The sequence below is a fragment of the Podarcis muralis genome, chromosome 2 (assembly GCF_964188315.1).
Source record: "Podarcis muralis chromosome 2, rPodMur119.hap1.1, whole genome shotgun sequence".
NCBI lineage: Eukaryota > Metazoa > Chordata > Lepidosauria > Squamata > Lacertidae > Podarcis > Podarcis muralis.
Window position 1 is genome coordinate 42577444 of NC_135656.1, and position 213299 is coordinate 42790742.

At 43.7% G+C, this 213299-nt stretch overlaps 12 protein-coding genes and 2 long non-coding RNA genes across 23 annotated transcripts; 10 read left to right on the forward strand and 4 right to left on the reverse strand.

Annotated features, from left to right (window-relative positions):
• Positions 1 to 9575: 9575 nt before the first annotated feature.
• On the reverse strand, positions 9576 to 51412 carry STXBP2 (syntaxin binding protein 2). Of its 2 annotated transcripts, XM_028717260.2 has the most exons (20): positions 51216 to 51412; positions 48870 to 49010; positions 25021 to 25070; positions 23657 to 23738; positions 23236 to 23312; positions 22774 to 22852; positions 22009 to 22112; positions 20418 to 20566; positions 19833 to 19917; positions 17215 to 17345; positions 16969 to 17076; positions 16327 to 16384; positions 15930 to 15995; positions 15160 to 15240; positions 14809 to 14947; positions 14418 to 14524; positions 13763 to 13858; positions 12254 to 12339; positions 11205 to 11362; positions 9576 to 10463 (listed from the first exon to the last, which is right to left on the reverse strand). In XM_028717260.2, the coding sequence occupies exons 3-20, from the start codon at positions 25042 to 25044 to the stop codon at positions 10384 to 10386; spliced, it is 1710 nt and encodes a 569-aa protein (XP_028573093.1). In that variant the 5' UTR covers positions 25045 to 25070; positions 48870 to 49010; positions 51216 to 51412; the 3' UTR covers positions 9576 to 10383. The 2 variants fall into 2 exon arrangements, with proteins under 2 accessions (XP_028573093.1, XP_028573092.1); XM_028717259.2 differs by lacking the exon at positions 48870 to 49010 and having other exon boundaries at positions 51216 to 51411.
• A 6096-nt stretch (positions 51413 to 57508) lies between these two features.
• Positions 57509 to 62020, forward strand: LOC144326942 (uncharacterized). Its single transcript, XR_013391857.1, has 3 exons — positions 57509 to 57736; positions 61565 to 61642; positions 61966 to 62020. It is a non-coding gene; the product is annotated as an uncharacterized LOC144326942 (long non-coding RNA).
• A 1572-nt stretch (positions 62021 to 63592) lies between these two features.
• LOC114590784 (resistin-like) lies at positions 63593 to 67959 on the forward strand. Of its 2 annotated transcripts, none has more exons than XM_077924354.1 (4): positions 63593 to 63740; positions 65731 to 65870; positions 66879 to 66956; positions 67761 to 67959. In XM_077924354.1, exons 2-4 carry the CDS (start codon positions 65747 to 65749, stop codon positions 67895 to 67897), a joined length of 339 nt encoding a protein of 112 aa, XP_077780480.1. In that variant the 5' UTR covers positions 63593 to 63740; positions 65731 to 65746; the 3' UTR covers positions 67898 to 67959. The 2 variants fall into 2 exon arrangements, with proteins under 2 accessions (XP_077780480.1, XP_028573095.2); XM_028717262.2 differs by having other exon boundaries at positions 63604 to 63759.
• Positions 67960 to 71478: 3519 nt separating this feature from the next.
• Positions 71479 to 75838, forward strand: LOC114592728 (resistin-like). Of its 2 annotated transcripts, none has more exons than XM_077923474.1 (4): positions 71479 to 71568; positions 74013 to 74167; positions 75115 to 75192; positions 75639 to 75838. In XM_077923474.1, the coding sequence occupies exons 2-4, from the start codon at positions 74029 to 74031 to the stop codon at positions 75773 to 75775; spliced, it is 354 nt and encodes a 117-aa protein (XP_077779600.1). In that variant the 5' UTR covers positions 71479 to 71568; positions 74013 to 74028; the 3' UTR covers positions 75776 to 75838. The 2 variants fall into 2 exon arrangements, with proteins under 2 accessions (XP_077779600.1, XP_028576849.2); XM_028721016.2 differs by lacking the exon at positions 71479 to 71568 and adding an exon at positions 71642 to 72141.
• An 11707-nt stretch (positions 75839 to 87545) lies between these two features.
• LOC114592729 (G-protein coupled receptor 54-like) lies at positions 87546 to 99945 on the forward strand. 2 transcript variants are annotated; one of them, XM_028721017.2, is made up of 6 exons: positions 87546 to 87895; positions 88478 to 88869; positions 94743 to 94867; positions 95089 to 95224; positions 97615 to 97853; positions 99175 to 99945. In XM_028721017.2, the coding sequence occupies exons 2-6, from the start codon at positions 88566 to 88568 to the stop codon at positions 99538 to 99540; spliced, it is 1170 nt and encodes a 389-aa protein (XP_028576850.1). In that variant the 5' UTR covers positions 87546 to 87895; positions 88478 to 88565; the 3' UTR covers positions 99541 to 99945. The 2 variants fall into 2 exon arrangements, with proteins under 2 accessions (XP_028576850.1, XP_077780481.1); XM_077924355.1 differs by lacking the exon at positions 87546 to 87895 and adding an exon at positions 87920 to 88200.
• Positions 99946 to 106215: 6270 nt separating this feature from the next.
• LOC114590785 (killer cell lectin-like receptor subfamily B member 1) lies at positions 106216 to 120664 on the reverse strand. 2 transcript variants are annotated; one of them, XR_013391858.1, is made up of 7 exons: positions 120530 to 120664; positions 114823 to 114933; positions 113638 to 113772; positions 112243 to 112376; positions 109854 to 109939; positions 106641 to 107634; positions 106216 to 106341 (listed from the first exon to the last, which is right to left on the reverse strand). XR_013391858.1 is itself a non-coding variant. In XM_028717263.2 (6 exons), exons 1-6 carry the CDS (start codon positions 120546 to 120548, stop codon positions 107514 to 107516), a joined length of 606 nt encoding a protein of 201 aa, XP_028573096.2. In that variant the 5' UTR covers positions 120549 to 120664; the 3' UTR covers positions 106216 to 107513. The 2 variants fall into 2 exon arrangements, 1 of the variants encoding a protein (XP_028573096.2); XM_028717263.2 differs by having other exon boundaries at positions 106216 to 107634.
• Positions 120665 to 123459: 2795 nt separating this feature from the next.
• On the forward strand, positions 123460 to 126392 carry TRAPPC5 (trafficking protein particle complex subunit 5). Of its 4 annotated transcripts, none has more exons than XM_028717264.2 (2): positions 123460 to 123573; positions 124715 to 126392. In XM_028717264.2, the coding sequence occupies exons 1-2, from the start codon at positions 123464 to 123466 to the stop codon at positions 125283 to 125285; spliced, it is 681 nt and encodes a 226-aa protein (XP_028573097.1). In that variant the 5' UTR covers positions 123460 to 123463; the 3' UTR covers positions 125286 to 126392. The 4 variants fall into 4 exon arrangements, with proteins under 4 accessions (XP_028573097.1, XP_028573099.1, XP_028573101.1 ...); XM_028717266.2 differs by lacking the exon at positions 123460 to 123573 and adding an exon at positions 123599 to 123840; XM_028717268.2 differs by lacking the exon at positions 123460 to 123573 and adding an exon at positions 123599 to 123829.
• A 1535-nt stretch (positions 126393 to 127927) lies between these two features.
• LOC114592849 (secretory phospholipase A2 receptor-like) lies at positions 127928 to 133671 on the forward strand. Its single transcript, XM_077923466.1, has 5 exons — positions 127928 to 128346; positions 128545 to 128570; positions 131091 to 131262; positions 132963 to 133039; positions 133499 to 133671. The coding sequence occupies exons 1-5, from the start codon at positions 128244 to 128246 to the stop codon at positions 133610 to 133612; spliced, it is 492 nt and encodes a 163-aa protein (XP_077779592.1). The 5' UTR covers positions 127928 to 128243; the 3' UTR covers positions 133613 to 133671.
• Positions 133672 to 136850: 3179 nt separating this feature from the next.
• Positions 136851 to 143879, forward strand: LOC114592850 (early activation antigen CD69-like). Its single transcript, XM_077924356.1, has 6 exons — positions 136851 to 137557; positions 138113 to 138229; positions 138843 to 138968; positions 140991 to 141136; positions 141289 to 141398; positions 142084 to 143879. The coding sequence occupies exons 1-6, from the start codon at positions 137440 to 137442 to the stop codon at positions 142250 to 142252; spliced, it is 786 nt and encodes a 261-aa protein (XP_077780482.1). The 5' UTR covers positions 136851 to 137439; the 3' UTR covers positions 142253 to 143879.
• A 5507-nt stretch (positions 143880 to 149386) lies between these two features.
• Positions 149387 to 150640, forward strand: LOC114592851 (olfactory receptor 10X1-like). The gene has a single exon (XM_028721120.2). It carries the CDS (start codon positions 149470 to 149472, stop codon positions 150409 to 150411), a length of 942 nt encoding a protein of 313 aa, XP_028576953.2. The 5' UTR covers positions 149387 to 149469; the 3' UTR covers positions 150412 to 150640.
• A 7001-nt stretch (positions 150641 to 157641) lies between these two features.
• On the forward strand, positions 157642 to 158765 carry LOC114592853 (olfactory receptor 10X1-like). Its single transcript, XM_028721122.2, has one exon. It carries the CDS (start codon positions 157741 to 157743, stop codon positions 158680 to 158682), a length of 942 nt encoding a protein of 313 aa, XP_028576955.2. The 5' UTR covers positions 157642 to 157740; the 3' UTR covers positions 158683 to 158765.
• Positions 158766 to 159179: 414 nt separating this feature from the next.
• Positions 159180 to 163823, reverse strand: LOC144326717 (uncharacterized). Its single transcript, XR_013391695.1, has 3 exons — positions 163339 to 163823; positions 160792 to 160901; positions 159180 to 159842 (listed from the first exon to the last, which is right to left on the reverse strand). It is a non-coding gene; the product is annotated as an uncharacterized LOC144326717 (long non-coding RNA).
• A 12239-nt stretch (positions 163824 to 176062) lies between these two features.
• LOC114590787 (low affinity immunoglobulin epsilon Fc receptor-like) lies at positions 176063 to 193257 on the reverse strand. 2 transcript variants are annotated; one of them, XM_028717270.2, is made up of 9 exons: positions 193166 to 193257; positions 187516 to 187638; positions 185964 to 186026; positions 184586 to 184639; positions 183506 to 183568; positions 182738 to 182827; positions 181329 to 181480; positions 178961 to 179067; positions 176063 to 178101 (listed from the first exon to the last, which is right to left on the reverse strand). In XM_028717270.2, the coding sequence occupies exons 1-9, from the start codon at positions 193254 to 193256 to the stop codon at positions 177963 to 177965; spliced, it is 882 nt and encodes a 293-aa protein (XP_028573103.2). In that variant the 5' UTR covers position 193257; the 3' UTR covers positions 176063 to 177962. The 2 variants fall into 2 exon arrangements, with proteins under 2 accessions (XP_028573103.2, XP_077780483.1); XM_077924357.1 differs by lacking the exon at positions 187516 to 187638.
• Positions 193258 to 204324: 11067 nt separating this feature from the next.
• Positions 204325 to 211382, forward strand: LOC114592854 (CD209 antigen-like protein C). Its single transcript, XM_077923467.1, has 7 exons — positions 204325 to 204587; positions 204997 to 205089; positions 205712 to 205846; positions 206986 to 207214; positions 207578 to 207719; positions 209219 to 209325; positions 210342 to 211382. Exons 1-7 carry the CDS (start codon positions 204482 to 204484, stop codon positions 210493 to 210495), a joined length of 966 nt encoding a protein of 321 aa, XP_077779593.1. The 5' UTR covers positions 204325 to 204481; the 3' UTR covers positions 210496 to 211382.
• The last annotated feature ends 1917 nt before the right edge of the window (positions 211383 to 213299 follow it).

Consider the following 213299-nt stretch of genomic DNA (forward strand, 5'->3'; position numbering starts at 1 on the left):
GCTCACTCATACATTTAGCCCCACACATTAGAAATGAGGGAATTGTTCTGACAGTATTCTGCCACACCCCTATAGAAGTAAAAGGGTAATAGGAAACAGCCAATGTTCTCTTAGGTAAGCAGGATCTTTCGATCCTGTCTTTATACTTTCCTTTCTCATAGTGGGACACAGGGATAAAATTGAACCAGGTAGTAGATTTGGTGAGCACTGCTGCATGCCCTTATTTCTGGCCCATGGAATAAAAGCTGAACTATATGAGTTGTGGCCAAGAAGCTTTATGTTCTAGATGTGCTTGCTGCATGAAGCATATAAGTGGGAAGCCTTTTCTTGTATAGAAGTTAAAGTTGGAAGGTTGATGGTGGATGGGGATTGTCAACAACTATCTGCAGCAGCTGTAAGGTTCTTAAGGGAAAAGGTGGGCTTTCGTAGCAAAGAAGTATATGGGGGAAAGGGCTGGGAAAGTTGTTAGTCATGAACTATTTACAGGTGAGGGTTGGTGGACAAAGCAGGTACACAGGCAGGCCCAGTCCACTGAGCCTAAATACATCTGCAGTATGAGGAAGAGCAGCTGAGTGTCAAAGGTTGACCTGGTCCAGCTGGTGCAGTTGGCCAGCTGTTGAGTTCAACAGGTGGCAAGTGGATCTTTTGAGACACAGGGATGCCAAGGGATTTGTACAGCTTTGCAAGAGCAACTGTGGCCCTAACTTCTGCCTCCAGATTAAAGCAGAGCCATATTGTTACTCTAGGCAACTTGCCCAGCAAATGTTGGCAGAAGGTCCGGAATAGGGTGCGCATGGCTAGTAAGGTAAGGAGAGTAGAAATTGACCCTGATGGTAAATGCCAACAAACAGGGTAGCCTGATGAAGGACAGAGGAGAGACTTGGGGGACAGGTCATGTCACTCACTCACTGAATGAGGCATCTTGGTATTCTTGGTGCTGGTGTAGCGGGTGCTGGCATCATAGTCACCAAGAAAGACACTAGGCAAGGCTTGGTACTGGCGGCCAGGCATGGACAGAGCCCTGAGAGAGCACAGGAAGAACTTCCGTGGACGCTTAACACTTCCAAGACTCTTCTTCTTCATCACCTACAAAAATGTCCATGTCAAAGCATCAGATGGCAAAATGTATGAGGGATATGCTGGTTTCCTTACCCTCTGCCCTCCTCCCCATACTTGCCAGTTTCTTTCCAAACCGATGGGCTTTCTCAGCCATTTGGATTCCCTGGTGATTGTCACACAGGTGGCCAGGAATGGGCTTCTCAAGGCTTATGCTTTATGCTCCCCAAAAGGCCACTGAGACCAATTGTAAGCATTTTCTCAAAATATATCCCAAGTTCAGCAGTAACCTCTCATATGAAAAACTCCCTACCTGGGCAGACATGTTCCCACTTTGATGATACGATGTTGCAGTGATGGTCTGGGATGCGATATGCTGAGAGAGAAACATAATTAGACAACGTAGGCAGCAAGACAGGCCTCAATGAAACCGTTGCTCTATCTCAGGACAAGAGCCTCCTGGACAGTCTGGGTCATCCCCATGGAGCTTGCTGAATTTTTTGTTTAGAAATATATAGTGTTACTTCAGATCAGTATAGCCCTATAGATCTTGATGTTTCATTTCAGAACATCATAACTGTATATACATTAACTGAATAGTTATCAGGGACAGGGCCTTTTCTGTGGTGGCATCTGTGAAAACACTTGCACAATCTTTTCACAGCATCCTGTGTTTGACATATCCTCTCTAGGACTTTGCTGGCTTTGAGAAAAACCATTTAAAAAATCCAGTGAGCTTTTGGGTGATTTTATGGCACTGCATTTTAATAACAAGTTTATCTTCTGGTGTTGTTTTTAATGTTACTTAATGTTGTTGTCGCTTCATCTTATTGTTTAATATATTTCTAATACCTTCTGCTGTTGTTTTGTTGTCACCCTGGGAGGGTGAACACCCAGGGGTTGCCAACTTTTTTGAACTTCAGGACACATTTATAATTTTGATAAAGGGATGTGGGTGGCAGTTGCAAAATAGCTGCCCTGCAGCATGTGGCATATCACAAAGTGGCTATTGTTGGGCATGACACATCACAAAATGTCTGTCACATCTAAAAGAGCAGGAGAAGAGACACAACCAAAAAATGGTGCAGAGAAGACTAATTAAAAATGTTTGTAACATGGGTATGTAAACAGCCAAGCATATTCCAGAAACCTCCTTCGCCACCAAAAAAAGTGAGTTTGTACTGAATTACCTAGACACTAGGGAGACTGAAGTACTTTGGCATGGTTTTTATACTTGATGTTCAAGTATAAAAGCACTGTCAAATCACAGATCACATTTGTCGCAATGGACTGAAATCAGAGATCCAGCGCATCCCATGCCACAGATTTGTCAATTCTTGTTATTTTCTCATCTGCTCCAAACCACAATCAAATCTGAGTCCACACCTACAAATTTCATATATCTATAGGTTTTTTCTTGGGGGGGGGGTGTCCTTGTAAAAATCACGAAAATCCATATGGTTCCACACCACAGATTTGGGTTGGCACTAAAGAGCAATGTACTGTATCTGTAATTTTTATTTTTTTATAGTTCATTGAGACAGATGTGTTCTGTGCCTGATGCTGCTTTGGGGCATATCTTGTGTAAAGATCATGCTTGTGAAAGAGAAGTTTTCATGTGAAGCTATACTGCATGAATAGATTTCAGGTAAGTTCAGGGCAGAGGGGGCACAGGGCTGCCTTCATTCTACACACACACACACACACACACACACACACACACACACACACACACACACCCTGGTCAACTGGTAAAAATGAAGGAGAAATCCTGAAGCCAGTAACATACCACTTTCACAGGGAAGAAGGGCAAACCAATGGGGAAGGGCCATAGCTCAATGAAAGGCATCTACTTTGAGTGCAGAAGGTCTTGGGTTCATTCTCTGGCATCTCCAGGTAAAGGATGGGAATGTCCTCAGTGCGAAACCACAGCCAAACAGCAAAGTAGACAATACTGGGCCAAATATACCTATGGCTGGAGCCGGTACAAGGCAACTTCTAACAGTCCTAAGTGAGGCATGCCCCAGAGATTCCAGCAACCCTTTGAAAGAAAAAGTGACCATTGGGGGGCAAGCAAGCACTCAGGCTATGTGGAGGCAAGCCAGTGGGTGGGAATCCACCCTGCCATCTCCAGCACCCCCTTTCTAAAATGTGAACAAACAACTGTCCACTCTGGAACAGGAGAAGCAGCTTCTGTGAAGGCAGCCAAGCGAAGGGGGTCGCCCCTCTCCCCTGGCACTGCCTCAAGTGTAAACAAAGAACTAAACCCTCTTCTTCAGGTTTTTTTTTTTAAGTCCCTTCAGCCAGGCCCAAAACAACACTTTGGGCAAGTGCTCAGTACTGCAGCTGCTGCCATGTGGCCCATGGGCCTCACAAGTTCTGACATTGTCCCCTCAAACCTCTATGTACCACGGTCACCATGGCTTGCTCACCAAAGCCTAGTGGTGCCTCTTCTCCAAGTGAAGTCTCTGTTGCATCGAGAAAAGAGGGGAGGCATCCAATCACAGCCACGACCCATTATTCCCAGCATCCAATCAAAACTGAGTATTGCAAATGGGCATGCTCAGGCCCACTCTAGGCTTAGCCAAAGAGACATACGCCAAAGAGAATTGATGTAGGCACTGCAGTAGGGCTTGGTGGGGGCACTGGTGCCCATGGGCGGGGCATTGGTAAACCAGGGCTGCATAAGAGTGGGATTTTTAAAGTATGTTGAATGAAATATAAATTTAAATATACCACAGCTCTGTAACATCTTATATTTTCAAAACATTGAGCTGGCACTGTGTAAAAAAAAAAAAGGTGTTTATGTACTCACCCACCTTAAGCTAGGATTTGAAACCCACAGTCCCATCTGTTTTGAGCAGAGGAGACATCAAAAGAAGCTTTCTCTGTGAACAAGTGCAGTGGTAGCTCATGTAGGTGCTCTCCCCCACCCCCAACTGATGAGGCAGCTGGTAAAGTTGGGGAGATGCCTGCACCATTCTTTTACTTTTACTGCTCTTTTGGATGTGGCAGCCATTTTGCATTACGCCACAGCTATTTTGCGACTGGCACCCATTGCATTTTCTCAATATTCCAAATGTGCTCATTGGTCCCAAAAGGTTGGCCAGTTATATCCCAGGGAGTAGCTAAACCCCAGGTCCAATCCAGAACATTCTGTGATGTCAAAATTCTCCCGGTAATTTAAATTCCTACAGGGAATTGATCCATTAGATCTTGGATCACTTAACCAGCTAATGAAATATTTTTTCAGGATCTTACCTGGTTGAAAATGGATGCATGCACAGGAACTGTCTAGAAAACAAATCAAAACACCACACAATCTGCATTTATTTATGAAAATGTTTATACTGTATTCTACATTTTTGTCTTTGCAAAAGACTCAAGTGGCTAACAAAATCCAGCCAGATGAGCGGGGTATAAAAAATTTATCATAATCATCATCTTAGTAAAAAGTTTAACTCTCTTTTCTGTCTATATAAATACTCTTAGTCAAAAGTATATCATATTAGTCAAGATACACCCCTGAACACATTTTTCATGGCTGTATTGTGTAAGAAGTCAATGTAAAAAAATTGTTCTTTACTGATAGCTTTCTAACATCTTCTAAATGCAGTAATAGTGCTGTCCAAGAATCTTTTTATGTTGTGTTTGAGAAAACATAGCTATTATTATAATCACTCCTGATAAGATTTTGCACTTTTAAGATAACTGAAACATATTTGTGTGAGCATGTAATTTTTGCATTATAAAGAACAGGTAATTGCTAGAGGAAGTTGGTGAGGAAAGCCTGCAAACAGACAGCAGACATGTTTTTTACCTGTAGACGTGATACAGAACAGGTAAATATGAGAGGTAATGTGAAAAGAAGGGAAATCAAGAAACTGTACCTAGTAGCACCAAGCACCTAATGGTGCTAATGGAGCAAATATGTAAGTGTGACATCACATTTCCACCATCTCATCTGCAACCTTGACATCAGCACCATATTCATCTGTAGGAATTGAGGAAATTGCCTTATAGATGAGAAACTATTTGTCCATCTAGCCTGCATTACCCGTTCTGGCAGGGAGCAGCTTCCCAGCAGAGAAGCATCATTCAAATGGAGATGCCATTTGGGCCTTTGGCATGCAAAGCACATACTTTACCACTGACTGAGCTATAGTCCCTTCCCTTGAAAGATAAAGCATTTTCCTACAGATACCTATAGTCTTTGCCATTTCCTTCCCTTTGGGTGTGTGATGTACTTTATAAGTGGGAAAAGGCACACCAGAACTAGTTTGCCTTCCTAAATCTGATGGAGAAATTCTAATGACTTCACATACACCCATCGCCTGCCCATTTGTTCTTCTCGCTTACCTGAGATGCTCCACTACTTGTAGACCGTCCTCTGCTATCTCCATTTCCTTGCGCTATCAGATGCAGGGCGGATGGAGTTTCGTGGCCCCTGGAGCCTTGTTAGCACCAGCATCAGTGCATTTGCCAACTTAGCCAAAGCAAGTTTCTATGGCACCTGACTCCTCTAGGGAACAGTGGTAAGAAAAGAAAAGGAACAGATCGATATAGAGAGAAAAAACTGGTCTTCAATGGCCTTTAAAAGGAAGGTATGAAAGATAAAAAATTCCCCTATTGAAACAGAGAATAACTTGAGTTGGAAACTACTCTCGCACTGAAGGGGGGCGGTGTCAGCCAAAAAATGTGTGTGTGTGTGTTCAAGCGCAACATACTCAGCTTTAGAATGTCAGGAGAACACCTGCTTTAGGGTGACAGTAGCATTTGAGGGAGTGCAACCCCAAGTGCAAGTAGATAAATAGGTACCGCTCCAGCGGGAAGGTAAACGGCATTTCCGTGCGCTGCTCTGGTTCACCAGAAGCGGATTAGTCATGCTGGCCACATGACCTGGAAGCTGTCTGTGGACAAACGCCGGCTCCCTCGGCCTATAGAGCGAGATGAGCGCGCAACCCCAGAGTCGGTCACGACTGGACCTAATGGTCAGGGGTTCCTTTACCTTTAACCCCAACACCGGGAAACTCAACTGGGATTATTTTTTTTAAGTGGGAGAGAACAGCAAGCTTGCCCTTAGCGGAGAAGCTGCAACGGCCCCAACAGCCACAATGCAGGTGCAAGTAAAATGGCTCCAAGTTGCTAGATCTATTTCTTCCCCACAGAATATTTGGTTTCTACTGAATGCATATGAAGCAAACAGATTTGCCTTCAGCACATCTCCCCCAACCGCCGAACACAGGATTTAGAACCATCAAAATACAGCAGTCAGGCATAGGCTAGCTTGTACTTTGGTTTTTCTTGCCGGCATTCAATAACTATGTGCCAGAGGAAACATTGTTTGCGTGACTATAGCATGTCGACTCAACAGTGGGTTCAAAAGTCCCTTGGGACTGTGGTGTGAGCAATCACAACAGACTAGTGAGCTAATTCAGAGTGGTGCAAGTGCTCCCTGACTGCTCCTTTCTTCATGGCCCAGTAGCTGCTTTTACCAATGACAGCGGGCAAGACAGATCAAACCCAGAGTCCTGGTACTATAGGCAGGGTTCAGCACACCTGCTTTAGCAAACTGGACACAGATGCTCTGGATTCATTCAGATGCCTGCTGTGATTGACAGGTGTTCACCTTATGCTAGCACAACAAAAGAGGGTAATACAAATATCATGTAACTATCACGTCAGCTTTTTCCCCCTAGCTGACACAGAGCAGATGGGGTTAGGAGTTATTTGGAGCCTGTCCAGTAATTAGGAAATGAGGTTTTATTTCAAGCAATGGAAAAACTCTGAAGCCACTTTTGAAACGGCTTTGGACAGCGGTTGCTTACAAGGTTTTAACCAGCATTAGGGCCCAGTTGTGTAACTGTAAAGCAGCAACTAGCTGTTGCCCGTCTCCAGGAGGAATAGACTACGTGGGCCATGGGAGATATGTAAGGTTTCAACCTAGTTGAGGATTGCTACAGAAATGCAACAAGAAAATGGAGGGAAGACCTCCATTTTCACTGGGAGGCTCTTGAAGCTGTAGAAAGAAGCACGGAGCAAGATAGGGAGGAACTACCCCAAGGCAACACCTGCAGAATCAGGTTGGATTGCTATTTATCCACTTCTGGGCTGAAGATGGCTTTGCTGCCATGTTACCGCAGGGCACTTGTTACTGTCTGCATAAGCCACCACAGTAGCATGCAACTGTGTAACAAGATTCCTGCACAAATTACTGGGATAAAGTCTGCAAGGTGCTTTGAGCATGATGTAGGAGGCAACTTGTCACCCTTCAAATCCTATTAAGTCCTTAAAAAACGGAGAAGCTTGGTCCAAAGTTTCTGACTAACCATGCTTGGACCTGCAAAACTGAGAGCTGGCATATTTCCAGAGATAGGAATTCCTTTAGCCCCAGCAGGGAGGGACGCAAGGTGATTGCTCTGCTCACGCTCTGGAGACTGTTTCTGCAGCAGGAAGTTGCTAGTTGGGTTTGGAAGAATGAGCTCTAGTCGCTAAGCATTTCCTTATGCAGCCCTCTCCTCAAGACCAGGTCGAAACCCATCGAGGCACTAGCGATTCCTAAACAAACATTTGTACTAATTCATCACCCCAAATCCACTACCCACCCACATGGCAGCTGCTGTACAGCAATTATCCAAATGGATATTAATTGCAGATGATAATTCCCAAGCAGGGATCAGGACTAAAAGCTCCATACACAGCAGATTGGGCTGGGGGTGTCCAAGGCAGATCTACGGCAGGACATCATGTAAACATCCCTTACTAGGCTATTGGGGTCTCGACCCCACTCAACACACAACTGGGAGGCAGCTGAAACCAGGCAATAAGCAACAGTTGGTTAGTTTGTATATCAAAAGAAGAGGAAGCCCAGCCCCAAAGATCAAGGAGGAACATGGAATCTCACAGGCATCAACAAATATCTATTCACACATTACAGAAACAGCAGCCCAAGTTTTAACACAGTAAGTGCACACACCGCGAGGTATTGCAGCCAATCCTGGCTTGCTGGTGATGTCGCAAACAGGATAAATATGTTTGAAACATTCATATCTAACATTTTAGTATACATAACAAAAAAACATGTGAAACAGGCCCCCCAAAAAAGAAAAGAAAAAACTGCCAACATTTTGCTCCCATGTTTTATAATTCAGTCAGGATGGCTCCACTCTTTATGTGGTAAATACAATTCCTGAATCTAGAGAAGTGGCACACAGATGTCTTCCTGCAACCACCCCATCAATGTAGGTAAAATACATATATCTTCAAATTCCTGTATGCAAATCTGGTTACAGACAATCATTTTTTTCATTCACACTTTGGATTTGACGCATAAACCACCACTGGTGCATTTGAAGAACTTGTGTTAGCTGCATAAATGTGAAGCTGCCCTCAAATGTCCTCTGGTGTTGGGTGTTTAAACGTCATCTCAGAGAGTCTTTCCACCTGCATCTATGATGCCATGAAATGGATTGGCTGGCACCACACTGGACCTTTTCAGAGGAGCCACCATAACATGGGATGGGGAAGTTGTTGCCCTCCAGATGTTGCTGTACAACTCCCATCATCCCTGACTATTGGTCATAAGACAAGAGGGCCTCAAACTCCCTACTCTAGTGCTTTAGGAACAAGCAGAAGAAAGTATTGGGCTGGCACACTTGTGTCTCCTCTTCATGTAAGGTTACAATTAGATCAGAAGCATCAGTTAAAATGCTCTTAAAAACTAAGTAGAGATAATAATAATAATAATAATAATAATAATAATAATAATAATAATAATAATTTATTACTTATACCCCACCCATCTGGCAGGACCTCCCTAGCCATTCTGGGAGGCTCCCAACAGAATATTAAAAACACGATTAACATCAAACATTAAAAACTTCCCTAAACATGTCTGAACTTGGGAAACTTCAATTAATTTAAACCCTGGGTGAGGAATCTGTGGTCCAAATATTGTTGGACTGCAACTCCCATTATCCCTGACCACTGGCCATGCTAGTTGGGGCTGATGGGAATCAAGTCAAACAACATCTAGAAGGTCACAGGGTCCTCACACTTAGTTTAAACACTGGTTTGCTCAAACAAGCCAGGATCAAATCATTATTTTATGTCCCTGGCTTGTTTGAACAAACCAGAGTTTGAACTAACCAGCCCCCCCCCCCCCAAGTTCAAATGTAACAGGGAACTCTGGCTAGTTTAAAAGTGGAAGTTTTCTCCTTGTGGCTGCGCTAGAAGAGGAGACAGGAGGGAGGAGCAAATGTAACACTAAAGTTTTATGTCAAGTCCAAATTGGGCCTCCCTCATCTTACATGAGGAAGTAGGGTGAACAGAAGAGAGCAGGGCCACATAAACCTGTAACAAGATTTAAGGTTCCTAGCGAGAAACAAAAAATTCCTTAAAGGAAAAAAAGGAGCGAGCTGATCCACCATCAAGTGGGATACCACCCTGCCTGCTAACTTGGTTTTGTGCCACTACCAAAGTTTCACAGCTTGAGTCACAGAACAAATTATGTAGACAACTTTAATTTTCACATTTATTTATATACACTGGGATTCTTCAGCAGAGCTAAACAAGTCTCACAATGCAAGTAGTACACAGCACCTCCCATACATTCATCTCCCCTGGTCTTTTAAAAATAGTAGTATCCCCCGTCTTATACTAAGCGTCAGCACAACCAGTAGGCCTGCAACACTGGGCAACCAGGAACAGCTACTGCTTCTACATGTTACATAGGATTGGGGGGTGAATGGTCTTGAATCCATTCAAACTTTTCCTCAAACCAACAACAACCAAAAATAAGTTATTTCAGTGAGCAATCTACCTTTGCCCTCCCAAAAAAAGAAAAAGAAAAAGAAGAATGAGAACCAAGATGGAGTCTAGACAAGGACATGTGTGTAGACATCAAAGCAGCTCATTTCCTGGAAATCCCCCTTGAAGGAGTAAATAACTGCACTGATGAAGGGAGAAGTAGGAGATGCTTATCCATCAGATATACAGTTTACACTTCCACTCCTTTTGGGGAAGGCTGGGCGGAGGTTGTGGGGAAAAGGGGAACAGAAAATAAAGTGCAACCAGAAAACTCATCACAGTGTTAAATAAAGGATTCACGTAACAGGTGGCTGGACCCTTGTCTTCGGCCTGGACACTAGACCAGGTCCTCCAATGTCATGCTCGTTCATGATAGCTGGCTGAAGGAGGGACCAGTCTTAAAAGGACAGAAGCAAAGACAGGTATGTGCGTGAAAAGGCATCTCTTTAAGAATAAAGGTTTATCTGGGCAGATAAACAGAGCTGCTGTCAGACAGTCTCTTAGGGGCGTGGGATGTTCTTAGGACTTCAGTGGAGCTTGCTCAGTCAGATTGCGCACTTCTTCCAGGAACTGCTTGGGAGTCAGGATGTGGGATGAGCCTGTGTAGCAGAGAAGAAAAGTTGGAAGGGCAACCTTAGAGGAGTCCATCACAGATCACATGTGTGTGATATGATTCTGCAGATCACACTGAGCAAACAGGCCCACATGTTAAGAAGCTGCTGCGCTCTGCCAGCACCTAGCTCATCATTACTTGCTAGCTCCCACATGACAGACTTCTGGACAGGAATGCTGCCGCTGCTCTATATCTCAATCTACAACTGGTTTCTCCAGCCAAGGTGTGAAGAAGAATGTAGCAAACAACCTTTCCAGGTCCAGGCCAACAGTCGGGAGCAGATTTTACCCGAAGAGCTTCAGGACACATGAGTGATACTCAACAAATCCATGTAGTGAAAGTTAGCAATATATAGGTTGGCATCAAAAAGCGGCTGCCAGAAGCAGCCACACCTGCCAGGGCAACCCCTCTCTAGCGAAGAACTTTATCTTAAGCCAGAAATAATTCATTTCTAGAAGCATTACATCTCCCCATTGCATCAATAATGTTAATAATAATGATGATGATGTTTATATGTATACTACTTTTAACCCCGAAGCCCCCATTGCTAGAAGAGCGCGTTGTCAAGTTCCAGAAAACCCGTCTGAATTTGCTTTCTGCTCTGTGTGTTCCAATATATGTCGCAAGGAACACCAGGAAAATTCCTGAATCATTTACTTGCCTATGAATGGTTTCCAGCCTAAAGAGTGACCTGTGCCCTGGACATGCCCCTCACCAGCACACTTACCAATTAGCACCTCCCACTTTCCATCCGTGGCATCAGTAACTTCATAGGCACAGCGCATTTCCGACATGGTAACTCCCCCAAGTACAAACAGGATGAGGCGGGGTCCTGTCCGGTACTCGGTGGCTGTCTTGGTCTTGTGCCAATGACCAAAGCGAGCACTGAGGGGGAAAAGATGTTATGTGGGTATAGGGCACCAGCTGCAAGAAGACTGTCAAGTTAAGTACATGCCAGCTAGCAAAGCACAGTTTTTCTCTCTATGCTGGGCCTGCTGCTCCCGGAAAGGATGGCTCCTGCACAGTCTCAGCCCAGGGAACAAGCAACATATTGCTATGTGAGTTAGAGTTAAGAATGAGAAAAGGAAAGGGCTTCTACAAAAAATAAAATAAAATGAATCAAACACAGCAGGACAGGGAAACATAACACACATGGAGTTTTATTTGGAGAAAAGAAGCACTAGCAGTTTCAGATGCAGTTCTCTTGTTCTTTGTGTTGTATTAGGTCCTGTATCATACTTGGGCATCATAGAACTACGAGGTTTGATGTGACTCATCACAGCGCTATGAGGTTTGGCACCACAAAATAGTGCCTGTTCGATCTCTTTCATCTTGCAACCACCACCCAATCCTGCTGCACAAACACTCGTGTATAGGGATTATCCCTCTCTCTTACTCCTCCCTGCAGCCCCTCCAGACAAATTTAGGCACCATCACCCCCTTCTTTGCCTTTGCCTGGAGAAGAATAATCCCTACTGCCTACTCTGCAGCTGTAGAATTCTCATATTGTGCCTTATAAAGGAAGAGATCTTGTCCACCAATAAGCCTCAGGAAGATAAACACGCACACACTTTTTAAAAGGCTTTTCCTTGGTTCATTTCTCACTTAGTTTAAGATTTATTTATGGCCTTTTGTTCCCATATAAAGGGGGGGGGGGGACTTGAAATAAACTTTTGGGATGTAGATGCAAGCCCTGGAACCGTGTGTTTGTGGAGACCTGGGAAGCGGGTGGGATAGAGAAAGGAGGCATCACAAAATACTTCCACTTTTCCTCACCTCACAGCAGCTTGTGAAGAGGGGCCCGGGGCTGGGCAAGACACATAAGGCCACAACTTCTTGTCCAGCTTGTCCTCGATGACGTCCTGTGAAAACATGAACAAAGAAGAAAAGATCTTTCTTTCTTCTCGTTCTGCTGGAAATAATAAGCTGCAGGGCTCATTCCACTGTTCAACTTGACTATTTATTTGGGGTGGGAGTTGGCTTGTTAACAGGCCAAAGAATAAAGGTGAATTATTCAGCACCCCTGAGGAAAACAACAAGGGTTGATTTCCACCAGGCAGTTACCACAACGTTGGTCAACATTACAGAAGATGTGGCATAACACCACAGAAAATGGCACAGGGCAGATAATATAAGGCATGCTGAACTATCACCACTTATTTGCCCAACTCATTTGCTACTCCAAAATCCCTCCTCTGTGGCAGAAATACTATCAAAATCCTTTCCCCCATCCCTCTAAGCATTACTCACAACCAAACCACTCCAGCAGCTCAGAGGCACATGGGCCTGGGCTATACAACAACACGGGAATGCTTCATAATGAGGACTTTCAGATTAATCCTTTGTTGACTTTTTATGGTGGGAGCTTAATGTTTTGTGCAGCCCAGCTCACAGAGCTACGTGGAATTGGCTGGGGTGAGAGCAGGCGAAAGGCTCCTTTGATTGGATTTAACTATCAGATTGAAGCTGGATCAATGGGCAGTACCAAGATGAATCGTCAGGGTAATAGCAACCTTGTCAGCCAAGGGCAGCCTGGCCCAAGCAAAGGAATGCAAGCCACGCCCACCCGCACCCCATGGCCTGCATGATTCAGAGTGACCGCAGCAAAAATTGGTCACAGGACAAACACATACAGGAGCCCCCAAAACAAAAATGTTAGGCTGGACACATTCTCAGACCAGAAGTGGGGAAGGAATGGGAGACGGCAAGGACCTAGCACACTGTAAACGTGTTACTCATGGTAGTCACAAGGAAGGGCAAAACAGGTCCAGGTGACTAATATGGAGAGACTGCACCATAGGCCCTGCCTTAGAATGCTTTCAGTTTGTACTACTCTTTTGTGGGGGGAATCAAGTGAACCCCACCAAAATGGGCAGCTATTTTGATGCTCTAGAGGGACCAAACAGGATATGCAAGCCATCTGCATAATTGGCTCCCAGTCTGAGGAGACAGAAGGGGAAAAGAAAGGAACAGATACCTGCCTTTCCCAGGGTACACTCCATGTTCCTGGATGTGCACTGTAGTGCCCAACTGGGAGCATGAAACTGTTTGAAATGTTGAAGGGTATCCATGCTGGGCTGGCCTTGATTTTTTGCCCTGTGCTCTACATCTTGATAGCCTCACCTCCGAAGGGGCCTCTCTTATACAACTGCTCTGCTTCCAAAGGGAGATGCTCTCTGCAGTGAAGTCCCCCAGGACTTCTGAGGCAGGTGGCATAAAGAAACCCTCTTCTTTCCTGTAGCATTTGCGACCTTCCCCACCCCAGCCTGACCCGTGTCTGTGTACCTCCATGACATCCTTAAGAAAAGGAATCCACCGGGAGAGCTGGTAGGTAGGCTCCAGTCGCACTTTCCTTATAGGTTTCATGTGTGCACCAATGTCCTGTGAGGTGAGGAATCAGTGAAACAAAATAAATTAAAGTTGAAAGTCAGCTGCACTGGAGGAGGGGAGTGGAAAGAGATTCAGGAATGAGCAACTGCTTACCAAACAGGCGCCAGCTGGTTTGGCCAAAGAGACAGGCAAAGAGGCAAAAGAGAAAAACAACAAAGCAGAATGAGATAGATGGACAGACAGACAGACAGACAGACAGACAGATGGAAGGGCTTCCCTCCCTCAGGAGAGCCGCCTTATCAGGAAACCCAGAAGTTACTTCCTGAAAGACCAAGAATTGCCTTGACTCTCAAAGAACACCGGCAACAGCAGAAGCACAACCTGACCCAGCCATAACAGCTTAGGCCAGCCTTCAACTGGTGCTTTCCAGATGTTGCCGCCTACCACTCCCATCATCCAGATGGGCTGGCACCGATGGAATCTGGAGTCCAACAACATCTAGAAGGCACCACATTGGCAAGCCCTCCTCTAAGGGCACCAGGTTGGGGGAAGCTGGTCCAGCCGTAAGCCACCTGCACAGAGATTGCAACAAAGAATGGGACTGAGATACCTCTGGCATGATGGCGGCCCCCAGGCAGTGCATGTTGTAGAGGATGTCCCTGTCCTGCTGTATGTTGGCATGCTGGATGAGCTTGGTGAGGTTCTCCTCGTTGATGCCTATGCAGAGAGAATGCGGCTCAGAAAAACAGCACTCCAGGATGCTAGACGCGGCCCTCAGGGTCATGCCAGCACCTGCCCCAAGCAGCTGTACATAAGATATATGTACCCACCCACTTGTGCTGCTGGATGCTGAGAAAGAGCCCCAACAATAGTCCCATGAACCCATGCCTCAGTTTTTCTCAAGGCAACAGTGGCAAAACTCAAACCATGTCTTGGGAGGAAAGCCCTAGGTCTCTGCGGACGACGCAAGGGAGGAGGAGAAGAAGTGGACAAGGGAGTACCGTTCTGGAGGAGGATGCAGAGCAGGATGATGCGGATCTTATCCAATGCGGCCACATTGGTGTCCAGGACAATCGGCACAATGGTCTTCATAGGGTTTTTGATTTTCTCTCCATCAACGTCTGTACCTGTGGCTAAGTCCTGGAGACAGGGAAGACATCCATCAATCCCCTTCTGCTTGGCTGCTCTCATGGAGCCATCTCCCAAGATCACAGGACAACATTACTCAAGAAAGCAAGGGGAGATTGTCCATTGCATCTGTCCATGGCCTGAGCTCTGAGTGAGCGAAGTTGGAGGGGAGGTAAGGCTATCCAACCCCTCCTGCATTGCTCCAGACTCTTTAACATGCTCACCTGCTCCACGCCGCACAACCTCTCCACTGTGCCCTTGAAGGAATTCATGCAGTCCTCTGCCAGGTGCAGATGTGTGGAATACTGCAGGGTGAAGGAGGTGGGGAACGGAGGGAGGGGTAGGACAATGATTACTTCCTCAGCCAACCAGTCTTCTCCTTGCCTCACAGTGAAACCTCAATGGGCAAGCAGCAATCTCTGGGGCCTCCTTTACTGACAGAACACCTCTTATGTAAGCAAAGGCTTCTAGCTTTTAGGTTCTATTTAGTTTCATGTTTGTTTTAATGTTTGCATTATACTGTAAGTCGCTTTGAGTCCACTTTTTGTTTTTAAAAGTGACCAGTAAGAACAATAAGCAAACCAATAAATATAAAAATACTGCTCTTCTAAAAGAACAAGCAGCATATCTGTAAGGTGCTGATTTTGAACTCTGAAGCCTCAAGCAAGCATCTTAGGTATTCTTAAGGACTGTCGCCTTCCATGTGAGGCTGCCATGCTTTGGTCTTCTGGGGAGGCCCTGCTCCATGTTGGCCCTGCTCTCTCCTAGCCTTCCAAAGCCAGGTAGAAGCAATTAAAAACAATTTGGAAATGTACTGAAATACTTCTGGTATTTTAATTCCTGCTAACTGCTGCTGAATGGTTTCTGGTTTTTTTTAAATTTGTTTGTTACTTCCATGAGAGGCAGGTGCTCTGAGAGTTGAAAGGTGGTGTGGTGGTGGTGAGAATAGACTATTCAAAGCAAACTGACAGTCCTGGTGCCTTGCATCTGTTACCTTGTGCAGTTCTTTCTGGTACTGGGGCATCTTCTTCAGGATCTGAGACAGGTCTTTAATGTTGGCCTAGAAAGGGAAATGGAGGGACCAGCAATGCCAAGATCAGATGCCATCAGAGATATGGACCAAAAACAACAACATTAAGAAAATCTGCAGGCTGGGGGATCCCAACTCATTCAACTCTTACCGAACCCCACGTACCCTGGAGCTTCCAGCCAGCAACACTTGAGATCTCCATGAAAGTGAACATGGAAACTTCAAGTGGTGGGGAGTTTCAGCTAAGCATCTCCAGCCTTGGTAAGTTGCTGGATGGGACACTGCCAGGAAGCCTCTCCGAACTCCCCAGGGGAAGAACGGCTAGAAGAGTAACACATAGGCATCAGACTAGCAGCCTCACCTTGTCTGTGGTAAGTCTCTTGCTCTCACAGAAGGTCCGCAGGAGCTCAGTCACTTTCCTGTGGAAGAAAGTCACATTCATGGCCTGCTCTGGAATGGGCTCTCTGAAGAGCTACAGCCAAACAGAGGGCAAGCAGAAGGGCCATAGCTCAGGGGTAGGGCATCTGCTTCACATGCAGAAGGTCCCAAGGTCAATCCCCAACATGACAGGACTGGGGCAGACTGCCACGTGAAACCCTGGAGAGCTGCTGCCAATCAGTGTAGACAACAGAGCTAGAGAGACCCAATAATCTGATTCAGTATAAGGCAGCTACCTTTGTTCCTAACAACTCGCAGAGATCTGACTCTCAGCCTCTGCAATAAACAGCAGTGCTCCATGCAGGCTGCAAAAGTCAGAGCTCCCCACAGCAGAAGGGATGTTAATATCAGGGGCAGCAGCAGTGCCGGTGTAGGAAGACTGTATTTGCTATTACCACCTGATTCAGTCTGGCTGTAGACATAAGTTGTAACCCAAGTGGACCTGGGAAGTGAGGCAACAGCTATCAAAATAATTGATTCAGACACATCTGGGATGGGTTACTTCCAGCAACCAGGAAGCAGAGCGCGTATGTGTGTCTGCGCGCAAACACAAACAAGTTCTCACTTGGAGACGTCGGCAATGTGCATATGGCGCAGATCCACCCACAGGTCATCGTCCTCATCCAGCAGTACCACTTTTTCTCGTGAGTCGCTGATGCCTGTGGATTCATACCTGGCAGGGTTGAGGAAAGGCAAGAGGGGAAAAAGGCTTTGGTAAGACACACATGGCTGCTACCTGAGCAAAGAGGCATTCTCCCCCTCCAGGGATTTCTACCTTTGCGTTCTTGCCACCACCACCACTGGACCTCACCTATATGTATCGTTCTCAATGGTGAGCAGGTCATAGGCCATGGCCTGCAAGGTGAGCTCATGGAGAAGCGGAGATACAAGGTCACAGCTGCGGTCTACAATCAAAAGCTGAGAGCGAGATTTGTCAGGACCCTGAGAAGAGTGGAAGAGGGAAGGTGAGGAGAGAGATTAGCTGCCATTTGAGGCCAGCACCAAGCAGCCCAGAAGGAAAGGCTGTGTGCTCCAGTTCCCTGGGCCTCGCGCCTCCTCCCTCCACCCCCCCCCCATAAACCTGCCTGCTGCACTAGCTACCAGTTGCGTGCAACCTCTCCAGCAAGCTCAGGGCAGAGGGCATGGTCAGAAATGCAATTATTAAAATGTACCAAATCCCTTCCCAATTGGCAGTGCTCAATCCCATTAGTGCAGAGATGACTCAAAACATGTCAGGCTGTGCAGGCTGTAAAGGAAAGAAGCCGTCACTGTGAACCACAGACCTACCTGTTATCTGGGGTAGAAATTCTGCCTCTGGTGCTCTTTTACAAAAGTTATTTAGGGTTTGCTTGGACAACAGGGACTGCCTATAAATCCTTTCACAGATATCTACTAGAAGTCAGCTTGGATGAGGCCAAATTTGCAAGTTAAAAAAGGAGACACTGCATTCCAAAGCATTTAGGCTGCCTTGGCGACAGGAAAAAATATCTCTATGAATGCAGCGGCAACAGCAGCTTGGGGGCTAAACACAAACTATCCAAAATTGCAGCCCAAGCCAGGCTTTCAAATCCCAGCACTAAGTCTCATTTCCCAGCAATGTTCAAGCCTAGTCAGAATGAGCACAGGAATGTGTCTTTACACATTTGTGCAGTACATTCCTATGCCAGGAGGCGGCCACACAAACACACAGCAGTGTCCTATAGATGCTCTTTTCAGATGAATCAAAAAACACTGCAGACAAGGAAGATGACAGAGAGCAAGGGTAGCCCACGTTGTGCTCCCCAGGTGTTGTTGGACTGTAGGTCCCAACATCGCTGCCCACTGGCTGGACCTGATAAGAGTTGGCAGTCCAATAACACCTGAAAGGCACCCCCTGGGTTAAAGGCACTTGCAGTACCTTTGCTGTGGTCACACCTCCTTCAGAAGCCACTGTCAAGGCTACCCTCAGTCTTCCCAAAACGGGAGAACTATTGCTGATCGTGGGCAGTACCTCTTGTTCCCTGCCCAGTGAGATAATTATTGTTTGAGGGCAAAGCTGCTTCAAAGCAAATTGTTCCCTGCAACTAGCACTGCAGTAACACATCCTTTGGGCTGGAGGTGGTGGCGCCATCAATGTCATGGGAACATAATGGATGATTTCTGTGACATCAGCTGGAAGTGAGCCAAAAGTCCCTTTCCCTCTTATGCACACAATTTTGAAATCCCCAGAACATGAAGAAGTTAGCCCCAATTCCTGCTAACGTAACATTTCCTGACATACTTGCGGAAAACAACTATTTCCAGCAAGCAAGACCAGTTCTGGTCTGCCCCCTTTCTTTATAAATGGGAATTCGAATATCATTGCAAGAGAGCCAACATGGTGTTCTGGTCTCTAATTCCCATCAGCCTCAGCCAGCAAAGCCCAACCACCAGGGATGATGGGAATTGTAGTCCAACATCATCTAGAGGGCACCCTGGCCTAGAACTACTGCAGCAACACCAGAAAGAAATGGGACTCAAAGCCAGAGGGAAATGCCCTGTCTGGAAGTCATCTTGCACAGGACATCTTAGCCTTCGAACAGTGAGGTTCCATAAAATGGAACATTTCAGTGCCAAACTAAATGATGAGGGAGGGAAACATGTGAACCATCTCTCTAGGTATTTTGCTTCGTTCACCTTTTTTTGAAATGAAATACGGCAGCAGGAGGCCTGATCAGAGCAGCACTTTGTGTATATACCTGTGCAACTGTGTGTGCTTTAACCCTTTCCCTGTAGACCATTTTTTTGGATTGTCATACACATGCCTCCTTAGTGGTTTTTCACTCATGAGAAAAAAAGAAGGTTGTGGAGAGCAGTGTAGAAAGACAGCCCGTGGGGAAGGGGCTAAAACACCCATGCACTTGTACACACACAGCCCCTATTGCGATAAAATTCACAGCCTCCCCCTGCTGTGTTTTAGTTTTAATAACAAACGGAAATAAAATGATGGGGAACTTTTTGCCCATCTACTTTGGTTCTTAGTACATGTTTAAACTCTCACAGGCAGCCTTTGCAGAGAGCACATCTTGTGGGTGTTTGGCAAGACACCCGGCATCCAGTTAAATGGAACATGCTAGCCATCAAGGGCAGGGCTTGGAGGAGAGGAAGGCAGTAAAGTGGCCAGGCTTCACATCCAATTGTCCACCCATGAATTAGTCACAAAGCTGAAAGCCAGCCACCAGCCACCCTGCCCCAGGTTGTTTTTCACCTCTGCGTGGAGGAAGGTCACTTCTGCATTCTCCTGCACTTCAAGGGAGTTTCCCCAGATCTCTCCTCAAGTCATCATACTCGTGCTCTTCTAGTGAAATGCTGCAGGGCTTTCTGAAATTGTATCAGAGCAGCTGACCTCCCACCGCCTCGGCCTCTTGCTCTAGCTCCACAGGCTGTGGCAAAAACGCTGGGATCACTCACCTCTCCCATAGTGGGGTTGTCCGCTTTGAAGGCATTCAGTTTTGCCAACACTGCATGGGCCAACAGGCAGCATTCTTCAGAGCCGCTACAACAAAACATCAAGAGGGCAAGGCTATTGAGGAGCACTGCTTCCTGCACTGGATATGGCAACAAGGCGAGGTCTTGAGCCAGTTGTTTCATCAACAGATAAGCACCCTGGTTCTCACCCCCTCTCTCTATAGTAGAACAGGCACCTCGCAGTGAACCCCCATCCGGAGCAGGTGGCCAAGGATTCTTTACCATTCCAACAATAAGTTGCAGGACACTTCCTCACGCCATAACGCAGCTTTCCCCAACCTGGTGCTCTTCTGATGTTTTGGAGTACTGTGCTGATGGGAGTGTACTCCAAAACCTCAGGAGAACAGGATGCCAGGAAAAGCTGGTGTAATGAATAGTTGGGTTATCTCTCATTGTAACTCCTAATATAAGACCCCCACCAACTTCTCTGCAAAGCATTGTGGCCTGTTATGCTTCTGTCCACATCCTCCTGGTATCGCAAGTTCCCCATCCCCTCCCTCCCGCTCCTCAGTATGCAGTGGTACTGACTTCCTGTAGCGAATCGAAGGATACTCCTTGAGGGTATCGCATAACGTGGCAATTTGCTCTGCCATCCTTTCTAAGTGATTGTTCTTATCCTCCCTGCAGTAAGGGCTAAAGAGATGGTGAAAGCTCTGCGGGCTGTCCAGGGTGTACACCTAGAAAGAGAAAAAATGGGAGAAAGTGAATAATACACTAGTGGTCTGTTAGGAAGCCACCGGGAACCTACACCGTGCTCTAGCAATGGTCTTTCACAACAATCTGCCAGGAAAATCACAGAAGGGCCCATTTCCCAAGAAATATTTTTCTGGAAACAGCCTCTCCCTGGATTACTGTGTTTGAAAACATCACCTCCTACACTGTATGTCAACAGGTGCAAACATGACAGGGCAACCTGTATCTTAAAATCCATCTCATCATAATCTCATAATCCAGGACATCACACGATCATCACTGGGGCAAGAGCTAATGGTTATTTGTGAACTCTGAACGTGCAACACTTTAAGGTCATTAAAAGCTGCTGGGTTCTTGGTTCTCTGAAGCCTCTGAAGTGCTGTAATAGGTCCTGGACCTATACAGGCCTCCAATTGGCATCCTTCCCTCAAGCTCTTTGGGGCTCTCATTCATCACCTTGTACAGGGACTATCTAGCACAAGACAGACTCATCTGGCAACTTGCTTGAGGTGATGAGAGCATATTAAGCTCTATAAGCAGATGCAAGATGATTTGATGAAAGCCGAGGAGTAATTGCTAAACCTCAGTTCCCCTTTCTTTGTAAACTTTTAACTTCTAGTTAACCTTTTAATAAAATAGCTATAGTTTAAAAAAATATAGAAAAGTTTATACGAGTTGCCTGTTAACCCACCCATCCACTCAAATCTAGTCCTGCACCCCAATACTGAGAATAAACTATGAGAAGCAGCAGAAGTGAACATCAGCATTATTAGGCAAGATGCTGTTCTCAATAGTTTGGCAGAATAATTGAAATATAAATTCTCTTGCTAGTCTCTACTAGCTGAAATGGTCGCTTAAGTGACAGTCTGATACTTTTTCTGCAATTACTTAGCAGCTAAGCTTCCATTATCGGAGCAGGCACAAGCATGCATCCAGCCACACGGAGGAATCAAAGCTACAAGCGGTCCTCAACTTTAAGCAGATATGGCTTCTTCCATCCTTCCCCAACCTGGTGCCCTTCACATGTGGTTGGAATCCAACTCCCTTCAGTCCCCGCTAGCATGGGCAATGGTCAGGGATGATGGGAACTGTAGTCCAAGGACAACTGCAGCACGCCAGGTTTGGTAAGTCTGATTTACCCAGCTGGATTGTTCCTTCCCAGCTACCAAGATGTGGCCAAAGTATAAACTCCTGAGGGAGGTCTGTGGGATATACATCACACACCTCGAGAAATCTCAACTGCAAGGCTGCCACCTCAAATTTTGAACAGCCACTGCAGAAAGCTCCCACACAAGAATTCCTGCACGTGGTGCCACGTGTTCTTAACAATGGCAACATCCCTCATGCAAAACGTTACAATGACAGAGCCGCTGCCCCTCCATTTGCAAGCAATTCTAGTCCACCCTCTGCTCATCCGTCTCCTCACCTGTGATTCATAGGGAAGGAAAGCAACATTTATTTCCTTCAGTGTTTTGATGGCTTTGGTGATTCGCGACTTGCTGAGCTCATTGAAGAGGTTCTCGGGGCAGGCTGAAAGTCAAGGAGGAGGCAGGAATTATACTGATCTTCCCCATTCCCCTCACCAAACTAACTGCACAGCAAGTTTCCTTAGGTAATAGCCCCCCACCCCACTCCGACGGCTACCAAGGTGGGAAAACAAAAGGTTGCAGTGTCACATGTGGGCCCAGAACTGGAGGCCACCCTGAGCAGTGCTGGTCAGCGTCTTCCTTTACTTCTCCCCAATGATGACAAGAAAACTCATGGGAAGTTCCAAGAAGCTCACAAATAGGGCACTGAGAAGGACAGATACTTCTCCTCTTCAAGCAGAAGCATCAACTACTCTCCAAGCCATGTGACACGGGAGGCTCAGGGACATACTTTTGGAGTTTTCTAAAATGCACATGCTCACTGGGGCCAAAACACATTGAACCCTGTTGATAATATGTCAAGTAACAGTATGTGCTTCGGAGCACAGTCCAAAACCTACAGGTACAAGTGGAATTTGTGGCAGGAAGGCCTTCAGGTAGGCCAGGAATGCCCTCGATGACTGGAAATGCCACGGGACCGAAGCCAAATCTCTCAGTAGGATTATGGAGTGTTCCTCTGTCCTACCATCTGCTCATCTCTCTCCCTTCCCAGAACAAGCCTTGACCTGCCTTCCTGTTTGATTAGGAGCAGGCCCTGAACTTACTGTCAGTGAAGAAGACGTGGGCAGCCTTATAGGTGAAGGTAGGAGTGGATTTGAAGTCGTTTATCAGAGCATGCACAGACTGCAGAAGGAAAATGGATCGTTAGCAACAGCTATATCTGCATTTGAGCTTCCACCGCTAGCTTCCCTCACCTTGGTTTCACAAACAGGGATACTCCAGCCATACCAGGAATACTTAAATTGGAGAGATTTATGGGAAGAGCAGATTTCCTGGCCTATGGGGATAATAGGGCTTCAGGAAACAGCGGCAGGCAGCCACTGACACCTGCCCCACTTGCCCACAGTTCTTCCCACCAACTTCCTCCCTTCCTAAGGGCCTCCAGCATGCCGCATGTTGAAATAAGGAACTGGGTGACTATTGTGGGATTCCCCCTCTATCAAGTGGCATCTGGAGGATCTCACCAATTCAGTGTCTGCCCAAGTATGCGGAGATTAAGGACCTACCGTCTCAATGGGGCTGATCAAGTAGATTGCTTCCAGGCTGGGGAGGGGCTCTCTGCGCTTGTTAATGTCTTCAATAACTGGAGAGAGGAAATGTATTTGAGATGTCTGAATTTTGGAAGGGAAAGAAAGAAAGAAAGAAAGAAAGAAAGAAAGAAAGGAGGAGAACGACGACACCAGATTCACTGACTTGACTAAAAGCATGAAGGTGCCTAGAGGAGCAGGTTTCTATTTTGTTCCGGGATTACACTATGCAGCAACTTGCAGATCCACCTTACTTTCAACTGATACACATATAATTCATTGGAATGGAAGGGAGGTGTCAGTGCCAGAGAGAGGATAGGGGCATTTCTCAAAGTAGTATAAGCCTCTGATTAAAACAGGATTAAAACAGAACATACAAGGCTCTTGCTCAAGTACTCACTTGTGATTCCTTCAGCCAAAAGGTCTGACATCTTAAAACAAGATGAGAGAATGCGGGTGCTCGGATGATCCATAACAAGTACCTGCAGGGACAAAGAGGGGAAGAACAATGGGAGTGAACACAAATCTGGTGGTCCACAAGGAAGCCATTTTTAACTGAGAAAAGAGATTTTTTTTAAAAATCAAAATAATAATCACACCACTAAAAAGGCAGCATGGCAGAATCAACAAGTTCATGCTTGCTCGATCCCATTTCTTCCTGTGCTCTAGAATTATCAACCCACCTATCCTGTCCATTCTAAGCTATTAAGACTCTGCTTTCTTTCTAGAAATGAACATGGAAAACTTTCAATTCTTACATATTCTGGGATGGAGTTGGGAGTATCCACTGTGGACTACTGGAGATAGATTTTGCTTGTAAAAAGGTCTGCTGGCTAAAGCATTCCAAAGAGGACAATTTAGTGAATTAACCTTACGCAGAATCCCCACCAGCTCTTACATTCAGGATTATGGGAGCATCAGATGGTTTTCTAGGGTAGAGATGGAGAACTAGTAGCTCTCCAAAAGGGGTTGGACTCAAGATCCCATTAATTGCAGCCAGCATGGCTGGGGATGATGGGAGTTGGGGTCCAATAATATATGGAATGCATGGGTTCCCCATCTCTGTTCTAGGTGCTAAAGACCTTTTCACTTGTACCAAAGAAAGCTCTACAAAACATATCAATTCAGAATGCACTGAGTCTCACAAACCAGCTTCCTGATGTTTGTGGTGTGGGGAGGGGGTAACTCCCAGGTCTGCTTTCTAACCCTTACAAGATTTTCAGCTGCTGCAACACATAATCAGACACAGCAAAAAGGGATCTCTTTCTTTCTCTCAGTCATATTTGCAGTCTACAGGGGCAACTGAGAGATCCAATACTTTCCCTTTCTGGAGGAAGAAATCAGAAAAGAATTAGAAGTCAGCTCTACAGAAGTCACGACAAGCCCTTGGAGAACCAGTGGAGCAAAGCTTATTCCAATAACCTCTTTGGTCTGTTGACAGCCAGTAATTTCATGGCTGACCTGGTAATGCACCCTCTTATGACAGCAAAAGTTATGGGGAGTTCTAGGAATGGTAATTGCCACGGAAGACACAGTGAACACATGGCCCAAATAATAACGACACACTTGCTACATTGCAGATTAAGTGTGGACAGCAATGGTGTGACTGAATTAAGCAACTTTGCAGTGCCCAGTAGAAATGCAGGTAATTTTTATTAGTAGGCTGAGAGATCACTGATCTGTAGGCAACATGAACCCTGTAGTCAGACTTTGTGTAGCTCACCCCACACATGCAGTGCTCTGAGCTGCAGCAACCATTTTTACCTTCCATTCTCCTTCCTTCTTCATGCTGCGGATGACATCGTTCAAGATCTCTGAAAGGTGAAGGAAAGCTCTGAATTAGCACCAAGACAACTACTAGATGCAATTAGAATAACTGGCTGACTCCTGGGCTGGAGAATGATAAGCAATGCCTCTGACCGCCCCAGCGTAGACATCTTCTGTGACATTCAATAAGCAGAGTCTAACTTTACTGTCCACGCAAGACAAAGTGGATTCACATGCCCTGTGGGGGAGCCCTCTGAGCAGCAGTTTTGAAGGCAGTAGGAGAACTGTACCCCTAACCTGGTGGAGCAGTTAGCTTCCAGTTTTCGGAGGTGCAGGGGAAAGATGTGGAGTGAGTAGGAACATAGGCGTCTCCCCTGAATAGTATCAGACCATGGCTCCATCTAGCTATCTACATATACTAGCTGGGAAAAGCTCTCAAGGCAGGTCTTTTTCTCAGCTCAACCTGTGGACTGAACCTGGGATCTTTTGCATGCAGAGCATATGCTCTTCCCACAGAGCAACTGCCTTCCTCATTTCAGACTGTCTGAGACCAGGGTATTTAAGAAAATGGCCTACTCCCATATGGATATGTCAGGTGAACCAGGGGAATGGGGCGGCATCTACCAGGGGCTGGACCTTTTCAGTGCTGGTGCTTCAAGTATGGTGATTTCCCCCCTTATCAGCTCAGCTTGTGTCATATTTAACATCATTTAGACACCAGGTGCTTTGGAAGAGTTTGCTGCCATTAGAAAATACTGCTTAATTGCTGCTTTATCACTGTTTTAAGCACGCACCGTACTTTGAAAACATTTTATTCAAAAGCTGGGTCTGAAAGGTTTTAAGGTGATCGGATGAGTCCCCTAACACGACATTTTCACTTTATGAATGGGACAGAAGTCAGGCGCATCAGTCATCAGGAAATTAAACAGGCGCTTCTCTCTAATTGGAACACACTCTGCATTCTCCCTCATTAAGTGTTCAGTTGGTAACTTTTTTTTTTTAAAACTACCAAGAGCCTTGATGCCGAACCAAGAACTGCAGGTGTTCGCACTTCTTCAAAAGTTATACTTTGCGGTCATCGGTGGGAGAGAAGCAAGGCTCACTACAGATAGTTTACTGGCAATAAAGATAACAAATCATGAGCCTGACTACTCTCTACAGAGGACTGGCAGGTGGAGAGCCAACAATGCCCAGAACTGCAATGTCAATACATCTTTGTTGTGCTCCAGCACCGCTCACCAGATATAGGTAGTTTTTTCACTAAGGGCTGATTCATACATTACAGGCACAGTGTGGTGGTTGATTACCTCTGCCTGGAACCTACACTGCTCTGGTGATGTCTGAGCAAACAAACCTGGGTGGGTGGAGGTGGATCACAGTCTCCAAGGCCAAATGGAGAGATGGAGGGGACTGGCAGACCTACAGGCCAAAGTGTGTTCTCACTGCTGTAGACCATGGATGGGGAAACTGTGTCCCATCTAGATACTGTTGGACTACTCTAGCTATGCTGGCTGGGGCTGATGCAAGCCAGAGCCCAACTCTGCGTGGAAGGCCACTCATTATCCACCCCTGACCTAGGCAATAGCCAGTCAGACAAAGTGAGGGGCAGACCCACTCTTTTGGTAAAGGGTCACTGCCAGCCTAAGAGCATGTGATGATCACCGAGATAAAATGGGGTCAACTCTCTGAGCCAGACAAGCTAAAAACAAAAACGGGTCAAAGTTTTCTAGGATCAGCTATGTGATAAATGCTGCTGACGAACACGGGTTACAGTCATAAGGCATAAGGAAGTGATGTCCTCAGTGGGGAGGTAGCCTGCACAAAATGGCAGAAAACATAACATGCTTCTTCTGCAGTAAAATGATCTTCAGTACTCCAGTTCAACTGACCTTATGCCACACCATATCTCCCTCCTTGCAACACACTAGTTCATCCATGGCATGGGGGGGGGGGGGACCAAGAGCAAAGAGTTCCATTTTCTAAACTTACTCTGATCTCTTATAAACTGACAAGTCTCCCTCGGGAGGTTGTGGACTCTCTTTCCTTGGAAATTTTAAAGCAGAATTTGGATTGCCATCTGTCATGGATACCTGGAGAGTCATGTTTTAGACATTAAAAAAAAAAAAAAGATTGTCCAGGATTTTAACTGGTTTTATATCTACTGCTTTTTTGTATTTTTAATGTTACTACGATTATTGCTTTTGTTTCTGATGTTTTTGATCTGTTTTATATTTGTTTTATGGTTCTCTTTTGCAGGCTATCCTGAAAATCTAGATTAATAAAATTACTTTAAAAAAATAATGGATGCTTTATCTGAGATTCCTGCATTGCAGCGGGTTGGACTAGATAACTCTTGAGGTCCCCTCCAACTCTACAATTCTATGATTCTAAGTGGCAGAAGTTCCCCCCCGGATTAACCAAAAGCGCTTCCTGTCTTAGCAACTGCACACCAGTTTAAATCAGATCTCATGAGCTGTAATGCTGATAAACCTGATGATTCACTCAAAATCTAAACCCAAAATTGAATTAATGGATGGGAATGAGATATGGTATCCTTTCTTTCTGACAATCTCTCTCTCTCTCTCTGTGTGTGTGTGTGTGTGTGTGTATGTACATAGTTCATCTGGGGTACTAAATCCAAGACGCCTGAAACCGATGCCTCTGAATTAGTGTCACATGTTAATAGAGTGCTAAGTCTTTTTAAATTAGACACTCAAGGTGCTTTGAATGCTCCACATACCCAGCCCAAAACCACATAAATGAACACAAACACAATAACTGGACAGGTTGAATTAAAAAGAGTAACTGGTAATACTTGTTTAAAAGAGTTGTGACAATGAGCAGGGAAGAAAACAAGGCTATAAAACTACCAGCTGTGACAAAGTGAAAATTCTTTGGAGGAATCCAGCTGCCAAACTAGAGCACTGACTGAGAAAAGGCAGCGAAAAGTACACAAGGGGGCAACCAAGTCAGAAAGACCCTGGATATGCCACCGGCCACATTACCATAGACAATACAAATAAAATGGTTCTGCCTCAGAAACCATTCATGTTTTTTGAAAAACAAAAAACCCAGGCATATACTAGGGGCTGTGCCTCTGCTTGCTCTGTTCTCCAGCTCCTTACCCTTCCTGCCACATTAACTCCATGGAGCTTCCCCTTCCCATCCCATGCAACTATTAACCTTGCTTGTCCCCTTCCCAGCCACATTTCTAAAGCCACTTTTCTATTCCACAGCCTTGTTTTGCGCCCATTTTCACCTTCACCCCCATGTCTATGCCTCCTCTCTTCTTTTCTTTGTGCAACCCCACCTGCATGGTAAATTCATGTATTTTCCTCTTCCCACACATTGAAATTACTAAGCATCCATTTCATCCTTTGCTCAATTATGAATCCAACTTTCCCTATTTTTCAGATCCTTTCATGTCCCTGCTTTCATCTTCAAACCTTTTCCCCGTGCCTCCTACTCCTTCCTTTTTCTTTTTCTTTTGCAAGCCCCCTTTCCACCTCCACTCCTTTTACTCCCTTCTCTTCCTTCTCCTCAATTTCTCAATTTTCCCTTGCGCACAGGACACCCCCACCCCCAATTTCCGTGCCTCCTCATCTCTCCTATTCTGCAGCCCCTTTGCGCACACACTCCAGGCTGTATCTTTAAGATGAACAGAATCATAACAGCAAGTCTGTCAGGGCTCATCCACACTTCTTTTTGTGCTGAGTTTCTAGGTACAGTCATGCTTCATGTTACGTTCTTTCAGGTTATGTCCCGCGGCGACCCAGAAGTACCGGAAAGGGTTACTTCCGGGTTTCACCGCTCGCGCATGCATAGACGTGAAAAATGACATCACGTGCATGCGCAGAAGCGGCGAATCGCAACCTGTGCATGTGCAGACGCGCCGCTGCGGGTTGCGCTCTTTTCATGTTGTGAACGAGCACAGGTCACGTTCGCAACCAGAGGTACCAATGTACAGGTCTGGGCTTCACAGGTCTATGTCTGAGTGTGGTGTTTGTGTGTGTCCCAGTGCTTCCCCCTGCGTTTTATTGCTGAATCGGAGTGGCGGTGGGTATGGCAGACTGTTTTAGAATGCTGGCTATGAGCTTCATGTTCTGAGCAGGACAATGCCATAACACTTCAGGAGGGGCAAAGCTGGGCAGCAGGCAAGAGCTGAAAATGAACAGCACAGAAGGCATACACAGCTGCAGAGACTTCATTATTTGGATAAACTGTGGGTGGTCTGTTTCATGCCCATGTCAGTGGACTATGTGCTTGTGAATCACAATCTTGGTGTTATGAAGACAAGAGGCTCAGGGCAGCCAAGAAACTAGACTAGAGAGACAGTGTAAAAAAGCAAATCACTTTGGACAATTCCTATCAGCATTGGGTGAGAAGACTAGGCCAGTGAACAGTTGGGGCTGGGGAGCATCTGGTAATGGAGGGGGTGTGTGGGGAGTGCCGAAATTTAACACAAGCAAATGCATATTAGGATCAACTTCATATGTCGACCTTGCGGCTAGGTAATTTGACTTTGGATACAATTATCTACTGTTTATTCATCTCATCTATATTGTGCATCTAATAATACGCCACAGAAATTGTCAGTTAATCAACTACTTTGGTATTTGCTACTGATTAGAATGTCTGCTGAGAAATACAATCCTTTAAGTGTGTTTCAGGCTTGTAAAAAAAACAATTCCATTTTGTTTCTTGACTGATGCTTCTTCCCTGACAAGAAGCTAAAACTCTTCTGGGCTTTTTGACGCTATGAGCTCACAGGACCTGCTTCAGATTCTGCTGTCTTCCCCCATGGTCTGCAAAGTATGCCCCCGCTCCAAACGTGAACCCCAAAACACAGCACTCTCCCTTTGCAAGATGAGGTCTATGACACCCAACCCTGGGCATCATATATATTAAGAAGTGCCCTCAAAATGGGACTTTCTGGCAACAGATTGGCCCTTTCGACTTCAGGACCGTACATGGTAGCATGGATCAGATGCAGGATGGAAAAGCAAAGAAGGTGACTCCCCAAAACTAATCCGCCCTTCACCCTTGCCCTTTATTTTTAACTACGTCACATATGTCTTGCAAGTTACAACCAAAATCACAGCAAGCCCTTGTGATACTAATTGTACATGTCAGAGAAATTCTCATGAGCAATCCTCTTTCAAACTATCTTCTATGCAAGAGACACACTGCCCATTGCACACAAAGTGTTTCTGGTAAAGCAGGGAGGGAGGGAGGCATTCCAAACGAGGAAGCAGTGGGTGGGGTGCTTAACCCTTTCCCCGCTGGCCACTTCCCCCTCTGAAATTCACTCCTCATCCGTTTCCTTTCCTCAGGGTTCAAAACGCAGGTGAACACATACTTGCAACCTTATGGCTGGGAAGAGGAGAGAGGGAACAAATGTAGGAGGGGGCTTGGAGTAGAAAAATGACCAATTCTCATCCCTAACCTCTAACTATGGGCTCATCTCAAAGATGCGTCAAGAAAAGCAGTCACACAGACAGCTACATGCAATTTGTAGCTTGTTTCTAAGCCACAGTTAAGTCCTTGTTTGAACGACGTGGAGCAATGGAAAACTGTTTATGTCAATCATGCTACTATAATTAAAGAGCTTCTCTATTCTTCTATTAACCAAGTTTAGCCTCAACTCCAATCTCAATTAGCTCAGCTCTGCTATCTGGCAGTTTCCATTCCACACCTGCTTTATGAGAAAGAAGGGAAGGTTGCTATCATACCAACAACTGGCAGCTAGCATTGAAGTGCTTACTGCATTAGGCAACATGATAAGCAGAACAGAACAGAGAACTAGTCAAACTGGACCTTTTGGAGTATGAAAGGTATACTGGAAATGCTCCCATTCCTGTACGATCAGTTTTAGATATCACCTGCTCTAGACATGTCCCAGGGCATGGTCTGAGGGCACCTGATGCAGCCACCTTGCTGAAGGTAAGCAGGTCTGGGTCTGGTCAGTGGCTGGATGGGAGACGTCTTCAGAACCTCATGTGCACAGCTTTTGAGGTCCACAATGGAAAAATATGTAATAAATAATGCCATCCCCACCAAAGGCACTAGCTAACTTGCTACAACAAACAGTTTTCATAGAACATAAGATAGCAACATAGCAATAATGGCATGGACACCGTCCACATATCAAATCAGGGAAGCTGAGACTCACAGTTGCTTTCTCCAAGGACATTTTCAGATATTGCAAAACCAGAATTGTTATACTGGAACGGAATGTCTCCAGAGTGACTTATAATCATCTGAAAGTGATTATTGCTGGCCTAGAAGTGTAGAGCTACATTTTTATCTGCTCAGTCAGTTATTGCATACACAATGCAATCCTAAACATGCTTACTCAGAAGGAAGTTGGATACAACCAATAGAATTTGGAAGAAACTAAGTTCTACTCAGGAGAGACCTACTGAAATTCAAGGATCTAAGTTAGCCATGTCCAGTCATTTAACTGGGTATGTTCCAAGTAGGACTAACACTGTATACCACCCACTGGAACTTACTCTCTGGTAAGTATGTTTATAACTAGCCTGACAGTTCCAGAATCATCCCAAAATAAGTATCTGTTCCTTGTTTGTGGAAAAACAAATGCTTTTTCAGGTGGCACAGTATCTCAACAGGCAACAATGACATGGAACAAAGTTCTAGGAAGCAGACACCAGAAGCCAGTTGTTAAGCCAATGGGAATCTAACCAATCAGGGTGTATTCGTCAAACAGAACCAAGTCAGAAACTAAGAACCACACTGACTTTTACAGGCAGACTGTTGAAAATTGTGGCCTTCCAGATACTATTGGATCTCAATTCCCACCAGTCCCAGCCAGTGAGGAAAATGGTCAGGGGTGACAGGAGCTGGAGTCCAGTAACAGCTGAAGAGCCAGACATTCCCCACCCCTGACTGGATGTTAGAAGGGAGACAAGAGAGACATATGGCCCTATGGGATGTGTGCATGTGTAATACAAAAACTGATTTACCTAGCCTCCCAGAGGCAATTTCTACTCTCCACTAGTGGATATCGTTGCAAATCTGTTCTATTCCATATGATGTATTCTTGTCCTGATCCAAAATGTTAAATAATAGTAAAGGTTGCTATGGAAGTCAACCAACTGTCTTCATGGGGAGTGCAAGTAATTCAAAATCAGCTCAGCAGGTGTCACTGACATAATCATGGACTGCCATTCAGAAGTAAAGACAAGTGTGAACAATGAGAGATCCCTCTCCATAGAGACCTGACCTTGTAATGTGGTGACAGAAAGTGGCCTTCTCAGGGAAAGAAGGTTTGGGCAGTCTTCCAACCTTCCACCGCAGTAGAAAAGAAGCCTTGAATCCACACAGAAACCAAGTTCCTCTAAATGAAACACATTTATTTCTCTTATGTCTTTTAGCCACAAAGACCCAATCAAACTTTTGAAAATGCAAAATTCACATAGCATCTTTGAAAAGCAACCATGCCTGGGAAACAAGAAGCACTTGTATGTGGACTGAAATAAAAGGCAAGAGGCAGCCTGGGTCTACTCCTAGTCTGAGAAAGTGCTAGCATAAGACAGAAATACACAAAGGGGCTTAGGCTACAATCTGCACACACTTATCATATTTTTCTTTTTTTTTTTTATAATAAATTTTTATTAGTTTTCCATAAATAAAGAATAAACAAAACAAAAACATAGACATAAACAAACAAAAACATGACTTCCCCATACCACCCCTTTTCTGCATTCTTGTTTCAAGATTTTTCAGCAACCCTCTGATCATAACTTAAATATATTTCATGTATTTAACTTCAGTTAGTTATTAATACAACTGTAGTTCTTTATCTCTTATAACTCTGAGCCCCTAGTTTTCCAAATTAAAACAGTTTTTAAGATAAACTTTAAATTTGTTCCAATCTTCATCCACCGCCTCTTTCCCCCGGTCTCGAATTCTGCCAGTCATCTCTGCCAGTCCCATATAGTCGATCACCTTCGTCTGCCATTCTTCCAACGTGGGTAAATCTTGCGTCTTCCAATACTTTGCTAAAAGAATTCTTGCTGCTGTGGTGGCGTACATAAAAAATGTCCTATCCTTCTTTGGCACCATTTGGCCCACCATACCCAAGAGAAAGGCCTCTGGTTTTTTAACAAACGTTCTCTTCAGAACTTTTTTTATTTCATTATAGATCATTTCCCAGAAAGCTTTAATCTTCGGGCAGGTCCACCAAAGGTGATAGAAGGTTCCCTCCGTTTCACTGCACTTCCAACACTTGTTATTGGGCAAATGATAGATCTTTGCTAACTTAGCAGGAGTCATGTACCACCTGTAGATCATTTTCATAATGTTTTCTTTTAAGGCATTGCATGCCGTAAATTTAACACCAGTGGTCCATAACTGCTCCCAGTCTGCAAATTCAATGTCATGCCCAATGTCCTGTGCCCATTTAATCATATTAGATTTCACCATTTCATCTTGAGTATTCCATTTCAACAGCAAGTTGTACATTCTTGACAAATTTTTAGTATTGGGTTCTAACAGTTCTGTTTCTAATTTTGACTTCTCCACCTGGAAGCCTTTCTTTCTGTCCTGTTTAAATACTTCATTTATCTGTCGATAATGTAACCAATCTCTCACCTTAAATTTCAGTTTCTCAAAACTCTGCAATTTTACATTTTCACCATCTTGTTCTATAATTTCACAATATTTAGGCCAATTAGAACCCATATTCAATTTTTTCACCTCTTTTGCTTCCATTGGTGACAACCACCTGGGGGTTTTACTTTCAAACAGGTCTTTATACTTAATCCAAACATTATACAGAGCTTTCCTTACCATATGGTTCTTAAAACCTTTATGCAATTTTACCTTGTCATACCATATATATGCATGCCAACCAAATCTGTTGTCAAATCCTTCAAGGTCCAAAATGTCTGTATTCTCGAGGAGCAGCCAATCTTTCAACCAGCAAAACGCTGCTGATTCATAGTAGAGTCTTAAGTCCGGCAGGGCAAAACCCCCTCTATCTTTCGCATCTGTTAATGTCTTAAATTTTATTCTTGGCTTTTTGCCCTGCCAAACAAATTTCGATATGTCTTTCTGCCACCTCTTGAAACAGTCCATCTTGTCTATTATTTGTAATGTCTGAAACAGAAATAACATTCTAGGCAATACATTCATTTTGATAACAGCAATTCTGCCTAACAAGGAAAGTTTCAGCCTTGACCATATGTCTAAATCTTTCTTAACTTCTGTCCAACATTTATCATAATTGTCTTTAAAAAGATTCACATTTTTCGATGTCAAATTCACCCCCAGGTACTTCACTTTTTTTGCTATCTCCAAACCTGTTTCATTCTGGAATGTCTCTTTTTCTTCATTTGTTAGGTTTTTTTCCAATACTTTAGTTTTTTGTTTGTTCAGCTTAAATCCTGCAACTTGACCAAATATCTCGATCAGTTCTAAAACTCTTTTTGTACTAGTGATTGGCTGTTGCAAAGTCAAAACTAGGTCATCTGCAAATGCCCTTAATTTATACTCTTTCACTCCGACCTGAATTCCTTTAACCAACTGGTCCTTTCTAATCATATTTAACAAAACCTCCAGAACTAGTATGAAAAGTAGGGGGGAAATAGGACATCCCTGTCGTGTTCCTTTCTCTATGGCTATCTCTTCCGTTACCACATTGTTCACAATTAGCTTTGCCTTCTGCTCAGAGTAAATTGCACCTATACCATTTTCAAAACCTTGGCCTACCCCCATCCCTTGGAGATTCTTTTTCATAAAACTCCAACAAATATTGTCAAAGGCTTTCTCCGCGTCCACAAAAATCAAAACCGCTTTTCTGTTAATGTTCATTTCCAACAGTTCCACAATGTCTATTATGTTCCTCACATTGTCAGACATGTGTCTACCCGGGAGAAAGCCAGATTGATCCTTATGAATCTCACCTGTCAATACTTTCTTCAGTCTTTTTGCTAAAATGTCTGCAAAAATTTTGTAATCCACATTTAATAATGATATCGGGCGGTAGTTCTTAACCTGGTTCTTTTCAGTCTCGGTCTTTGGTATAAGTGAGATAAAAGCCTCTTTCCACGTTTCAGGTGCCTTTTTCCCCTCCAATATTTCATTGCAAACTTCTTTTAGTGGTTGCACTAAACCTTCTCTCAAAGCTTTATAATATCTAGCCGTCAGTCCGTCTGGTCCTGGAGACTTTCCCAGTTGTGCCTTTTGTATGGCCTCCTCTATTTCCTGTTCTGTTATTTTCTCATTCAAAATCAACTTGCCCTGTTCTGGAATTTTCGGTAGTCCATAATTTTTAAGAAATTCTTCTATTTCTTGTTCATTTACTGGCCCTTGTGTGTATAATTTCCTAAAAAAACTTTGGAAACAGTTACTTATCTCATTTGGCTTATGAACATTCTTTCCCTCTATCTCCAAACAAGTAACTGTGTTCAATTTTTGTCTCTTTTTCAATTGCCATGCAAGGAGCTTCCCACACTTGTCTGCAGACTCAAAAGTCCTTTGTCTCATTTGTTTAATTTTCCATTCTATCTCTTGATTTGTCAGTTCCATATATTGCGTCTGATAATATTTTATTTCTCTCAAAATTTCTTGAGACTTTGGTTTTGACCTCAGTTTCTTTTCTCCTTCCTTCATTTTTTCTAAAATTCTTTCTTTCCTTTCATTTTGCTTTTTCCTCTTGATTGAATTCTGTTGTATCAGGAAGCCTCTCATCACGGCTTTACTTGCGTCCCAAATTGTTCTTTTTTCCACATCTGTTCTCAAATTTATCTCGAAATAATCTTTCAATGTCTTTAGGGCCTTTATACAAAATTGTTCATCTCTAAATAGGGAGTCATTCATTCTCCATCTAAAGGATCCAGTTGTTGTCATTTTCATTTCCATCTTTACAGCATTATGGTCGGAGCAGGTTTTTGGGCAGATTTCTACTTTTTTAATCTTTGTAGCCATCACACTAGATACCCAGATTTGGTCGATTCTCGTCCATGTCATTTTAGATTCCGAGAAAAAAGTTCCCTCTCTCTCGAGAGGATTCTTTGTTCTCCAAATATCAATCAAGTCCATATTTTCCGTCATCTCGAAGAAAGTCTTTGGTAATCTTCCTTCTTTAGATATTGTCTGTCTTTGTGCCTTGTCCATGTTTGTAGAAACCACTCCATTCATGTCCCCCATCATTATTATTTTGCAGTCGAGATAATCTAGTAAGGTCTCATGCAACTTCTTAAAAAATTCTGCCTTCCCATCATTTGGTGCATATACTCCAATTATCAAATATTTTTCCCCCTGGATCTGTACTTCAATTGCCAGGTATCTTCCTTCTTCATCCTTAAATTTTAACTTTGGGTCCAATTTTTCCTTTGCATAAATCACTACTCCTCTCTTTTTTACTTTATCAGAAGATATAAATTCTTGTCCCAGTCTTTTGTTCACCAACAATTTCCTGTGTGCTCTAGTTATGTGAGTTTCCTGTAGACATATCAGATCCAGTTGTTCCCTTTTCAAAATGTGGAAAACCTGTCGTTTTTTTCTGGGATGGTTCAAACCGTTGCAATTCCAGCTTAGAAGCTGCAGAGACATTTTGTTTGTTAGATGTTTGATCCTCCGACTGCTCCAAGTTTTTCTTCCTCTTCAGTTGGCAGTTGTGGTAGTCCAAATGATAGATTTGCAATGTCTGTTAGCCCTCCTCCTTCTGGTGTTAATCCTTGCCCTTCTTTTGCCGGATCCACCGTACCTTTCTGTAGGTCCTCTAGGTTTCTCTCCAAAAAGTACTCTTTCTCCTGTACTGTTCTTATTCTTACTTTCTTCCCTTTATAGTTGAAGGACAACCCCTGTGGGAATTCCCACCTGAAGGGTATGAAGTTCTTCCTCAGCAAATTGGCAAGATCTCTATAAAAGGTCCTCACTTCCAAGATGTATTTAGGGATGTCTTTAAAGATTTGGACTTGAATGTTTCCAATCACCAAAGCTTTTTGATAATGAAGGTTCAGTATCTTGTCTCTTTCCTCTTTGGTTCTAAAGGTGATCAGACAATCCCTTGACTTCTTGCTTTGCTTTCTACCAAGTCTGAAAGCAGTTGTTATCCCCACTTCGTCTTCCTCCAGATCTTCTTGCCAATTTTCCAGAATTGCCTCTGTGAGAAATTCCGCCAGATTGTCCTCTTCTTTCTCTGGAACCTGTCTAAATTTCAGATTTCGTTCTTTCCGTTGTAGTTCCAGTAAGGAGAGGGCCGCTTCATGCTCATTCACCTTTTTCTCAATCGGCACAAGTCTTTCCTGTGTCTCACCTGCGACAGATTTTGCACTCTCTGCAATTTTCCTTGTTTCTGAAGATTCCTGAATCAGTCTATTTATAGATTCTGTATTTGTTGCCACTGATGTGGTATTCAAATCCAATCTTGCTGTAAGTTCTGTCAATTTCTTTGAATTTTCTGCTGATTGCTTTGTTAAGGCCTCAAGGGATTGATTTATTTTAAGCAGTGCCTGTGTCATAGGTTCCATTGATGCTGCTGTCCCAGTGTCTGGTGCAGGCACTGTGTTGCCAGAGATTGAGCCTCTTTTCTTTTGTGTTTGTTTAACTTTAGATCTGGTTCTTATCTCCTCTGCCGTGCCACTCATATCCCAAGGCCGTTCTCACAGGAAAAACTTGCAATGGAAAATCCCAGTATTAGTCAGTTACTTTACAATTTTTCCCTCTTAGCCCTCAAGAGGGAGCAGTTAAAAGTTTCCAAGTTAGAAACAACAAAGAGACAGAAAGCCGGATGTAGAAAATCTCAAGTCCGCCATTAAAGTTATAAAACTTCTTCTCCAATTTAAATTTGGTTAGTCCAGTAACAAAATCCCATTTAAATCTTGAATGTCTTAAAATTTTTCCACCATTTAAGGTGTAGTCTATATCCACTTCAAAGTTGTTTTAAAGAACAGTTTTCCCGGTGTTAAGTCCTGGCAGGTCGTCCCGGGGATCAGAGCAGTGAAAAACTTTGTTTCCCTTTAAGTTAAAAGTATCTTCACAAGACTGTCTTTTTTTCCCCCTTCTCCTGCCAATCTGGAGGGGAGAGATACTTTTGACAGCTCAGGTTTGACAGTTCGCAACTAAGTCTCTAATAACTGCAGCGAGGTCTTTCGTTGCTTTAAATTCCTGCAGTCCAGGGGGGGCAGACTTCCTTATTTTTTGCCCTCCCGTTTTCAGCCAAATTTTCAATTTTTTAAGGTTCCTAATTTTTTCCCTTCTTACTCACGGGAATCCAGTCCAGATTTTCTTTTCAGGAAGGAATCGGCGCTCTCCGCTAATGGCGACGCGGCTTCACTCCGCAGGCTGGGTAGCGACTCTCAGCACCGCGCTCACTCCCGATGCCGCTCCGGAGCCTTTAAAAAGGCTCTTTCACAGTACCGGGGGGCGCAAAGGTGCCCACCGAGTCTCCTTGCTCTCAGGCTTCCGCGCCTGAGATTTTAGGGGTCCCCCGCTCGCCGTAGCGGGTAAGACCCGAACTTGCGGAGCAGTCCTTCTCCGGAGCTCGGAGGTAGGACCGCCATTAAGCGCTGGCACCGACCGGAAGTCTCCCACTTATCATATTTTTCGCTCCATAAGACACACTTTTTCCCTCCTAAAAAGTAAGGGGAATTGTCTGTGCATCTTATGAAGCGAATGCTGCACGGAGAAGGGACGTGTAAGCAGCTCCTGTCCGCTTTGCTGCTTTAAAGTGAGCCACAGAGGAGGGAAGGAAGGAGAGCCATGGCTCCCATCCGTCCCTCCTCCGTGGCTCACTTTAAAGCAGCAAAGCAGGCAGCTCCCCTTCTTTCCCTCTTCCATGGCTCGCTTTAAAGCAGCAAAGCGGACAGGAGCAGCCCGCTTTGCTGCTTTAAATAGTTTAGTACAACATTTGATTCAGAATATTTTTTTCCGTGTTTTTCTCCTCTAAAAACTAGGTGCGTCTTATGGTCAGATGCATCTTATGGAGCGAAAAATACTTTATCTGGAAGTGAGCCCCACTGAACTCAACTGAACAGTTCTAAGTGCACATGAATAGGATTGTGTTGTAAGGATTGCCTGGCACATGAGAGGCCCCAGTGCCATCACACCAGCGTCATTGCATACGCATGGTGGACTGATGATGCAGAAGTTCATAATGCACTAACAGCTTTGGCAGAGAGCACTGCCAGAGGATCACCCACTAACCCTGCATAATCTACCAGGAAACACCTTGTAATTGCAGATGTCCACAACATTTGGTGCCAAAGATCTGAAGCTATTAATATAGCACAGCTATTTGCATCCCAACTAGAGGACAGGGATGACAACTGTGGGTAGTGGAGGAAATGAACGGCTTTGCGTATCACATCTAGCTTCAATTATGGGAATGGGACAAAATTTCAGAAAGTCTGAAGGCCTCATTTCTCCAACTTCTACTTTTAAATCACAATTGAATAGAATTTCCAGAATGTGACATGGGGAGACTGTCCACAGCCTTGCAGTGTGAATAACATCGCGGAGCATATGAAAGAAGCCTTTTTTCAGCTAAAGGGAAGCAAATTGATACTACAGTGAAAATTCAAAATGCAGCCACTTATGCAGCATATTCTTTCCTTGGATGTTTTCAAGAAAGGTTGGGGACTGATCTGTTAAACATGTCTTTGGGAAAGAATGCTCTTTCTCTGAGCCTTTTAGTAGCTGATATAATCAAAAACTACAAAAAGCATACCTTATAAAGCAAGAGAGAGCATTTGTTGCCAAGCAACAAAGGGGCAAGTTGACCCCACAAATCAGCTTGCAAGTACAAACACTCAGTACAGTCCTTAACCCAAGATAACAAACATTTGCAGACACAGGGCAACACCCTGGTAAACCTTGAACACTGTATCAGGATATCCAAGGTGTATACATAAACATCCCCAATTAAGAAAAACAGAGAAACTACCCCAGACAGAAATGTAAGAAAACTTCCTTGATCACCAATTCTCTTCTCTTCAAGGTGTATGAGACCAGTAAAATAAATTTTGTCTCACAGTGAATCATCACAAAGGAACAGGCCAGTCTGGCCTGCTTGCTGCATCTTACAAACACTTGCTTTCCTCATGTCAGGAAAAATAACCCTCTTACAACAGTGCCAGCCTTGACACGCAGTAACAGCTCTTGCTATAAACATCTAGTAACCAATACTATAAAGAGGCCAGTCAAGCACCTCAGTCCAAGAAACCTTCATTCACCACCAGTTGGGAGAGCGAGCAGGCTGCTCTACTAGGAAAACTGGTGAGGGAAGATCACTTCTAAAATTCATGGTTTGGCCTTGACATATAAAGCCCAGTTTGTTGCTGCTAATGCATCCAGCCTCAAGTCACTGAACGTCTGTGGCCTTGAAGCTGTTTTACAAGTACAAAAATTTCTCCCTCCACCTCCTCCTAGCCTGCCCACCATTAGGTAATAATTACCATGCTACCTGGGCAGCAAGTCTGGCGAGCTGCCGGCCCTGAGGGGAGTGAATCAGTATAAAATCATTTCACATGCCTACTTGGTGCGCAAACTAAGCTTCAGATTTATTCTGCAATATCAGAATCAAGTACAGGCACTATGCAAAATGGCCTAACTATGCTTTCATGGTGACGTCACTGGATTTAGTCAGAATATCACACTTCCTGCTTTTATTTCTATTTTTGGACAAGTCCAATTTTTATACATATTAACATTGTGACTCTTTGGCATTTATAAAAATAAGGACCCCCCCCCCAAAAAAAAAGTTTAAAAAGGGTGGGGGTCACAAATCTATATTTAAACATGAACACAGCAAAAAAGCAAAAATCCAGATAAAATGTGTAATAACGTAATCGATATGACTCAAGAACTGTATTGTGCACTCCAAGGGGAATATAAAAATAGATCAAATGGGAAACAGCTACCTCAAAGATTTTTCCAGGAGAGAGGCTTGAATTGGTGCTTGTCTTCCTTCTGATAATCATGAAAGCACCTTTTCTCCTAGCTCTGCCTGAGAGTGGCCTGCTCCCATGGAGCTCTCCTGTAAGACTTGTGAAAACTAGAGTAATTATTTGTCGCTCTGCTGGCAAGTTAATCCAGCACTTAATAAGCTCTCATATTTCTCAGTCTCATTTGCTTTTGTCCTTAAGGGGGGTTCTGCTCAAAAAACCATTCCCAGTTACCCACTTGCGACCATCTTGCTGAAACAGTTCTCTTGCCAAGTACCACTGAAAGAAACCAACTGCATTTAAACATTCACACTTTTTCAGTTGAGAAAGAGGCCATTTTGTACTTAACCAGTTATATACTTAACTAGTTTTGAGACGGGCAAGGGGGAACCAGGCCTGGCTTCCACACTGAGCACAGGAACTCAGCAGAACAGACCCCCCCACCCCCGTACAGATACTCAGCAGCTCAACTAGAATTTTCCATTCTTGACTCAACCAAAACAGGCACCTATTACTTATCCAAAATAAGTGCCTATTTACATGCACATTTCACTGAGAGAGTAATAAGATTCTGAACCCATAATCCCCCTGCCTAGAGTGTAACAAGTGATTAAAAGGTTCAAATAAAAAATAAATTATCAAGCAAGCAAGCCTCTAAACAGGCACCAATGTAGGGCAGCAACAGAAACCCAAATAAAGTTCTTTCATTTCTTAGTAGTGTTCAGAAGACTTTCCATTTGTGGCCGGAGAAACGGAAAGCCTGATGAAATGATGCCTTCTCAGTAAATTTACACATGATAGTGGCTTTCACACTCCATGAGAGAGGATTCAGAAAACTAGCAGGCTGTCAACAATGTGTGTTGTCAACTAAAAGGTGTACAAGGCATTTGTTAATGTGGCTCCTGCTGCATTGTAGCCTTCAGCATTGTACTGTACAATTCAGAAGAACTGCTAGAATAACAAAAACAAAACCAGTTTGCAGTTCTGGGAAAGTAGGCTTGAAAGAATGCATGCATGTTAAAAATCTGAGAAGCCCAAGGGGAGATAAGCGATTACAGCAGCCAGCGGAGCAGCTTTCCTTGTCTTCTGTTCTTCCTGCACCTCTTCCCAGATCTAGCACCCAAGAGCCAATGAATGGTGGCAAGAAGAAAACTGATCTTGGTCTGGGGAGTTCCAGGCCTATAATGCCCACTTATAATGTACAGGGTGGCCTTGGGACAGTTGCCACCTGTTAACCGATATTCTAGGGAGGAATAGCAATACGTTTGGCACACTATGTTTCTTACAGAAAGCATGAGGTGCTAAATTATGCATGCAAAAGATCAAATTACACCATTTTTTTGTGGGGGGAGGAAAAAACTGGCTTAATTTTTATGATTTATCCAAGCTTCAGCGTTTCTTGGAACAACTGATAAAGGAACAGGCTATACTCAGTCCTGATTACCGTTCTATTACTTTTGAGTACCCAAAAATTATAAGCTCTAGATTGCAGCCACCCTTCGCCAGCCTTGCAATATTCATCCCAGACACATTCAGACATTAATGATGGAACAAAAGGTTTGACCCTAGTCTGTGGGGTAAAAGAATCTACATGCCAGAAGAGCATTTAAGTGTGTTCATAAGCACCAGTGTGTAATATATAAAGAAGTTGCCCTTGAACAAGAGTTTCATATCTGAAATGTAACAAACTGTTCTCCTTGCACCTCTTGAGGGATATTTTTCTCCCCCAGCCTCATTTCTCTCTCTTCTTTGGTACTGCTTATTTTGTTCCTCTGGAATTTTAGATGCCTGGGTTCAGCTCCAGTAACAGTCCCAAAGTAACAACAAGGAAGCCATTCAAGGCTTCATCTCCCAGCTAAGAGATGAGGATTACTTCCCCCAGTCTCCCTTCACAAGTAATTCATTCCATGACTTCTGTTTAGAGACCTCCAACCTTCCTTGGTACTATCTTGGATCATTTAATGGGGATCCCAGTTTGACTGCATTGCACCATACAGAGGACTGGAACTCCTCCTTCACATTTTAAAAAAAGTATGATGGCAGCCTGCTCCATGAGGCCCAATGATCATCATTTACAATGCATAACTATAAAATGCACTCTTTATCAAGAAGCAATCAATCTCAAGCGCCTTCTAGCAGAGTCTGGACTTTGAATGTTACCAGCTGAATGAAGAAAGACATTAGTCTAAATATATAAACTGCCCATGCCTGTATTTGCATATAATGTAAGCTATGCTTATAATCGTTTTATTGTTAATTCTTAATTATATGACTTTGTAGAATCAGCTTATAATGGTCTCATCTCATTGAGATGAGATGTTTTGTTCTGTGTTTTATTATTAAATTTATTGCTGCTGCTGATACTTATTTTTTATGAGCCACTGTGGGATGGACTTGAATGGAAAGCGGCACAGAATCAATCAATCATAGGAACAAGCTGCTATCAGACTCAATCTCATGCATTCCCTTCTCTGGTGTTGAAACAAGCCTGCTTCATAACCCAAGCTGTCCATGGCTGCCTGGTGTGGATCTATGTTGAAGCCAGTATGTGAGATTGTCCAGTAGATCTCCACTTTGGCCCATGTCATTAAAAGGCAAGGCAAGGGTATGTACACAACAGTACTTTCCAGAGCTTTTGGTCACAAATTAATATTTTTTTTAAACCTTTCAATTCACAGCCACCCTTCTCTGAACAAGTCTATATGTTAGATGAATCTAGAAAGAATAATTGCAAGTAACAACCCCTAATCTTCCATCACAATGGAGGGTAAACCAACAAATTCCAAGCAAACCCTAGGCTTGGGTGGAAAACTTGGAAAACATTGGCGATTATGTTCCACCCTTCCCTTTTGTGGTCTGGAATCAAACAACAGCTCGACAACACAAATCCAAAACTAGATAACGAGGTATTACCCTAACAACAATCTTCATACATCACTGGAACTTCAAGAACTAAAACGACCATAGCTGAAGAATCAAGTTACCCTGTTAAGTGCTTTTACACATGGAATCAACCAGCTACTGCTATTTGTTTTTCTACCTCAGAGATGGGGAACTGGATATTGCTGGACTGTAACTGCCATAATTTGTGACCATTGGTCATACATGCAGAGACGGATGGAAGTTGGGAAGTTCACAGGTTCCCATTCCCTGTTCAGACAAGTCCCACCAACACTAATACTGCTTTTTAGCTAGTGCTCCTTCTGCAGTTACTATTTTCAAATCTCATTTTTAAAAAAAAAAATAACTTAGATGGTTGCCTGTAGACAAGAACTGCCTGCAGGTGCCAGCGATTCTGTTCAGCATGCAGATAATACAGTGGCTTGTTACAGTGAGATGCATGCAACTCTAGGGAGACTGCAGGCATGACTTCATGCCCACTACTAGTCCCAGCTACCTGGGAGTAGCGGAAACATGGGGGTTGAGTAGGAATCAGATTGGGCAGGAACAAAGATAAGGAGCAGCCTATTCCCATATATATATGTGTGTGTGTGTGCGCGCGTGTGCATGCTGTTTTAACCAATTTTCTTTAAAAGAGGACAGATAAATAAAATGGTGAAGTGGGAACAAAACAAACCACATTTCTGAGAATCACAGCGGGAAATGGCTAGAAATAGGGCTGAAGCCATCAGTACATTAGGTGACCTATTTGAATCTATTAAATGGCTGAATCACAAATTAAAATAAGAGCCTCTTAAGTGAGTCAGACCCTTTCCTGCTGTGGTCACCAGGACCTGATCTATTTTTGCTGCTCAATTCTTCTTGGAGCTCCCTCTATACTGTCCTGCTTCTGAAGGATTTGAACAGAACACTCATGCAGAGTTAAGCTAGAGTGGAGTTGTTCTGGGCAGGCAAAGGGGAGAAAACACACACAGGTGACCTTAATGTCCCTTTAAAGTAGACTGCAACACAATGAGAAGGGCAGAAAAATGCCACAGAGGCTTTAATATGAACAGGTTTACTATGGTTGGAGTCAACATACAGATTGAGGATTGAAGAAGAGGCCTGTGTACATCACTGTACTTCCAACTCAAGCCCACTGCCTCATTTCATGAACAGTGTTAGAAATTAGCCAGGCACCAGGCGTGTTTTGCAACTGGTGCAGGTCCAATTGTGACCATGTAGAGATTTCTAGATGCCAGGCTGGCGACTGACATCTCCAACTGGCTGGCCTCTCCAGCTTTCCTAAGCAGGTTAGCAGAAGAGCTTATTTATTGCATTTATATCCCACCTCCCCCCCCCCCCAAGGAGTACATGGTTCACTCCCCTCCTCAGTTAATCCTTGCAATGACCCTGTGAGATAGGTTAAGAGGCTGTGACTGGCCCAATGTCACCTGGTGAGCTTCATGACTAAGCGGGACTTTGAACTCTGGTCTCTCAAGTTCTAGCCTGACACTTGAACCACTACACCACACTGGCTTCCTTGAGTACTTCTGCTATGGGGCAGCTATATAAATTAAGAAGGTAAATAAATATGGGGAAAGCAAAATGTCACTTAGAGAAGGATCTGAAGAATTTCCCTTGAAGCTTGAATTTGTTTTATTCTGGATTGTTTTATTTGATGTTTTAAACCACTTTGAGATTTTTTTCCTTTAAAATATAAAGTGGTACAGAAATAATATGAATAAAATAATTTTTAAAATCCCATTGGAAAAAAGGCACCTAGACATTCTAGTTTGGCGACCACAACCTAGGTTTAAGGTGCCATTTGGTGATTAGTTTATATAGCTGAGATTCTAACACTGTCCATAAATTTGGAGACAGTGGACTGCTTCTACCTATAAGAACCTCATACCGTGACAATCTGGTTAATTTCTAGAATGCTGCAGCAGATTAAACAAACTGAAATGGATTGCCCCAGGGTTTCCAGTCACATGAAGAGCACATTTTGGACTGATGGTTCCCAAAGTGTGTAGGCACCGCTCCCTGAGGGGCAGTGGGATTACGGACTAGAGCAAAACACCTTCCTCACATTGTATTGTTGATTGTTTCATTGTTGATTGCTAAGTCCGGAAAGCCAAATACTGCTGGTGAAGAACTCCTCCTACCAGCAGTTAGTGAGGTTCTGAGTACTGTTTTGCATAAGTCACCACACCACATAATTAAGATTATTCTTCTCAGCAACAATTCAGTGCAAAGACGCATAGATGAAATGGCTGAGAATGTTGAAGAGACATTGTGCAGCTTACAGAGGACAACAGAATTCACATTACTGCTGGATGAGTCAATTCCGCCAGGCAATGAATCTTTGCTTCTCGCTTATGTGCGCTTTACAAAAAAGATGAAAGTTTGGCTCCAGAGTTGTTATTTGCAAGGCAAAGAGAAACAGATACAGAGTCAATATTTCTTGTTAACTCTATTCAAGCACAATATAGGCTGTCTCGAGTGACACCAATTTCCATATATGTCTGAGCTACAAGAGAAAGGTGGGATAAGAAATGATGATCTGCAAGGTTATTTTACCACCTGGATTTGGGGATCTTTTTTCGGTGGTAATTCCAGATTGGGTGATAAATCCATTTTCAGATACTGAGGAAGTTGGGGTAATGAAGGAAGAACTAACCAAGCTACAAAATGACTCTGAGCTGAAGTCAAAGTTTAAGAAATTGTACAAAGAGTTTTGGTTACTGAAGGATTCTGCACTATGAACAGTAGTTAAGAAACTCACTGTTGCATTTGCAACATCATATTTGGTGGAACATGGTTTAGTGTGGCCATACAACCTGTCACCAAGCAAAGGAATCAACTCCAGATTCCTAAGCACAGTGATTTAAGACTCCTGTTAAGTGACTTTAAACCAGACATTTGGAAACTGGTATCACTTCATCAAGCCCATCCATTGCACTGATGAGTTACTGAACAGTGAAGTAGTTACTATATGTGGTACCTCTTAAGACTCTTGTTAAATGACTATCAGACTTTGAAAAGGAAATTCATGAATTCTGCTAAATTAATTAAACTAAATAGCTCAAACTGGATTTTTAATAAATATGCAATTAATTGTTACTTTTTGAATTTTATTGTGTTATTACCTTCCTTAGTGTGTTGTGCAAACTGCTATTCTGAATAATGCTTTTAATATGGTAGGGTAGGGGGAACTGGGAATCAGTTTATGGAACCAAGGAGGCAGTGGCCCAAAAAAGTTTTGGAATCACTGCTCTAGATGCACAGAATGGCCTTTCAGACCTTCGCAGTAGAACACACAAAGGTCACAGAATCATTTATCAGATAATTGTGAAGTTGGAAGGGACCACATGGGTCATTTAGTCCAACCCCCTGCAATGAAGGATTTTTTTGCCCAAAGTAGGCCTTGAACCCACAACCCTGGGATTAAGAGTCTCATGCTCTACCAACTGAGCTAATACCAGCTTATTAGGCGTGATCTCACTCCTCTTCCAGATGTTAAGTCTATGTTTAATGGAGAAGTTCTAGAATCAGCCACTCTTTTGGAATTTGTGATACTGCAAACTTAAAAAAATTAATCAAAATCTACGGAAGATCTGCTCAAACTAACAGAGTTAAACAATGCCACACAGTTATGCTGTTGAACTCAGCAGTCAGTAAGCTCCATATTCTGTTACTACTCAGCTACTTATACTGTGGTTGTATGGAGTGGAAGAACAACAGTTCTCGTTCTTTAGCTACTGGAGACTAAAAGCCATCATCAAATCCTTTGAGAGAGACTGAAACTTGATTTAGTGGTTATTGCACCAAACTCTCACCGGAAGCAAGCAGATAAGAATTATTCTGAGGACTCCATATCACATACCTGTTATTCTTTTGCAAATGGAAGTAGAGTCTCAAAATAAGAGCCCACCTGCAAATTATCAGTTATTGGCTTGACATTTCAGCAAAGGAAGAAGCAAGACTTACAAAATTATTACAGTATCTTTAAGAGCAAGTGTAAGCAGTCTAGAGAATGACTGTTCTTAGCAGTAAAGGCTTCCCCTTTACTCAGAACCAATCCACACTTCAAACAACAAGTATGTTTTATTAAATGCACATCACTTTCTACAGCAAAAAAGTGCAAAGGGAAGATGTGCATTTCTAAACATGCAGTGACATTAAGTAATTTTAAATGTCATGTCTATGATACAAACAAAAGTTCTTCAACTGATTGACAGCCTTAATAATTTGAAACGTTCCTTTTCTTCCAGTAGTTATCACTGTACGTAAGCCATGAAGAATGAAGGCTATACTATGCAAATCTACAAGGTTTGGCTCTCGGCAGTTTTTTATGTCAAGTGTGCAGAGCACTGTGATTCTGGTAGTTGCTAGACTTTAGTAGATTTAATAAGTGTTAGAATGAAACCGTTGTCAGTAAATTCAAACAGGAAGAAAAGGTCAGAGTCTCATAATGCTCATAAACCACCTCCATCATCATCTCTCTCCGCAGAATGAATGTATTAGGATCCAGTAGGAATGAAAACAAACCTAAATACATGTCTTGCTCACATTGCACTTGAAGCACTGGAATTTGCTCTGGGAAGGTTCAGTTAAAGCCCCACCTCTCCTAAGGACTTATTTTGTGGCTTCCAGCAAAATTCTCTTTCTTAACCTCAGGTCCCTAGTTGTTAATAGCAACACCAGTTATGTATCTTTCATGGCACTATCACTAACAATAAGATTTTGTAAGACACACTTCTAATTAAGATTGCTTCATACTACTACTTGTAGGTGAATTAGGAAATCTCCTGATGTTTCCTTAAGGGAGGGTTTTAATTCAGTCAGTCTTCATTCATCCACTGGGAATTCAGTGGCCTAGTTGCTACATACAGGGAGCAGGGGAAGCTGTCAGAATTTGAAGAAGTGTGCATGCACACGAAAGATCATACCAATAACAAACTTAGTTGGTCTCTAAGGTGCTACTGGAAGGAATTTGGTTTGTTTGTTTGTTTGTTTCGACTAAGGCAGACCAACACGGCTACCTACCTGTAACTAGAATTTGAAGGGCAGGGGTTCTAAAACAGTAGTAACATCCCACAGATTATCTTTTCCATGTCACATTTCTATGAAGTAACACTCATTTGCTGCATCATGCATGGAATAACCCAGTGATGACAGTCAAAGCACCTGTAAGTATTAGAGTGTGCAACAGTTTCAAGATTAGCCAATTACTAATACAATGCTTTAATTAAACACCATCTTGGGGTGCTCGCAGGCACAAGCTTTCTTGCATAAAGTCATTAGTTTTATGCATTTAGTTGCTTGCAGCACTACAATGGAATTCTACCTGATTCTCTCTCTTGCTGTACCCCACTAAGAAAACCTCATTGGACAATGCTTAAGAAGCAGTATATAAATTACTGGAAAAAATAAAATAGTAATATTTTGGCTCCACACCATTATCTTTGGATTTATTTGGTTTGATCCTGTTTCCTGTCCACCCCAGTAGGCAGAATGGGATGATGGGATGGGTCCAGAATTCAAATAATTTGTCTCTGCTATCACTCCCCTCATTCCTCCCACTGAACCACCTGTGTTTTCAGAGCTTATAAACAAGTGTTTCGAACACCTGCATGCACTCCTTTAAAAACAACAATACAGGCCATCAGAAGTGCAGAATGTTAAGATCTCATAAGTCTCACTGACCAATGCAGGAACTGATTCACCCTCTCTCTTTTCCAACCCTCTCCACACCTTTGCCCCTCACCACTGCAAGCAGGTAGGGATTAGTACCCAGAGGGTAACATCCATAAAATGCAGCCACTTTGTGTAATAAGCATCAAAAGAAAGTACAAGAGTTATGAGAGCAATCTTTCACCTTCTCTCACACAACAGTTGACTAATAGAGGCAATAGTTTACTTTACCTTATTTCAGCACATTTACATAAAATTAGCATTACAAGCTAACTGGTTCTGTATCATCTGCCTTGATTAAATCTGGTCTTAACATGCTGCCAAACAAGAAATCAAGAAACTTATAGCCCACTCTTAGGATGTTTACTCAGGAATAAGCTCAAGGTTAATTGTGCATAGTAGGACTGTCACCTAGGAGAAAACCACCCTTGACTGTTCAAACTACTTTTAATTGTAAGGAATTATCATACAAATGAGGAGCAACAAGCACCTTGGCCAATCCCTACTGTTGACAGAAACTTTGGGTCCGATCTATGTTGTTGTTGTTCTTACAACCTGTCCCAGTTTCTGTTATACCATCAAGCATCTCACTGTAAACAGAGTAAACTTCAAGCAGACTGGAGTAAACTGTGCCACTCTTAAGTTGCTACAATTCAGGGAAGGATGCTGCCAAATTGTGAAAGGTTTAGCAAACAACTGTGAAGAGAAAGCAAAACAAAGGATACCAGGGCAAAAAAGCCCAAGTATATTTAGCACAGGAAAAAAGATAAACCGAGCAGAGAGGACACATTTTGGCAGTTTTCAGATATTTAAAAGATCATCATCATCATCAAGATGGAGCACGATTACATATTCCGAATAGGCACTAAAAACCAGACAGAAAGAAATGCTTTTAAATGATAAGACATAATGCTTAACTTGTGTACTAAGGGTGGCGGAGGTGGGGGTGCATCCTAAGAACAGTTTAGTGCTGAAACTCTTTAAAAGATAAGGAGGAATCTCTTAGAGAGTAGGGTTAAGTGACTACAGTTAGAAGATTACATTAGCAATGCCTGATCACTTAATTCAGAATAAATGGATAGAATCAGAGTTGGAAGGGATCTCTCAGGGTCATCTAGTCCAACCCCCTGCAATGCAGGAATATTTTTGGCCAACGTGGGGCTCGAATCCTTGACCCCCTGAGATTAATGAGTCTCATGTTTTAGTGTACTGGTGGTGCACAAGGGAAGAATACGAATACTTCAGACGGCACTGCCTAGGAAACACCAACCGGAGTTTTAAAGCCCAATTCTCACGTTCTAGAAGAAGAGAGTCGGTGGCCTGCCCTCGCCAGGGAGTGCTGCTATCACCGAGGCACCTGTGACTACGCCAAAAAGCGCAGAGATCTCGTGTGGGGACCCTCCCCCGGAAGACACAATATGAAATATGGGGGGGGGGTGAGGGAAAGAGGGGGGCCAGCAGCGTCCCCCATCTTGACGGGGCAGAATCGCTCTCCGCGACTGCGTGAAAGGCTGTGTGACAGGGAGGAAACGACACCCTTTCATCCTCCCCACCCACCCCGTGAAAGCCAAGAACTGCGCGCGCTCTCTCACGCGCGCGCACGCAAATATATCTGGATACACACAGGGTGTGGGGCACGCGTGTCGTCGTGCCCCCTGTCGGGCGAGCGCCCTCCTCCCGCCACCTGTCCCCACTCACTCTCGCCCACTATCGCCTTCAGTCCCGCCGGCGCCATGACTCCCGCGTCCCACTTCGGCTCCTGCTGTCCCAGAGGCCAACACTTCCGCGTCTGCAGGCGGGCGGAGCCGACCTCGGGACTCGCCCCTTTTGTGAGCCGGCCTGCGGGAGGCGCACCTCGGGCGTGCAGGGCGGGGTGCTCCGCTTCCGCGCGGAGGGGCTGCCCGAACGCACCTGCGCACCACGCAGGCTGGTTCAGACGGCCAGCCCTTTCCTGTCTTCCTGCTCTGACAGGACGGCCGGCCCCTTGCAGGTGAAGTGCCGCCCAACTCCGTGCACGGGATCGGGCTACAAACCCGATGACGGAACAGGATGGCTCCACAGACAGATGCACTTCGCGCAGCGGCCTGCGGGGCGGCGCCAGGCAGGACGCGTGGCAGGGCGGGGTGCATCTTCCAGCTCGCGGCGGACACGTGTCCAGGGGTGTCAATACTATGAATAAAATATTGGGGGTCCGGGTAAGCCCCGTCATGGGCATAGCAAAGCAGAACGGAGGGCGAACTGCCCCTCCTAAATCAATACAAATCTGATGATATGCCCCCCTTGTTATGGGTCAGGAAAAGCGCGAGGAAAAAGAATCAGTTCATCTGGTGGTTTCACAGGTCCTGAAATGAAGCAAAGGCAGGTTTTATTTTGACATTATTGGCCCAGATCACTCCCTATCACCCACAGGAAACAAGCTTCAGACATCTGAAGACAGCCCTGTTTAGGGAAGTTTTTAATGTTTGAAGTTTTATTCTGTTTTTAGTGTTCTGCTGGGGAAGCCCAGCCAGATGGGCGGGGTATAAATAATAAAATTTATTATTATTATTATTATTATTATTATTATTATTATTATTATTATTATTAAGCTTCCCACCTGCATATTCTGCTTAAACCTCTAAGCCCTTCAGTCGTTTTCTGCACCAGTTCATGACAGTGCAAGGCCTCAAGAGGGATCTCCTGCTCTTTGTAGCAGCAGCAGCTGCTGCTTCCGTATTTCAGTTCTTGAGCATTTCCTTGATTTTGCTGCAGCTTCTCCTGCCACTCCATCAACCAAATCACATTCACCACTTTTCTTCCTGCCCACCCTTGGGAACCTCCACGTTCCTGAAAACAGTGCAAGGCCCACTTTTGCAATTACTGTTATCTCCTTACCATTCAGATAAATGCTAAACTGAAGACTTTACTTCACTGCTTGGGCCCAGAAGGCCAGAAGGTCTATACAGTGGTACCTCAGGTTACATACGCTTCAGGTTACAGACGCTTCAGGTTACAGACTCTGCTAACCCAGAAATAGTTAAGAACTTTGCTTCAGGATGAGAACAGAAATCATGCTCCGGCGGCGCGGCAGCAGCAGGAGGCCCCATTAACTAAAGTGGTGCTTCAGGTTAAGAACAGTTTCAGGTTAAGAACGGACCTCCGGAACGAATTAAGTACTTAACCTAAGGTACCACTGTACTGTATTAATCTATCCTCCCTTCCTGCTGTGGCACAGGATGCAAATCCGTATGAAGTACTTCGGGATGAGCACTTAAATTCCCCTATAAATGTGATTGCTGAACAGTACATATTCCCTTTGAGGGTTCAGTTACCAGGAGACTAGATCAATATGCAACTGCATTATGTGCATTGAGTGCCACTTGTGTTTTTGGCAACATATATGAAGAAATGATGAAAGACCAATTGTTCTGGAAACCTTCCAGACTTCAAGGGAAACCCTTAATGGAAAGGCAGCTTACTTTGAATGTAGCTGTTGAAATAGCAAGAGGGCTGAGAATACTCTTCACTGTGCCAAATCCAGTGCAGGATTTATGTATAGGTTAAGTAGGCTGAAGCCTAGGGCCTCTAAATCTAGGGGGCCTTGGCAGTCTACCCACTCCCCAGTGCCACAGTCTCCCCTCTCCCAAAATTGCAAACCCAATACTTTATGTGAGGGCAGGACAACTCAGGCCTCTAAATCTAGGGGGCCTCGCCAGCCTGCCTGCTCCCTAGTGCCGCAGTCTCCCCTCTCCCAAAATTGTAAACTCAAGACTTCGTGCAAGGGCAGAGCACCTCAGGCCCAGCAACTATTAGACTTAGGACTAGCTGGTGGGGTCTAATTTTTTGTAGGGCCCCAGTTCATCTGCAAAATCTTATAGATATAAATAAAATCCATCTAGATTGCCCTGGTGCAGGGGCCCCCTTAGGAGTGGCCCATGGGGCCCCAATTTGGCCCAATTGCTCCAATTGCCTTAAGGTCAGCCCTGATGAGACTGTGCAGGGGTTGGACTGACAAGCCATGCACCTTCTAGGTCCCTGGTGTCACCATTCAGAGTACAGACTCAAGGACTTGTTATGGAAATAAAGGGAGGGCACTTATTGGAAATCAGTTTTGTAAACTCTTCCCCCCAAAACCCCAAGACAATGAGCCCAGCCACCTTTTATTCACAGTAGCATAAGCACTACACTACAGCATGGCCATAAACTTGTACGTTCAACTGCTGAAATATACACCCAATATGTAGCAATGTATATTTATGTTACTGCTTTATGAATGAACACTGTGTTTTATGAATGGACTCTGTATTTTGTGAATTACCTAAGAGCCACCAATAGGGAGCTCTAGAATCTGACAGCTAACCAATCGGGTACTACCAAACAGCGACACCTATTGCTGAAAGCAGGTAACCAGCAGGGAATGCTTCAGCTCAGCCTTTGCACTGTTGACTGAACATCCCCTGCTGTGCAGTTAATAGAGAAAGCTCGCAAATTGTATCCCTTCTAGCATCCTGGCCAACTCTATTACGTTGGTGTAAACCCTGGTGCACCAGAAGCACAGAATAGCAGCAAATAAAATCCACTCATACGTCAGCAACTCATAAGACTCATCAACCAGTTCTTCCAAAGTCTTCCTAAATGATAAAGCTCCAAAATACAGGCCAAAAGAGAGCAGGTATTGGAAGAGCGAGGCCACCAGTGAAAAGGCCCTGCTGTGTGTAACTCCTGCCCTGTCATTTGATAGGGTGCCCACTTGCCCACCTTCTTGACATGGAATGCTCTCTGTTGGAGTCTCCAGGTCCAATACAAAGTCCATAAGAAGGGAGAGCAGGGACCTTGAAGTTCCCAACAGCTGTTAAGCAAGCAAGCAAGCACACAGGTCACCTTTGTCACAATCAGGATGCCTATGTTCTGGCCAGGCCTGCACCCAATCTTGTTTTTGTACAATCCTGTTTGTCCTCAGTAACCAAAATTATATTATCAACATATACAAGCAGAAAAGTTGTTTTCCTTCATTTGCAAGGAATCGTACAAAACAAAGTGGCACTAATAAAGAAAAGTTCCAGGGTGGCAAGAGAAAGCAAACTAAAAATGCTTTTGCAGTTCATCAAAACTATCCAGCAATATCAAATTATAGGAAAACTGATGCCTCCTTCCCAAATCCCAGAAAGCTTCTGCCCAGCTTAGGGAGGCACAATGTTCTGATGAGGTCCAAGAACCTGCCTGCCACCTTCCTAAAGCCCACTCAGCTTTGGGAAGGAGGCCGGAGGGCTCCAGCATCCTGTGCTTTTGTAGCTAGGGGGTGCTCTTGAGCCATCATTTTCAAAACACAGGTATCCTCAACAGCATAGAGTGCCTTTTACAGCTTACATTTATTTGTTGAATTTATATCTTGCCTTTACAGCCCAAACAGCCCAAACACATCCACATTTTTAAAAAGTATTCTAAAATAGCTAAAATATTCTAAGAGCAGTTTTAAAAAATCTAAAAGCAGTTTCAGTTAAAAACATTCTAAAAACATTATTTTGCCTACTGATCTGAGGGTCGCAAGGAACAGTATTCTGCAGACATGAAATGTGAACTCCTGAAAGAATGATGGAGGCATATGTCATTCCACAAATGGGGAACAACCATTGATTGCAAAGGCCCTGTTATGTGTCACGAGTCAGTGCCAACTCAGATCATAGAGTCTGGAGGTGCTTGATGTTCAGAAGGCACAATTTTAGGTATTTGGGTCCCAAGCCATTTCGGGCTTTATGTGCTAGTGGGAACATCTTGAATTGGGTTTGTTATCTCACTGGCAGCCAATCCAGTGCTTTCAGGACTGGTGACACATGATTCCACCAGGCTGCCTCACTTACCAATTCAGTAGACACATTGTACACTAGTGCAGCCTCTGGACCATCTTCAATGGCAGCCGCAAGAAAAACGCATTATAGTAGATCACACAGAAAGTCACTAGACCTTAGTATAAACATCCTGCTCCTAAGAGTTGCAAAAATATCATTATATCTAATCTTTACGTTCACCAGCAAACATTAATTATCACCCTCCCGTAAGCAGGAACCAGACGCCACACAGACAATGAAATCTTTTTTGCGGTACACCTATTATTCAGGAACTACAGAGAGAAAGATGTGGCCTTCCCATAATTAAGCATGTCCACCCCCCCCCCAATACTTCAAATCTATTTCAGTAAACACAATGGTAAGCTACCAGGAATGACAATAGTTCAAAAAACTTAGGCATTACATTATTCACTCTCTCAGGAAGCCCTATTAGTTAGCATGAAACTTTACTTTTCAATGGTTAGTCAGCTCACAGCTCCAACAGGACCTCCTCTTTGCTCCTCCAGGATCTCAAAGATCAACACTGCGCTTTGCTGGACCACAGACCAAAGGAACAGGTGAGAGACACTTACCTTGCTGGCACAGAATCCTGAAGGTGAGAACTTAACTCTCAGAGAGCTATGATCCCTGACTTTGCATTCCACTTGCCCAACTTCGGGCTCGTCCCTATGACCCTGAAATTTAGAGTCTCATGCTCTACTAAGCTACATATCTGTTTGCAACTAGAGAGGTGGAAAGTGAACTGTGTTTATTTGACTGTACCTTTTGCTGCCATGGGAGGAAAGTTGTGTATGCTGTTGACCATTCCTATGTTTAACCTTATTCATAACAATTATTTTAAAAAATTGGGGGGGTCTCCATTGATTCAGCATCCACCAGTGGCGTAGCGTGGGGGGTGCAGGGGGGGCCGGCCGCACCGGGCGCAACATCTGGGGTTAGGGCAAATCCACGGGTTAGGGGGCGCAAATCCACGGGTTAGGGGGCGCAAATTACTTGCCTTGCCCCGGGTGCTGACAACCCACGCTACGCCGCTGGCATCCACGTCTAAAAGTCCAGTTCCACACCACCTTGGAGGTCCTTGGGGAAGACTGTGTGGTGGAAGGTAGCCTTGTAGGAAATTAAATTCTTTCACCTGGTAGCAGTAAAGTTTTAAAGGGAAGGGTGTGCAATCAGAGGTGGACACTCCATCCTAGCCAGAACTCCCTTCTGCACATGGCTCAGGTCCCAGGGTGCAGCTGGGGAGCCGTCAGCCCTGCTTGTGCTGTGCTGTGCAGTTGCCTCTCGAGGCGGCAGTAATGCAATAACACTGGGAAGCTTTGCATAACTAATAAAGTGGAACGAAGCATGGACAATCCAGTATAAATCCACCACTAAGACAATAATATTTTGTCAATGACGTGCTACAAAATACACCTGTAAAAAGACCCCCACCAGTCTGTAGGGACCCCCAATATATCTAAATGTCACTGATTTTATTACTCTTGCCAGAAACACAACCATCTGACTGGTTTTTATCTTTGTAGCTGGGCTTAGTTTTGTTGGAATGGTTGTTCAGATATTTACCGCATTTTTCGCTCTATAAGACTCACCAGACCATAAGACGCACCTAGTTTTTGGAGAAGGAAAACAAGGGGAAAAAAATATTATGAATCTCAGAAGCCAGAACAACAAGAGGGATCGCTGTGCAGTGAAAGCAGTGATCCCTCTTGCTGTGTTGGCTTCTGGGATAGCTGCGCAGCCTGCATTAGCTCCATAAGACGCACACACATTTCCCCTTACTTTTTAGGAGGGAAAAAGTGAGTCTTATAGAGCAAAAAATATGGTAATTTGTGTCTATCTTCGGGTTGGATTTGATCCATTGATGGGTTGATTTCATTGACTATAAAAACGGTTTTATTGTATGGTTTAATTCTCACTGTTTTCCTTTGTATGTCTCCAGGATATTTATGATAAATAAATACACCATCGTGCACATGCCACCCTTTTCCAATATCTACCGGTACACTTTAATGTGTCTGGTGTTCAGCCTCCACCCTATTGTAAAACACCACTGTAAATAAATGGACAGCTGAGAAGTGGAAGCTGTTTGCACAGTCTTTGCTGTTTTGCATAAAAAATGTTTGAAGTAGATTTATATCACTAAAAGCTTTCAGCAGTAAGGATGCCCCAACCCCTAACGCTAACCAGGAAATATTGTGATAACATTGTACAATGGGGTGTTCTAGGGGGTGTCCCTAATGTGGACAGGTTGTATATGTGCACCTTTGGGGCAGAGGAGTAAAATGTTTTGAAAGGTGAAACCAGTCAGGTGGGCGTGTTTGCAAAATTGTACTTAAAGCGGGGGTAGTTTGGTTGGTGAATGAAACTTCTGGAAAGAAAATTGTGCTTTTGAAGGTATGTGGCTTTTGACAAAGTAATGGTGAAAAATAACAGTAGGCAGCCTTATATATCTTCTGGATTCATATTCCAAGTAAGGCTATCAACATATTGATGCTGTACATTAATGTCTTAAGATATATATTGATAATTCTCGCTCATAAATGATTGATCTGATTAACATCTTACCTCTAATAGACTTAATTAATTAATTAATTACCAATTAAACCCTCAGTAGAGACAAAATTTTGAGAAGGCTGAGGGAAGTATCTGCATTGGTATTTATAGCGGTTTGTTTTGACTCTGCTGCAGATTCAAACTGCGTTGGGTTAGGAATGTCATCTTAATTGCACTTCAAGGACCTTAGTTTCAATTAATTAAAAAAAAACCACACCTGGTGGTGATTATAGATAATAATTAAGTTATACCATGGGATTGATCACCACCTTCTGCAAGTTAATTGATTCCCTCCTTCTCCAAGGTGTTTTTACTTTTCTGAAGGACAAACTACACATAACACGCAAAATGCCCTCCATCTTCCTTTCTCCCTTCCTGATCCCAGATGCCCATTTATCTTGGGAAATACACTTCTGGAATTCCACTGGGATAGAAATGAGAGTTAAAACAACCAGTGGGGGGGGGGGGGCAAGTTTCATATGCCCTTCGGCATGGAGGTTGTGCGCTGAAAGCCCTATATTTTTCTGTATATAGAAAGTGAAAACCTTGATCCTGTCTTTCACACATTGACATGTAACATGTAGTTTGCCCCAGATGTATCAGCATATGCTATCTGTAGTATTGGCTGGGAGGTTCAGGCCACATTCATACCATATATTTAAAGCACGATGATATCCCTTTAAACAGTTATTGCTTCCTCCAAACAATTCTGGGAGTTGTAGTTAAGGGTGCTGAGAGTTGTTCGGATATCCCTGTTTCCCTCCCAGGGTCACAGTTCCTAGAGTGGTGTAAGAATCAACCTGTCTTCGCAGGCAACCCTAGTCACTGTAGCTCTGTGAGGACGATAGAGGTCTCTTAGTAACTCTCAGTACCACATTAGCTACGGTATATGTTCATCCATGACCAACAGTACTTCTGTCTTATCTGGATGAAGTTCCGTTCAGTTCCTTACAGCCACCAGGTAGTTCAGGTTTTCAGCCATGGGTCAGGTTTCTGAAATTCTCCACCTCTTCCTAGTGCAACATTTCAAAAAGCTCAATCTTGCTCAAGTGACTTGGAGAGACTTATGGCATAAATGGAAATAGTGATGATGACTTATAATCTTAGATGTCTTCTAGTGACCTTGTCATTGGTGCAGGTTTGCTGACACTGTGTGTCCTGCATGGAAAGAAACACACCTAAAGAAAATCCCCAAACAGATTTGGACTCAGCGAGCTTAGCACCAGCACTGGAAAATGTCAGGGTCAGTATTGCAGCCTACCAAGGACAGAGAATGGGCACAGGAAATCCTAAACCAGACAGCAGTACCTCCCACCCTCCCTTGACTGGAAGCAGAAGTGAAAAAGGGAACAGTGGGAATTCTCTCTGCAGTGGCACCAAGAGTCCAGGGGGCCTTACATTTCCTTTATGGGGAACAATGCAGCACCCATGTGGCATCTGTAATACAAAAAGTAATAGGCCTCATGGCCCCATACTGGTATCTTCAGTTGGTTCCAATACATTGTTCCTACGCAGGTGGCACTATGGGTTAAGCCACAGAGCCTAGGACTTGCTGATCAGAAGGTCGGCGGTTTGAATCCTTGCGACGGAATGAGCTCCCGTTGCTCGGTCCCTGCTCCTGCCAACCTAGCAGTTCGAAAGCACGAAGTGCAAGCAGATAAATAGCTACCACTCCGGCGGGAAGGTAAACGGCATTTCTATGCACTGCTCTGGTTTCGCCAGAAGTGGTTTAGTCATGCTGGCCACATGACCTGGAAGCCGGCCCCCTCGGCCAGTAAAGCGAGATGAGCACCACAACCCCAAAGTCGTCCGCGACTGGACCTAACGGTTAGGGGTCCCTTTACCTTTATGTCTTCTTATGACTCGACTCTTACTTTCTGGTTAGATTGTAATGCTGATAATGCCAAGGTTGCAGGTTCGATCCCTGTATGGGATGGTTGCATACTCTTGTATTGCAGGGGGCTGGACTAGATGATCATCAGGGTCCCTTCCAACTCTATGATTCTACTTCCTCATGCTTTCCCTCCAAATTTTGCCATTCGTGACATGGCAGAGTATGCAATAGCTGGTGTTTTTTTTTTTTTAATCTGTACAGGAAATTCTTCACCAGCATGATGAAATTCACCATATTCCTGATCTTTGCTTGAAAATCTGTTCCCCATTGTCATTCTAAGATTCTTCCAGGATTGTCTGCTTCTAATAATAATGTTGAATGCTTCATTTGAAGATTATTGTATCACCTAAGTTTTACCCACTGTAAGGTAAAAAGAGGCATGAACCATAAACCCATTACTCATACCAGAAAAATTCTTCCATTTTTCCTAGATTAAATTCACTCCAGTTTGGTAAAGTTAGCTTCAACTGGGGATCTTGTTTGATTCATAGATGTGATTTCTCATTGGAAAGTGTCTGGAGATGCTGCAATTCAGAGTTGTTGTTGTTTTTTGTTATTCTGCTGCATTAAAGAATTTATGTTAGCTCTAATTGTGATCTCTAATTAGAGATCACACTAGACAAGAGTTTCAAAAAGCATGGGGGAAATGCAGAGAATACTTCACAAAACAGTGCCCTAAAATACATAACTGGACTTGTTTCGATTAATGTCTGCAGGAGACTTTGTGGATATTTATTCATAAAGGAAACAGTTTATAAGAAATAAATAAGAAGGCCAGATACAGGATAAAGGAAGTCTTTTATTTCGTTGTTTGTATTGTTATGCTCACTGTATGTTATGTTCACGTTTAATGAGGGTCGATTGTGTATTGGGGTGGGGTGTTTATGTTATGTATGTTGTAAATATTCCAATAATTTTTTAAAAAATAAAATAAAAGAATTTATGTTAGGATAGCTGGCATTTTCTGTAATACATAGTTAAGAGTCCAATACAGAAATAACAGTTGATGCTTTGATTTAAGTGAGTTTAAAATGCAAAACTGAACATATTGTACTAATTTTGAAAATTGGTTGGCAAATTGTTGTTGTTTTTCTTGCAGTTGCAAAACACACAATGGTGATGTAGGGGAAACAGAAATGTTAATTGTTTGCTTTACAGCTGAAGTGGCACATAATTTAATTTTAATTTGCTTTAAATCAAGGGAAGAGAAAGTGGCAACGCTAATGTTTAGCCTTGTTTTCTTGTGGCTCAGATGGAGAAATCTGGGGAGACACTCATTTCTGCTCCCAATCTTTGTGTAGACAGACACAAAAATGATTAGTAATTTTGTTAACAAGGAGCAACCAAGAACCAAGAGGGTTGAAAAAAAGTTTTCAGACTAGGAGATGCCTGTCATAACTTTTCTCTTGCCCTGAGAATTCCTTAAGAGCTGTGAACTGAACAGTTCTCGATTGTGTGAAATATTTTGCATCTTCAGGAGCTACTGATATATAGCATGCACAAGCAATTCAGAGAGATTCATGTGACAAATGCAATATGGAAATCAATCTTGCATCTTTGAGGGAGTAGGCTGATTTTTTAGCTATGGGGTCAAGCATACAAGTTTTCTCTTGGAGGGCAGGGAATATACTTCAAATGTATGGGGTGTATACAGCCTCAGAATGAATAGTATGTTGCTTGTAGCTATCTAAATAGCAGCAAGAACAAAGAAAGCTTTTTTATTTGAGCAATGATGGCATGCAGTAGAACTCTAATCCTCCTGTCTTTATTTACAGTGCACTCAATTCTGGCAAAGAGACGGCTGATTTGCACAACCGCATTTTCTCGTGGTGCTAATGCCTACTGTCCTTCAGGTAAGACATATTTTGCGGAGAAGAGCAGAGACTGGGAGGGTATTAGGAGCAGGGACATGGAGGACAGGAAAATGACTTACTCTGTGGGTAGCAGCTAAACACATCCCTATGGATCTCTGCTTGCTTTGTTTGGTCATGCGTATAAAATCCAAGGTCATGGCTGAGGGAAATTGGTTGGGTGTCTAAAACTGTGGCATTAGCACAGCAGCACCAAGGACTTGCATCTCAGCTGTGATGGTGTCTGATCAGGTGGATACCCTCCACATCATGAGGATAAAAGTGCTCCCCTGCCTGTTTCTCTAACTTCTCTCTTCCACTCCCAGGGTACCTGGCCACTGGATGTGCCTGTGGAATGGCTTGTGGTTCCTGGGATATACGTGATGATGCTGCCTGTCACTGCCAGTGTGCCAACATTGACTGGACTTCTGCCCGGTGCTGCAAAGTGGCCACTGTTGGCTGATATCTCACCAGCTCCCTGTTGACTCCTCCAGCTTCTATGCTCAATAAACTCGCTTCTATGTTTTTATGAACATTCTTGTGGATTAGTCTTTTTTAAAATGTATCTGGAGTGGCAGCTGTTGAGAGATGTCAGAAATCCATCTTCTTCTACTTCCTGGTGTGACAAGTTCACGAGTCTTAAAGGAAAATAATAATAATAATAGTCCATTTGACTTCCAAAACATTCAGAAACCAAGGCGCAGCTTCTAATTGGCTGCAGGAAGCTGGGGAAACCCAGCCAGATGGGTGGGGTACAAATAATAAATTAATAATAATAATAATAATAATAATAATAATAATAATAATATATTTATACCCTGCCCATCTGGCTGGGTTTCCCCAGCTTCCTGCAGCCAATCAGAAGCTGCGCCTTGGTTTCTGAATGTTTTGGAAGTCAAACGGACTTCCGGAACGGATTCCGTTCAGCTTCCAAGGTACGACTTATTATCTGAAAGGATGCACATTTAACACAGCAAAGTCAGCTAAAACAAAATCTTAAGCATTTCAAAAGAAAACATTACTAAAGGAAGTCAAATATAAAATGTATATTTAAAACAGCATAATTAGCCAGATAATAAAATAATATCATAAGCATAGAACATATCAGCTGCTGCCAATTCTGCCAATGGTGGTTCCTGGTGGCTGTGGAAGTTCAGGCTCAGTGACCTGGGTCTGTATTAAGGGACAGCCAAGACGGTCTCTGGTCTCTTTGGCAGCTTCAGCTTTTGTAAGAATGACATTGGGGAAGCATTGCAGAACAAATAAGCAGTATAAATCCACCACTAATTCACTATTTTTGTGTCTATGACATGCTGCAGAATACACCCACAAAAATCTGCACCGGTCTGGAGCGGTCCTCAATACCTCTCAATGTCACTGATTTGATTTGATTGTACTCTTGGCAGAATCATGACAATTTGACTGGTTTTTCGCTATTGTAGCTGGGCTGAGTTTTGTTCGATTCGTTTAGGGTTGCCATATTTCAAAAAGTGAAAATCCGGCAAAGTTGTTGAGCAAAATCTCCAAAAGTTGAACATATAAATACATAGATGACCACAATGCACCTCCCACCCTTTCAAATACCTCCATGTGTCCCATGTTCAGCCTCTACCTTCCTGTAAAACACCTTTGTAAACACTAAGAACTTTCTTCAAAAGCTGGTTTCCTGGAAGCTGTTTGCACCACCTTTGCTGTTTTGCATAGAAGAACAGTGCTCCTGTTGTTTGCAAATTTGTATTGAGTAGCAAGGCTCTATTTTTATGCTGGATCGCAAGAGTGGTAGGTCCAGGGGGAAACCCCTGGAATGTCCTAATTCCATGGCTAGTTGCCACATTCCTTTATTGTGGTAGTTTCACAACCAAGAGTTTTGGACAAAAAGCATGCTCTGTCTCTTTGACCTTTGCTTTGTGATCTAAACAAGGAAACGTTGTGAGAACATTGTGCAAGGTGGTGTTCTGGACAGCACCTGGGGGCGAGGGGGTGTAAAAAGTTTTGAAAAGGTAAACCAATTGGATTAGAGATTTTGCAGCTCAGCTGTATTTAAAGGGGAGCAGTTTGCTCAGTGAATGAAACTTCTTGAAAGAAATTCGTGTTTTTGAAGGTATGCGCTTTCTGACAAGGTAAGGGTATTTGACAAGGTATTATGTATGGTAGGTGGGATTTTGTATTTTCTGAGTACATAGTCTAAGTAAGGCTCTCAACAGAAGCTTGTCAAACATTAATGCTTTATAATATATATTGTTAACTCTTGCTCATAAATGACTGATTGATTAATAGCTTATCTCTTGTGGACCCAATCAATGAATTTCCTATTGAATCCTCAGTAGAGGTTACATTTTGAGAGCACTGAATGAAATATCTTTTGACTCTGCTGCAGATTCCAATTGCATACCTTCCAAGTGTCCCAATTCTCCAGAGACAGTCCCAGAATTATAGAAGCGATCCCAATTTCTGATTTGATCACAGAATGTCCTGGTTTTTCTTTTTCCTCCCCTCCATGCTTTGGAGAACAATGAAATGTGGTGTGTGTGTGTGTAGGAGCAAAAACAGAATCCTATTTATACGGAAAATAAAATGCCTGCACCAGATGAAGCTGGCGTACAAGGCCCTTCCTAAACATGAACAATCCACTTTACATTCTATAATTGCAATGCTTCACCAGCCAGTCATTTCTTAGGAAACACAGGGAGTGTTTATTCCTTTATTGTAAATGAAGCCTTACATTTTCTACTCAAAAGTAAGTCCCGTTTTCAATGGAGCTTACTCCCAGGTAACTGGGTAAAGACTGAGTTGCCTTACCTGGCCATACTAAGCATTTTTACTCAGAACTGAGGGAAGTTTTTAATGTTTGATCTTTATTGTGTTTTTAATTTTCTGTTGGCAGCCACCCAGAGTAGCTGGGGCAACCCAGTAAGATGGGTGGCATAGAAATATTATTATTATTATTATTATTATTATTATTATTATTATTATTATTATTATTAAGCTCAGTAGGATTTACTCACTGGTATGTTCCAGACTATTCTCACAGTTTCTACTATTATTATTATTAATAATAATAGTAGTAGTATCATCATCATGATGATGATGAGCCACAGTGCTCTTTTTCTAGAAAAAGAAGTGCTGGAGCTCACCATGAATTCCTCCCTTGTTCTCTACCAGCAACATCTTTCCATCTTCCCACCCACCCACTTTCCCCTCTGCTTTCCCCATATATATATCTCCCAGAGTCAGAGACAGAGAGTGCTTGAGGAAGGGTTCTGTGAAACTTGAAAGCTAAACCACCTCTTCGTAACAGCCTCTATCCAGCTAACCACAAACAACAACCCATCAGCAGCAATACAGACCAATGAAAGTTTTCAGACTCCATTTAGGAGCAGTCTCACTGCTTCAATAGGTGCAGTCTGGAGGCTATTAGTGCATGAATTACAGTGTGACTACGCCTGTCTTCTCCAGGAAGTTGTACCAGGCAGCTGAAGAAAAGTAAGGCACCCTTGCCACTTTTGCACCACATTACAGAGCACTCCAAACTGCCAACTGGTATCTTAAGGTGGGGAGGTGGGTTTCTACCTCATCTCACACTGGCTATATACAACTCTGAGCAAAAGATTCCAGCATTGCAGGGGTTTGGACTAGATGATTGTTGTGGTGGCCCCTTCCAAGTCTACAATTCTATGATGCAATGACTCTAGATGTTGAGCTTTTTTTTTTAAGGAAACCTACCTTTCAGTCATCAGACAGTTCAGGGTATCAGCCCCTTTGCTGACAGAGCCTGTATTGCAGCCCACCGAGCACAGAGGGCAGGCACAGGAAGTCCTAAGACAGACAGCTAAGCAGTGCCCCTACCCTCCAATCTCTGGAAGCACCATGAATCCTGGAGGCCTCATATTTCCTGTGTGTGATTGGCTACAGTGAGGCTTTCTGCCTTTGTAATATGGAAAAAGGCCTCATGGCCTCAAACTGGAATCTTCAGTTTGTCCAAACAAATATATTGCTCCTGTGTCTTCTTATGATTCTATTTCTACTTGTAATCCTTGCCCTCTGGATTCTGCGATTCCTGACAAGGCGGCTGCATTTTTTAATCTCTGCAGGACGTTCTGCAACAGCATGATGAAATTCGCCATATTCCTGTTCTTTGCTGCATTGATTCCTGCAAAGTATGCAAGTGCTCAGGCATGTGTTATCGAGAGTCTGATTAATGAGAAAGTCCAGGCAGCAGTCGATTCCAAAGGTATTTGGATCTGAGTGCCCTTTATGATGCTGGAAACTCTGGGCCCTATTGTCATTCTATGATTCCCAGTTTCTTCTGGGTCTGCATCCAAGATACAGTATGGGAACTCTGGGCTGTTGGATCACCAAACTGTTGCTGGGAAGAGGGATTGATTGTTAAACCACTCTAGACATAGTAGCTCTGTGAAGGAACTAGAACACCACCATTTTTAACTGGGCAGCTAACAGTTAAGACTAAACATGTCTACTCAGAAGTTAGTTGTATTGAATTCAGTTGTGTTTACTCCCAAGGTGAATGGAGTTAAGGTTGCAGGTTTGTTTTTTAAAGAACAACACCATTTTGAATTGGGAAAGTCAGCAACTCACAGTGCAATCCTAACTATTAGGATTTGGAAGTAAATTCTCTATTTAGAAGTAAATCCAATGGAACCAACTCCCAAGTTAATGGCGTTAGAAGTGCAGCTTTAGCTAGGGGAGCAAAAGCAAGGATCCACCTCCACCCAACTTTCCAGTGACTCTCCTAGGTAAACCAGTTTACCACCCATGAACTGCAGAGGCACACAGACAGAGAGAAAAGCACCTATGCAACTACCAGCACTCTGAGAGAAGCTCTGTTCTGAACTTAAAAAGAGGGAGAATGTCGGCTCTGTGTCAGAGATAATTCCACAGCAAAATGAGATTTTTGTGGCCTGGAAAGGCATAAAAACTCACAGAAGCTTGAGTGAGATTTGCATTTTGTGCTATATACTTATACCATACATTTAAATCACATTCCCCATCCCAAAGAATCCTGGGACTTGTAGTTTACATCTCACAGAGCTACAGTTCCCAGCACTCTTAACAAACTCCAGTTCCAAGGATTCTTTTATGGGCAAATATGCATTAAATGTATGGTGTGTACATAGCCTCAGAATGAAGCCTCTGTTTCCTGTAACTGTCTAAATTGCACAATTAACCAAGTTTTCTATTTGATTCAGTGTAACTCTGATCCTCCTGTCTCTTCTTGCAGTGTCCTCAATCCTTGCGAAGGCTCAGCTGACTTGCACAAGCACTTCTGCACGTGGTGCTGATGTCTCCTGCCCTTCAGGTGAGACATATTGCTAGGAGAGAACAGACAGGGAGAAAATCCAGAGCAGAAAGACTGAGGCCAAGGGAGCAAGAAGAGAACTCATTTCCATGGAACTCTGTAGACATGAGTATAAAATATAAGCTCATAGCTGGGGGAAGCTGGTTGGGTTGCTTAGCTGGATTATTAGCACCGCAGTGCCATATGTTGGGTGGGAGATAAATATAGATCACCCATGTGGGTTAATTAATAAAAGATGTGAGCTAATTAATAAGAGATGTGGGGTAATTAATAAACGATCCCTAGATCCAAAGTGCGCGGCTAAACACGCTCCAGTAAGCGAGCCCCAGCAGAGTTTAAAAGACACAAAATGTGCAGCAACAGTGAAGTGTTAGGAATATAGACCTTCTAATTTCCTGTTTAGTCCACTTACATGTTTTACTTACAAACTTCAAAGGTCTTATTCATGACCTATTTCATGCAGCAGCAGGAAAGGCACAGGCAGAAAATTCTTAGGTTACAAAATACAGAAAAATACAGGAAATCCCAGACATGTTGCCTGGTTGGCTTCACATTGTGGAAGAGGGTAAACAAAGGAAGCTTCACTTTCTTCTTCACCGGAGGTGAGTGGGTGTGACCTGAGTCTGGGAATACAATTTTGTGGTCTTAACCCCTTAAACTTTATAGTTATATTTGACTGCAATATCCCACACTGAGCACTTGCACCTCAACTGGGATGGTGTCTGATCAGGTGGATATCCTCCACATCATGGGGATTAAAGTGCTCCCCTGCCTGTTTCTCTAACTTCTCTCTTCCACTCCCAGGGTACCTGGCCACTGGATGTGCCTGTGGAATGGCTTGTGGTTCCTGGGATATCCGTGCTGATACTGCCTGCCACTGCCAGTGTGCCAGAATTGACTGGACTGCTGCCCGCTGCTGCAAAGTGGCCATTGTTGGCTGATATCTCCCCAGCTCCCTGTTGACTCCAGCTTCTATGCTCAATAAACATGCATGTTTAATTTTCTCATGCCCAAGTATTTTCTTTGAATGTATCTGGAGTGGCAGCTGCCCAGAGATGAGAAACTGGGAACAGAGGAAACTGCTGCCTTACACAGAATTGCCAAGAGTCCATTGAGCTCGTCTATGTTGGCTGGCAGGTGCTTGAGATCAAACCTGGGACCTTCTGCTTAAAATGCAGGTGCTGTAATCAGTGAGCATCCTCCTGCCTTTGCACTGCAGATTGCGGAGTCAGTGTGGTCACTGCTGCCACTCAAATGTCAAGGACTAGCAGGGCTCCCTGTAGTGGCTGGAAGAGGTAGTGGCGCCAGAGCTTGATCCAGGGGGAAGGGGGAGCTATTTATATGGTTTTGTGCCTTCCACGAGGCACTAGCCACAGCTGGAGGACGCGGAGAGGTCTGAACTGTAATTTTTGTTAATAGAGAATTAAACTACCAGCTGTTTGTCCTCTTGTGCTCAGGACATCAAGACTCCTAAGAGGCTTTGACTCTCTTCTGCTTGTGCCTCCTGCATCACACTTGCATTGTGGAATCACACAATTCTACTTTTTCAATACCAAAGTACATAGGCGCCGACTCCATGGGGCTTGAGGGGGCCCGAGCCCCCTCAAAAATTCGTTTGGGGGGGCTCTGCCCCCCCAATAATCTCCGGCGCCCCTCCAGCAGAGCGCCATTGCCGCCCCTCCCCCAGCCCAAAATGCACAGGGAGGGGCGGGCTGCATGCCTCCTGCCCTCCCTCCCGAGCAAAAGCTCCACCCAATTTCCTTTGGAGCTGATTAATAGGCGCAGCACGCTCTCCCCTATTCGCTCACGAGGAGGCGGCGCCACTTTATTTGCATATTCATGAGCTTATTTATTATTCATGAGCTTTCCCGGGCCCCCCCAATATTTTTTATAAGTCCGCGTCCCTGCCAAAGTACATACTATATATGGGAAGGGAGAAAGACATGAGAAAGGCAGTAACTTGTTGACACAGGGTGGGTGGAGTGGCAGTGCTTACATGGCTTCTGCCTGGTGGCAGCAAAGGTCTAATGGGAACAGGGGGCAGGCAGAGGGTACCACAAGGGAGCGGGTGGCGCTGTGGTCTAAACAACTGAGCCTCTTGGACTTGCCAATCCAAAGGTCGACGTTTCTAATCCCCACGACAGAGTGAGCTTCCGTTGCTCTGTCCCAACTCCTGCTAACCTACCAGTTTGAAAGCAAGTCAGTGCAAGTAGATAAATAGGTACCACTGTGGCGGGAAGGTAAATGGCGTTTCCATGCGCTCTGGTTTCCGTCATGGTGTTCCATTGCACCAGAAGTGGTTTAGTCATGCTGGCCACATGACCCAGAAAGCTGTCTGTGGACAAATGCTGGCTCCCTCGGCCTGAAAAGCGAGATGAGCCCCGCAACCCTATAGTTGTCTTTGAATGGACTTAACCATCCAGGGGTCCTTTACGTTTACCTTTACAAGGTATGCACCTGAACCCAGCACTCACCTGTATTCCTATGCACATTCCCAAGAACTTTAGGATTTTTTACTGGATTTAAAGCACTCATCCAGTATGAATGTGTTTTTAGCCTCAACCTTATACCCCAAGAGGCTCATACGCCAAAGGAATAAACAACGCTTGGTTTATTACATGAAATGAAAATGACAGGGTATACGGATGCCACTTTCAAACAGCAAAGTTACAATATAAGCAGGCAGCAAATCACACAGCATACACACCTTAAATCTAAAAGAGCGAGGTACCTCCATGAAAATGTCAACTCATTTTTCATTTTCATATATAGTTAACATGTTCCATATCATTTTAAAGATAATCTTCAAAAGCTTCACAATCTGGCAAACAGTTTTTCAAAAGGGCATTTTACATCTGAGTAAAGCAACAAGATGGCTCGGATTTTCTCTGTTTTCTTCCCCTAAAGTTCAGTTAATGACCTCTTCAAGAAAATAGATAATAGGTTAATTGTATTGATTATTGTATTGATAGTTTAGCTTTCTTATTTGGTGAAAAGACGGGACAATACTATGTTACGTTAGGAACAAAATCAGATGAGCTTATGACAAACTTACAATGGTTGAGTGTTATATTAGTCACAAAAGCACATAACACACCCCCATAACAAATGAAAATAAAAATGGATATGTTTAAACTTTATTTTCTTTGCTAAGGTTCTTAGCATTATGAAAATATGGTGAAATGTGTACATGCAACATTTCTTGTGACCAATGCAACCCAACAATGGCGCAACTTACATAGCAGAAATATGTTGTCATGTGTGCCATTTAAACTTATTTTTAGGAATGTCATATTTTCTTTCCTGATAATCTAATAATTTAATAATTATTAGAGGAGCAATCCCAATGTCAAAATCCCTTTCGCTCCCTTTCACTTAAGTGAGATCAGGCTTAAAAGGGAAGACAGAGAGAAGCCTCTGAGAGTTTCTTTTACTCCCAATCTCACTGCAGTCTTAAAGAGGGAGGAGGAAACCTCCCAAAGCTTCTGAGAGGATTCGCGACTCTCTCCCCCTTTAATATTACAGTGATATCAGGCTTTAGAGGAAAGGCGGCAGAGTCCTTTGGAAGCCCCTACATCCCTCTTTTTAAGATCACAGAAAGACCAGGCTTAGAAGGGAAAGAAAGACACATACAGCTCATTTTTAGTGCTGAGTTTGGGTGCACCTGCAGCAATAATTTAAAATAAACACCACAAACACAGGGAGTCAGGAGCAGCCCAAGGCATTTTGCTGCTGGAGGTGTACGATAAGAAGCTGCATTCCTTATTCTGTGCACAAAATCTGATTAGAATGGTAGATGAATGGTAGATGAACCAGTGTGGTGTAGTGGTTAAGAGCGGTTGTCTCATAATCTGGGGAACCGGGTTCGCGTCTCCGCTCCTCCACATGCAGCTGCTGGGTGACCTTGGGCCAGTCACACTTCTCTGAAGTCTCTCAGCCTCACTCACCTCACAGAGTGTTTGTTGTGGGGGAGGAAGGGAAAGGAGAATGTTAGCCGCTTTGAGACTCCTTTGGGTAGTGATAAAGCAGGATATCAAATCCAAACTCCTCCTCCTCCTCCTCCTCCTCCACCTCCTCTTCTTCTTCTTCTTCAGCAGAGTCCTTCATCACACACTAGTCTTGGAGGGGTTCTTAATACCTCCTCACATCACTGATTTGATTTGATTATACTCTTGGCAGAAATATGACAGTTTGACTAGTTTCTAGCTATTGTAGCTGGGCCGGATTTTGTTGCATTAGTTTCCAGGTTTTAATTTGTGTCTGTCTTTGGATTTTATGGCTGGTTTTGATCTAGCACTGGGTTGATTGTTGACTTTTTAAATCATTTTATTGTATGCTTTGTTTTATTTTTTTCTGCTTTACAGTGTATAAGGAACAAACAGGGGCGTCCTATTCCATAAGAATAAGAATTTTGCTATTTATACCCAACCCATCTGACTGGGTTGCTACTCTGGGCAGCTTCCAACATATATAAAAACATAATAAAACATTAAACATTAAAAACTTCCCTATATAGGGCTGCCTTCAGGTGACTCAGTGTTGGATAACTCCATACCCTCCAACATTTCTCCAATGAAAATTGGGATGTCCTAAGGAAAAGCGGGAAATTCTGGTATTGTAACTGGGACAGCTTCTGTAAATCTGGGATGTCCCTGGAAAATAGGGACACTTGGAGGGTCTGCTTTTGTAAAACATCTCTGTAAACACTTAGAACTTTCTTCAAACTCTGGTTTCCTGAAAGCTGTTTGAATAGCCTCTGTTGTTTTGCATGAAAGATGAACTGTGCTCTCATTGTTTGCAAACCTGTATTGAGTAACAAGGCTGTCATTTTTATGCTGGATCACAAAAGCAGTAAGCCCAGGGGGAAACCGCTGGAATGTCCTAATCTCCAGTTGCCAAATTACTTTACCGTTGTAGAGTTGCCCCACCAAGAGCTTTGGACAACAAGTACGCCGTAGCGCCTTTACTGCCTGCTCTGTGACCTAAACATGGAAATGTTGTGAGCACGTTGTGCAAAGGGGTCTTCCGGGGGTGTTCCTGTTTTGGGCAGGGTGCGCGTGTGCAACTGGGCAAGCGAGTAAAATGTTCTGAAAGTTGGATGAGAGCTTTTGCAACCCTGCTGTATTTAAAGGGGAGCAGTTTGCTCAGTGAATGCAACTTCTCGAAAAAATTTGAGTTCCTCAAGGTATGTGCTTTTTGACAAGGTAAAGGGGGGGGGGAGGGAATAATCGTAGGCAGGCCCCAGCGATGTCAGCATATGCTGTGTGCCATATTGGTTGCTAGGTTTAGAGAGATGCTTCTGAGTGATGAAATTACTTATGTGAGCACGGCCCAATAGCTCTGACTCAGGCATCCCCAAACTCAGCCCTCCAGCTGTTTTGGGACTACAACTCCCATCATCCCTAGCTAGCAGGACCAGTGGTCAGGGATGAAGATGATGAAGAGTTTGGATATGATAGCCCGCTTTATCACTACCCTAAGGAGTCTCAAAGTGGCTAACAATCTCCTTTCCCTTCCTCCCCCACAACAAACACTCTGTGAGGTGAGTGAGGCTGAGAGACTTCAGGGAAGTGTGACTAGCCCACAGTTCCCCAGCAGCTGCATGTGGAGGAGCGGGGAATCGAACCCGGTTCACCAGATTACGAGTCCACCGCTCTTAGCCACTACAACACACTGGCTCTCACTACACCCACTGGATGATGGGAATTGTAGTCCCAAAACAGCTGGAGGGCTGAGTTTGGGGGTGCCTGCTCTATCTGGTCACCTCCATACAACAACCTGGCAATTGCATTAAAGGATGGAGGCTTGGAGGTTTTCAGACTTTTTAAGAATAGGTACAAATTGCTCATGTTTCAACAGCCAGTCTAGATGCATGAATTTCTGTGGCTTAGGACTGCCTTCTGCAGGAAAAGACATGGTTGTTTTATGAGGCAGCTAAGAAAGGTAGACAGCCACCCTTCCCACTTGAGCATTAAGAGGCAGCACCAGATTAGGGAGCACCTCTAAGCTGCAAGCTCATGCCTTGTGGGGTAGTCCAACCTCATACCACATGGGTCATATGCATAAAGGTAAAGGGACCCCTGACCATTAGGTCCAGTCGTGGCTGACTCTGGGGTTGCGGCGCTCATCTTGCTTTATTGGCTGAGGGAGCCGGCGTACAGCTTCCGGGTCATGTGGCCAGCATGACTAAGCTGCTTCTGGCGAACCAGAGCAGCGCACAGAAATGCTGTTTACCTTCCTGCCAGAGCGGTACCTATTTATCTACTTGCACTTTGACGTGTTTTCAAACTGCTAGGTGGGCAGGAGCAGGGACCGAGCAATGGGAGCTCACCCCGTTGCGGGGATTTGAACCGCCAACCTTCTGATCAGCAAGTCCTAGGCTCTGTGGTTTAACCCACAGCGCCACACGCGTCCCGGGTCATATGTATAACCTAGGTTAATAATGTATTTGGATTTCATTTCAGTTTTTTCATCCATATGCAGGGCCATAGCTAGGGGGTGGCAAGGTGGGCCCCTGCCAGGGGCGCAGGAGAGGGGTGTGTGCAAAATCGGCTTTAAATATGTCCAAAAATACATCTATAAATAAAAATATCAATTATTGCCTCATAAGAAAAGGTTTTTAATAGAGAGTGAATTGAATGGGTGGAGGGGTTGGGGTTGGAGGAGAGGCAGAAAGAAGAGCTAATTTGTCCATGGCTAGGGAGTGCAATCTGGATGGTTCTGCCAGGGGCGCAAGATCACCTAGCTACGGCTCTGTCCATATGTAGAGGTTCCTTGCTGCCACCAGAACGTTCAGGGTTTCAGGCCCCTCCTTGGGGATTCTCCAGTGTAGCATTTCACAAAGGACTTCCGTCTTGTCCCTAGTGACTCTGAGAGACCCATGGCCGTAAGTGGAAGTGGTGATGACATGTAGCCATAGTTTGCAGAAGTGGTTGTAAGAGTGAGTGTGAACAGGTTGAGGGAGAGCGCCTGCCCTACTGGGGGCATGGCCCGTTTGTCATGGATGCTTTAGCTGAGATTCATGCATTGAAATAACTGCTCCCCCCCCTTCTGTAGGAAGTTCTGCACCATCATGATGAAACTGATCGTTTTCGTTCTCTTAGCTGTGTTGATTCCTGCAAAATATGCAAGTGATCAGCAGTCCTGTGGTTATCCATGTATTCCAGAGAGTCAGATTAACCAGAAGATCCAGGAAGCAGTTGATTCCAAAGGTATTTGGATAGGGATCCAGGCCCCTTTATGATGTTTGAAGCTCTGTGCCCCATTGTCATTCTAAGATTCCCAGTTTCATCCAGGACTGCCTGTTTCAAATTAAAAGTCATAGGACTTCTTTTGAAGATCTGGGAACCCAGGGTTATCACCAAAGTTTTACCCTGAACCATAATCCGATTACTCATACCAGAAAAGTCCTTATATGTTTTTTGTTTTTGCTAGATTAAAGTTTGTTAACGTGAACATCTTCAGGTTCTACTGATATATAGCTTGTACAAGAAATCCAAAAAGAGTCATGTGATATCTATAACATGGGAACCAGTCTTGAATTTTGGGCTGGTATTAGGGCAGTGTTTTTAACTATGGGTCTGACAAGCCACTCTTCTCTGCCTGTCGTGTAAGTTCCCACCTTATTTCCATGCCTTCCATATACATGAGACCTCAGAAAGGCAAGTGGAATATGACACCTACAACCTAAACATGAACGTGTTCAATCATTGTTGCATTTGTCCTCTCCAGTGTAGCCCCTGGCCTGACCTGCTGTCAGAAATAATCCCATGGGAGAATGGGACTTTTGTGGCCTGGAAAGGCATAACACCTATAAACTTGAGGGGGATTTCTGTTGTGGTTCAATGTGCACACACACACACACACACACACACACACACACACACACACAATGCATTTAAAACATCCTCCTCCCAGTATCCCAGGAACTCTAGTTTACCTCTCACAGAACTACAACTCCCAGCACCCTTAACAAATTACAGTTCCAAGGACTCTTTTGGGGACAAATGTGCTTTAAATGCGTGTTGTGGTCACAGCTTCAGATTGATTTCCCTATTGCTTGTAACTGTTTAAAGAGCAGGAGGAACAAAGAAAGCATTTTCTATTTGAGCAAGGATGTCATGTAGTATAACCTGAACTCTCGTGACTCTTCTTGCAGTGTCCTCTGTCCTACTGAAGAGCCAGCTGGTTTGCACAGATGCATTTGCACGTGCTGCTGATGCCCACTGCCCTTCAGGTGAGACACTTTGCTGGGAGAGGAGAACAGATTGGGAGGAAATTAGAAGTGGGCTCATGGTGGCCAGAAGGGCAAGAACTGAACTCCCTCTCTGGGTAGACGCAAAACACATTTCCACAAATCTCTGCTTCCTTTGTGTAGTCAGTATAAAATATAAGCTCAGAGCTGGAGGCAGCTGGTTGGGTTGCTTAGCTGGATCATTAGCACAGCATGCACTTGCATCTTTACTCGCTGGTAGAAGGACAACAAGGAGGGACCCAGTCTAACTTCTCTAGGGAGGGATTTCCAAAGTTTGGGAGCAGCCACCGAGAAGGCCCTCTCCTGTGAATTGGACCCGGCAACAGACCAGTGGAGCTATTGTAACAAGGGAGGTGTATGCTCCCTCCATCCCATGGCGATCCAACGCTCTGCTGCCTGTCTCTCTAACTTTTCTTTTCCACTCTCAGGTCACAAGGCCACTGGATGTGCCTGTGGAATGGCTTGTGGTTCCTGGGATATTCGTGATGATACTGTCTGCCACTGCCAGTGTGCCAACATTGACTGGACTTCTGCCCGGTGCTGCAAAGTGGCCATTGTCAGCTGATGGCTCCTTGGTTGCCTGTTGGCTGCAGCTTCTATGCTCAATAAACCTGCATCTATAATTTTCTGAATAGTCTCGTGTGTTTTTTTGACTTAAGAAAATTATACAGACAGCAAAACGAAGAAGCCTAAATTAGCATTTCCTTCTACCGATAAGAAATAATAACTATTACAATAATGAAAATACTAAAAATACATTTACTTCCCCTTTTGAACTTCTATTCTGGTTACAATATATTACTATTCTATAAGAATCTATTATATCCTTTGCTGTCCCATATATTATTTTATTTCCCAAATTCAACCTAACCCTCCCCTCCTCCCCACTGCTTCCCTTCACCTGTGTGAGATCTTCCCATCATAATATTTTTTTTTCTAGTTGCTTTAATAAAATAGAATAACATGAAAACTGTTAAATTATAATTACTTCTTTTGTCCTTACACGCATATTAAGAGTTCTGATGAATCTTTTCCTTGTAAGTATCTGGAGTGGCAGCTGTCTGGAGATGAGAAACTGAGTTAGACCAAACAATACACTGAGCTCAGAACTGTCTACGCTACTTGGCAGTGGCTGCCCAAGGATTCAGGCAGAGGTCAATGCTGTTACTCCAAACGGCTTCACCCTCTACTGAGAGAATATGTAGGAGGTCCTTGGCAGATTGGGGTTGGGCTGCAGTGCTTCCTGGGTTTCCCAGTGCTTGGGCTGCTGCCAGTTACTGGGAGGGAGAGGGTGGGGCAGTGTGGCCACAGCCGTGATGGAACCAATCAGGTTTTCCCCGCTGCTGCATGTGCACCATGCCTACTTCTCCAGCACCTCGCCATCCCCCCTGTTGGTAACCAACAGCGACTTGAGCATTGGGAGGCCAGTGCAGTGCAGACCCACCTCGCAGGGCCCTGCCTACTGCCACTGGCAAAATATTTGTTCCCTATCCAAAGGTCTCCAACTGCAGCACAACTTGGGACACACATGTCAAGCCTCACAGTAGTAATGAGGCAGATCTTTATACACACATATTGTATGTTGAGATGGGATAGATGTCATCCTGTAACACAGGGGTCAGCAACCTTTTTCAGCCGTGGGCCGGTCCACCATCCCTCAGACCATGTGGTGGGCCGGACTATATTTTTTGGGGGGAAATGAACGAATTCCTGTGCCCCACATATAACCCAGAGATGCATTTCAAATAAAAGCACACATTCTATTCATGTAAAGACACCAGGCAGGCCCCACAAATAAGCCAGGGATGCATTTGAAATAAAAGGACACATTCTACTCATGTAAAAACACGCTGATTCCCAGACTGTCCGCAGGCCAGATTGAGAAGGCGATTGGGTCGCATCCGGCCCGCGGGCCTTAGGTTGCCTACCCCTGCTGTAACAAATCTGGGATGTACTGCCTATAGAGGGTTTAAAGGGTGGCCTGGTATTGATTCTCATATCCCAACGGCTTTTTCTAAGTGCTAAAGAAAAAGAAAAATGCATCCATATCCTGTCCAGAATTATAATGAACTGCTGCTCATCTTGAGACTGGGAACACAAGAGCTGATTTATGCTTCTGTCAGCCCAGATATGTGGAAGCGAGTTCTTCAGATTATCAGACTGATCACTTCAGAAATAAATTGAGAACATGTTCTGTCCTGGCAAAGAAGGCATGCCGTCACCCATTTCTACACAATACTTAGAGCCTTCTTTGCACATTATGATGAATGTGCGTAAGGAGGGGGGGGGGGGAGGAAGGGTGGTGCCCACTTTCCTTGTTCTTCCTATCATGCCCCTTTATCGAATTTGCCATAGCTCACCATCACCATCTAATATCACATTTGCATAATGCACTTTACAACACACTTAAAATGTTTCATTTGCAGCTGTATAGCTGAGTCCCATATGTTTTATGGTATATGTCAGGCATAGCCAACATGGTGCCTCCAGATGGACTACAACTTCCATCTCTCCCAAGTATTGGCCATGGCTCACAGCATCTGAAGGGTACCATGTTGGTTACCCCATGGTGGTGGGTTTTTCCTAGAAATTATGCTGGACATGCATAGGAAGACAAAGAGAGGTCAGCAGCCACAATCCCACTTATTGTAATGTATGAAGAAGACTTGGGTGACAGACTAATGGGGTAGAATTCTGGACTGTACTACTTCACTGTACCTGGGGAAAGGTGTGTGTTACATTTACGTTGATTTCCAAACTGAAAGGCTCCCTGCCTGAAATTCCCCAATGCCTCAAGGATAGGGCTTTGCTAAATCTTTTTTCCTGATGTGCTACTTTTCTGTGGTAAAGGAGCTATGATCATTCTAAAATATATCCATCCCAGGCTGCAACCTGGAACGAGACGCTACAGAAGCCTTTCCTCACATTGATATTTATTGCAAATGTTACAGAGATAAAAGACAGCTATACATCCAGCTGGGAAAGAGGTGTCTTCCGTTGTTTCCAGTGGGCACCTATTGCATTCCAACAACAATGACATTCCACGGAACAGGGGAACAGAAAAAGCAGCTTTCCAATCATTTGCATGAACCAGAAGCCATGTCTTGTGACACACACTTAATTGAACCCTCCTTCCAACTTTGACAGCCACTTTTTTTTTGGGGGGGGGGAATTAAGAACGAGGCGGGTGAGTTCCCAAATCAACTTCCAAAATGCTGCATTGTTGGTTTTTAAAAAACAAACAAAACAAAACCCTTGAGAGGATATATGAAGGAATACCATGAAGCAGATGCATATTGAATACTATATAAAATGGCTCTCAGAGATGGACGAAAATGTTACACAGGCTGTAAGGGGAAACAGTCTGCCTTTCTCTTGCAGTTTGGCAGTGTTAATCTGACATGTTTTTCATATAAGTACCTTTGGAGAGAAATGAATTACCATTCTGAGCAATTGCAGTCCATGGCACCTTCCCGACACTTGCCAGACTAAGAGCTGCAATTGCATGAAAGTGACTCTCCATTAGTAGTGAGCTTTACTCCCTTCCCAGTGCCCCTGCTTCACATTCCAGGCTGTAGCAGCTACTGGGGGACCTCAGCACCTGAGAGTAATTGTCCTCTGAATTGAGTAATTTTTCCCCTGCAGTTGCAAAGCAACTGGGTCAACAAGTTTTACAACAGCACAACTCTTATGTACTCTAAGAGCTGATGACTCCATGGGGACAAGAACTTGTTGAACTAACAATTGGAAATGGAATACAAGAAGGGGAGGCGTGGGGAAGTCGTGGAAATAGGTTATTGAAAATAAGGATTGTAAACGTTGAGTGTTTTTAATTCTTTTTTTCTTTTTTCTTTTTTCTGGATTTTCTTGAAAATTTCAATAAATATCTTTTTTTTAAAAAAAGAGCTGATGACTCCATATCCTTTTTATTTCTGAAACATCTTTTTTTTATGCTAGTCAAGTTTTACATTTGCATGTGAACATGTACAAAGCAATCCACTTTGAATTATTCATCTTCACACTTGCCATGCCTTTCATATTCTCTCATTACAACACAGAATCTTAATAAGCAACAAATAACAACTAAATTAGCTTTCAAACAGCAACACAAACTGAAAGACGAAGCCTAAACCAAATGTATATTAGTGGAATTCAAGAAGGAAGATCAAATGTGTATATGTTTTGAAAAACCGAATGCTCGTTTTCCCGTTTCTACTTCTGATTTTGATAAGTCAATGCAGTGTGCCTTCCATAACCTTGATAGCAGATATTGCTAGCTCAAAAATATTTTTTTCATGTTTTTCTTCATCTTCAAGATTTGGATTATTAGTATCAAGTATCTGTTGCCTTGTGCATCTACTCAAAAGAGATAAAAGGGGGAAAGCCATAGCTCAGTGGTAGAACATCTCCTTTGCATGCAGAAGCTCCCAGAGTCGGTTCCTGCCATCTCCTGGAAGGACTGGGAATGTCCCTGTCTGAAACCCTGGAGATTTCCTGTTAGTGTATATGGACCAATGTTTTGACTCAATATAAAGCAGCTATCCTATGTTCCTAAAAGTAAGCCCTATTGAATTCAATTGTGCTTACACCTTGGAACCAGGGCATAGGACTGTTAAGTGTAATTGTTTAATTGTACATTGAAATGGACAAAAATATGTTTATATGCTCTGTATGTGTATTACTAAAGTGGCATGGAAAATTCCATTGAGCTAAACTAAAGAGCTCTCTGAGCATCCAGTGGATTGATAATTAACTTAGGATGTATCTCTGCTAGCTGTCATGTGGTGTTTAACCTTAGATCACATGAGTAAGGTATGCAATTGCAAATCACTATTATGAGGGAGCTTTTGTTCTCAAGCCACTGAAGACAAAGGCGGCCAAATGTGCCTCTTCTGAAAAAAGCTCAAGGCTATAATTAAGGTTATGATTTCAGGTCTGTTTGGAGTTATTTCATATTTGTAAGAAGCTGAACCTGTGCTTGGATAAGCATATGATTTTATGCAACTATTTGGATATCTCATTCTTTGTTTCTGTTTTGTTTTGGTTTTTTTTAAAATATTTTTTATTGAGTTTCTTTTCTTAGGTTCATAAACACAATATAACTTTTAGAAAATACAAGAAACAAATACAGAAAGAGAATAATAAAAGGAAAAAAAAGTTATTTCTGTCCAACTTTCAATATTCCAAATGGACTTCCCCTCATCCTCCAGACTCTGCGTACTTTGCAATAAAAGTTTCAGCAATTTGTTACCTTGTTTCTTAACTTACTGTATCTTTCAATTATTATGTTTCCAAATACATAATCTCATATCCCAAACTTTGTACCTTTAAAATTAACATAATAAAGTTGATTCATATTACCACCTCTTTTTTCTCGTCTTAATTTTCAGTTTTCCTAATCAAGTTGCTAAAGCAGAAATTTCTTAATCGTGCATATTTCTTAACATTCATACAACTTATAATGTTTTTGCAAATAGTCCTTAAATTTTTTCCAGTCCTCTTCCATTGTTTCCTCTCCCAGATCTCGGATTCTGCCAGTCATTTCAGCCAGTTCCATATAGTCCATCAACTGCGTCTGCCACTCCTCCAACGTGGGTAGATCTTGAGTCTTCCAGTGCTTTGCAAGAAGAATTCTTGCTGCTGTGGTTCATTCTTTGTTTCTGTTTTGGAACAAGTTCTGTTGTTAAAGCTTTGAAACCGTATTTTGGGTCTGGACAGTTTTTATGCTGAGGAGTAAGTTTTTATTCAACCTATTGCTTCAAGCTGTGCAATATTAATATCTACAATAAGGACCGCAGTCTCAGTTTCACTTTAGATTTGAATTTATTCTTTTTACAGCAAAGATAAATATTCATTTATTTAAAATTCATGTCTAAGGCTTTAGGACTGTCAGAAAGGAGAAAACCACAACTCCTTGGAAGAAGTTAATTTCCCTATTCTGCTTTTAAGACCCTTGTTCTAAATCCAGAGGTGGACATTCACACACATTGCATCAACATTCCTTGACTAATTTTGCTCATTAGCTTCCTTGGTCATTGTGGTTACAATGACAAAAAGTATGTCTGTTATGGGCAAATAGATTCACAACTCTTACACAAAGCCCAGAAGCACGACCTATGAGGGTGGACCATGTTCCGGTATATCAAAACTCTAAAGCTGAAGGCTGAACTGGCAACTCTGCCCTTTAACTAATGTGCAGATGTAAGTTAATAAAACTTCCACGAGTCAGCTTAAGTCATCACCCATGAACATCCATCTGGGAGATCTTGGTACAAGACAGTTTTCCTTCAGATCATCTTAATTCTCTGACACTAAAAACCAGCTGTGCCCAAACAAGAGAATAGCTCAGCTTAAGATGGGTGTGGTGAGAAGATATGGATGCAGCAATCTCAGCATCCAGACGGTGACTAGACATGCCTGCAATGACATTGTTTCACAATAATTATTTGGGAATGCATCAAGGTGCTGACTACAAACAGTGCTCATGTCATTAGATTTTAACCCTGGAATTTAGGGTTCTGCCCATTTAAGGAGTCGACTTATTCATCCATCTAGCACCACTTTTTAGTCCTAGGCCAATGACCTTCTCTCTTTTTGTCCTATTCCTTCATCCCTAGGATGCATTAGGAGATCAGTAAGAGCTGCTCTTCGTCTGTAAATAAGGCCCTGCTTTTGTCCAGTAGGGCCCTAGGATGCCTGGGATGTGAGATCAGGCCTCCCTGTGAACAAAATGGTCCCAGGAGATTCATTATCTCCCAAGCACTCAACCGTCTCTTTCCATTCACTGGCTGACGTGTGCAGCAACGTAAGCCGAGAGCAGGGACATCAGTCTATCTTATTACACAATAAGACTTGGTAATTGTGTCTCTCGGCTTCCTTGAATTAGGATGAGTTAGCTCTTCTCAACTCTTACCTCTTATTAGGTTGAAATTAAACAGCCTTATTTATAAAAGCCACCTCACAGGCACAGAGAATGTCAAAAGGATTCCACTGTCTCCAAGCCCAGGCAGAAAACCCAGGAATTATTTCTAAGGCACTGATTTTCTGTCTTGCTATGGGGCTGAAGGAAGGAAAGTGCCAAGATGCCTCTGTCTTGCTATGGGGCTGAAGGAAGGAAAGTGCCAAGATGCCTCAGGGGACAGTGTCTAGGGTGACTGAAGCAAGGAAGTTAGCAATATCTCCTGTGATGTTGTAGGATATGTGCCATTTTATGGGATCATCCATAAGCTATGCCATATATTGAAGAGCTAGGAGGAAACAGCAAAACTGTGACAAATGAAGGATTTTGTCAAAACAATTCAAAGAGGCATAAAGGGGGTGTTAAATAAAAGGCTTTAGTAAGTGTGACATATTTTATGGATGGTCCATTTTACAAGAAGCAGAAGCAGTTAGAGTCAAGATGTGACAAGAATTAGACATAGGAGTAATCTATGGCACCTCTAGCCGCCCTTTTAAGTGTGCATTCACGATGATTTGTGCTCATGGCGGTATCAGGGCAGTTATACACAATCCCGCTTTCAATACTGTTTGTACCTGCAAGTTTCAAGGGTGGACATACTGCTTCATTTCCAACAAATGTGTGTTCTGTAGCTTCCTACTGAAATTCTGTACCTTTTAATATTACCAGTGTTGCAGTTTAATTTTGCCTCACTTTTGCTGTGCAAGAGTGCCTATTTATTCATTTATTAATTAATGCATTTATATACAATATGGATATTCCTCCAAGGAGATCAAGGTGGCAAATGTGGCTCTCCTCCCTCTCCATTTGATTCTCAGAACAATCCAGTGAGGTTGGTTAGGCTGAGAGATTGTGAGTAGCCGAAGGTCACCCAGCAAGCTTCATGGCCAGTGGGGATTTGAACCCCCACTAAGGGGGTTCTTCCAGGTCCAACACCCTAACCACTACACCACACTGGCTCTAATTTCAGAATTAGAAATCCAGAACAACTAATAAAGTGGACTGATGATGTACCGTATTTTTTGCTCTATAAGACGCACCAGACCACAAGACACACCTAGTTTTTGGAGGCGGAAAACAAGAAAAAAAAATATTCTGAATCTCAGAAGCCAGAACAGCAAGAGGGATCGCTGCGCAGTGAAAGCAGCAATCCCTCTCGCTGTTCCGGCTTCTGGGATAGCTGCGCAGCCCGCATTCGCTCCATAAGACACACACACATTTCCCCTTACATTTTAGGAGGGAAAAAGTGAGTCTTATAGAGCAAAAATACAGTATGTACGGTCCAATATAAGTCTACCAGTAATGCATTATTACTGTGTCAATGACATGTTGCAGAATACACCCACAAAAAAGAAAAAAAAGAAACCCAGTCAATGACATCACTACGAAGTATCTTTATTCTCCCACATAACAATGTGAGTTTTCAGGATGAGTATGACAAATTGAACCACCACACTATGCCTCATTGTTAGAAAGCAACTTACTAACTTTTTAAAGCCGCTTTTTGACTTAAACTTATACCAAGAATGTCGGGATAACCCCTAGAAAAGGAAACAGCTCTTTTTCAAAAACAAGCTCTATGCTTGTTTGTTTGTTCTTTACAATCTCTGGAAGCCCTTCCTCCCTTTTAATATTTTTTTTTTAAAATAAACTGTGGCAAAGTTAGGCAATCTGGGACTTCATAGTTTTATATGAGGGCCCTTCTATAGATGGCAATGTGTATTACTTCATGTACTTCAAAATGTGTAAGTTGGTCTTGCCTAATTTGGGGGCTTTCCTTCCCAATCTGCTGAGTGAGGCCCTGAACTTCTGTCCTGATGGCACCACTGACTGTGCAGGCCAAACAGCATGTGATTCTGAGGGCTGCCTCAGCCAACCTCTGTGGAAATGCCCTCTCTTCAGTATCAGAGTTTGAAGGACTCCCCCTCACCACTGCCCTCCAGAGAATATATTTTTATGGCAGGAATTCATGGTTCCGGGCTCTTGTAGAAAAATATAGCATAGTCAGAGATAGATATCGAAGCTGGCAAGAGATTTATAACAAACAAACAAAAATATTTATCTGGCAGAGTGGTTTTCAGTCACTCCAGTGATGCAGAGAGGACACAATAATTTGCCTTTTGTGGGTTACAAAGGCTCCTTGTGAGTTTATCTTTAGATGAATTCAATCAAGCCTCTCCAAAGAGACGGTCATGCCAGGTGATGTGCTTGCTAACCCACCTGGTGTTTGGCTGCTGATTTTCTAATCATCCAATTTGCCAGCTTGGTAATGTGTTTATTGCTGATTAGTTCTGACTCAGATGTCTGCTGTTCTCTTTGGGGGAGAGTCTGTGTTCTTGAGAATGATCCTGCTGACTTTACATCATGTTGCAAACAACTTTACAAAATGGTCTGTGAGGGAGCTCTGTACTACACCTCTGGATCAGAGATAGGGCCAAGTCATAGTGGTGTGTTCTGAATATGAGTTGAATGCATACTAATAGCATTCAGCTGGTTGAAGTGACTGTGATCACTCATGCCCTCCTTGCAACTCAACACACATTTATCAATTGTAGCCTAAGCACATCTGGAGGACCACAGGCTCCCCAGCTCAGCCCAGGAAGACTGTACTATCTCATTCTGGTCTATCCATAGACCAGACCAGAGGTGTTGATGTTCAAGCCAACCTGCAAGAAACATGCTCTCTAATCCCAGGTGCAGGAAGGTTCAAGAATGTCCAGGAATCTGATCTCACAGCAGGTACATTGGCATGCAGGTCTGGGGACTGAGCCATCATTTACAATGACCTAGACTGAGGGAAGGTGATATCAGACAGACCCAGAGACTGAGCAATCCATGAGGCATTGGCAATCCAGTGTGGTGCAGTCTCTAGAGGGGTCAGACAAGGACCGGGGAGATCCAGGTTCAAGTCCTCATGACACTCAGCCACAAAGCTTTTGAGGGAGCTGCTGTTTTTCAGTACAATCCAACTCACAAGGTTTCTTTGAGATTAAAAATAATAATGGATCATGTATGCAACTTTGAGCTTCTTGGAAGGGTAGCTGCGGTAGCCATAGTAGTCCTTGGCAGGTATTGCTCTGACACCTTGGTTCTAAATTAACCTGAGGGGAACTGAGGAAGAGAAGTTCCATCAAAAGCAAGCTCTTTTGATGGGCCAATTGAATTCTCACCATGAGTTCTTATGAGCCACTAAGAAAAGGAGTAGCTGTGGTAGTCTCATCAGGTATTTGCTTAGACACTTTGGTTCTAAATTAACTTGAGGAAGGCAGAGAGAAGCTCCATCATAAGCAAGCTTTGGAGAGAGGCAGAGACCAAGGGTGTGTTCACATTGCCACCTTACAGTGCAGCACAGTTGTTTTTCCCCTGAGGTGCTTTACTGCTCTTCCGCTCCCCACCAGCTGTTCACATCAGTACAGCTTAATTAGTATGAGGTTCATTTTTGTTTGTTTACACAAACAAATTAGTAACAGCTTAAGGAATCCAATCAGCGTGAAGCTGGTTTGAGAAATGAGGCAGTACAGGATACATATGCATTTTGGATCATGCTGTGTGAATATGGATTAAAAACCCAGCACTGGAGATGCAGTAAGTGCGCGGCAAAGAGGAGCTGAATGTGGTCCAAGGGTAGAACAGGACTGTGCACTTGGCTTCCTCCCATTTTGTTATTTCCCCACTCTCTCCCCTTCCTCATTCAAGCACCTTGTCGTCTGCCCTTATACTTCATTACCAATATGGCTCTGCCTCATTGTGTGCTTTCCCATCCTTAGTGCCTATTTGCTTATTGAGGTCTTTATGCCAGCATGTGTCACCATGGCACTGGAACTAAGAGGCCTATGAAAAGCTCTTCCAAAGAAATCATAGAAGGGAATGGATGGAGAGAATGCTGTGCCTTGTTAGCAAATGAAGAAGAAGAGTATATTGAGCAGCCCCCAAAAAGAGATGAGACAGTCATCTCTCGGTAAAATTGGCTTAGGATGAAAAGCAAATAAAGAAGCACTTGGACATTTTTATATCAGGAAGCCACTCATACCTTTCAGAAGCATTCAAGAGAGAAGATAAGCTTCTTCCTGAGAACGATTGCTATTCTAGGTGGTGATTCATTCATTCATTCTTCATTTATAGAAACTGGAGATATTGGGGGTGGAGGGACGGGGCGGGGGAAAGAAAAACAATGCTCTTATATTAGTTAAGAGGCTGGAAAGCAGATGCCTCAGGGGTGAAGGACAAATACTTATTTGGATGGGATGAGACTATCAAAATAAGTGGAGTGGCAAAAGTAAGAGCCAATGCATGTAAGTGGGTATGATTTTTGAAGGACCTGGCTGAGGTTGGTTGCTTAGGTCTGCCTTGTTCCCCAAACAGAGGTGGTCCCTATAATAAATTCATGCCCTAATTATAAAACAGAAGATGACCCTCTCCCTGTGTACCATGGGAAGGGCTCTTCTCCAAACCTTGCTTCAAGTATCAGAAGCTTGAGAATCCCTTCGGATCAAGTGTTGGAAACAAACAGTGGAGGCCTAGGTTCAATCTGTGTCAGGCCATGAAGGTGCCAACCTTTTCCAAACTTGATTTACCCTCAGAGGCTTGTTGTGATTGGGGCAGGAGGGGACCTAGAACCCCCCTCATTATATAACCCCATTCACCATAAGGCGGGGCGGAGCACAGCATGTGTTGAAGGTTGGTCTATAGATGTTTTGGATGTTTAAGCAAATGAGTGATTCCAACTCACAGGCTACCATTTCAAACAATTACTAGGCAAGGAGCCAACATTTGTCCATGTAGCTCAGTACTGTCCCCCCCCCCCCCATCACCTACTGCTGAAGTGCTTTCACTTGGAGATGCCCAGATTTGAACCTGAGTCCTTCTGAAATGCAAGCCATTTATTTAAAAGGGAGCAGGGAACTCATCAAGGATTTATTTTTCTTTAAATGGGTTTTCTTGAACTTTAGGTACTTATGGGTTTTTTGGGGTTTTTTTGCAAATAAAATAAAGATTTTGTTCATTTTTTAATTGTGCAGGATAGTGTGCTTAAACCTAACTGAAAGTTTTCAGTAATGCTGAAAAGGAAAATCAGCCCCCCACTCACCCACCCAATAACTCACAGTCCCATTCAAATTGTCAAAGAATTCAAATATGCAGGAAAACCGGGAAAGTTTTTTGTGTCATGGATTCATAGAATTGTGGAGTTGGAGGGGATCCCCAGGGTCAACCCGTTGCAAGTCGTTGGTAAAGTTCAGTACCTCTGCAGAAAGAAGTAAGGCTTGCGATTCCTTCCTCGATTTAAATCAGAGAGGACCACGAAAAACACCCACAGTCATCTCAGGAAAATAGTGGCCTCTGTGTTCTCACCGAGTAACTTTCAGGGAGACCTCTGGAGTCCTCCCGTCCGCCAGACTCACATTTCTAAGAGTCCACGTTTGATCTCCTCGCTCTCTTTTCGCCTCTGCTTTCCCGCTCTGCGGGAGGGGTTGCAGCCGAGCCGGCGTGTGAGACAGAGGATGGTCTTCTTCTTTTCTGCCAAACACTACCGCGCATCGCGTGGATCCTTTCTGCTGTGCACTTGCCTGCTGCTCCCTTCGTCCCGGACTGGGCATCTTCAAGCCTCCCCCGCGCACTTGTGGACTGCATCCCTGGGAGCCAATCAGAGCCGCCTCTTCCTCCCCTCATCGGCAAGTTCAGCTTGCTTGCGGTGCCTCTCCTTGGGTGCAGAGCCCAGCGTCGGTCAGGGTAAGTCCCGGGAAGGATGCTGCGCCAAAGGAGGCGGGTGGAAAAGAAGGAGTTGGTACAGGAAGAAGCTCAGGAACCCCCAGCGTAGTGGAAAGGGCAGACGGAGAGGAGAGAGAGTTGCCAGCACGCTGTGGTGCAGATGAGGGTGAAGGGGTGTGCGGGGGTTTCTGTTCTGGCACAGGAGAAGGATTGCAGGAATAATGGGATCAACTCAGAGAGAACCCACCAGCGCAAAAGATGCTCTTTTGCCAACCCCACCGCTAATAGTTGCTGCATCACCTTGCTACTGCCCCTGAGCCTGAAAGGTATGAGAAACCTTAGGAAGCTTCTTAATTGTTTTTTTCCTTCCACCCAAAGACCTGCTGAAGCTTTGAAATTTAATGGGGGATGTCTCCTTTCCCTACATTTGGCACCCAACCCTATTTCTGCCAGGACTTTGCAAGTCACACACCCCTCTCTCCTGTGGCTAAGAGGAAATTGATCACCCTTGGGACATCAGTAGTTGCTCCAGTCCCTGCTACATCATCTCTCTCTCTCTCTCTCTCTCTCTCTCTCTCTCTCTCTCTCTCTCTCTCTCTTCAGAGAAATTAGTAAGACTTCCCACCCACGTTGCTTAGGAAGGAAGGCTGCCCAGGTAGGGTTGTTGTGGGTCCTCCTCTTCGCTTCAGGAATGGAGGCTGAACTTTCGCCTTCTGAGGCCTGGTCCAGCGGGACAGCAGAACCCACCACGCCCTGGTTGATGGAGCTGAGCAGTGTTGGGCCCAGCACAGATGGTGCCCTTCCAGTTGGGATGCAGCTGTGGATCTTCAACAGCAGTGGAGAGGAGGACACCTCACCCCCGTTTCTGACCGACGCCTGGCTTGTGCCTGTCTTCTACGCCCTCATCATGCTGCTTGGTCTGGTGGGGAACTCACTGGTCATCTATGTCATCAGCAAGCACCGCCAGATGCGCACAGCCACCAACTTCTACATTGGTGAGTGAACCCTGCCTGCTTGCTTTCCTGTGCTCTAGGCTTGCCCCCCGAGCACCTTGACTGCTGACAGGTGTCTGGGCAGGAAGAAGGAGTGTAAAACTTCTTCCAACTCTCCTCTCTGATCTTCTTCAACCTGCCACATGTTACAGTGCCCAGACATGACTTTAGGCTTCTGTTATGCCAGAGAGTGCCCATCCGTCCTAACCAGGATTGCTAATGGAATATTTCATATCCCCAGTATGCACAGCCCTTTCCCAATGTTACCCAATGTTCTTCCATAACATAAACAAGACAGGAAAGGCTGTTGAAAACTAACCTCGTAGTGAATTTGCCTGACATGCCTTCTCCACCCGGTGTGGTAAATAAAGTATTACCTATTATTGGTCAGCCTCCCACTGCTAAGACAAGTCAGTCTTGATTGCATTTTACTGATTTCGCAGACAGATGGTTAAAATACCCATCCATCCCAATTTTTATTTTCATTTCAACTGATTCTCATCCAGCTGGATATCTCAGTTGGTTAGAACATGGTGCTGACAATGCCAAGGTTGCAGGTTCAATTTCAATCCCCATATGGGGCAACTGCATATTCCTGCATTGCAGGGGAATGGACTGGATGATCCTTCGGGTCCCTTCCGACCTTATAATTCTAAGAGCTTCTAAGAGTACATTTATGGTCCATAGTGACCTGTAGCCTCCTGCTTGCACAATTCCTGGTACAGTATATAACTTGTTCTGATGTCTTCCAGTGATTATCTACTGTCAGGGGAAGAGAATCTTACTCTCCTCTATGCTCATCAGGAATCTTCAGTACACTTGCTCTAACTTTAAAATAATTGCGGATGTAATTTATCTTCAAGATGTATGTTGATTTACCAAAAGAAAATACTGCAAATTGGGATATTACTTAATCTGTTTCTTCCATTATTTACCATACAAATTTGGCACCCTGATATAACAACTCTCACAATTTCATACCTCTCCGTGTACTATCAATATATTTAGATTGTGTGCCACAGCTATAGTGTCTACTTAGAAGTAAGTCCCACTGAGTTCAGCGTTGAAATAGTGGACTCTGTTCTGAGAAAACATGCAAAGGAACCCTCGGGAGCTCACTTTAAGCTCCTGAATGTTTCTTTTGAACCGTGTCCTTACCTTCCTCCACATACAATTCTAGGTTTGGAGCAGGCAGGCATAGTCTGAGGGAAACAGCTTCATGGGACCAGTAACAGGCTTAATTAGGCTTGAGGGCTGGAGGTTCACCATCCCGATATATAAGCTTGTTCTTTTAAAAGGCAATCATTTTACCCATTAAACAGATACCAGGGGAGGGGGCAGAACACACAGGTATCTCAGTGCTAGATGCAAATTCAGTACACAACAGCAACAGGTACACAGTACAATGATACCTTAGGTTACAGATGCTTCAGGTTACAGGCGTTTCAGGTTACAGACTCCACTAACCCAGAAATAGTACCTCAGGTTAAGAACTTTGCTTCAGGATGAGAACAGAAATTGTGCGGCGGCAGCATGGCAGCAGCGGGAGGCCCCATTAGCTAAAGTGGTACCTCAGGTTAAGAACAGTTTCAGGTTAAGAACGGACCTCCAGAACGAATTAAGTTCTTAACCCGAGGTACCACTGTACAACATGCACATTATGCTTTTGGGAGCAAGAGGATTCCCTTCCTTTTGTGCTCAGTTTCCTTAAATGTTTAAACTGTCTGAGAAACATCTACAACTCACTGATTGGCGCTTTAATTTAATTTAAGTAGTTTGTTTAAACATCTATATCCTACCCTTCCTCCCTAAGGCAGCAGATGAGAAGTGATAAAACATCTTCAAAATATTTTGAAAAGCTAAACAGACATGCAAATTTGCTGCCTGATGAGCCATACTACAGCTGTTCGACAAGGACAGTATAAAGGGAAGCTCCCCATGGTTTCACATTTTCAATTTCCTTGAGCTAGCCAAGGGATTCAGCCAATATAATGTGTGAAGCTGGTCAGCGTCTGCATCCAAAGCATAGCTTGGTGAGTCTAGATGAGAAATCCCCACTCGCAGTCCTTGGCAAAGAAAGTGTTTCTTTGTCTGATTACCGCGATCCACCACCCTGCCCTCTGCTTTTCCTTAGTGTGTGAAGACTGCCAGTGTTTTGCATGGTCTAGTTTAGTTTGTTTTCCATCTCACAATCATTGTTAGGCTTTCCATTATTAGTGTGAAGGCTTGTATCTCATCAAAAATGGTTTTGTGACTGCTCTAGACAGAAGTTGTATACTATTCCTCTTCTGAGGTATTTCCCAGTCCCATTCTCTGTCATTACTGGGGTCTGCTATTGGTCCTCCTCCTTCTAACCTAGATTTACCCTATTATACCCTGGACCCATTCTCCATTTTCATGAATGCAGCTATTTTCTAACATTCTTTTACCAAAAGCTGCATCCAACTGGCTGCAACCTGCTCTCAGGGCACTTTCACACTATCACTTTTTCAGGTGGGATTCAGACACATACAGTACTAGCAATTGCAGGTTGCACAGTTCAAGATAACTGAGTGGTCTTTTGCGACAAATCTGCTTCCCCAAAAGACTGGACCTATCTGCAATAAGGAAAGTGATGGGAAAGTTATGGGATAACAGTTGCTTTGATGCCCAGGAGCCAGCATTGTCTAATCTCTCTGCAATCAAATCAGTGTGAATGCTCAATAAACACATCACCTGGAAGTCCTCAGCCCTATTTTTTGTGCATTAAATATCCCGGTATTTAAAAAAATTAATTAATTTTATTAAAATTGTTATTTATTTATTTTTAAGAATAATTTTTTATTAACCGACCAATCACATCAAATCAAACCAAATTACATAAATTCCAAATTACACAGCCGAATTTTAAATTTTTGTTGGGGGTACCCATATTTCAAGTTCCGAAGGAGATCCAATCAACTTCTTGCTTCTTACTGCTGTTTTAATGTCCACAAATCTAACCTTATGATGTTCACAGTACTATCCAGTCCTTTCTTATTGTTTTTCCACATCTCTTGTTGTTATTTTCATATATTTTTCCTTTCTCTTTGTGACCTCTGATAGTCTCCACAAGCTGGTTAGAACAGTTTGTAATCCTGCGTGGATATATTTTTTTTTTATCCAGTAGCCATATCCAGACGTTTTCCATATAACATCACTTCCAACATCACTACATCAAAACAGTCTTAGTGTCATTAATCTTCACCAATCTGCCTCCTTTCTCAAAACCTCTGAGGAGATTCACTAGGAATGCAGTCTGAAAATAAGTTCGTTCCTCCTCCCGGCTATAAATCCTTTGGCAAGATGGCGACTCCGAATTAATTGCTGCGCCATTCCAAAAGCTCTTATTGCTTCTCGATCTCCATAAAGCATTGTTGTTGTTGTTGTTGTTGTTGTTTAGTCGTTTAGTCGTGTCTGACTCTTCGTGACCCCATGGACCAGAGCACGCCAGGCACTCCTGTCTTCCACCGCCTCCTGCAGTTTGGTCAGGCTCATGTTTGTAGCTTCGAGAACACTATCCATCCATCTCATCCTCTGTCGTCCCCTTCTCCTTGTGCCCTCCATCTTTCCCAACATCAGGGTCTTTTCCAGGGAGTCTTCTCTTCTCATGAGGTGGCCAAAGTATTGGAGCCTCAACTTCACGATCTGTCCTTCCAGTGAGCACTCAGGTCTGATTTCCTTAAGAATGGATGCGTTTGATCTTCTTGCAGTCCATGGGACTCTCAAGAGTCTCCTCCAGCACCATAATTCAAAAGCATCAATTCTTCGGCGATCGGCCTTCTTTATGGTCCAGCTCTCACTTCCATACATCACTACTGGGAAAACCATGGCTTTAACTATACGGACCTTTGTTGGTAAGGTGATGTCTCTACTTTTTAAGATGTTGTCTAGATTTGCCATCGCCTTTCTCCCAAGGAGCAGGCGTCTTTTAATTTCGTGACTGCTGTCACCATCTGCAGTGATCATGGAGCCCAAGAACATAAAATCTCTCACTGCCTCCATTTCTTCCCCTTCTATTTGCCAGGAGGTGATGGGACCAGTGGCCATGATCTTCGTTTTTTTGATGTTGAGCTTCAGACCATATTTTGCGCTCTCCTCTTTCACCCTCATTAAAAGGTTCTTTAATTCCTTTCATATTCATGTTCCTTTCATATCTCCTCCATAAAGCATACTTTTGGTTAAAGTTTATCTCCACACAGACCTTAATCATCCTGCTTGGGTCAGTTCAACCGACGATTCTAATGAGGAGGGGTTCTTGTAAATCACATAGAAGGAAAGTAAAAAAGGTTGTCCCCCCCCATTCAGTCCCATTGTCAACATACCCAGCCTTTGGTGTATCTTCATCGTAAAATATTCCTGTTTCTCCAACCCGTCGTCTTCTTTCGCAGAGGTCACTTAAAATAACAGACTTCACTCCCCTTCTTCACTTGAAATATGTGCATTTGCTTCTTTTGTAATTAATTATTACAAATTGCTGCAGCTAGTGCGCGATCAGAGACAGCGTCCAGGAGAGCCAAGGTCCACACGGGGGCATTCTGCCTAGGGCCCTCACCCCCTTCTTTCGAATTAGGGGGTGATTTATGGGCACAGCAGGCAAGGGCAGTGTTCCCCATTTCCTTGGGGCAACAAGGGAGGCTGCCTACTCCCATAACAGCCTCTTAATTACCACGTGTGGGTCAGAGAGATGGTATTGTCGGCCATCTTCCAATGCACCCCCTAGTGGCCCCCCTTTTATTAAAACATTTATTTAAAAATTACAGCTCTGTCCACTGCTGCCAAAATATCACAGAATGATCACTCCAATCCTGAATCCCACATCACCTTCATGTTGGCTCACCAAATATCCTCAAATATCCTGGTATGTGTAGGGATACATTGGTGCAAATTGCTCAATTTTAAAGTGTTATTGATAGGAAATAAAACACCATCACCACCTGCACTTGCAGTTCTGGAAGCAGATTTATACAGGAACTGTGCAAAGATACCACAGGAGTAACTAGCAACAACAGCCCTGGTCTCAATGTTCCTTTATTCTGGAGTGTTCAAGGGGCTCCATCAGAAATGTCACTATTCCAAAATTCTGGATGCAGTGAGCATCCAGTGAGCAACACGAAGCAGAATAATATTTATTTATTTCATTTTTAAGTGCCACAATTCTTCCTAAAAGAGCCTGGAGCAGTAATCCGCAAAGCAAAGGAATTGTGAATAATATAAGTAAAAACATTTCAAAACAACCACATGTCTCCACGGCAAATGATAGAAACTTTGATAGAGCTGGAAGGGACCCAAGGGTCATCGAGTCCAACCCTCTGCAATGCAGGAATCTCGGCTAAAGCATCCATGGCAGATGGCCACCCAACCTCTGCTTAAAACCCTCCAAGGAAGGAGAGTCCACCACCTCTCATGGGAGTCTGTTCCACTGCCTAACAGCTTTTACTGCCAGATAGTTTTTCCGAATGTTTAGTCGGAATCTCCTTTCTTGTAACTTGAAGCCATTGCCTCAAGTCGTACCCTCAAGAGCAGTAGAAAACAAGCTTGCTCCATCTTCCATACCATTTTAAGGTTTCCAGGAGCAGTATCTTTCAGCCATTACATGCCTCAGTAAACAGAAATCTTTTATAAATCGCTCTTGTATGTGATGGTGATGATGATGATGTTAATAAGAAACTTTTTATTATTTATATGTCTCCCGTTTGATTGGATTGTTGTTAATAACGGAGGCAGTAAGATGGAGGGAGGCAGTAACAGGAACTTCCCACTGCAACCAATACTGATTCAAGCACACGCATGTGTGATCTTTATTACGCCTATTATGCCTAAGTCCCATGCTAATGTTGACTCTGTATCTTTTGCAGCAAACCTGGCTACCACTGACATAATTTTCTTAGTGTGCTGCGTTCCCTTCACTGCCACGCTCTATCCCCTCCCCAGCTGGGTGTTTGGGGACTTCATGTGCAAATTCGTCAACTATTTGCAGCAGGTGAGCTTGAATGGTGGAAGAATCTATGTGTGATATTTTAGTGGATTTACGATATTACGTGTGTTGCAGTGAGGGCGAGTGTCTGTGCACTGTATATCATACACATATGTGCAGCTGTTTGGGAACAGTCCCTTTCCCGTGAAGGGGGTGGAGGTGAGTGCTGGAGTCTACAGGAACAGATCATATGGTCCCCCTTTGCCAGTTGTTTCTCTTCTCACCAGGTAACCGTGCAGGCTACGTGCATCACTCTAATGGCGATGAGTATGGACCGCTGCTACGCCACACTGTACCCACTGCAATCACTCCGTTATCGGACCCCCCAGGTAGCCATGGCAGTCAGCTTTGCGATCTGGATTGGTGAGTGAGGGCAGCAAAGTCTATGAACACAAATTTATGGGGAAGAAAGGGGCTGGCGCTTGCTTGATACGGAGGAGCCAGGTAAGTGTAAATCCTAACCCATCCAGTTTGGTATTCCTGGTATCAGGCTTGTCACTCAGAATCTAAGCAAGAACCAGCTTCTTTATTGACTCTTTGGTGTACATATTTACTTTGGTCAATCAAGAAGAAGTTGGTACTTGCTTAGATGATAATACCAACTTCTTAATAGACCAAAATAGCTAATTTCATGGGCTACAGTCCACTTCATCAGATGCATAACATGCAACCCTCTGCTAGCAGGGATTTTTACATGTGGGTATACTTAACCGTCTAGGAGTCCTTTACCCTTTCTCTTTTTTTAACCTTTTATAGAGAATAATCATACACAGTGAGGTCAGAGAGTAATGGGGTGCAAAAAATACAGATTGTCATAATTTCTTTAAAGCACACATGTGTGTAAGATGGGTGCAGTAACCATTCATAAATCCAGTTACAGAAAGGTAGCCGTGTTGGTCTGCCATAGTCAAAACAAAAAAAATTCCTTCCAGTAGCACCTTAAAGACCAACTAAGTTAGTTCTTGGTATGAGCTTTCGTGTGTATGCACACTTCTTCAGATACACTGAAACAGAAGTTGCCAGATCCTTCTATATAGTGAGAAGGTGGGGAGGGGTATTACTCAGAAGGGTGGTGGGAATGGGTGATTGGCAGATAGCTGTGATGAGCCTGTTGACGACTCTTAACGACTGCAATAGGTCTTACAGGAAAAAGCAAGGGGTGAGAAGGTGAAAAATGGCTTTGTCATGTATAATGAGATAAGAATCCAATGTCTTTGTTCAGACCAGGTCTCTCCATGGTTTTAAGTTTGGTAATGAGTTGCAATTCAGCAGCTTCTCTTTCCAGTATATAGCAAACAGTCCATTGTATATAGCCAGGCACTACGTTACAGCCGTACCTGTTCCAATTCTACAGACAGAGACTCTCACCTAAGAGATCTACAGCAAACCTTTTTAGAACTAAAATACCCAGCAGATGAAGTTAGACAACAGATCAACAGAGCCAGACTGATACCCAGAGAGAACTTGCTGCAAAACAGACCCAAAAAAGAAAATAACAGAACACCTCTAGTCATCACATACAGCTCCCAAGTCAAAACAGTACAACGCATCATCAGAGATCTACAACCTCTCCTGGACAATGACAGTTCTCTTTCTCAAGCTCTGGGAGGAAGACCTTTCATTGCCTACAGACAACCACTCAATCTTAAACAACTCCTAACCCACAATAATACTACAACCAGACTTAACACGGACACTGGCACCAGAGCCTGCAATAAACCCAGATGCCAACTTTGCTGCCACATACACCCGGACAACACCATTACTGGCCCCAACAACATCACACATACCATCTCGGGACTATTTAATTGCTCATCATCTAACATTGTGTATGCCATCAAATGCCAACAGTGTCCTTCAGCTCTCTATATTGGACAAACAGGCCAAACCTTACGCCAAAGAATAAACGGACATAAATCTGACATCAAGAATCACAAGACAGAGAAACCAGTAGGAGAACACTTCAATCTCCCAGGACATTCTATACAAGATCTCAAAGTAGCTGTTTTACTACAAAGGAATTTCAGAAATAGACTGGAAAGAGAAGCTGCTGAATTGCAACTCATTACCAAACTTAAAACCATGGAGAGACCTGGTCTGAACAAAGACATTGGATTCTTATCTCATTATACATGACAAAGCCATTTTTCACCTTCTCACCCCTTGCTTTTTCCTGTAAGACCTATTGCAGTCGTTAAGAGTCGTCAACAGGCTCATCACAGCTATCTGCCAATCACCCATTCCCACCACCCTTCTGAGTAATACCCCTCCCCACCTTCTCACTATATAGAAGGATCTGGCAACTTCTGTTTCAGTGTATCTGAAGAAGTGTGCATGCACACGAAAGCTCATACCAAGAACTAACTTAGTTGGTCTTTAAGGTGCTACTGGAAGGAATTTTTTTTTTGTTTTCATTCATAAATCAGTATTGATAACAGAAACACAATGACATTGGGAAGTTAATTAACACCCTGCAGTATGTTAAGAAATAAGCAGGCTATAAGCAGAATTGGTGGTTCCAGTGTCTTCACTGGCACTAATGTTCACTTCAGTTGCTGTCAAAATCCTGGTCTCACCTTTTCTTCACAGGCCCACTCCTATTTACTATAAAACAGGATCTGCCTTAATCACATGGTATCTAGATAAGGCCTGGTTTGTTTACTGTTGCTCATTGACGTTATTTTGATCTCTGCAGGTTACAAGATGGAGCATCGCTGCATAGGAGCCTGACATCTGTGTCTTTGACCCCCTAGGTTCCTTCATTCTCTCATTGCCCATGGCTGTGTACCATCGCACTGAGGTCGGCTACTGGTACGGCTTGCGCACCTACTGTATTGAGGCATTCACCAGCAAGAGCCAGGAGCGCATCTTCATTCTATACACTTTCTTGGCTGTCTATCTGTTGCCCCTCCTCACAATCTGCCTTTGCTACTCTATTATGCTCAAGCGCCTTGGACGCCCTGTGGTGGAACCCATGGACCATGATTACCAGGTAAGTCGGTGGACAGAAATTGAATGGTCACCCTGTTTCTTGTTGGGCTTTCACAACTCTGTCACCCTATACACATCACAGGCAAATTTTCAATTTCGCTATTCTAAAGGAGGCCTATGAAATCTATACCAAACTGCTGAAAGACAGGCAAAGTACTAAACACCTAGGGGAGGAGTCAACTAACAAGCCCTGTCAATGGGGCTGGATTAACCATTACGCAAAAGACACATGTGCTTAGGGCATCAAGAGAAGGGGGGGGGGGGTCACGACAAAAAAATTCCATTGCTGAATTTACCATGGGCCATATGGTGCAGCTGGGGAAAAAATGGCCTCCACAATAAATGAAAAAATTACATATATATCTGTGCAAGAATAAAAAGAAATAATAATAATAATAATAATAATAATAATAATAATAATAATAATAATAATAGAGATTAATGATATACAACAAAATATATAACAAAATTAAAATCTGGTAAACTGCCACTTGGTCCACCAAGGCTCACATGTTTATATTTTGAATTAGATATATATGGGGGCACCAAAATCTTTTACATGCTTAGGACCTTTAAGGGTCTTAATCTGGCCCTTAAGTCAACATAAGTCCTGCACAAGGACTGATTTTTATTATATTTTTAATTTTTATTGTGTTTTAAATATTTTGTTCGAAGCCTCCCAGAGTGGCTGGGAAAACCCAGCCCAAATGGGTGGGGTATAAATAAAGTATTATTATTATTATTATTATTATTATTATTATTATTATTATTCTTCCACTTGCATAATGGGGCTTTGGGGCTTTTCTGCCTCCCCTCCAGGCCTCCTGTTTGGTGGGTGGTGGTTAGGGGGTCGGGAGAACCCTTGGAACAAGGCATGTGGGGAGGAGAGAGGGGGGGTCATTCCACCTGCTAAGCCGAAAGGCTTTCACTGATCGAACAAGTAGAAGAGCAGGACGTCAAATTCCTCCCCTATTCTCTTATCATGTAGCAAGTTTCCAAAAAGGGCAACTAAAATGATCAAGGGGTTGGAGCAGCTCCCTTATGAGGAAAGATTACAACATTGGGGGCTTTTCAGTTTAAAAAAATGATCGGGGGGGGGGCATGATAGAAATTTATAAAATCATGCATGGCATGGAGAAAGTGGATCTCCCTCTCTCATAATGCTGTGTGGGCAGAGTGCTGTTACCCGCATGTCCTGTTTTCAGGCTCCCAATAGGCATCTGAGAACAGGACGCTGGGTTTAGATGGGCCTTTGGTGTGATCCACCAGGACTCTTCCTATTCTCTTACACTGGGTGGATCACCTGTGACTTTTCTGTTCAGTCCCAGCAGGTGCAACACATGTCTGAGCGCTCAGCTGCCATGAGGGCCAAGATTTCCAAGATGGTGGTGGTGATTGTGCTGCTGTTCACCATTTGCTGGGGTCCTATCCAGCTTTACTTGCTCTTCCAGGGCTTCTACCGCCACTTCCAGGCCAACTATGAGACCTACAAGATCAAGACGTGGGCCAATTGCATGTCATATGCCAACTCGTCTCTCAACCCCATTGTCTATGCTTTCATGGGAGACAGCTTCCGCAAATCCTTCAAGAAGGCGTTCCCCTTCCTTTTCCGACAGCGGGTTGGGGACAACGGCGTGCACTCAGGCTGCCGCAATGCGGAAGTGAAATTTGTCATGGAGGGAACTTAACCCTTTCGCCTGACCTGGCTTCCGTCATGAACGATTCTGCCTGGTCTGTGCTGCCAAAGGATGCTGAGAAGGACAAAGACGATAGAGAAAGATGACCTGTGTCTTACAGATAGAAATTCGTGGTTATTTCAATACAATAACCAGAACACTAAGGATTTTAGTTCATCAATACACAGTAATAATGACTTGGGGGAAGGTCTGATTGTGGATTTTAGTTTTAACTTAAATGATGCAGGAATCTGAACCGAAGTGCTATGCCACGAGATTAGCAGAAGGAAGCCTCTTTTTGTGTTTGTGGAGTGGATAACATGAGTGTACTCTGCCTTCTTCAGCACATGGTTTTGTGTTTGGTGCCCCATCTTGGATTTATCCTGGAGCCTCAAATGTAAGAATAAAGCTTTTTCAAACTGCATTTCCTCCGAGGCTTAAATACATTTAAAACCTGTGTTTCCCAAGTTCTACTCATCCAGCACTGTAACCACTACACCACACTGCCACAGGGCCAGCAGCATAGGTTACATTGTCCATACCATTGCAGACAGACATTAGATAGTAGCAACCTCCTTTTAAGATGTTTCACCTTTCTCCTGCCGTGAAGATGGGATAATCCAGAGGTCAAAAAGCACAAAATGTTCCTTCTTGTCATTCTCATTAGAAGGTGTCGCTTAGGCAGGTTGAAGTGAGCAGTAGCCACAATAATTTCACCCGAAGTTCTGGAAAATTACATTATCAACAGCTATTGCTCCTCCTGGTGGGTTCATTCCGCACATGGTTCTGTGTTCTCAAGGGCCACCTACTGGACGATGTTTCAGGCTGCAGTCCTGTTGCTTATATGGGAACGCAGTGAGGCTTCTCAGTAAAGATGCCTGGGATTGTGCTGTTAATACCCAATTAATCTGGAATGCACATTTTAAAAAGGTCCAAACTAAGCACATTGGTGCCCAAAGAAAAACTGCTTTTATACAGCCATTGTCAACACTGTGTTAAGATGTAAGTAGTCAAACTTAGGGCTGCCATGCTGGTTTTCCTTTAAAGAAGCTCTACAGTTTTGGGTGGTCCTGGTTTTTACTTTTTGAAATATGGCAACCCTAGTTGGCCTCCTTACTGCGCTGCAGGTTCTATGGAGAAGGAAAAGGTTTTTGCAGACCAGCAAGAATCCATGTGGGGTTTTGTGAGTGCATATATGTGCATCTGTTTCTGTTCATCAACTTCCTGTTGCCCCTTGTATAACTCAGCAGGAAGGAGGAGGAAGAGGCAGAACTAGAACTGGTTCGCTACACCGGTCATTGGCTCTGGCTCCACCTACTCTTACTCTCTCTGCCTTCTGTCCTGCCAGTTCTAATGGGCACCAGCCATTACTGTTAGTTATCACAGTGGGTAAGTATAAGATCCTATGCACACTGACTTAGAGTGTGCATAAGATTCAGTAGGACTGATTTATAAGAAAACATGCATAGAAGTGGGGTTATGTCAGTAGCCCAGTCAGAAACCAGGAACCATAGGGATTACATGAACAGGAGATTGGAAACATGTGCCTGTGGTTGTCCTGGAGCATATTCTCTGTAGCTTGCAAAGCTCCTCACTTTGCTTGGCTAATGTGCCTAACATCTTTACAACCCACAGAGAAGGTATTCCAGAACAACTAAAGGTGCAGGTACCTGATTTCCTATAGCCAGTAAGTGGGTTTTTTTTTGCATGTTTATAAAATATTTAGAGCCTATGTCTGAACTTTCATTTTCAAGGCAGTTTATACAACACTTCTTCTTCTTCTTTAAACACATTAAAAGAGGAATAACAGAACCGAAACGTAAAAGCAGAATAGTACAGTAAAAAAAAAAAAAAAGAATTATACAGGCAATAACTACGGAGGCCACTTTCATATCATCAAGGAAGTGCATTAGCTGGAAAAGAATAATAATGAGAGCCCAGTTTTGTAGACTTCCTAACTATGGCGGAGGTATATTGTATTTCTGTTTAAATTGTAGTCATTATTTCTAAATTTGCATGTAGAAGAGGACGTGTAGAGATGCAAATTTGGAAATAATGAGTACAGTTTAAACAGAAATACAGTGCATATTATCCAGATTTCATCTCCATTTTAAATGCATTTTGAACACATTTTAACACTGCCAGCCACCAAATAAAGGGGACAGTCCCTGAAAGTCATGCAAAACCTTAAACTTTTTATATCCTTCATTGTGTGGTTTGAAGAAGAAGAGGAGGAGGAGGAGGAGGAGTTTGGATTTGATATCCCACTTTATCTATACCTGAAGGAGTCTCAAAGCAGCTAACATTCTCCTTTCCCTTCCTCCCCCACAACAAACACTCTGTGAGGTGAGTGGGGCTGAGCAGTGGCGTAGCATGGGGGGTGCATGGGGGGCCGGCCGCACCGGGCGCAACATCTGGGGGTTAGGGTTAGGGGGCGCAAATCCACGGGTTAGGGGGCGCAAATTACTTGCCTTGCCCCGGGTGCTGACAACCCACACTACGCCACTGGGGCTGAGAGGCTTCAGAGAAGTATGACTAGCCCAAGGTCACCCAGCAGCTGCATGTGGAGGAGCAGGGACGTTTACCAGATTATGAGTCTACCGCGCTCCAGTGTGAACTCCATTGGGGGACAGGACCTGGGAGAGGAAATTAATATGGTTAAGGTGGAGTAAGATCTGGCCCTCAAAACCATTTTCTTCAGTTTCAACCACCATTACAGAAAATTCAATGAAAATAATTCACAGTTGTTTTCTCATGTCTGCATGGATGGGGATCACTTTTAGAAACCAGGTAACAAGTTCTGTTGGTGTAATCGTGGAGCCATAGGGACATATTGGCACCTTTGGTGCCCCTGCCCATCAGTTCGCACTTTCTGGTCCACTGTAATAGCAGAAATTAGCACTATTATTGGTAATGCGGTACAGGCAGACCTGGCTTTGTGCCACCTACCTATATTCAAAGGCAGTAACTTCTCTGTCATGCTGAAACTCTTTATTATCTATCTGATAATGGCTGCTCAGCTCATAGTGGCCCAGGGGTATAACGGTTGCTCAAACATCACAGCAAATAATTGGATTAGGGTTGCTCAAACATCACAGCGAATAATTGGATTAGGGAAGCTCTGCACATTGCAGTCTTGGAAAAACTCAGGCACCATCTAAGAGTTGGGGGGGGGGGCAAAAAACCAGAGGATTTTGCAGCTGTTTGGTTGATTTTTATGACTTTTACTTACCTGTAAATGGAAACATTAATGACTCTTGTCATCATTTGATTGGGCTTTATAATAACAGACAATTTTACCTATGTGGGTTCCACCATAACCAGCAAGCTTTCCATTGACACTAAGATGGACATGTGTATTGGTAATGCAGCTATGGCAATGGTTTGCCTCTCCAAAAGGGTATGGGAGAATGTGGTGCTAATACCCAGTACCAAGATGAAGGTCTTCCCTGACTCTCTCTCTCTCCCCCAAAGCGATAGAACCTATTGCTCACCTGCTGCTTCTTCCGGGTATTTGTCTTTCAAGCCTAAGTTAAATGTTTCTAAATGACTATAATCCCTACATTGTGAATTATAGAATTGTAGATTTGGAAGGCACCCCGAGGGTCATCTTGTCCAGCCCCCTGTAATGCAGGAATCCTACCCACCAACCCTCTGGTTAACAGCCAGATGCACTGCCCCATTGCTTTGCACAGTCTCTGTACACGGCTGAAAGCTTTGTGCTTACTCACCTTTCGTTGTATACTGGTTTTCTTTATCTTGTTTCTCTCCTTTTTTTGTTGGACTAATCCAATTAAAAAGAAGAAAGAAAGAAAGAAAGAAAGAAAGAAAGAAAGAAAGAAAGAAAGAAAGAAAGAAAGACAATGCCTCTCACCCATAGTGGGGGAAACCAGGTTACCTATGTGCCTGCTCAGTCTGTTGCCAAGGTAAAAACCAGTGCATTTTTTCAGCCAGAGAGTGCTGGAACACAGTTCTGGCACCTCTCAGTTGGGTACCATTGAGGGACAGCGCTCCCCCTGCCTGCTTCTTGCCTTTACGTACTTCCCTTCCTCCCCCACAGCAAACACTTGGTGAGTGAGGCTGAGAGACTTCAGAGAAGTGTGACTAGCCCAAGGTCACCCAGCAGCTGCATGTGGAGGAGCGGGGACGCGAACCCGGTTCACCAGATTATGAGTCCACCACTCTTAACCACTACACCACACTGGCTCTGGCAGTGGCAGGGGCACATTTATTTGACCTGCACCAGAACCAGAATCAGCTAGGGAGACAACTTGCCATAGTTTTTCGCGCCTCTGCCTGTGGTGAACAAAGCTGTTGTCAAACCAACATCTGTTCAGGTGTCGAACAGCAACTTACTGTAACAACTTCACGGTGGGTTCTGGCACCTATTTTCTTGAAAAAAAGCACTGGTAATAACCATTGATGGACAAAGTCATGGCCCTTTCTGCTCTTCTGCTCTCCCTTCATAGGCCCTTTAAATAGAGGCTGTCTCACAGCAGCCTCATAAACTTAAAAGATATAGAATGAAATTGGTATTAAGGAACATTTAAGCTTAGAACTGCTCCAGAGCCAAACATCACATCTTTTTAAAGGCTATGGGTCTATTAAGAGTAGGCATCAATAGTTTAATCTTCAGCTAATGTGTCATGATCAATGAGGTCTCCCCACCCCAATTTAATATTGAATATAGGCTAGGATGAGACTAAATGTTGGTGTTAATCTTGGCCCTTCTCCTGAAGTTTCTTCTCCCACCTGATACAGAACCTTGAAATGGCGGACTTTCACAGTATGCCTTTAGTAAAACTGTCTCCCAGTTCAACTCAGAAGGCAGATGACCTTCCATTAGCAAATATGACTGCTGGCTCTCATGGTTTCCAAGGCAACAAAAGGTGGATGAGGTTCAGGAACAATGCCTATCCCTTCTGATGACAGGGAAATTAGGTCAAGTACTCCAGAGTGACAAATGGTGCTTGAGCGTAAGGGTGTGAGTGACTAAAACGGGCTGGAAATAGAAAGCAATTTGCTGAACTCAGCCCTTACCTTTAGTCCTATTAGTATTTTAGAACAAGTGAAGGCAAGGGACATTTTGTTAAGACAGCAATTCAACTCGTGGTGTTCCTGTTCATGAAACTACTGATAATAATCCATCCTTCAGGGAGCTAAGCGGTCCAGAGCAATGCCACCTGAGACATGCAGAGGGGAGGTCGTGGGCTTTGGCAAACAGATTTGGGATGGTTAGCTAGCTGGAAGAACAGGAGAAACTCTACTGAAGGAGAACAAAGAAGGGCAATGGATCCAACTAGGGCATCTGTTGTAACTTTTAACCACCTCTCCTCTCAGTTCCTTAAAACTTGGTAGGCAATTATGCAATAGGAACTGATTTCCTTAGAAACATTTACCACCCACACTGAACGGTTTTTTCCAAGTACCTCAGAAAAATTGTCATGAGTGCATGGCACCACTTCCCTAAGTGGCAAGACGTCAAGGGTTTAATTCCCTCTGAATGAGGTAGCATTGAAGACTTACCATTCCTTGAACATTTGTGAAAAAATTCTGCTGTGCAAAATGCTCCTGTTCGGTGATCCACAGAGCCATGCCCCTTCCCATCATACTCCATGCCCTTCTTCACATGGCCAGTGAGCATGCCCAGTCCTCACTGGTCTTTTTTAATGAAAGGTGGTGGTGTTCTACTTTCTTAGGTTTCTCCCCTTACTTTGCAAACTTATGGTTTCCATGAGTATGCTGATACCTCCAGCTTGTTCCTTGGTAGACCTGTTTTGGCTACAGTTTTGTTGATATGCAACACCTGCCTGCAGCTAGAAGTGATATACTGTATAAGCAGAGCTTTTTTGGAAGCAAATAGACACTCCATCAGCAGGCAGATCCCTAGAGAAACTTTGGCAGCTTCCATCACCACAGCTGAACTCCATCTACAAAGTCTCAGCAGTCTGACCCTCTCTCCTTTGGGGCACATAAATGTGCTCACTCACAGGGACTGCTGTGCGTTTGTCTGTGGTTTACCCACAGATCTACAAAATTTGATTTCAAATACCATCTGCAAAGATGATATTCAGTGAATTGTGAAATACAGTGGTACCTTGGTTCTCAAACGGCTTGGCTCCCAAACATATCAGCTCCCGAATGCCACAAACCTGGAAGTAAGTGTTCCGGTTTGCGAACGTTTTTTGGAAGCCGAACGTCCATTTCAGCTGTCGGCATTGTTTCCAGGGCCAATCAGCCAATCAGAAGCCACGCCTTGGTTTGTGAACGTTTTGGAAGTCGAACGGACTTCCAGAACAGATTGGGTTCGAGAACCAAGGTACCAGTGTACTCAGAATCCAATTGTTATTGCAACTATCTTATTCATTTGAAATACTTCTCAGTTTATGCCAGTCAAGAAGTATTTGCATTTGTAATTTGACCTAGTTTGAAGGGCAAAGATGAAACTTTGCATAGTGAAGCGAATCTACCCAATCCAGACTTCTAGACCCAGTACACAAGCACAAGACACAGCTACCCATTGAAATTTGCGCTTTTGTGATGCAGTTCTCTAACAACAATAACAACAGTATGTAAAAGAATGCAGCCATTAAAAATATGTGTCAGTGATAATAGCATATTAGGGAATATGCTGGCAAAAATGCATAGGCTGGGCACAACTGCATCCAAAACACATCAGGAGAAAAGCACAGGAAAATGCAAATAATTTTTCATGAACTTTAAAAATATTTACAAACTGCTGCAGAAATAAGGGTGAATTAAGATTGGAAAAATTTGAAATGAGGAGAAACCAAAACTATGAGATTTCTCTATCTTTAACTCAGCATTTCGGGGTGCGCTCCCGTTGCTCGGTCCCAGCGCCTGCCAACCTAGCAGTTCGAAAGCACCCCCGGGTGCAAGTAGATAAATAGGGACCGCTTACAAGCGGGAAGGTAAACGGCGTTCCGTGTGCGGCTCTGGCTCGCCAGAGCAGCGATGTCACGCTAGCCACGTGACCCGGAAGTGTCTCCGGACAGCGCTGGCCCCCGGCCTCTTGAGTGAGATGGGCGCACAACCCTAGAGTCTGTCAAGACTGGCCCGTACGGGCAGGGGTACCTTTACCTTACCTTTACCTTTAACTCAGCATTTCTCAAGCAAGTTCCATACACAACAGTGTATTACTTTAGGCTCAGCTCAATTCCTTGAAATCAGGTAAGTATAATTTGAGCTTCTTCTTCTGTATTTTCATTTTCATTCTTTGCCTTCCCTTATTTTTACACGTTTGCATAATCATCCAGTCACATCCTGAGCTTAGGAAAGACCGAATCAAAGCCAGCACTGAACATTTTGCCTCTTTTTCCTCTTTCTTCTTTCATATTTTCAATATTAGTTCACATTGCCAGTTGAGCAGCGAGGCAATTTTCTCTCATTTCCCTCTTATTACTGAGGCACATTTCTAACATCCTTTTTTTCTGGCTGAAATCCACTTTTGGAACTGTTTTTCAGTTTGCTGTTCCCTTGTTCTCGTGACATGCTTGTGCTATTTAAAGCCATATTTCTCTCGCCCTTCCCATTTCCTGTTTACTTCCTTTTCTTTCTTTTTTCAGTTTTCAGAGCATGATCCATTTCTGCCCCCAACAGTGATGTGGTGGAAGACAAGATGCAAAGTCTCTGCACAAACACACACAAGAAGGCCAAGAGCTGGTCGCCGGAAGCAGACACACCTGCTCTTTAGTGTTATACCGAATTTTAAAAAGACCATTCTCAGCTGTTTGCCCACCTCAAAATTGGCTGTTTTGTTTCTGCTCTGGAGATATACTTCCATAGCACTATAACAGCCATGTGAGACATATTCCTGTGCAACCGGCCATAGAAGTGCAAAGTCCGCTGTACATTGAAACTATGAACAGAGCACATACATAGACGAGCACATTACAGCTACATGCCGTAATTTTTCACAAATGACAATATAAAGCTTACAAAGTAACATGGAAATATATTGTTTCTTATGCTTGATATTTTTCACAAATGTAATGCAAAGGATGGGTGCAAGAAGTTTGTGAAGGAGCAATCGTATTGTTTTTCCAGGAGACAAATGTACAGTTTTCATTTTCTGTCTTCCGAGTTCTATAAAGAAAGAATAACATGCTTCATTTTTACTGGGAAAGAATGACCCAATTCTACAAGTGTCAGTTAAGGAACACACAAGGACACGTAGATTGCTTTCAACTGATCAGGACCCTTTAGCACTGGTGAGGCATTCATTGCCTTTCTGAAATCAGTTGGAAACAGAATTAAAACGGTGGTCCTACATGACACTTTAGATAACGCTGTTTTCATTGGGCAAAGTTTCACTATATATTACTAATTCATTTTATTGGAACATTTCCATCTGGGCTCTCCAATTCCAAAATGAAACACTCAAAGTGTCTAACATAAATACAACCAATTAACGACAATAAACTCCTCCACTCCTGTAATTTGCAGGGAACAGGAAATGACTTATGAAGGACAATTCATGAAAGTCATGGACATAGTTACTGAAAAGGAATCAATTAATTAGGAGGATGTGACTAATTAAAAAGGTACAGTACAATAACTCAAAAGTACTCTTCATAGTACTTTGCCAGTCCACACTAGACAGACTGGTGCTGCAATTGTATTTTACAACAAAAAGAGGCCCTTATCAGGTCTGAATAAATTGGGAAGACAGCAGAGGAGCTCACATGGGCTGTCATTACAAATGAAATTTACACATAAAAAATTAGTGAACAAAGGAGGTCAATTCCAGTGAAAATAGGGTGGAAGTGACCTTAAAGGAAGGTCCAGATGAAGGATTTATTAGGTGTTGAATATGCTGATTCACTGCACAGGTAACAAAAAAATCCAGTCTCTCCCCCTCTCAATCACTTTAGGAGAATCTACATCTAGAAACCCTGTACTCCATTGACTAGGAGAGAACAACTCATGTCGAAAGCATCACACGCACAGAAGATGGACCACCACTGCTCTCCATCTGACATGAAACATCAGAAGGAGGTTGGCCCCATTCACACACCTTGTCACACCTCACTGGATTGTTGGCAAATGCTAATGATAAAATTTCCCTTGGTGGATATGATAAACCTCAGTGATGTTATATCCAGGAGAACTGGCTTCCTTTGGTTGGCCAATCCCCTTCCTAACTGATCAGCACTTCCCACCAACTGTAAAATCTTTCATTCTAATTGGGTAACTGGGTTCTCATTCTGCTATTTTAGAAATCTTCAATATATGCTATACTTTTATGTGGTTGTTTGGAAACTTGCCTTGATCTAAACCAGTGCCTTAGATCTCTTTGGTCACACTGGGCTAACACGTAAGTGTTTTGTTCTGCTGGAGGCTACACACAGCAGAGAGTAGCGTTTTAGTTCTTATTTCCTGGAATCTTGCAGGAGTCTGGCATCTCCCGGGTCTGAGTTGGGGGTGGACTGTTAACAGGAGTGGTGACAGCCTATCGGTTTGGGGGTTTTGATTGACACTGAACCCCTTAACCTTTACAGGTCTGTGCTGTAAGTTCCTACAGAAACATCAGGGGGTGGAAACAATTACCTGCTGTGACAATTTACTTAGGGAAGCACGGGTAGGTTTGTCATCTCTCGAATAACATTTGGTGCCCACCTAAAGGCTTGGTTCTCAGTATTTTTAATGTGATAACTTCTCCATAAAAAGACTCCTCTGGAGCATTCTGATATGATGGACCAGCTTTCTGAGTGCTTTGGTTAGTCAAAATTACAACTTGCCATATCTAGGGCTTAACCCACACTAGTAGGGTTTCTCAAGAAAACTGAGATATACTGAAGGCTCATCCATACTTCTGCTTGCTCCGAATTAGAGCTAAAGAGCAGGTTTTCTGGGGGAAAGTGGCGGGGCAAAGGCAAAACCACTAGATTTATGCCTAGAAAGCATGGGACCAGCAGATGATCACTCAGAGCCATGTTTTCTAGGCACAGGACAAGAAGCAGGATGGGCCCTGAGATGGAATCTTGTGTTGTACATGATGCAGCATTCTCAGGATCTCTGGGGAAAATAAACTTGTGGTGAATTCATCACACAAACTAAGGGTTGTATACATTGGCATTCATATAATTGCTCTACCTAGCCCACACTGGTCTTTGTTCTGACTCTCTCTGTTCTGGAGCTTAATGGATACCTACAGCCCATGATGTGACCCTTGTCAGCTGATTTCATAATGTTCTCTTTTGAAAAGTGCAGCACACATTTGCAGCTTCATGTGGTCATAAAATTCTTGTGAGCAGATAGGAATTTGGAGAGGAGACCAACAGCAGTAAATGAAGCTTACTTACCTGCCAGTCACTTTATTCTGTTCTCCTTCAGGGTTGTCAACCCAGTATTCAGAATTATTTCCAAGGTTCAGATTGACCTCCTTGATCTAACATGATGATGATTGTTATTATTTTATTGAATTTATATACCGCCCTATACCCGGAGGTTCCAGGGTGGTTCACAGAAAAGATAAACATAAAAACCACAATATATATATAACCACTGGGACACAGGTTGCACTGTGGGTTAAACCACAGAGCCTAGGACTTGCCGATCAGAAGGTTGGCAGTTCGAATCCCCGTGATGGGGTGAGCTCCCATTGCTCGGTCCCAGCTCCTGCCCACCTAGCAGTTCGAAAGCACGTCAAAGTGCAAGTAGATAAATAGGTACCGCTCCAGCGGGAAGGTAAACAGCATCTCCGTGCGCTGCTCTGGTTCGCCAGAAGTGGCTTAGTCATGCTCCCTTGGCCAATAAAGCGAGATGAGCGCCACAACTCCGGAGTCGGTCATGACTGGACCTAATGGTCAGGGGTCCCTTTACCTTTATATATAACCACAATAAAAACAACAACCCAATAACACGTCCCCCCATAAAAGAGCCACATTTTAAAAGGGCATAGGATGTCAATCAGATCAACCAACGGCATGGTTAAAAAGATTTATTTTTGCCTGGTGCCTAAAGGTGTATAATGAAGGTGCCAGGCGAACTTCCCTGGGGAAAGCATTCCACAGACGGGAAGTCACTGTAGAGAAGGCCCGTTCTCATGTTGCCACCCTCCTGACCTCTCAAGGAGGAGGCACATGAAGAAGGGCCTCAGAAGATGATATCAGGGTCCGGGTAGTTTCATATGGGAAGAGACGGTCCTTGAGGTATTGTGGTCCTGGGTCGTTTAAGGCTTTATAGGTAAAAACCAGCACTTTGAATTGGGCCCAGAAACTAATTGGTAGCCAGTGTAGTCGGACCAGGATCGGTGTAATATGCTCAAACCGTCTTGCTCTGGTGAGCAACCTGGCCACTGAATTCTGCACTTGCTGAAGTTTCTGAATCGTCTTCAGAAAGCAGGAAAGGTCAGATCAGTGTCTGCTCTTTGCCCTCCCCCTCAATCCAGAAGAGTGTAATCAACACTAAAAAGGAACTGCAAGTTACCCTCCAAATTAGGACCTCTGAGATAGCTCTGGGCTATAGCAACTGCACCTCTAATTTAACAAACTAAATGAGATTGACTGACTGAGTGCTCATTAATGGTTCCTTGTCATCCTGGAAAAAAGGGACAAGTGGGTTGCCATAGGGTTCTGTGCTGGGTTCATGGTTCTTCAACGTCTTTATGAATAACTTAGATGATGAAGGAATTAAGGGGATGCTCATCCAATTTGCAGATGATAGCAAACTGGGAGGGGGAGCCAATGCCACAGAAGGCAGAATCAGGATTCAAGATGGGCCCAAACTAACAGAATGAAATTCAGTAGGCTCAAATGTTAAGTTCTACACTTAGGCAGGAAGAATCAGCTGCACAAATATAAGATGGGGGGACAACTTTGGGTTACGAACTTAATTCGTTCCGGAGGTCCGTTCTTAACCCGAAACCATTCTTAACCTGAGGCGCGCTTTCGCTAATGGGGCCTCCCGCTGCTGCCGCGCCACCGGTGCACGATTTCTGTTCTCATCCTGGGGCAAAGTTCTCAACCCGAGGTACTACTTCCAGGTTAGCAGAGTTTGTAACCCAAAGTGTTTGTAACACGAAGCTTTTGTAACACTGTAGTACATATGAAAAGTATCCAGGAGTCTTGGTAGACAACAGCTGAACATGAACCAGCAGCAGCAGCAGCAAAAAATAAAAAATAAAACAGCTAATGCTATTCTAGGCTGCATCAACAGAACTATATTGTCCAGATCAAGGGAAGTCATAGTCCAAGCAGAAGTGTGGATTAGCACTCAGCTTGAATTTGTTCTTATTTGTGATATAAAGTTGCTTTATATAACTAGTTCATACTATTCTATTTTGTATAATTTTGATATTTAGATCCCATTTTTTGTGGGTGGGTGGGTGGGTTGGGACATATTTCTTCTTTGCTGGGTTCAGCATCCCACAGTGGCCAATGAGGTGCCTTCAGCACATTTGGCAGTGTTCAGGAAACAAATGGCAGGAGAAAGTTGGGAAGCGAGAATCTGAGTAAAATTCTGGGCATGGGAAAGGTCACACATGTACATAAGAGGCTGCAATTGTAGGCCACTACTGTACCTAGGAATAGAGTTAAGTAAAGAAACTGAGTAGCAGATGGATCATCACAGAAAACTATGAGGATCAAGAATGGGAAGAACAGTGTGTGTGTGTCCTGCCTCACTGAAATCTAATTAATTCTCTATGCAAGGTAGCCAACAATTAGTTCCAGGAAAGTCACCAATGCTCACCGCTTCAGCCGTTGCCAGGGGCGCACTTCGCCTACTGCAGTCCCTCCGTGCCTCTGCCCAGGTATGTTTATGAATGGAGATGTAAATGCACTTTGTCTGGTACTTCTGAAAGTCCCCTGGACACTGAGGAATAACTGAAACACACAGAGCCCTGGGATAAGAAACCATGGTACTGGAACGATTCTATGTACTAATCATGAAAGCTCCAGATCTTAGCATAGCTTGCTAGTCATACTCATCCATCCAAAACTGAGCTCCCCATTCTATACTGTTCAGTGCTTAATGCTGTGGATATTTGCACATTTATATATTACAAATGTATTCTACCCAGCCCAGCAGAGAGTACATGAGGTTTTGAACCATTGCCCGTGGATCGTCACAACAGGCTGTGGGTTTAACCTATAATTCAGCCCTGCCCTTCCTCTATTTCTTTGGGCTGTACAGCTGCTAACACCATCTTTCCTCTAACAACTTGGCTACTGTTCTTCCAGTGTACATGCCGGTGCTCCAGCAACATAGCTGAACTATCCTCAGAAACCCAAGGCAGCTAGCTATCCTCTCAAAGAGCCAAATCTGTATTTGAATATTTAATCAACTGGTCCTTGACAACTTCACACATACACAATAGTCCCATGAAAATCACATCGGGAAGTGACCCCATCAGCTGTCCACAGCAAAAGGCTTTGATTCTGTGTATCAGAGATGGTGAACCTGTGGCCCTCTAGATGCTAGTAGAGTACAACTCCCATCACCCTAACCACTTGCTGGCTGAGGCTGACAAAGGTTGGAGGCCAACAGCATCAGGAGGGCCACAGACAGAGGCGGATTTAAGGGTACTCAACTGGTTTGTCCACACTGGGCGCCGAACCAAGAGGGTGCCACATTTTCTCAACTCCTCCTCACAACACACCTCTTGCACTAACATCAATTAGTACAATGCCTCCTGAACGTCTGATAAGTGCACTTTTTTCTGGAGAGAAGCTGAAGGTACATTTCATTCTTACATCCAAGAAGGGTTCATACTTGAGCATGCTAAAAGTGAGAACTTCCTTTACCCACGCAAGAAGCCCAACTGCTGCATTTCCTTCTGAATGGCTCTGGGCCTGCTGCATTAGCAGTGACTGATCAGACAATGCAGAAAAGTGTGGTAACATGACTCGCCCCATTCTGGTGGGGCTGAATGAAAGAAGGCAAGAACTGTACATAATGTGGAAGCACAGTGGGCTTCCTCCTCTGGGAGTGGGTACTTTAGGCTAGCAGGAATCCTATTTTTTTTAGTCTGTTTCCTGTGGCACATTAACAGTTCCTCTCACAGTATAAAGTTTGAGAATGTTTGGACTACAATGACCAGCGGCATAGGATGATGTGCCCTTCCGGGTCCTCTGTTGAACTTACATTTCAGAAAGGCCAGCACAAAGGCAGCTGACGCTATTAACAGGGAAACAAACACCAAGATGTAGAGGGTGATGATAGACGCTCTCCGACAACAGCAGTCCGTATGATCAGTAAATCTGGTGGGTGTGGGCACACCTGCAGATAACCAATAAGAGTGACTATTATAGCACACACACAAAAATAGCTGGTATCACGGAGTAAGGGGCCAGATGTGAGCTGTACATATGTAAAAGGCATGTGTATATGAGATGACATGCTTAAGTGCAGCCCACCTGCTGTGGATGGGAGATGGTGGGATCTGCAGTTCAAAGATGAGGTGGGGTGGTGGAGGGTGATACTTGGGGTGAACCCCCCCTAATGTATATTGACAGGCCCCTGCAGAGGGAGGGACACAGGTGGGTATACTTGCCCTGGGCCTCGGAGGCCTAAGCCGGCTGATGGTGGGGTGGGCAGAGACTGCCTGCTTTTTTGTTTATAGCTTTATTTTATCAAGACTCCTGCCCCATGCCTCAGACAAGCTCTCCGTGGGCCTGTTAAGTGGTGCCTCAGACCACCAACTTCCATGTCTTCTAGGCTCAATCCTTCTGAAAGGACAGATGGGCCTAGTGTGTACAGCAGGCAGATAAGCACCAGGCATCCTGATATATGATCTGTAATAGATGGTGTTTGATCAAAGCAGGAGGAGGGGGGCTTCTGGGGTGGGTCATCCGAGGGAGGTACGTTCAGGCACCATTCTTTCTAGAAAAAAAGCACTGCTTATAAGAAAACAATATGTTTTGAATGTGTTATAAAGGTACAGTGTGCACACAGCCTGAATTTAAGGGAGGTGTATCGCTCAAGGACACATCCATTCTACCTTTCTCCACGAAGCTGACCTATCAGCATCAGTGAGTCATTTAACGAAACATCCTCTTGGTTAAAAATAATGGAGGCCTTGGAAAGATGTCAACATGGTGTGGTCACTCAACTCACGATCTGCTTCAACCTACTCCCCCAGTAGGATAGTTTGTTTATTTGTTGGGAAATGATCTAGGTGAGCAATTACTTAAACAGGTTCTAGTGGACCCTTTGGATTGGGTGATAGGCATTGTGGCATTTCCACAGCGCACGCAATGGCTTCTTCCCAATCCCCAAACCAGATTGAGGCCATAGACATTATTGTACGTACTGTTAAGAATCACTTACCTGTATCTGCTTTCTGTGTTTGCTGTGGGGTTGGCTGTTGCCATCTCAGCAAATGGGGAGGTACAACATTCTCATAATCCCTTTCAGATGGGGCCAAACTTTCTATGGAATCTAGAGAAAGAAACAGTAGCTAAGGGGTGGTATTAAAATCCACACACCCTTTGAAAATCATCACTTACTGTAGTCTGTTTATGCCAGGCATGTCCAAAGTCTGTTTCGGGGGCCTAATTTGGCCCCTGTGGCAGTTTATTTGTTTATTTCGTGGGGTAAAAAACCTCAACAACTTCTAATAGGTATGAGAATGATTACTATGAGAACAGTCACTATCCCACTTGTTTTATCCTTTGGAGAATGTTCTATGAGCTGGGGTAGAGTGTTGTTGTTTAGTCGTTTAGTCGTGTCTGACTCTTCGTGCCCCATGGACCAGAGCACGCCAGGCACTTCTGTCTTCCACTGCCTCCCGCAGGGGTAGAGTAGGTAATAAGTTTAAAAAAAAATTTCTGCTTCTTTCCCCAGCCCTCATATTCTCATATAATGCAACTGTTTACTGTATGGCTAACCAACAACCTTAAATCCACATCTCTGTGCTAGGTTGCTCACTGATACTGGTGTGCAAAGTTGACACAGAACACTTCAATGGGAATTAGTAATTATCTTGTTTTTATTTCTTAAAGCAAAAACAACTACTGTATTTTTTGCTCTATAAGACCCACTTTTTCCCTCCTAAAAAGTAAGGGGAAATGTGTGTGCGTCTTATGGAGCGAATGCAGGCTGCGCAGCTATCCCAGAAGCCAGAACAGCAAGAGGGATTGCTGCTTTCACTGCGCAGTGATCCCTCTTGCTGTTCTGGCTTCTGAGATATATTTTTTCTTGTTTTCCTCCTCCAAAAACTAGGTGCGTCATGTGGTCTGGTACGTCTTATAGAGCGAAAAATACAGTAACTTTTGCACATTGGAGCAAAAAATTCTAACATCACTTATATACTAATCTAGTCTGAAGTGGGGGTGACTGACCAGGAATTTCGAGGCCTTGGTGGATGGTTAAATGAAAATATTGAACCCCAACATGCAGCAGTTATGAAAAAGGTAAATTCTGTGTTGGGCTCAGTTCTGGTCACAACACATCAAAAAGAATATTGGGGACTGAAAAGGTTTCAGAAAAGCCCAACCAATGGAGAGGGTGGAACAACTTCCCTATGAAGAAAAGTTACATCATTTTGGGCTTTTCAGTTTAGAAGATGTGGAAAGTGATAGACGTGTATAAAGACATGTGCTTCATGGTGTGAAGAAAGTGAAGAGAGTATCTTAGTATTTTTTAATCCTAGAGCCTGGGGCTATCCAATGAAGCTAAACATTGTAAGATATAAAAGGAAGTACTTCTTCACACAGCATATACCTCATTTTTCGCTCTATAAGATGCACCAGACCATAAGACGCACCTAGTTTTTGGAGGAGGAAAACAAGAAAAAAAAATATTCTGAATCCCAGAAGCCAGAACAACAAGAGGGATCGCTGCGCAGCGAAAGCAGCGATCCCTCTTGCTGTTCTGGCTTCTGGGATAGCTGTGCAGCCTGCATTTGCTCCATAAGACACACACACACATTTTCGCTTACTTTTTAGGAGGGAAAAAGTGAGTCTTATAGAGCAAAAAATAAGGTAGTTAAAACCATGGAACAGGATTCAACAGAGAGTCCCATCCGTGGAAGCAATGCAAGAACGTCTACTTCTTAAGTGGTGCTTTCCCCGCCCTGCTCCCATCCACATGCCTCCAAATTGGGTCACTGAGGGGTGCCAGGAGAACCCCCGGGAACAGTGCATGCTGGGAGAAGAATGAAGATCATTCCTCCTGGAAAGCCCAAATGTTGGCTTTGTGCAACATTGAATTATTCCGCCATAAGATATATGAAGGGCTTGGTTTGCTTTAAAGGAGGATTAGAGAAATTAATGAAAGATAAGGTTATTAAAGGTTACTAGTTATGGTGGCTGTATATTAACTCCAGTACCACAGGCAGCATGCCTCTGAATACCAGCTGCTCAGGAGCACGTGGGAGGCTGCTTCTGCATTCATGTCCTGCTTCTGGGCTTCGCAGATGTATGAGGGTGTTCAGGAGGGCACCCTCTATATCGGGGTTGGGGAACCTTCCTTAGTCTGGGGGCCACTGGCGGAGGAACAGGGGTGTGGGGGAGAGCGCAAGATCCTGGTGGTAAGATCCAGCTGGGGTGCCATTGTGGCTGCCCCCTTACCCCGCGCTGGGCACCAAGCCCCCATAGGTGGCGTGCCATGCCCCAGGGATGTGTGCCACCCCCGCCCCTGCCTGCTCCCCCCCCCACCAGAGCCTGAAGCTCCGCCACTGCTGTGGGCCAAAGGTTTAAGTGTGTGATGTCATATTGCGTTTTTTCTGTTTTTTGTTGGGAGTTGCCTAGAGTGGCTGGGGCAACCCAGGCAGATGGGCGCAGGAGCGAAACCAGGCTTTATTTCACCCGGGTCAAAGACCCAGTTTGGCACACACACCACACACACATGCGTACACACACACAGGCTAGGAGCCTTAATGGCACCCCTCTGGAGGCTTCACCTAGGGCAAAAAATCTGGCTAGCCCCCCCAACTATGCCTCTGGATGGGAGGCATATAACTATATTATTGTTATGTATTGAAGTTCTCACCCTGGCCACCAGGAGTATTGTGTATGTAGTTTTCACTCAGGTCCGCGTCAGTTATTTTAGGCGGGAAACCCTGGGTTGATGTTGCTACAATGTTGACAGCCGGCTGCCTATAAAAGCAGGCCGGCTGAGCTGTTTGCTGTTCAGTTATGTTACAGCTTACAAATAAAGAGCTGCTTTGGAGAAATCGCTGTGTCGTCTGCTATGTCTACCCACTATTTAACAATTATTATTATTATTATTATTATTTGGTTGGCCACAGTGGGGAAGATGATGCTTGACTAGATGGGCCTTTGGCCAAGGGCTCTTCCTGTGTTATGTTCTCAGGGAGCGCTGTTTGCATGTGTATATTTGGCAAAATTGCATGCAAGAATGTGTCCATTAGGAGAAATTCACACTAGAATGCAAATGAATGTAACCGTAACTTCTCCCACTTTTAAGAAGCATCAACTTTACGATCTTATTCCAAAATGAGTTATGATACAAATGAATGTTCATGATAATTTTTTGTTAAAAAACAAACAAACCTTAAACTGATGCAGAAGAGCGGAGAAGTGAATTTAAGATTCAAGAAATTAGAAACTGAGAAACAGAAATTGACAGATTCATCCATTGCAAGCTGTAAGCCACCCACTGCCCCACCCACCCACTCACAATGTGTGCAGGAGTGAGACAGAAAATGCTATGGAAAGGGATAGACAAGGGGAAAGATGTGTGACAGGAAAAGGATGCATTGGAGGAGATACACGGTACAGCAAGGTTCTTCCTGCAAACTGACAATTAGCTAGTGTGCCTTTGAGTTGACCAGCCAAAACACTAAGCACAGGCTTCTTGTAGTTATAACCATCAAAGCAAATAGGACATTATTTTATATTGTTATAGGTTTGAGGGAGGGTCAGTCTGAACGATACTCATGGATCCCTTCCAAACCTGTGATCCTATGTATGTGAGGTTAGAATCCACAAGAGGAAACTCTTCTTCACATGATCTCAAGGCGGGGGATAGTGACAAAAAACACCTGATAGTAAAACAAATAAAATACATATTTTAATACTAGCATATGAGCAGGAAAGAAACACATCAGTTAAAAACTACAGAGTCTGCCTAAAAAATTCCTAAGCTCCCTGAAAATACATCTGGCAAGTATGCATAGCTTATAGAAAGGAAAAAGAAAAGGCGAACAGGAAATGTATGCCTCTGGTTGTAAGCTGAGCCAAAATTTCTTTTTATTATTTGGCCATTCTGTTGCCTCTGTATAGGAACTGCTTTCTATCTCTTGCCTTCTATGAGTAGAACCTTTGCGAAGTTGAGTCCCAGCCAGACTCAGTATACTTCACATGGCTTTCCTGCCCATATCACCATGATCTCATTAAGCATATGTTGCAAGGGAGGGCAAGGAACAAACTGGGGAGATGGTGCTCCATACATCCCATTGATTCTAGGGCAACAAACTAATCATGTAATCTAGTTGGCCACTGCCTTATGTGTTACAGTGGTTGTTGTTTTGGAAGGCTGGGTAAAATGGACAGGTTTGATACAAGCACACATTTACCTTAAATATATAAAAAATCCATTTTTAAGCTGCTCTCACAGCAGTGCTAGCACTTCCTTATTACATCTCTTCCTGTCTGGCATGCCTTGTCAAAGAATGCTACAGTTGCAGCCAGCTAAATCACTGTCCATGCAGAACAACTTCTGTAAGTGCAATGACACTTCTCCTCCTGTTCTCACGTGCCTCCTGCACTGACCCAAATTTCTTTCCCAAGGCTGAGTTTGGGAACTGGGGGCCAAGCAAGGAGAAGAGAGTGAAACTGAAGTCCTCATGTGGAATGAGAAGCTGGATACAACCCACAGTATAAATAAAATCCAGGTAGAGATATAGGTAACCTTTGATACTGGTTATTGCTTTAGACTAAATATGTTTTAGAAATATGTATTGTGATTTTTAATACACTGTACACCACCCTGAGACCATACAGTGAAAGACAGATAGAAACATCTAAATAAACTAACTGCAGATACCCATTTCACATTATGTGTAGGTAAACTTTATTTTTTATGTATAACATTCGTATCCCACTCTTCATGCAATGTACAGGGCAGTTTCTAGATATCCTGTGTTATTTCACAGTCACACTTGGTAGGTTGTGGGGGGGGGGGGAGGCGGGGAGAGATAGACAGACAGACATTATCTGGAAGAGGTTTAACCCAAAGCCTCCCTTTCCATCCAGAGTCAGAGATAAAGAGAGTAGAATGAAACTCAAGAGAGAATGCCCAAATCATAATCTCAAAGAGGCAGCCAGGAGTGGGTGGGTGGGTCATGGAAGAGAATGCATGCCAGGTTGCAGAGGTGTGTTCAAAAGCAGTGTGGTCCTTTGTATCATCATCACATTTATATCCTACCTTCCCTCCAACGAGCTTAAGGAGGCAGACACACTTCTCCCCACCCCCATTTTATTCTCACAAACATCCTATGCAGTAGGTCAGGCTAAGAAATGGCGACTGGCCCAAGGTCACTCAGTAAGCTTTCTGGCTGATTTGGGATTTGAACCCTAGTCTTCCAGGTCCTAGTTCAACACTTTAACCGCTATATCACAAGGGCTCTTTGTTTAGTAAAGACAGTGGGCTAGAAGTCAAGAAACACTGGGGGCAAATATTAAGTCAATAAGCCAGGATGAGTCACTGCTTCTCTACTAGAAACACATAATGTTGGGAGCAGGTCAACCAGGAATGGTGGGGAGACCAGTATCCTCACAGATAGAGTCAGGCTGCTTCTTTACTTGATTTCGCAGAGCAAGCACACACTGCTCCATCCCATTCACACTGTGCTTTTGCTGAACCTGATGAAGCCTCTGTTCTGCCCACATAGTTGGCCTAATAATTACCCTCTAAATTGGTATTGGTCTCCCTTTTCAAATGTCACTTCTTTCAGTAGAGTAAGTAGACCAATCCATCAAAGCAAACGCTGGTCAAGGTAGAGAAGACAGGCCTACGTGCGCGCGCACACAAACCCTTCGAGGTTCTTTTTTTGCTGTCCAGTTCCTACCTGGTCTCCGACGTGCCATTTGTTCTTTTCTCGTGGTGTAGTACAGCTCCAGCGCTCCAGAACTGTTTGGGCACTTAGCACTGTTTGCTGTTCCCTCAAAAGTGAGATGTGGCTACTTCCCCAAAGGCAGGCGTCACTCACTTGTACAACAAGTGGACCTAAATGTTTATGTCTTGCAAAATTCTCAGAAGCTTCCTTTAGCTCAGAGACCACAAGCCATAAAAGGTCTACACATCATGACTCTTCTACCAGCCCCCTCAGTTCCTTAACCCTGCTTAGTGTGTATTGCTGGGAGGGGAGGGCGAGCAGCCTTAGCTGCTTTTAACTTGTTTTTCATTACCTTATATGTAAATCGCCTTGAGGCAGTGGTTTAGAATGTGATTATTAATAAATGAAATACAATAATGGTGAGCCATCTTGGGCTAGTCATAGCACAAAGCAGATCAGTTTCGAAGCAAGCTGAGTCACTAAGGGGCAAAGAAGAGGAAAGGAAGAAAAAGGCTATGGGACATGAATTATCACCAGTCATCAATTTATATACCACTTACAAGTTTCCAAGCAATTAAGACAAAATAGCCTCCCTGACCTTGTACAGACAATTCTGCTTCCGCTCTAAGTAACATGGAACTCTGTGACAAACCTTATTACAAAGTTCTGGCCCTGTTGGAACAAGAGACACCAGGATTCAAACTCAGACACCAAATGTTATATTCTGTGGTTTTAATGTTTTAGTTGTTGTTAAATTTTATGAGCCATCTTGGGTCGATCTTTGATGGACTGGAATGCAAGTTATTAAAATAAAAGTAGTAGTAGTAATAGAGTGAGAGAATTAAACATTATTTATTTAATATACCGTTGCTCACCACCCAAATCTCCAAGCAGCGTGAGATTCCAAGAGTTCCAGGCACCAGGTCCATGTTTCGTTTTGGAAATGAGGCACAACGGAGATTGTGGTGTCTTCATCATATAAGGTTTATTTACACATATATACAACCTGAGCCTATGATGGAAGGGGTCACAACATGAACACCCCAAGAAGGTTTTATTTCTCCCATAGCCACAGCCTTCATTCAAACAGAAATCAACAACTGTGCTCTGATCCTCTAGTTTGCTGCCTTTTGCAACCTGCAACATCCCCCCCCCCCAGGTCACATCATAGCCCACTGTCAACTCTGACTTTTGTTCTTCTAAATTTCTCAGCAATAGAGGAGGGTCCCATCCATTTACCATCTGGCACAGAACCCCCTCTCCATTGCTTTCTTAATGGCTCATCATCTTCCCTTTATTTTCTTAATGGCCTGTCTGGCTTTAACCCTTGCTGGATCCAGGGGTTTGGGAGGCTTGATTAAAGTTGAATATAAGAGCATCCAAAAATGGCAAAGCTGGTCCTGTAGGGAGAGTACTGTCCCATCCAGAACAGGCTAAGCACCTTCTCCCTGAGAAAATTAAACAGGAATCCTCAAAACCTCCATCTTGTCAGAATTGTGCTTCAGATTATTGGTCCTCATCCAAAGCAGGCTATTACTGATTTTAGGCACCAATTCAGCACTTGAGCTGCCACCCAGAATATGCTGCTATGAAAGCCCTACACCGTAACCCTCTTGTGAGGAGTGGGTAACTTGGCTTCACAGCAGGACCATCTGATGACCCTTAACTACTGGGCAGGAATAATCATATGACGAAGCCTCAAGAAGTATGTAGGACCCAGGCCATTTAGAGCTTTATATGTTAGAGCCAACACCTTGAATAGTGTATAAATACCGGACACCAGAGAAAGATGAGGATCATGAAGCACAGAATTTTTAAAAATAAAGAAAAAGCTTAATTCGATCCATTCTTCTTGATGCCCCAGTCTAATATGCTGCTAATAATTAGTGAAGATTTTCTCTTTCTTGAGGAGCAGAGGTGGGAATACCTTCACAAATAAAACAATGCTCTATCCTTCTCCAGGTACATGAAGACTGGCTCAGATGCCAACAAACTGAACACCTACGATATACGATATCTTTATTGTCATTGTCCCATGCAGGACAATGAAATTGAAAAACTGCATAAAACTACATAAAACGACATAAAAACTACATAAAACTACATAAAAACTACCTCAGACTTTGGAAGTTCCAGACATGGCCAACCCTAAAAGAAAGTATGGATGCTCCATCCAGTTACTGAATGCAAAGTAACTGTGTGTTTCAATCACTTAAAAACCACTGCAACTATTTCCAGAGGGGTCAGCTGTGTGTTTGATGCAGCAAAATCTAAGAGTTTTGAGTCACCTTAAAGACTGTAACCGGACGTGGGTGGCGCTGTGGGTAAAACCTCAGCGTCTAGGACTTGCCGGCTGCATGGTCGGCGGTTCGAATCCCCGCGGCGGGGTGCGCTCCCGCCGTTCGGTCCCAGCGCCTGCCAACCTAAACGGCGTTCCGTGTGCTGCGCTGGCTCGCCAGATGCAGCTTGTCACGCTGGCCACGTGACCCGGAAGTGTCTGCGGACAGCGCTGGCTCCCGGCCTATAGAGTGAGATGAGCGCACAACCCTAGAGTCTGGCAAGACTGGCCCGTACGGGTAGGGGTACCTTTACCTTTACCTAAAGACTGTAACCAAGGTGCTACGGCATACTAAGAACGAATGCTTATGCCAGAATACGTTTGTTCCTTTTTAAAATGCCTCAAGACTCTCTACTCTCTCTATATGTTTGATATTCCCCCACCCCGCGCTGAAATCACTGCAATGCCAGCTGGCCACTAGAGGGGCACAAAGCACACACCATGCCTTTCTACATTTTTTCTAACCAGCGAGAAAAGCTGCCTTAACCTCGCCAGTACTCTTTCCTTTAAACGGGGAAATGAGGGGCGCATGCGTATAACTGCCTTTTGCCATAGAGGTGAGACCGGAAATCCAGCTGGGCGTTCATCGTGTGATAACCATAGAGCACATGACAGGTTGCCACGGTGATTGCTCAACCTTCCAAGCCACAACCTCTGCCGTTTACGCTGAACTTCTACCAAGCCCTGTTTTCTTCCGTAGTTTGGTACAGACACGCAGGTTGTTATTACCAGCCTTATAATATTCCCTTAGGTTCAACTCGAGCTCCGAGGAAACGCTCCGTTTTAGCTCATTCTCATGGAACGATGGTCGCAAGGCCGCCTAGGCCACCGTTTCGTTACCATGGTGACGCTTCCGAGTCTTCGCCACTTCCGTTAGCGGCGTTCGATTCTCCCCGCCTCTTTTGCAACGGCCGTAAAGATTGCCGTACAGGCGGAAGGTGAACATCGCTGCGAAAGAGTGATAATTTCACACAGTAGGTAAGAGGTATGAAGAGCATTTGGGCTCAGTAAAAGTTGGCGGGGAGGCAGAGGAAGCATTATTGTTATTGCCTTCCCCTCTTAATCTCCGTGATTCCTCCTGGTTTGCAGGAACAGTGGGAGGGGGAAGGTCCCCTCTAAAGGTCTGGTGGCGTCCCAGGTGCAGCTCTTTCGTGGTGCAAAGTGGGGTTGTGTCTCGTATCTGGCCTATAAATGTAAACAGGTTTGATATATGGCTTATCGGACATGTCTTTTCCCAAGCCCCGGGAACTGCAATTAGCAGGAGTGCTAAATTGGTAATCCTTTCACAGAACTTCAATTCACATAGGATAAAAAGAGGCTTGCAATAATAAGTTTCCATTTGTGGCATAGACTAAAGGATCCTGGAGTTTCAAGTTTGTTATCTTTGTAAGTCACTGTCACCATTTCAGGGGCTGCTAGGCTTAACTACCAACTACTAGCTATGAACTACTCGGCCCTTTTTTGTAGAGAAGGTGATCAAGCATCATTATTTTGGTTGCCTTTTTTTCTCAGATATGCATATCTTGTTATATTGTGGTTTTACTGAATGCTTTTCCCAAGCATCTGAATGTTATACGTTTATAGGAATTATCACATTTTACCTTCACAAAAATCTGTGAATTATGTTAGGCTGGGAGGTGATGGCTAGCCCAAAGTCACCTAGTAGGGATTTAAACTTAGGCTGGCAATACCCAGATTCAGCGTCCTATCCACTTCCTTGTACTAGCTTATATGTCTGTCCTCCCGTGCAAAATAAATATCATTTAGAAGTTGCTATATAAAGTAGTGCCCCATTTGAAATGCAGTTGTGCGAATTCTAGAAAGGTGCTTATTACCCTTTTAATTTTCTTTCTTAATAGCATCATGGACGCACGTTTTACCCGTGGAAAGTCTGCTATCCTTGAACGGTCACTCACCCGACCCAAGACTGATGTTAGCCTCAGTGCCTTTTCATTATTGTTTTCTGAGATTGTGCAGTACTGTCAGAACAGGGTCTACTCTGTTTCTGAGCTTCAGAACAAACTTTCTGAGCTAGGTCAGCAGGTGGGTGCTCGTATCCTGGATGTGTTGGTGATGCGGGAGAAAAATGGTAAGAGAGAAACCAAGGTCATCAACATTCTCCTGTTCATCAAAGTTACCGTATGGAAGGCTCTCTTTGGGAAGGAGGCTGACAAGCTGGAGCAAGCCAATGACGATGACAAGACTTACTACATCATTGAGAAGGAGCCTCTTATCAATACTTACATTTCTGTTCCCAAGGAGAACAGCACACTCAACTGTGCTTCCTTCACAGCTGGCATCGTGGAGGCTATGCTCACTTGCAGCGGCTTCCCTGCCAAGGTGACAGCCCACTGGCACAAGGGAACCACCCTCATGATCAAATTTGATGAGTCAGTAATAGCACGTGACAAAGCCCTGGATGGCCGCTGACTGCTTCATTTGATTTAATCTGGATTGTTTGTGTCTGTGTGTATGTATATGCATATGCATATACACACACACTTTGACAGTATCCTAAAATAACTACCCTGACCATGCTTTGTGCATGGTAAGGGAGAACCAAGTGGCATCGGAACAAGTGACTGTGTCCCATATACTGATGGTAAATGTTTCTACAGCATTTGTACTGATTACACAGGACCACTTCTGCTTCCAGAAATCTACCCTTAATTCTGTTGCTTGACTCTTGGTGAAGGCTTGAAGAGGGAATGCAGTTCACGTTCCTAGCCAAGAGATAACACAGTCTTGGTTTGCATATGAGCTATGTAATTTGATGTAAAGATTCCTCTCATGCTGTTGTATTTGTTTTGTTGTTACCCCTCTGACATTACCACTAGAAAAGCACGGATGAAAGGTTATTGCTAGGCTGCCAGCTTTGGAATGAGCTAAATTGTCTCTACTCATTCTGTTGCTGCTTCTTACCTAGTGCCTATCAGTTATTATTTAACTTTGCAGTCTGCTTGCTGTCTTGCCTCTAGGAATGAGCTGCAGCTGCCTTAGCAAATCAAGTGAAACCCACAAATTACATTACCAGTTTGCTTAAGAGTGGCTCAGACTTTCAAATGAAGCACTTTAAGTAAAAAGCTCAAGGGCAGGGGTAAAACACACCAGAACCGGTGAGAGCTTTACCTGCTTCTGTAAAATACACTGTTCACTGCCCATGTTTCTTCTTTGAATACTTGTCTCCACACCTGAAGAAAATATCTAAGAGTTGTAAAGACTCCTTTGATAGTTATTCCAAGAGCTGTTCTTACAGGGCTTTCCCTCAGCATAACTGGTCCTTCACAGTGTTTCCTGTTTGCCCTGTGAAGCGAGGAAAGTGATGTCACCCCCAAACTAAGATTTCTCTCTCTTTTCCTTTTTTAAAAAATGCTAAAATAAATTAACTAAAATACCAAGAATATACTGTTGAAAGATATTTTATTGCAGAAATCTCATCTAAACCAGTCAGTTTCAAATCATTCCATACAATGAAGATGCTAATGGTTTTGAAGAATTGTTTACCTGGTTAATAAATTCCATAAAGTAATCCATTAAGGATGTTTTTGTCTGTCTCTCTCTCAACTTCATTTAGTGTGTTGTTCCTGTTCTGTGCACAGTCCATTTTGTGTGACTGTAATAGTGTTCACATTCTTCCAAATAGCATTGAATTGTTGGGCTTATTTTTATTATTATTATTATAAAGATGTAAGTGAATTTATTAGTTTTTTGTCATAAAATTTATTTTTGGATAGTGGAAAAAACTTCAAAGTCGTTTACAAAAAGAATAAAACAATAAAATTTATTGGTAATAACAATTAAAACAACAATTTAAAACATTCAAAAAACTAAAACCAGCAATAAACCAAAAAGCACAACAGCATTCTAGATATTTGGGTAGACTTCGCTAAACAATGTTTTAGCAGGTGCTGAAAAGAGCGCTGTGAAAGTGCCTGCCTGATATCAATAGGAAGGGAGTTCCAAAGTATAGGTGCTGCCACACTAAAATAACAGTTTTACAAATGCAGAATGGGTATTATGTGGCACCTGTAACAGTGCCAGTTTCTCAGTTCGAATTGGTCAAGTGGACCTATATGGGGTAAGGTGATCTTGCAGTTAAACTAGGCCCAAGTTATTAAAGACTTTATATACTAATAGTAACACATTGAACCTGGCCTGGTGGCAAATCAGCAACCAGGGCAGATCCCTGAGTGCAGCTGTTGTATGCTGACAAAGTCTCACCCCTGGCAGCAACTGGGCTGCAGCATTTTTGCACTAACTGCAGCTTCTGGATCAAGTGACTAGGGAAGCCCCACATAGTCCATTGTCTTGAGGAAATGTGGTCACACTTTCCCAGTCTAGGAATGGTTGCAGCTGTTGAACCAGCCACAGTTGGTAAAAGGCACCTCTAGCCACTGAGGCTGCCTGAGCCTTCAGGGATACAGCTACCTCCAGAAGAAGTGGTATCTTGCATCATAACTCATTTTGGATAAAAACCGTCAAATCGATGCTGCTTAAAAGTGGGAGAAGTTACAGTTGATTCAATGATTCTATTATTCTGTACTTACAATTCCAAGAGTGGATTCTTGTATATGCTGCTTGATCACTCTCAGATGTACTAGTTCCTTCCTCTCCCCATGCAGTTCATTAGAAAATTACTAAATAAGATTACTAGTCATGGAACGTAACGAATGACCACTTTTATGCATTCTTACTAAAGCCTACATAGGATTGCAGACTTCTACCAGTGTTAACAGGGTTTTTGCTCATGGTCTTTTGATCTACTGATAAGGGTGCTTAGGATGGCTTTTATTCACCACCAAAAGCTGGAAACTTATCTTGGAACAAATTGAGCTTTTCCTGTAATCAGATGCTGAGTAGGTAGGAGGTGCAACTCATGGTACAAATGACTTGATGGTGAAAGTAACAACTAAATTGTAAACTGCTTCCATCTAATAAGAGCCACTTCTGAGGAGGTGTTTGGCTTGTGGAAACAGGAACTTAAGTGCAAAGCACATCCATATAGCTTTAGGAGACCACACAACTTTTCTCCCAGCAGAGAAGTGACTGACAGCAGGGACACATTCTGAACCAAAGTAAGGCATGTTACATTTTAAGTGCTACGTAGTTGCAGAACTGCAATGCTTTAAAGTGTCCACAGCATCGTTGCAAGGGAGGTGCACAAGGGGAAAAAACAGAACAACAAATTGTGCTTTCCCTTGGCTTTTACCAAGTAAACAAGAAGACTTTCCCCTACCCCAAGCAGCGAGGTGGTGCTAAGGGTGGGCATTTAGGGGCCTGACTCATTTGTGGCTTGCTAGATAGAAGCCGATAGTGACAGAAAGGAAGCACAAGTGGCTGTGTTGCATCTGCCCCAAGAACTCTGACTTGGAGCAGCCTTAACCTACCATGGATGACGGCTATCAGAATGAAGACTACTACAATGACGATGTGTCAGAGAAAATATCCCACACTGAGGAAGTGCACTCGGAGTTTGAACCTACAAAAGCAGGTAACGGGGAGAATGAGAAGAAATTCTCAAAGGGTTGCTCTGGTTCTGTAATAAGGTGTTATGTTCACACAACAGAAGCAAAATAAAGGAGGTGCCCTTATCTAGGGAAGGTGTCTTATTCCGAAGTGAAATTTGCAACTCTATGCACTATGCCATGTAGCCACAGTTCTCCAAGAGCAATAAAATTTCTTGCTGCAGAACTCGGAGGTTATTGTGGAAACATTGTAAGAAACAGTCACATTTTTCACTACAGTTTAGTTAATGTCAGCTGCTTTTTGCTAACGTTTGGCTTGCTGTATAAACTTTCTTAAAATGTATATCTGCTAAAAAGTGTCAGCTCTTATATATCAAAACTTTTTTTCTCAATTTTTAGATATGTGTTCCAAAGGGCTCAATTTTCAAGAGTGAGGGCTGGATGGTGGAACCCCTGTCCCACAGTGGGCAAAAGTTAGAAGCAATGTCTATAGGGAGACTACTAGTCAGCAGCCATCAAATTGACTGGAAAAGGAGCAGTTTAGTATATCTGGAATCTCGTGGTACCTCCAAAAAGTAAATCAATACATTAAACTGAATTTGGGGAGAAATATTTGTCAAAGTGAAGAGGCTGACCTGAAACATTGGTCAGGACTAGTGATGGGGGTGGGGAAAGAAACTTGATTAAAGCAACCATATTACTAGTTGATTCACGTTCTCCAAGGCTTATGTCTCACTATCCCCCAAAGACATTTCACTCAAACCAGGAGGCTCCAGAAGGTAGCCCTAGTATTGCCTATACTAATACGCTCTTAATAAAATGCAATACATAAATGTTATAAATGTAGGAAAAAAGGTAAAGGTAAAGGGACCCCTGACCATTAGGTCCAGTCTCAGACTCAGTCTCAGTCAGTTTTATTGCACATAGCCAAAGGCTGCCGCTATGTACACAGAATTATTTGACAATTAAAAGAAATTATACTGAATTGGTAAAAAAAGACTTAAAACATTTGTATTATTAAAACAATACATACTCTAAACAAAGCTATAAAAGTACCCCAATGTACAAATAAAAACATTAAACAATAAAATTCATAAGCTAAAATCATCACATGGTCACTAATGTTAAAAACAGTATCAATTAATACAGTGTGCAATTTATACTCAGAGTTTGGTGACAAAGATAGAGCATAGCCTGAGGTAGATAGATGGGATCAAATAAATTCATCTCCTTTACAGTTAATGGCTACCTTGGCTATATAATTTGCTCTAATTTTCCTAGCAGCAGTTGCAAAAAGTGCTACCCGCCAGGTCACATACTTATCTGTGTCTGCAAAGAGATATAACATCATGTCAAGGGGGTTCTGGTCAGGGGACCCTGTCATTATAGGTACCAAAAATCTTTTTCTTGCATCATGTGGCCAGCATGACTAAGCCACTTCTGGCGAACCAGAGCAGCGCACTGAAACGCCGTTTACCTTCCTGCCGGAGCGGTACCTATTTATCTACTTGCACTTTGACGTGCTTACGAACTGCTAGGTTGGCAGGAGCTGGGACCGAGCAACGGGAGCTCACCCCATCGCGGGGATTTGAACCGCCAACCTTCTGATCAGCAAGTCCTAGGCTCTTTGGTTTAACCCACAGAAGCCACCAAAAGGGCTATATTCTCATTGGTTTGTGTTACAGTTTCTTACCTGTGCACTGTAGAAAGAGAGGGCTGGATGTGCACCCATTCAGGGTGCAGCTAGACCCTTTCATCCAGAAAGTCACAAAGCAGACAGTATCTTAAAAGTGCTCTTTCTTCTCTGTAGACTCAATGATTTTGGACCAGGGATATGAGAATGCTGAGCCAGAATATGAGTACATCGGGTTTTCTGGCATACAGATGAGAAGGCTACCAGACAACAGAGGGAAAGCAGAGCCAGGTGAAAGGTTCAATGAACTTGACAAATGATATTACAAACTTTTCTAATGTGCTTGGAAAACTCTGGGAATATGCTTGTGCAATATATGAAACTGTCAGGGACTGGGCAGAGGAGGAATGGTGGAGTCTGCCTCCCTAGCCTGACTCTTCCAGAGAAGAGGAGGACTGTTTAGAATTACAACAGGGATTTGAGGGAGGTCATAGCTCAGAGGCAGATGAGGGGGAAAGTTGAGAAATAATGGGAGAGGAGGAGGAGGAGGAAGTACCAAGAGGGTGACAGCAGATGGACTCAGTGTCTTTAGAAAGCATTCCAGACACACACACCCAGAACCCGTCGAGCCTTGAAAGTAGGAGAGCCAGAGCTCAAAGGCACTTGTCAGCACCTGTAGAGGTGATGAGGATGACGAATAAGGAAGTGGGAGAGATGGGGTGGGTGTGTGGAGATTCACTTGGGACAACGCCATTATCCAAGAGACTGGGTTCTAAAGCCTCTCTCTGTAAATACTGAATAAAAAGCGGATGGCAAGAACATTCCTTGCCTTCTTTATATGTTCTTGGGTAAACCGGCCATGGGAGTTGCTGGCAGCAGCCTGACAGAATCAGACTTTTTCAATTCAAACTGTAATCCCTTAAAATGGGTGGTGAACCTAAAGCCTGGGGGTCAAATGTGGCCCGGCCCTCAGGACACTCACGGAGTCATGCTTCCTCCCCAGGCCACAGTCCCTGCTTTTTAGCATCCTTGATTGCTTTTCCTGGCTGGAATTTGTCCTTGAACTGTGCTAATGCCTCTTGCTTGCCTGCAAGATTTCTAGTTCCTGAAATTTTCTGATGCTCCTACAGCTTCTAGGTGGCTTACTCTTCTTTATTTGCAGCACTGTATACATTTGAGGATGACAAGCGGGGACCTTTCGTCAGGAAACCCGTCAGCATCTTCTCACTTCTGCTGCTCTGCTCCCTTATCATGGTGAAAGCTGCTTTCGTGATGACATCTGTTAGATGTAAGTCCATATCTGGAGAAGGCTAAATCTTTTTTTGGTTATTACTTCTGTGAAGCTTAAAGCATGATGCACGTTTAAAGCATGGCACGCATGCACCCATCTTTTAAATATCTAACACCTCTCAATTCATTTTATTTAAGAAATGCCAATTGCATACAGCCATGTTACGTTTTAAATGTCTAAAAACTCCAACACACACACACACACACACACACACACACACACACGATTCCTTTCTTAAAAGTATACATTGACAACCTGCATTCAGCTACAGAAATCTGAGGACAAAATAGACATAGAATCATAGAGTGAATGAAGGCCTCAGGCCACCTCCTTCTACTCAACTCAGGACATCCAGAGTTAGAACATCCATAGCAGTTGACTCTCCAGCCTCTAACTGAAGACCTACAATGGGGGAGAGCCCACCACCGCCCTTGAAAGCTGGTTCCACTGCCAAACTACTCTTACCATCCAGAATGTTTTCCTGTTGTTCAGCCAAAATCTTTCCTCCTGTAACTTCAGCTCACTAGATCTGGTCCCGCTTGCTGAGGCAGCAGAAAATGAGCTTCTGTGTGACAGCCCCTCAGGTATTGGAAGAGTGCCACATTTTCCCCACCAATTCCCCAAATTAACCAAATCAAACCAGGATGAATATACCCAGTTCGTAGTTTACACCTTCCTTTCTTCATTTATTTATTTATTTTCCACATCCCTAAATACAGTAATACCTCATGTTACAGACGCTTCAGGTGACAGACTCCGCTAACCCAGAAATAGTACCTCAGGTTAAGAACTTTGCTTCAGGATGAGAACAGAAATCGTGCTCCGGCGGCGCGGCAGCAGCAGGAGGCCCCATTAGCTAAAGTGATACCTCAGATTAAGAACAGTTTCAGGTTAAGAACGGACCTCCAGAACGAATTAAGTTCTTAACCCAAGGTACCACTGTATCTTCATTAGCCAGTGGTCCTCACTGAACCCATTTTATTGTCTGTATAACTTTCTTGGACATGGTTATCCAGATGAGGTCTGACTAGTGCAGAATAAAGTGGGATTATGAATTCGCATGACTTGGAAACTATAGGCCTGTTAATGAGGCTGAAGATTTCCTTAGCCTCCCCCCCCCCCTTTTTTTTTTTTGCAGCTGAATCACACTGTTGAAATGCATCAGTTTAAAATCATTGCTGATTAGCTGATACTTACTGCAACTCACTTCACAATATATGAGAAAATCAGAAATCCTATCTGGAGGGTTGTAAGAACCCCAGAACAGTGTGCAGGGGGAGGAGAGGGGAGATTTTTCTACCTGGTAAGCTGAAATACTTGCACTGATGTCTTTCTTGACTTCTTCCTCATTATGGTGAAAGTAGTGAGGAAAGCGGCACACCATCTTAAGGTCAGTGGGGTATGTGGGTTGAATGGGAAACCTAAATACCACTTTTGGATTTCCAAAAGGGAGCAGGTCCCCATGTCTCTGCTGTCACACTATCATGTGATTAACTATCATATGATTAAAAACTCCTAGATATTGTATCATTTGCTGAATGTTCATGTAGTATGTGACACCAGTCATAGAAATATCGGATGAATGACCAGTGGAACATTTTGGATGCACTTGCTGTGGGATATATTGTTTAAGGCTCCTTATCTTGCAGGCTTTTCAGTGTGTCCAGATGAATGGGTAGCATTTCAGGAGAAATGCTATTACTTTCCCATAAAAACAGGAAATTGGGGTGAGGTCAGAAGCTTCTGCCGATGGCTGGGTGCAGATCTGATGATAATTGACAACAAAATGGAACAGGTGAGTCTCTCCTGTCCTGACTCTCTCATCTAAGATGTGGAGATTCAGAGACTGTTGCATAGGACACCCTCTCCTTGCTAGGTAGAAATTACTGCAAGCAGGCAAACAACAGATGGCAGAGAACTGCTTTCCCATAAAAGCCAGTCCTATGCCCTGATCTGAAGTTGAGACTTAAGTATAGACAGGAGAGAAATTGGATTGAGTTCACACTTTCTGAAACAATATATGAACCAAATTCACATTTCCCGAAACAATATGTGAACCAAAGTGCTGTCATCCTTTAAGATTTGCATTTCTCTGAATTTTGCAATGCAATCCTTGTAATGTGTACAAAACTATATACTAGGATAAACAGTGTATGTAAATGAATATATTACTGAAAAGAACATGCAAAAGTGCTTGGCAAAAATATTGGGCAGCAGGTAAGGAGTAATTTGATTCTGTTTTCATTTTGTCTAGGACTTTCTAATTTATAAAATGGATTCCACGAAGAATCTGTGGATTGGCTTGCATTATGCAGAGGGTGTACCAGGGTGGCAATGGGTGGATGGTACAGAGTTGACCTTTGAGTGAGTAGAATTCTTCAATGCATCATCCTTTATCTTTACACATTGAGACTGAGGCTCAGAAAGCTTTAATTTGGAAGTGTGTTTCCCATAATACGGACAGGAAACAACATATTCACACCAAACCAAACCTTTAAAGCACTCTTATACTTTATCAGTCATGGATTCACCCAGAGAATCCTGGGAGTTGTGGTGTATTAAGTGTCTCCTAACAGCTGTCAGCACCCATGGCAAAGAATTAAATGTAGGGTGTTGATGTGACCAGTGTATATATGGTCCGTATGGAGGTGGATGTTACATGGAGTGCCAGCTTGGCTAAAAGACTCCCATGTTAATTCTCCTTCTTCCATCAGGTGTGGAGCGATAAAAATGGGACTGGGCCAGTATCCCTGTGCTGTATGTGGTGCTTTGATCAGCCGATTGTCAGGGTTTTAGTGTCTAACAATGGGTCATATGATGTCATTGTGATGCCAGGTGATTGACAGGCGTCCAGCCCTACCCACCTGTCACACTTGGCCTGTGGGTGGAGGAGATAAGGATTCAACCCCCTATTTATATCCTATTCCTCACCCCTGGTCTTTAGTCTAAACAGCAGCTATTTGTATTTATTAGATTTTATAGGTGGTAGATAAAAGCATGAAGGGCATAGCAGGAAACTTGGATGGAGAAGAAAGAATATGGATCCTGCTGCCACCAGAGCCATTGAAGTAAACAGTACTTCAATATAAATGACAAGTATGTTTGATGTTTGATCTGGGACTGGCTGTGTGAAAGCAGCACCATCCTCTTTGGTCAATGTGATGTTCTCTTCTTCACATGCACCACAATCTTAGGCATCTTTATTTAGAAGTCAGTACCACTGTGTTTGGACGCGGGTGGCGCTGTGGGTTAAACCACAGAGCCTAGGACTTGCCAATCAGAAGGTCGGCGGTTCAAATCCCCGCAACGGGGTGAGCTCCCATTGCTCGGTCCCTGCTCCTGCCAACCTAGCAGTTCGAAAGCACATCAAAAGTGCAAGTAGATAAATAGGTACCGCTCCGGCGAGAAGGTAAACGGCGTTCCGTGCACTGCTCTGATTCGCCAGAAGCGGCTTAGTCATGCTGGCCACACGACTTGGAAGCTGTACGCTGGCTCTCTCGGCCAATAAAGTGAGATGAGCGCTGCAACCCCTGAGTCAGTCACGACTGGACCTAATGGTCAGGGGTCCCTGTTTAAGGGAGATTTCCTCCCGGGCAAAGTGTTCCTAGGATTGCGGTCACCTGCAGTTGATCCTACTGCTCAGAATCTGCAGAAAATTCGAGGCCAGCAGCTGTTTCTTTCCCAACTTCAAGCTCTGTCCCCTGTCATCACCCTGCTGGTATGTGACTCACGCTGTTTTATCTTTTTCAGAAACTGGGAGACGCCCGATAACATTCAACTTACCGACAAATATAATTATAAGACCCATTGTGTTCTTACTTCAGATGAAGCCTCAAAGGGCAAGTGGAACAACATTCCCTGTGATAAGCTCCATCTATCTGTCTGTGAGAGGGACAAGGAGGTGACCTGCGTTCTGCAGTCTCCACTTTCACCCCACTGAAATGATTTGCTTTATTTTTATTCCATAGAAACAATTTTAAAAAAAAGATAATTATACAAAGCAAATACAGAAGAAAAGCAAAAGCAACTTGTAGCAAGGACATACACCAGTCAAACAGATGTGTCACTGCTGTGAAAACACGTGCTCTATTCCTAACAGTATTTCATGAATTGTTTCCATTGTATTAAAAATCAACAACTGCAAGGTGAGACAACCAACCAAGTATTCCCCAAAGCTTGGGTTAAAAGGTGTGTCTTGTTAGAATCCTAGAAACCAATTCAAATACTAATTAGACTCAGGCATGCTGTTTATATGAGGCTGGTTATCCCACAAACTGCCTCTCAAGCAAATGTAGCAAATGCATGCACAATTAACGACCCACTCAGAGTCCCATCTTGACTTGAAGGTTTTCAGAACTGTCTCTTGGTAGTGGCTTGGTCAGAATATCAGCTGTCATTTCTTTGGTTTGACAATACACCACAATTCAACATGTCTGTCTTGTATTACCTAATGCACATGGTAGTTTTTAACCCTAATGTGTTTAGTTCTTGCATGTAGCTTTTCTTTGTGATAATTTCAAACAGCTTTAATTGTGCTCCATCAACTGAACAGGTTTCTGCATACACAACCCAAAGCCCATAGTTAGTTGGTCAGTTAAGACCAGTTCTCTACATACCTCAGTTGTACCTATATACTCTCTTTCTTGGAAAAAGCTGGTAGCTATGCATGGCTCCCAGCTCAACAAAATATACATGCAAGCAAATTTTCCTAGCTAGAAGATTTACACAGCCTGCATGTCTTTGTTAACACAAAGACCGCATGATCCTTTTGTAATGAAACCATATTCTTTTCCTTTTAAATTGTTTGGAACCATTTTTCTTCTTTATTTTTACTTCTGATGGACAGAGACTTGTTTACTGTAACTACTGAAACTTTGTAAGTAAAATCTTTATTTATTTACAAAACAAGGTGTCTGTGATTTATTCTAGCCTACGTATTTTTGTGGGGACCATTGGTTTAAAGGTGGATGAAGGCAGATGCAGAATCTAACTGAGTTTTAATGTGCTTTGTAGCAATCGGCCTATCTCTGCGAGGAGAGAGGAAGAATCTCTTCCCCAAACTTCTATTTCCAACATCACATCTTAGTATGCCATTTAAATATAAGCAGATGGTGCCATGCACACATCTAAAAGGTAGGGATTCCAATAGTCAAGAGGTCACCACAGAGAAGGCTCTGTTGCAAACCACTGTCCCAGAGAGCACCCCAAAATTACAAACTTACCCTTTCTAGAGGAGTGCCCATCCCAATACACAAGGAGGCTCACTTCCTAGACTCAACAACGTGGCACACACATTTATCTTCCTCTTCCAACAAGCTTTATCCAAGTTTTCATCTGTATTAAAACTATTTAAACTACTTGTATGTATGCAATTGTTTTTCATTGTTTTATATATGAAGCTGTTTTTTCCTGTTTCCTGTTTTGTGGTTGCAATTGTTTTATAACTGCATGTATTAATTTTGCAAACCACCCTGACACCTAGCAGAAGAGAGATCTGATAAATAAAATGGACCTCTGTCTTGTCTGGATTTGATTTCAGTTTATAGGACCACCCACCCCACCCCCGCACGCACACACACACACCCAGCCCATTGTTGAACAAATGGGTGACAAAATGGAGCCCTGTGGGACACTGTGGATAATTTCTCAATGTAAATCAATAAGATAAAAAACAAATACTTATAAATAACAACAGCAAAGAAAAGAATACAGATGAAATTACTTTTCCAGAAAAATGCTGTGCACAGATGGAGTGTGCGTCTTGCTAGTGTTAGGGCAAATGAAAATTTTGGCAGATACCTGGGTGATCAACCTTCTTTCAGACACCTCCAGACATTTATTATGATAATTTGAACCTTTGTTTTGCGGTCCCTTTCTTTTCTCAAATAACATGAAGCCTGATCACTTGCTCTTTCATTAAGAGCCCACTCATAGTTGTCTGAACCTTTTGTAACGAATCAGCTTCAGTCTCTTCCACAGTTCAGCCATAATTAGCTAGGACCATCCCATCCTGCTTTGCTACATTCAGCCATGACAGTTGCACTCCCCTTCCTGAGCATTAGGAGTGGGGCAAGCGCCTGACATTTCTGTGGTTTGTTAGAAAGGAAGCTGATAGTGATAGACAGCAAGCACAAGCATCCGGCTACTAAGCTTAGCTGCTCTGAGAGGCATTCGAGGAGAAGAATCAAACCCATCATGGATGACGGCTATCAGAATGAAGACTATTGGAATGAAGATTACCAGAATGACATTCTTTCAGACAGATTTTCTCAGAATGCTGAAGTTTCCTCAGAGTCAGAACCTGGAAGCGCAGGTAAATCAGGGTGGCAGTGGAAGGAAGCAGGAAGGGAGGAGAACGGGAAATTCTCAAAAGGCTGTTCTAGTTCTGCTGCTGTTGTGTCCACATCACATATAAAACACACAACTCCCTATGTGAGTGATCTAACAAGGTTATCATTCCTAACTGTAATTCTCCTCTATACTCATTACTCCTCTATACTCTAGTAATTCTCCTCTATACTCTATACTCATTAGGACTAGATCATGCTGCCACAGTTATCCAGTCTTGGGAGGCTGTTTAGTAAGATTGCAATAAACAGTCACAGTTGCTGCAGCAGTTGCAGCATGGTCACATTAACATGTTAGCCTCTTACTTGCTATCAGCACAAGCATTCTTAATATTTACATTTGCTAATAAGCTTCTTTTGCCCCAGTTTTGGCTCTTTGAATGATATACTATTCCACAATGAGTGACAAAGCTGGACATGCCCACTTCCAGTGGGTAGGAAGACCATGAAATCTGGAAAGTCACAACGGAGAGCCAAGTAGGCAATCTCTTTAAAAAAAAAAACACCTTTTCTGTCTCTAGAATCAGTGGTTGTGGACCAGCAAGGATATAAGAATGCTGCGCAGGAATATGAGTATATCGGGTTTTCTGGCATCCGGCTGAGAAGGCTACCAGAGAAGGGAGAGGAAAGAGAACCAGGTGAAAAGAATTAACATACCTCCACAAATGGCACAAATAAATGTTTTTAGTCTCTCTATTGTACTGCAATCTGAAGAGGAGCACAAATAATATCCCCCTTCCTCATTAGACTTTAAAAAGCCTGTGTTGCCCAATTCAGACACCAGTTACACTGTTCATCTACTTCCCTGTCCCGCTTTGGGCTCTGATGTATTGGAGGACCACATGAACATTGTTGTTGTTCTCATTCCTTCCGTTTCCAAAATTCAGAGGAGCCTCATGTAGCTAAAATGGCACCGTCCACACACAAGAGGGAGGTATCAGAAGCTTTGGGGAAACCTCAAGGTTTTCCAGAAGGACAAAAAATATTTTGAAACCCAGAATGAGCATGCTCAGTAGGCATGGAACGCTTGCTGTATTTTGGCAGGGGGGAAGAGGGAAACCTGGATGGAAGGGAGACTAGCCAATCCCTCTTCCCTGTGAATCCTGGGAATTGTAGCTCTCTGAAGAGAACCCTTAACAAATCAAAGAGGCCATGATTCTCTGAGGGAAGCCTTCTTTATTCTCAATCGTCCTGCTCCTGAAATCCTGTGGTCCTCCTTGAGCTTCCAGGTTTATTCTTCTTTATTTGCAGCACTGTTTACATCTGAGGACGGCAAGTGGGGACCCTTTGGCAGGAAACCCTTCATGATCTTCTCAGTTCTGTTGCTCTGCTCCTTGATCATAACAACAGCTACTCTCATAATGGCATGTCTTAGATGTAAGTTCAGATCTGAAGAAGGTAAAATCTTCTGGATATTACTTCTGTGTAGTTCCACCTGCCCCACCCCACCCCCAGAAGTACATAGTGCTGAAGGAGGAAGTAGAGAGAGCGACACTCTGTCCCACTTCCTCTTTCAGCTCTATGTATTCAGCTGTATGTATTCCTCTTTCAGCTTATATGTATTGTTGCACACCACTCCAATCTCTGAGAAGTGCCTGGATTCCAGGGGTTTCAGATGTTTCCTTCTGGAAACGAGGCACAGCAGAGACTGTGGTGTCTTTATGATATATTTACCCATATATGCAACCTGAGCCTATGATGGAGGGGTTCACAGTATCAACACGCCAAAAAGTTCTTGCTTCTCCCATAGCTGCAGTTTTGGATTGAAGCAGAAATCAACTATGGCCCACTCTCGGCCTTTCCAGCCTGCAGCTTTTTCTCCAGCTTCTAGTTCACATTGCAGCAAACTCTGCCCTCAAATTCAGGCTTTGCCCTTCTATCTATTTGAGAGCTGAAGGAGGAGCCCTCCCATTTGCCATTGGACACAGAGCCCTCTTTCCTTTATTCTCTTAATGGCCCATCACCTTTCTTTTGTTATCTGAATGGCCCCTCACCCAGGCAGTTAGCCTGACTTGCTGGATCCAGTGAATAAAGAGGTCTGGCAACCACAAACTAATAACATTGCTTTTCAAGGCTCAAATCAGCAGCTGAAAAGAAAACTGACAAGAGAGAATATGAGGGAAAGGAGGAGGAGCAGTTTGAGAGACTAGGGGGAGGAAAATGGAGTCCCTGTGAGGAGGCAGGGTGAGAACAAAGACAGAGATCAAGAGGGACACACAGAGAGGAGGGGATGGAATGCTGGAGCAAGAGAGATGAGAAGTTTCTCTCTCTCTCTCTCTCTCTCTCTCACACACACACACACACACACACACACACACACACACACGAACTGGTAAAAGAGATCCTCTTGGAATTACATGTTTTTTTCACATATCTCCCCAGCACACACAGCCAAAGTCAAATCACAGATCACATCTGTCAGAGACTGCCTCCAGGTCCCAGCTCACAGAGGACCAACGCTAGCCAGCGGTAATATACAAAAGTCTTTATTAACGTACATTATCCATTTTCAAACCCTAGCGTGCGTCTCTACGTCTAGACACTAGACCGGCGAAGCTCCGTCTGAGTCTCCGCCCCCTGTACACCAGCTTAAGACTCTAGCCTTACTCCACCTTTTCCGTCTCTCCTTCCGCCTCTGGGTCCTACCACCCCCCGGGGTCCCTTCCTTCCTGGACGCTTCGGAGGCGGACCCCTCGGACTCTTCCCCCTCCCTTCGGCGGGCTTTAGGACCTGGCTCCCTCTCCGGGCTGCTCATTGCGCCACCCTCTTGTACATTTGAACTTGGCGCGCGCGCGCTGCCTCCGACCTTCCTTTTGACCATTTCCTCGCTCTCTGATGCAGGCGTGGCTAACCCTGACTCATGTCCTTCCGCTGACGGAAAGCTGCCTGATGCCGATGCCTGGGACTCCTCCCCCCTACTGCTCTCCGGTGGGGAAGCTGGTCCCGATTTCCAGCTGCTGCTCTCTGAGTCCCCTCTGGCCCCTCCTTCCTGAGGTGTTCCCTCTGGCAATCCCCTAGCTCTGACCACGGGAGCCCCTTTCTGTGAATCCTCCGATTCGCTGGAGAGACTTAGAGACCTCGGGCGGCTCTCATCGCTCACTTCCCCCTCGGATTCCTCCCCCTCGGTCTCTAATTCCTCCCTTTCCTGTCCCTCTGCTCCTGAGCCCCTGACAACATCTTTCTCCGTTAACTGAACCCAGATTTTTATGGTTCGTCCTTAGGTGATGATATTTCACACACACACCATCTGGATAAGGCAAAGGGACTGGTTTTGAAATGTGTGTTTATTGGCAATTATGGTAGTGTATGACTCCAGGCACAATAGCATCCTTTGACTAGCAAAACATCTAAGATATATTCATGCTGGGTAGCATTAATCAACATTTCCATATATTGCAGGCTTTCCAAAGTGTGCAGATGACTGGCATGAGTTTCAGGGAAAATGCTACTACTATTCCACAGAAAAAATGCAACAGAATACAGCTAGAAGTTTCTGCCAAGCCCTAGGTGCAGATCTAATAGTGATTGACAGTGAAGATGAACAGGTAATTCTATCTAAGGAATAAATAAAATATAATTGAGTGTGTTACTTTCACTAATATATTCATTTCTATGAACACTTTCCTAATATGTGCAATTTTGCAAATATTATATGGCTAGAGAACTGCAAATTCATGTTATTTTCATTTTCTATGAGGACTTTCTGAAAGATGAACTGCAGATAAGCGAGAACACTTGGATTGGACTGACTTACATAGAGGCTGAAAGAAAGTGGATGTGGCAAGACTTCAAAAATCATTCCTACACGTGAGTAGCATTATTGAGTTGAAAATTCTCTACCATATCATAGCACCGATTTGCAATGACTCCTTGTCCACCCCTGTTTACTATGTGCATTAGCTACAGTTAGATCTGCTCCCTAGTGCTTATAGTGCACTAGCAACGTCTCCCCCCTCCAAACCTGACAGCTAAAGCTGAACCATTTTCCTCCTCTGAGTACCTCTCCTCTTAGAATATGGTAGCAGATCTTCCCAAACTCTCCAAAGGTCAGATTCATGTACTTTTCCATACAGCAGTCAGAAAACACAGGTTGTAAACCTGGGCTTTGTTTCAGTGGTGAAAGTTTCTAAATTATTGGTATAGGAACACAAGAATGGCTTGTAAGATCAATCAGCTCAGACCTCTTTACACACTGAGTTTCTCAGATAAACTGGAGGGGAACAGCAATGGGCTGGATTCCCTCCTTACCAAAGTGAGGGAGAATGACCTAGCTAAGCCTGACAGGGCAGCTTTCTCTCTGTCTGTGGCATTAACCCATTCATGCATTAATTAGACTTAAGCATGTTGGTTATATGAGACTAATTATCCCACACAAAAAAGTTGAGGCCCGCATCTGCTTACCACCCCTGCTCCCAAGTTCGTGATCCTGCCCCATATACTGGATTCCCCTGATAGCATGCAATTCAGACAAATTTGTGTTTCTCATTTTCAGAAACTGGGATGGAAGGACAGAACCAATCAGTTCCCGATGCTGTGTGATTTTGGACCCCAAGTATGAATTAAAATGGAAGAACACCGAGTGCCTAAGACGCTTGGGCTTCATTTGTGAAAAGAGCAGGCACATTGCCTGTGCCCTGCAGTCCCCATTCTTACCTCATTGAAACTTGGCTAATTTGTGGGCGTGTACAAGCAGAATTGATTCATAGGAGTGTTTTTTTTAAAGGTTGCAAGAACTTGCAGGGTTAGAACAATGTCTTTCTGGTCCTCTAGACTGTGAGTCAAAAGCCAGTCAGGAAATAAGCCTGGCTGAATGTACATGGTGTCATGGGGAGGAACGAAGCACATGGGTTTCCCTCAGCATCTCCCTCTCCATGCCTCTGCCCTGGTTTTTGGAGCCAGCAGTGACCAGTTTGATGCCACCAGCAAGGCTCTCCCTGCTATCTGTCTCCAAGATCTGTATTCCGAAGTATACCTCCCCTAAACACGGCTGTCCAATTTAATGGTTATGCCTGGTCAAACTGGGCCCGTGCACAGGTATTTCTTTACATTTTATTATCATTAAAGGAATACCCAGGAAGGGTGCGAGAGCCAAATCCTACCAGCATATTCCACAATAGGCAAAACAGACATCCTTCAGTGATGAATGCAGATTCCTGCAAAAGACCCCCGTTGGATCTGTCACTGGTAAAGAAAAGCCAGTCTAGGAAATCTTCTTGCCTGCTCTCCTCCCTCCCTCCCTCCCTCCTATCCTATGCTCGCCACTTTCAGCAGAGGGTGGCTCTCTGAATAAGCCATGATGTCACCTAAGCATTTTGCAAATATTAAAAACCTTGGAGAAGGTTCAAAAAGGCTTCCCCCCTCCTTGAGCTTTGAAATGGAAAAGATTCTGTCCAGTTTCAGGTAGCTTAAATAATGTTGTCGGCTCCTGTGGAGGCAGCTAGCGGAGGGAAGAATCAGCTCCATTTCCCTTCACCCTGAATTTATGTTTACATATTGTAGCTTTCAGTTCATGTCCACATTCATTCAATACAAATGTGCTGTTGTGTAAAACATCTGTATTAAAAACATTTTAAGCAAGCAACTGTAGCAGGAAACCCCACCCCCCAATCATTCAGTTTCTACAAACTTCACTCACACTCACACACTACATACACTACGCTTCTGTTATAAATTCATAGAAAATCAACCATACATCGGACTTGCACTGTTCCACTTTTATTTTACTCCATGAAGGAAAGACTACAAAATGGGGAAGGTTTGATACAGGCCACCATAATCCCTTGAGCATACCAGCACATCCACAGGAGCCCTGCCCAGTTGCTATGCCAACCCTGATGGTCTCAGAAAGAAGACCATCAACAACACAACGGACTGCATACAAGAGTGGATTCAACATGGACTATAACAAAAGAACAGTGATTGGATTCCCCCTCAGGGGGCAGGAAACTGTGACTACCTTTTGTCTTCTGAAAATGACTCATGGGGAGGGGGAGAAGGGAACCAGCCAGGTGACAGGACACTCAGGTTACCACCACCACCCCTCCCTCAACCCCTCCTTTCTGTGATGTAGGCATGATGTTTCTGGGGGTGGGCTTGACCTACAGGATGGGAATTTCAAAAGTTTTTATAAGGCCTTACACACCATTTTTCTGTGTCTTTCCTTTCTCCTGCAAGTGAGGGGAGCACCCTGTTGCAACAGTTCAATAAATGCCAAGCCTACAGGCTGCTGATTTGCTCCAATTTACTCTGGTTGGTGTCTTTACTTTTTGTCCAAGGGAGCCCTCGGATTTTTCCGGTAACACAATTAAAAGACTGATTTAAGACCTGCAAATGTGCTTACATTCCCATGTCTCCTAAATCCCAATTCCGGTATTAGTATTACTACTAGTAGTAGTAGTAGTAGTACTAGTAGTAATACTAATACTAATGATACTAATTACCCCTAAACATTTTGTGAATCTAAGTTTGACCTCATTAAGAGCAGTATTTCAATATGAGCAGGAAAATGAGAGTACCCCTAAACATTTTTTTTAGAAAAAAAAGCACTAGTAAAATGTAGTCATTTAAAACACATGGCTTGTCCTTCTACAGTTAATGTGTATGTATTTTTCAGACGTTTGGGCGTGCCTGACAGTATCAGGCCATCAAGTCTAGCATCCTGTTTTGAACTGAAGCCTATTTTATCCGTCTCCAGCATCTATAATAGATAAACTATCTCTCAGCATTTAGTTTCCATTTACCGGTAGCTGTCATGGCTTGCAACTGTTGGTAGAATTGTCCTCCATTAACTACATGTTGGAGCAGATGACTATGTATTATTTTGCAATCAGGCCATGGTACTTCATTCTGTGTTCACAACACTTCATTACCTATTAATTTTTGCATTTTACGTGACACAACATAAAAGCCACTTCAGGAAATTTAGTGGAACTTAATGCAAGTTTAGTGTTCATTTCCATGTTGTCTCTAGAAAAAATTCATTGCAACCCCATTTACTCAGAAAATTGCAGGAGTTTTGCACTGCAATTTCACGTGATGACATTTGGGGCCCATATCCTGGCATATAGTCCTTTCCCACTACATATCATGGCTGTGGAGTTTCTGTGATTGATCTGTGGCTACATTCACAACAGGGCTAATGTTCTGAAAGCCCATCCTTGACTTGTTAACCATGTAACCATTGGACAGAGCAATCATCCACATGGTTCTCTCCCAAATCATGGGGAAAAGTTCATAAATTCAGTTAGGGAAGTTTGAGTGCATAATAATGCTATTAACTGAGTGCCAAATCAACATCTGCTGATGACCTAGGAAGTTAAGTTTCTGGAGACATTTCTAATGGGTCGTCTTCTCCTTTGGTGATCACTCATAGCTGAATAAGATGTCTTCCATGAACATGGTCTTAACAGTGAGTCCATAAGTGACTTCGGAGGCCAATTCTGCATCCACATGTCCTTCCACAGTGGGGACATAGGTTTCCAGGCGGGAGTTGATCACGGTGAGGGTTTCCCAAACATGCCTTCCTCTTAGCTTGTTTCCCCCTTTCATCCAGAGATTGTGCTTCTACAGAGTCCATGGCACCTTTGGTAAAGGTTGTTCCTAATTGGCGCACTCGCAGGCCAGTGTTTCCCAGTTATCAGTGCTTATACACTTTTTTTTTTTTTTTGCCTTGAGAGCGTCTTTAAACCACTTTTATCGTCCACCGGTATTTCGCTTTCCATTCTTAAGTTGGGAATAGAGTAGGCATCCAAACAACATGACCCGTCCAACAAAGTTGATGTTGAAGAATCATTGCTTTGACACTGGTGATCTTTGCTTCTTCCAGTACACTGGCATTAGTTCGCCTGTCTTCCCAAGTAATGTGTAAAATGTTTTGGAGACAACATTGATGGAATCATTTACAATTTGAAGATGATGTTTATAAGTGGTCCATGTTTCACAAGCGTACAGTAAAGTTGGTAGTATCATAGCTTTGTAAACAAGCAATTTGGTTTCCCTGTGAATGTCATGGTCCGCAAACACTATGCACTTCAATTGGGAGAAAGCTGCGCTCACAGAGCTCAGGCGATGCTGGATTTCAGCATCAGTGTCAGCCCTTGTGGAAAGATAACTGACCAGGAAGGAAAAGTGATTGACATTTTCCAACATTACACCATTAAGTTGGATTTGTGGTGCTGCAGAGGGGTTGTTTTGTGCTTGTTGGTGCAGCACTTTGTTTTTTTGGATATAGAGCAATAGGCCAAGCATTCCATAAGATTCTGTGAATATATTTAGGATACCGTATTTTTTGCACCATAACACTCACTTTTTTCCTCCTAGAAAGTAAGGGGAAATGTCCGTGCGTGTTATGGAGGGAATGCCTACGGGTGGCGGGGGGGATCTGCTGCAGTCGTGAGCAGAGGATCCATGGTTCCCCTTCCTTCCCTCCTCTGAGGCTCGCTTTGAAACAGCAAAGAGGGAGAAGAGCCGCTGAGTGGGGAGGAGAGAGGGACAGAGAGTCTGCTTCTTTAAAGGAGCAAAGCGGGAGAGGAGCCGCTTACATAGCAGCAAAGTTTTTCAGCTCGCTAAGCCGGGGATGAGCGGGGAGGAGGGAGAAAAGCAGAGCCTGCTTGCTTTAAAGGAGCAAAGTGGGAGAGGAGAGGAGCCTTCTCCCCTTATACCCCTCTTCTGCATTACAGTGGTGCCTCGCAAGACGAAATTAATTTGTTCCGTGAGTTTTGTCGTCTTGCGATTTTTTTCGTCTTGCGAAGCACGGTGTCGGGAAAGTTTTGGAAAAGCTTCAAAAACCTCAAAAAGCTTTAAAATCCTCAAAAAAGGCTACCACACCGCGTTCTATGAGTTGCTCCTCGAAGTCAAGTCGCAACTGTATTAACGGTGTTAAGAAAAAGGAAACAAACTTGCAAGACATTTCCGTCTTGCGAAGCAAGCCCATAGGGAAAATCGTCTTGCGAAGCAGCTCAAAAAACAAAAAACCCTTTCGTCTAGCGAGTTTTTTGTCTTGCGAGGCATTCGTCTTGTGAGGTACCACTGTATTAGCAGCATCCTTCTCCACACACCCTACGCATGCTCCTTGTCCCTTGAGTGCTTTTCCTTCCCTCCCGACTTAAAACGTGCTTACAAAGATTGGATTTTTGCATTGGGCTACTCCAAACTCACTGTCAGATCACATGTCTGTGGCCACAGCATGAACCACAAAAATCATACATCCACTGTTTCGTTTAGAATATTTTTTTTCTTGTTTTTCTCCTCTAAAAACTACGTGCGTGTTATGGTCGGGTGCGTGTTATAGAGCGAAAAATACAGTTTGGAGGTCATCCTCTGAGTGTGCACACACTACTTTGTCATCAGCATACTGAAGCTCCATGACAGAAGGTATGGTAACCTTACTCTTTGCTTTCCGCCTACTCAGATTAAAGAGCTTTCCATCTGTTCAATATATGATTTCTACTCTGGTGGGGAGTTTCCCTTCAACAATGTTGATTAAGATAATAGAGTTGGGGTGATAACACATCCCTGTTTAATGCCTGATCCCACTGTTAATGGTTCACTTTGAGACCCATTGTTATCTAATGGGTAATTCCCCTGCCATTTAAAGGTGCTCATTCCATCCAGTAATTATTATCGGATATACTATGTTTGCTAATTGAGTGCTTGTGGTACTCACCTGAGTATCTGGTCTCACCCATTGGTGCAGCTGTTGCATGATGCAAGGTTCTGTCTGAGGATCAGCTTCTGGGTAAGAACTCTTGAGTGCTTCCTATTCTCTTCCACCACTTTCAGTAACTACTAGCTAGACAAATCTCCTGTGAGTACCTGAGGCATGAGGCAGTTCATGGAAGTTAGAGAAGGTGTGAACTCACAAAAGGTTTCATTAAATATCCACTCAAATCTACAATGCCTTAGAGACTATTTGGTCTTCTTGCTCGGTTACTGTTTTCAGCCTCTCGTACGATGTGCATGCCCTCTTAAATGTTTCCATGTTTCATTGGATGCCATGATGGGCACTTACCGTCCTAACTATTGTGAAAAGAAAAGAGGTTCACGGGCTTTCTATGGGAGCGAGTGCAGCAGTGGCTGATGAAGGTGTCTTTCTCCCCCGCCGGTAAGGTGGTTGGTGTATGCCTGCACCATTTTGCAGCCCTGTCTCTTTCTGCTCTTCTGGATGGGGCAGCCAATTTGTGTGATGCCACTCCGCATGGGAGCCATTTTGTGTGTAGCACCCACTGCATTTCCATTTGCCCCCAAAAGTCACTGACATCTGGTTTATCATTGTGTTGGCCTCCTAATTAACAGGACCATCAAAAGCATGGGGTGTGCAGGAAAGGGCTTGGAAAGGCCACATACATTGATCATAATTGTGTGGTTTTTGAAACTCAAAAACATTGGCCCTTTGAGTTTCTGAAACTTGAATTTAATTTTGTTTTTCTAGAGTAAATAACAAATGATGAAATATCTGATAAGCTTTCCTTTCGTAAACAGCTCCTGAGCCAAATTAGTGTAATTTCCCTACAGGCCTCGCTCCCTGAGTGTCTCTGGGATCTTGACGCTGAATCCCCACAACCTATGAACAAGGTTAAAATCCCTCTCTTTCTTTCTCTCTCTCTTTTTGGAATGGCATGTTAAACATTTTGCATGGTTAGGGGATGACATGCTCTCCACCCATTCCTTTGCAACAGGACCACAGATTTCAGTGGAAATTGTGGCAAGACGTTTTGGTCCTTACTTGAGTTTACTCTCTTTTTTTCCCTGAGGCCAGTTGTAGTTTCCTCCTTCTCTTTTTCTTTTTGCAGCTCCAGATCAGAAACGGAAGGTAAACCTCCTGTTATTGGGATCATTCTGACAATCAGAAAGTGTGCTTTGTTTGAGAACTCATTTAAGCCATTGGCTTAGTTTTCAAACAATGTAGGGAACTCCAACATTCTTTAGGGTTCCTCAATGAGAACAACAGAGATGGTAACCAAGCATCCTTGAAATTTTCACTTGCTTCCATCACTACTGATCTTCTCTCACATTCTGGAGTGCCAAAGCATTATTGCATGACTTCTAATGGTGCTGAATTACCTGGGAAACTAGCTGTTAACCAGCTCAGGTATATGGCAATGTCCTTAAAAATATATATCATTTTTTGCCTTCTTGATCCACACAGCGGTGTGCAGTTGGAAAGTATATAAATTTCAACCACTGCAGTTAGTGGAAGTGATCTGGGAATGGAGAAGAATGCCTTAGGCGATGAACTTAATAGAGGTATGGTGCAGGAGAGGAAAGGGGCAGTGTCACTCTCCCCAACACACCTTAGACTACTGCAGTAAGATCTCACCACCGCTCACTTCTGCCCACTTTGAGTGATATTCAAGTAAGTATTACTCAGAGTAGACCCACTGAAATTAATAAACATAACCTAAGTTAGGTGCTCTGAATAAAACTTAGTTAAATACCATCCTTTATATAGTAAAAGTGTGGACCCATAAATGATAGGCGCTCCTTGAATCAAAAATGCAGTTGACCACTTAGCCACTAAACTAATTGCTTCAGAATAAAATCCAAAGCGCAATTGCAGCTAGTTTTTCTATGTATTTTTTACGGAGAGCCAGTTTTGTGCAAATAGGAAGAGAAAACAAAAAATGCTTTGATCCTGGCAAAGAAATTAAGCCTGCAGAAAGAAGCATCATTTAAATCCTTGGAGTCAGACAAGATGCTAGGTAGATCTGTCTTTGAGTCCTTTTCTTTGAGCCAGTCGGTTGCTTTATTATTATTATTGTTATTGTTATTATAATTTAATTTAACAATGTGAAAGATCCATGCTGCTCATTGTCCATAAGACTGAGCCTTGTGTTTGGTAACTGTGATCTTCTTCTTTCCAAGGTGCTGGTACAACACAATGAAGAAGAATCACACACAAGTGACAGAATTTATCCTGCTTGGGTTCTCTGTGCCTCCAGAGGTACAGATTGCGTTGTTCATCCTGTTCCTGCTCATGTACATCCTAACCGTGATAGGAAATCTGCTGATAATGTCTGTTGTTTATTCTGATCGGAGCCTCCATGTTCCCATGTACATCTTCATCTTTGCTTTGTCTTGCTCTGAAACCTGTTACAGTTTAGTCATTGTCCCCAAAATGCTGGTTGATTTGATAGCAAAAGTCAGAACAATCTCTTTTGCAATGTGCGGTGCACAAATGTTTCTTTTCCTTGGAGTGGGTTCAGCAAACTGTCTCATTCTTCAATGTATGGGCTATGATCGGTACCTAGCAATATGCCACCCCTTGCGCTATCCTCTTCTTATGAACACGCGGGTAATTGTCTGGCTCATAGCCATTTCCTGGATTGCGGGATTCCTCATATCTCTAAGTGAGGCTGCTCAGATCCTTAGGTTGCCCTTTTGTGGCCCCAATGCCATCCGGCACTTCTTTTGTCACATGAGGGCAGTGGTTAGGTTAGCCTGCACTGCCGACAATACAACTGAAGTGGCAATCTCTACTATCACCATGCTGGTTCTGGCCAGCAGCCTTCTGTTCATCATGTTGACTTACATCTTAATTCTCTCCACCATCCTGCGCATCCGCTCCACGGAGAGCCGCCAGAAAGCTTTCTCCACCTGTGCCGCCCACGTCATTGTGGTAAGTGTGCACTATACATTTGCCTCCATCATTTATTTCAAATCGAGCTCAGCTGACACATTAGAGGATGACACGCTATTGTCTATACCTTACACCATAATTACTCCATTTCTCAGTCCCATTATCTTTACTTTGAGAAACAAGGAAATCAAGGTTGCGGTAAGGAAGGTAATCACTAGAAAGGTACTTTCCCAAAAGATATGAATACAATAAATGCAAACAAATTCCATTTAAACCAAATTGTATTTGTGGTTGTTTCAGTGTATTGCTAGGTTGTGTAGCAAATGTCTTCATGTTAGAGGATACCCCAAAGGGTATGAGTCCTGGGTCTTTCATATTTGACCCTGGGTGCCCTGCCTAATCCTCTTCTTGGCTTATAGAGTGACTGGTGGCCTTGCAAATTGAAGTACTCACACTCACACACCATCTTAAATTTCCCAGAGGAATCTATCCATATAAATCATCATATGCAAATTTTATAAAAGTTTCTATGATGGCCATGTGGTCTGAGTCTGTCCATTGTTCTCTATCGCAGACACTTTGTTCTTAAGTTATAAATTGTCATATAAGAAGAAAACAAAAGCAATGTATTCTCAAAAGAGCTGAAATTATTGGAAAATATTTACAATAACAAGTCACAAAGAAGCGCTGAAGACAACATCCTGCTATTTATTGGCTAATGAAAACCTGCAGAGGATTCAAACCCCATGATCTTAATGCAGACCAGATGAAATACACTTGAATTTCCTGATAAGTGTTCATTCAGCAAGTTCATGATGAAGTTTTCCTCCTCTGGTTCATGAACAGCCACCTTGAGGTCTGTGTTGGGGTGTCCTGGAAGTCTGCTGGTTTCAGAGTATGGCCCTTTCTGATGTGATTCATTTTTCCTTTGGGGCAAAGTCACACCTGTGTAGAATGGAGGAGGGCACGGCTTTGTGGGCTCCATGTTTGTGTCTCTGTTGTGTGGCCTGTTGTTGCTGCAATAATAGATGGCTGTGTGATTTGGAGTACCCTTCTGGAAGGATTCTCATGAGTGGGCACACACACACACACACACACACACACACACACACACACACACCAGATCCAGAGCAATAAACTGATCTAGAGCATTTGTTCATAGCATTCTGTAACTGATTGAGGATGTACACCAATACTCTTCACATGCTCACCTCCTTCCCCACCCACCTAGAAAAGGCCTTTGCCCCTGCAGTGCCATTTCTGATGCTTTTCTTTCAGGTGCTGCTTTTGATTTAGTATTTGCATCTGCTCTCCCAACAACAAAGCTGAACAGCGAAGTAGACGAGACCATATTTCCATCCATAGAGCCAGTGCTAAAGAACATAGTCAAGGAAAAAAACAAACCGTTCAATGAACAGTTAATGCAGTTCAATACAAACTCTAAACAAGCAAACAACCAACCAGAAATACCTGCTGAGATAGGAAGGGGGCTTTTTCCTTATCCAGTGCAACAGCACAACCCTAGACAGCAGCTTCTTTTATAATTTCTGCCGCAAACTAAGGCAAGCCAGCTGGTCTCACTGAGCTCTGGACACAACACAAGCACTCCCTTGCAAACTTTGCTGCCACTACTATGACCAGTGAAATTACCGAGGTTGGAGTCCAAGCCCACCTCCCCACCCCAACAATGTTGTAGCATTTGGCTGGGAGACCAGGGGCGCTAAGAATTTTTGGCCTCTCAAAAAATGTTTGGGGGGGTCACACACCCCCATGTTCCCTACCATCAGGGGGTAGAGGTGGCCGAGCATGGAGCCGAGTGCAGCTTGAGTGACTAGCTCCTCCTGCTGCTGCCCTGGAAGGCTGCTGAGGGAAAGAGAGGAGAAGCCGCCAGCCATTGCATTCAGCTCCATCCCCTTGCTCCTCCTGCAATGTCACCCAAGCTGCGTCTTCACCCAGCTCCCTCAATATTTGGCGCAAGGTGGTGTAAGGGACTTCAGAGTATAGACCAGAAATAAAAACCAGGCAGCAATATTTCTCTCCCAGTATTCCAAGGTAGACCCGTGGTCTTCACTCCTTCAGTGGCGCCTCTGTGGGGGACAGCAGCAGTTCTGAGGGTTGTTCGGAGGCTTCTTACTACTCTCTCAAAGTTATGGTTCCCTGGGAAGAGGGACAGAATGATAAACCACTCTAAGAATTGGAGCTCTGTGTAGCTCTCAGCACCCTTAACAACCTGCAATGCTCATGAGCCTTTAGAGGGAAGCCATGACAGTTAAAAGTGCCATGATGCTATCTTAAATGTATAGTGCAAATGGGACCTATGTTAGGAGAGGGCCTTACTGCAAGACCACAGGAACTCTCAGATTCTGGCCTTTAATCAAAGTAATGGGGTCAAGGAGGATGAGTCCTCTCTTTCTGAAGTCTTGTGATGAGCTACTGAATTCCATAACAAGGCATCGTGTGACATGGTCCTGGGGGTTGGAGGGGGAAAGTGAGAAACAGAGGGAGTGAAGTGAATTCTGACTGAATGCTTTCTTTTGGCCACTTACTAAAAACCCGGATGTGCTGCTACCACAACACAGATAGAAACAGTAATGCACATGGCAGTTTTCAGCTCAAAACTGCCCATTTGACGTGGTTAGCCAGCTGTGCTTTTGAAACATCATGAGAGATCTGAGATAAATCGACTGAAAAGCAACACTCACGTGTAAGAGGCATTTGTGCCATCCACCCACTTCCATGCCATTTCTGTTGTCATGTATCTTAAGCCAATCCACTGTGAGGTCTTCTTTTTCATGTTATAAACGAGGAAATCCTAGAAAAAGATAGAGAATTGATGGATTTTCTCCTCCCCCGCTCCTCAGTGTTCCCAGCAGTGGACCTGAGGACTGCACCCCACGTTTATTTGTACAAATGTGAGTAAATCATATGCACATGTTCACATAGCTAAGAAGTAGAGCACACACTTAGCATGCTGAGGGGTGGACGAACTTCTGCCTTCCTGTTTTTCTTGTCCTTTCAGGCCTCACATTGACAACTTAAAACATAGCTAGGTTGTTCTTTTTCACAATTGAAACTGAAGATGGTTTGGATGGGGGTGGTGGTGTGGATACATTGACACATGGTGCTTCATAAGAAACAACAGGATAGATATGAATTTTTTCTATCATCATGTGCTCACTGCTTCCCAAACCAGTAGCAGGAGCACACTGGATGCAGAGTAAATAGTGAGCTCCTGTTCTTTTGGATGTGATGGCCATTTTGTGTGATGCCACTCCACACGGGAGCCATTTTGTGTGTAGCATTTCCATTTGCCCCAAAAGGTTGCTGACATCGGGTTTACTATTGTGCTGGCCTCCTAATTCACAGGACCATCAAACGCATGGAGCGTGTGGGGAAGGGCGTGGAAAGGTCACAAACACTGATTTTAAAAAGTGCCTCAAAAGAGAAGAATGCAACAACATGATTTATCCTGATTCCTTGGGCTAGCTGCCATCAATGTAACTTTCTACTATAGTATACTGAACTCTGTTCTTTTGCTAGTAGAGGGAGGTTTTTTCCTGAACAGTGAAAGATACATTATTGAGGGCTAGACAAGGTTAGTAATATGACTCAGCAGAAGTCAATGCTTTATAACATCAATCAATAACTTGTTAATCACTACATCAGGGGTGCCAACATGAACAAAATATTGGGGGGCTCAGGTAAGCCCCGCCCCACATAATAATTCACAACACACACACCATTTGAATGGCTATGCCCATCAACATTGATGGGGCCCTTGCCACCTCAAAAATGGGACGTCACCCTACTGAAAAAAGTAAGCGATAAATTACAGTTGTTGAGGGAACGGAAACAAAAGGATAGCTTCACGATGGTTTGGCTTAGTTTTATTATGTTTGCAAGTCTTCTAGATAATAATCCCTCAAAAAGCAGTGTATAGCTCTATATGGCTAGAGTGATCCTACAAAAGGAAAAGGCCTTGGGATTCCATTTCTACCCCCGTTCCCCCACATTGACATTCACACAAGCACATCTTTTTATCCATTATCTAATAAAAGAAACACTTAGTTCATTAATAATCATCCCTGCCCCAGACTCACTTGAATCTCTAAGTTTTTTACTAAATGACTGCCACTCAAATAAAGCTGACCTCTTATCATTAATAAATATTGTTTTATTTTCTATTTATAGATTTTCTATATTTTTTCTTTTTTGTCAACATTTGGTTCTTAATAGGTATAATATTATGCTTTCTCTATCAGAAAAGTTTCTTTTTTTTATTTTCCAGATTAAGGGTATATAAATGTTCTACATTGTTAATGGGCTGAATTGTTAAAATTAAATAAAAATCATTATTATTTTTAGTTTAAAAACAAAAGTATCTAAAGAGCTGTCATATAGAAGATGAAGCAAGCTTGAAGTGAGCCAGTGTGGTGTAGTGGTTAAGAGCGGTAGTCTCGTAATCTGGGGAACCGGGTTCGCGTCTCCGCTCCTCCACATGCAGCTGCTGGGTGACCTTGGGCTAGTCACACTTCTTTGAAGTCTCTCAGCCCCACTTGTTATGTACTGAAGTTCTCACCCTGGGCCAGCAGGGGGATACTGTAGATAGCTTTCACCTCAGGTCCACGTCAGTTATTTTAGGCGGGAAACCCTGGGTTGTTGTTGCTACAATGTTGACAGCCGGCTGCCTATAAAAGCAGGCCGGCTGAGCTGTTTGCTGTTCAGTTCTGTTCCAGCTTACAAAATAAAGAGCTGCTTTGGAGAAATTGCTGTGTCGTCTGCCATGTCTACCCACTATTCAACACCACTCACCTCACAACAGTGGGGGAGGAAGGGAAAGGAGAATGTTACCCGCTTTGAGACTCCTTAAAGGGAGTGAAAGGCGGGATATCAAATCCAAACTCCTCCTCCTCCTCCTCCTCCTCCTCCTCCTCCTCCTCCTCTTCTTCTTCTTCTTCTTCTTCTTCTTCTTCTTCTTCTTCTTCTTCTTCTTGTTTTCTCCTGCTCCAGAGGGTAGGACCCAACCCAAGGGATTCAAGTTACAAGAAAGGAGATTCTGACTAAACACCAAGAAGGATGTTCTGAACATAAGAGCTGTTCAACAATGGAATGGACTCCTTTGGAAGTGGAATGAAAATATTCCTTGGAGGTTTTTAAGCAGAGGTTGGATGGCCATCTGTCATAGATGTTCTAGTCGAGACTTTTGCACTGCAGGAATTTCGATGACCCTCAAGGTCTCTTCCAACTGTACAGTTCTATGATTCTGTAAAAACAACAACAACACCTCAGACAACCGTTTATGTGGTCTACAAAAGAATCTCAACTAAATTTTATAGATATTTAAAGAGTGTAGCCATATTAGTCTCTTGCAGCAAAAACAGCCCAAGACTCTTTTGGTGCATTTTGCAAAGTGGGCTTGAGTCAGCAGCAGTTCTGGACCATTTTTATTCTTGAAAGGTTAGTCCTTAAGAAGGATTCAAGAAGTGAACCAAGCATGGCTCAATGGACAGACAGGATCCAAAAACATAGAGTGCTTTTTCATATCTCAGCTATGCATGTAAGAAATAGCTGTGTGTGTAGATGAAGAAATATGACTAATTAGTATTTCTTTAAACTAAAAAACATTGGCCCGTTGAGTTTCTGAAACTTGAACTTAATTTTGTTTTTCTGGAGTAAATAACAAATGATGAAATATCTGATATGCTTTCCTTTATTAAACATCTCCTGAGCCAAATTAGTTAATTTCCCCACAGGCCTCGCTCCATGAATGTCTCTGGGATCCTGACACTGAATCCCCACAACCTGCGAACAGCGTTAAGCTACCTTTCTCTTTTACTTTTTGGAATGGAATGTTAAACTTATTGCATAGTTAGGGGATGACATGCTCTCCACCCATTCCTTTGCAACAGGACCACAGATTTCAGTGGAAATTGTGGTCCTTACTTGAGTTTACTCTCTTTTTTTCCCTGAGGCCAGTTGTAGTTTCCTCCTTCTCTTTTTCTTTTTGCAGCTCCAGATCAGAAATGGAAGGTAAGCCTCCTGTTATTGGGATCATTCTGACAATCAGAAAGTGTGCTTTGTTTGAGAACTCATTTAAGCCATTGGCTTAGTTTTCAAACAATGTTTCAGGGAACTCCAACATTCTTTAGGGTTCCTCAATGAGAACAACAGAGATGGTAACCAAGCATCCTTGAAATTTTCACTTGTTTCCATCACTACTGATCTTCTCTCACATTCTGGAGTGCCAAAGCATTATTGCATGACTTCTAATGGTGCTGAATTACCTGGGAAACTAGCTGTTAACCAGCTCAGGTATATGGCAATGTCCTTAAAAATATAAATCATTTTTGGCCTTCTTGTTGATCCACACAGTGGTGTGCAGTTGGAAAGTATATAAATTTCAACCACTGCAGTTAGTGGAAGTGATCTGGGAATGGAGAAGAATGCCTCAGGCGATGAACTTAATAGAGGTATGGTGCAGGAGAGGAAAGGGGCAGTGTCACTCTCCTCAACAAACCTACTGCAGTTAGATCTCACCAACCCTCTGTCCAGGTTGGGTGGTATTCAACTAAGTAAGCTTCTGCCCACTTTGAGTGATATTCAAGTAAGAATAAAATCCAAAGTGCATTTGCAGCTAGCTTTTCCATGTATTTTTATGGAGAGCCAGTTTTGTGCAAATAGGCAGAGAAAACTAAAAATGCTTTGATCCTGGCAAAGAAATTAAGCTTGCAGAAAGAAGCATCATTTAAATCCTTGGAGACAGACAAGATGCTAGGTAGATCTGTCTTTGAATCCTTTTCTTTGAGCCAGTCGGTTATTGTTTTTTTTATTATTATTATTAATTGAATTTATATACCGCCCTATATCTGGAGGTCTCAGGGCAGTTGACAGGTGTAGACAATCATAAGACAAATGAACCAATTGTAAAATGGATGAAGTCAGAACTTTTGAGTTTGAGCCCTGTGGTACATATTTTGCTGGTAAAAAAGGCAAAGAGGTTATAATTGGTTTATTAAATTTTGTAATTATTAAACTATAATATATCAGATGGTTAAGAAGGGATTCTGACGCAATCTAGGTGCACTCATAGGTAAAGGCAAAGGGACCCCTGACCATTAGGTCCAGTCGCGACCGACTCTGGGGTTGCGGCGCTCATCTCGCTTTATTGGCCGAGGGAGCTGGTGTACAGCTTCTGGGTCATGTGGCCAGCATGACTAAGCCATTTCTGGTGAACCAGAGCAGCACACGGAAACACCGTTTACCTTCCCGCCGGAGCGGTACCTATTTATCTACTTGCACTTTGACATGCTTTCGAACTGTTAGGTTGGCAGGAGCAGGGACTGTGCAACGGGAGCTCACCCCATCGCAGGGATTCGAACCGCTGACCTTCTGATTGGCAAGTCCTAGGCTCTGTGGTTTAACCCACAGCGCTCCCCACATCCTCGTACGCTCATAGTGATCTTTTAATAACTAGTAACAATGTGAAATATCCATGCTGCTCATTGTCCATAAGACTGAGCCTTGTGTTTGGTAACTGTGATCTTCTTCTTTCTAAGGTGCTGGTACAACACAATGAAGAAGAATCACACACAAGTGACAGAATTTATCCTGCTTGGGTTCTCTGTGCCTCCAGAGCTACAGATTGCATTTTTCATCCTGTTCCTGCTCATGTACATCCTAACCCTGATAGGAAATCTGCTGATAATGTCCGTTGTTTATTCTGATCGGAGCCTCCATGTTCCCATGTACATCTTCCTCTTTGCTTTGTCTTGCTCTGAAACCTGTTACAGTTTAGTCATTGTCCCCAAAATGCTGGTTGATCTGCTAGCAAAAGTCAGAACAATCTCTTTTGCAGGGTGTGCTGCACAAATGTTTCTTTTCCTTGGACTGGGTGCAACAAACTGTCTCATTCTTACATGTATGGGCTATGATCGGTACCTAGCAATATGCCACCCCTTGCGCTATCCTGTCCTTATGAATATGCGGGTAATTCTTTGGTTCATAGCCATTTCCTGGATTGCGGGATTCCTCATATCTCTAAGTGAGGCTGCTCAGATCCTTAGGTTGCCCTTTTGTGGCCCCAATGCCATCCGGCACTTCTTTTGTCACATGAGGGCAGTGGTTAGGTTAGCCTGCACTGCCGACAATACAACTGAAGTGTCTGTCTCTACTATTGGCATGCTGGGTTTGGCTGGCAGCCTTCTGTTCATCATGTTGACTTACATCTTAATTCTCTCCACCATCCTGCGCATCCCCTCCACGGAGGGCCGCCAGAAAGCTTTCTCCACCTGTGCCGCCCACATCATTGTGGTAAGTGTGCACTATACATTTGCCTCCATCATTTATTTCAGATCGAGCACAGCTGACACATTAGAGGATGACACACTGATTTCCATACCTTACACCATAATTACTCCATTTCTCAGTCCCATTATCTTTACTTTGAGAAACAAAGAGATCAAGGTTGCGGTAAGGAAGGTAATCGCTAAAAAGGTACTTTCTCAAAAGATATGAATACAATAAATGCAAACAAATTCCATTCAAACCAAATTGCATTTGTGGTTGTTTCAGTGTATCACTAGGTTGTGTAGCAAATGTCTTCATGTTAGAGGATAGCCCAAAGGGTATGAGTCCTGGGTCTTTCAGATTTGACCCTGGGTGTCCTGCCTAATCCTCTTCTTTGCTTATTGGGTGGCTGGTGGCCTTACAAAGTGGAGTACAGTACTGGTGAGATCCCACTCACACACCATCTTAAATTTCCCAGAGGAATCTATCCATATAAATCATCATATGAAAATTTTATAAAAGTTTCTATGATGGCCATGTGGTCTGAGTCTGTCCATTGTTCTCTATCGCAGACACTTTGATCTTAAGTTATAAATTGTCACATAAGAAGAAAACAAAAGCAATGTATTCTCAAAAGAGCTGAAATTATTGGAAAATATTTATGATAACAAGTCACAAAGAAGTGCTGAGGTCAACATCCTGCTATTTATTGGCTAATGAACATCTGTAGAGGGTTCAAACCCGATAATCTTAATGCAGACCAGATGAAATACACTTGAATTTCCTGATAAGTGTTCATTCAGCAATTTCATGATGAAGTTTTCCTCCTTTGGTTCATGGATAGCCACCTTGAGGTCAGTGTTTGTGTGTCCTGGAAGTCTGCTGGTTTCAGAGTATGGCCCTTTCTGATGTGACTTGTTTTGCCTTTGGGGAAAAGTCACACATAAGTAGGATGTCGGAGATCATGGCTGTGTGGGCTCCATGTTTGTGTTTCTGTTGTGTGGCCTGTTGCTGCTGCAATAATAGATGGCTGTGTGATTTGGAGTACCCTTCTGGAAGGATTCTCATGAGTGGACACACACACACACACACACACACACACACACACACACACACCAGATCCAGAGCAATAAACTGATCTATAGCATTTGTGCATAGCATTCTGTAACTGATTGAGGATGTACACCAATACCAAACAGAAGATGGTTCAGTGAGAACTATGAAAAGCCTGCCAGACACAGGCAAGCTGCATGCTCTTTTCACAAATAAACAGATTTGTGGAGTTGCACGAGCCATTACGCCACTTATGGTTCTCTCCTTTCTTCATGACCACACAGTCTTTTGGATTACGGCCAACTTTGCTAGTCGGTTTAGAAGGCCCCCATCGTCTGAAAAAGAAAAAGAAAAGCAAACATTTGCCTGGTGATGAACTTGCCAAACTGTCAGTTCTCACTCGCCTTCTTCTTTCTAGTCCCTTATGGTTACTCTTCACATGCTCACCTCCTTCCCCACCCACCAAGAAATGCCCTTTGCCCCTTCGGTGCCATTTCTGATGCTTTTCTTTCAGGTGTTGATTTTGATTTAGTATTTGCATGCTGCTCTCCCAACAACAAAGCTGAACAGCGAAGTAGACGAGACCATATTTCCATCCATAGAGCCAGTGCTAAAGAACATAGTCAAGGAAAAAAACAAACCGTTCAATGAACAGTTAATGCAGTTCAATACAAACTCATTAATAATAATAATTTACCAGAAATGTTTGCTGAGATAGGAAAGGGGCTGTTTCCTTACCCAGTGCAACAGCACAACCCTAGGTAGCAGCTTTTTTAATAATTTCTGCCGCAAACTAAGGCAAGCCAGCTGGTCTCACTCGGCTCTGAACAGATCACAAGCAATCCCTTGCAAACTTTGCTGCCACTATTATAACCAGTAACATTACCGAAGTTGGAGTCCAAGCCCACCTCCACACCCCAACAATGTTGTAGCATGTGCTGTAAGACCAGGGGCACTGAATTTTTTTGGGTCAAGGAGGATGAGTCCTCTATTTCTGAAATTCTTTTGATGAGCTACTGAATTCCATAACCAGGCATCGTATGACATGGTCCGGGGGTTGGAGGGGGAAAGTGAGAAACAGAGGGAGTGAAGTGAATTCTGACAGAATGCTTTCTTTTGGCCACTTACTAAAAACCCGGATGTGCTGCTACCCCAACACAGATAGAAACAGTAATGCACATGGCAGTTTTCAGCTCAAAACTGCCCATTTAACATGGTTAGCCAGCTGTGCTTTTGAAACATCATGAGAGATCTGAGATAAATCAACTGAAAAGCAGTGCTCACATGTAAGAGGCATTTGTGCCATCCACCCACTTCCATGCCATTTCTGTTGTCATGTATCTTAAGCCAATCCACTGTGAGGTCTTCTTTTTCATGTTATAAACGAGGAAATCCTAGAAAAAGATAGAGAATTGCTGGATTTTCTCCTCACCCGCTCCTCAGTGTTCCCAGCAGTGGGCCTGGGGTCCGCACCCCACGTTTATTTGTACAAATGTGAGTAAATCATATGCACATGTTCACATAGCTAAGAAGTAGAGCACACACTTAGCATGCTGAGGGATGGGCGAACTTCTGCCTTCTTGTTTTTCTTGTCCTTTCAGGCCTCACATGGACTACTTAAAACGTAGATAGGTTGTTCTTTTTCGAAATTGAAATTGAAGATGGTTTGGATGGGGTGTGTGTGTGGATACATTGACACGTGGTGCTTCATAAGAAACAACAAGATAGATATGAATTTTTTCTAACGTCACGTGCTCACTGCTTCCCAAACTGAATAAAAAGCAAACAGGAATGTGCTCACACAGCCAGAGATTTCTTGTCTCCAAGCCCCAACTTTGGGACAGGGAATTTTAACTCTTGTAAAACAGTTACCGTATTTTTCCATCTATAAGACGCCCCCATGTATAATACTTCCCACCCCCATTTTGGGGGACTCAGTTTTAAGAAAATGAGGGGAGATGGCCCAAAGTTGTTGAGCCTCTGCCCTCACGCAGCTACGGGCAGGGAACACTCCCTAGATCATTTCCCACGCGCAGTGGCATCAGGGGAAGTTGCATTCCTGCCAACGAGCTGGCTGGCCGTGTACAGCTTCTCCCCCCCCCACGCAGCTGTGGGCAGGAAACACCCCCACCCCCAGATCGCTCCCCACTCGCTCCAGCATCGGGGGAAGTCGCACTCCCACTGAGGCAAGGAAGAAGGGCTACCCCTATGCTGTCCATATAATCAGTTATCAGAAATCAATATATTCACATATGCTCACACATAATCAAGGCTGACAGTATTTTAAAAATCCATTTTTGAATCAAGGAAAACTGTGCCTTAGCTAAACTGCAAACTGCTTGAAACAGCAAAGTTAGGAGCCGACCTTTCCCCTACAAACATCCGTGTACCCTGGACAAGGGGAAGACGTGAATCAGAGACACTGGTACAAAATCCCCTCAGATACGGGCTTAATTTAGCGTGCCGCTTCTCCCCCCCCCCCAACATGCCACTATCCGTGTATTGGTCCCTCCCCTTACCTGGCCAATCCCCTGGCAATGCCTCCCCAGGAGGCACTGGGCAATTGGCTGAGGTAGGCGGAGACCTCCAGGTATCCAACCTGGGGAGGATGAAGCCAGCCCGAACTACCAGGAGTCACACTGGGATCCAGGGGGCTGTGCGCAACCATGCAAAAGGCACCCCCATTTAAAGTGGGGAGTGGTCATTAGGAAGTATGCAAGGAGCAGCTTACTTGTACTGCAGAATCTCCAGAAGCACATCTGGGAGAGACCTCAGCTTGAGAGACCTCAAAGAGCCTCTGCCAGTCAGAAGAGTCACTGGCAGACCAGGAGGACCAAAGACACCTCAATAGGAGGCATTTTTGTTTCGTTTGTTTACATTTGATATAAAAGAACCAAAGTACAAGTTTGGCCCATGTGAAGAGTGTCTTAGGGGTGTGACACTGCTTTCTTATTGAACTTTCTTTACTGCAATAAACTTTTGTTCGATCATAATGAAAAACAAATTGTTATAGATTTGTGGAGGGAGACCTCTTCTAAACCCTATAAATTAATAAATGGTGGGAATTTGATTATTTAGAGTACTGAAGGGAAGATTGCAAGCCAGTGGGGGAAAACAGGCTAAACTTCCTTTCCAAGCCAGCTCTTCACCTGGGTATAAAACATGACAAAAGTTGTTGATGGCTCAAAACGGATTCTTGGGCTTGGGCACACAGAGGTTGCCATGGTGATGGGGTGTGTGCTTAAGGTGTCAGGAAAGGAGAGTCTTCAGAGCAAGGTGAGCTGGGAAGGAGAAGGGGAAGAAAAAAGAGTGAGTTCCATCTTGGGCAGGCTGGCTGAAGACTGGCTGAGAGAGGTGTCTTTGACTCCTGTGTTGCACTGGCTCTGGGAAACAAGTCCTGCTTGAGATCACCATGTTGTAAGATTGGGACTCCCAACATGCAGACTGAAGGTGTAAGTAGGTGAATAAACTATATTTCTTAAAGTCTCTGCCATTTCTCAATTCTCCAAAGGAACACAGACCCTGGGTGGGTGCCTGGAACTCCCTGGAATCTTGTTACCACTCGGGGGTCGCACCCAACTTTTTTAGCAATATAAAAGAGACAATTTCATTTGAGAAGAAAGTAAAATTAATTGGAATAGCTGTTATTCGGGGCTCCCCAAGCTGATCTTTAACTACACCTTTCCATGAGGTTACACCTAGCAGGTGTTTTTGTGTGCTGCCCTCCTTATTGTTCTGATTGGGAAGATTCAAGGTAGGTTGCAATCATAACATTCCTGGTAGCAGAAGAGGAGCTTCTTGTGCAAGATGTCCATCACAGGGAAAACTCACCTGTTCCTTTTCACTATCTATAATCACCAGATCTGCACTCAGGTCTTGGCAGGTGCTCCTGGCCTTTTCCCAATAGACTTGTTTTCTGGAGTAGTAGTAGCATTTGTCCTGGAATTCATGCCAATTGAATGCACATATTGGAAAGCCTGCAATACACAGATTTGTGAAATAATGCAGCACAGAATGAATGCCTCTTTGTTTACAGGATGTTTTTGTGACTGGCACCATATACCACTACAGACGGACACTTAGCAAATGCACACATGTGGCCTGTAGGTCTTTTCTGTTTATCCATATTGTAGTACACAATGCCTCCACCAGCGTCTTCCCCATTGGTAGTGTGGCCTCTAGACTATTACTGGACTGGCAAAAAAACTCTTTAGCATTCTGACTGATGCTAATTGATTCATACAGTAGCTTGAGCATTACATAACATTAGAACATAAGAAGAGCCTGCTGGACCAATGGCCCATCTAGTCCAGTACTCTATTGCCTCCACTGGGCGCGAATGCCATGCTTAAACTATGTGCTACATGAAGTACTTTTTTCTTCTCTCTGTCCTGAAACCTCCACGATTCCACTTCATTGGATATCCGGGAGTTCTAGGGTTATAAGAAAGGGAGAACAATTTTTCTCTACACACTTCGTCCATGCCATGCATAATACTATGAATGTCTATCATGTGACCACTCGCTTGCCTTTTCTCTAAGCTAAAAAGTCCCAAGCGCTGCAGCCTTTCCGCAGAGGGGAGTCACTCTATCCTCTTGATCATTTTGGTTGCCCTTTTCTGAACTTTTTCCAACTCTAAAGCATCGGAATCCAGGCTCAACATATGCACGTGTGCTTGCCGGTCCTTGCCAGTTTTTGACATAGCAGGATGGGAGCTAGTTTCCTCCATGGCTCTTCTTCAAGAACAGAACTGGTGAGCAGAGCTCAGTCCTCTTGGAAAGGCACCATCAAGTTTAAGAGATCACTGTAACCAACCACAGGCCTTCAGTATTAGGGCTCCTATACAGTACAGTGAATGCCTGGGTACAATTTCAGCAGCTAAGTCACGCCTTGCCACAAGTCTGCAGAGGTCTGAAAATCTATGAAACCCTAAGGGACAGGAGTTTTAATATTGAAAGGAAGGCCAGACCATGTCACGTTCTTTTCTGCAACTGCTGTAAGACTTAGTCAGTGAACCCACAAACATAAACCCAGCGGATCCAGCCCTGGAGCAGTCATTGCCCATGGCCTGCTATGGAGGATGCAGACTCAAGCTAGCAATTAGCTTCAAACCTGGACTTACATCTGAGAAATGCAATCACAAAGGCAGCATTTGCCATTATCAGGGAAAAGATTGTCAGAAGGTAGATTACGAAAAAGGTTATCCTGTGGCGGTCCCATTTGCCAAAACTGGATGCAAACAGAGCTAGAAAGAAATGAGAAGACATTCACAAAAGTTACTGCAGGAACAGCTTGTTTCAATTGCCAGGCTACTAGGCAAGGGAAAGGCATCTGTACAGTATCTGGGAGATTATCAATAGGAACACATGCAGCTCCTTTCCAATCATTCCCATATGATCAGTTTCTAAAATAATGTTGGTTGGCTTATTGTGCAAATGTATTTAATTGGCTGGCGCTGGCGGGGGGATGGGAATCAAGGGGAATCCCCTGGTTCCCGCGAGGCTGGCGACAGCCCCGCGGGAGTGTGGGCGGGGTCGTAAGCCCGCAACCCCACCTCCTCCTGAAGATCGGTAGTGGAATTGGCTTATTGTGCAAATGTATTTAACAGAGGTGTGTGTTGTTGTTTTTTAAAAAAGAAAGGCTTGGAAGCTGAAGCTAACCCACAAACCAACATCTATCTCATTCACATATCAACAGCATTGCTTTAAAAGTTAAAATAAAATATGTCCCCTTGGTAAAGAACAAAAGGTTCTGCACCTACAGTTATTCATTGTCAGAAGGATGGCTTTGGATTCTAAGTTTACATTGTGAGAGGAGGTTTCATGGCTGCCTTGTGCAGGAGGAAGGAGAGAGAACAGAAGGAAGGAGTGGAGCTTAGGTGGTTAATGGGAAATCACAAAGTGGATTTTCCCTGACTGTCTGTTAGTGTCATCCCTGCCCTCTACAGACTGGGGGCATGCAAGCTTACTGATACCCACTACTATATTCCATATAGACCAGAGTTTGCCAGCTTCTGGGGACCAGTGGACACATTTGGAATTTTGAGAATGTGCCGTGGGTAAGGAAGGTGGAACAACACAAAATGGCCACCATAGGGTGGGGCAGTATACAAAATGGTTCCATGTCTTAAAAAAAGAGCAGAAAAAGAGAAAGAAACACAAAAATGGTGCAGGCCCATCAATGGAAGAAAGGCACCTACACCAGCCACCACCATCCTTGCTCACAGAGAAAAGTTATTTGCACTTCGGCTCAGAATAGAAGGGAGAGAGGGTGTCCATCCTATCACCCAATGAAATGTGGGCATGTTTTAAGGGAGTGTGTTCAGTGTAGGAGAGGCCAAGCCAGTGCAAACAGTATCTTATGAATCGTGGATTTCTGAGGGGATATTCACTGAGAAATTTCACAAGCCCTGTAGAAGACACTGTGCGTGCCATGCCGTCAAACCCTGTGACAGACAATAGTGCAGATCCTACCATTTCCAGATCTGCATTGTGCACATTCGAATATGAACGGTGGTCATGCAACTCTAATGCTCCTGGGCCATAATTTCCAAGGGCAGCCCATATTCTATGTTTTTCTGTCATTAACATTTTGATCTTGAGGGATGGGTAGAAGGGAGACTGGGGTCTACTGTTGGCTCTGTTTGTTATTTGCATTAGATTGGCAAAGGGCTTCTGATTCCCAATTGTTTAACAAAAGCAAACACACACACACACACACACACACACACACACACACACACACAACCTTCAAATTAGGCAGGTAACTGAGGAGGACAGAGAGTGGATTTTTGTGGGATAGGAATATGCACTCAGTTATACCACCTTGAAAACAAATACCTGGGCTGAGCATGTACTCATCCTGTCTAAGGTCGTTTCCAGATCATCTGGAATTCAATTGAATTCCCACCTGCAAAATTCCCGCCACTTCCAGACTGTCTAAGTATATGTCTGTCCCCAACATAGGTTTTACTCCTGTCTTCAATTGGTATGTCTTAGGGCTGAAATCTGCCCTTTCCTGTTTAGGAACACAAGAACAAGGAGGGAGGGAATTGCCTTTATCAATAATTTAATACTCACCACATTTCTGAGGAGCATAAAGGTAAAGGTACCCCTGCCCGTACGGGCCAGTCTTGACAGACTCTAGGGTTGTGCGCCCATCTCACTCAAGAGGCCGGGGGCCAGCGCTGTCCGGAGACACTTCCGGGTCACGTGGCTAGCTTGACATCGCTGCTCTGGCGAGCCAGAGCCGCACACGGAAACGCCGTTTACCTTCCCGCTAGTAAGCGGTCCCTATTTATCTACTTGCACCCGGGGGTGCTTTTGAACTGCTAGGTTGGCAGGCGCTGGGACCGAACAACGGGAGCGCACCCCGCCGCGGGGATTTGAACCGCCGACCTTTCGATCGGCAAGCCCTAGGCGCTGAGGCTTTTACCCACAGCGCCACCCGTGTCCCTCTGAGGAGCATAAGTCAACTTAAAAACTGTTGTTTTCAGTATTGCACACTCCATTAGACATGTTTACATTTTTTTTTTAAACATGTAAGAGGCAGATCATCTTAATATAATCTATATAATTATAATCTATATTTCTCACCTTGCTCTATTTCCAGTTCTTTCTCTGGTAGTTTTCTCATCAGCATGTCCTCGTCTACAATGTAGTCATAGCCCTGGTTGTTATTGTCATATACAATGGTTGCTCTCCCTCCGTCGCACCTCACATATTTTATCGAGTTTTTATTTTTAGTTAATGCACCTATAGAGGCATTCTTCCAAACACAGACCCATTTTTCTTGAGAGATGCTACTAGATCTCCCTCCCTTTAATTTTGTAGAGGCTGTTCTTGAGCTGGCTAGCACCTTGGTATCAAGATCTGTTCCTCCATGCAGCCTTGGACAGAGCTACTTGGCGAGGCCACCTAAAGGTGAGGCAGAGCCCAGAAGGAAGGAAGCAGTAGCCACCCTTACATTACTCAACTTGACAATTGTACATGCTGGGAACTGTCAGGGGACCTACACAAATATTTTGAGGCTATGGTGTTGCTAAAGCTTATGCTTTGGGAATGTAGAGTCTGTTCCTTTGAGCACATGATCAGCTCAGGAGAAATGAGGAAGCCACAGAACTGAAATTAGGGGAAAGGAAGCCAATGTCAATGTTTACCTGTTCCTCCATGTTTCGAGGACATTTCCGAAGCATGGGACAGTTTCTCTGAAACAATGTCATTCTGATACTCTTCATTCTCATAGCCGTCATCCATGGTGGCCTCAAATCTTCTTCTGTAATGGTTTCCAAAGTAATCGGCAACCGGATACTTCTGCGTTCTTTCTATCACTATCAGCTTCCTCTATGTAATAAACCACAGGAAAGCCTGGCACCCTGATGCCTGACTAATGCCTCACTGCTCAAGGGAGGGGGGAATATATTTTATTGTTAACTAGATAAGCCACTGGGAAAGTGCCATTCTCGCAGTCAAATCACCACCTCAGGAAAGGGGCAAGGGATAGCCCTTCCCTAGCTAAGGATGGCTGAACTGCTTAGTTGTGTACAGTCTAACTGTGTATGTGTACATTTGTGAATGGGATTGTTGCAGAGACAAAGAGCTAAAGCCTTATTTTGCCATTAACAGTCCTGAGTGAGCTGCCCCCTCAAAAGATGGGTACACATATTCCTTTAATAAGAAAAAAAGACAGCTATGCAGTGGCAAAGTACATGACAAGCATCATCACTGTAGGAGGCAGTAGGCCCTATGAGGGAACATATTGTTTAGTTATTATCCTTCCTTGCTTACGTAAGTGAGATCAGCAGAGTACCATCCTTTGCAGCTTAAACTTGGAAACTAAGACAAGGTTGATTAAACCTTCTATAAACAATAATCCAGGATGCTTTAAACAGATTGGGTTTTCCTGCTATTACACACTTTCTCCTCCTTAACACAAACTCACATTAGAGTTTTGTTTTTTTAAAATATTTATTTATACAACAAGAAAAAAACACACACAAAAACACAAATACCAAATGACACACAAATTACAAAAATAACCATAGACACATAATTTTCTTGACAAACAATAAAACATCTATTGGTCTTAACACTAAAAACCCAACTTCCCGTCTATTCCATATTTCAAATTCATATTACTTATTGCCAATACACATTTTTTTCATAATTAAACTTATTCTCAATAAATCTAATTTCTTCTATCTACCTAGCAACTATTACTGAAGTTCCTCGAATGCTGCAACAGAATTTAAACTACTATATTTATTTTTCAGATATTCTTTGAAAACCTCCCATTTAGAAACAAATTCCTGTTTTGATTTATTCTTTATTTTTTCTGATAAGCCATCTAATTCGGCATATTCTGTCAGCTTTTGGATCCAATCTTGTATAGAGGGGATTTCATTACTCTTCCATTTTCCTGCGATCAAAACTCTTGCTGCCGCCGTCGCATATAAAAAGATACCCTTCCTCTTTTGTGGAATATCCAAATCTGTTATTCCCAGGAGGTAGGCCTCTGGTTTTTTATTGAAAGAGATCTTTAGCATTTTTTGCAGTTCTGCATGTATACTCTCCCAGAATACCTGTATTTTCCTACATATCCACCACATATGGTAGAATGTTCCTGAGTCTCCGCATCTCCAACAATTACTTGACACATTTTAATACATTTTTGAAAGTTTCCATGGTGTTAGATACCATCAATGTTGCATTTTTTGAAAGTTCTCTCTAATCGTGTAACAGTTTGTGAATTTCCAATTGATCTTCCATAAATTTTCCCATTGGGCCATGGTTATTGAATGGCCAAAATCCTGGGACCATCTCACCATTGCCACTGTTACCTCCTCCTCCTTGACTGTCCAGTCAAGGAGGAGTCGGTAAGTTTTGGAAAGAGTTTTTCTTTTAGAATTTACAAGATCAGATTCGAATCGGGAAATTTCTGCTGAGAACCCCTTTTGTTTGTCAGATTTAAATTTTTCAAATAACTGATGGTATTGGAACCAGTCTGAAATGTGTTCTCTTATTTCCTCAAAGTTTTTTTAATTTTATTTGGTTATCTTCATTTTTTTAGAAGTATTTTATATGTTGGCCAGCTTTCCTGAGTATTTTTCCGTTTTACTGCTATGGCTTCTACTGGAGAAGTCCACCACGGGACTTTAGGCTCCATCAGGTCTTTATATTTTTCCCATACAGCAAAGAGTGACTTTCTTATTATATGGTTGGTAAAATTTTTATGAATTTTCGCTTTTCCATATATTAGGTAGGCGTGCCATCCCCAATGGTTGTCAAAACCTTCCAGGTCCAGGAGGTCCGGATCCTGCAACGTGCACCAATCTTTTAGCCAGGTGAAACAGGCTGCCTCGTAGTAAAGTTTTAGGTCGGGTAAGGAAAAGCCTCCTCTCTCTTTTATGTCTATTAAGATCAGGTGTTTAATCCTAGGTTTCTTCCCTTCCCGCAGGAATTTGGAAATTTCTCTTTGCCATATCTTGAGACAACCCAGTATTGGAATCATTTGAAATAAAAAGATTAATTTTGGAAGCACATTCATCTTTATAATGGAAATCCTACCCAGAAATGTTAATTTTAGTTTACTCCAGGTTACCAAGTTTTTTCTAATCTCTAACCAGGTTTTGGTGTAATTATCCTGAAATAAGTTTATGTTCTTAGGGGTGATCCAAATACCCAAGTATTTCGCTTTTGAAGAGATTTTCAGGCCCAATATTTTTTCTAAGTCGTCCTTTTCTTCTGTGGTTACATTTTTAACAAGCATTTTTGGTTTTGTTATATTCAGCTTAAAGCCTGCCACTTCTCCAAATTCTTTAATCAGTTCCAGCACTCTTTTCAGACTTTCTTTCGGGTTTTCAGTCATAACAAGTAAATCGTCCACGAAAGCTTTAATTTTATATGTTTTGTTTCTCAGAGTGATGCCTTTAACAAGCTGATCCTTTCTTATCTGATTGTTCAAGACTTCCATCACCAAGATAAATATCAGTGGAGACAGTGGGCAGCCCTGTCTGGTTCCCTTGTTTATTTTGCACTCCTCAGTAATTCTTCCGTTGATGATCAATTTTGCATATTGTTCCGAATAGATGGCATTTATTCCTTTACAAATATTTTCTCCCAGTCCAATTTCTTCCATTAATTTTTTCATAAACTTTATCAAAACGTTATCAAAAGCTTTTTCAGCGTCCACCAACATAATCTGCTGGTTTATCAATTTTAATATCCAAATATTCTAATACATTAATCACACATCTAATATTGGATTGCATAAATCGTCTGGGAAGAAATCCGGTTTGATCTTTATGAATTATCTCTTTCAGCACCATTTTTAATCTATTTGCAAGAATGTCTGCGAATATCTTGTAATCGTTATTTAGCAGTGCAATGGGTCTGTAATTGGCCATGTTTGAAGCATCTGTTCCCTGTTTATGGATAAGAGTAATAAAGCTGTCCTTCCAGGTTTTCGGAAGCTTTCCATTTGCCAGAATATTATTCATTAGGTCTTTCATGGGAAGAAATAATGCTTGTTCTAACTTTTTATAGTAATTAGCTGGAAGACCATCTGGGCCTGGTGTCTTTCCTAATTTTGATCTCTGTATAGCTTGTTGTACCTCCATAGCTGTTATTGGTGAGTTCAAGATTTCAGTTTTTTCCTTAGGTATTATTGGTAGTTTATTTTTGCCCAAATAATCAATTATTTTTTCTAGAGTCTCTGGACCTTCTTTATATAGTTTTCCGAAAAAACTAGCAAAGTTTTTACTAATTTCCTTTGGTTCTTGAATCCATTTGTCTTCAATTTTAATTTTATTGATAATTCTATCTTCCTTTTTCTTCTTTAATTGCCAGGTCAGAAGTTTGCCAGGTTTATTTGCAAACTCAAAATTTCTATGTCTCAACCATTTTATCTTTCATTCTATCTCTTCATTTATTATCATGGAGAATTGCATCTGTAAAATTTTATACTTTGCTTAATTAGTTCATCATCTGGTTTTTGGAAAAGGATCCTTTCCTTTTTTCTAATTTCCTCCCAGATCTCCATTTTCTTCTTCTCCTTTATTTTCCTTTGGAATGCGTTTTGTTGTATAAAGAAGCCTCTTATGACGGCTTTACCCACGTCCCAAACCCGCGTCTCTAGATCTACTCCTTGATTTAAATTAAACTTAAAATATTCTTCTAAGATTTGCTTGGCCTTCTGTACAATTTTTTCATCGTTTAGCATACTCTCATTAAGTTGCCACCTTTTAACCTTTTCTTCTTTTCCTTTAAAGTTAACCCAGACCGCGCTGTGATCTGAAATTGTCCTTGGATGGATTTCTGCTTTTGTAATATTATTTAATAAATCCTTTGTTGTCCTGATCGCGTCGATTCGTCCCGCCGATTTATGTGGCTCTGAATAATGTGTAAATTCTTTCTATGTTGGATTCTTAAACCTCCAAGCGTCGAACAAATTCAGGAGTTCTATTAATTGGAAAAATGTAGTTGGGAGTTTGTTCTGCCTCTTTTCTTTCTTCTTTATTGTTCTGTCCATGTTTGGATTGACTACTCCATTAAAATCTCCTAATAATATTCCCCCCCCCCCAAATATTTTATGACTTTTTCTTCCAGGAATTGATAGAATTCAGATTTTCTTTCATTTGGTGCATAAATTCCAATAACTATCACTTTTTCATTATGGATCTTAATCTCTATAATCACTGTTCGGCCTTTTTCATCATTGTAAAGCAGTTTTGGCTCCAGCTGAGGTTTTACATAGATTACCACCCCTCTCTTTTTTTCTTTACTTGATGCAATAAACTCAAGCCCCAATCTCTTATTTATTAATACTCTTTTATGTTTTTCCGCTACATGAGTTTCTTGCAGACAGATTAGATCATATTTTTGCTTAACCAGAATATGTTCCACCTTGTTCCTTTTTTATTTTTCATTTAAACCATTTACATTCCAAGTAATAAATTTATAATCCATACTTTATTTCTTACGAACGGGTTAAAAAAATAATTAAAAAAAATTTACACATTCAAGGTCTCAGTATACATTTAATAAATTCCCTTCTTAGATCTGTCTCCTAACTCTCAACTGTTTGTTCAGTTTCCTCTGATTCTCCCAACAATTGCCTTTTTCCTCCAAGGTATTTCCGGTACTTTCTCCAGAACTTGTCCGCATCTAATGCCGACAAGCACTTTCTACGTTTCCCTTTAAAGAAAAAGGAGATGTCTTCCGGGTACTCCCAGCTATAGTCCACTGCCTTTGCCTTTAGTGCCTCGGCCAGAGGTCTATAAGCTTCTCTCTTTTTTATCAACCGATTTGGAATAATCTTGTGGACGATAATATCATTTCCTTCCTTCCGATTGGAATTTCTTCTTGTTACTAGCTTGTAAAATTCTATTTCTGAAATCCATAGAGTTAAAAGAGACTAAACAATCAGCCGGCCAGTTGTTTGCTTTTGCTACATTAGATTTGACTCTGAATGCTTTTTCTATTTTTTGTGCTACTTCTGCTTCTTCTAGGTCTAACCAAGCTGCTGGCTCTTTTGAGAATTTTTTCTCAGTTATTTCTGCTGCGTCCTCTGTTAGTCCTCTGAATCTTAGGGTATTCTCCCTTCTCTGCATTTGCAACATCGCAATAGAGTCCAAAGTTGAATCCTGCTGTGCTTTCAGATCTGCTGTTTCTTTCCCTATCTTATCGCATTCCCTTTTCAACTCTCTATTTTCATTTTGTAATTTTTTCTGAGCTTCCTCTAGGTTCTGTGTTTTACCTTTAAGGTCTAGCACTATTTTCGTCAGATCTGAATTTTTTTGTACTAAATTGTTGACCTGGGTTGATAACTCAGCTGCTATTTTCACATTTTCATCTATTTTAACTCCCATTGAAATAAGTTTTTCTTCTGTTGCTTTTGCCTTTAGAGATTAAAGCGCTAAACAGCTTAGCCCCCAAATGTCTAAAAGGCCATCTCCTTCTCTACACCCTTTATTGGGTCTTAAGATCAGTAGAAGGGGCCTGGATTGTGATTTGTTTTAAACTGTTTTTAGCATTTTGTTTTAAGTGCTGTGACCCACCCTGGGACCTTAGGGTGAGGGAAGATAATAAATAAATTATTAGTAGTACAGTAGTATTATTACTGAAGAAGAAGAAAGAGTTCTGCCAAGCAAGCTGTGCACTGAGTTTAATGAATGGGGACTAGTTGTGGCGTGTAGGGATTTCTCATTGGTTTGAGGTTTCTCTTAGGCCCTTCTGTGTATACAGCATACTGTCCCACTGCCTTGTCTCTGCTTTACACTTTGCTCACTGCTAAGGGAGCTCATTGTGTCATCAACACAGGGAACTGTGGGATTTTGTCTGCTGGGAATGTTTGTTTGGATCTAGGTTTTTTAATGACACCCCAGGGATTCACACCCAAGGGGTTCTGTAACAAGCAAATGATCCTCAAAGAGGCAAAATACCCTTGTGGTGGCTTGTTTGCAACTTTCCTAACTGCACATTATTATTTCTGCCCAACTTTTTTGAATAGCTTCCAGCGCAGCTTGTTAAGCCACAAGTCAAGAACCGCTAAACTGCAGCACCTTGTCAATTTTGTTTGCTAGTTTGCTTTAGCAAATGCCAAACCTGATTTCTTCACAATCCCGACTCAAGGCTTCCCATTCCCCTTTTGGACAAAGCCACTTCCGACATAAGGAGGAGGTGGGGTTGCGGGCTTCATGCCCCCAATCTTGCGCGCGGAGGCTGTTTCCAGCCCCAGCACGATCAGGGGAATCCTCGGGACGCGTCATCCCCCAAGCCAGCCAATCGTCTGGCTCGGGGTGTGTGGTTTGCCTCACTTAAGGCAAGTGCGGCCCCGGGATCTCCCTCTTTTAACAGTTGGTCGCTGTTAAGGGGCCTGGTAGGAATTTTTTCCACTTGGCAAATTGGCACCAGCCATTTGGTTTTTCGCCTACCTCATAGCAAATCGTCACAACTCCTTTGGTTTTGGCGGTTAGGCATTGGTAGCGGTATTGTTATGCAGATGGGGGGAGGGAGCACCATCACCTCCCTCATTTACTGAAGGGTAGTCCGGTAAAGGATTCTGGGGGGCACTGCCTCCTCCGAAGGCTATGGAGGTCAGGGCCTAAAGCGTGCCCCCGAGCCATGACCCCAGGGGAGTACCTAGTTGATGTGCATCAGCAGCGCTCCCCCTGCTGGTGTTAACCCTTCCCGGTCTTCATGCAAACAGGCTGAAGCTGGATAGTCTGATAGGACCAATGCCTAAGCCAATACCGCTCTTACCTGTAACCAATAAAGTTGTGGCCAATTTTAGCCCATTAACCTAATTCAATGTTGTCGCGTGTCTTTATTTCCATTGGGGGGAGGCGGGAACTCACCACGCAAACATCCAGTATATCTGGATGTACATGGTGACCAAACTAGATGAGATGTAGTGAAATATGTGGAGATGCGAGAGGGGTTGTTAACTCTTTGCCCCAGCCCCAGTTAGGGATGTAAGCAGGCACTGTTTTCCATCCTGCCCTGAATTCATCACATGCATCACTGGTTCTGTTTCACTGCAGTTCACCTTCCACCCAAAACTATGTTATTCATTTCACCGTCCACTGTGGTGAAATTACATTATTCCACCTCATTCATTTCAATGCAGAGGAAACACAATGGAAACGGAGGAAAAAGCATACTCCATATCATTTGTAGACTGAAAACAGCAACAGCAAATACCAATTGTATTCCCTGGATTGACTTCAATTCCAGAATGGGATCCATAAGTGAACATCAGCAATTTCTGTTCCTGTTTTCATTTTTGTTAGAATTCTCCAACACTCCTAGTCCCAATTCCACATGATCCCAAATCTACTGTGAGTTACCTACAGTGCACCTACAGTTTTCCAATGAATGGGCAATCAGTAGAGGGCCAGAGAGATAACAAACTTTCTTCACCCTACACACAAACACACACAAAAGGAAAAGTGGCCAGGAGTTCCAGTTTGCCTCTCAGAGGAGAGTAAAGCCAGGTGAAGCAGAAATGAGGCAATCATAAGATGTGGGCGTATTGTGGAACAGCACAAATGGGGGCTCTTGTAGATTTTAAAAACCACGATTTAGGATAACAGTCATAGCCGATTGCCCAAACTATATTCAAACAGAACTGCCCCTTGCTGAGCATGGCTTTGTCATTTCCTATGTCCATCTGCCAACAGCTGTCACCTTGACCCTCCATACTGCAGTTTCGGCTCAGCAAAACACTCATTGGACACCCATTGGACATCATTGAAATTAAAGCCCAAGAAGGGCCTCAAATGTGCATTTGAATTGAGGATATACAGGCACACACACCCTCCCGATTTGCACGAGGGTTGTGTCCCTGGGCCCCGCACATAGGCCTGCCCTGGTCTACCCCATTCTCCCCCCCCCATTCCCCCATTTTCCGGGTCTAAAATGACCTGCCATGCGCCAATCAAATGCATAAAATGGCCACTGCCTGTCCCACCTGTGCAACATTATCCATGACAGTTCTTTATTTTGATTTTTTATTTGAATTTATAGCAACCTCTGTCTTAGAGATTCAAAGCATGTAAACACATTAGTCACTTTTTATTTTATTTTATACAGGACCATTTGTACAAACAGTTGAGCAATGTTAGACCTCTTTGTGGTCCAACCACAGAAACCAAATGCCAGCTGAAAAAGAAGGAACTTAGTTTCCTCTATGAAAGCCTCAGATTTGAGTTTGGTGAAGCATCAAAGGAGATTTCATAACGGCCGAAGAACACTTGCGCACTTGAGTGCTCCTGAACCTTGCTTTCCCACAATCCACAGCAAATGAAAGAATAGAGAATTACAAAGATCCTCATCTACTATTATACATAAGTTAAAACCCATTTTGCAAAGGCTAGTGGCAACATCAACTGGAGGATTATTTATTACCTTCTATTTGCTCCTATAGGCTCTCCTGTTTACTGTAATGTCAGTTTCTGTTCCCATGGAATGAGGAGCTTTAAATACTAAGTTTTGCACACATAGAGATGGATGGATGGATGGATGGATGGATGGATGGATGGATGGATGGATGGGGAGCTATGGCCCTTCTTGCACTGCTTGTCACCCCCACCAATCTGACAACCTCACCTCCTTTTATGCCTTGCTGAGAAGGAAAACTGCAGCTTGTTTTTTGTTTTGTTCTGCTTCATTTTTTGTTTTGTTTTTTGTTTTTAACATGTAGGCTTCCTTCTCTTCATGGCAACAGCAGCCATGGAGGACATTGCCTAGAGAAGGTAGCCTAAATTTTAAAACACTGGCTTTCTCTTCTTGGTGGCAGCCATGGGTTAAAGTCAGAAAAACATGAAAGTAGTTTATTGTAGTACGATTTCACTATTTTAAAGAGAAAAGCAAACAAACAAAGAACAAAACAAGAGAAAAATCCAATAATTAAAGGGATCTTTCCTCTTGCAGGAACAGAAACTGACATGAAGAGAGAGATTACTCAAGGGGCAGCTAACAAGCTATTCTTCGTTAACCTAGTAGTTGGCATCAACAAAAGGGACTAGTGTGCAAATTAAAAGTGTTTAAAGACGCAGATGCCTTGTAATACCTTAAATAAATTTTCATGTCCACACCTTGTATTTTATTGTAAAAATTAAGGGCTAGTGTGGCAACAACCCAGAATATAGAGTTTTTTTAAAAAAAGGCAAAAGGATCTGAAATCTTAGAAGAGCATCATAAGAGCTTCATGAGGGAATTCAGATTTTAAAACCTAGGAAAATAGAGAAAAAGATCTGCTAGCAATGAAATAATAAAAATGTAGGGATCAAATAGACCTCTCTGGAGGTATGGGCGTAGCCAGGATTTTTGTTAGGGGGTCAGGACTTTTGTTAGTGTAGGGAAGAACCAATGTGATTGGTCAGTTAGTTAAGTATTTCTATTGTTTTATTTGATCTAGAGGGGGCAGCTGTCCCCCACCCCCCACCCCCCTGGCTCATGCCTGGAAATGCCACTCCCAAGAAGGCCCTGTCTCAGATATCATCCTCTCCTTTTCATATGCTGGGGGGGAGGAGAGAACTTGCTAAATTATTGGGCTTTTCAATGAATGTTTCATTAGGTTTTGAATTTGTGAATGTGAGAACTAGGTTAATCTAGCATGTTATTATAGAAGGAAGAGGGGCTAGGATGGAAGACAAGAACTCTGGTTTTTATCCCCAGCTATTTTCCCGGCTTTTATTCCCAGGGAAGACAGTGAGTTCTAGTGGGTTATGGACAAGAGCTAAAAATCGTATGGCGAGTCCTAGCTTTCTGCTGACTCACAGATGTAATACTGGCTGGATTTCATCACCTCAGTTTTAATGAACTGGTACTGGTGATTGCTACGCCCACCCACTAGCCAGAAGTGACTGTTGGAAGGTCTGTGAGAATGAAGAGCAGAGCGAGGGAGTCATGATGATTGGCTCATGTCGAGTTCTCTTCCTGCTGGCCACACAGCTAGCAGCTCCATGGCTTTTCGCAGATCCAGCCATCTATGTTGTTGCCACATGGAATATCATTCCACCAGCCTCTAGGTGTCATCTCAACACAGTCCTCCCCGTGGCCATAATTGTTCGGCTCCCCTGCACCCCACTTGCTGCATATGGAAATATAACAAATAAACAAATGGCAGAGTTAATCAGTTCTAGTGAGATAGATTCTTAGACCTTAGCGAACCCTCCCTGATGCCCAGCAGTGAATGACCAAGCCACCTTGGATCAAAGAAGAGAAGAAATGTGTCATCTTGTGTTTGGAGACTTTATGCTAGCCTCTTACTGGTCCCAGTTAGTCTTTGATGAGTTTTTAATGAAAACCAGTGTAGCCTCGCTAACTGAATTTCTGACCCTGGCTCCCAGCTGGGAGACCCACACAGGGAATAGTTCTTTCAATGGGATGTCAATGTGTCCACCTTCCAAAAGCAGCCTGTCAGCAAACTCCTTCACCCATAGGCACAGAAGTAGCTAGAACTCAGCTATACAGCTGCAAATAAAATGTTTTAAGTGTATTTTAAGTGCAATATACAATGTCAAAACAAAAAAAAAATTCCTTCCAGTAGCACCTTAAAGACCAACTAAGTTAGTTCTTGGTATGAGCTTTCGTGTGCATGCACACTTCTTCAGATACACTGAAATAGAAGTTGCCAGATCCTTCTATATAGGATATATTTCAGTGTATTTCAGTGTATCTGAAGAAGTGTGCATGCACACGAAAGCTCATACCAAGAACTAACTTAGTTGGTCTTTAAGGTGCTACTGGAAGGAATTTTGTTTTGTTTTGACTATGGCAGACCAACACGGCTACCTATCTGTAACTGGAAATATACAATGTGACACTAAATGGAGATGGTGAGCCTTATGGAAAAAATTTTAAAAAGCATTTTCAGAATGGTTTTTATATGTGTGTAGATTCCACCCAGGTTGGGTTTAAAAATGGAATAAAGTTGATGCTAGACTTACGTATAAGTTGCAGTACTTCCATCCACCCAGGTAAATTTGTTTTCTGTTTCAATGTCTTGGAGACCAATCCAGTAGTATTTTTGTTTTAGGTGTAATCTGAGAAAACTCTGAAACACAAACCACATTTAATTCTCGGAGTTGAAATGTACAATATTGAATATACATCCTACCACAACTAGTAACACAGTGTTCTCTCAAAATGTAAGGCTGAGATGCAACATCAAGCTCACACTGCCAGAAACATGACTGACTACACGCCTCTGTATCAAACACAAGCTTTACAGGTACAAAGGCCCATGTTCAATGCCTCATTTAAAAAGCTTAAAGATATTGTGTAACTAACAGTGCTGGGAACTACCTCTCCTTGAAATCTTAATGAATCACTGCAACATAAATGTTTTAAGAAACACCAAAAGAGGGCAAATCCTCCCACAAAACAACAACAACGACAACAACAACGACAACAAGCCCAGTGACGTTCAAACACCAGAATCACAGCAAGTTGGGTGCCAGCTGGGAAAGAAAAATTCAAAGTTGGTGAGCGGGATAGTGAGTTGGCCTGCCTGAGCCTTTAAAAGCTTACAGTATCCCAGCGGAAGGCATGGCTGGATGGCTGTCTCAAGAGCAGCACCCCTGTGAAGAGGCAAGGATATACCGCAACATTTTGTTGTGAGTCCTACTTGTGTGTATGTAAAAGCCAGTTCTGAGTGTTCCATCCTACTCTTTACTTACTTTTATTCAATGACATCTGGGATATAGCTGAGATTGGCAAAATCTATCACGCACCCTAAGCATAGGGCTCACCAGAAGTAGGTGGGTAGGTTTAGCGTCCCTCAGCATCCCCGAGTTGCCATTTTCGTATATGGGGAAAATAAAAGCACAGCATTTGGAGATTGCTATGGTATAAGAAAAACCCACCCTCTTTCCCAAACACTGGCCAGCAGATAGACTTCTTGCACAGGGCGCAGTATGCTTTTGTGTGCAGAGATGCACTGCAGCTCCAGGGGGCCTTAAATATATGGCTCACATCTCTTGACATCCTCCCTAGTTGCCATAATGATGGACCATTTGCTCATATGCAATAAGAGGTAACACTCAAGTAAGCCCCTAAGGAAGAATAGCGTTGACATCACAAACAGTATCCAAGAGGTCCCCCGACACTTAATTTATCACATTCTACACAGCAATCACAACACTCTCAGTGGGAAATACCACAACCTCTCAGGAACAAAATGCACTTGGCTCAAGAACCAAGATGTCCCTGCCACAAAAGGATGGAAGATCTGTGGATTGTGCTTGATAAATGGGAAACAGCTGTTCATGTACTGATGTGAAGCAGCTGGACTTTACTGTCCTGAAGTGTCTGCATATTGGATGGGAACACATATGTTTACTTGTATATAGTGTATGTCTAGCTTGTATGTCTGGTTGCAACTTATTTGGGGAGTCTAAGGTTAACATCAAGTCCTAGCAAATGCCGCTGAGGCATCGGCCATGGCATATGCACAGGCAGAAAATTTAAAAGGTCTATATCAGTAAGTTATTTAAATCAAAGTGATCTCAGCATAATAACAGGTGTTTTGAAGCCTGAGGTGGAGGCTTCAGTGAACAAAGAACTATTCATGAGCAGGGATTCTACTGAGAGCCTGGCACATTTTATGGTTTGCGGAAACCAGGGAGAGAGGATTAAGTTTACTCAATTGTGGGTTGTTTTTCTCCCAAAGGGAATACTTTGGCTTTCTGTATTATTTTCTTATTATACCTTTTCCTTATAACTCCTTACTTTTCTTTCATCTTAGTCCACATCTGCACCATACATTTAAAGCAGTAAGTTGTTAGAAGACCCCTGTTCCCCTCGCAGAATTGCAATACCCAGCAATTCCTGGGTAGAAGGATTTATTGTTATACCACTCTGGGAACTGAAGTCCTCCTGAGGCGAATAGGAGGTCTCCTAACTCGCAGCACCCTTGGCAAACTATAGCTCCCATGATTCTTTGCAGGAAGCCATGATTGTTTAAAGTTGTATGCTGCTGCTTTATATGTACAGTATAGTGTGGATGTGGCTGAAGCAAGTGCTTTTTTTTTCTTAAACATTGTGGTCTCAACTTAATGTAAACACCCTGACACCTAAATGCCTTAACCTCCCTCTAGATAAAGAGGCTTCAGAGAGACCCCGGGGAACTTTTGGAGGCTATTTGGTAAGGGGCAGCCTTGCAAACAGGTACTCAAGTACCTCAAACATGGAAAGGATGGGTGCAAGCTAAAGAGCACACACTGTTGTGGCCTGGTCTCCTCCTCTTCAGATGCCAAGGGACCCAGAGGGTGGCTAGGATGGGGCTGTCACAATTCCACAAAGACCTTGAATTACCTGCTCTTCGTCATCATTGACAACAACCAAAAGGGCACGTTCATCTTCACACGCCTTCCTGGCATGAGACCAAGGTCCAGGCTTTACTTGAAAACTGTAGCACGATCCTTTGTTGAACAACCAACCATTTGGACAAACTTGGCAGGTTGAAGCTATAATGTAATAGCAGAGACATTAAAACAACCAGATCACAAACAGAACACCCTTCTACGGATGTTTATGTTCCTTATTAGCAGTGCTGCCAAAAATTGTAATCCCTCAGTCCATACTACATCCTTCCTATCTCTGATCCATCAAAATCGTAGAACTGTTTGTAATTAAAATTGAGATTTATTATCAGTCCTTTTCTCTTTTCTGCACCTTTGCAGCTTATGTGGTTAAAACATGCTCAGATGATGCTTCCTTTAGTTACTCAAAGAAACGAAAAATTAATTTGTCTGCATATGCTCAGAATACTTTTACTAGAACTCTGTAATGCTTTGCCAAAGGAACCTATCCATTTAAGTTTGGATACAAAACTATGGAACAACCAATCACCTCGAAAGAATCTGACATGTTAATTTGTATCCACCACATTAATTTGTGTTACGACCAATCAGAGGATGGGTCATGCCCAATTCTGAATCACAACAGGGTCACTTTGTCCCTCACTAATTATCATCACATCATATGGGTCCCAAGGCCAATACGATCTTTTGGTCCCTGGTTTTCCACAGCATAGGAGTGAGCACTGTATCTGAAGGAATAAGACATTGGAAGTCCTTCCACCAGCTCCCGGGGATCTATTATCTCCCTAAGCCACCAGTTTTTCCTTTGTGGCCATCTTGCACATTCCCTTCTGTTGCGCTGCTTTTCTCTGTCTCAGTGGCCTCCTTGCTCTTCTTGCTTTCTTTCTCAGTCTCTATGCCCACTTTCTTACCTCTGGCTGCGTACACATCATACATTCAAAGCACATAATGTCCCTCAAATAATCCTGAGAACTGTAGCTTACACCTCACAGAGCTACTATTCCCAGCACCCTTATCATATGACAGTTCCCAGAATTCTTTGGGAGATGTCAGGTGGTTTACATGTGTGGTGTGTACACAGCTTCTCCCTCTATCCTCCTGTTGCCTGCAGTCACGTTCACTGCCTTGATTCTTCCCCTCTTCCCTTTCTATCAGTGTTTCTTTCTGGCTCCACCCTGCTTTAGACTCCCTTCTGGCTGTGTTTCAGTTTTTCTCACATCTTTCCTCACTTGCCCACCGTGGGACCACCTGTTGCTCCTTCACCTCCACTGCCTTTATTAGGCTGCAGATTGGGCATCTCTGCATCTTCTGAAGTGTTGCTCTGTCCAGCCCACAGCAGTCTGCCCTGCTTGCCTCCCTGACTTACATTAGCCCAGGGGCAGAAGAAGTCTCGTGTCTTACCATTAATCTTCAGTAGTGCATCCTCTATCTTATCAATTTCAGCCAAGGAACGGCTGCTGTCTCTAGATAGTTCACGCAGCTTTTCATTCCCTAGGGAGAAAAGATTAGAAAGGGGAGTTAAATGGAAGGTGAATTTGGTCTGGAAAAGGAAAAGTTGCAGAAACAGTCATTCAGAAAGAATGATCATTGAGAAGTATGGCAAGTAGAGCTCAGGTTACTGACTTGACACAGGGAACACACCATAAATTTAAGTAGGAGAAATTCAAACTCTGTAAGAACTCCTGCTTTTGAGATTCCCTAAGGGTAGGGATGTCAGAGAATTCTGATGATAAACGAAATAAGAGCAGAAATTGCCAATATTTACTACTTATTCATCCCATGTCCCGAATGGAAACCAATCCAGCAAATACAACTGGCACTCTTGTTGTTTCTTTCAGTCTGCAGACAATATGTAAATGATTACACCCAGCCTCCTGCATTTGGTTTGTGTTTACTTTACACTAAAAATAATAGTGGGGAATAATGCAATGGTAATGTCACTTACATAATTTACATGATTACTTAAATTATGAAAAGTACATAATGTTGCCTAGTGAACATCGGGACAAGTAATATAGCTTTTGGCAGAAAATGAACTGCAGTGGAACAGAAGCAGTGCTGTGTGCAAGGAACACAGCATGGAATCGAAAATGTTGCCTTCTTATATCCCTGCCTGAAGACAGTTCCACCCATTCCCTTCTTTTCCCGGCAGAAACAAAGAATACTTACCATTCTTCTGTGACTCCTCATATTTAGCTTCCAGTGTCTTCAGGGCCTTACTTAGCTCAGATTCTAAAAGAAAGCCACAGATAACAGCTACTTTCCAATCTCTGCATTTGGCAAAAGGGTACTGTTAAGTTCTCTACACTTCCCTGAGAAAGAAGTCCTATAGAATTGAGTTCAATCACATAAGAAAATATTGGGAAATTACTGTATCTTTTTCGGGACGCGGGTGGCGCTGTGGGTAAAACCTCAGAGCCTAGGACTTGCCGATTGCATGGTCGGCGGTTCGAATCCCCGCGGCGGGGTGCGCTCCCGTTGCTCGGTCCCAGCGCCTGCCAACCTAGCAGTTCGAAAGCACCCTCGGGTGCAAGTAGATAAATAGGGACCGCTTACTAGTGGGAAGGTAAACGGCGTTTCCGTGTGCGGCTCTGGCTCACCAGAGCAGCTTCGTCACGCTGGCCACGTGACCCGGAAGTGTCTGCGGACAGCGCTGGCTCCCGGCCTCTAGAGTGAGATGAGCGCACAACCCTAGAGTCTGTCAAGACTGGCCCGTAGGGGCAGGGGTACCTTTACCTTACTGTATCTTTGTAAGCAGAACTGATATTACAAATATATAAAAAGAGCCTAGTGGAAGCAAATCAACTGCTGAAGCAGGCAGCACAACCATTGTCCCTTCTTCAGGTCACCCAAAGCAACAGCATCAATGCCTCTGTCTGTCCCAAACTCAGCAAGGTCAGCAACTCTCTCCAACATACATCCCTGCAGAACCCTGATTTCAGATACCACCATACAAGTGAATTTCCCAGGCAGCAAAACTATCAAACTTAAGAAACACATATTAAGGTAGCATTAGCTTCTGCTGAGAAAAATATTTTTATGAGTTATGTTAGGGATTTATACCATGCCCCTCAGGAAATTTCACCAATCATCTCTAACTATCAAGCAATCAGTCTAATGGTCACCTGACATCCATAACAGTACTTAGTGAGGATTGGAGGAAAGAAAGTCAGCAGCAACTAGAGACTGTTGAGAAGAGAGGGAGAAAATAGGAACACCAGCAGGGGTGACAGCCAAGTCAATGCATACCAGATGAAGAGTGATTAGAATGAATCTCCTCTAGCCGTTTCTCCATCTTGGAGCCTAGAAAAGACAGAATTCAGTTAGTCAGGAGGCACTCATTCAGATTCTATGTGTTGAGCAATATGGCCATGCTTCTGAGTTGAACAGTTCTTCTGAGGTACCAGGAGGTACATAGGAGGAACATGCAGTTTTTTTGAAGAGGTGAGAAGTTTCGATTTGTCAAAAGGATCAGAGAGTAAAAGAGATCTGCTTCTCTAGTAATACATTCTTAGGAGATCCAGACTACCTCAGTTCAAGGTGGGCAGAGTAGTGCAGAAGGCCTAACTAACTTGCCTCCTCTGCGCATTATGAGTTCCTAGTACCTTGCATGACCATGGTACACTGCTCTTATGCTAATGCACTCTTTTGTCAATGAAGTCAACTAGCAAAGACCATAAGGTATGAAGCACTCTGCAGGCTCTGGATGGAGTGCAGGGACTGGAAGTACTAAAACTGCTCCCGTTCCGGCTGATTCACACATGTACATGTGCATCACTCAGTGACTGGTTGCGGATGAACATACTAACTGCCTCCATTGACAAAGGCATTGTGTCTGAAGTGAAGGGCAATTGCATTAAAACTCCACCTCTGATGTTTCCTAGAGTATTTGTTTCACACAAGCAAGTTGCCACTTGACGTTGCAGTTTGGGTGTGATGAGCCTGCTTGCATGAATGCGCCCACTGAGATGTCCAGAAGGGCTCAGCTTAGAAAAAGTTTTGTTGCTCCACTTAGAAATTCCTTTTTAAGACAGCATGCCCACCCACCCCCCGCCCCACAAATGAACATTAATATAGTCCTCCCCTCACAGAAAGGGTCATAACCTTTTATTATGGATAACATTTTTAGTGCTATCTCTCCCTACCCCCGCCCAATACAATTTTGTATTGGGAGTTTGTCAAGTTCTACTTCATTATTGATAGACTGGATTAATTAAAGAATGAAGTGGGGTACGGGGGTGTTCTGAAAAACCATAACTGCAGAAAGTAAAACCTTAGGTTTCAAATACAGAGGAACTAAAGTAATAATTGTGGGTTGTATCCAATGTGAATTCTACTCAAAGTAGACCCTATGAAATTAATGGGCATGACTCACTTATATCCTCTGGTCTCCATGGGTCTGAATAGGACTGAATGCTGTGCAAGCCTGAATTTTAGAACTCCCTTACCTGTTTCCTCTCCTTCAGCCATTCCATCCTGAACGTGTTTTATCTGGATGGCTAGAGAGCCAACTGTACGTACAAGTCATTATAGCCCCCCCCCCCTTTTAAAAGCTGACTCCTAGATATAGGGGTAGGAATGAGACAGAAGCAATTAACCATTTGAAAAAGCGAAACTGAATGGTTACCGTTTGTTATCACCATGGACTGATTGGCACGCAGCTGTTCTAGTTGCGTGGACATCTCCAAATCTGAAATAATACGAAGGTCTGGTCACTGTCATTGAACCTAAGGAGTTTATAGAAAGAGCAGTCTTTATCTTCACTTAGGCACAGCCAGCATTACCAACGGTAGGTGGCAACGGTAGGTGGCTATTTCCTGGAGAAGATAGGAAAGACCACACTGCTTGGGGACTTTTCTTTTCTTTTTCAAAAAGAGATTGCTCCCAACTAGTGCTAGTAAACAGACATTTATTGTAGATTGGAGTATACTGAGCACATTCCAACTGATTGTCTTCTTCAGGAACAAGCCAGTTTTCTGGCGAGATCTTACCAGAAGCTGCCACCACACTACCCTGGTGGCAGCAGGTGTGGGCAGGGCACCCTCACAGCGCCACCCTGCAAGTTTCCGCTGCCTGAGGTGGTTGCTTCAGTCTGCCTTATGGCCGGGCCAGCCCTGATGATACAAATATTGGGCGTATTTGATAGCATAATAAACTTCTGGTTTCTAGCACCAGTTTAAAGTCATCTCTGTTTCTGGTGTGTGGTTTTTTCATGGTGCTGGGGACTTTTGTGGGGAGTATAGTCAGTGGGCTTGGTGGAGAGGCTCAAGCAACTGGAAACTCCTCATCCTTGCCATAAACAAAAGAGAGAGTCCATTCACCACACCTCAGTTACATTAGGAGCTTATCAGGTTCATCAATGAAGCAACACTTTGCCTTACAAAAGTCCTGCTTCCTGGACCTCTGAAGAGCAATATCTCCTATGCATGCTTCAGGATGTTTTGGGCATATCAGTGCATAAGCAGCTTTCCCTTACATCAAACTGATCAACAGTTTTCAGTCAAGGATTTAAAAAGTAAGCATTTTTTTAAATTGCAATGTTTCTACAATGTTCTAACAAACATTAAAGGTAAAGGGACCCCTGACAGTTAAGTCCAGTCGCGAACAACTCTGGGGTTGCGGCGCTCATCTCGCTTTAACAAACATTACTGAAACACTATAAATTAGGGGTTTGGTTTCCATGATTTGGGAATATTTTGAAAGTAAAATTCAAGGGAGAGTGTGGTTCTAAATAGTAACCCAAACATATTTTGACAATCAGGAGATAAATTCAACGATTGTAAAAGTGCTCCAGGTCAAGGGCTTTCTAACTGTGGCCCGCAGGCCAACTGAGGTCCATATGCTTAATTCAGGTGGTCTGTGAAGAACACTTACAATTTGAATTCTCTGGAATTCAATCTGTAATATAGTAAAATACAATTAAAAATCATACAGCATCTAGTACTGTATATTACAATGGCCACAAAAGGTGGAACAATCATCTAGCGGTCCACCAAGAACTCTGACAATCTTCAAGTGGCCTGTGACCAGGGGGAGAGTTTGGGAACCACTGTTGCAAACTCTAGTTTATCCTACTACTGCTCTCTGTGCTCTCCCTGCCTCCTCCCCCCCAACCCTCGGCCTGGCATGTCTTTCAGACTTCACATAAACAAAGCAGTCATTGACTGCAGAATTCATACTTTTTGAAATCAAAACAGCAGAGATTATGGTCCACAGCAGAAATGAGGCAGCAGTCACAATGAAAAGGACGGATATGGATGTTTCGTTTGAACCACACCTGCAATGTTGCAGCAGGAAACCACCTGTGGACAGCAAAAACACATCATGTGAATTATTTGTGGTGGTGGGAAGTGAAAATTCATAAGGGTGGAGCTAGGCAGGGCTGGCCCTAGGCAGTTTGCTGCCTGAGGCAAGGGACAAAATGGCACCACCACCTGACTGAGAAAGCAGTGATAAAATATGCAGACAAGGACAAAGGGTATTGGAAACACAATGTGGTAGCAAATGCTCCTAAATAGTCACACAGTCACAGGCTGTTTATGTGAATCCAAAGTTTACTGCATTTTGGGTGGCCCAACACGCTGAATGATGAATGAGAGTCCCTTATATTTTTCTGGAAGTCCTGTGAGAAATTCAATGGTGTCCCTGTCCATCCCTCACAAGTCCTAATACTTTCCTTGGAGACGCTTTATGCACCTTTTCAAACAGCAAATTCTCTCCAGGAGTAACTTCTCTGGTAAAGCACTTCTGGAAGACGGACATTCTGACTTTTCTAAAAAGGCACTGCTCAGTCCGACAGATTTAGCTATGCTGTGTTCCATTTCACACTGATTATCTCTTTCAAACTTCTGAGGTGGGGAAACATTGGCAATGGCCGCTAATCTTTGAGCAATACATTTACAGCCCACAGTGCTGCTGGTCAAATATGAAACAAGAGCAACAGAAATGTACCATTGTTACATTTCACTGTCAGATTACAGTTCTTTCATTTGTACTTCTGCAGCTCTTCAGCCTAGCTCCTTCTAACTTCCTTGTAAACAGTATTTCTGAGCCGCAGAAGATGCAGGTGCACACAAGCCCTAATTCTACATGCCTAACCAGGGGAGGGGGGGATGAGTTCTTGGTTTTTGAATAGCACGAGTTAGTACTAAACCAGTTATACACATCTGGTTTCACTGAGCCACAAATAGCTATCTTGCTTCAAGCACAAAATGCTGCTGTGAATATAAGGTCAAGGGAAGCTGCCTCCCGCTGGGGTCAGGCTCTTTGGGATACTGTAGACTACTCAGAGAATCTACAATATTGGGCAGCATATAAATATCTTAAATGAATAGACTGTCAGGCTGTGTGCACATTATACCTGTAATGAAGCTATACCTTCAAAGCATATCTGTCGCACATTCTTTCCCTCAAAGAATTCTGGGTGCTGTAGTTTACCCCCAAACAGAGTTACAAATCCCAGCAACCCTTAAGAAATGGCAGTGCCCAGAATTCTTTGAGGGAAAGAATGTGCTTTAAATATACACTACATACACAGTCAAAGTCCCTCTCCCCAGAAAAAAAAAAGTCTGGAGATCTTCAGTTTGAAGTTGAGGTGAGTAGGATGAGGCAAGGATATAGATGTCAAATAGATCATTCTCAGCACCTTCATCAAACTTCAATTCCCAGTGTGCACCACATTCAGCACCCTCCTAAATCTTGTTGATTCCAGTCAAAGAGCTTCCTTCTGCCTGTCCTCTGGCCCTTTCCCCCAAGCTGTTGAAATCAGGAAGCAGCTGTTTCCCCCCACAACATGAAACTCTCTCTCTAGGAGCAAAACTGCAAAAGGAAGGGAAGAGCAGGAAGCCAGCTGTGCACCCAGCGACTGGCTCATGCAATAGCCAGGCCTCTGCCTCTGTGAGCCATTGCGCAAGGAACTGCCATCCGGGTGCAATCACAAGATACTGCTGTGGGCAGAGGAAAACAGGAAGCAGCCTTGAGGTCTAGTCCAGCATCATCTAGCACCCAGGAGCATTCCTGGGTCCTGGCAGAGGTTGTTTTCCCCATCACCTGCAAACAGATCCTTTAAAAGAAGGATACTAGAAATGGTCCACTGAGCCATGGTGCCTCCCTCATACTACCATCCTCTAGAATTCAGCGGTTCTCAACCTGTGGGTCCCCATATGCTGTTGGACTACAACTCCCATCATCCCTGAGCTCTGGCCTTGCTAGCTAGGGGTGATGGGAGTTGTAGTTCAACAACATCTGGGGACCCACAGGTTGAGAAAGGCTGCTCTAGATGCTCAGCCAGCCTCTGGTACACCCTTTGCTGGTCATAGATAGCTCAGTTGGTAGAGCATGAGACTCCTAATCTCAGGGTTGTGGTTTAGAGCCCCACGTTGAGCAAAAGATTCCTGCAATGCAAGGGGTTGGACTAGATGAACCTTGTGGTTCCTTCCAACTCTACAATTCTATGCTTTATATGCTTCCAGTGCTTTTTTTCTTAAAAAAAATAAATTAGGGATTCTCTCATTTTGACTCAATAAAATCACCATTTTATAGTTCAAAGTGGGAAAAATGAATACAGTAAATGGACAGAAGTACAAAAATTCACAAAATGTTTAGGGGTATGCGTACCCCTGCATCCCCCCCCCCAAAAAAGCACTGTATGCTTCTATGTTTTATTTATATTCCACCTTTCCTTCGAGGAAATCAAGGTGGCAAATATGGTTTTCCCCTCCCCATTTTATCCTCACAACAACCCTGTGTGGTAGGTTAGGATAAGAGATATGGACAGGCCCAACGTCACCCAATGAGCATCATGGCTGAGTGGACATTTGAACCCTGGCCTCTCAGGTCCTAAGCCAACACTCTAACCAATACACCACCCTGGCTCTCAATCATCAGTCACAGTTCTGACTTCACTCATTGACTAAAAATGCCGAGGGGCAGGAAAAACTAAGCTGGCTTATCTTACAGAAAGTGCTTAGAAGGCTGTACAGTTGCACCTTGGTTCTCGAACATTCTGTTCAACTTCCAAAAATGTTTGAAAACCAAGGCACAGCATCCGATTGGCTGCAGGAGCTTCTGGCACTCAAGCGGAAGCCGCGTTGGATGTTCAGCTTCCAAAAAAGTTTGGAAACCGGAACACTTCCAAGTTTTCAGCATTTGGGAGCCTAAATGTACGAGTACCAAGGCATTTGAGAGCCAAGGTATGACTGTATATATATTTTGCTGTATAGATTTTATCATACCCAGCAAGTGTCCCGGGAAAACCGGGACATCCTGTTTTTTATCGCAAGAGCACAGCAGTCATTTTGGTTGCTATGATCTCCCATGATTTTGCCCTGATAAAAGCACTTTTTCAGGGCCATGACCTTGTGCGGTGCCCTAACACACACGTTTTTGGGTGCCGTGCCCGAAAAAAAGGCACCTGGGGGGGGGGAGGAAGAACTGTGGTGTGAAATCATGGAAGATTACGACAACCAAAATGGCCGCCATGCTCCCGCAATAAAAAACAGGAAGATGGCGGCCTGGATTTTGGCTTCAAAATGTTGGCGGGTATGATATGCCATACATTTAAAGCCCATTTGAAGTCCATGGCTCCTCCCTCAAAGAATCCTAGGAACCATTAGTTCACCCACACAGAGCAACAATTCCCAACACTCTTGACAAACTACAGATACCATAATTCTTTGGCAAAGGTCCTGTGACTGAAATGTATGCTATGTGTACAGTCCTTCCTTCTAGCAAGGCTAAAGGCTTAATTTAAAAGACAAAGAAAGTTCAGAGTCTTGGCCCCTTGCAGGCACCATTATAAATCCAGCCATCCCCATGGGCGCTAAGTTGGTGTCTGAACTATTCTACTTCAGACTATAAATGGCAGCTCACATTATTTAATGTTCTTCCATACTAATAAATAAATAACCCCCCCACACACACACACACAGACAACCAGCATGCAAGACAGAAACCTAGGCTAGAAACCTTCACTCCCTGGCCTCTGGCTTATGTATTTTTTATTTGTTTCATATCAAGGAGAACTCAGCCACATGAATCCCGTCTGCAGTCTGAAGATGCACAAGTTTACCACCACAGGGAGAACTAGGCCAACATGGAGAAGATAGAATTAAGGTTTGTAAAGCACTTTGCAGAACTGGTTGTTTTAGCTGCAGCTACGTAGTACGAGCTCCAGGTGCCCTTGACAGGTGCATGCCCTCCAGAGGGATTTACATGCATGCCAGGGAGTGGGTGCATGCACCAGAGGTGGGTGGGCATGTCGGGGGGCAGAGCATGGAAGGATCCCCTAGTGGCACCCCAACCTTCGCTGCCGACACCACTGGAGTGACCCCGCCCCTCCATGGAGTCAAGCAGGGCCATTCTGCACCACCTGCCCGCCTGTGCAGGGGAGAGCTCAATCAGTTGACATGGCATTTTGGGTGCTCCTCTCCATGAGTGTTGCTTCCTCCAATGCCAGGAGAGAAGAACCGGGCCAGACTGAGCTGGAGATGCCTGCCGGGGGCGGCTGCTTCATGCCCCCTCAAAAATCCATGCCTGGGGCCACAGACTTGCTGCCACCCCAAAGAATGCACCCCTGTTTAGCTGAGGATTTCTCAGACCATGAATGCCCACTCTCACAGCATGGGCAGCTTGCAAGTGGCTATTTGGACGCTTATACAGTGGTATCTCGGGTTACATACGCTTCAGGTTACTTACGCTTCAGGTTACAGACTCCGCTAACCCAGAAATATTATCATGTCGGCTACGCCTATATTAAAGGATAATATCAGCTGAAAGAAGGTACACGTCAGACCACATTGGTCACCTAGAGAAGGAAAAGCACAGGTCCAGGAGGTTTTGCCATTGCAACCCGTTATTCAGCTCTAAATCAGGATAAACATCATTCCACAGAAAACCCACTTGACTTTGTTCTGATCCAGAGGTAAAGAGTGGGTTCCCCCCTGGGGAAAGTGGTGGGTCAAGCGGTTGAGCCCCAAGTCAACCCTAAGACATGGAGATAGAATCATTGCTCACTCAACCATTTTAGCTAAAACTGTTGGATTTGAAACTGGTCTGTAATTCCCAAAATCACCAAGCTGAGAGGAGGCTTCTTCAGTAAAGGTGTAACTACTGACCCTCTCAAAACAGATTTCTTGCAATGGTCTTCTTGCAGAGAAGCACTGACCGCAACCAAGATAAAATCTGAATAATTTATCCTGCAAGAGAAAACTATAATTCTAAATTTTTGGAGCTGGTTGGCTAGAGTACTGATACTGATTTGGGAGGCTGAACTTGCTTGGGAACTAGTAGTACCTGGCTGGCTTTATTTCGTGTGTGCATCCACCTTCTGCTTATCATCTTCATAACAGCTAACAACATAAATAACTATCTGCCTCTTACCTGCTTGGCCCATCTATTTTAAATTGTGGTGTGGGGGGGAGCTGGTTGGCGGACATGCAACTCCCCCCAATGCCACTGTGGGTGGCACACACTCTAGGGAGCGTTTCCCGCTCACAGCAGCATCGGGGTGTGTGTGTGCAACTCTCCCCGATGCTGCTGCGGGCGGCGGGCACTCTAGGGAGCATTTCCCACCTGCAGCGACATGGGGGGCGGCGGCTGCCCACTTTGCCAGCCCCCAGCAACGACCCTGCTGGGGTGATGGTGCGCGTGCCCACAGAGAGGGCTCTGAGTGCCCACTCTGGCATGCGTGCCATAGGTTCGCCACCACTGCTATAGAGGCTGGCAGTCACTTCCTCTCTATCTCCAACAAATCAATCCCTTTCCCCCAAAAGTCAGGTTTTTAATCAGAGTGGTGATGATTCCTGAGCCCAGTCTGCAGCTGGTAATCACCTGCTTTTCTTGATGAGAAGCTTTCCATTTTCTCGTTGATTTCCAGGTTCTCGGGTTCTTCGCACCTCCTGTAGATTCCACCTTGTGCCATCCTCTGTCTCAATCTCTGCTGTCGGCTACTTTAATACCATCTAAGATTTTGTGGACTTTTCTCAGGAAAGGAAATGCATGTACGCAACCATCCTTCCTCTTTTTACTTCTCTTGGCTGTCACTTCTGCATTGAAATTCTTGGAAATCTTCATGTAAGGATCTGCACTGTAAGGCACTGATTCACAGGGGATCCTCAGAAATGATAGTTAAGCTCATCCATTGTAAGTGATGCCAACCCAATATTGTCCTGAACAACTCCTGCAGCTAAAGAGGCCTGTCTATTAAGATCCTCCAGCCACTGGTATTCCGTAGGGATGGTGATCCTATAGTTGGGGACTGGCATGCTGATTCAGACACCTACAAACCACAGGCAGATGGCGACTGTAGGCGTCTCCATTCTGGTTATTGCTAGTCCAAAATGCTCCAGCAGTATCTACAACAAGAGAGGGGAACCTTTGGCTCCCTGACGTTGCATGACTTTAACTCCCATCATTCCCAGCCAACAAGACCAATGGTCAGGGTTGGTGGGAGTTACAACCTCCATAACCTGAAGGCCATAAGGAAGTCACCTGGTGTCATGGTTTTCTTGCCTTTGGGGATGCGGGTGAGGACTCTGGAGCAGAAAGGGAGTGGACCTCAAGGCCAGCCCCAGAAATACATTGTCAGGAGCTGGAGTCATGGGTCCAGCAATAAAACAAAGAAACCCAAATAGCCTAGCGATCACAGCAACTCTTCCCAGTAGGTCTTGTCCCAATGAAGCAGTTGTGAGGACTGAGGGCCCTCCCCTTCCCACCGCTCTCTAAGGCTCCGCTCCCGAGTCCTTCCCCATCAGCCTAAGACTCTGTTGTCTTGTCTCTTGTTGCTCTTCCCTCTTTCTTTCTCTGCATGGTCTGGGAGACCAGGGGGAGGGGAGTTGGTCGCAGCAGGAGAGAGAAACTAGGGAGTTTCTTCAGCAGCCTGCCCCCACTCTGCCTCTTGATCCTGCTCAGCTTCTGCCTCTGCTTCTGGGCTGCTCTCTGCTACAGCCTCTTCCTGCTCCCTAACCCTGCTACCTCTTCAGTTTCTGACACCTTCTTCTCCCAGTCTGCCTCCTCTTCTTCCTCTGACCTCTTATCATCATCACCAATCCCCTGGGCTCTGAGCTTCCTTCCCATCAGGGTTCCTTTGGGAGCTCCCCAGCTGGTGATACCTCCCACCCCTTCTCTGCATCCAGACAGTCCATGACACACATGCAGTCTTGGATTCCATCTGACCTTAAACATCATCACACCAAGTCTCTTTGATCCATTGTACTCTTAATGGCCCATCGATCAGGCTATCGTCTCACATAGGAAACTACCCTTCTTTAAGCAGCTTTGAACCATGCTAATTCCAGGGATTACGTGTCTAGCACACAATTTAGCACCCCAAGCCTTAATTAAATGCTAACACATGTTAGGTCCAGAGATTATAGTGGTCTAGCACCCACAAGCTCATAACACTCTTTTATTTAATTTTGTATTAATTCCTACAAATTCAATTTTCTATATAACTTTTATATCGTGCATAATTCTATTTCATATCATTTAATTTTATTAAGATGTGTATATCGACTGCTCCCCACCTCAATGGGGAGCGCTTTTTGCGGGGTCGCATACAACCCCTTGTTCCTACACAATCCCCGGCAATGCAGCCTGTCTTCGCCTCCCCAATCTGGATACCTGGAGGTTCCTACCCAACCTCAGACAGTTAGCCAACCCCAGCTGGGGAGGTGTTGCCAGGGGAGTTGACCAGGTAGGGTTAGGACCTCCCTGCACACACAATAGGGGGTGGAACTTACCTGGAAGTCCTCAGTCGGCTCCAGAGCTTCTCCCACCCTGCTCTCCCTTAGTTTACACCTTCCTTTTGCAGGTTAACCTCTTCTTTACAGGTATGCGGGGGCTGCTACAGTCATTGATGGTTGCTGTTGAAGGACCGGGAAGGAATTTCCCTGCATTGGCAGGTTTTGCCTTCCCCGTAGCAAAACGTCACAACTTTGGCGGTTTCAGACCTTGGGCGGAATCCTTTAATCTATCTTCCCTAAATAGGGGGGGGGCATGAAGCGGTGACCCATGCCCCCCCCTGCAGCGGCAATCCCAGGGTTCCCCATTAAAGGGGTTGTGTGGAAGGGAGTCACTGTTAGGTTGTCAGTGCTCTCCCCTACGTTACGGCGAAATGGGGGACGGGCTCTCTGCTTAAACATACGTTTTCCAGAGCCAGCCCAATCCCCACACAGTTTGGATAACCCTGATGTTCCCCAGATTCCTGGACCAGGACTGGGAGGGATAAACACCCAATGCCTAAGCCAAGGTCTCCCTACATCTGAAGGTTTAATAAAGTTGTGGCCAATTTTAATCCCATAACATATCGTCATGAGTCATTATTCCTCACGGGGGTCGCCTGGAGTCAGGGGGGTCTCCGCCTGGGCCACGCAATAATAAATCAAGCGATTACTTTCAGTTACCCAATAATAATAATAATAATAATAATAATAATAAATCACAGACTACTGACTATAAGGTTTACTCCCTGTGCCACTTAATTGCTACTGAGAGAAATTGAACCTTGATTGAAATCCAATGAATATTATTATTATTATTTATATACCGCCCTATACCCGGAAGTCTCAGGGCAGTTCACAGAACAAAATATAAAATCACAAAATATATAATCAAAATAAAGTCAATAACCCCCCCCCCAAAAAAATCACATCTTAAAAGAGAATAGGGTGTCCACACTTCCACTTGTCCCATGTCTAGAAAGCATGAGTCCGAGAGGTTTCCCACTTGTCCCCTGCTCTCTAGACATGGGTCCAAGGAGTTTTGCCTTTGCCCCACTGTTTCCCCCAGAAAACCGGCTCTTTAGATTTAGAGTTAAATTGGAGCAAATATCAATCCAGAGAAAACCCAACTGATGTTTGCTTTTATACAACAGCAAGCAGTGGGATTAGCTGTGGTGATCTTTGTTTTCGTGTGTGAGTGGGGTGGATGTTTTGGATCAGGTTAGCCATATTGATTTGTATGCTGTTGGTGGATTATTGTTGTTGACTTGTTGGGCTGTGTATGTGATAAAAGGGAGCCATAAAAGGCGTCTTCTGCAACCACACCCTAGGCCAACCCCAACCTCTCTCACTACCAAAGGAACACAAGTGAACAGCACAAGCAACGCTGACACCAAACCCTACATACATTAAGCATAACCAGAAACATCGCCACCCGACCCCACCCCCACCCCCACCCATCTTCCCTCCCTCCACCCCTTCTTTTTTTTCTTCCTCCCCCTAATGTCTCAACAAATGAAATGGATTTGTAAAAATGTTACATGGAAAAAATATGAGAGACATTACACTTACTTCTGTAAAACAAGAACATCTTTAATAAAAAAAATTTAAAAAACAGTTAGCAGTGGGTTTTCCCAGGGGGAAGTGGCTGGGCAAGTGGAAATGTAGGTTTGGCAGGGTGTGCACTGATGTTGATTGAATCCCCAGATTAACATGTCCCAGCCTAAGGATGTAGCATCCTTGGATTCTGAGGACCCCAGTGCTGAACAGCCAATCAGAGGTTCCCCTGTTCTGCAGTAGGAGGTTACTGGAGAAGGCTGGGCTCCTCCAAGTGAAGCAGTATCTTGCAGCACAGCACCTAATCAGCCAGATATACCCCTGTTGGCTACCAGGTATACGGGAGGTATTCAATTCAGTTTGCATTTAAATGCAAACCAACCTGATTTGCACTTTTCAAAACAATATGTGAACCAAAACACAGGAATACTTAAAAAATTCACACTGCTCTGAATTTTGCAGTGCAGATCTCCAGCCAAGTAATGTGTACTAATATATATATGTACATACACTAGACTAAGGTGTGCATAAAAAATGCACGTGTTGGTGAAAATAACAGGCAATGGTGCATTATATTATAGAAAATGGCTTTGCAAAAAAAGTATATTAGACTAAATTGCACACAAGAATGTGTATATTAGGTGAAATTTGTGCTAAAATGCTGGTGATTTTCATGAGGGCTTTTAAAAAGTAAATCACTAACTAATGTGGAAATATGGTGGATTGAATTTAAAATTATAAAAACGAGAAACTGAGAAACCAAAAATGATAGATTCGCCCATCCACTCACCCATTTGACCTTACATAGATCTCCTTCATATAAGGGGGGTCTTGATAGGCCCAAGATTGTTCCCAGCATGGAGGAGCAGTGCTTTGGGTGTCTGGGAGGCCTTTTCACTCTTGCCAAATGGCTTTTCAGTGGGAGCTGCAGCATTTGCCCTCATGGCCTGTATCTCATGTGCCTTGAACAACCAAGGGGCTTTATGTGTCCTCCTTAGGTACTATTTCCATTGAGGCATTTCGTATTTTGCTTCACATGTCAATGGATGCTTTCATTATCATACTGTATGTGCTGAAAGGCTGTTCAGTTGGGGGGGGGGAGAGAAGACTATATATTCTGAAAATATTTTTTTCTTTACGCTTTCACACCTTGTCCTGCTGTCCTTCACATTATTTCCAATTTGGTGAAGGTGAAGCTCTCAGGACACGTTTTTTCTCAAAGATCCACTGTGTCGTGTGAGTCACTGTTGTCAAAGAGGGATTTGGAGGAAAAGAGGTTGTGAAACGAATGTGGGCAGGCTGTTTGCCAAAAATGTATGCGCCTCTCAGATTTCTTTAAAAAAGGCATTTTAATTCTTTAGAAAAGTCTGACACAGACTTGAGTCTGATACTTTCTTCACTTCCTGCCTCTAGACAGAAAAGCATGGATCTGAACAACTTTGAAGCCTCACCTACACATTGCACACAAATGTATGTTCGTGTTCATTCCTTGCTTTGTTTCGTTTAAAGAAAAATAACTTTGGAAGAAGGGAATTCCGATTGGAGAAGCACCAAGGGTGCTCAAATCTTTTCCTCCTGCTGCTTTTCAGATCACCTCAGCAGTGGCTAGCCTTCAAAATGTGAGTTCCATTTGGAAACCACATAAATGAAAGCCACTGGAATTGGAACAGCCAATGGCAGATGAGGAAAGGGTAAGCACCCTCAACTGCTTCTCTATGACAAATGCCTTAATGATCTGTCTAATGTTTCTTTAGAGACTTGCCTCTGAGCACATCTAACTTCTTATGACGCAGGTAGTCCTAGGATAGAGGAATCTCTTCAGTAAAAGGTCTGCAAAGGTTTCCCTAGGGAGTTGCACAAAGAAGCCAGTGCCCCATGGTATAGTCTGAAGGCACATGAGACCACCACTTTGCTAAAGCCGCCAAGAAGGTCTGGGTCTGGTCAGTTCCTGGATGCATAACTGCCTGCAAGCAACTTGTATGGTGCCTTAAGCTCTGTGATAGAACTCTCCTTTCAAAACTATGCCGCCAAGGCAGGGAATACAAGCTTTCACTGAGGTGGCGGCGATGGGACATAGTGCTGGGGGCGGGGTGGGGTGGGGCGCAAAAGATCAGGAGCACACAGGCGATCACTGTTTGTAATCCCGTGATCAACCAGGAGCACCCAAGCGATCTACCTGCCGATCACAGTCAACCGGTTGAAGATGTCTGCGCTAGGCCTTTTAGATTTAAATCTATGGTGTCAATTTTCATTGTTCTGTTCTTCATATACTTGTTATTTCAAAGTACATTTTATTGATTTTATGGTTTGTATTCTTCCTTCATTAGTAGCTGCTCTGGGATTTTTGATATGGAAGGGCAGGGTGGAAATTTTATTTAAAGCAAAAGAAAAGCAGCATTAGTTTTGGTTAGCCCTGAGGAGATGACACAGCAGGACTCCATCTCTGATATCCTGAATCACAACACCACAACTTCTCTTTTTGCTCTTCTGTTCGTGTCAGCATTCCATTTCCTGGGCTGGAGATAGACAACGTTTTTAAGAGAGTTGGGAGAGGCCTTCCATTTCACTGGTGCACATGCAAATTTAGCTCACATTTTAAAAATAACAGAGCAGTAACATTTGTGCTCAAATTAAACAGAGAGATAGTTCCCCTCCATGCACACACCTTTTTGTGATGGTTCTTTTTGCGGGTTGCCATATTTCAAACAGTGAAAATCCAGAGAGAAAAGTTGTTAAGCTTCTTTGGGCAAAATCACACAAAAAAATGTGCCATTTTTGAGCTATTTTTATGAAGAAATGGCCCCAGGAAAGTTTGCCATTATACACTTTTAGGCTCCAGGCAAAAATGTTCTTTTTTAACCAGGCCTTTGGTTGACTTGATTGACATCCTATGCCCTTTTAAAACGTGGCTTTGGGGGAAGTTATTGGGTTATTTTTAATTTTTATATGTCCGGGAAATTCTGGACTTATGGCAACCCTATTTTTGCCATTGTTTTTAAAGATACTGTTTTTAAAGATGAGGTGAGACCTTTAACACACACAGGGCACTGGAATACCAAAGCAATCTATATGCTTTGTAATGACAGCAAGGACACTCAGGGGTGATCATGTCAGTGACTATGTTTCAGCAGAGAAATTTCCCAGAGCATCAGATTCCATCAGTCTCCAAAGACGGACCAACTGAAGGGTTCCCTACTCTTGCAGAGGGGAGTAGCTATATCCAGCCCAAACCTCATCAGGGAATGGTTCATCTGTGAGAACGAACTCACAGTGAATCCACCTATCAATGGAATATTACCAGTCCACTCTGAGGTGAAGATCAGGGAAAAGGGATCCCTGATTACATGTGTTGAACTGCTGATGTACTGAGACATCCGCATGGAGGTTGTGAAGTCCCATCAAATCCCATCCACTAATGTGGATGGGAAACATTGCGAGTAATTCAATGCTGGAATCTTCTGATTGTTCCATCAGTGCAAGCACATCAGGTCTGATGTGCAAGATAACACGCTCACACCTGTGATGTGCTGATGAATATGTAAATGATAATGTATAAAAATGGGAGTAAGCATATGATAGTATGTATGGTGTTAGATGTGTGGGTAAGTATATTAGGCGAATGGGGGCAAGTGTGAAAATCTAGGTCACCTCCAGCATCTTTGTGCTGAAGCCTCAGTGACAACTGGAGAGGCCTCCTCAGGGCCCTCACAAAAGATTAAACTCTGTAAAGTGAGGTTTGAGAAAGTTAAAACCCTTGACTATGAGCTAAGTGAGGAGCTTTTCATAGAATCATAGAATCATAGAGTTGGAAGAGACCAAGGGCCAAGGGGTTTGGACTGGGTGTTCATCAGTACGCAGATGACACCCAGCTCTACCTCTCCTTTAAATCAGAACCAGTGAGGGCGGTGAAGGTCCTGTGTGAGTGCCTGGAGGCGGTTGGAGGATGGATGGCGGCTAACAGACTGAGGTTGAATCCTGACAAGACAGAAGTACTGTTTTTGGGGGACAGGGAGCGGGTTGGTGTGGGGGATTCCCTGGTCTTGAATGGGGTAACTGTGCCCCTAAAGGACCAGGTGCGTAGCCTGGGAGTCATTTTGGACTCACAGCTGTCCATGGAGGCGCAGGTTAACTCTGTGTCCAGGGCAGCTGTCTACCAGCTCCACCTGGTACGCAGGCTAAGACCCTACCTGCCCGCGAACTGTCTCGCCAGAGTGGTGCATGCTCTAGTTATCTCACGCTTGGACTACTGCAACGCGCTCTACGTGGGGCTACCTTTGAAGGTGACCCGGAAACTGCAATTAATCCAGAATGCGGCAGCTAGACTGGTGACTGGGAGTGGCCGCCGGGACCATATAACACCGGTTCTGAGAGACCTGCATTGGCTCCCAGTACGTTTCCGAGCACGATTCAAAGTGTTGGTGCTGACCTTTAAAGCCCTAAACGGCCTCGGTCCTGTATACCTGAAGGAGCGTCTCCACCCCCATCATTCAGCCCGGACACTGAGATCCAGCGCCGAGGGCCTTCTGGCGGTTCCCTCATTGCGAGAAGTGAGGCTACAGGGAACCAGACAGAGGGCCTTCTCGGTAGTGGCGCCCGCCCTGTGGAACGCCCTCCCATTAGATGTCAAAGAGATAAATAATTACCTGATATTCAGAAGACATCTTAAGGCAGCCCTGTTCAGGGAAGTTTTTAATATGTAATGCTGTACTGTTTTTAACACTGATTGGGAGCCGCCCAGAGTGGCTGGGGAAACTCAGCCAGATGGGCGGGGTATAAATAATAAATTATTATTATTATTATTATTATTATCGAGTCCAACCCCCTGCCAAGCAGGAAACACCATCAGAGCACTCCTGACATATGGTTGTCAAGCCTCTGCTTAAAGACCTCCAAAGAAGGAGACTCCACCACACTCCTTGGCAGCAAATTCCACTGTCGAACAGCTCTTACTGTCAGGAAGTTCTTCCTAATGTTTAGGTGGAATCTTCTATCTTGCAGTTTGGATCCATTGCTCCGTGTCCGCTTCTCTGGAGCAGCAGAAAACAACCTTTCTCCCTCCTCTATATGACATCCTTTTATATATTTGAACATGGCTATCATATCACCCAGGGACGCGGGTGGCGCTGTGGGTAAAAGCCTCAGTGCCTAGGGCTTGCCGATCGAAAGGTCGGCGGTTCGAATCCCTGCGGCGGGGTGCGCTCCCGTTGCTCGGTCCCAGCGCCTGCCAACCTAGCAGTTCGAAAGCACCCCCGGGTGCAAGTAGATAAATAGGTACCGCTTACTAGCGGGAAGGTAAACGGCGTTTCCGTGTGCGGCTCTGGCTCGCCAGAGCAGCGATGTCACGCTGGCCACGTGACCCGGAAGTGTCTCCGGACAGCGCTGGCCCCCGGCCTCTAGAGTGAGATGGGCGCACAACCCTAGAGTCTGTCAAGACTGGCCCGTACGGGCAGGGGTACCTTTTATCATATCACCCCTTAACCTCCTCTTCTCCAGGCTAAACATGCCCAGCTCCCTTAGCCGTTCCTCATAAGGTTTTAATGAACAGCATGTACTGGACCACACTAGATATACTAGTCTCAGAGATTATCCCTTCCAAACAACAAACCTAGAAGGTGCTTATGGAAGGTGCAGTTGAGATCCTGATAGCTGAGGTAAAGTTTTCTTGGAGTGGAAAGAAGGAAGCTATGAAGTTTGTTGCACATCAAGGCCTCGCACCCCCTCCTTTGATGAATAAAAACATGTGGACACCAGTATTTTAGGTTAATGGGCAAAAAAGGCCACAACTTTTATTGGTGACAGAATGTGAGTGGTATTGGCTTTAGGCACTGGACCCAAAACGACTATATCTGACTCCTGCCTGCCATGCAGGAAGTCTCAGAAGGGTTAACTACCTGTAGGGGGAACCCTGTTGATGTACATCACCTCAGAGCTCCCCCGGGGTCACCGGAAAGGTCATGCCACGGCCCTAGCCACCACCCAGGCTTTGGACAGGAACCATGACCCCAGGATTCCTTTAACGGAACACCCTTAAAGGGGAGGGGCAGGTGATAGCCACAACCTCCCCTCTCATAAACCAAGCTTTTCCAGTGCCTAACCGCCAAATCTTACAAAGTTGTGATGATTTGCTACAAGGTAGGTGAAAACCAAGTGGCTGGTGCCAGTTTGCCAAGTGGAAAAAGTCCTACCAGGCCCCTCAACGGCACCCAACCAAGGTCCAAAGCACAAGAAGGAGCTCCCGGCTGTGCAGCCGCGTAAATGCGACAAGCCACGCACCCAGCCAGCCAGATTGGCCTGCTGCAGACATGACACATGCCGGGACTCCCCTGTGACACGGGGCCTAGACACTGCTTAGGGCAGGAAGCGCAAGGCCTGTGCGCAACCCCACCCATCCCTGAAGATGAGCAGCTTTGTAAACTCTGATCAAGATGAGCCAAAAATTTTAGGCAACGATGAGAGCAGGAGAGAAGGTCAAAGCTGCAGAGGCAAACCTGGACACAGTATTCCAGGCGCGGTCTGAAGAAAGCAAAATAAAGCAGTACTCTTACTTCCCTTGATCTGGACACTCTACTTCTGTTGATGCAGCCTGGAACAGCATTACCGTAGCTTTTTTTTTTTTACTGCTGCATCACACTGTTGACTTACGTTGAGCTTGTGGTCTACTAAGACCCCTAGATCCTTTTCACAGGTGTCCCACATCTTATATTTGTGCTGCTGGTTCTTCCTGCCTAAGTGCAGAACCTTACATTTGTCCCTGTTGAAATTCATCTTGTAAGGGACCAGTTCGCCAATCTGTTAAGGTCATCTTGAATCCCAATTTTGTCCTCCCAGTTTGATGTCATCTGCAAATTTGATGAGCATCCCTTCAATTCTTTCATTCAGTCAACCAGCTACAAATCCACCTAAGTTACCTTGTCCAGTCCACATTTTACCAGCTTTTCTGCAAGAATATCATGGGGAATAATTAGGCATGGTATGTTTGAAGAAGAGTGGTTTCCCTTTTTTACGTTTATTAATAAAGGCCTGTACTTTTTTAAACCACAAGGAACTCAGAAATAATTTGGGAAGAACTTGATGAACTGAAAAGCTGGCTATGCAACTTCCTGTTCAGGAAGCCACAGGATGAAATGTGACTCTTGAGTGGCGTTCACATCATACATTTAAAGCATAGTTGGTTGATTGGCACCCGTCTGTCTCGGGGCGCAATGGAAAAGTGTACCTTCAGGGGTGAAGTCAAACCAGTCATGGCTTCCCCCAAAGACTCTTGAGAGCTCTGGTTTGTTAAGACCCCTCTTCCTCTCCTAGGGCTACAGTTCTCACAGTGGCTTAACAATCACTGCCTCTTTGCAGGGAACTCCGGGAACTGTAGCTCTGGAAGGCAAATAGAGATTTACTAACAACCCTTAGCACCTTTAACAAACAACTCCCAGAATTCTTTGGGGGAAGAAGCCATGACTGTTTAAAGTGGCATAAAAGTACTTTAAATGTGTGGTGTGAATGTGGCCTAGATTGCTTTCTACTCCTACACTTCATGGAGAACTATGTATTGTTTAGTCACTGTTGTTTTTTATTATCATAAATAAAATTACAATAAATAAAATAAATGTTAATGGACTGCTATTGCTTATCTTAGGTTCTATGTTTCAATATTTATAGAAGTATGTTTATTAATAAAAATAGAAAATTAACTCTCACTAATTTTGCTCAGGTGTAACCCAAACACAGCTGATGTTCCCTTATATACCAAGATGTTGAATCTGCCACAAACCATTTTAAAAGGAAGAGAAACCAAAGAAAATAGATGAAATGAAACCTGAGAGCAGGAGGAAGATTTGTATTTCAAGTGAGCATCTCACTTTCTTCAGTGTAGACCATGTATGATGACACAGGAGTATCAAGCAGAGGAGAAGATCTCCAGCTGTATGGGTCTTGCCGTCCCCTGCCCCAACAACCCGTAAGGAAAACTGGAATTGTAGAAGGTATTTTTTTTTGCTAAAATATGGTCAGCAGGGGAGCAAGGGAGGTGCTATGTATTATGAAGTTACTCCTTCCACCCACCCATGCCTTCTGGGATAGAAGCGTCTCAAGCTTAGCAAATGGACAGTTGAGGTTTGCTTTAAAGCATAAGGTGCTGGACTAAAGTTAATTAGATAAACTTGGGATGTGTTTTGGGGTGGGGGGAAGCAACAGCCCACCTTCTGAAGCATGGGTGGAGGGGCGAAGAAGAAATAGGCATGGACTCAGATTCAAGAGCAGCAAAAAAAAAAAAAAAAAAGGTTGTGGGAAGCAGAGCTCACCTGCTACAACTGGGAAGAGGAGCGTACCAGCTCCCGTTGATATCCGTATTGGTACATTCCAAAAGTTAACTCTGTCCACCCCCCTGTCTAGACGAATATGAAGACTTTGACAAAGAGAGCGACTATGACAGCATCTCGGTGCCTCAGGAAATGGAGGAGCCAAAGGCACTGCCTGAACCACCAGGTATGAGAAGAAGGGACCCTTGCTTGCTTCAGTGTTGCTGCCCTCTGTTGGCTATTATGCATAAGGGAAGACTGGGGTGGCAGCTATGCGTACACTGTGGCCTTGTAACGGTGGCCTTGTTAATTATAGCTAACCATAGTTTATAAGCCATGGTTAATAGGGTTGCCATATTTCAAAAAGTGAAAATTCGGACACTAACTTCTTCTTTTTTTGCAAAATTGCAAATAAATATGACAACACTGCTGACATGGGTTGCCATACTTCTGGATTTTCCTAGACATTTTGCTGATTTCCACCGGGACACTGCTTCCGGTTGCAGTATTCCAGATATGTCTGTGTGAAATTCCAGACGTATGGCAACCCTACTAGCTAACATATTGCAGACAATCACTCAGGCCATGCCTTTTTTGTATCCACAGCATAGCTTATATCACCCTTACAATTACCCCAGCTTCTCCACAGTTCCAGCATGCTATCCTGAATGCCTTTGTGGCACCCTTACACTGGCAATGCCTCACCATGGCAGCAGCAGCCTGCTTGCTATTGGTTTCTCTTTTTTCCTGGCGTTGCCATTCTGAGCTGTTTCAAATCTCTCCCTCCCTCTTTCTCTCTCTCCACCCAGCCACAGCTCAATGCACCTTAACTCTAGCCCGATGGACCTTAACTCCAGCCCAATGGAAAGGCTGTTGGAGAAACTGCCTGGTTCTGCTCCTGGCTCTTGTGGGTCTCCTGATCGGCATCATTCTCCTTGTACAGCGTGAGTGCAAGAAGTAGGAGGGGTGTTCATGTGTGTCAAGACACACTGTGGAGCACCCCAGCTTCAAGAGATAAAAGCAGTGAGGGACTGGGACTCAAAAGGGAAAGAAGATTTATATGTACACGTATATGGTGTACCGTGGTGCTGCAGCAAGGAAGGCAAGGAAGGGCTGCGTACAAACAAATGAGCTTCATGTCTCTCTGTGGTTTGGCTGGCATCTCCCAAGACTGTCATCTTCGCAAGTTTCAGATCTCAGTAATTACACTGGAAAGTTGTGGGGAGGGGGTAGGTCAATCCCTTTGGCTGAGCCTTGGTAAGTGCAAGGCCAGTCACAGTACCATTGGAGGGGCTCTGTGCCTCACAGAACCCAGCAGTCCCACTCCCAAGTCAGAGAGAAATGGGGAATTCCTGACTGAATCCCCTGTATTCTGCCACAGGCTGTGGCTATAGGCTGAGCTGCATGGGCAGGGCAGGGCTCTTCACATATATTCTAGCTCCCCACCTTGAATATTTAGCTTTCATTTGAAAAGAAGCATCTAGTATTTTTACTACAGAAGTTATAAGGAAGGCCATGCATGCAGTATGCTACTTAAATGTTCAGGAAGAAGTGAACTGGGAAGACGTAAACTGGCCTGTGAATGCAAAGGCACTGGGATAACTTGACCCATATTTTTCTCTCTCTAAAATATGAAATTACATTTCATTTTATTGATATTTAATACAGCGGTACCTCAGGTTACAAACACCTCAGGTTACAAACACTTTGGGTTACAAACTCCGCTAACCCGGAAGTAGTACCTCGGTTTAAGAACTTTGCCCCAGGATGAGAACAGAAATTGCGCGGTGGCAGCGGGAGGCCCCATTAGCTAAAGTGGGACCTCAGGTTAAGAATGGTTTCAGATTAAGAATGGACCTCAGGAATGAATTAAGTTCGTAACCCCAGGTACCACTGTAATGTTAAATAACTTTACACATATTGGCTTTGCATTCCTGTTGTTCTGTAACGATCCCTTCCCTGTATGCTTAGGTTCCTTCCCCATAAAATGTCTGACTGCAGACCTGCCTCTGGAGGAAACAGCAACAATGGGGTGGGGCTCCAGGGTGGCTCATGCAATGATGCCCATCTCTTGCCCTTCTAGATGCCGCCATCTTCTCTGAGCTTCGGAAGCTGAATACCAGCTGTGATGTTTCAATCATCCCTCTAACAGCTGACAAATTGAAGACCGCTTTTCTGAAAGAACTTAAAGCTTTAGAAGAACGTAATTACAAGAGTGAAGCAACTGATAGAAAAGTGGAGGAACAAATATCTAAATTGGATGGAAAAATAAATGCATTGGAAAATAGAGGTATGTGCGAGAGGAACAAGATGTAAGCAACTGATATAGAAAAGCAAAAAGCATCACTGAACAGAATTTATCCACGGAAACCTCTGGTCAAATCTATTTGACAAACTGGGGCTCTATGCAGGGATAGTAGAGGGGGGAACATCCCAACCTCCATGTTTTAGACCACATTATGACAATTCCTAACCCTGAGATGTGTCTTCCCATCTTAGTGGTTCTAATCCCAGATAGCGATGTATAAAGAGACATCCTATCTTTGTTGCAATCAGAACTGTTTCTGTTCTGCTACAGTTCAGCTTGCACTCCAGTTAATCAATCTTCCCTTTACTGCCACTATTATTATTGATAGTTTCCATATAAAACTTTTCCCTCTTTCAGAAATCTGCAGGAGGACTGACCCTTTATCCTGGCATGAGTTTCTAGGAAGTTGCTACTACTACCCAGAAGACGAAAAACAATGGGAAGATGCCAGAAAATTCTGCATTACTATCAGTTCCCACCTGGTCATTATTAACAGCAAGCATGAGCAGGTCTGAGCAGCACCTTTGGTCGTAAGGCGCATTTGCTCTGTTCATTCATAAAACTGTCTTTTGCTTGGCCCTGTAATTATACTCTATCCAAACCAGATTTTCCTAAGAATTCAAGCAGCTTCCAGTTCCTAGCTGTTGCTTTCCTGGACCTAGGCAATATATGGGTAGAGAAGAGGATAGGGAAACCTAAGCAAATACATCACCACTCTGGTAATTCATTTTTAATTTTTAAAATCAGCTAACATATTGTCATACATATATAAGTTCTGAGTGGGCAGGTTTTACAGGTCTTGCACTTATTCTGTCTGTCACGGTCCAGTCTATGGGTCAAAGTCCTGCCAGAGGATGTTGGGGCCAGGGGCAAGATGGCGGGGTGGGAGCAGGAACAAGAGTCCAGAAGCCAGGGGTCCAAGGGTCAGGAAGCAGGGAGTCACAAAGTCAAGGGTCTGAGGGTTGAGAAGCAAGGAGTCAAGAAGCCGAGGTCCGAGGATCAGGAAACAAGGAGTCAAGAAGCTGAGGTCCGAGGATCAGGAAGCAAGAAGCCGAACGCAGCAAGGCAGGAACCAAGTTGCTGTGGCAAAGAGCCAAAGGGAAGTGCTGACCTTATATCCCTTCCTGGCTCTTGCGACCAGGTGCAGTGAGTTACCAAGCGGCCTCACCTGTGCGGCCGCACCTTGCCTCTCCAGAACAAACTTAGGAAGGCCCCAGTCTTGTGAAGCCCTACTGGTCACAGGGCGTGGCTCCTGCATGCACTCCTGACACAATCTGTTTACTGCTATCTGTTTATATCCCACCTTCCCTCCAAGTAGCCTAAGACCACATAGATGTTTCTCTCCCCTACCCACCCACAAATTGATAGCATCATCCTCTGCAGGGAGCAGAAATGGAGGCAAAAGGCCAGCCATTCAGGGTGCCTCCAGATGGTCCCTATTTTGTGGGAGAGATTCAAGTATACACCAGAAATTTAGGTGTGCACCATTAAGGTTGATTAAAGTCCTTTGTCACCCTAGTGCAACAAATCCACCCTAGTGCAAGAAAAAACAGGCTTTTGTAGTTCTCAAAGAGAATGTGTAGGCCCTACAAACCAGAATAAATGCTGAATAAAGACTAGACATAGCCTAATCTCCATGTAAGCTGTGTGCAAGCAAATCATGAATGCTCAGTAAACTGGTCATGTGGAGGAGACCCTCGGGCCATCAGTGACAATCCTTAGAACAAACAGGAATATGCAAGTATAGGCATAGAATCATAGAAATTTAGACTTGAAATGGACCACTAGGATCATCAAGTCCAACCCACTGCAATACAGGAATCTTTTCGCCCAACGAGGGGCTCGAACCCATGACCGAGTGACAGGATTGGGGTGGCGGAATTCTTGAGCAATCATTCAGGCCAATCTCCTGAATGCATTTTTATCACAGCAACATATTGCAGCTAGGCAAACTATGGATTTCATGTGCTACAGCATTTGTGAAGGTGCTACATGTTTTTCTTCCTAGAATTTTGTGGTTACAAAAATAAAGCTCACCTCGGTCTGGATTGGCATAAGTGATGCAGTGAACGAGGGAGCGTGGCAGTGGGTTGATGGAACAGCACCAACAGAAAGGTATGTGGATGATACCTAGCTCTTCTTTCTGGACCCCTTACAGGGAAAAGGCAGGGGGCAAAACGGTGTCAGGAATTCCCAGGAGCCACATAGCCATTCCTCTTTTACCCTGCAGCCTCGTGCGCCCCTGAAAGCTTCTCAAGGGGGTCATGGGGTGTGGGGCGGAGGGATTACAAAGTGGAATGCAGCTCAGGGGACTGTTGTGGGAAGAGAGGATTGCATAACCCTGGCCAGAGCAACATCCCACATTGTTTATTACTCTGGAGCAGCTTTTCTGGGAGGCAGAAGGATGGAGAGGAAAGAAACTTTCTTTCTGTTACGCTCCTTCCATAGGATTCAATCCCTTGACTTGATCTAGTGGAGCTGCTCAAGCAGCTGAATCAACTATTCTAGCTGCTTTCCTAGATACAGGGCTCATCCAGACTTTTGTGCTGTGTTTCTAGGCACAGGTCTGGGCTATAAAGCTCTGGGTCCAAAAGTCTTGCTTGTTTGTTCTTTGTTCTGGCGCTTTCCCTGAGGAAACCCACATTTTACAGCTGAATTGGAGCAAACGGCAAGCGGGTTTTTATTAGTTTGCCGTTTGCCCCAATTCAGAGGTAAAACGTGGGTTGTCCCAGAGACTGACACCCCTCCCCCCTGCTCAGACACAGAGCTTTCAAGTGTGAAGCTGAAATATGGCACGAAAGGAAGTCTGAAAGAGCTGCAGTTTCAGGTTAAGAACGGACCTCCAGAACAAATTAAGTTCTTAACCCGAGGTACCACTGTACATGGTTATCATTCACTGCCACTTTGAGGCATTACCCCACCTCCTGTTTTTTCACTCTCCCATGTCATCCCTCCCTTTTTGACCAGCTTTGTATAGTATATTTGCTCTCCAGAGCACAACGAGGTGTGATTTGTGATCAGGCGGTCCCCAACTTTGGTTCCCTACAAATGTAGAAGGCATCCACATAATTCAGCAAGTCTCTTCTGCAGTGATTTCACAATTCTGTACTAACTGTGCTTCTCTGTTACAGGTTCTGGAGGCAAGGAGAGCCCAACAATAATGATGGTGTGGAAAATTGTGCTGTCCTTTATAAGGAGGGTAATTGGAATGACATTGACTGTAATTTAAAAGTCCACTTTGTCTGTGAGAAGCCAACAGGTTGCAATTGCTTAAAAAAAAAATAATGAAGAAGGAGATCTTTCTATATGGGATCCTTGACACAAGCTTCAAGGAGTTCACATCTCTAAAATATAGCTGGATATTCCCTAAATGACCAAAGCTTTGTGGATGTTTGGGACCATCATTAGTGTGGCATGTGTTGTCTAGATGTCTTTGGGCAACAGCCACCTCCAACCATTGTCCAAATACATGGAACTCTTGGCTAACCTATCAAATGAAAATGGTTGCAAGCCCTCAGTTAGGGTGTTCCACAGCAGGGTTGTCTTAACACTATGCAAAGGTGTTCCCACCTTGGCTGCAGATGAATTAGGAGTGACTAAAAGCATCCAACTGGGATGAAGCTGATTTAAGAAACGACACATTAGGATGTGTTCGCCATCCCATTTACTGCGGCACTCACTTCATTTCCAGTGCTGGGTTTTAAATCCATTTTAACACGATGTTATCCAACATGCATATGTATCTTGTACTTTGTTACAGCTTGAAGCATTGTTTCCTAAACCAGCTTCACACTGATTGGAGTGCTGTTCTGAGGGTTCGCCCAACTCCCAGAGCCAATATCAGAGGGGCACATGAGGGGAGGAGGGGAAACCCCATTACACACATGGAAGTCCTTGCACAGGGCAAGGACAAGACCCTTAGGTGAATCCCTCCTCTGGTAAGAAAGTACAGGAAACATAAGCACTTGGATAATGTTATATGAACACAGATAAACTTAGCACTGGAAATGCAGTGAGTGCACCATAAACGGGAGTGTGAACACAGGCTTAGTCTGCAGGTATGTCTTTCACAGGGACGCGGGTGGCGCTGTGGGTTAAAGCCTCAGCGCCTAGGACTTGCCAATCGCATGGTCAGCGGTTTGAATCCCCGCGGCGGGGTGCGCTCCCGTCGTTCGGTCCCAGCGCCTGCCAACCTAGCAGTTCAAAAGCACCTCAGGGTGCAAGTAGATAAATAGGGACCGCTTACCAGCGGGAAGGTAAACGGTGTTCCATGTGCTGCGCTGGCTCGCCAGAGCAGCAATGTCACGCTGGCCACGTGACCCGGAAGTGTCTGCGGACAGCGCTGGCTCCCGGCCTATAGAGTGAGATGAGCGCACAACCCTAGAGTCTGGCAAGACTGGCCCGAACGGGCAGGGGTACCTTTACTTTACTTTTTATGTCTTTCACAAACAAACTGTTCAGTCTGCTTTATATCATCCCTTCCTGAGAAGATAGCTTTCCCTGTTCTACCTATTGTACCTATTGTTCTTTTCAGTGTCCTACCAGCTACGTTGCTAGCATATGGGTAAAAGCACCAGGGATGGACTTACTAAATGTATAATAGCAATTGCAGTTCTTGTGGTCACATCCACACCATAGCACTCATTTACCACTCCCCAGAGAAGTATGGGAGCTGTAGTTTGTTAAACTTGCTGGAAACTCCTAATTAATCTCTTCACCCTTAACAAACTACAGTTCCCAGGATTCTTTGGGGGAAGCCATGGTGTTAAAGTGGTATTGTATGTAGAATTCCTTATCATTGTTTATAATCCTCAGGACCTTTTCAACAGTACAGTTTCTAAGTGAGTGCTTTCCCACTTTATTCCTGGGCCATTGGGCTCTAACCTTATCTTCCAATTTGTACCCCACAAATCCCATCCAATTTGTGTTAATCTGCAAATTTGTGGAATACTTTCCACTCAAAATTCTTATTCCTAAAAATAGCAAAACCACCCACAAAGCCTCGCTGAAGCACTCCTCCCAATTGATCACTCAAGTAAGCACCTACCTGGAGATAGTCCCAGGAGTTTGTTCTAGCCCACATTAGAATAGGTCATCCAAAGGACATGTAAGTGGTCCTTTTAATCTAGTGCATAACTGGCAGCATTATAACAATGTCTGAAGCAGCTGTGATGCTAATCCGAGGTATCAACTCTTTCTTAAAGTCTTTGATGTCCTATATAACCTATATCTAGGAGTGTGTCTCACTTATTTTGAGCATTATGTTCAGAGTTTGATGTCAAAATTAAAAATCACAATGGGGAAAATCTGAGTTTTTGGAGTCTTTTTTAGAACTGCTTACAGGGATCACCAGCCTCTTTGAACTGATGGGTACACAAGACACCCAAGCACACTCAACAATCTATTCTAACAGATTCCTTCAAATCAATTTTCAGCCCTTCAGCCTACTGATTCAATCTATTCATTCAAGTCAAATTTCAGCTGGGGGAGGGTGTTGTAAATAAAAATATGCCCTTTTCCCTTATGGGATATCCAAGAGCCCATATAGAGTCCTTACATAGGTTCCTATTGGTAGGAGAAAATAACAGAGGCCAACCAGAGAATATTGAGAAGCAAAGCAGCTAGTAAGCTTGATCTTTATTGATCTGTTGCAACACGGTACTCCCTCAAATGCAGGAGAGGAGGAGGACTCAGAAAGATGGTGTGCAAGACCTTATAAAGACTTTTGAAATTCCCATTCTCTAGATCAAGACCACCCCCAGAAACATTACACATACATCACAGAAGGGGTGTAACCTAAGACCACCCCTCAGATACATCCCACCTACATCACAGAAATTTAAATGTTGTTTTTCTCCTGTCACAGTTTATCTCCTGTCTGGCAAGTTACTTGATTGGATTTCCCGGGGAGCCTGGCCATTCTTTTGTAGTGGTAAAATACTTATTTCCTGGGCCAGGTCACAGGCTCACACCTTATTCAAACAGACATATCCTTGAGACAGGATTTGTGAGGAAAGAGACAATGGGGAGGCTTTTCCAGTTTAACCTTGCAGAGAAAGGATTTGGTCAGTTTAGGAATCAAAATGGTT

Excerpts from the sequence above, each read along its gene's own strand:
- LOC114592854 (XM_077923467.1), top strand. The coding sequence starts at position 204,482 with ATGTATGATGACACAGGAGTATCAAGCAGAGGAGAAGATCTCCAGCTG. Across the intron at positions 207,720-209,218 it reads TTAACAGCAAGCATGAGCAG|AATTTTGTGGTTACAAAAAT; the intron begins GTCTGAGCAGCA and ends TTTTCTTCCTAG. Across the intron at positions 209,326-210,341 it reads GGAACAGCACCAACAGAAAG|GTTCTGGAGGCAAGGAGAGC; the intron begins GTATGTGGATGA and ends TCTCTGTTACAG.
- LOC114590787 (XM_028717270.2), bottom strand. The coding sequence starts at position 193,256 with ATGGCACAAGGTGGAATCTACAGGAGGTGCGAAGAACCCGAGAACCTG. Across the intron at positions 187,639-193,165 it reads CTTCTCATCAAGAAAAGCAG|GTGGTTTCCTGCTGCAACAT; the intron begins GTGATTACCAGC and ends TGCTGTCCACAG. Across the intron at positions 182,828-183,505 it reads TGAGGAGTCACAGAAGAATG|GGAATGAAAAGCTGCGTGAA; the intron begins GTAAGTATTCTT and ends TTTTCTCCCTAG.
- LOC114590784 (XM_028717262.2), top strand. Across the intron at positions 65,871-66,878 it reads GGCAGCAGTCGATTCCAAAG|TGTCCTCAATCCTTGCGAAG; the intron begins GTATTTGGATCT and ends CTCTTCTTGCAG. Across the intron at positions 66,957-67,760 it reads TGATGTCTCCTGCCCTTCAG|GGTACCTGGCCACTGGATGT; the intron begins GTGAGACATATT and ends TTCCACTCCCAG.
- LOC114592849 (XM_077923466.1), top strand. The coding sequence starts at position 128,244 with ATGGATGACGGCTATCAGAATGAAGACTACTACAATGACGATGTGTCA. Across the intron at positions 128,347-128,544 it reads GTTTGAACCTACAAAAGCAG|AACTCGGAGGTTATTGTGGA; the intron begins GTAACGGGGAGA and ends TTCTTGCTGCAG. Across the intron at positions 131,263-132,962 it reads TAAGTCCATATCTGGAGAAG|GAAATTGGGGTGAGGTCAGA; the intron begins GCTAAATCTTTT and ends CCATAAAAACAG.
- TRAPPC5 (XM_028717264.2), top strand. The coding sequence starts at position 123,464 with ATGACAGGTTGCCACGGTGATTGCTCAACCTTCCAAGCCACAACCTCT. Across the intron at positions 123,574-124,714 it reads AGTTTGGTACAGACACGCAG|CATCATGGACGCACGTTTTA; the intron begins GTTGTTATTACC and ends CTTTCTTAATAG.
- LOC114592728 (XM_077923474.1), top strand. The coding sequence starts at position 74,029 with ATGATGAAACTGATCGTTTTCGTTCTCTTAGCTGTGTTGATTCCTGCA. Across the intron at positions 74,168-75,114 it reads GGAAGCAGTTGATTCCAAAG|TGTCCTCTGTCCTACTGAAG; the intron begins GTATTTGGATAG and ends CTCTTCTTGCAG. Across the intron at positions 75,193-75,638 it reads TGATGCCCACTGCCCTTCAG|GTCACAAGGCCACTGGATGT; the intron begins GTGAGACACTTT and ends TTCCACTCTCAG.
- STXBP2 (XM_028717259.2), bottom strand. The coding sequence starts at position 51,252 with ATGGCGCCGGCGGGACTGAAGGCGATAGTGGGCGAGA. Across the intron at positions 20,567-22,008 it reads TCCTTCCCTATGAATCACAG|GTGTACACCCTGGACAGCCC; the intron begins GTGAGGAGACGG and ends TTCTCTTTCTAG. Across the intron at positions 11,363-12,253 it reads TCTTCACAAGCTGCTGTGAG|TGCTCGCTTTGGTCATTGGC; the intron begins GTGAGGAAAAGT and ends TTTCCCCCTCAG.
- LOC114592850 (XM_077924356.1), top strand. The coding sequence starts at position 137,440 with ATGGATGACGGCTATCAGAATGAAGACTATTGGAATGAAGATTACCAG. Across the intron at positions 137,558-138,112 it reads GTCAGAACCTGGAAGCGCAG|AATCAGTGGTTGTGGACCAG; the intron begins GTAAATCAGGGT and ends TTCTGTCTCTAG. Across the intron at positions 141,137-141,288 it reads TTGACAGTGAAGATGAACAG|GACTTTCTGAAAGATGAACT; the intron begins GTAATTCTATCT and ends ATTTTCTATGAG.
- LOC114592851 (XM_028721120.2), top strand. The coding sequence starts at position 149,470 with ATGAAGAAGAATCACACACAAGTGACAGAATTTATCCTGCTTGGGTTC.
- LOC114590785 (XM_028717263.2), bottom strand. Across the intron at positions 113,773-114,822 it reads AACACAGAAAGCAGATACAG|GTGTGCCCACACCCACCAGA; the intron begins GTAAGTGATTCT and ends GGTTATCTGCAG. Across the intron at positions 107,635-109,853 it reads CAGAATAAAGTGACTGGCAG|AACTCGGAAGACAGAAAATG; the intron begins GTAAGTAAGCTT and ends CTTTCTTTATAG.
- LOC114592853 (XM_028721122.2), top strand. The coding sequence starts at position 157,741 with ATGAAGAAGAATCACACACAAGTGACAGAATTTATCCTGCTTGGGTTC.
- LOC114592729 (XM_028721017.2), top strand. The coding sequence starts at position 88,566 with ATGGAGGCTGAACTTTCGCCTTCTGAGGCCTGGTCCAGCGGGACAGCA. Across the intron at positions 94,868-95,088 it reads TCGTCAACTATTTGCAGCAG|GTAACCGTGCAGGCTACGTG; the intron begins GTGAGCTTGAAT and ends TCTTCTCACCAG. Across the intron at positions 95,225-97,614 it reads CAGCTTTGCGATCTGGATTG|GTTCCTTCATTCTCTCATTG; the intron begins GTGAGTGAGGGC and ends TTGACCCCCTAG.